We start from the raw sequence: 288,358 nt of genomic DNA, 5'->3' as shown, positions 1-288,358 counted from the left end.
GAACTAACCGATCTATGGTTTTGCTTCTTGCTCTTAATTAAGAGGAGCTATTATTTTCAAGAGTGCCCATAGGCTTGAACTTCCAGACATTCTGTTTTAAATAAAATCAGCTCCTTTAAGCACAGCTTCAGAGGCCTCTGTAGACTGTCTCTCCCTTTGGACAAAATTTCTGAGCCCTCAGTGGGATGATACCCTCTGGTCTTGATGGCTTGCGTTTTCTTTGCCCCATAAGTGACCTGGGGTCAGGGAATTTGGGGTCCCAGTATTCTTTGTTTGCCACACCTGGAGTAGGGTCTCCATCCTATTAGTGGGGTTGATTGGAGGAAGGTAGCTACTAACTTAACACACTCACCAGGAATTTAGCCTGTTCAACTCAGAGTTGGAGGGAATGAGAAATACTGGCAGACTCCTCTTCCTGGTAAAATATGATGCCACTTCACTGGGAGCAGAAGGGAGAGGGAGCCATTGTCTTTTGGGGCACATCAGCCCAGAGTAAAGCTTCCATCAACTTGATGGGCAGGGTGGGCACTGCATAGCTCAAATGCCGTAAGCTCTCACTGTTCTTACTGAGTTTCCTAAATTTTCTTGAGTAAATGTTTCTTCACTTGCCGTATGTCCTTATGATAATTGCCAGAGACTTTAAGTGATTGGGCTTTTTGATATATAGTTTTCACCAGTTATGCCTGTTTGTTTGAAGAATCTGTCCACAGAATTCCTCATGCTACCATCCCAGAACTCAAACTCCCATTTACCTTTTGTGTTTGACATAGAAAAGCTATACATTTTTATAAAATAGATCTACTCATCTTTTTAAATTTGTTTTATTGCTTTTATGCTTAGAAACTCATCTCTATCCAGTAATTTGACATGTATACACTTATTTGTATGTTTTCCTCATTTGGTCCTTCATGTTTAGTACATACAAACTTTATCTTGAAATATAATACATGTTTGCTATTTAGAGTAACTTTTCTCCAAATAGTAAATATCCTAACACAATGTGTTTAGTAATCTATTACTTCCTCAATTTTTAAATTACCTCCCTCATTTACTGAGTTGTTACATATATTGAGGTCTGTTGGTCTGTCTATACTTTTCTATATATATCACACTGTTTTAGTTATTTTACTTTTATAATGTTTTAAAATCTAAAGTTGTCATATCATTATGAATGTTTAAAATTATTTTAGTTTTTATTAATTTATTTTTCCAGGTGAACTTTAGAATTCTTTTCCTCACTCATAAAATTCCAATATAATTTTGATTAAAATGACATAATCAATAAGTTAATTTGGAAAAGCCAACACTTTGCAATATCCAGTCCTCTCACAGAAGAATGTAATATGTCTTTTTATTAATTTAAACCATTGTTTAAAGCACTCAGAGAATTAAAAAAAAATGAAGTCTGGTATATTTATTGGCAAAGTTACTCTTAAGTGTTTATTTCGTGACTTTCTTTTTGTTGAGCGGGGTGCAACGGAGTTTTGCTTTGTCACCCAGGCTGGAGTGCTGTGGCACAATCTCAGCCTCCTGGGTTCAAGCAATTCTCCTGCCTCAACCTCCTGAGTAGCTGGGATTACAGGTGCATGCCACCACACCCGGCTAGTTTTTGTGTTTTGAGTAAAGATGGTATTTCACCACGTTGTCCAGGCTAGTCTTGAACTCCAGACCTCAAGTGATCTGCCTGCCTTGGTCTCCCAAAGTGCTGGGATTACAGACACAAGCCACGGTGCACAGCCTGTTTTGATTTTTGATTGCTAATATGAATAAGATTTTTCCACTGTAATAGATGATTATGTCAATTATACAGAAAACTACTAATATTTGTAACTGAGTTTGCCTTATGAATTCTTATAAATTTAATAGCTTTTCATTAGTTCTCTTGGGATATGAGCTGTGAAATCAAATTATCTACAAACAATGATTATTTTCTGCCCTTCCTGCTGCCATTATCTTTAAAGACAAACTATAGCTCATTATCGTTTTATTTATAAAGTTGAGTGCAGAATTGAGGTATCTTGCATATATTTGAGCTCTCAAATCCATTTATTTAAAATAGCCAAAGAAATGTTACATGATTTTATTATTTGAATTATGTGGGTTATTTAATGTGGTCCCCGGCAATACAGTTTCCACGTGCAGATACAGACTCCAGCTTCTCACAGAGCAAGTCCTTCAGGCACATTTTCCTTAATGCAAATGAAGAAGGCAGCTGGCAATTATTTTCATGGAAATCTAATTTTTCAAGAGCTTTGGTGTGCATTATCCATGTTGTCCAAGCAACTGCAACAAAAATTTAAAGCTGAACTGTCCTTCTGGAGACCCTTTCTCTTGCCAAAAACTGTATGTACGCACTTGGGATATAGAGCCCAATTTAATGTCAGCCAGAGTCAAATTTAATTAGAAGGGCAGACTAACTGGAAACAAAATATCAACTATTCCAGGATCAAGTATACATATTTTAAATGTCTAATATTGTAGAGTGAAGAGCCTTTTACTCATAATGTTAGTATAACACTATAGCAATGCATTTGTGCCCTTTCTGATTAGGCAAACTGGGATTTGAATCTCAGCTCTGCTGCTCACTAGCTGTATTTTTTTAGCCAATATACTCATATTAGTTAACATTGAGTTTGATTCTGACCCAAAATATCTGTATCATAAGCTAGATAACTTCATTTATCTTTCATGCCAAAGCCTGGACTTAGTTATTAAGAGAGTGGCATAAAGGCTCAGTCTCATAGTGGCCTTAGGGACAGTTTTGCCACCCAGAGGGTGAGGTCCCCCTCCTCAAGGTTCAAGATGGCATCCAGGGCCTCAAGCATGGTATCTGCATTTCAGATAGGAGAAAGAAAAAACAAAAAAGAAGCAGCAGAAAGGGAACACAGGCAGACTTTGACTGTCTTTTAAGGATTTTTCTTAAGCTGCCACACAACAACAACTATTGACCATAGGATAGCTATATGGCAACACTTAATCGCAGGGAAGGCTGGGAAGGGTCGTTTTATTTATTTATTTATTTTAATTAATTAATTTTTTTTTTTTTTTTTTTTTTTTTTTTTTTTTGAGACGGAGTCTCACTCTGTAGCCCAGGCTGGAGTGCAGTGGCGCGATCTCCGCTCACTGCAAACTCCTACTCCCGGGTTCACACCATTCTTCTGCTTCAGTCTCCTGAGTAGCTGGGACTACAGGCGCCCGCCAACATGCCAGGCTAATTATTTGTATTTTGAGTAGAGACGGGGTTTCACGGTGTTAGCCAGGATGATCTGGATCTCCTGACATCGTGATCCGCCCACCTTGGCCTCTCAAAGTGCTGGGATTACAGGCGTGAGCCACAGCGCCTGGCCCTGTTTGTTTGCTTCTTGAGACGGAGTCTGGCTCTGTCGCCCAGGCTGTAGCGCAATGGCGCCATCTCAGCTCATTGCAAGCTCCGCCTCTCAGGTTCACGCCTCAGTCTCCCGAGTAGCTGGGACTACAGGCGCCCACCACCACGCCCAGCTAATTTTTTGTATTTTCAGTAGAGACGGGGTTTCACCGTGTTAGCCAGGATAGTCTCGATCTCCTGACCTAGTGATTCCCCCGCCTCAGCCTCCCAAAGTGCTGGAATTACAGGTGTGAGCCACTGCGCCCGGCCTGGGAAGGGTAGTCTTTATCCTATGTGTTCAGCTAAAAATCAGAGATTCTATTTAGGAAGAAAGAAGTAATGGATATTAGTAGATATGTGTTTGCTTTTGTCATTACGTTTAACTTCTATTTGCCTCAGTTTCTTTGCCTGCAACCTGAGTATAATGATAATAATCTCACAGTATTGTTATAAAGATTACCTTAACCTACACAGTATTTATAAGATGCTTAATTTAATATCTTAAAGCAACAAGCATTCAATACATTTTGGTTATAATGGCCCCAAATATCACCTCAGTAATACATTCTTATCGGTCTCTACTACAAATATGTTTTTTATAATAGAAACAAAATATCTGAAGAAGCACTACGAATATCAGAACTCTATAGCTAAAAGCGATGGTTTGTGTTGTCCAAATGGACAATAACATACAGTGAGTAAACTAAAAATCTGGAAGGGTAGAGCCTCTGCATTTGGTCACACAAATTTGCCAAGTGAATGGCAAAACGCAACTGGAACCCCATACATCCACATTCACTTTTCCAAACCTCTTTATCCTTGACTCAGTTCCCTTTCTTTCCACTGTGGCAGATATTTGAGTACTGGCCAAAAAACTGGGACACTTTGAAATGTAAAACTTTCTCACTGAAATACTAAACTCAGCAAAGGTACCAGGAAATTCTGCATGTATAGTATACATTGTCAGGATATTGGTTAAGATATTCTTGCTATTTCATTTAAATTTAGGGAGGCAATTATTGAGTTTGCCAGGATTAAATTTTAAATTTCGTCTTATCTCCACAGGTTATTTGTTCAGTCTTCATACTATTTCCATAAAAATAATGCAAGAAAACAACCAGTATGATCAAGTTAAATATATGCATATTTAATCTGAACATTCCATTGTAGGAAAAAAGTTTAGTTTTACTGACCAAGAGAAACGGATTTTATATATAACCAATTTATTGAATCTAAAACATAATGACTAAGAGTTTCTATAAAATACATTCCTTTTCTAGAGTCACAGGTTAAATTCTCTCCCAAAAGAGGAATAAGCCTGCTTTGCCATAGAGTCCTAAATTTGAATGAGTCTTCTCTTTTGGTCCAATAGCAACTACTTTGCTGGCTGGATCCCTCAAACAGAGGGGACCAAGAGATTCTCAGAATAGCAAGATATGCTTAGTCTCTAGAGAGATTTAGGAACAATAGACAAGAGGAAGAAGGAACTGATGGGGAAAAAAAATGCTGCATTCTGATGACTAAGGCTTGTGGACCTTCTATCGGGTAGAAACTGTATTCTTAGTTTCATCATATAATTCTTTTAACCAATCTATATTTCTCCTAACAAATTTCATTTGCGATTCACTGCTTCCTGGAATATTTCATCATTTAATGTAATGATGACAGTGGTAATGGTAGCAGCAGTATTAGCACCTACTATTTACTGAATGCTGTTATATTCCTGATATTTATCAAGATATTTTTCACACATAAACTTATTCATTTCATCTTCAGAGCAATCCCACAGGGTAAGTCTGATTTTGATGCTCATTTTACAGATATGCCATTTGAGGCGCAGAGAGATTTAGTGACTTGCCGAATGCCACACAGCAGGTTAATGACAGACCCCAAATTTAAACCTGGTTGGTTATAGGTGCTTTTATTTAATACATTACCTTATCTTCTTATATTATTTACTTCTTCTCTATTGTTCTTACCAATTACATGTACTTTCCTGGTATCACAATAATTTTCACTTACTGATTATTTGCTCTTATTTTTAATACATATATTATTTCTATTATTCATTACTGGTTTTGATCTAAGGGAAAAGACAAAACACAGTAGCACTTAGTATAGTACATTGTTTTGTACATCGTAAATAACAAAATATTTGATTGCATGATGGACAAACATCTGAAATGGAATATTTTCCATTTGAATTTTCTGCATAACAGGAAACAGGATTGAAATCTGCCTCATTCATATGAGGATATTTAGGAATTTTGTAGGGGAGGGTAAGGGGAATGACTTGAACTGCTTAGATTTAAATGGCCCTAGAGCTAATATTCATGGTTAACAGACAAGGCTTTGGTCCTTTCTCTTCAGTTTATAGAAAGCCTCAAGCAGTGAAAGTCAGTTTCTCCCCAGGAAGTCAATTCTTTGTTATTTTGCATCTCTGTAGATCACACTAAAGAATTTGCTGAACCGGTTCATTCTGCTTCCCGTAATCATAAACACAGGCCTTTCGGGGAGACCTTCGGGATAAACAACAGTAAAACACACACACACGTACACACACACATATATGTCTATAAGTATACGTACACAAATGTATGTGTGTATGTATTCTAAAGAAAACTATAAAAGACAAACAATTTTAGGGACAATTAGTTCATCAGTAGCATATAGAATAATAAGAATACATTTAACATATAAATATGTATTTTATTGTTTTTACAAGAGATTTCACAGGTGTATACTACGCCAGAATGTTGACCTGATTATTCATGAAGAAGGTATCCAAAATACAGCTCCGTTGTTCTCATCAGCCCAGGCCTGGAGGAAGCAATATGAAATGATGCCAATTGGCTGTGAGCCAACACATGACCGAGGCCTCTGAGCACTCAGAGTGAACCCAGAGGCAGGTGCACCCGAGTGTCCTGCTGGCCCCTCACTCCGATCCTGTCTTGCCCTGCGGCCGTTGGTCAGCCTCTGGAGTCTGTCCTCCTGTCTGCTAGTGCCCTCTGCCACAGAGCCCTGCACATAGTAACATCTTTACTGCACCGAGACTGCTGTCCATAAATGCTTCTGTGGAGATAGCAAATGATCACACAAAAGAGAAATAAACAGAATGGGTTTCAGTCCCTAGGCGGCATAGCAGTGCTGACAAAACCTTAAACTACATTTTATGGAACTGACACCCCAAAATATGTTTATCTACTGACTCTTTGTAGCCTTACGGGTGCCAAGTACTGGACATATGAGGACTTAAAGAGACTCTATAGCAAGCAAAGAAGGAAAATCTGATTGTTGTAGAAGCACATGCATAGTCGACCTGGTCAGAGTCCTCCTAATCACAGACCTCTTGAGAAACTTGCATAAGCCACAGAGCAAAACGTGTGTGACATCACAGAAGCATAGTTTTGTTTTGTTTTTTTTTTAAAAAAAAAAACCTGTTTTCAGTAATATACTTATCTCATAAGTCATAATGGAAGTAAGTGTTGCCTTTTAAAAAAATCAGATATAGTATGTAAACTTCTCAAAAATCTTTAGATACCCAAGCCTCTCCATAAACACAGGTTTGATGATGATGATTTTCTGGCAAACACATATTTGTTTGCTGCACACAAACAATTGTTCCATAGAGAATTTTAAGACTTTGTGTATTTACAACTCCAAGCATCAGTTCTTTCACATCAAATGGAACTGGTCCAGAAAGCTATAGTGACACATGACTACTTTTTCATGGAGAGATAATCTTCTTGATTGTTGTATCCCAGAAAACTTTTCTTTCAAATCAATGGAATCCCTGATGAAAAATAAGCATTTGTTTCCATTTTGAAGCTAGTTAAGGTGTACATTCAACAAGTACCACTCATAACAGAATGCAGTTTTTAGTGAAGGTCTCTAAGCTGTATTAGGGGACAGTATGTGGTCCGCCAGGAGATTATAGTACATAAATTAAACTAGAAGCAAAGACAGAAAAATGTAGCAAAAAAATAAAGTGTGCAGAATATAAAACCATGGAAGGAGCAGAAAATTATAATGTTGGTAAATGCTTAGACTGAAAGTAAAATAAGTATAGACACTAGTTCATTCACTTGAAGAGGAAGTACTCTTTTAAATCTCCCTGTTTTAAGTTAAAGCAGTTGGAAGAACGAGCAACAGTCTGGATGATTCTTATATAAGAGGATATAATAAACACATAAGAAAAATAAGGTAAAAACGTAAAATACGTAGTGTATCAGGATTTGCAGTGAGGTCAACAAAGTTTCACAAAAAGATCCTCATAGTGTTGCGGCTCCCTAAAGGAATCTGAAAGCCTATATGACATCCACTAACTGATAAGAGTATGGCGAAAGGTGGGGGCTGCGAGGGGAAGGCAAGGAAAACAATGCAGAATGTAGGGTGAATTAGTAAATTCAGAACTCAAAGTGTGGATAAATGAATAGATGAATCTATCAATCAATTAAGTAGGCACCCAGTAAGACACTGATCTAGCCAGTTCTGACTGCAGAACTATTTTCAGCTTCCTGTATGGTAAGTAACTGGTAGTCAAATGTAAACCCATATTTTCAGGGTATGCATGCAGCTAGTTATTGTGTTTATTTTAACTGTTCACATTTAGTTAATAATTTATGCATTCTGTGTGACTAAGCTATTTTTAAAAGCTTTTTTGTTTTAAGCTAATAAGACATCTAATGTTGATTATGATAGAAAAAAATCCCAATTCAGAGGTGTAGTATGGGCAAAAGCCTAACTGTAGTAGACTTAAAAAAACGGTAGAGAGGGAGAAATCAAAGACCTTGGTGTAGATAACTATTTTGAGGAGCTTACTTTGAAATGAGCAGAGAACTAGGACTAATGGGGAAGAGGCTCTTTTTTTTAAGTGGAAAAAAAATTATGCTTGGGGCTGGGCACGATGGCTCATGCCTGTAATCCCAGCACTTTAGGAGGCCGAGGTGGGTGGATCACTTGCAGTCAGGAGTTTGAGACCAGTCTGACCAACATGGTGAAACCCTGTCTCTATTAAAAGTACAAAAGTTAGCTGGTGTGGTGGCACACACCTGTAGTCCCAGCACTCGGGAGGCTGAGGCAGGAGAATCACTTGAACCTGGGAGGCAGAGGTTGCAGTGAGCCGAGATGGTACCACTGCACTCCAACCTGGGTGACAGTGAGAATTTGTCTAAAAAAAAAGAAAAAGCCAGAAGGATAACAAACTGTAGAAATGATCCCTGAAAGTATATCTGTCTGACAAAAAGCTACAAGGAACTTAAATAAATTTACAAGAAAATGCAAACAACCCCATCAAAAAGTGGGCAAAGGATATGAACAGACACTTTTCAAAAGAAGACATTTATGCAGCCAACAAACATATGAAAAAAACCTCATCATCACTGGTCACTAGAGAAATGCAAATAAAACCCACAATGAGATACAATCTCATGCCAGTCATTAAACCACAATGAGATACAATCTCATGCCAGTCTCATGGCGATCATTAAAAAGTCAGGAAACAACAGATATGGAAGAGGATGTGGAGAAACAGGAACACTTTTACACTGTTGGTGGGAGTGTAAATTAGTCCAACCTTTCTGGAAGACAGTGTGGTGATTCCTCAAGGATCTAGAACCAGAAATACCATTTGACCCAACAATTCCATTACTGGGAATAGACCTTAAGGATTATAAATCATTCTACTATAAAGACACATGCACATGTATGTTTATTGTGGCCCTGTTCACAATAGCAAAGACTTGGAACCAACCCAAATGCCCATCAATGATAGACTGCATAAAGAAAATGTAGCACATATATATGCCATGGAATACTATGCAGCCATAAAAAATGATGAGTTCATGTCCTTTGCAGGGACATGGATGAAGCTGGAAACCATCATTCTCAGCAAACTAACACAGGAACAGAAAACCAAACACCACATATTTTCATTTATAAGTGGGAGGTGAGCAATGAAAACACATGGACACAGAGAGGGGAGGGGAACATCACACACTGGGGCCTGTTGGGGGTGGGGGATTAAGGGAAGGATAACATTAAGAGAAATACCTAATGTAGATGACAGATTGATGGGTGCGGCAAACCACCATGGCATGTGTATACCTATGCAACAAACCTGCACATTCTGCACGTGTATCCCAAAACTTAAACTATAGTAATTTTTAAAAAGTATGCTTTATGCTGAAAGGAAGATGCAATGTATTATAGAGGAAGATATAATGCAGGAACAGAAGGAGAGAATTTCTAGAGGGATGGTCTTGAGTAGGTAAGAGAGGTAGAGTTCTAAGGAAGAATACCTGAGTGTATGTTAGGGGGGGAGCTTGTGAAGTTTTCTTCTTATAATTCTTGCTTTCTCCATAAAATAATAAGTGAAGTCTTCAGCTGAGAGTGAGGAATGAGGAGGAGGTATCGGAGAGTTAAGGAAGGAGAACACACAAAATTGTTATCTGGAAGAGTGCAAGAGAGAAAATGGGATAGGGATAGTATGATTGACAGATGGCATTCCACTTCCACTTGAGGTTGGTGCTCATAAATTTAACATGAGACTAATAGTCCAATAGGACTGCAATCTTTTCCTTGTCTTTATTTAGGAACATGGGTGCAGATGTGCAGTAGGCAGAGCATTGTAATTAGCCAGGTTTGAGATTTTTGTCAAGTGAGTACGACGAAGAAAGAAGGGGCAAGGAAGTTGGCCACATATACAAGAGAGTGGTAATAATCAACTGCCATGGACTCTAAACTAGGTAAAGTTAAGAGTGAACATGAATGGAATGAGGGAGGTAGAGAAACTATGGGTTTGAGTGGATCAGTGAAGTTCAAGAATTGTTTTGTTTGGGCAATAGAAGCAATGAGCAGGAAAGATAAGAGGTGATAGAGAATTAGATGCTGAAAATTAAGATCATGAAAGGGTTGCCACTTTGGGTAATAACAAGGTGTAGGGGAGGGAATGTCTGAGAGAGAAACAAGTTTACTGGAGGAGAGAAGGCTAATGATCTGAAGTTCAGGGTGCTGGAAGGATTGTCTCTATAGGGATTGAAATCCTCCCCCAAAAAGGTAGTAGTTCTGTTGGGAAAGTGACAGCAAGCTAGAACTTTACTACTCGAAGAGTGGCCCAACAGCTTCCACATTACTGGGTTCTTATCAGATAAGCAGAATCTGAGGCTCTAATGCAGAACTACTGAGTCAGAATCTACAGTTCAGCAAGATCCCCCTAGACACTCACGTGTTCACTGAAGTTTGAGAAGCATTAGCCTAGAAACTAAATGTCTTTATGAAATGAGGGGTAACCTAGGTTTGGGATGACTGTTACAAGGAGGGTTTGTGGGTAGAGTTGATGACAGGACACTCAAAGGGAAGAGGGATGGTGAATGGTTTGGAAACTGCAATGAGAAGCAAGGAGGTTGACCATCCCACTTCCAGATGAGTGAAGAAAACAGCCACTATGTGAAAGGACACAGAGGAGGCAGTGAAGTCAAGAGAGAGCCTGGGTTTAATTTAGAACCAAGAACTGAACATCTGGAGGAAATATGGAGTATGAATCCTTGAAAACTCAAAAAAGGGCAGTGGGTTCCAAAGGGCAAAGTGGAAGGAGTGCAGAGGCTGGGAATATGTAACAGAGAGGACCTCATGCAAGTTAAAGAGTATGGGAGTCTGGGACTTACCACAGTGACTGACATAAACAGCCATAAAGGAATGTAATGACTTCTTCCAGGTGAATAATGGTGGAGAGTGTGAGTATTATGGGACAAAGAAATGTGGGTGTCTAAGGTGGGGGCGGTCCTCCCTCTTTACTTCTACTGCGGGAGGTTTGGAGACAAAAAAAAAGAAACAGTTCAACTTCCTTCCACAGGGGAATTGATGAATGACATTAAATTTTTACGTAATGAATATTACAGTTCTATAAAGGAATGAATCAGGATTATGTTTTTCAACATGGCTAAAACAAACACATAATGTTGAGTGAAAAAAGCAAGTCACATAAAACAGGTTAGTTTTGAGATCAAAAATGCAATTTGATAACACTTATGTAAAAAAATTGAAATTTAATGAATAATAGTGAATACTAGTAATGAATATATGAAGATATAATGAATAAATACTTTTTTTAAAAGTTCGCAATTGATATTCACTATTTTAGGAAATTGGTTACCTCTGGAAGAGAAACAAGGGGAAGAGGAAGATGGAGTTTTAGCTCTATTTGTAGGGCTTTTTTTTTTTTTTTTTTTTTTTTTTTGAGACAGAGTCTCGCTCTGTCACCCAAACTGGAGTGCAACGGTGCAGTCTCGGTCTACTGCAACCTCCGCCTCCCAGGTTCAAGCGATTCTCCTGCCTCAGCCTCCCAAATAGCTGGGATTACAGGCACGTGCTACCACATCCAGCTAATTTTTTTTTTTTTTTTTTTTTTTTTTAGTAGAGACAGGGTTTCACCATGTTAGTCAGGCTGGTCTCAAACTCCTGACCTCGTGATCCACCTGCCTCAGACTCCCAAAATACTGGGGTTATAGGCATGATGTAGGGCTTTTTAAAAAATAAAAGGAAAGCCAGGCACGGTGGCTTACGCCTGTAATCCCAGCACTTTGGGAGGCCGAGGCGGGTGGATCATGAGGTCAGGAGATCGAGACCATCCTGACCAACACAGTGAAACCCCATCTCTACTAAAAATACAAAAAAAAAATTAGCTGGGCGTGGTGGTGGACGCCTGTAGTCCCAGCTATTCGGGAGGCTGAGGCAGGAGAATGGCGTGAAGCTGGGAGGCAGAGCTGGCAGTGAGCTGGAGCTTTCAGTGAACCAAGATCACGCCACTGGACTTCAGCCTGGGCAATAGAGCGAGACTCCATCTCAAAATAAATAAATAAATAAATAAATAAAATAAAAAGATCTGAAGCAAAAGTATAAAATATTAACATCTGTTCTTAGTGCACACATGAGTGTCTGTTATAATTATTTGTAGTGTTTTTCATTTTAAAATATTACACTAAAATGATAGATAATTGAGAAGGGATTATAATTTACCACTGAGCCTTGGAAGATAGACATTGAGGTTCTTTCAAAATAATGACATGGCCATTTTATCCAGCTACCACTTCTTTAAGTTATAGCCATACAGCCCATCTCAATCCTCCCATGTTTGTCTCTCTTCCTCTCCTTCTCCAGAAGTGTTAAACAGGGTAAATCCTTCATATTTTCTTATGCAGAGCAATTAAGCTTTTAAGGTGTTCCGCCCTCTCCTTCTAAACTCTTCCTGGGACATATTATTTTACAACTAAATGGTATTTTACTATATAAATGGTATTTTGCCTTACCTAGACAGTTTCCTTCCTGAAAAGGAACTTGATGCCATTTGTTAAGTGGTAAGGGGAGGGGGAAGGTAATAACCATATAACCACAAAAAAATCACAAATACATATGTAAAAGCCAAATGTTCCATCCTTTGCAAACAAACATACTGAAACCACTTCTTCCGTCTCAATAGGGTGTCAGATTTTGAGCTTATTTTTCGGTGATGGTGATGATAGAGTTGAGAAATATTTGAGAGACCTTTTGCTGGAACCAGTCATGGCCACAGGATTTACTTTTTCCTCAGTACAGCATCAGGGATGAAATACATGGGCTTATAAGTCAAAAACCAAAGTCAAGTGAATTTATTAATCTGCCTTTGTAAGCATTCACACAGAGCACAGCTTATAAGCTGAAAGTCCCACATCTGCTGAACAAAATTCCCCCCTTTGCCTAGCTGAAACTGTCCTTCACGTATCAATCATGGAACTGCAAATGCCAGCCATTGAGATTTATTGACATGTCACAATGCAGAATCAATTACTTTAGTTTGAAAACATTTTTGTCTGTTTCATCACAACCCAATAATCAAATTTCTTTAATAAAACTTATGAACTTTATGTAAACCCAAAATATGTGCAGTATGACAGCCAAAACAACAAATGCAGTTTTGACCTGCATTAATATGGTGTCCAGATCAAGGAGCAATGTCATATAGCAGTGTTTCTCAATTCTTTTGTCATTATCACTCTCTAAGGAGCTTTTTAATACACGTCTTTATAATTGTCACTTGTCCCATGAAATGTTTTGTGTGTATGTCTGGGATTTATATTTAAGAAGTATGTTTTTTTGCCCACCAAGAACCAATTTTTACCCCCTTGGGAATGATAGCTCCCCTCTTAAGAATACATGCTGAATGGCAAGGCCTCCAATTATATCAAACTTACAAATTGATTTTAGAACCTATATTTATCCCCCTTCTTGTTTAATTCTCATGCAACAAAAATAATTAATATATATTATATTATAGAGCTTAATACTTAATCACAATGAAGTAATATTTCAGGCAAATAGAACCAATTGAGTATTTTCTTCATCATCACTGGTGATTTGATTATTACCTTAAAGACAGAATGTTTTAAATTTGCAGGCATCTGCATATCAACTTTCCTTGTTTTGCATTCTTTAGTCAACATAATGGTTCTCAAATTTTAATGAGCAGAAGAATTTCTGGACAGAATTATATACAATATCTTATGTACTCTCTATTATGAGTCAGTTAGGGCTTTTTCAGAAGTAATTTTGGTTATTCTCAATTCTCACCTTCCAGGCTAATTTTAGAACCTAACAATTACATGATTCCACACAATTCTATACATTCTTCAGAACTTAGTGGAGTCTGGGTTCAGTTCTGAGCACTGGTTTTAAGAGAGACAATCACAAACTAAATTATGCTTTCCTAGAAGATCACAACCATGGCATGAAAAAAAAAATGATTGCATTAATTAGGGACAGTTAGCCTGAGAAAAGAATGCTTAGGGAAACCCTAATAACTGTCTTCAAATATTTGAATAAGCAGCAAGAGGTATTAAACATTAGAGTGAACAAGTGAAAGATAGCACAATATGCTACCCCAAAACTTGCTACTTTGGCATAAGGATTATTAAGAAGCAGATACAAGAAAAGCTCTTGCCCTTCCATTATTTGCCTAAATAGCAAGACATAAATTTGTCAAGGTATCCTCCTTCCCCTCTCTACCACAAAGGAAGAAGTTAATCATCAGAGACAGTGCTAGACCCTTCTCAGTCCAAATGTGGGCACCAGAAAAATTTACATCACCAACTTTGCTAACCTTAGCCCTTACTTACTACTAGTTTCCCCCATATATTTGGCTTCTCACCATTTATCACCTCGGGAAACTCAAAGTCCTTTTCCTTTGTCTTGTCACTTCCCTCAAAAAACATGTATTGTGTTTTGTTAAGGTGCTACATAAACCCAAGTTCTACCTCCCGCTTTGAGTTACTCATCACTGGGTGCTCCCATGTATATGCACAATGCACATACTAATAAACTTATGTTTATATTTTTTCTTGTTAATCTGTTTTTTTTTGTTTTTGGACTTCTTGTTGTTGTTTTTGAGATAGAGTTTCGCTCTTGTTGCCCAGGCTGGAGTGCAATCTCGCCCAGGGCGTGATCTCGGCTCACTGCAACCTCCACCTCCCAGGTTCAAGCGATTCTCCTACCTCAGCCTCCCAAGTAACTGGGATTACAGGCATGTGTCACCACGCCCGGCTAAGTTTGTATTTTTAATAGAGATGAAGTTTCTCCACGTTGGTCAGGCTGGTCTCAAACTCCCGACCTCAGGTGATCCGCCCACCTCAGCCTCCCAAAGTGCTGGGATTACAGGTATGAGCCACCATGCCTGGCCTTATCTGTCTTTCAGTAGTCTAACTTATAGGACCCAGCAAATGAGCCTGAAATGGGTAGAAGAAAAACCGTTGTTCCTTCTCTACACTAGTTATGAGCTGATACTAGAGTAAGACCACCACGGTTCAAATCCTTTGGCCTTACGAAGGTTATATAACGAACTCATGCCTTAATTTCCTCATCTAAAAAAATGTGGGCATTAATAGAACTTACTTTGTTATGTGGACATTTTATCCATGGAGTTAAAGTGAAGATTATATGGGTGAATATCTCTAAAGTGCCAAAAACACTGGCTAGTAGATATTATGCACTATCCCAGGAAATTGCAACAGCTCTAAGATACTGATTACTAATTTCAGGAAAAACTTCCTTGCAGTGTAGTGAACGCCCCTTTGCTGGAAGCTGTCAAGGAGAAACCGGTTGATTATCTGTCAATAATAGAGTGAAACAGAATAGATCATAGGCCGAGGGCCAGGATACATGATCTCTCAGAACTCATCAAGTCTAGGACTCAATGCATATGCAGAACCACCTCCCTAATTTTCTCCAAGCTTAAACTACTTCAATATTTGGTCTGAGGGAAGTTGTTTGCAAAACTGACCAATAAACAAAATCCCACACGGCAGTGGCCTGAAAATCTTCCCTATGCGGTTAGTGACGTGTCCCCATTCCTGTTCAACCACATCGCTGAGCACATTGGCTACCTGAACGGTGGAGCTGACTGACTACCCCCCTTCGTCCTTACACTGAAAATTCTTTGTTAGCCACCCAATGACTGAACAACTGCCAGTTCCTGCTGAAAATATGCCTCGACCTTAGATGGACTATGTTTCCCTTGATGCGAACAATGAAGAGCCTTCACTGCTAGAAAAGAAACTATATCGCAATCCTTGTTGTGATACGGCTACCCAGGGTCCATACTCCATACAGCATATTAAAAACAACAGACTAAGCAGCTTTATTTTACAGTATATACATAGCTCCAACTAACTGGGGGCAGGCAACTATTTCCATTTAATTTCTAAAACTGATCTGACTAGTTATTAATATGTCACCTATTCATGACCGCAGATACAAATTTTATAAATCCAGTTTGAAAATGATTAATCTAATGGACTTTTCTTGTTTTTCTTTCTTTTTTTTCTTTTTTTTTTTTTTTAACCTTTCTTTGGTACTTGACAATTCTTTCATTACCTGCCTATTGAAAACTCTCTTCCCCCTTGACTTAGTGACTCACAAGTCTTACATTCTCCATCCTTTAACTGCACCATCTCTGTTTCCAGCCCTCCCTGCACTCCTCCTGTTGTGGTCATTAGGCTTCTGCTCTTTGCACTCTTCTCCCTGTGAAGTTATCCCTTTGTCTTAACTCCAAACACCATAAGTCTCAAGCAATCTAAAAAGGCTCCTTAGGGAGTGATAATGACAAAAGGTTTGAGAAGAAATGCTATGCAATATTGCTCCTTTCTTTGGATACCACATTAATGCAATTCAAAATTGCATATTGTTGTTTTAGCAGTCACATTGCAAGCATGTTTGGTTTAAATAAAACTCATTAGTTTTGCAAAAGAAATTTGATTATTGAGATATGATAAAATAGACAAAAAGGCTTTTTTTAACCTAAAGTAATTGATTTTGCATTGTGACGTGGCAATCTTAATGGCTGACATGTGTACTTCCAATGATTGATGAATTGAGGTACTTTTAGCTCTGGCTTTGACCCAGACACCAGTTGGAGAGTTGTGGTTTCAGGATGTCTCCATGCAAAGGCTTCTCCCATGACCCCATCCAAACATGCCTAAAAATAATACCATTCCTGCTTACTTTCCACTACTTGAATAATCTTTGTACTCAGATCTGAAAACCCAACTGTCTTTGACTCTTTTCTTCTACTTCATCTTAATAGTTTCCCTGTAGCCAATGAGCTACAATGTCTCACTGACATTTCCCATAAGCCACCACTTCCCTGCCTTTTCCTTGTATTCTCATTTAAACTTTCACAATCTAAGGTCTGGATTACAACAAAAGTTCAACTGTTCTTGTTGCCTCTGGCCTTCTTCCTCTCAAATCCAGCACATTAGCCTCCTAAAACACAAGTTTTTACTAATTCATTAATTCTTCATCCAATAAATATTTATTGAACACCAACCTATATGCCAGGAAGACACTCCAGAGTGGTAGCCACACAAGAGGTACCCCATAAATCTTTGTGGAAAGTTTGTAAAATTCTTATATTTATTTAGATTTAGTGAAGATTCTTTGAGCAACTTGACACTGCTGATGCTTATTAGAGGGGATTGAGTCAAATGACCTGGTTTGCAAACTTTCTTAGCATAGCAGTGTAACATATTGAAAATTGTTCCTCAGGGGCCACTGTGAGAGGCTCACACTCCATATTAATGCTTCAATGTCCCCTTCCAGTTTGCCATGGTACAAAGGACAAAGTCAAGGGAATGTGAGAGGAATAAAGGTGTTCTTATTCTTGTTATTTATTTGCCTAGCCAATACCCCGACATGGGGTCAGGCTTACAAATGAAAGAAGTATGGAGTTGTTATTTCTTAAGGCTCATCAAAAAAGCCTTTGACCAAAAATATATCACGTTCTGGGCCAACTTCATAGTGAAATTTCACAAGTTATTTTTTAGAATTAAAACATCAAGAGCGCAGCCTAAAATGTTATTAGGGAAACTACATATTAAACCATGGTCTGCCTTTAATTTCTTACTACCCAATAAGCTATGTTCAACAACACTTCAAATATTTGTAGTCTCTTGCACATCTTCACTTTCTTTTCATTCCTGCTGCTGCCATGTGAGGTCAGGCTCCACCAGGACTCGCATGCAGATTTGTACAGGTTGAACACTGGACATCTCCAGGGTGTACCATTACCATAGACTACAAAACAACCTATACTTCTCAATCAGCCTTTTCTTCTCTCATTTCTATTGTAGTTTAAACAAAATTTACTTATCTAGCATAAAGTATAGATAGTATATGTATAAAATATAAGGCCCTTCTTTTCCAAACAGAATTTCCATAATATAAAACTTCAATCCTCTTATTCCATATAGCTCCACTTGCTGTTCACCTACTGGCCTCATGTTGAACATGATGACATTTGATCAATCAGTTCCTCTAACCCAAATATTCTTTACTTCTCTTTGTTCTCTCCCAGTTCATATCTGTCCTCTAAGTTCTAGTCTAAATCCTGTCTCTTCCATAAAACCTTCCCAGACTATTCCAGCTCAATGTTCTCTCTCTGCTGTACTCTTCCAACAAATGCCATACAGTCTACTTATTTCACACATGTTTTTTGCAGAATAATTTTTATGTACATATTTTCTTTTAAAGAAACTGCAAAATTATCAATGACAGAAGCATGATTTACTATTATTTTTATGTTTTTTATTAAAAACCAGACAATGTTGATGTTGAGAAAACTCAGTGAGCTGCACATTTTAAAGCATCTTTCTGTGTGTGTAATATAATTCAATAATTTAGGCCAGGCACAGCGGCTCACGCCTCTAATCCCAGCACTTTGGGAGGCAGAGGCGGGTGGATCACTTGAGGTCAGGAGGAGACCAACCTGGCCAACACAGCAAAACCCCATCTCTATTTTAAAAAATAGAAAAAGAATTAGCCGGGTGTAATGGCACATGCCTGTCGTCCCAGATCCTTGAGAGGCTGAGGTGGGAGAATTGCTTGAACCCAGGAGGCAGAGGCTGCAGTGAGCTGAGATCATGCCACTGCACTCCAGCCTGGGCAACAGAGTAATATGTCTCAAAAAAAAAAAAATCAACAATTTGACAAACAGAACAATATTCGGTTATCATTTGATGGTGTCTCCCAAAAGTTAATGTGTTGGAGAGAATCTTTCTCCCTTGATGAATGGACTAATATCACTAACACTGGAGGGTTTATTATTACAGAAGTGGCTTTGTTATAAAAGCGAGCGCTCTTTGGCTCTCTTGCTTTTGCCTTCTCACCATAATATGCCCTCTGCCTTGCTATGACACAGCAAAAGGCCTTCACCAAATGCCAGCACAATGCTCTTGGACTTTCCATCTTCTAGAACCATGAGCTAAATAAACTTCTTTTCCTTATAAATTACCCAGTCTATAGGATTCTATTGTAGCAACAGAAAACAGACTAAGACAAATACATATAACTGATACCAAGTAACTGATTGTTAGTTCAAGTCAACAGAATAAATATGAAGGCATACAACACAAAATTGAAAACATTCAATTGAAGTGGGTGTGAGACTCATGAATTGAACATAAAAAGTTTTTGAATATTAGTTATTGCTAGGAGGACAATATCACTTGAACTGCTAAATTGGAAAAATTAGATAGATAATGGGAAAAATTTATTGCAAAAATATTTGTTGAGTATCTACTATGTATAAGTTCTGTTCTAGGCCCTGAGCAAAATATCTATAATTAAATAGCCCTCATGGAACTCACAAGTTAATGGGGCTTTGTGACAGTATATGTTACAGAGTTTCAATCAATAACTGTCTTTGGGTTCAGCCAAATTGTGTATTCAGACATTCACAATTATCTAGAAGTTTTAAGCCAGTTTTATAAAATTGGTAAGGATTTAGACTAAAATTTGCAATATAACAACATAAGGAACAAAAAGTAACAACTTGATTGCTATTCAGAACTGTTTCAATTTATGAGAACTGAAGGAAACCATTGGCTTCCAAGGACAGATTTGAAGCTGCCAAATATGAAAGAACCTACGTTCTCATTATACCTCAGACTCAAACTGGCTGTGAGACGCTGGGAAAGTCACCCAATCTCTCGGAGCCACATTTCTCTCTACGTAAAAATGAGGATACTGGACTACATGATCTCAAAGAGAACTTCTATTGATAGTGTTCTAGGAGTCTTTATTTGCTGTGGGCTGGCATTTAATATAAGGCTGCCCTGTCTTGGATCTCACTCATTAGAAGTTAATAAGGAGCCAAAAAAATCATCCTCCTTGAAGATGAGATTTCCCAGGAAGTCAGGCAATGTGTGTCTATCAAGGGCCAAAGACTGTGCTTTCTCCTCTACAACATGTTTCCCTCTATCAAGTTTGATAGACAATGTTTGATAGAGATAGTTTTGAATGCCTAAAAGTAAGAATATGCACATCTTATTTCTACAATCTCCTAAGGTGGTTCCAAGGTGCCCCTGTGGTTACAGTTTGAAGAAGACCAAAAAGTGCTTATAATACTTGTAGCATCGTTTTCAGGGGTTTTCTGTGAACCCTCAGCAGCAAAGACATGGCAGGGCACATCTTCAGTTGTGGACATGCTGGTGCCAGAGCTGTCACAAATGTCCAAGTACACAGTTCTACAGAGACGCTTTGAACCAAGGGGAAGCACAAGGCCTGACAAGGCTGGGGGAATGCCCCCATATAACTCCCCTGTATTTGAAAAACAGAGATCCAAAAATTGAAACTTCTGCTCATAAGTTGGCAGCAGAGCTGTGGGAAAAGTTTTGGATGGAAGGAAAGCCAGTGGATATTGATCTTTTGGCTCTTCCTTTTCATAAAAGGCAAAAATGACTCTTCTCTTAATGAAGGATGGCTGGGAGAAGCTTAGAAGATGCACTGATTTGGTTTCATTCTAGTCAGTTTATCTAAACCAGATCCAAATGATCTAAGACTTTCTGGGTTATAAAATGGGACTGGAATTCTTAGGGCAGACATGTACAATTTCCACGGCGCCCTATTTCTTGTCATCCTTTCAGCAGTGTGGTGCCAGCAAAAACCAGCTAATAGACTCTTATGATCCAAAATTAATTTGGAAAAAAAAATAACCCGCCAGAATTTTTTAACCTAAAAAACAGGGCGGCAATTTAGGTTGGATTTGCATTTTCGGCAAAGGTTCACATTAGTCTTATTTTTATGTTTGTGGATTCACTCAGGTCTAATCTTAATAAGGACAGTTTTAGAGGCCTGGGCAGATTTTGAATGACTGATGGGCACCAATAAAGCTGGAAGAGTGCTAGAGTCCACCGGAAGTTCCGGGAGAGTCGTTGGAATCATCTCCTTAAACACCCAGGTTTCTACCTAGAAGTGGGTACCTTCCTCATTAATTACCCTCCTTTTTGGAAAAGGAGAAACTGAAAGGACAGGCTGTTTTGTTAATAAGATTTATTTTTTACTAAACTCTAAAAGGTTTAACTTCTACCATGGAGCCTACCCTGACTCTAATTCATTTTATTATTTTGCTTCTCTGAACTACAATATTTACCAGACACTTTACTTTTAAAATTGGTAATATCACTCTTTTTGTTCTCTCATAGTCACACAAGAGACAGGCTAATAGAAACAAATTGATCCAAGTTTGTGTTTAGTTAGATAAAACTTAGGTAGCAAGATGAAGCTTAGGTAGTTAAGATGAAGATAGGTAGTTTGCTTCTTTCAACGATGACATTTGCCAGAAATTTTACTTTTAAAATTGGTAATATCACTTTTTGTAGCTTATAGTGACAGGAGAGATAGGTTAATAGAAATAAATAATCCAAGTTTGTAGTTTAGCAAAATGAAGCTTAAGTATTTAAAATTAACACTCAATTAGAAATTCATGTTCAACTGACATACAACTCATTTCATTACATTTGCTAAACATGATTTTCATAACAGTTAAATCAGTCAGCTTTTAAATTATGTTCAAACAATAATCTATTATTAAGTTGTTAGTGTTTTAAAGAGAGGCATGGATTTATTTTTGATTTTTAAAATAACATCTTAAAGCCAACACTTATGTTTATTCCCAGTTTAGTTTCTTCTAAAATATTTCTACTCTGATAACAAATTGGGTCATACAAATTTGGTAACATTGTTTCTTATTTTAAAAAACTTAAATGTGAAATGGTGTGATTTATAATAGTAAAGAAATACCAGTAAAAATGTAATTTTTCATTGGTACACATAGTAGCTATTTTATTTTATTTTATTTTATTTATTTATTTTTTCAAGATGGAGTCTTGCTCTGTTATATAGGCTGGAGTGCAGTGGCACTATCTCAGCTCACTGCAACCTCTGTCTCCCGGGTTCAAGCAATTTTCCTGCCTCAGCCTCCTGAGTAGCTGGGATTACCGGTGCCCAACACCAAATCCAGTTAATTCTTGTATTTTTAGTAGAGATGGTGTTTCACCATGTTGGTCAGGCTGGTCTCAAACTCCTGACCTTGTGATCCGCCCGCCTCGGCCTCCCAAAGTGCTGGGATTACAGGTGTGAGCCACTGTGTCCGGCCTAGTAGCTAGTTTATTTTTAATCACATTAAAACAGCATTTAAATGATATATATTTAAATTAATCTTAAAACAACCATCCTGATATACCTAGGATCTACCTACATTTTAGTTACAACTTAATTATCAACCAGATCCATAAGTTATCTGTCTTTGTGGAATCAATAAAACTATGCTAAGACTATACTTTCAGGGATTATTTCAGATAAGCTTCTAGAGGTTTTCTGAACCTGTAGAGCACCAGAAACCATGAAAAGAGGGTGTAGCATTCTCTCCTGAGTGTGAGGCCGGCTCTTGGTGCTACCTCACTGAAACCACCATAGCCACTAATGAGCATTCTTCTCTTACTCTGAGAGAGTAAGGAAGAGATGACACAGTCTGAGTGGTTTTCTTTCTTTTCTTTTCTTTTCTTTTCTTTTCTTTTTCTTTTTCTTTTTCTTTTTTTTTTTGAGATGGAGTCTCGCTCTGTCGCCCAGGCTGGAATGCAGTGGCGAGATCTCGGTTCACTGCAAGCTCCGCCTCCTGGGTTCATGCCATTCTCCTGCCTCAGCCTCCCGAGTAGCTAGGACTACAGGCGTCCGCCACCAGGCCCGGCTATTTTTTTGTGTTTTTAGTAGAGATGGGATTTCACCGTGTTAGCCAGGATGGTCTCGATCTCCTGACCACGTGATCTGCCAGCCTCGGTCTCCCCAAGTGTTGGGATTACAGGTATGAGCCACCGCGCCCCACTTGAGTGGTTCTCATTTTAAAAATAAAATTAAATTCGTAAAGAAATAAAAGTGTGCTTTTGTCTACTTTATAGAAAATCTAGTTCTATTGACAAATTCATACCTATATCTTTAATATACATAGACATATCCACATATGCATGCACACACACACACACACACACACACCCCACACACACCAATCAGTAAAACTCAAGTAAGGGAATGTTGCTTTGTAAATGGTTTATACTCAATATTCCCTACTCAAGTGAGGCTTTGATATAAAGCAGTAATCTCAAGATATCATTCCAAAATATGCAGGAAAACAGTAAGAAAATAGATATGTTTATTTACATGAATATGTAAATATTTATATTTATTATAAAGCTGCTTAAATATTGAAATCTCAGAATTTTGTGCTATAAAGTACAGAAGAGGTAGTTAACCATGTTTTCTTGTTGTTTATTTTAATGCATTCCTTCATTCTCTGGACTATATTTTTGAGGAGTTTTTGTGGTTGGCAACTGATAAATTGTATAAAACTTCATAGATAGGCCAGGTGCTGTGGCTCATGCCTGTAATTCCAGCACTTTGGGAGGTCGATGTGGGTAGATCACTAGTTCAGAAGATCAAGACCATCCTGGCCAACACGGTGAAACCCCGTCTCTATTAAAAATACAAAAAATTAGCCGGGTGTGGTGGTGGGTGCCTGTAGTTCCAGCTACTTGAGAGGCTGAGGCAGGAGAATGGCATGAGCCCGGGAGGCAGAGCTTGCAGTGAGCCGAGATTGTGCTACTGCACTCTACACTTTAGCCTGGGCGACAGAGCAAGACTCCATCTCAAAAAAAAAAAAAAAAAAAAAAAGAAAAGAAAAGAAAAAAAAAACTTCATAGATATCAGAATGTCAACTTAGCCCTTTCTAGAATTTTTAGATCAGCTCACTTTTTGAAAAGGCTCTGTAGCTATTGCCCCATAATTGGTTGTTTCAAAAAGATTCCAGAAGTCACTCTCTTAGTTTGCTTGGACTGCTACAACAAAATATATTAGATTGGGTAATTTATAAATAATATAAATTTGTTGCTTACAGTTCTGCGAGCTGTAAAGTTCAACATTAAGGCACCAGCAGGTTTGGCGTCTGGTGAGCAGTCATTCTTCATTGTTGGAGAACAACAGGGCAGGAAGGTAAAAGGGTAAATAAGATCCCACCGGCCTCTTTATAAGAGCATTAATTTCATTCACGAGGGCTGATGACCTAGTCACCTCTCAAAGCCTCCACCTCTTAATAACAACACATTGTAGAGTAGATTTGAACATGCAAATTTTGAAGAAACGCAAGCATTCAAACCATAGCATCCCACCCCGGCCCTCCAAAATGAATGTCCTTCTCACATAAAAAATACATTAATTCCATCCCAATAGCCTTAAATGTCTTAATTCGTTCCAGCATCACCTTGGAAGTCTAAAGTCCAGAGTCTTATCTGACTATCATCTAAATATGATATGTGTGAGACTCAAGGTACAATGCATTCTGAAGCCAATTGCTTTCCAGCTGTGAACATGTGAAATTAAACAAGTTATGTGCTTCCAAAATACAATGACTGGCATAGGATAGACATTCCCTAAAGGGACAAATAGGGAGGAAGAAAGGGGTAGCTGGTCCTAAGCAAGTTCAAACCTCAACAGGGCAAACAACATTAAATATTGAAGTCTTGAGAAACATCATCTCTGACTCCATGCCCTGCCTTCTGGACACATTTGGGTAGGAGTTGGGCCTTCAAGGCTCCAGGTGGTCCCACCTCCATTACTTTACTAGGCAAAGCCCACACTGCAGCTCTCACAGATTGGAGTTCAGTGCCTGCAGCTCTCTGAGGCTAGAATTGCATGGTTGTGGCTTTATAAGAATGGGGTTATGGAGGAGCCCTGCATCCCCAGTTCCACTAGGCATTGTTGTAGTAAGGGCTCTCTGCTGTGGCCCTACCCCCATGGCTCCACTAGGCATTGTCCTGGTGAAGGCTGTCTGTGGTGGCCACACTCCTGTGGCAGTTCTCTGCCTGGGTCATCAAGCTTCTGGGTCATTCTTTGAAATCTTGGTGGCTCCAGGTGGCCCCACCTCCGTGACTTTGCTAAGCAAAGCCCACAGTCACACGCCCACGACCAGTGCACTCTGTGACTGGTGGAGATGAGACTGCATGGACACCACCAAGATTTCCACTTGGAGGAGCAGCCAAGGCTGCACCTGTACCACTACGGTTGAACCTGAGGTGACTGAGGAGAAATGCAGGGAGCAGAGCCTTGGGACAGTGTAAGACAGTGAACCGCAAATGTCCATAGATACCCTGGGACCCTCTTTTGAAATTGTTCTTTTCCAAAGGCCTTGGCGTTGTAGACTTGTAATGAGCAGGGCAGTTCTGACAATCTCTGAAATGCCTTTGGGATTATACTCTGATTGTCCTGATGAATAACATCTGGCTTCCTTATATCTGTAGTAATCCTCTTATCAAATGTCTGCTTGATCATACCTTTAGTGTTCTCTCCTGAACACATTTTATCATTTTTTACAGGCTGAGAATTTTCCAAAGCTTTAAGTTCTGCTTCCCTGTTAATTATAAATTCCATCTTTAATTCATTTCTCTCTTCTCACATTTTACTGTCAAGCGAAGCCATGCTATACCCTCAACACTTTGCTTAGATATTTCTTCTGCCAAATATTGTATTTCATCACTTGGAAGTTTTATCTTCCGTAAAGCACTAAGACTTGGACAAAATTTGCCCAGTTCATTGCCATCTTATACCAAGGATCACCTTTCCTTCAGTTTTCAGTAACAAGGTCTTTATTTCTGTTTGAGACCTCATCAAAATGGCCTTTAGGGTCCATATTGTTTATGACCACTTGGGTAATTTCTAAGAGGACTGAAGTCTCTACATCTCTCCTATTCTGAGCCTCCACCAGAATCGTCCTTAATCCTCCATTCACAGAAATGTAGGTTGTTTCTAGCATGTACCTCCAAACTATTTCGAACCCTTGCCATTACCCAGTTCCAAAGCCACTTCCACATTTTTAGGTATTTGTTACAGCAGCACCTCACTTCTGTCTCAGTCTGTTCAGGCTATTATAACAAAATACTCCAGCTAGGTAATTTATAAACAACAGAAATGTGTTGCTCACAGTTCTGTACCCTGGGCAGTCTACATCAAAAGCAAGATGCCAGCAGATTCGATGTCTGCAGAGGACCTGTTCCTCGTAGGGGGTGCCTTCTGTGTGCTTACATTGCGAAGGAGTAAACAAGTTCCTTCAGGTCTCTTTTATAAGGGCACTAATCTCATTCATGAGGGCAGAACCTCCCAAGGGCCCCACCTCCCAAAGGCCCCATCTTTTAATATCAACACTTTAGGGATTTGATTTCAATATGTAAATTTTGGAGGAACACAAACATTCAGATCGTATCAGTCACCTAAGACCACTGTAGATTTTTAAATGGTAAGCGTTGTTTCCTCTTTAGGGCAGTTAGAATCTTCCTTTATACTTGAAGCTTCTGAATATGTATTTACACACACATTTTATTATGTGAATCTCTGTTTGCTAATGCAGACCAAGAAGGTAAACCTATTAGTATCACATAATCTTTTATCTCTGGGAAGGTTTCTTTGTGTTTTTTGTTTCTTTGTTTGTGAATGAAAATACTTATTATTCAGGAGTTGGATCTCCATGAATTGTCCTTCATATGTGCTAACAGTTCTCTCATATTTTTATCTTTATGCTAATTTATTCTGAATTCTGAGATTGTTTCTAAGTTTATTGTTTAATTCATTCTTTAAATTTTCTGTAATATTGAGTCTATTTTTTCCCTATTTTAAGACATATTTTACTTTCATTAGAGTTTTTGTTTTGAAAAAATTCTTATCTCAGCCTGTTTCAAAATACATGTCCTCATTGAGAACAAGATGTTTTCTAAATACTTCTTATACTTCATTAAATAAACCTATTTAGGAGGAAGCAGACTTCTGAGTAACTAATGCTTTGCTCTTCTCTCTCGTTGCAACATATTTTCAATGTCTCATATTTTTCTGTTTACTCATTCTTGAGTAATGTAATGAACATGCTCTGAAATGCTGGTTTAAAACACTCATTCGATATTCTTTTCATATATAGAAAAATACTTAGGCCTGGTGTTGAAAAACAATGCATTTAAAGGACTTTACTCTCACCAATGCCTACCTGTTGGCCATTTACCTCCATGCTAATCTATAATTGGAGAGCAAATTGTTGCCCAATGGGTTCAAAACAAATGCAAAATCCTTCACCAGAGCAGAGGTCTTTATTCTCATCTTTTAAGCCATGCAAATAGATTCAGCCTGAATTCCAAAAGTAACAAAAGACAGATAGGAGAAGCATCCAAGTGTCAAGCTCCTGTTGCGTAGGAGAGAGTTCTATGCTTTTCATTGTCCCCTATGCCTTATTTACTACAAAGATGATTTATGATGAAGTTTGTAAGGCTTAAACTTCAAGATCTCTCACTTGCACAAGGCCCTTGCAATGTCTGTGAGAGTCTCTAATAAAGTGATTAACATGGTCAAATATTTTTGTAAAGTTTGTAAAACTTAGATATTTGATCCACTCAATCTTCCTGTATGTCAGGTGACTATTAAGTAGCCATAGTCACCCGAGATCCTAATAAAAAATTAAGTTTGAGATAAATTTAGTTTGTTTTTGGTGGAATATATTTGTGTAGATCACAGACACTTTCCTAAACAGTTAAATCATTGCTAGCCATGCACCAAGACGGTGAATGACTTGGAAATAAACCCCACGTCACTCCAAAACAGAGGTCAAACTTTTGTTAACTCTCAAATTACTGTATCACAGGAAAGGTGGAGTTCCTTCTATAGCTTACAGTTGGTAACTTCCTCAAACTCTTAGGGATTTAGAGGAGCTCACACTCACTTTTGCCATTGGTTCTTCCTGAATATTAACAATCTTTGTTGACTTTAAAGAAAATGTACTCCATATGTTTCAGAATCATTTGTGCTTAAATCACCACATGGGAGACATAAATATTCAATATACACATGTAGAAATGTATTTAGATGTGGAAGAGACTACTTTTTATTTTTAAAATGAATAGTTCTTGTATTGATCTCTGATGGGGAAAAAAGAAAAAAAAGATTCTTTCCCAGGTGTGGCCGCTCATTCTACAGGTGATTCAGGCTCTGGGAAGGTGTCCTCCCATTGACCTTGAGTCATTATAGCAAATATTCTGGCTACAGCTGTACAAGAAGTTAATTTAGCAGGAAGGAGTTCAGCCTCTTAGTTCCATGCTCTTTAGCCCCACTGAAGACCAAGGCATCATGTCTTCTGTGTCTTAATCCAAGGCCAGGAGCCATATATTTGGTCTAAAAATAATGAGACTCTGTTCTTCTCCTGACTCTTCTACTAGGCAGCCATTCAACTTTGAAGAAGCAATCTACTGAGATTCAGCCTGTTTAATCACATAGGAATTATGCAGATACTTCCATCTTAATCTTTTTAATGTACATATTGAGAAAATAAACTTTTTTTTTTTTTTTTTTTGAGATGGAGTCTCGCTCTGTCGCCCAGGCTGCAATGTAGTGGCACGATCTTGGCTCACTGCAAGCTCCGCCTCCCGGGTTCATGCCATTCTCCTGCCTCAGCCTCCCGAGTAGCTGGGACTACAGGCACCTGCCACCATGCCTGGCTAATTTTTTGTATTTTTAGTAGAAAGGGGGTTCACCATGTTAGCCAGGATGGTCTCGATCTCCTGACATCATGATCCGCCCGCCTCGGCCTCCCAAAGTACTGGGATTACAGGCATGAGCCACTGCACCCGGCCTCAAGAAAATAAACATTTTTTAAAAAGAGCAAGGCCACATGTGACGGCTCACACCTGTAATCCTAGCACTTTAGGAGGCTGAGGCAAGAGGTTCACTTGAGCCCAGGAGTTTGAGACGAGCCTGGGAAACATGGTGATATTCCATCTCTACAAAAAATACAAAAATTAGCTGGGCTTGGTGGCATTCACCTGTAGTTCCAGCTACTTAAGGGGTTGAGGGTGGGAGACTCGCTTGAGCCCAGGAGGTTGAGTTGGCTGCGAGCCGTGATCACGCCACTTTACTACAGCCTGAGTGACAGAGTGAGACCCTGTTTCAAAAATAAAGGGGCAAAAGGCAAAACAATTTCTATCTCCCTTATATGGTTTTCTGGTACATTTCAATAACTATAATAATGAGGCTCAATAAGGGTTTATGGATGGAATGCTACTTCAAGGAGAAGCTAACACTCAAACTTGCAAAAGAATAGTTCTGATACCCAAGCAACAGCATAAAGGTCCTAGCAGTCATAGAATGAAGCCCCAGGAGACCCACTGCTCACACCCAGCTGCCTTTACCCCCGCCTTGGATTAGTCTTATTCTCATTTAGTGCTGTGTCACTCCACAGGGCATAAATGGATCTGGCCGTTGGTGCGGTTTCATCTTTCTCCTAACACCTACCATAGCCTCTTTTTTTCATGCTTACCAGGCAGAAAGGTGGTACAGCCCTCTGTGCCTTCTAGCACTAGGGGATTTAACCACACAGAGATCCAGATGGATAAATTCTGCTTGACATCACTTAAATTTCTCAAAGGCACCAAAAATCAATATATCAGAAATGAACTCTTCATCCTACCCCAAATTCTAGCTTTCACCCAGTGTTTTCTATCCCAGAATATGTGACCACCTTCTATCCCCTTGACAGAGAAAGCTACAATCATATAGATCTCCCTTTCCCTCAAAACCCATACTCCATCACCAGATCCTGTTGGCTTTGCCCCCTACATAATTCTAAAATAGTTTTTCCCCTAACATTTTCAGGGTCCAGAGCAAGGGAACACATAACATATGTGGAAATAATTTAAAAGTATAAATAAAGTGAACATGCTGTTAGGTAAGATAGTTCTATGTTTCCACCTTACCTTCATAATGATGAGGAGAGCAGGGTTCAAATAAAAAATTCTCCATCTCCTTGGAGTTCTGTGCCCTTACTTAGTGACTGGGGATTGCTGGACCACATGTCATAGATGGCAGACAACAGGCTACCCCTTATTGTCCCATCCCAGCTCCAAGAGACCTACTGTGAGGGACCTTGTGAACACACACATGGGCACTCAGGCTACATGTCCAAGTTCTGTAAGCTCTCTTCACAACCTCTGTACATAGCTGCTGCTTGTTGCCTACTAAGTCCGTTCAAGCTGCTATAATACAATTCCATAAGTGGCTTATAACAACAGAAATGCAATTCTCACAGTTCTGGAACCTGAAAGGTCTAAGATCAAGGTGTCAGCAGATTCAGTGTCCGGCGAGACCTGCTTTCTGGTTCTTACAAGGTATCTCATTATGTCTTCACATGATGAAAGGGACAAAACAGTTTTCTGGGGGCCTCTTTTTATAAAGGCACTAATTCCATTCATGAGGGCTCCACCCCTTTGATCTAATTATATCCCAAAGGCCCCACTTCCTAATAATATTATATTGTGATTAGGTTTTTGACATGTGATTTTGGAGGACGAAGACGTTCAGACTGTAGCAGAAACTCTGGAGGCTAGGGCCACATACATACTGGGGACCAGAGAGTGGTCAGAAGCAGTGGGGGAGGGCGGCTCTCTGTGAGTGAATTCTGTTGAGAGGGGCAACAGGAAGAAATAGACCAGAATGAGACCTGTGAAGTGAAAGGATCAGGTAGGGCTTCCTTGGCTGTCTAGGGATATTCCTCGGTTCTATTCATTGTCCTTTCCTTCCACTGCCACCATCCTGGGCTCTTGCCTAAACTACTTCAATAGCCTCCTAATTAATCTCTGAACATCAACTTTGTCTCTGCAGTACATTCTTCACATTATAGCCAGAATGACTTCTTGTTTTAGTGATTCAAACATCCTTGGCTTAGACTTTGGAAAGTCTAATTACTCTTGAAGTTTAGGTAAATCCTTTAATATGGTCTACAAAGATACCCCAGTTCTGGCACCTACCTACTTGTCCACTCCACTTGTCCTGGCTTTCTCCCAGTCCCTTATACTCATCTTCCTCCCACGACAGGTGTCTGTCCTCTTCCCTCTGAGTGAAATGTGCTTCTCAGTTCCCCCATTGCATCAGATTACTCCTATTTGGCCTTCAGAACTCAGCCTCCACAGGAAAACCCTGACCTGTTGGCTGTGCCCATCCCATACCACCAGGCACCTCTCCTGAACTTCCACAGTTTTACCTTCACATTGAATGGTGTAGAGTGTAGGTGCAGGGTGCTCTTGGGTCACTTAGCTGCACATTGTATCTACTGGACCACTCTCTAGCCAGGACTTCTGAAGGAAGTGTCTAAATTCCCACTGCCAGCAAGACCAGCCACATTTCTAAAGTGGGAATGACAATATCACTACACTACCTCATAAAGCTGGAAAGGAGATTAAATAAAATAATACATGTAAATCACTTCTGATGATGCTTGGTACATTTTAAGAACTAAATAAAATTTGTTATGCAACTCCCCTTTCTCAATCTTAACACACACACAAGACTGTATGCTCCATAAAAGCAGGAGCCAGGGCTGGGTGCGGTGGCTCACACCTGTAATCCCAGCACTTTGGAAGGCCCAGGCGGGTGGATCACGAGGTCAGGAGATAGAGACCATCCTGGCTACAGTGAAACCCTGTCTCTACAAAAAATTAGCCAGGTGAGGTGGCGGGCACCTGTAGTCCCAGCTACTCAGGAGGCTGAGGCAGGAGAATGGCGTGAACCCAGGAGGCGGAACTTGCAGTGAGCCAGGATCACGCCACTGCACTCCAGCCTGGGTGACAGAGCAAGACTCTGTCTCAAAAAAAAAAAGAAAAATCAGCACTGGCCAGATCAGCTGATTCATAACAGATGAATGAATGGATGAAGAGTCCCTGGCCCAGGTTTAAATGCCCTTAAAGCAAGACGAGATATTGATTTATAGGTAATTAGGAAACCCAATATCTAGCAAAGGCCTGAATTTTACTGGGTGTTTCATTAATATTTGATAAAAGAATTATCATTAAATTAATGAAATTTCATCTTTTTGTCAACCCACAGTCAAAGTGGCATGCCTTGGCCCATTGCAGGAAACAGTGCACTCCTGTTGGCATAGAATGAAACACACTCAGCACACTCAGTCCTAGGCCCTGTCCTGTTGTACCTTTCACAGAATGATTTGGATAGAAGCAAAGGGAATGTGTTTGTTGAATTTAAAGATGATACAAAGCCAAAAGGTATGGGAGGAGCTAATAGAGTGTGTGCCAGAAAAAATGATTCACCATTGTCTGCAACGATGACGTAAAATGATTCCATAAAAGCAAAAAGAGGCTTCATTTAAATGACCACTGGCTCCGCTTTTGTGTAAATCCTTCCAAGATTTTTTTGTTCATATTTATCTCTCTGTCTACCCTTATATAAATATATATTGAGAAAGACAAATATGCACTTTTATTTTTTAGAGAATAAGTATCACATGCAATTGTAAAGCTTAATTTTTTTCTGACTAATGCCACGTTATTAAATATTCTTCTATAATGTCACTTTTCAATACCACAGTAGGCATTCTGTAATTTATTTAACCATTGCATGATTGGTTTCAATTTTGTTATTTTTGACATTGTTGCCATGAACATTCTTATAACTGAATGTTTACCCATAACCATTAATTCCTTAAGATAGTTTGTGAAATATGGTTGTTGACATGTATATATATGTTGCTAACTTGCTTTCCAAAAAAGCCATATATATATTACTCTCCCACAGTGGTATGTGAGGGTCCTTGTTTTCCTGCTCCTTTGCTAAAATTCTTGGTTTCATCTTTTGTTAGTCTTTACTCATGTATACATTCTAAGTGATATCTCATTGTTTTAACTTACTCTTTTTATTGCTGCTAAGATGGAATTATTTTGAAAATTTTATCAGCTATTTGTATTTCTCCTGACAAAATGAAATTTAACAAACGTAAATATGAAGTTCTACATTTGTTTTCCAAAAACAATCATGTAACTGTAAAATGGGGAAACTTGGCTTAACTGAAGGGTACATGAAAAGGAAAATTAACAGAAAAAAAAGCAAAAGGAATGTGATAACTGTTTTTAAATGTTTGAACAGTTATCATATAGAAAAGAAATCATGTTCAGTTTATATTTTTCCAAGAGGAAAAAGTAGGGCAAGCAGATGGAAAGTTATTGGTTGGCAGATTTTAGCTCATCATGGAATGGGTTGCCTCATGTAGTGAGATCCCCACCGCTGGAAGAGATCAAGAGTATAAATGGTCTACTGTGTGGAAATTGTAGAAGGGCTTTCTGAGTTGGGTTAGATGGATGACTTCGAACGTCACTGGAAACTCCATGATTCTTTGCTTCTATGAACATGAGCTCACAGTAATTCTCTTAAAAATGCATTATTATTCACTCATTTGCTGTCAATTCCTATGTAAATGAGAATAAAAATACCTTTAAAAGTACCATTTTTATGTCACCTAATCAAAAGACTATGAAAGTTTGTGTTTTGGGGTTTTTTTGTTTTGTTTTGTTTTTTTCACTCTTGTCTGAGCACAAAAAACTGAAACTCACTACATTTTCAAATCTAGTCAACTTAAAGTATGTTTATATTATATTATAAACAAGATTACTATGGTTATTACACTTTAAAGTAAATCATTTTATAGAGCATAAACAGTTTAATAACAGACTAACAGAAATGAAAGAATTGCCTAGTTAGCAGGCCTGCTAGAATTTGGGAGCATTTCACTGACATGTAGTTTAAGTAACATGTGCTCTTAAAAGGAATACACTGATGTTAAATGAATCTATAGATTTTCACTGTACTAGATGTGTCTGCAACAGAGTTCAAAATGTCTAGTTATGGAGGGTTGGCTTTATTTGATAAATACAGTTGATTCGATCAAAATTATGAAACATTTGCATCTTTCCTTTAGCTATGTTCCCTCTCCTTTCCACTCTTGGTTCACTTAGTAAAGTAACACCTATATTTCTTTCACTGTTTTCCAAGTTCTAAAGAAAAGACTGTACTGAACACCTCTCATGCCAACCCAGAAAAGTATAATCATTCCATAGGGCAGCCCACTTTGCTGCATTAAGCTGCAGAAATCAGTCTTCACGTTTGGTTTTATGAGCGAGGGCATCACATTGCAGAGCCCAGGGATTCAGAGTCAATTAGTCAGATCTAAAGCTTTAACTCATCATAATACAGTAAGGAGCTAGACATGCAATGGTATGCATTAGCACCTCTTTCCAATACTATGCCATGGGTTTTGTTTTTTTTTTTAACTCAGCTTGTTAAGTGATACCAGCCTACGTTGTGTTATATGATCTTGCTGATACTGCAGATAAAATATAGCTGCTATTTATTTTAGTAATTTAATATGGTAGAAGGAGTTTGAGAAAACTGTGGTGTTCACATGCTATTTCAGGATAACAGTGACCCACCCTGATCCAGAGAAATCGAGTTAAACAGGGCCTGGTGTTTTCCGTTCTGTTTTGTACCAACATGTTTCTGGGCTATGTATAACCCCAAGAAAGCTGAAAACACTGACCAGGTCAGGGAGGAAAGCCCACAGCTTGACTGTGATGTAAGAGTAAGCCTGACCTCCGTATCAGTGCAGCATGTATTTTGGGGAAGTCATTTATGGTGTTCCCACTCCCATTTCCAATTTAGGGAGCTAATAGTTCCTTTTAGGAATGTTTTCTTTCTAAAATTATGTGGCAGAAAGGAGACTGTCTCTAGCTTCTTCATTTGGCTAATAATGGAAGTGCACACACCCACTCTAAAGAAATTTCAGGAGATAGAGAAAATTAGATGCCACCCAGACTTTTTCTGTCTTGTTCTGACAGTCCATTCGAGGAATGTAACTAAGAGTTCAGGAAGAGAAACTGTCGAAAATCCAGGCAACTCAAAATAATATACTTTCTTAAAATGAAGTTTATCTGTTTTCCCAAAATGCTATACTTCTTCGGTTTGATGCCTTTGGATATTCTATTCTCTTTACTAGGATATGAATCCAAATCTTTTGGGGGTGGTTTGGTGGGTTACATTGGTTGTGATTTGTGTGGAGAAAAGAAGGGTATCTCATAATTACCTGGATAATTTTCCAAATGCATGTTGCTTTTTCCTCTATACTTCCTGCCCACCCCCCATGGGAACTCTGGTTTATTGCCAAGTAAATACTGACTTGGTCGAGGTTTTTATGCATTTGATGAAAAGGAAGATAAGTGAAATAATGAATATTTTTCAGTCATTCAAACTAACTCTGCTCTTTGTTTTTTTTCCATCTACCCTTCTGTTCATTCTGATATTTCATGAAGGAATGTTATATGTCAAGACCTCTGGTGCGTGCTGGAGACAGAGAGAGAAATTCTACTTCATTCTTGCCACTGCAGAGCTCATGAAGATCTAATTAGAAAAACAAATATCTGTCTATCTACATGCATAAACAATTCATATAGTGGAAAAAATAGACATAGTGTTTCACTGGAATGGTCTAATTAAGACTAAAGTGAAATGTAGTCTAAGTGCCAAGAGATGCAAAAAGAAGGAGCAAATTCATAGAGTTGGGTTTGCGTTACTATCCCTTGTTTGGTGTATTGGGTGCAAACCTTGTGTGTCTTTGCAGTTGCTCCACTGTTTCCTTCATTCATTCTTTGTCAGTATCCCATGCATGCCAAGCTGTTCCTCCCTTTCCAAACTTGGTTGGAATGCCACATTGTGGAGCATGGGCTCTGGCTTCCTGAGAGGCTGCAAGGAGGCAGAGGCTGCAGCTAAAACTTCAGGAAAATTAACTCCCCAGAGATTGAACCTTGACCAATGGGAAACAAGAGACTGGAGGGAACACAGCTCACAATTTCTCTCTCCATTACCCTCTCCATGAACTGCTCTGAGGTATTCTCCTTGCAAACCTACCAGAAATGTCTTCTCCATGAGATGAGTGTACATACATTTTGAGTGACCTGCTATATATGTTTGCAACTTGTTGTGAAGCAGTGGTCGCTAAAGTTATCCATCACATCACATTGATTCTCATCTTTCCTTTTTCTCAGTGTGCCATTCTCCCTCACTCCTATTGTCCTATGCTTGCACCTCCAAAGTAACTTGTTGATGTAAGCAACAAAAAATCATTGCCTCAGGCTCTGTTTACTAAAAGATCCAGAATATAACAGCTGGAGTTGAGAATATCCAGTGATCCTTCTTCAACTTTGATTTTAAAGAAATTGTTAAAGAAAAGAAAGAAAACTAATTATTCTTTGAAATCTTGTCTGCATATTTATATATTAAAGCAAAAATAACTTAAATACCGACAAACCATTTGTTAGTGGTTACACAACCTCAAATGAGCAAATGTTTAGCCATTTTCTGGTAAGGGGGATTAGTCTATTCTTGGTGTATTTATGGACCCGTCCTAGCTCTGCAGATTATATAAGATACTGTTGCTATTTATCTTTTCTTCCATAGTTGATCTTCCTGTGTGGATTCAAGGGTTGTGTAAGACAAAAAACTTGAAAGTTACTTGCAATGCATCAAGAGACTAATTCGCACATTCTCAAGTGGCCACTAGGATAATTTTTCTTCTAAATCTAACCTTCTACTTCCTAATCTAACCCCATACACTTCATATTTCTTCTGCCTTGCATCAAGTACTACAAGTGATGCAAGTCATTTCATTCCTATTGCTTTAATTCTTGTTCTTTACCTCTGGTGGAAGCTAAAGGGTTCTTGACCACTATCATCTTCATTTCTCCTCAATTTATTGACAGACTGTACACAATCCATGTGCTTTTTTCTTATTGTTTATTTAGGAAATTTAAGTACTTCTATAATTTTTACTTGAAGTTTTATTTGTGCATATTTGAACTTTATCTCAGCATTTTCCCTGACACCTACTCTAAAATCTTCTAAGAAGTTCAAACTGATTAGTTGGAAAAACAACCTTGCTCCATTTGCAGCAAATACCAGTAGTTTAAAGTCAACAAATGTTTGAAGAAAATAAAATGTTCAAATACCACCACTCCACCCTAACAAAATATCAACTTGATGGAGAATATTTGACTCTTTGTTTCTATGCTCCACCCCCAGAACCTAGAATACCTGCAGTAGCATAAACATTTATTAAATGAGCAAATGTGTCAATAAATGTGCAGTGTTCTATTGAAAATTTATGCAAAACTATTCAAGATCATGTCTCAATCCTGTCAAATCTTAATGGTGCATTGTAAATACTATTTCTTTAAGAAGACTCTATTGGACCTCATCGCGTCTAAATCATCCCTCCATCCTTCAAACTCTCATAATATTTTATCTGCCCATATCTGTGACATTTGTCATTTCCTTTTTTTTTCTTTTTTTTTTTTTTTTTTTGAGAGAGAGTCTCGCTCTGTCACCCAGGCTGGAGTGCAGCAGTGTGATCTTGGCTCACTGCAAGCTCCACCTCCTGGGTTCACACCTTTCTCCTGCCTGAGCCTCCTGAGTAGCTGGGACTACAGGTGTCTGCCACCACGCCCGGCTACTTTTTTGTATTTTTAGTAGAGATGGGTTTTCACTGTGTTAGCCAGGATGGTCTCGATCTCCTGATCTCGTGATCTGCCCACCTTGGCCTCCCAAAGTGCTGGAATTACAGGCGTGAGCTACCACACCCGGCCGACATTTATCACTTTCTACCTTGAATTACTTTTTGCATTTGTATTTATATTTTTGAATTCTATTTCATCTTTTTCCTATTCTCCACTGCACTTAGCACAAGGCCTGGCCAACCTTCATGTTGTTGAATCGGGTTCATGTGTGTGTGTGTATGTGTTTGTATGCATGTGTGTGTTTAGACCATGGATTATGAAATCAATTCAAACCATTACCTTTGGGAATGCCATAATTATCACAGTCAGAATAATCTGCATAGATAACAGGAAATTAATCCTAATAATACTTGGTCTAAGCAACCAAACAAATTTTTCCTCATATGCTCAGCAATAGTTTACTAAGTCATATAATCTATCGTAGCAGTTGAAGGGGGAGAAAAAAAAAAACAAAGCAAAAATTACACGACTATCACATTTCCCCAGAGTAAGTACCTTAGGCATTCATCTGCTGATTTATCTTCTACCACGCACATAGTTAAAACTAACTGTGTTATTATTATTACTTATTAAAGGAAAACATAGGATTTCCCCCTTATACATTTCTTTGGGTTGACCCCAAATTTGTTTTGAGTTCTTTGCTCTAATATGCACTCTAATTTTCCTCTAAACTTCTGGGTCATAATTTACCCAGATCATTAGCAATTTTCTTTCCGTATTGTATGATTTCTGTCTGCCTCTGGGTGGCTTTATTTTAATTAGAAAAAAATAGAATGGAAAAGTTTCAATTGTAAACACACAGAGGTTCTGTTGGCAAGTAGGAGTTTGGCAGAAGAAAGACCCATGGTGAGCTTAGTTGCAGTTTATTGGCTCAAAAACAAGAACAATTTTGAAGGAAATGAGGATAGTTTTTTAAAGTGACAATTTTCTCCATCAGGTAGATTACACTATTTCCTGTTATTTTATGATACTGATATTCTACTTATACATTTTCTCCAGAGCCCATAAAATTTTCCATCTGGGGTGCAGTTTTCTAATCCCTTTGTAAGCCTTTGGATTCAGTTTCTCCTTTCCTTCTTTTCCTCTCTTACTTACTTTCTTTTTTTCTTCATTTTTTCTTTTTTTTTTTTTTTTAAGTGTCAGTCTCCAGGAACCTTTATCAGATACCAGGGAACATAAGTTTACATCTTAGCTAAAGAGCTTATCCACTCACAGAAAGCTTCCCATATAGCCTTGGAGGACAGAGGGTGGAAGTAAAAATCAGACTTAACTACTAAAATTACTTCTGCCTGAAATTTTAGCTTATACCTTGAACAGCTTACAACTAAAATCCTTGAAAATGAAGTCTTAGCGCTTCCAGCCGATAGATGTTTTCCACACAGGAGATGAAAGAGCAGGTACAGCCTGGGTTTCTTTCAACGGGAAGGAACAGCAATTGGTTGTGGTCTGTAGGAAAAGAAAAAAAGTAAATGTCCTTTAAAAGCTTAATAGTACCAAGAAGATCTTTTTCTCCCTTTCTCTCCCAGTGGAACCATAAAGTCCTCCCAGGCAAAGACCAGGCCGACAAAAAGAAAAAGAGATAACAAAAAAACTGAAGTATCATGTGGATAGACTTACAGACTGATCACAACTCACGTGATGACATTTTATTACTGATGGAACAGAATGGGAAACAGTTTTTCTTAACGGACATTATTTCCTGTTTCTGGAATACAGTGGTTTGTTTCTTTCATTCATACCACATAGCAGGTCAGTTGGCTTCCCAGCGCTCACCTTTGTTTATTGGCCATGCAATGGTTTGACTTTTCTCCCACTGGACATATCCTTGCTCTGTCTCCTTCCTGTACCAATAGTTTTTGTCATCGCTTTCGGAATTTTAACAGCATTCTGAGAAAGTTTGTTTAGAGAAAATATGGGAAGGATAATAAAGGAATTTTTAAGTAGGAAAGCTGGGAGTGAATATTGGGTTCTAAAAGGTGAAGAGCTTCTTCTGCTCAAATGAAGGGGAGGATAACCAGGCTGCTGGCTGTGGGATCACATCAGTGACCAGCAGCGAGTTTGGCACTCAGGCAAAGCGCACATGGAGAGGGCTTGAGAATATCCCCATGAGTGTGCAATGAGACAGAAAAATGTAAGCTATGGCCAAGAGCCTCTTGTGGGCAGGATGTTGTGGCATTTAAGCATTGATAACATTGCTTTCTTCCTTCTCAATGTTCTGGAGTATCATTTCAGTGTTAGGACTCAGACTATCTGCTTCAATATACAGGCAAAGCTAATATGAAGTTTTACCCAATTATCTAGATAACTCATACCAAAAAGAAAACTACCAGGGAGGCAAAAGCTTCACAGTATCTCCATTCAAAAGGCATCCCTGACTGCTCATCTACCAAAATCAAATTCAAAATACTACCTGATATAGTAAATCCTTGGTTCATATCTGCCCAGTGAATAAATGAATGGGACGAATGAGTAAACGGAGTAAATCACTGACTCTATTTTATTCTCCACTTTACTTAAACCAGTAGCACCTCATCATATGAACTGAGATATTTTATACTGAACATTTCACATTTCTTCCCTAAATACTTTACACAAGAAACCAAAAGTTGTCTGCTGTTTGAAGAATCCAGGTTACTTTTACAAAAGCAAAACCACTTCTTAAAATTATGGCGTTAGCCAAAAAACTGCCCAGTCTTATGGCTGCAAAAGTGTCAAAATGTAGGCTTCTTCCTGGGTACTAAAATTGTCTCTTGGAGAAAAATATCAGGTGAGAATTATCTGGAGAACAACTTACTAAAAGGGAGTCATTAACATCATGTTAAAGACATTGTTTAAGGGAGTAGCATATTGATCTATAGCAATTACAATAAATGACTTATTCATTAATTTAAATATCATTTTATCATTGCTCTAAATGGTTATATTTGGAGTCTGACTTTTCTCATTTATTTCTGTACCCCATTTAGAAGTTAAATATTCTTCTGACTTTGTATAGCAAGAACAACACATGTAAGTAAAATAAGGAAATACAAAAGAAACACAAAAGCAAATTGCATTTTGTGCAGCTCCTACTAAGATAGCTAGTCACATTTGTTTTCCCCAGTGCTGTCAGAAATCCTTATCCACACTATCCACACATCTCCCTTACTACTTTAATTTGTCAAAATGATGGGCAAGTAAGAAAATAAACCCTTTTTCTCTATCCGTAATCAAATTATTAAAGCAACATGTTTGTAGTTATTGAAGCCGAGACGAGATAAATCCAACAACCAAGGGAAGGATGAGGTAAATGTCCAATAAGAAGAGATAGAATAGTTCCTGTTTTCAAAATGTCCTATTAATTTTCTAACTAATTGAGTAATCTAATGTATTTATCCAGCCAAATAATTTTTAGTGGATGAGTTAATAATACTTTTAGACAGCTTTAGAGAAGAAAAAAATCAAGAAGTTGGGTTTTCTTTTTTTTTTTTCATTTTTCAATTGTGGTAAAATACACATACAGGTTACCATCATAACCTTCTTTAAGTGTACAATTTGGTGATGTTAAATATATACATTATGTTGTGCAAAAAATAAAAACTCGGCTGAGTGAGGTGGCTCACACCTGTAATCCCAGCACTTTGGGAGGCCGAGGAGGGTGGATCATGAGATCAGGGGATCGAGACCATCCTGGCCAACATGGTGAAACCCCATCTCTACTAAAAATAAAAAAAATTAAAAAGATAAAATAGCCAGGCATAGTGGCACCTGTAGTCCCAGCTACTCAGGAGGCTGAGGCAGGAGAACTGCTCCTGGAGCAATTGCTCCTCCCCAGGAAGTGGAGTTTGCAGTAAGCCAAAATCGCACCATTGCACTCCAGCCTGGCAACAGAACGAGACTCTGTCTTAAAAAATAAATAAATAAATAAATAAAACAATTAAAAAAAAAAAACTCACATCAATAAACAACTTTTCATTTCTCCTATCCCCCTAGCCGCTGGCAACCACCATGTTACTTTCTGTCTTTACGAATTTAACTATTCTAGGTACCTTTAACTATTCTAGGTACCTATCTAGAATATACCTTATCTTACATATATAAGTGAAATCATGTGATATTTGTCCTTTTGTATTTGGCTTATTTCACATATAATGTCTTCAAGGTTTATCCATGTCATGGCATGTATCAGAATCCCCTTTCTTTTGATGGCTGAATGTTATTCATTCTGTCTATCTATCTATGTATGTATCTATCTATCTGCATATGCGAAACTGTCCCATTGATGGACATTTGCGAAGTTGTTCGTTTTTATTGACAGACATTTGTGGATCTGTTCACTAAACTGTTGCCACCATGTAGCCATAGTGTCCCTTCCGCCTAAAATGAATTACATTTTTACATTTAAAAAAATGGGAAATAATTGCTCACATTGCATTTCCCATAAAATGATCTTGTATGACCCAATCAATATGCAAATATTTTGACTTTTCACAATTCAGGTGTCTGAATCATTAGATTCTGTCACTCATTTGATGTAAATAAAAAGTTATTCGATTCCTAAGGCTTTATTCGCAAGCCAAACTCAACGTCCATGCTTTTGGAAATTCAAACTATAATACTGTGGAGCTAGCTTTTGGATATTAAACTTTAAGGAAACCATGCTTCTTAAAAGGCATATTAACTTAGTCCTGGTCCACAGCTGCATTGCTCAAAGTACTTGTATACTAAAATTTGCTTAAGTAAAGGAGCCAATTTCTTTCTTTTCCATATGTGATCTGTTACACTAGCTATATTCTGAGTGTAACGAGGGGCTTGAAAATGAGAAGATCACCAATTTGGATCTAGTATTTATTGATAAAATACAGGACACCCAATTCAATTTGAATTTTAGATAACCAATGAAGAATGTTTTAGTATAAGTATGTCCCATGCAACATTTGAGACATATTTATGCTAAAAAATTCTTCATTATTTATCTGAAACTCAAATTTAACTGGACATTCTCTATTTTTATTTGCTAAATGGGATAGTCCTATGTGATTCCTGATCTGTAGGAACTTGAGCCAAGAGACAGATGAAAAAGACAAGTGAATGAAAGTGTGCCAACACTAGGGGGCGCTGCAAGAAACAGCGTGAGGCCATTCTGGGAATTAAAGAAAGAACAGTAAGGTTCTCCTGGCTCCACTGGGAAGAGCACTTGAGGAACACATAGGAGAGGAGTGACATCAGCATGTATAACCATCAGAGCCACATAAACCAGCCCCAGCAGGGACGGGGCGCAACCAGGCAGGCCGGGTCACTAGCAATCAGGAAGCCTCCAAGTCCAGCAGCCAGGGCAACAGAAGCAACAGCTATCGCTACCGAGCAGCTGATCAGACGCTGGCCTCCACAACCACCAACAAAGAATTTTACTGGCTTCCAGAAGGACAACTGAGCCTCCCAGGGATCCTGCCAACGAGGGTTGAGTGGATATCTGGGAACAGAGTTCCTAATAATTCTGGTGGAGTGGTGGGGGTACAATTCAAAGCCTCTTTTTAATCCCACTGGTGTGGCCTCCTTCTTGCTCCCACACAAGACACACGCACATTCCCAGAGTGATGTTCTCAAACGCCAAAGCTAACCAGACTTCTCAACAGCGGAAAATATATCATTTGAACCCCCACAACTTCCCAAAGTAGCCTTCTCCATGTTCTGCATTACTCTTCCCAACTTGCCTTCCAATGTAGACATCTCCACCAACACAGATACCTCACTGAGCCCCCATCTTCCAGATATAAAGGAAAACACTTCAAAGTTAAAGAGACATTTGTGATTCCAAAGATAAAAAAAATAAAAATAATAAACAAAAAAAAGTCTGTGCCAAAAATAACAGCAACAAAAAATGTGTTGAGATAAGTCTTACTGACCAGACACAGTGGCTCACTCCTGTAATCCCAGCACTTTGGGAGGCCAAGGCAAGTGGATCACCTGAAGTCAGGAGTTTGAGACTAGCCTGACCAACGTGGAGAAACCTGTCTCTACTGAAAATACAAAAATTAGCCGGGCATGGTGTCCCATGTCTGAAGTCCCAGCTACTCCAGAGGCTGACTCAGGAGAATCACTTGAATCGAGGAGGCAGAGGTTGCAGTGAGCCAAGATCACGCCACTGCACTCCATTCTGGGCAACAGAGCGAGACTCCATCTAAAAAAATAAAACGCAAGAAAAGTGAGTATTACCAAATGCCAAAGTATCAGTTCTAAGCAAAATGTTCTTTTAGTCAGACACTTCCCTTTCTGGATCCTTAAGAGAAATATAGGAATTGTAAATAACAGAGTTGAAAAGCGAATAATCTCTTCGCATCTTTCATCTGGCTTCAAACTTCACTCACTTTCTCTGTTCAAGAGACTTGGCAGCTTGGAAACCAGGTACTGAAAGTATGAGAAGCTATAGTGTTATAAGTGTTCACACGTACTATAACTGTGTACACATACTATAGCTATCCGCCAGCTACACATACCTTTCCTTAGAAAATGGCAAATCCATTTGAAGTCAGAGCAAAACATTGAGATAGGCTTAACACTTATCTGTCCTGAGTCTATCTTATCAGAGGAAAAAAAAATATGAAAATAACGAATCCTAGATTTACACAGTGACCTGAGCCACAAGCTGGGTGCAAAAACCTAGGCTTTGGGTTTAACCAACAGAGGAGAAATACTGGCTGGCTCTTCTGAAGAAAATTACTCACAATGCATTGCTAAAATTCATTCTTGAGAACAAAACCTAGGTAGTACCATTCAGGACATAGGCATGGGCAAAGACTTCATGTCTAAAACACCAAAAGCAACGGCAGCAAAAGCCAAAATTGACAAATGGGATCTCATTAAACTAAAGAGCTTCTGCACAGCAAAAGAAACTACCATCAGAGTGAACAGGCAACCTACAGAATGGGAGAAAATTTTTGCAATCTACTCATCTGACAAAGGGCTAATATCCAGAACCTACAAAGAACTCAAACAAATTTACAAGAAAAAAACAAACAACCCCATCAAAAAGTGGGCAAAGGATATGAACAGACATTTCTCAAAAGAAGACATTCATACAGCCAACAGACACATGAAAAAATGTTCATCATCACTGCCCATCAGAGAAATGCAAATCAAAACCACAATGAGATACCATCTCACACCAGTTAGAATGGCGATCATTAAAAAGTCAGGAAACAACAGGTGCTGGAGAGGATGTGGAGAAATAGGAACACTTTTACACTGTTGGTGGGATTGTAAACTAGTTCAACCATTATGGAAAACAGTATGGCGATTCCTCAAGGATCTAGAACTAGATGTACCATATGACCCAGCCATCCCATTACTGGGTATATACCCAAAGGATTATAAATTATGCTGCTATAAAGACACATGCACACGTATGTTTATTGCAGCACTATTCACAATAGCAAAGACTTGGAATCAACCCAAATGTCCATCAGTGACAGATTGGATTAAGAAAATGTGGCACATATACACCATGGAATACTATGCAGCCATAAAAAAGGATGAGTTTGAGTCCTTTGTAGGGACTTGGATGCAGCTGGAATCCATCATTCTTAGCAAACTATCACAAGAACAGAAAACCAAACACCGCATGTTCTCACTCATAGGTGGGAACTGAACAATGAGATCACTCGGACTCAGGAAGGGGAACATCACACACCGGGTCCTATCATGGGGAGGGGGGAGGGGGGAGGGATTGCACTGGGAGTTATACCTGATGTAAATGACGAGTTGATGGGTGCAGCACAGCAACATGGCACAAGTATACATATGTAACAAACCTGCACGTTATGCACATGTACCCTACAACTTAAAGTATAATAATAATAAATAAATTAAAAAAAAAAAAAAGAATAAACAATGAACATAAAAAAAAAAAAAAAAAACCCAGAAAGAAGGGATGAATTGAGACAGAAAAAAAAACTTAAGCTTGATTCAGCTATCAACTGAGAGGGCCTAGAATTGATGGCAACAGAGCAGACAGCGATTGTCTAGGGAGTACTTAAAACACCTCTATGTGTGATCATTGCCTCTATGATATGATTTCAGGGTTCTGGGAAATGTTTCTCATGTTGTTTGGCCATATATACCAGGCACTGCCAATATTAAGTAATAGACATCTTTTAAAAAATGTATAAGGAAATAGAAAACAAATACACAAATACACCATATTATTGCAATTTATGTTTTCACGAAAAATTCCTGTCACATTGCAACTTTGGTGAAAAGATCATCAGAGCATAACTCTGTGCAGAACTGCTCCTGCTCCTGGAAAAGTGAACCACAGTTTAAAGCCAACACTCCAGTCAGAATATCTTGCCTTTGTCCAGTGCTTTGTAGATTACAAAACTGTTCTGTGAACGTTTTCTCCTTTGATTGTCAGAATTTGTATCTGTAGTGGACATTATTATTACTATTTTGTGTTTAAAGAAACCAAAGATCTTACCTACTTCTTCTGGCTTATTTCCCACCACATTTCTCTTATCTCTGCCCCCCAACCTCTCCAGGCTCCCTCCGGCCTTCCTCACACATCGTATTTTCAGCAAACTGAAATTCTCTGAATTCAAGTTCCCTGCTTGCAGCTCTGTTGTCTCCCTGTCTAAAATGCAGTTCCTTTCTTGCAAAACACTTGTTCCTCGAATATTTATTTAACCTCTTCAGACTCAGCTTAAACCATGGAAAGTTCTCTCTGACCCTTTAAGACAGATGTATCTCCTCTGCACTGCCATAGGCTCCTTTCTGTAGGTCCCCTAAAATAGCACTTATGGCACTTGGTTTTAATGACCTGCTTAATGGTCTGCCTTCCCCACTCAGCTTAGAGTCCATGAAGGCAGAAATCATCTCCAGTGCTGAAAAGATGTAGGTACCTAATAAATATTTATTGAAAGAATGAATAAAGTGACTTCCCCAGGCTCACAGAAAGGTGAGTGCCAGACCTGGGATGAAAATTCTTATCTGATTCCAGTAAAGGGCCAGTTGTTTATGTGGTTGACTGATGTATGTGTTTTCAAGATGAAAGAGAGTATAACCATGTCAAAGAATGTTCAGAATAACTAGGACCAGGTGAAGAACTCTCAGTAAATATTAATCAACAAAATGTTAAAATTCACTAGACAAATCTGGGATGTATCACCAAACTATTCACAATATACCAAAGTCACACTCTTGACCTTCTTCTAGTGGAAACCACAGCTCCAAGAGGAAAAACACATTATGTAATCTAAATGTTGGCCACAATGTGCCTCAAAAAGCATCAAACTAGAGCTTGACCATCTTGTCCCTCAATTAAGCAACTTTGTGTTAAATGCAAAGATGGAGCTGCTGGCTCACACAAAGTTCTTTGCAACTTGAACACATGAGCTTATTCCTGAACAAGATGAAAGTTGCTTCTGATGTTGTCTCAGCATCAAAAACTTGGCCAAATTAGTCAACATTCTTCACCAGCATCAACGTCATCTTTAACTTACGTATTTGTCTGCAGCTGTTATATCATCTTTCTATGTCTTTCTCCTTTGCTGTTCCTTTGTTCACCTAAATTAGCATTCAGGCCCTCCTTCTCCACCAAATGTTCTGACTGGTTTCTTTTTTCCCCCTTGGAACAGAAGCATATGGCTTGCATCTGAAATCTATCACTCTCATTTATTTTTTGGCCAATCCGGTTAAACAATTGGCTTCACTGCTTTTCTCCACCAAAATGACTGGGTGTTTCACTTGCTTACCCAAAGGGTAGAGTTATCTGACTTTAAGCAGAGGAGCCAACATTAATTTTGCAATTTGGAAGCTAAAGGACTGTCTCTGATCACAAAGTTTATAGGCGTTAAAATCAATTCAGCTCAACCAGAAACCATTTCAAATCTTTTCTGCGAATTCAAAACAAAAACTTCTAAAAAGACAGTTTCATTACTTTTAGGGAGACATTTAAACTCTACCTCTTCATATTTCCTTGGAAGGGAAAAAAATTCCATTTCATTCCAAAGAAGAAAAAAATGGGAAAGGTGTTTTGTCCTTTCTACCCATTCTTTACTTCCTAAGAGCAAAAGAGTAAATTATCAGATTGGCAAGAATGGAAGAAGGAACTGAACACTGACAAGAATGGAGGAAACGGGAGTGTAACCGCCCCTTCCAACAGATTCCAACATGTCCCAATTTCACTCCTTCTCAGGGCAAGCAAACTGGGGCAGGGGGAAAACCTGCAGTATTCTTTACTGTGCTGTCTGCAGCTGGGTGAGCACATTGGTTCAACTCATGGGGAAGCAATTAGGAAACCTAATTATAGCCTCTCTTCCAAGCCATGTTTTTCAATCTGCTATTTCCAGTACAAAAAAAAAAAAAAAAAAAGCTGATATTCATTTATCTTATCCCACTGTCTATCTGGTTTAGAATTTAGAGGGAGACAGGAGAATGATTCATTACCAAATTTCAACATGTGTCTAATTTTCTGTTCCTTGGCTGATTACGTTGCCTACATCTCACGGCCACCAGAGAAATGCAGGAGTTTATAATCTTACATACCATAGTCTGAATCCTGCTGCTTACAGGATTTGTGAGCATGGGCTAAACAAATTAACTTCTTTCTGCCTCAATTCTGTCACTTCAAAACAGGCCCCAAAATAGTTATCACATTCTGTTTCTACAAGAATGTAATGAGTGAATTATATACAGTTTCTATCTAGCTTGGTACCTGATACAGATAGGTCTTGGTAGCTCTGTCACTTACAAACTATAAGATGCTTTCCCAAAGTACCCATAATGATCAAACTAAGCAGAGAATAGAGGATGTTATCGGCATATAGTGTGGAACTTTTTTTTTTTTTTTTTTTTCTGAAGAGAGGGTGTGTTATCTAAAAGAAACATCCCAGGTGGTTCAGATTTACTAAATACAGTTCAGCTCCCTCTGTCTCTCCTTCTGGGGATCTCTTGCCATAGTGCTGCTGAGAAAAGAGTGTATAAGAAGCTCCTTTTTATTGTAAAGCTAAAAGAAATGGCATAGCACCTGGTCACCCATTCTAGTGGTAACGAAACTAAAAACTATGATCTTCCTCTAAAGCCTGCAACAGGATCTTTTGAGAACCTCATGAGGAAAGCCTCTGAGATTTTCAGCTCACTTGAGCAATCCAAAGAGTTAGATAACTGAGATAAAGAACTCTGGTAGACTAAGTGGAGGCCATTGCATTTGAACAAATACCTTTGAAAGGTAGGAATATTCTTTGAATTTTTTCCCCTCCTAGAAACCGAAACTAGGGATATTTAGGATCTGTTTATCCTGCCCTCTTGTGCAATTTCCTTTTCACTCTCAACTTCGTTTTGCTGTGCTTGTCATCACTTCATATTCTATGGACTGTATAAGCGCTCCTTTGTTCTGCTGTTTTAAGCTTCCTCCTTATCGCGGGACTGACGGTCTTAGCATCAGATTTGAAACCCCTAGACATGCTGGAGCCACACTGCAGAATCACAGCAGAGCTGAAGGGGTCCTTTTTCTTTCCCGAGGTGTTCTCAGTTTCTGAGGTTCAAATCATCACAACAAAAGAGTTATTTCCTTTAACAGAGGCTCTAAGAGCATTTTTATTCTAACAAAATGCTATGTTTTAGTAAAAGAGGCTGGTTGGAGATTGCCCCTGTAGTATTTTCCTATGAGAAAAACTGGCTTCAAATGGAAGTTGTGTGTAGCATGTATGTATTTTGATTTTTCTGATGCTATGTGTCCATATTAGAATGACGGAACATAGCTTCAGTTTGAACACAGGGTCAGTCTTATCTACACGTGGCAGCTATCTAAGGCACTTTAGTCTTTCTTACCTGCTTGCAGGTATCTGAGGTTCCCTCAGTAGAAGAAACAGCCTTTCAATTCCCAGTTAGCAATAAGGATTAACATTGAAAATGCAAAAACAGTGGTTCTCCACCTGGTCTATTTCCACCTCAGTACACCTGAAGGATATGACACACATAGTAGGAGCTTGTGGTAACAGTCAATCTCACCATGCTGAGGTTAGGAGAGCAAAGAGCTTTCAGAGAGTAAGATTTGATAGGGAGATAGACACTGGGAGAAAGGAGCCATAGAATGGAGAGGTCAGGAGCATTAAGACAAATCTGGAAGATTCCCAATTCCTGTCCAAGGCTTACCCTGTCAACAGTAAAAAGCAAAAAACACTTACATGAGCCATACTTTCTGTATCATGGAGACTCTCATCTAGTACTTATATACCAATTGTTCAAATCACTAGCCTCCCTATATCTGCTTTTAAGTGGGTCTGCCAAAATCCACAGTTTGCAGCAACCCCTGCCTTCTCAGATGCATAACTCATCCAGCTGTCTCTGCAGAGCAGACAGGGACCCCATGACAAAGTTATAAATACAGGAACTTAGTCACCGTTTATTAGGAAGTATTGGGTGTTCCATACAAAAGGAGGGATCTTATACACTTTTAATTCTTATACCTTCTTCATGAAGTATTAACATACTGCTTTTTGGTTTTTTTGAGATGGAGTCTTGCTCTGTTGCCCAGGCTGGAGTGCAGTGGCACGATCTCGGCTCAGTGCAACCTCCACCTCCCAGGTTCAAGCAATTCTCCTGCCTCAGCCTCCTGGGTACGCTGGGATTACAGGTGCACGCCACCACACCCGACTACTTTTTGTATTTTTAGTAGAGATGGGATTTCACCAGGTTGGCCAGACTGCTCTCGAACTCCTGACCTCATGATCCACCTGCCTTGGCCTCCCAAAGTGCTGGGATTACAGGCATGAGCCACCGCGCCTGGCCAATATACTGCTTTTAAGAAGAGAAAAATGAGTCTTAGAGTGTTTAAATAACATGACCGCACGGCTGCTGACTCCAGAAGTCTTTAGTCTTTCTATAACATCCTCCTCTCCTCTGCCTTTATATCCTACAAAAATGTTCAAGACCCACAGGTAACAGTCCAAGTACTAAGGAGATGAGCAATCCTAACCCTGTTGACTGGGTTGGTACTTTTCAATGGTCACATATTTGAAAGTATCCTTAGAGCTTTGAGCATAATGTTTCTGTCCTAACATTGTAATCAAGTATGTTAAACATGACTCAGAGACGAACTAATAAAAGTGCTAATGAAACAGACAAAGCAGCTTGTTCACTCCCATGGACATATGAAAGGAAGGTTGGACCACCACTCTCTAGACATAAATTATGGTCAGGCTGTCAGACCCTTGCAACTCCACAAGATCCTGCTCTGTCTGCCAATCTCCCAAAAGACAAGCCAAATTCCTGGTACAGTTGTGGGCAGTGATTCTTTTTTTTTTTTTTCTTTCTTTTTTTTTTTTTTTTTGATACGGAGTCTCGCTGTCGCCCAGGCTGGAGTGCTGTGGCCGGATCTCAGCTCACTGCAAGCTCCGCCTCCCGGGTTTACGCCATTCTCCTGCCTCAGCCTCCCGAGTAGCTGGGACTACAGGCGCCCACCACCTCGCCCGGCTAGTTTTTTTATTTTTTTAGTAGAGACGGGGTTTCACTGTGTTAGCCAGGATGGTCTCAATCTCCTGACCTCGTGATCCGCCCGTCTCGGCCGGGCAGTGATTCTTAAAGTGTGATCCCTGGAGCAGCAGCAGCAGAACTTAAGAACCTAAGAACCTAAGCAGAAGAACCTAAGAACTTGTTAGAATGCAAATCTGGCCGGGCACGGTGGCTCACGCCTGTAATCCCAGCACTTTGGGAGGCCGAAGCGGGCAGATCACGAGGTCAGGAGATCAATCCATCCTGGCCAACATGGTGAAACCCCGTTTCTACTAAAATACAAAAAATTAGCCAGGTGTGGTGGAGCATACCTGGAGTCCCAGCTACTTGGGAGGCTGAGTCAGGGGAATCACTTCAACCCGGGAGGCAGATGTTGCAGTGAGCTGAGGATCATGCCACTGCACTCCAGCCTGGCGACAGAGCAAGACTCTGTCTCAAAAAAAAAAAAAAAAAGAGAGAAAAGAAAAGAAATGCAAATCCTCCCACCAATCCCAGGTCTACTGAATCAAAAGTTCTGAATCAAAAGTTTTCCAGGTGATTCTAAGCATATTAAAGCTTGAGGACCACTCAGCATCACCTCCTGTACCTTGATAATTTCAGCTCTCATTGGTCCAGTCAATCAGCTAAGCCACAAAAATTGAGCCATCACCAGCTGTACCAGTCTTGCGTACATAAATCCTTATGTACAGTGCCTATAATCACAGCTACTGGAGAGGCTAAAGCGGGAGAATCGCTTGAACCCGGGAGGCAGAGGTTGCGGTAAGTCTCTCCCTGTACCATGCTATCTCTAGAAGATAGAATCTTCTCTATCCTCAAGAAGTTACATATAGACTTAAAACAAGTAAAAAAAAAAAAAAAAAAGTTAGTACATAATACCATGCTGCACTGTGTATAGGCCAGACTCATACAAAGAACCATGTGCCCATTACATATGGTTAGCGTAGATCAGTCAATTCCAGTTTAGGTGTGCAGGGAAAATGCATAATTTCTTTCTTTATTTTTATTTTTTATTGAAACAGAGTCTCACTCTCTCGGCCAGTCTGGAGTGCAGTGGCACAATCTCAGCTCACTGCAACCTCTGTCTCAAGCAATTCTCCTGCCTCAGCCTCCCAAGTAGCTGGGATGACATGCGTGCCACCATGCCCAGCTAATTTTTGTATTTTTAGTAGAGACAGGGTTTCACCATGTTGGCCAAGTTGGTCCTGACCTCAGATAATCTGCCCACTTTGGCCTCCCAAAGTGCTGGATTTACAGGCTTGAGCCACCACACCCTGCCAGAAAATGCATATTTTCAAACAATGCAAAAGATCTATGAATCACTAAACATCTATGGCAGCCAATGGCTATCCTGATGCTAATTCCTTGAAAATAGGGTGGCTCTTGGAGAAAGCATTAAAGACATGAAACTCAGAATTACAAATAGCTTCAGATTTTATACATAATTGCCTTTGGCTGCCAACCAAAGGCTTGTGTGTTCAGTGAGGGTAGTATTTTTTGATCATCATCAAGTCATACTCCTGTCTGCAGATAGAGATCTCCACATTAAAGAATTTCAGTCTCAGGGTTTAGACAGATGGCTATGCAGGCCAGTCACTATAGTAGATAAGAGAGTTATATCTTGGACTTGGCTCAGGCAGAAAAGATTTAAGTATTGTACCAACAGAAAACTGGATATTAATTAGCCATTTATTGAGTGCTCTATGTATACAGAACACTTACTGGTTATAAGAGGTAGTTAAAACAGCACTCACTTTTGAGAAGCTCAAAAATGCCATTAAGATGTCAAAAACAACAAATAAACAATTAAAAAAGTAAAAAAGAAAGACATGTGAGTACAGAATAACTCTCTGAATTAAGTAGAGTTATCTAAGGAGTGACTAGAAACAAATTATGTTAGTTAAGGAGAATGCAACTAAAATATAAAAAATTAACAATAAGGAAAGGAAAACAGAAAGGATGATGATTGAAGACAGGAGGAACAAATGATATAAAGAATGTGGAGAAGCTAGGCACAGTGGCTCACATCTGTAATCCCAGTCCTTTGGGAGGCCTAGGTGGGTGGTTCACTTGACATTAGAAGTTCGAGGCCAGCCTGGCCAACATGGTGAAACCCCATCTCTACTAAAAAAAAAAAATTACAAAAAAAAAAAAAATTAGACCAGTGTGGTGGCAGATGCCTATAAATCCCAGCTGCTGGAGATGCTGAGGTGGGAGAATCGCTTGAACCCGGGAGGCAGAGGTTGCAGTAAGCCAAGATTGTGCCAGTGTGCTCCAGCCTGAAAGCCAGAATGAGACTCAAAAAAAAAAGAAGATGGAGAGTGTCAGTCTACTTGAAATCTACAGAAAACAGACCAATTTCTAAAGAGAAATGGGAAAGGACCTGGAAAGGTCAATGAGTTCGTAACCTTGAGTTCTGTTATCTTAATTGTATTTATTTAAAGTAGACATTCAGAATTCAATACAGAATTCCAGATAGAATAATGCCTCGATAGAAAGTATGCTTGAAGACAACTTCCTGTTGTGTATCAACTAGTTAGAGCTATAGGAGAAAAACAGCCTAACTCTGTAAAAGATTCTACACAAATGTTGAGAGTAAGAGGATCACCATCTTGCTTTGTGGGTGTGGAGTGGAAGCAAAGGAGAGAGGACTGAAGAAATGCACAGAGAACAGTGAACAAAGCCGTGTAGAAGAGCAGCTAAAACCCAGGGCTTAGTTAGGTTGTCTTAACCCTAGCTGTACAATAAAATCACAAAACAGTCCAGGCAGAGTGGCTCATGCCTGTAATCCCAGCACTTTGGGAGGCTGAGGCAGGTGGATCGTGAGGTCAGGAGATTGAGACTATCCTGGCTAACACAGTGAAACCCCATCTCTACTAAAAATGCAAAAAATAAATAAATAAATAAATAAATAAATAAAAGAAACTAGCTGGGCATGGTGGCAGGCGCCTGTAGTCCCAGCTACTCTGGAGGCTGAGTCAGGGGAATGGTGTGAACCCAAAAGGTGGAGCTTGCAGTGAGCCGAGATCGCACCACTGCACTCCAGCCTGGGCGACAGAGCGAGACTCTGTCAAAAAAAAATAAAAAATAATAACCAAATAACCAACCCAGACCAATTAAATTCTAGTCTCTCCAAGTTGACATGATATTGGTCCTTTAAAAAAAACTCCTCATACACCTCACACATTTCTACCATGCAGCCAGAGTTAAGAGGCACCAGCCTAGTGCCCAGTAACACAGGAGTGGCAAAGATTATTAGGAGTCAATGATTTTATTAAACTGACCCATTCAATGAGTTGGTGGCAAATTCTTTCAAGGTAGATTATCTGTAGGGAGAAGGAATATGGACGTTGAAGGCAAGAGATAGAAAGTGGAAGTTATTAACTTATAGGGGATTTTTTTTTTTTTTTTTTTTGAGATGGAGTCTTGCTCTGTCACCCAGGCTGCAGTGCAGTGGTGCGAAATCGGCTTACTGCAACCTCCAACTCTCGGGTTCAAGCAATTCTCCTGCCTCAGCCTCCCGAGTAACTGGGACTACGGGCATGTGCCACCAAGCCTGGCTAATTTTGATTTACAGGGGATCTTTAAAGCTGTGTTAGCAGGTACCTCTGAGAGACTGCAGAGAGAAAAGAGTAACTAACACAGATTTGCGGACCACTGCTTCCATGGTTTATCAGGGTAATGAGTGGATTATGGGTAAATAAAATGGGAAATCAGCAAACAGGAATCGAAAAGCAGGGGCGAAACTTCAGTCATCAATCACATGCAATGAAATGATTCCTTGTACTGAGCTCTGACTTTTTGCATTATTTTCTTCCTTCCCTCCCCTTCTAAATGGGCTTAGCTTTACCAGGTAGTCTCCTAGCTTTGTAGAATTTTTCCTATAAAATGCTTGCCAAAAGAAAGAGAAACACTTGCCTACCTTTTCATGTCTGCCCTGAAACATGTGAGTGGCCCTCCCAGTGGTATTTTCCTCCATCTCTGCTCTATTTTAGTTGACTATTTCCTGCTGCCCCAAATTAGCCTGCCCCTAACTGTATAGATTACTTAGGTATGGCTTGCCTAGAGTAATAGATCCTAGTATTACAAACATTTGAATAATTCCTATCCACTAAAGTTATTTGATTTTAATTGAACTGAGCAGAAGAAACTGACCTCTCCCAAATATTAATAAGTCAGATTGAATGAATCTTTCTGGGTTTTATTCTGCCTCTTAGCATCAAAGCAGAATTTTCCAATCTTGAAAATCTCAAAAAGAGACCCTCTGTTATAGCCCGCTTTTAATGTCTGCTTAACTTAACTCATTCTTAAATAAATAAGTGGTAAAAGGAACAGGACTACCATCATCCGCTTAGGTTAATCACTGGTAGTGGAAAAAAATTGCTGAGTCAGCCACAGTGATGACTGTGCTGGTTAAACTCTCACAGATCCTCACGGTTAATGACCAAGATTGGTGAAGCAGTTTCCAACATCACCTTATTGTCTGTATGAAATCCTTCATATTTTGTAAGAGATGTAATTTCCCTCTGTGTTTGCATGGTATTGTCAACCACCAACAGTCAATGAGAGACAGACAGCATAAGATGGACAGAGGTGGGACAGAGACAATAGAGACAGAAACTAGGGTCACTCTGTGGGGAAGAGAGAGTGCAGCATGGGTTAGTTCCATAAGTGGTCAGTTCAATCGTAAATATTTTTACTTTATGATCACTCTTTCTTTCCAGTGTAATCGTGTAACTTCTGGGACTCATACAATTCATTTTCAAATGAAAATGTACTTACGCTGTCCTATATATTGTAGTATTTGCATTTTTGAGTATATACTTCTTGTTCTCTAGTTAATTTCATCAAACATATATTTCTGATATGACCCCTGTTTAAAAAAACAAATGTGAATCTTTTGAAACTCGGGCCTATTTAAGCTACTTCTTCCTTAAAATACTTCAGTGGTTTTCCACTGGTTTTTAGGAGAAACATCAAAATCCCTAATAGGACCTACAAGCCAAGCAGTGCGTGACGACTGCCTGCCTTGGAACATACTCTACCTTGTCTTTATATTCCAGAATTTGTAATATGGCTCAGTAACAAGTTTAGTCACATTATTACAGGATGTTCTCTCTTGTTCTCCCAAATTTTCGTGTAAAAATTCCTTATACAGTTATAATGCACCTTAAACGCAAGGCATTAGTTAAATTCTTATATGTTCCATATTTTTATATTAAGACTTTTAAAAAAGTTTCTCAAAAAGAACTTTTCAATTAAAAATCATTTTATCGCACAGTAGGTTAGTCCTAAGGCAGAGTGTTCATGTTGCTATTTAAAATGTCATCTTTTTCTTTGCCAATTTTGTTTTGTTTTGTCTCCCTCACCATCTTTTCACTTTTCATTATCTCTTGCAGCACTCAAACTTGTTGCTAAAATTTGGTGAAAATGTTTGACAAACTCTATCATGAATCACAAGTAGATCTTATTAAATTTGAATTCTGAAGTCTGATCTTGGGTGACCTCCTTTCTCTAAGCATTCATTTTTCAATTATGCCTGACTTGGGTAGGGGAGAGGGTAAGAGGTAGTATTTGTTTCCTGTGATTACACAAGTAATTTATTCTTTGTAGAAAATGTGCAAAGACTAAAAATATATAAAGAAGCATAAAAATAGACCATAATCTTAACACTCAGAGACAACCACTGATAATACCCTGGCGTGTTGACTGCTCCCACTCTGGTGCCAGTCACCAGCACCCCACACTGAAACCAACCCAATAGTCCCATAGATCAGCAGTCTCCCAACCTTTTTGGCACTAGGGACTGGTTTTGTGGAAGACAATTTTTCCACAAACTGTAGGGGGTGGGTGGAGGGAGTGCCGGCAGGCGATGGTTTCAGCATGAATCAAGCACATTACATTTATTGTCTACTTTATTATGCTGGGGAACTGTTGGCATAATTGTGTTTTTAAATGTGAGAAAGGTGAGATTTGGGAGGGGCCAGAGGCAGAATGATATGGTCTGGCTCTGTGTCCTCACTGAAATCCCATCTTGAATTGTAATCCAAATTGTAATCCCCACGTGTTGGGGAGGGAACTCATGGGAAGTGATTAGATTATGGGATGGTTCCCTCATGCTCTTCTTATGATAGTGAGTGAGTTCTCACAAGATCTCACGGTTTTATCAAGGGCTTTTCCCCCTTTGTTCGGCACTTCTCTCTCGCTGCCATGTGAAGAAGAACATGTTTGCTTCCCCTTCTGCCATGATTGTAAGTTTCCTGAGCCCCTGTGGGACTAGGAGTCGATTAAACTTTTTTCCTTTATAAATTACCCAGTCACAGGCAGTTCTTTATAGCAACATGAGAACAGACACAATTATGCCAACAGTTCCCCAAAGTTTTAACTGATTTCAGCATTAACCCAAAAGTCTAAGTCCACAGTCTCATTGAGACAAGGCAATTCCCTTCTGCCTATAAGCCTATAAAATCAAAAGCAAGTTAGTTACTTCCTAGATACAATGAGGGTACAGGCATTGGGTAAATACATCCATTCCAAATGGGAGAAGTTGGCCAAAACAAAGAGGCTACAGGTCCCATGCAAGTCCAAAATCCAATAGAGCGGTCATTAAACCTTAAAGTTCCAAAACGATCTACTTTGACTCTATGTCTTACATCCAGATCATGCTGATGGAAGAGGTGGGTTCCCACAGCCTTGCACAGCTCTGGTCCTAAGGCTTTGCAGGGTACAGCCCCCTTCCTGGCTGCTTTCATGAGCTGGCATTGTCTGTGGTTTTTCCAGGCTCATGATGCAAGCTGTTGGTGGACCTACTGTTCTGGGGTCTGGAGGATGGGGGTCCTCTTCTCACAGCTCCACTAGGCAGTACCCCAGTGGGGACTCTGTGTGGGACCTGTGACCCCACATTTCCCTACCACACTGCCCTAGCAGAGGTTCTCCATGAGGGCTCCTCCCCTGCAGCAAAATTCTGACTGGACATCCCATATATACTCTGAAATTTAGGTGGAAGTTCCCAAACCTCAATTCTTGATTTCTGTGTACCTTCAGGCCCAACCCCTTGTGCAAACCACCCAGGCTTGTGGCTTGCACCCTCTGAAGCAATAGCCTGAGATGCACCTTGCCCCCTTGTAGCCACAGCTGAAGCTAAAGCACCTGGGATACAGGGCACCATGTCCCAAGGCTGCATACAGCAGGGGTCCCTGAGTCCAACCCAGGAAGGCATTTTTTCCTCCTAGGCCTCTGGACTGTGATAGAAGGAGCTGCCATCAAGGTCTCTGACATGCCCTGGATACATTTTCCTGTTGTCTTGGTGATTAACATTTGGTTCCTCCTCATAATTTATGCAAATTTCTGCAGTTGGCTTGAATTTTTACCCATAAAATGGGGTTTTCTTTTCTATTGCATCCCCAGGCTGCAGATTTTCCAAACTTTTTTTGCTCTACTTCCTCTTGAACACTTTGCTGCTGAGAAATTTATTCTGCCAGATACCCTAAATCTTCTCTCACAAGTTCAAAGTTCCACAGATCTCTAGGGCAGGGGCAAAATGCCACGAGTCTCTTTGCATAACAAGAGTGACATTTACTCCAGTTCCCAACAAGTTCCTCATCTCCATCTGAGAACTCCTCAGCCTGGAATTCATTGTCCATATCACTATCAGCATTTTGGTCAAAACCACCATTCAACAAGTCTCTAGGAAGCTCCAAAGTTTCCCACATTTACCTATCTTCTTCTGAGCCCATCAAACTCTTCCAGTCTCTGTCTGTTACCCAGTTCCATAGTCACCTCAACATTTTTGGGTATCTTTACAGCAGTGCCCCACTCTCTGTGGTACCAGTTTACTGTATTAGTCCATTCCCACACTACTAGAAAGAACTTCCTAAGACTGCTTAATTTATAAATGAAAGAGGTTGAATTGACTCACAGTTCTGCAGGGAAACTTACAATCATGGTGGAAGAGGAAGCAAACACATCCTCCTTCACATGGTGGCAGGAGAGAGAAGTACTGAGAAAAGGGGAAAAAGTCCCTGATAAAACCATCAGCTCTCATGAGAGCTCACTCACTATTATGAGGACAGCATGAGGGGACCACCCCTATGACCTAATCACCTCCCACAAGATCCCTCCCCAACATGTGGGGATTACAATTCAAGATGAGACTTTAGTGGGGACACAGAGCCAAACCATATTATACACATACGTTTATGACAGCACTGTTTACAATATCAAAGACATGAAATCAACCTAAAGACCCATTAATAATAGACTGGATAAAGAAAAATGTGGTACATATGCACCATGAAATACTATGCAGCCATAAAAAAAAAAAGAATGAGATCGGCCAGGCACAGTGGCTCACGCCTGTAATCCCAGCACTTTGGGAGGCCAAGACGGGCAGATCACGAGGTCAGGAGATCGAGACCATCCTGGCGAACATGGTGAAACCCCATCTCTACTAAAAATATGAAAAATTAGCTGGGCATGGTGGTGGGTGCCTGTAGTCCTAGCTACTCGGTAGGTTGAGGCAGGAGAATGGTGTGAACCTGCGAGGCGGAACTTGCAGTGAGCAGAGATCGGGCCACTGCACTCCAGCCTGGGCGACACAGCGAGACTCCGTCTCAAAGAAAAAAAAAAAAGAATGAGATCATATCCTTTGCAGGGACATGGATGGACCTGGAGGTCATTATCCTTAGCAAACTAACAGGAACAGAAAACCAAATACTGAGGGTTCTCAGAAGGACGCAGAAGGGAACAACATACACTGGGGTTTTTTGGAGGTTAGACGGTGGGAGGAGGGAGAGGATTAAAAAAAAACCGACTAATGAATACTAGGCTTAATACCTAGGTGATGAACTAATCTGCACAACCAACCTCCATGACAGAAGTTTACCTATGTAACAAACCTGCAATGGTACCTCCAAACTTAAAAAAATTAAAAAAAAAAAAAAGAAAGAAATTGACCTTTCTGGTGTTAAAACTTTAAACATATTTGTTTTGTCTGAGTTCCTTCCTCAGGAAAGGGCCTTCAGGTTTCTCTAAAAAAGTATGAAAAAACTGAAGCTCACCAGATCACCACATGAAAACAATGAGATGCTGGACCCCTCATTCATCATGATTGCTTCTTGCCCTTCCATAGTTCCTGTTTTCTTGCACATTGTTACATTTCTTCCCGGCTAGAAGCCCTAGTTTTAGTCCATCATGGAGACGGATTTGAGACTGAGTTCTCATTTCCTCTGCTGCAGCACACAATTAAAGCCTTCTTCCTTGGCAATAATCGACATCTCAGTGATTGGCTGTGTGGCAAGGCCAGCAGTAGGACCTAAACCAAACCCCTAATGTTTCAAATACAACACCTGGACTATTGCACCAGGCCTCTGAGCTACCCTGTCTCATTTTGTCATCCACGGAATCTTTCACATGCTGTTTCTCAAACAAGCCTGCAGATCCTGTCTCTTTCGCCTGCTACTACAGAAGCTTCTTTCTCCAGAGAGACACATGTTTTACTCCCTTATCTCCAGGTTTCTGTCCTAATGTGTCCGAAATTTGTGGGTTCTTGGTCCCACTAACTTCAAGAATGAAGCCGCGGACCCTCCCGGTGAGTGCTACAGTTCTTAAAGATGGTGTGTCTGCAGTTTGTTCCTTCAGATGTTCAGATGTGTCCAGAGTTTCCTCCTTCTGGTGGGTTCCTGTTCTGGCTGGCTTCAGGAGTGAAGCTGCAAACCTTCGCAGTGAGTGTTACAGCTCTTAAAGGTAGTGCGTCTGGAGTTGTTCATCCCTCCCGGTGGGTTCCTGGTCTCGCTGGCTTCAGGAGTGAAGCTGCAGACTTTCACGGTATTACAGCTCATAAAGGCAGTGCGGAACCAAAGAGTGAGCAGCAGCAAGATTTATTGCAAAGAGCCAAAGAACAAAGCAAGCTTCCACAGAGTGGGTTGACACTCTTGCTGGGGCAGCCTGCTTTTATTCCCTTATCGGACCCCACCCACATTTGCTGTTTGGTCCATTTTACAGAGAGCTGACTGGTCCATTTTGACAGAGTGCTGATTGGTGCATTTACAATCCTCTAGCTAGATATAAAAGTTCTCCCCACCCAACTCAGGAGCCCAGTTGGCTTCAGCTAGTGGATCTCATGCAGGGGCTGCCAGCGGAGGTGCCCGCCAGTCCCACATGGCATGCCCACACTCCTCAGCCCTTGGGCAGTTGATGGGACTGGGTGCTGTGGAGCAGGGGGCGGCACCCATAGGGGAGACTCAGGCTGTGTGGGAGCCCACGGGGTGGGGGACTCGGGCATGGCGGGCTGCAGGTCCTGAGCCTTGCCCTGCCTGGAGGCAACTGAGACCTGGCAAGAATTCAAGTGTGGAGCGGGCAGGCCAGCAGTGCTGGGGGACCCGGTGCACCCTCCGCAGCTTCTGGCCCAGGTGCTAAGCCCCTCGACTTCCCGGTGCACGGCATCAGCCTGCTGCTCCTAGTGTTGGGGCCCCCGAGTCCATGCTCACCTGGAACTGGCGCTGGCCTGCGAGAACCATGTGAACACAGTGAGCACAGGTTCCCGGCTGCACCTCTCATTCCACATGGCCCCTGCAAGCAGAGGGAGCTGGCTCCAGCCTCGGTCAGCCCAGAGAGGGGCTTCCACAGTGCAGTGGTGGGCTGAAGGGTTCCTTGAGAGCCTCGAGTGGAATCCCAGGCCGAGGAGGTGCCCAGAGCCAGCGAGAGCTGCTAGCACGTTGTCACCTCTCACTGATGTTCCCTTATCAGACCTTTTCTAACTAGCCTATCTGAAATCGCACCCTCCCTATAAGCACTTAGCACTATCTGATTGCATATGTGTGTTTATGTACATGCCTGCTTACTTATTTACTTATTTGCTAATTGTCTGGCTCCTCTCACCATAATGGAAGGTTTATGAGAGCAGGGACTTAGTTTTTGTTCACTGCTATATTCACAGCATTTAACATAGTGCCAGACAAGTCACAATTGAGAGGTGACAATGTGCTAGCAGCCCTCACTTTCAGTGCCTCCTCGGCCTCGGTGTCCACTCTGGCCGTGCTTGAGGAGCCCTTCAGCCCGCCATTGCACTGTGGAAGCCCCTCTCTGGGCTGGCTGAGGCCTGAGCCTCCTCCCTCTGCTTGCGGGGAGGTGTGGAGGGAGAGGCATGGGCGGAAACCGGGGCTGTGCTTGTGGGCCAGTGTGAGTTCCGGCAGGTGCTAGTGCGGGCTCTGTGGCCCCGCACTCGTAGCGGCCTGCCGGCTGGCACTGCCAATCCAAGGCAGTAAGAGGCTTAGCACCCGGGCCCGCAGCTGCGGAGGTTGTGCCGGGTACCCCAGCAGTGCTAGCCCACCAAGGTGCTGCAGTCAAATTCTGGCCGGGCCTTAGCTGCCTCCCTGTGGGGCAGGGCTTGGGACCTGCAGCCCGCCCTGTCTGAGCTCCCCCCCTGCAGTGCGCTCCCCCTCGGCCTGAGCCTCTCCAATGGGCGCTGGCCCCTGCTCCGTGGCGCCTGGTCCCATAGACAGTCCAAGGGCTGAGAAGGGCAGGTGCCATTGGGGACTGGCAGAGAGCTTTGCCTGCAGCCCTGGTGGAGGATCCACTAGGTGAAGCCAACCGGGGCTCCTGAGCTGGATGGGGACTTAGAGAACTTTTATATCTATCCAGAGGATTGTATGTGCATCAATCAGCACTCTGTATCTAGTTAATCTAGTGGGGACTTGGAGAACTTTTATGTCTAGCTAGAGGATTGTAAATCCACCAATCAGCACTCTGTGTCTAGCTCAAGGTTTGTAAATACATCAGTTAGTACTCTGTGTCTAGCTCCAGGTTTGTAAATACACCAATTGGTACTTGGTATCTAGCTAACTCTGTGTCTAGCTATAACCTAGTGGGGACTTGGAGAACTTTTCCATCTAGCACTTTGTGTCTAGCTCAAGGATTGCAAACGCACCTGTCAAAACGGACCAATCCACGCTCTGTAAAATGGACCAATCAGCAGGATGTGGGTGGGGTCAGATAAGCAAATAAACACAGGCTGCGGGAGCCAGCCAGGGACAACTCACTCCGGTCCCTTTCCACACCGCGGAAGCTTTGTTCTTTCGCTCTTTGCAATAAATCTTGCTGCTGCTCACTCTTTGGGTTCATACTGCCTTTATGAGGTGTAACACTCAATGTGAAGGTCTGCAGCTTCACTCCTGTCAGCGAGACCACGAGCCCACCAGAAAGAAGAAGCTCCAGACACATTTGAACATCTGAAGGAACAAACTCTGGACCCGCCGTCTTTAAGAACTGTAACACTCATCGCGAGGGTCAACAGCTTCATTCTTGAAGTCAGTGAGACCAAGAACCCACCAATTCCGGACACACTCCCACCATAATGGAAGGTTTATGAGAGCAGGAACTTAGTTTTTGTTCACTGCTATATTCACAGCATTTAACATAGTGCCAGACAAGTTACAGGCCCTCAATAAATATTTGTTAATGATTGAATGAAACAATTGGTATTTTTATTACCCTGTCTTCTTGCAATACATATTGAAACTTCAGTTCTCCTTGAATGATCTCAAGTGTAGCTCTAAATTTGGGCTTGGTTTACATAGCTATTCAGGCTGAGGTGCATCTATCTGCAAATGGGCAGGTTTCTAGATGGGCTATAACAAATACAGTTAATTTTTTTTTTTTCTTTTTGAGATGGAGTCTCACCCTGTCACTCAGGCTGGAGTGCAGTGGCACAATCTCAGCTCACTGCAATCTCTGCCTTCCGGGTTCACTCCATTCTCCTGCCTCAGCCTTCCAAGTAGTTGGGACTACAGGCACCCACCACCATGCCCAGCTAATTTTTGTATTTTTAGTAGAGACGAGGTTTCACCATGTTAGCCAAGATGGTCTCGATCTCCTGACCTTGTGATCCTCCCGCCTCAGCTTCCCAAAGTGCTGGGATTACAGACGTGAGCCACCGCGCCTGGCCACAGTTGACTTTTTGCCTGTCTTAGTCTGTTCTGAATGCTATAAGAAAATACCATAAACTGGGTGGCTTATTAACAACAGAAATTTATTTTACACTGTTTTGGAGACTGGAAAGTCCAAGATCCAGGCACCAGCAGATTTGGTGTCTTGTGAGGGCCTGCTTCCTGGTTCATAGATGGCACCTTCTCAGTGTGTCCTCACATGGTGGAAGGGGAAAGGCAGTGCTCTGGGTCCTCTTTTATAAAGACGCTAATCCCATTCATTACTGCTCTGCCTTCATGACCTAGTATTTCCCAAAGGCCCTACCTCCAAAGAGTATCATTACATTGATAATTTGTTTTCAACATAGGAATTTGGGGAAAGCACAAACAATAAAATGGTAGCAATGCCTTTATGCAAGCTATTAATTGTTCTATTCATTTTTCTGTCAGAAACAAGGCTCAACAACTTAGAATAATCAAAGTAGGCCAGGCGCGGTGGCTCACGCCTATAATCCCAGCATTTTGGAAGGCCGAGGTGGGTGGATCACGAGGTCAGGAGATCGAGGCCATCCTGGCTAACATGGTGAAACCCCGTCTCTACTAAAACTACAAAAAATTAGCCGAGCCTGGTGGCAGGGGCCTGTAGTCCCAGCTACTTGGGAGGCTGAGGCAGGAGAATGGCGTGAACCTGGGAGGCGGAGCTTGCATTGAGCCGAGATTGCGCCACTGCACTCCAGCCTGGGTGACAGAGTGAGACTCCGTCTCAAAAAAAAAAAAAAAGAAAAGAGAAGAAAAGAAAAAAGAATAATCAAAGTAATCAGCAGTAAAAGTGGCAGCACCCCAATGTCTGGAAGATCTTCATTGGATCCTTTGTGGATGGTAGGCTCATTTCCATTTCTCTTTGGCAGGACTCCTGACTGGCCCAGAACTTTTATTCTTTTCTCTGAACAATCCCAGATTATGTCTACTTCACTTTTTAATTATTTATTTATTTATTTATTTATTTATTTATTTATCTATTTATTTATATTGACGCGGAGTCTCGCTCTGTCGCCCAGGCTGGAGTGCACTGGTGTGATCTTGGCTCACTGTAAGCTCCACCTGCCGGGTTCAAGCTATTCTCCTGCCTCAGCTTCTCAAGTAGCTGGGACTACATGAATGTGCCACCTTGCCCGGCTAATTTTTTGTATATTTAGTAGAGACGGGGTTTCACTGTGTTAGCCAGGATGATCTCCATCTCCTGACCTCGTGATCCACCCACCTCGTTCCCCCAAAGTGCTGTGATTACAAGCGTAAGCCACCACGCCCAGCTGACAACTTCACTTTAAAACTGACATTCTGTAATTTCACATTAGTAAAGACTGTGATGATGATGATGATGATGATGATGATGATAGGTGAAATGACATTATATTACAAAATTACATGTTTGTGTCCCCACCCAAATCTCCATAATCCCCATGTGTCATGGGAGCGACTGGATGGGAGGTAATTGAATCATGGGGCGGGTTTTTCCCATGCTGTTCTAGTGATAGTGAATAAGTCTCATGAGATCTAACGGTTTTATAAAGGGCAGTTCCCCTGCACAGATTCTCTTGCCTGCTGCCATGTAAGATGCACCTTTGCTCCTCCTTCACCTTCTGCCATGATTGTGAGGCCTTCCCAGCCATGTGCAGCTGTGAGTCCATTAAACCTCTTTTTCTTTATAAATTACCCAGTGTCAGGTATTTCTTCATAGCAGTATGAAAATGGATTAATACATTTATCTAACTATTTAAATCTTCTGGCAGATGCAATTTTGTCAGTCAGAGCATTTATTGACCATCATGTGTAGGACAGTATGCCAGGTGCTGAGGGAAATCATAAAGGTTTGTGTTATAATGTAATTGTCTTGGCCATGAAAATGTTCAATAAATATGTGTTGATTGATTCATTATTAAACCCTTTGGTTTCTTTGTTCATAATCCTATTCAGTTTTTTTTCTGTTAATTTTTATTCCAAATTCAAGGCATATTTTACAAAATCTCTGCTTACAACCCAAGGAAAATACCTAATGGCACAAATTAGGAAATTAAAAAAACAGATAATAAAAGAAGCATAGTAATATTTCATTTGAAAGCATAAAATAACTGGGAAACTAGCTCACTGTCACCAAAAAAGAACATTTTGTGGCTGCAGCAACACAAAAAAGGTTAAAAAAAAATCTGTTCCCCTTGTGCAGTCAAATTCTGTAACTTACACTCAACTTATTTAGACTATGTGATAATTCAAACAAAGCCTGAATTGAAGTGTATTTTTGCCCTATATATATATTTAATCTATTCTGTGAGAGTGAGTGGTATAAACAAGAGTTTAAGTGAATATTTAACCTACTTAAGGGAATGTGGCAGACAGTGCTGGCTGCATATTCAATATGCATTCTTCCAGTCTTCATTACTAACAGAGCCCAGATTTTGTTTAGGGCAGCAGTTTAGCCCAGTAAAAGTAGTCAGCTTTCCAGACTCTTTGCAGCTCAAGGTGGTTTTCTTACCCAGCACAGGACATTGAAATGAAAGTGCAAGGTGATAGGGTTTTTTTCCTAATAAAAACACCAAGCACAGCTGGCAGGCATCTTTTACTCTCAGCTCTGCTCCCTTTTTCTCCATCTTGAATAGAGATGCAATAGCTAGAAGTGAAGTAGTCATCTTGCAACTACGTAAGGATGCAAAGCACATGGTAAGAATGATGGAACAGGAAGTGTGAAAAAGCCTGTGCCCTTGGCTGGACACAGTGGCTAACACCTGTAATCCCAATGCTTTGGGAGGCCAAGACGGGAGGATTGTTTGAACCCAGGAGTTGGAGACAAACCTGGGCAGCATAGCGAAACCCTGTCTCTTCAAAAAAGAAAAAAATTAACTGGGCATCATGCCATGCTCCTGTAGTCTCAGCTACTTGAGAGGCTGAAGCAGGAGGATTACTTGAGCTCAGTTTGAGGTTACGGTGAGCTATGATCATACCTGTACACTCTAGCTCGGGCAGTAGAATAAGACCTCATCTCTAAAAGAAAAGAAAAAAAAAAAAAAGCTGTGCCTGTGATGGCTTCCTTGAGTGATTGCCAGCTCTGAACTGTCAAATTTCTGTAACACATAGCCAAGCACAATTCTAATAGATAGGATAATCTCCTGATCTCCTGAAGGTTTCATTTATGTGCAATTGGATATAGACATGACAGACACATTATAAATAATTCATATTTTCTTTCTGGTCCTATGTGTTAGTCTCTACCACTCTATTAGTCTACTTCTAGTCACTATTATTAACTGTAACATTTTCTTTCTATTTTTTTAAGACGGAGTCTTGCTGTGTCACCCAGGCTGGAGTGCAGTGGCACAATCTTGGCTCACTGCAAGCTCCGCCTCCCGGGTTCATGCCATTTTCCTGCCTCAGCCTCCCAAGTAGCTGGGACTACAGGCACCTGCCACCACACCTGGCTAATTTTTTTTGTATTTTTAGTAGAGACGGGGTTTCATTGTGTTAGCCAGGATGGTCTCGATTTCCTGACCTTGAGATCTGCCCGCCTCAGTCTCCCAAAGGGCTGGGATTACAGGCAAAAATTTTCTTTCATAAAAATAATGCATAATTTCACATTTTCCACTGAAATGGCCCGCATGAGTATGATTGGGGTATTATTTTATCTCAGAATCTAAGTATTATTTACTAATTATTCAAAGTCAGTGATGTGGGCAACTGAAGAAAGAGTCATCAATCTTAGTGCATACACGCACAGGTTTCATAGTCATAGACACTGAGATTGAATCCTGCCTCTACCCCTTCCAAGCTCAGTGACCCTGAATACATAGCCTCTTCTTTCTCTGCCCACCATCCCTTAAGGCCTATGCTACCACAATCATCACAGCACTTACTACACTTCACTGAAATCACTAACTTCCTTCTCTTCTTCCTCAACCGTACTGTGAGCACTTTGAAGTTCAGGAAGGTGTTTTTAACAACTGTCTTCTCCTAATATTCATCCCAGTACCTACCACCTAGACGGTATTCAATAAATATTTGTTGAATGAATCAATAAGTAATTCTGAACCCATAATTAAGTAATTGGCTTTCCAAATATGACATTCCCTACAGAGGAAATTTAGAAAACACAAAAATTGAAGATACGAAAGGTGGCTGGAAAGTGACTGCCATGATCAACCAGAGAGAATTAATCCCACCAGAAAGCATTTAAACAAACCAGCATGGTAATGCATCTCAAGTGGGAAGGGCCATGTGCCTTCTAAGTCTCTCTCTTACTGAGTCTTAGTGGAACACGTGGGAATTTAAGAGGCTACTGGATGGCATTTAAAGTCTGTATGAAGCAAAATGGTCCCCTGGAATTAAAGCCCATTGCGTTCCTTAGATTTGGCTTCTTTCCATCTGTAAGGACTTTCTGCGCTCTGGACCACATGGTGTGGCGGAAGGGAGAATCCCTCTCTCCACATACAGGACTCCGGTATTAGTTCCACAGAATTGTGTGTCATGTGCACCCATAGCCTTACGTGGGAAGCAACAGAAGCAGAACCGGGAGTGACAGTGCTTCTCTAGATGGCTGTGAGAGACGGCTCTCTGAAACAAGAATCCACACACTGCTATGAGTCAGACTATCAGCTACATACGTGAAACATCCACCAGAAAGAAAGAAAAGGAAAAGAGAGGGGAAGAGAGAGGAGGGGAGGGGAGGGGAGGGGAGAGGAAAATGCTCTTGGATCTGTGGAGGGAGGAGGTTGCCAATTAATGATACCTAAGATCTCACTATTGAGAGCTGCTTTTATCAAGCACTGTGCAGATCACTTCCCACACACTATCTCACAGCAGCAATCTTAATAAGGTGGGTGTTACTATCATCTCCATTTACAGGTGAAAAAATGGAGGCCAAGATAGATTTGTTTGTTTGTTTGTTTTTTGAGATGGAGTCACGCTCTGTCACCCAGGCTGGAGTGCAGTGGCGCAATCTTGGCTCACTGCAATCTCCACCTCCCAGGTTCACACCATTCTCCTGCCTCAGCCTCCTGAGTAGCTGGGACTACAGGCGCCCGCCACCATGCCCAGCTAATTTTTTGTATTTTTTTTTTTTTTTTTTTTTAGTAGAGACGGGGTTTCACTGTATTAGCCAGGATGGTCTCGATCTTCTGACCTCATGATCCACCCACCTCAGCCTCCCAAAGTGCTGGAATTACAGGCGTGAGCCACCTTGCCTGGCCTATGAGGCCAAGATAGATAGATTAAGCAGCATGTCTGCAGACAGTCATGCAGCTAGAGAATGATGTCACCTCGATTTAAACCTTGGTTTCTGATTCCAAAGCCTATGCCTTTAAATATTCTGTTAAACTGCCTGAAAGAGCCTGGAGTCTAAAAGAAAATGCAGTCACATATAGAGGTACACTTATATACACACATATACTCACATACACATACACATGTACATATACACATAAACACACATTCACATATATATGCATATATACTCACATACACATACACATATACCCACATGCATAACATATTCACACACACACAAACATATACACATATACACACATGACTGGGGCTGTGCATCCATAGAAACTCTCCCAATGTATGCTAATTATTTTTACTTCATTTTATTTTATTTTATTTTGAGACAGAGTCTTGCTCTGCTGCCCAGGCTGGAGTACAATAGTGCGATCTCAGCTCACTGTAACTTCTACCTCCCTGGTTCAAGGGATTCAACGGCCTCAGCCTTCCGAGTAGCTGGGATTACAGGTGCCCGCCACCACTCCCAGCTAATTTTTATATTTTTAGTAGAGACAGGGTTTCACCACGTTGGCCAGGCAGGTCTCAAACTCCTTACCTCAGGTGATCCGCCCCCCGCCCCCCGGCCTCCCAAAGTGCTGGAATTACAGGCATGAGCCACCATGCCTGGCCTCGTCCTGATTTGAGAGAGCACTTTGCCGCATCCAATGCACATCCTCCCTTGTCTCTCCCACTCCTCATCAAGGTCCTTGGAGTTAGCCAAGGACTCTCTCTTACATTTTGTTTAAGGTTCTGCAAATAGCAGAGAGCTAAAAAGACATTCAAACCACGAGGGGATGTTTCTGTGTGGGGATTTTTCAATAATCAATTAGAACATGTTATTATGGACTCCCTGAAAACACTTTTTAACTCAAGGGAGTAGCTTGACTCTGATTGGTTTTATTAGAAATCAAAAGGAAGAGTACAAACCCCTGACCTCCTATTTCAGGCTTCAAAAAGAAAAAATAGCCTCATCTCATTTTGTTTATTTTTCCCCTTATCTGTTTGATACCAAGGGAACTTATTTCTTTGTTTTTGGTTACACATATCACAGACAGTGAGGAGGCAGTCCTTCAAGAGCTTCTATTTGAAGTGGTTTAACTAAAAGATGAGTCGCATTCTCAGTGCTGTTTCCCAGGTTCCGAGATATTTTTCACTCTTTTTCTTTCCCACAGCCAACACAAGGAAAATGAACTGTGGGTCAGGTAATATAAGCAACAGACCACAAGATTATTGCCAAAAGTGTAACCATCCAATCAACTTCAAAGGAAAATATTCATTAAAGTGACACATGTTAATAGTATTGAATTCAAAACACTTGTTTGGACACCCAGGTGCCGGAAAGTGCCATATCCTGATTAGCTGAAATATTCTCAATTCTCTCAGATCTTCCTTCCTTATTTTGATTGCAAGTCAGGTTTCAGGGAAATTCTTTCCCACTACTGTTTACTGATCACATCACTAAAGCATTTAAAAATCTTACTTGTTTCCTATAAGAACAAATGGAAAGCACAACCACAGATATTTGTGTAAATGTCACCATTTATTATTGGAGGCTTTGTTCATGCTGTTAGAGAATTATTGCAGCAAGTTCTTGTAGCTGGACTTCTCTTCAGACACTTCCTACACTGAACACACACACTCAGACACGCCCGTATGCTCACTCACTTTCTGTTTTTCTTTTTTATGCAGATGATTTTCCATTTCTTTTACCTTCTATATGTAGTCTTCAGATAGAAGGTATACTTTCTACTATGAGTGTTTTCAAGCCTAGAGGAAGAGGAAAGGCGAGGGAGCCGTTATCTCTCATAGAAGGTAGAAAATAAAATCCACAGAAAGAAAGAGAAAGCACTTCCAGAAAGCAACAAGTTCACGTCCTAGCCTATCATTCACCAAAAAGGAAGAACAGAGTGAGGCAGCAATATTGGGCTTTAACTCTTTCCTGTAATGCTCTAAACCAGATGCCCAGGATTTCATTTTTATTGAGTTAGATCATAAATGGGACCAAGCTCCCGGTTCAGTCATTTGTCACCAAATAGCAAGAATGTGGTGTCCTAACATGGAAAGAATGTTATGTCCTAAACATTTATTTCTGGCCATGTCTTTCCCAGCCTTGAGATCAAAACTTCACCTAATAGATAAGCATGGGGCCTGGACCCCTTGTCCTACCCACTCCTCGATAGATAGCACCCCACTTGCCCAGCCTGGCACAGTCATCTTCTCCATGTTGTAGCCTGGCTGGGGCTGCAGTGATCTTTAGCCTCAGTTATGTTTATGCATCGAGTCTCCCTCACATTTTCTCACACCCATTCATCTCTCTGGTAGGAGCAGGATTCCTCTCTCTGTTTCCTTTTGCCTTGCTGGTGTTTCTAGGAAAACAACTCTATTTTATTAACTGAATAAATATTGGTCATTTGTCCAACTCTATCACTCGCTCGTGCTTGTTGCTATATCAGGAGTGTATATGTAGGGTGAGTATGTGGGAGTCGGGGAGGGATCCAGTGGATTTCCAAATAATCCAGGTGCTAGACTGAATTATCTTCGGGCAACATCATGAAATGCTGGAATTGGTCCCATCCCCATTAAAAGCTGTGTATGAGGGGTGATTCACTACAGCAATGTCAAGAGTTTCTGGTCCAATAGTCAAAGGCTTTAGTCTCTGCATTCTGTACCAAGGGAACTATACTTTCTTACACAGAGGAAAAATCTAGATTCACAGTTTTTCCTCATTCTGTCTTTGCTTACTGTGCCTGTCTTTCAATGCCCAGGACTACCATTTGCCACATGGTTACACAGGAAGAATGCAGTGAATTTATTTGATATCAGATTTTCTGAAACTTAAAAAAAAAAAAAAGAAGAAGAATTCTTAATGATGGAAAGGAAAACATTGGCTAAAACGAGTAACATTTCGATCCAAGCCAAGGGTTAATATTTTTATTTCTATTTACACCTTTGTTATATGATTGATTGCCCAAGCTATTTGTACAGATGAGCTGCTTTGCATAAGAGCCATGGAACCCCAAAATATAGAAATACTGCTGAGAAGAGGGAGGTATAGGCTATAGGGTCAGAATCCCAACTACATCTCTCATTAAGATGTGACTCTGGGAGAGTCACTAAATTTTCTAAACCTCAAGGGTTGGTTTGTTTGTTCGTTTTTTCAATGAGACTGAATATCTTTTTAAAATTTTTTTTTTAATTTTTATTTTATTTCAATAGATTTTTGGGAACAGGTGTAAACCTCAAGTTTTAAAATACAGAGGATAATGATGTTACCTTTCATCCTAGTGTGATTGGGAGACAGAAATGAAGTATTTCACATAAAGCCCTTAGCTCACTACCTGGCACAAAAGGTTTATAAATGCTAATTGTATTATTATTATTATAAATACTAATATAGTAAATCCTATTTTAAGGGACCTATGGAAGTTTACTAGTTAATTCACTTATAATCTTGTGAGGAATCATTTTGTGAAGGAAAAAAAATGTTTTGCAAGGTGAAAAATTATGCCCTTATTAATTGTTATATACATATGAACTGTTTTTAACCCAAAGATATTTACATCAATTTCATATTTCATTAATGTTTTACCAAAAGATGTTTACACATACACAAAGCATACATAAACATGCATATACATATGATATACATGCATAGGTATTATATGTGTGTGTATATATAAATCTATACTTTCTTTTTCTTGAATCAATTATCAGTGCCTCATAAATCAGAGGACTTATTGAAGACACACACCAATGTTTTCTTCTTAAGGTTCCAAGAGGGAAAAATCATTTGATAATCAACAGCTTCCTATACTGCAACACTCCAGGCTCCTTTCAGAGGACAAAGTTTAGTAACATTTGTATCATCATTACTCCATCTACATTCTCAGCCTCTAACTGCCTTAAGGGATACAGTCACTGTGAGCACAAGCCTCTGAGGTTACCAGCAGGACAGGGTGGAATTCCACCCTCCCCTAAATGCTCAGAACATAAGTCATCACTGATGTTGACTTGAACTGATTCACACTGCCCAAGACTTCTTCCTTACTGAGTAGCAGTCTTTCACAGGATCAAATGAGATCATCTCTCTCTCTCTCTCTCTCTCTCTCTTTTTTTTTTTTAATAGGGATGGGGGGAAAAGTGCTTTTAAAATTGCTGGGTCTTGCAATGTTTTCCAATATCCTAATGCCGTCTGCTTCTCCATTCCTCTCTATTCTAACAAGACCTCATCAAGTTGTGTTCTAAGAGAGATCTGATCTCATTCAAAGAAAAAAAAAAACAATTTATAGACAGATTACAGCTTGACCACTCTGGATGATAAAGACACTATCTTGTAAGATTTTTGTTTTTATTTTGTTATACTTTTAGCATTTTTATTTGTTGAATGCCAACAAAAAATACAGATAGTATTTTGCCTCTCCTTTGACTTCATTACATATCTAACTCTTCTAACTTACTTGTGTATAACTTTCCTATTGAGTTCATATTTTCTTATAAAAATGTGTCCCCAAGAAAGAATGCATAAGAGAAGATAGACAGTATTTTTAGAATTCTTAAACACCCTGTCACTGGAATTTTCACGTGAAAAGCATTTTCAGTTGACATATGTTATCTACTGCAATGTGTATAGATGTTGGGCCTCAAGAAAGAATACCCCAAAATGACAGCCTCAGCAACAGCCTCAGAAAGCAAAAGTTTTTCTCTGACCTCTGCCCTCCTGTCTCACTCTCGTTCTCTCCTAAGGCTAGCACAGAAACTGGAATCCCTCTTTTCTAGCGAGTCTTCTGGAAAAAACTCCTTTGCCCCAAAGCGAGCCATAAGACCTAAAAATATTATTCTAATTTTCCCTCTGTCTTTCTGTGTAAAAACTGGTCATAAATAAATGATCTGACCTACTTTGTTTGACTGTAGGTCATAAGACTGCCATTCCAGAGAGGGCCCTACCCCATACCCAAAAGGAAAGAAGGGATGATCAGAGAGGCCAAGAAGAATCTAGGCAGACAGGCCTTGCTGGGTTACCCCACTCAGTCTATTAGCATTAGACCATAACCCTTTTGTCTAATCATATTTCTACACGACTGTCCGTATTTTGTTTAACCTAAGCATAAAAATGGACTATTTCCTCTGTATCCTTAGGTGTTCATTCTGAAGACCCTCCATGTATACATGTTAAATAAATTTGTATACCTTTTCTCCTATCAATCTGCCTTTTGAGGGTTGATTTTTCAGCAAACCTTCAGAGGGCCCTTTGTCCCTACATAGGTCATGTCTGGCCAGTGAGGAAGTATTTTGTTCAGGAACTACCATCATTACATTTATGCAGGACTTGAAGTCAGGGGACAATAGACACTTCAGTAGTTGCTCTTTATCCCCCAACTCGGGCTCTGCTTAAGCTTTAGGAGAAGGAGAAGAGGATGCGAGAGAAATGGAAGAAAAGGAAAGAAAGAAGAAGCCGGAGAAGCAGCTCCCTCATCTATATAATGAGCAAAAGTAAAGACACTAAAAGAATCAAAGCCCCACCTAGCCCCAAGTTCAAATCCTAATTTAAAACAGTGTTTAAATCACCCGCTCTGACTGGATTACTGACCACATTCACACACTGATCTGGCCAATATTAGTTAAAACAGAGAATGTTTCTTCTCAGATATAAATGTATTTATTCCTTGTTCGTTCTTTGAATAAATTGCTCTCTTTCCTTAAGTTCAGGAGGTTACCTTAACTTTTTCAGTATCTTGAATTTTCCTTCCCATGGATGACGGTTCATGGACTTTAAAATAACAATTGAAAAGCCGTTAATTTAATTGTTACAATAACAATTAAAAGCACGCAGGTCTTGTTATTTTGGCCCTTAGCAACAGCCATCCTCTAGTTTGTTTAAGGGTGGGAAAGGAGAAGAGAGAGCAGAAACCTGCTGGGCATTATTCTAATCAGGGTTCTCCATTTGGCAGCCAGCACAGACCAGCTCCTGTTCTGCAAAGCGGTTATCCCCAGGGTGCTGGAGAGGAGAATACAAAGGCAGAGCAGGTGCTGGGCTTTCCCGACTCACCATTCAGGAAGGCGTTCTTTTGTTTTGTGCCAGAAAGTTGTTGGTAAGCCACTAATGAAACTCAGAAGTTGCAACTGGGCATGTTCAAGTAGTATAGCAAAAGCATTCTTAGTGCCTCCAGACCAAGCTGAGGGTAGCAATCTGAGAAAAAGCTCATAGAAACAATATCATCTTGGTTTCAAGAATATAACAGTTATTTAGTCAACAAGCTGGGCTGAGAAATGTCTTTCTTTCCCTTGGCCAACCTCGTGTGTTTGGAGGCATGTCTCCAAATGCATGATGTCATAGAGCAGAGATATGTAAGCGGAAATTGATATCCATCAATCACCATATACCACACGATGAACAGTTCCACAGAGAAATGATCCCTAAATGCCACAAAGGAGCAACCTGCAATGCAATCTCCTTTCTCTAAATGATGTGAGAAAGGCCTGTGGCACAGAAGCACAGAGGGAGGTTTTAACAGCACTTCTCTTTTTCAGCTTTTTGGTCAAAGGTCTACTCTTGCTAGCAAGGGGAAATCTGTCACTTCATAAAGATTTGAAAAGTAGTATGAAGACTAGAATAAAATATAAGAAGCACATGGAATGGGAATCAGGAGAACCTGGGATTTTGTCCCAGATTCAAAAGACATGTTATCTAATCTCAATAGATCTCTGTTTTCTCATCTGCAAAATATGGGAATTAGATAGATTGTCCCCAGGTATCTTGTCACTGGGATTCTGTGACTTATGATACCTTATTATCAGATATTGGCGCTCCTATACAATGGAGCTGCACGGGCACATGGAGGAGAGTCAGCAAAATTTTGTGGAACGCATTTTCTCACTATGCAAGAGTGTAATCATCCCCTTATCTTTGTCAGCTAGTCACTGCTCATTCATTCAAAAACTATGAATCAATCACGACACTAGATGTTGGAGATAAGATGTCATTTAAGCAAACGTTCTTCGTCATGGAGAGCTCACTCTAGTAGAAGAGACAGACATTCACCAGATAACCACATAAAAATTCAGTCTATAACTATTGATATGATGGTACCATGAAGGAAAAGGCAGAGCAGTCTGAGGAGAGGCCCCAACATGGTCTTGGTCTAAAGTGAGAGAAAGCCTGTTCCAGAAGCTTCCTTGAAGCAGTGACTGTTGAACTCATATCTGAAAGATGACTCGCAGTTGACAATGTGATGATGAGGAAAGGGCAATTCAGACATAGGGACTAGCTTGAGGCGGACGTCAGCATGGAATGTTGGAGCGTAATAGCCAGAGCACAGAACGTGAGAACAAGATTCCCGATGCAGGAGACATCGGCAGGTACTGCATCCCAGAAACCATATTAAGAACTACCATCAATTAGCTGGGTATGGTAGTTCACACCTGTTAAACCAAGCACTTTTAGAGGATCCCTTGAGGCCAGGAGTTCATGGCTGCCATGAGTTATGATGATGCCCCTGTACTCCACCCTGGGCGACAGAGTGAGACTGTCTCCAAAAAAAAAAAAAAAAAAAATAGAATTTCCATCGATAGATCAATAGTAGCCAATTCCAAGCAGATGCTTTGTGTAGGGCACTTTTCTTTCGTGCTGAGCATACCAAGGAGGTAAGGCTCAATCCCTCACCTCAATCAAATAGAACTCTAGTTTGTGAAAATAGGATGTTTTTTAGATGATGAAAAATTAAAAAGTTAACAAGTGCCTTCAGCTAGGGGCCAAATGAATGGGTCACAGGCATTGACAGAATGGAGAGCTCACTGGAAGCCATCCCGGAAGAGAAAGAACTTGACCTGGACACTGAAGAGCAGACAGGACAAATCATACCAGAGATTCCAAGTGTGAAGACCAAGACCGGGGGAGGAAATTTGCTAGGATGCTTGGGGAGTCATCCTAGGATGCCTTTGACACTGTCCACCTAACAGGGTAAAATCCAGTGAAAAGAGGACCACCAGACAAATCATCATAGAGACTCCCACACGGTGTCTGTCTGTCTGATTTCAACTGAGTTTTTTCCTAAATTCCATCAAAACAGAGAGTAGATGACACACCAATTATTTGCTTTTTGTGTGTATCCCGCAAAGATTAGTTAAGGAAAAGCACAGTCTGCGTGTAAATTTTTCCATCTGCAACAGAAGGAAAATGTATCTGCTCATACCAACTAACCCAAGATTCAACAGAATAAACCAGTGAAGGAGGGAAATGAACTTAGTCGTTTGTAATATGTCTGTCAGGATAAATTAAATGCACATACCTACATTTTGATATACCTGTCCTCAGTTCTTTCAAACCAGTTTCAATTACTTTCTCACCATACAGTAATGTTCATGAGTATGTTTCTGGAAGATTTTAAGTATTTCACAAGTATTAACTCATTTTATCTTCACAATCATGCAGTGTGGTTATTATTGCTGCTTTCTCCATTTAATGGTTGAGAAAACTGAGACAGAATGAGGAGAGGTGACTTAACTAAGGCCGCAGCAGGGCAAAGGAGGAAATGGCATTTGAACCTAGGACATCTGGCTCCAGAGCTAAACTCTTACTCTTTACATTATACTGCCTACCTAATGTGTATAATAAAACAGGGGCCAACAAACTTTTTCTGGAAAGTCCCAGGTAGTAAGTATATTTGACTTTGCAGGCCATACATTATCTCTGCCTTTACTACTCTGTTGTGTCATTGCAATGGGAAAGCAGTCACAGACAATATGTAAAAGAAATAAATGTAGGCCAGGTACGGTGGCTCATGCCTATAATCCCAGCACTTTGAGAGGCCGAGGTGGGTGGATAACTTGAGGTCAGGAGTTCAAGACCAGTCTGGCCAACACGGTGAAATCCCTTCTCTACTAAAAATACAAAAATTTAGCCAGGCATGGTGGCATGCTCCTGTAGTCCCAGCTACTCAGGAGGCTGAGGCAGGACAATTGCTTGAACCTGGGAGGTTGCAATGAGCTGAGATTGAACCACTGCATTACAGCCTGGGTGACAGAGTGAAACTCTGTCAAAAAAAAAAAGGGGGGGAAAGAAAGAGAGAGAGAGAGAGAAAGAAACGTGGCTGCATTTGACCCATGGCAGACCTGACCAAGCCCTTCCATAATTTGCCATTGCAAATTAAAATAAGGTCACTTTTCATACATTTACATAGCATGAAAAAGATCTTGCTTGTTAGCCCTTTAGTCACCATTTGTAAACATTCATTTATTTACTCAACAAATACACAGTGAGTCCATACTCTGGGACAGGCACTTTTTTACATATGAAAATAACATCAGTAAACCAGCTAGTTTCTGGAGCTGTATTCTAGTAGAGGAGACAGACAATAGGCAAACAACAGAGATAGGCTGGATAGATCATAGAACAGTAGGTGGTAATAAGTGCTATGAAGAAAAACAAAGCAGAGCAAGAGGCTAAAGACAGACAGTAGTTGCTATACAGGGTGCGTGGTCAAGGAAGGCCTCCCTGTTGGGGAGGTTTCTGTAGAAGTAGTCACTGAAGTCTGGGAGTTGGGTGAGATCTCCAAGAGCATACCTGCCATTCAAAACTGAAAAGTGAAGCATTCAGCAAAGAAGGCTAAGAAGAATACTTCAGTAAGGAGAGTGAATCAACTGCAACTGCATTGAATACTGCAAACATTCACAAGGAGGAGATCTGAGAGGTGCCCATCGATTTGGCAATAAGCACGACCCTGGTAACATTAATGAGAGCATTTTCAGAAGAGGGAAGAAAGCCCAGTTAAAGGAGATTCAGGAGCAAGTGAAAGAAAGAGAAAGGGAGACAGTGAGTATGAAAAAATTCTTTCCAGAAATTCTGCTATAAGGAAAAGAGGTAGAACAGAGTAGACAGAGGATAGTATAGCATAAAGGAAGTATTTTGCTTTGGTTGTGTGTGTGTGTGTGTGTGTGTGTGTGTGTGTGTGTGTGTGTTTTAACTAGGAAGACATAATACACAATATGTTTTTATATTAATAGAAATAATCTAGTAGAGAAGATGAAATGGATGAAGTTGAGACAAAGAATACTCTTGTGTTTGATGTTGGTATTCACCTGTATAATGGACATTAAATGTAATTTAGATGTTTTATGTGTTGATCTTCACCTGTAAGAGATACATAGTGTGATTTTCATGTAACACAGACCAGTGAGCTCAGCACAGAAGCAGGGCTGGTATTAATATGAACCAGAAAAAACATAGCAGTTGTCTATAGTCAGTATCTGTTCTGACTGTTTAATGTATTTCTAGTTAAATATTTTATTTATCATCCCTGCTCAGAGTGCTTCTTATATAATCTTAATCTTTACACATAGTCATTGTATAATATAATAAAATTTCCTTGAAATTGAAAAGAATCTTTGCTTTTCAATAGAATTCGCCAACAACAATGAAATATAAAAACCACTGGATTAGAACATCAGACATGGGTTACCAGTTTTCTGGTTATTGGTTGATTTTAGCTAGAACACATCTCTCTATTACCCTATCTATATTTTGGGAAGTCATCCTGAGTTGCTTGCTGTGGGCATTTTTAGAAATCTTAGGTCACTCTAAGTAGAATGATACCTTATACCCAAGCCATTGTGTTTGTGTTTTGTTTAACTGATCTGAGGTTAATGCAAGTGCAGAGCAAACAAGCTTTTGCCCATGTAAGGACTGATTGTGAGTCCTAAATGTGCCGAACTACAGACAGGATTCCTGCAGAGTTTATGACATTAGACCTGGTTGGCGGCGGGGGTGGGGGGGTGGGGAGCAGCTGCCACTAACTACATTCCTGAGATGTACAAGTGCCTTTTGGAGCAAAGGTATCTTGTTTGAAGGAAATTCTAGAATCATTTGTGAATTCCCAGGTCTGGGGACAAAATCATGAATTAAGTGGGCATCCTTAAATTCCTATTGACAACACATAAAGAATAGTGCCAACCTCCCTTCAAATGTTGTCTTTTTAGTATTTTCTTATTTTATTTTATGCTATAGAGCATACACATTTAGAGTGGGGGTGGAGAGGGAAGTAGCTGAATATATTTGGAGTAGATATATGGTGAGCTCCTTAAAAGCGGTCACCTTGTAGGTTTTGTATCCCACCAAATGGCACTTACGCAGGTGTTGTACGAATGAATGAATAAATAAATAATTGGACAAATACATACCCAGAAGTCCAGCTTTGGGTAGATTACATCTGGTCTCTCACTCACTGATTGTGTGGTCAATACTGTGTAGTTTACTCATCTTTCCCTTCTATTTCATATCTAAGTGATTGAAGTACAATTTCTCAAGCCAGATTTACTTAACAAAGCCTTAATGAGACACTATATGTTTATAACCCAGTATCAAAAATATATTTGAGTTTTGGTTCTTGCTATTTATTTTCTCTCTCTCTCTCTTTCTTTTCTTAATTACAAAGCTATACTTGTTTAGTCACCTCTCTCTCATCAGACCCTTCACTCATTCGACACACATTCACTAATGTGAGCTAGACAGTGTTCCAAATACTGGAGATACCAAATGAAAGAAAGTGCCAGACCTCTGTGAGCTCACTGACTGGAGGCTGTGGCCATGACAAAGCAAGGGGTTGTTTTAATAACAGCTCGCTTCTCCATCAGCACCCTCCTTGATGTCTCTTAACACTCATCTTTGAATCATCCAGGTCGTATCAATGTCTGAATCTGGCTTGTTTTCCATTGGAAATATCTCTACTATGCCTGTTAACCAACAAGGTGGCCAATAACTATCACATTGTTATATAACCCTCATGAGGGCAAAGCCTTCCTTCATTTTCCTCTGACTTACCCAAAGATGATGATAACTGAGTGTTATCTTGGAAAGACTTCTGTTCCTGCTCCTGACTGCTATGGGAGCCTTCAGAAAGCCATTGCCTCTTTAAAATTCAATTCCCTGAATATAAAACAAGATCAAGGAGATCAATACTCTTAAGATCCTTTCTAACTTCCAGTGACTGTGATTATTTAATACTCAGAAACATTCATTACTCAGCTAGAAGGAATTTCTGGCACCTAAACTTTTTTTTTTTTTTTTTTTTTTTGAGATGGAGTCTCACTCTGTCGCCCAGGCTGGAGTGTAGTGGTGCGATCTCAACTCACTGCAACCTCTGCCTCCCGGGTTCAAGCAATTCTCCTGCCTCAGTCTTCTGAGTAGCTGGACTACAGTTGTGCACCACCACACCCAGCTAATTTTTGTATTTTCAGTAAGGACGATGTTCGCCATGTTGGCCAGGATGGTCTCAATCTTCTAGTCTCGTGATCCGCTGCCTCGGCCTCCCCAAGTGCTGCGATTACAGGCATGAGCCACCATGTCTGGCCTAAACATGAATTTTGAAGGAAATGTAGCTTAATAGTGAAATTTGACCTTTGAAGTGTCCCGAAGAATCAGGTACCTGCTTTCAAATGCAGATACTTAGTCTAATAGGAGTAACACAAAATCAAGAGTCATGAAAAATCACAATTAACTTGAAAGGAAACTACACTTTCTGAGTATTGGCCCCATTGATTTTTCCAGGCCAGACACAAACAATAACTTAAACCTGGTTAGATAAGTTTTGTTTTTTTGAAGCTGATCTTTCTTTTAGTTATAAAGGATCAAAACAGGGACTGCCCTGAGGAAATTGAGGCAGTATGTTGCAGCAACAATTGAGCCTTGGAATAGAAGTATAGACTTTCAACCCACGCCTCACTCTAACAGCAATGGCTGATGGTATCAGGCACCTCCCTGGCCCTGTTTTCTTATCAAAAAAATTAAATAGTCAAGTCCAGAGACTGCAAAGTCCCACACAGTTCCATCATAACATGGTTTTAGGAAGTCTGTAACATTAGCATAGTTATGTACTTCAGTAAATATCCTAATATTTCAGAAGTCCTTCATAGCATCAATTTAGCAACCTTAGAGAGTCAATAATCCAAGAACTTGTAATTCCAATTTCAGCCTATATTGCTACAAATTCCTGTAGTCTCCTGGGCTCAAGCCAAGCAGCACAGATTAATTCATTTGATAATTAAGGACCTACTATATGCATGGACCTTGGTAGACACTACAGCTGACAGGGATAAATATATCTTAGACCTTGTCCTCAGATAACATGGTAGGTACATATATAAAACACACACAATTCATTGACTTCTTTTTTTATATATATACTTTAAGTTCTAGGGTACATGTGCACAACATGCAGGTTTGTTACATATGTATACATGTGCCATGTTGGTGTGCTGCACCCATTAGCTCATCATTTACATTAGGTATATCTCCTAATGCTATCCCTCCCCCTCCCCACACCTCATGACAGGCCCTAGTGTGTGATGTTCCCCTTCCTGTGTCCAAGTGTTCTCATTGTTCAATTCCCACTTATATGTGGGAACATGTGGTGTTTGGTTTTCTATCCTTGCGGTAGTTTGCTGAGAATAATGGTTTCCAGCTTCATCCATGTCCCTGCAAAGGACATGAACTCATCCTTTCTTATGGCTGCATAGTATTCCATGGTGTATATGTGCCACATTTTCTTTATCCAGTCTATCATTGATGGGCATTTGGGTTGGTTCCAAGTCTTTGCTATTGTGACTAGTGCCGCAATAAACATACATGTGCATGTATACATGCAGCAGCATGATTTAGAATCCTTTGGGTATATATCCAGTAATGGGATGGCTGGGTCAAATGGTATTTCTAGTTCTAGATCCTTGAGGAATCGTCACACTGTCTTCCACAATGGTTGAACTAGTTTACAGTCCCACCAACAGTGTAAAAGTGTTCCTATTTCTCCACATCCTTTCCAGCACCTGTTGTTTCCTACCTTTTTAATGATTGCCATTCTAACTGGTGTGAGATGGTATCTCATTGTGGTTTTGATTTGCATTTCTCTGATGGCCAGTGATGATGAGCATTTTTTCATGTGTCCATTGGCTGCATAAATGTCTTCTTTTGAGAAGTGTCTGTTCATATCCTTTGCCCACTTTCTGATGGGGTTGTTTGATTTTTTTCTTGTAAATTTGTTTACGTTCTTTGTAGATTCTGGATATTAGCCCTTTGTCAGCTGGGTAGATTGCAAAAGTTTTCTCCCATTCTGTAGGTTGCCTGTTCACTGTGATGGCAGTTTCTTTGCATGTGCAGAAGCTCTTTAGTTTAATTAGATCCCATTTGTCAATTTTAGCTTTTGTTGCCATTGCTTTTGGTGTTTTAGACATGAAGTCCTTGCCCATGCCTATGTCCTGAATGGTATTGCCTAGGTTTGCTTCTAGGGTTTTTATGGTTTTAGGTCTAACATTTAAGTCTTTAATCCATCTTCAATTAATTTTTGTGTAAGGTATAAGGAAGGGATCCAGTTTCAGCTTTCTACATATGGCTAGCCCGTTTTCCCTATAATAAAATTTTGAGCCAACACACAGATACAACAATGAAACAGATAAAATCAAGCATGACAGTCTGAGTTCAGAGGAACAAAGGAGTGAGGAGGCACGGCAACTTAATATGGTTAGAAAGAGCTGAAAGAGAAAATGAAATTTGGAAGCAGGATTGGTTATTGGGCAGAAGTTTCACAGATAGGCATGGAGAGAAGAGCATTTTAGGTAGAAGGAATGGCATGAACAGTTACGCAGAATTGCAAGTGCACATGCCTTTTCCCAAGCTGTGAGTATGACTGGAGTTTAGAATACAAGAGAGGTCAAAGGTGAGACCTGGAAGGTAGACCGAATCAGACTATGAAGTGTGTTGGATGCCAGGCTAAGGAATTTAAATTTGTTTTGCTGATGTTGCGGATTTGCATCAAGGAAAGGCACATGCTTTAGGAAAGTTGCTTGGTAGCTGCCATTATGGTTGTAAGTAGGGAAACACAGAAAAGAGGAAGAGAGAAGAGGATGTTGGCACAAAGATTCTTATTATTAAATTATTTATAATAAGTAGAAAGTAAGAAATTACTGGCCAAGCGTGGTGGCTCACGCCTGTAATCCCAGCACTTTGGGAGGCCGAGGCAGGGGAATCACGAGGTCAGGAGATCGAGACCATCCTGGCTAACATGGTGAAACCCTGTCTCTACTAAAAAATACAAAAATACAAAAACAAATTATATAAGGACTGATATAAGAGTAAGTTGGATTATTACACCACCATTAAAATACGATTACCAGGTGTTTGTAATTACATGGAAAAAATGACTTTCATAAAGTAAAATTAAAAGTTTCTGAGACAAATTGTATATATATAATTTGTATATATATATATACACACACACAGACATATATGTATGTGTGTATATATGTATGTACATTCATGCATCATTTAACGACAAGGATATGCTCTGAGAAATGCATTGTTAGGTGACTGTGTCACTGTGTAAACTCCTTCACATACTTCACAAACCTAGAAGGTATAGCCTACTACACAGCTACAGCTATCTACACAGCTACAGCTACAGCTACAGCTATCCTAGCTGTACAGCTAGGATACAGGCTATAGTCTATTGCTCCTAGTCTACAAATCTGTACAAGACATTACTGTACTGAACACTGCAGACACATGTAACACAATGGAATTTATTTATTTAAACTTATCTAAGCATAGAAAAAGTACAGCAAAAATATATTATAAAAGATAAAAATTGGTACACCTGTATAGTGCACTTACCATGACTGGAGCTTGCAGAACTGGAGGTTGCTCTGGGTGAGTCAGTGAGTGAGGGGTGAGTGAATGTGAAGGCCTAGGACATTACTGTACACTACTGTAGGCTTCGTGAACACTGTACACTTAGGCAGCACTAAATTTACTTTTAGCATTTTCTTTGTTTAATAATAAATTAGGGCCGGGCGCGGTGGCTCACGCCTGTAATCCCAGCACTTTGGGAGGCCGAGGCGGGCGGATCACAAGGTCAGGAGATCGAGACCACGGTGAAACCCCGTCTCTACTAAAAATACAAAAAATTAGCCGGGCGCGGTTGTGGGCGCCTGTAGTCCCAGCTACTCGGGAGGCTGAGGCAGGAGAATGGCGTGAACCCGGGAGGCGGAGCTTGCAGTGAGCCGAGATCGCGCCACTGCACTCCAGCCTGGGCAACAGAGCGAGACTCCGTCTCAAAAATAATAATAATAATAATAATAATAATAATAATAATAAATTAACCTTAGCTTACTGTAACTTTTTAACTTTATAAACTTAAGATTTTTAGCTTTTTTATTCTTTAGTATTATCCGTGAGCTTAAAACACACATTGTACTGCCGTACAAAAATAATTTCTTTATATCCTTGTTCTAAAAGCTTTTTTCTGTTTTTTAATTTTTTTTTAACTTTTTAAACTTTTTTTGTTAAAAAACAAATCACAAACATACACACTAGCCTAGGCCTACCTGTGACGGGGACAGGACTATCCTTATCACTGTCTTCCACCTCCACATCTTGTCCCAGTGGAAGGTCTTCAGAGACAATAACACACATGGAGCTGTCATCTATCTCCTATGATGACAATGCCTTCATCTGGCTACCTCCTAAAGGACCTGCCTGAGCCTGTTTTACGGTTAACATTTTTTTATAAGTAGAAGGAGTACACTAACAAATAATGATAAGAGGCCGGGCATGGTGGCTCACGTCTGTAATCCCAGCACTTTGGGAGGCCGAGGCGGGCGGATCACGAGGTCGGGAGATCGAGACCATCCTGGCTAATATGGTGAAACCCCACCTCTACTAAAAATACAAAAAATTAGCCGGGCGTGGTCGCGGGCGCCTGTAGTCCCAGCTACTCCGGAGGCTGAGGCAGGAGAATGGTATAAACCCGGGAGGCGGAGCTTGCAGTGAGCCGAGATCACGCCACTGCACTCCAGCCTGGGCGACAGAGCCAGTCTCCGTCTCAAAATAATAATAATAACGATAATAATAATAATAATAAATCATAGTAAATACATAAACCCCTAATACAGTTGCTTATTATGATTATCAGCTAGTATGCATTGTACATTATTATATGTGCTATACTTTTCTATGAGTAGCAATGCAGTAGGTTTGTTGACACCAACATCACAACAAATGTGAATAATGCATTGTGCTACAGCGTCAGGGTCACCATTACACAACTAGGCAGTAGAAATTTTTCAGCCCCATTATACTCTTATGAGACCACCATCATACATGCCGTTCATTACTGACTGAAACACCATTAGTGGTGCATGACTATACATATGTGCGTGTATAACTCTAAAGTATAATTGGAAAAATAGCTAAAAGAAAATATAACTGCTATTCCTAATTAGGGAACTTGAAAGTGAAGTTTCTTTTGATGCCAATGTTTCCTTATTTTCCATAATTTTGACAAAATACAATTATATTAAGTAGTAAGAAATAACATTTTTCAAGGGAAGTTTGAGTAAGTAGTAAGAAGTAAGAAGCAACCTGAGCTCTGGTATTAGCAATAGGAATGCAAAGCAGAAACTCAGTGATGTAATATGGAAGATACGCTTTTGGAATCCACAGATTATTTATTTATATTTATTTATTTATTGAGATGGAGTCTCGCTCTGTCACCCAGGCTGGAGTGCAATGGTGCGATCTCGGCTTACTGCAACCTCCTCCTCCCAGGTTCAAGCAATTCTCCCACCTCAGCCTCCTAGGTAGCCGAGATTACAGGCGTGTGCCATCACTCCTGGATAATTTCTGTATTTTTTAGTAGAGACATGGTTTCAACGTGTTAGCCAAACTGACCTCGAACTCCTAGTCTCAAGTGATACATCCACCTCGGCCTCCCAAAGTGTTGGGATTATAGGCATGAACCAAACATGCTAGGCCTGGAATCCACAGATTATTCAAATTATTTCTCCATTTTGGCCAATAACATCAATCTTCTCTGGTATCAAACCTTTCAAAATTCATATGCAAGGGACTATAAGGAATAATGGTCAAGAACATCAGCTCTGGAGTCAGAGTGCATGAGTTTGAATCCCTTTCTGCCACTGGCTAGCTTGGTGACTTTGGGCAAGTCACTCTCTAAGCCTCAGTTTTCTCATCTTTAAAATGGGAGTGATAATACAAATTCATAAGGCTGTTGAAAGGACTGAATGAAGTTACACATTAAATCATTTAATAAAATGTTGCTCACATAGTAAAGACTCAGGAAAGGTTAACTGCTATTTTTATTATTATTATTTGTCTTGTTCATCTCTAAACAAAGATCAAGTGAAAATGGGATCATCAGAGAGAAAGAGGCAATATCCATGCAAATGGATAACAAAAACCACTGGGAGCCAGAGTCGCATTCATACACAGTCAAAAAACTGAACCTCCTTTCTTGTCTCCAACACTAATTTAGCTATTCTCTTTTGTTCTAGACTGAACTTCAGTTCTCTAACAGCTCCTGAAAGTTGATGATTATGCTGTTACCTACCTCGTCAGCCCATTCTCCTAAGTTACAAAGTACATTTTATTTCTTTATTCCTTTTTTTTTTTTTTTTTTTTTTTGAGACAGAGTCTTGCTCTGTTGCCCAGGTTGGAGTGCAGTGGCTCACTGCAACCTCCACCTCCTGAGTTCAAGCACTTCTCCTGCCTCAGCCTCCCAAGTAGCTGGGATTACAAGCATGCGCCATCATGCCTGGATAATTGTTGTATAGTTAGTGGAGACAGGTTTTCACCACGTTGGCCAGGCTGGTCTCAGACTCCTGACCTCAAGTGATGAGACCACCTCGGCCTCCCAAAATGCTAGGATTTCAGGAGTGAGCCACTGCGCCCAGCCAACAAAGTACATTTGATTTCTGACTGTGTATATGGAACACTTAGTAGTGGTCCTTGGACACTTGTTCTCACTCAGCCTTGTGCCACAAAGTATTACGTGGATCTACAGATGTTCACCATGAAATAATAGAGCTGCATTACTGCGTTAAAGAATTTCCAAAAGATGCCAAAAAGAAGCAGAATTTCTTCCTCTTGGGACCTTCTTGTGTCACAATATGTACTTCAGGAATTAAAATAGAAGTTTTGTTGATTGAAAACTAAAAACCAGTCAAAAGGAAGTAGTGTCTTTGTACTGTGACTTTTCTGGACCATAAAATACTCTTCATTATTTATTGCTATAAAACAGAAGCATTTCTGTTGTTAGTGTTGAAGAATTATGTACCTATCATCCAAAATATATTATTGACCTTCATTTATCCAATGGAAAACATGCATTTCTTTTTTCTGCTGCTTTAAATTCTACTTTCCATTATCCCATACTTCCACTCTTCCTCCTCTCTATGTTAATATATACAGCATAGGCAGAAATGACTATCAAATAGAGTATAAAGTGATAAAATAAATTCGGGGCCGGGTGCGGTGGCTCCCACCTGTAATCCCAGCACTTTGGGAGACTGAGGTGTGCAGAGCACAAGGTCAGGAGATCGAGACCATCTTGGCCAACATAGTGAAACCCCATCTTTACTAAAATACACACACACAAAAAAATAGCTGGGCATGGTGGTGCGTGCCTGTAATCCCAGCTACTTGGGAGGCTGAGGAAGGGGAATCGCTTGAATCCCGGAGGCAGAGGTTGCAGTGAGCTGAGATCATGCCACTGCACTACAGCCTGGTGAAAGAGCAAGACTCTGTCTCAAAACATAAAATAAACAAACAAACAAACAAATTCGGACTGGGCACAGTGGCTCACGTGTGTCATCCCAGCATTTTGGGAGGCCAAGGCAGGCAGATCGTGAGGTCAGGAGTTCAAGACCAGCCTGGCCAATGTGGTGAAACCCCATCTCTACTAAAAACACAAAAATTAGTCGGACATGTTGGTATGCACCTGTAGTCCCAGCTACTTGGGAGGCTGAGGCAGAAGAATCGCTTGAACCTGGAAGGCAGAAGTTGCAGTGAGCTGAGATCACACCACTGCACTTCAGCCAGGGTGACAGAGCAAGACTCCATCTCAAAATAAATAAATAAATAAATAAAATTCATTTAAAAGTTTTTAAATGAGATCCACATACCTGCATATAAACCCATGTAGGTAAATACTCAAGCTAATTATGTAGTCTCATGGTTAAATTCTTCTTCCTTTAGTCAGTAAATAAAGAAACTTATTTAGAGAGAAACCAGAAAAACTAACAATGGTACAGTAGCAGCTAGGCAGTTGAAGAGCCAGGAAAGGAATACAGGAGCCCTCCCTGCTTATCCTGTTATTTCCCCACACTATCCCCTTCAGAGCAATGATAACACCCAACCTTTCTTGGAAAGCACCACATTTTTCAGGCTATGTTTCTTTTGGAATTGTTCTGGAGACAACAACATCATTAAAATTTGAGGGAAGGGACAGACACAATATCTATCTGGTTGCTATTAGTGTTTTGGAAACTCCAAATGAAATACTGCTAGTTAGCAACTAGAGATGTTGATCAAACAATAGTTCCCCAGCCAACATAAAAACTGGTTGTACCCAGATGACTTTGCTCTCAAGCATTGGAATTTTGGGATATGTGGGTAAAGCTTGGCTAATTATGATACTGACCACAGTAAAGCACATATATGTATGGCAAAACACTCATATACTGAATTTATAGCATGCCAGAGATAGCCATTCCATATGACACTACCAGCTTTATAAACCAAAGCAACTTTGTCTCAATGTAGTAAACTGTTAGGGTTCGTGATAATCCATTGAACAATTAATCTATCTCACAGCCTGTCTTGCACTCCATTTTACAAACTGAGAATATACTTCAGGACTGAAAATATGGGAAAGCATTCAGATATGAATTGCTGAAATAACTACAAGGAAATCTCATTGCAAACCATACAAGTTATGTTGACATGGAAGAATATCTCCCCATCAGTCTGAGTAAACTATTACATAACAGCTAAGCTATAATAAAATCCTGATTCCAAATCAAATAAGTCTCCCAGACTTCTAAAATGAGTCACCAACAGCTTTATAAACATACAAAATACTTGACAAGGAAGTCTCTGATAATTTTTTAGTAATTATGTCTGCAAATTGTTCCTTGCTGACATCACCATTAGAAATGGTTTCCCATAAGCTTGTATTGCCTCTTCACATCTGTTCATTAATCACTAATGCTTTGAATATTTCTATCATTATTAGGTAATTCACAGGGTTTACATGATTCCACAGCACTCTCCTCAGTGGAATTTTTAATTAGTGGAATCAATGTGATCAAAGCTGATATAATTATGGTCTCATGCTCCTTGCAGTATTTTTAGTGCAGATTCACAATATTGACAAACATTTATCCTAAAATAAAATAATATTTCACAAACAAAGATGACACAGTTTCTAAACATCTTGAAAAAATGTGCAAGGGAGAGAGAGGGGACTGAGTTGAGGGGTCACTAAGTTGACATATTTTGTGTTTAAAGACATTTCAAAGCACTGGCGTCATCTTTCTTTGTGTTGGACATGAGATTTGAAGTCCTGCTCTGACATGTGATTCACAAAGCAGCCCTGAGCCAAGTATGAGTGTCAGATGCTGGGTTCTGCATACTGTATTGTCTGGCAATGGGTGTAGGAGAGAGGAAGAGCTATGCAAAGCAGTCCTGCTGCTCTAGAATAAAGAAAGAGCAGTCCCAGCCTGGCCACATGGGTTTATCCCTCAAAGGAGGGCAACACGGCAGAAAATGTAAATCTTAGACCTGGGAAAGTTGTTGGGGACAAGAGGATTCCTTGGCCTAAACTATGCCATTATAATGGATGTGACCCAGAATAAACTAAGTCCTTGATCTCTCTGTAACTGTATTCACCCAGTGATAAACACTGGCTCCCTGGAAGCCTGAGAAAGTACAATATTTAGAGGAGTTCAAAATGTGTCTAAGTGGAATTTGGATTTCTCCCTAAATGACCTGCGTGGTGGGCATGCCAGAAGCTTGCCACTGGAATGCCACTGGAATGAAGATGGTTGAACAAGCAAAGGAATAAGCACAGTACTTCCTGTTGAAAACAAAATTGCTATCTTTGTCAGGCCTGAAGCCTTCAGTTTAATACATAAAATAAATACTTGGGAAACAGAAGATGTTTTCTATGGGAAAATGGAAGTTCTGAGGGTAAGATTTAGGTTAATACAAAATAAAAGCTTTCTATCATTAGAGCTATCCAACATACTTGGATGGGGTTGAGAAGCAAAGTAGCAAGTATTTCACAACAGGAAGCTTTCCAGTGGAAACTGTGTGTGTGTCATATAAGCAATTCATTTATTAATTTATTCACCCATAACACATTATTTATGAAGTGCTTATTAAGTAATCATAGGGTACAGAGAATGCAAAGATTGATAAAATATAGCCCCAAACATCCAGGAGTTCACAGAATAGTGCATGAGACACACACCAAAGCAGAACATTAAAACAATATAGTCAGTAATAAGCTAACAAAATGACCCAGCTTTGGGACACACATAAGATCTGTTTTCAAAAGGAGCAGGAGAAATAGACTGTATTCTTCCACTGGGATTCTGAGTGGTTGATTTTCTGTACTTCCAAAAAGACAGAGCTTCAGACCCATTGGTCGTGTTAGTAGAAATTGATGCCCGCTCCTTTAACTTGAAGAGAATCAGCAAGTTGGAATAATAGAAAGATAACAGTAGAACAAGCAGTGCTGCCAAACAAAAGTGAATTGGTAGGGGAGGAAAAGATAAAGAAAAAAGAAAGTGGTATTGGTAGACTGTTGGAAATCATGGTTTCCATGGCAAAAAGTTTGCTTTCTCTCTGCCTCTGATCCAGGAAGTAAACACTTTCTCATGACCCTAATTACAAGATACTTGAAACTGTAGAAATTTGCTATGACAGGAAAATTCACACACGTGCGCGCGTGCGCGCGCACACACACACACACAAGCCTGTTTCCGTAAACTAACCATGGAAACTGTTTGAAAACTGAGAGTCATATAACCTATACCAGAATGTATGAAAATAATGTTTATACCCAAAACATAGAATAAATATCAAGAGAAAAGAATTTATGCTGAAATAGAATGAAAACTATTTATTTTATATAAGATCCCTGATATAAAAAACCAAAAGCTGAGACCCACGAACCATTAGCAATTGTTTTGAGGAAGTATGAAGAATTCAAAGGGTGGCAGAACATTGGAGAAGAAAAAATGCGGTTCCAGACCAAGCCCACCATGAAGTTCACAAATTAATCAAGAAATAGGAACTTATTTCCTGTTCTAACAACTAAGAACTTTGACTGCCTGGGAAGGACAGTTGACAAGGTGAGTCATGATGTCCTTGTGGGGAAGATGAAGTAATGTGGGCTGAGATGACCAGTCCATTGGTGACTTTGTAACTGGTCGAATGACTGTAACCTAAGTGGGATGACTATGGAGGGCATTTAACCTAGAAGAATTCTCAGAGTGAGCCATGAATGGCTCTTCCTCTGTCTTATGCTTTATCTCAGTCAACATGTTTACCACTGAATTAAACGAGAATCCTGACAGTGTGTTGACTACATACATAGATAAAAATAAGCTGAGAGGGATACCTGATTAGTTCTTTGAAAGAATTCTGTTCCAAAAGAAGTTTTGTCACTCTGGAGCAATGGGTATAATAGCTCTGAGTAGAAAATTCTGTAGCTGATCTAAAAATTCCAATTTCAAAAGTAAACCAGGGTGAAATGAGATTCAAGAAGAGACCACTTGAAAGTAATGAGAGTTATATCACAATATACTGCCACTACTGAAAACTATTATAATATGAAATTTTCAGTAGTATTGAAAATATGATTGAGAAGGTAGAACAAAGACTAAGGTAGAAATGGAAAGTATGCAGGTTTTAGTGCAACACAAGGAAGAACTTTCTGATATCGAGAACTATTTAACACCATAATGGGTTTCTGGAGGAAAGTCAGAGGGTACTTCAGTGAATTCTTCCTCTGTGACTATATAAAATTATCTTGTCCAGTATGGTATCCACTAACCACATATGGCTAGTTAGCACCTGAAGTATGACTGGCCCAAATTGAGATGTACTTTAGTTGTGAAAAAACACTCTGAATTTTGAAGACTTGGTATGAAAAAGAGAAATACAAAGTATCTCACTGATGGCTGGGCACGGTGGTTTACGCCCGTAATCCCAGCACTTTGGGAGGCCAAGGCGGGCAGATCACAATGTCAGGAGATCGAGACCATCCTGGCCAACATGGTGAAACCCCGTCTCTACTAAAAATACAAACATTAGCTGGGTGTGGCGGTGTGTGCCTGTAATCCCAGCTACTCAGAAGGCTGAGGCAGGAGAATCGCTTGAATCCAGTACGCAGAGGTTGCAGTGAGCCGAGACCGTGCCACTGCACTCCAGTCTGCCGATAGAGTTGAGACTCCATCTCAAAAAAAAAAAAAAAAAGTGTATCGCTGATATGGTTTGGCTCTGTGTCCCCAACCAAATCTCATCTGGAATTGTAATCCCCATGTGTCAGGGGCGAGACCTGGTGGGAGGTGATTGGTTTATGGGGGCAGTTTCCCCCATGCTGTTCTTGTGACAGTGAGTGAGTTCTCTGGAGATCTGATGGTTTAAAAGTATGCGCTTCCGCCCTCTCTGTCTCTCTCTCCTGCTCTGCCATAGTAAAGAACTGTTTGCTTCCCTTTCACCTTCTGCTATGATTATGTTTCCTGAGGCCTTCCAACCATGCTTCCTATTAAGCCTGCAGAAATGCCAGTCAATTAAACCTCTTTTCTTCATAAATTACCCAGTCTCAGGTAGTTCTTTATAGCAATGTAAGAACAAAATAATACAAGCATTAATTCTTGTAATGATTACATGCTGAAGTAGTAATCGTTTGAACATATTGAGGTAAATATAGTATTAAAATCAATTTCACCTATGTCTGATTACTTTTTTAACATGACTACTAGAAAATTTAAAATTATATATGTGGTTTGCTTTTTTGGCTCACAGTCTATCTCTAGTGAACAGTTAGTAAAAGAGGCTAGACAATTCTAGATAGTTTGGGATGCGAGTTACATGCTGGATAAGGACTTGGCTCAGTCTCTAAGTCCCCTTCAGATTTCAAATTTTATGCTGTAGATTAAAGAGCTGCTAATAGAAGCTACAAAACAATTAATATCTTCATTGTTAAATACAAATGCCTTTCTAGCAACTAACGTTTGTTGGTTTAAGAGTCCTGCTCAAGTTAAGACCATTTGTGGAAGAAGCTAAATAGCAATGACTCATTACAAAAGTGTCTCTGGACTCATGGCATTTTCTAACAGGATCATCATGTTGATTAGCTGTCACGTTGATATCCGTTGACACAGAATGTCAAACTAACAAACGATTAGCCTTTAAAATAGACACCAATGATAATCGTATTCAAGAGTTTTCTAATTTTTGTTTCCTACAGTATTTTGTAAAGATGATATTTAGGAGTTTGATAAATGAATTTTAAAAGTTGCAGAAAAGACCAAAATAACTCAACCTCAAATATTTATTCTATGTGTTAAGGAAAATTGAGGAGGCAAGTACAGTCTACATTCCTAAAATCTCTATAATGGGTATTCTTCACATTTCAAGATTGAATTGTTTATCTCCTTAACCAGGCTATTATAATCACCTTAAACTTAGTAGGTAAGTTCTTCATATGTGAAATGTGAGCTTTGTACAGTAACAGATCTGTTAGGCACCAGACAGATGCTTGCTATGTATAGAGATTATAATAATTAAGTATTTGGGAATAAGAAGTTCATTTTCAGAGAGGAATGGAATTTTCAGATAAGCCCTGGAAGACATATGGGAAGTTATCCTAGTTCAGATCACTGCAAATTCAAACCCCACCTTCCTCCCTCCAGAAATCAACAAGCCCTTCAAGGAGTTTATAATCTAGCTAAAAAGTTCACAGTCACATATCATGGGATATTAGGGCTGAATAAGCCAGCTCTGAAAATTCCTCTGACTCCAGTCTTGATCTCTTAAGTTCTACTTGCGTTTGTTACTACCTAGGCATCTCGTGTAATTATAGTTTAGTTTTTTATGGGATGGGGAGAGGGTCAGGAACAGAAGTAGTGGTTAATATTGATAACAATCCTCGACCAGAAATGTTCTGCTTTTTACTTATCTTAATCAGGGATCCAGAAATTCTGAAAAAAAGTCAGTATTCCAAAGCTCTGCAAAGACTGCTTATATAATTGTTATCCCTATTGTTTCATAGGCATTTGGCTTGATAGAAAGCTAATGATGGGCACTTAAAAGTCAAATGACAAGAGTAATTAAGAATAGCCATGAAGGATGATGTAAAGGCATCTCCATTTCAGACTGGGGAAAGCACAGAAATGTTCTACCTAGTGGATCATAGATAAAAATAGCTGCCATCTGCTGGTGCCAGGTACTTTTCATGATTCTCTCACTGAATACTCACAGCCAATTTATGAGATGGGTGCTACATTACTCCTATGTAAGACATGAGGAATCCAAGGCAAGGAGAGGTTTTGCCACTTGTCAAAGGTTACAGTCACTGGGGCTGGAACTCAATCCCACATTGATCTGGTTCCAAAGCCTCATTTCTTAACCACTTAACTAGTGCTGAGATGAGATTGTCTCAGATGAGTCCCTGCTTAGATCTGGATAAACTTGTAAGAGTTGTTTCCTCTGAAGGAAAAATGGGTGCTTTTCACTTTTTCCTGCTATAGAGCAGGAGAGAGAAAGGATGAACTGCCAAGACAGAGCTGGATGTGTTCCTGGGTCCCACTGTAGGCCCTCAGGGAAATCTATGCCTAGCAAGTTCTTGATGATACAGGACATTGCTCTAAAGAATTCCATACATCTCATAGCTGTACACCTCACTCAGGACAGCAACTAAGAAAAAAAATTACCTAAAATTCGGGTTAAGTATTATTGGCAGCACAATTGCAGTAATAATTCACTCCCTAACTCCCACTAGAAAGAAGTAAATCAATGCCTCTTATTTCTTATTGAAATTTGTCTCTTTTGTACCCTTAATCATTTTGCTGCTCCAGGGGATCTGTGTGCAAATTAAAACCCTTAATGAACTTGCTATCTTTGTTTTCTGATCTGAATTCAGTCAGAAAATGAAGGACTCCAGTCCCAATCACAAGCCAAGAGAAAACAAATGCATGTAATTCATTACCATTAAAACCTTAGAATCTTTACACTAATGATGTTGGGTAAGAAATGTTATCTTTGGGTAAGAGAACAGAAAAAAAAAAAAGTGATGGCATGTCTCTCAAAGAGACAAGCAGGAAATATTCTGGAAAAGTGGGTCATATCAGAAAATCTCTGCAGTTGTTACGAAGCCACAAAGATATTGACTGTTTTGTGCAGAGCACAGTTTTAGGCACTATGATGGGAAAGTGCAAGAAAAGAAGGCAGAAAGAAAATAGGGAAGGATTAAAGGCAAGAAGGTGGAACATATGGCTAGTTGAAAGGAAACAAAACATACTTCCTGCTTTTAAAGCGTTTATCTTTGCACAGGCTTCACTCTCTGAATTATTTGCAACCACCTGATAATCAAAGCTGTAATAAAAGCAAAACTATTCTCCATCGCTAAATTAGCTAACGGTTAAAAGGGAGACAAGACGAAAGAATGTGGATTACCCACTCAAATTTATCATCAGTAAAATAATAATTCAAATCACAGGACCCAGAAGAGGATGATTTAAATAAGGATAGGCCTTTGCTTCAAAGAAAGAACAAAGTAGTTAGGGCATTCAATGAATAGCGCAATGCAAGTGGCAGATGTCTTAATTACCTAATCTTAGCTGAGTTAAATTGTGTGCCTGCCCTTGCCAGTGAAAATTAGCAATCTAACAATGCGGCCAGTTGTTAATAAAGTAGTATTTAGAAAAAGAAAACAATTCCAAATTTAATATCGTATAAAGGTAATGGCCTCATTAGGTGTGCATCAAAAAGATGCCTAATCAGTACCATTACTATTATTTATTAATAACAGCGGCATGGAACCCGATTTCACAGTGGCTGAGGTCAGCCTCACATGGATGACTCACACACATGGCTGATCTACATAAATAGCATGTGCTAAGATTACCATCTGGTATAACAATCTACATCACAAGACTCCACATTTCCTGTTACCCAGGGTAAGTAAATTTCAAGCATGAGGGAAAATTTTAGCAAGTTTCTCCAAGTACCTTTACTGAGAGACTAATGTGGCTTACACAGAGAGGAGGGGAAAGGAAATTATGAGGTAAAGGTTATTCTCCCTTTCATCTCCCCCTGACTTCCTCTTCACATGAGAGGAGAAACACCACCTTTGCAATTCTGGCTCATATCATCTATAAAATCAAATTTGTCTAATTAATCTCTAACAAAGGCACACCAGGCATACTGTAAGACACATATTTGAAACAACATTAAAAACAGGTGGCATGCATTTGAAAATCGCTTATTCCTTTCCTTGTACCTTCCCTCTTTTTTGATCCCTATTCTTTTTTCTTTTCCTACGTGAAGACATCGGCATATATTATGAAATGACACAAGAGAAGCTGTGGCCCCTGAAGATTACTTTGATATTTTGCATTTCCAATAAAGACACCCACGTTTGAAACCATTTTCACACAAAACTAATTTTGTCTCGTGTTTAAGATTGTACTACCCATCAGATTGTTATTATTGCCATATCTACCATCAGAGATGGGCGAGGGACCTCTTATATCTGTACCTGCTTGCATGAGGCCCTCTAGTGCGTGATCTAAACATCCCTCGCTCTCTGAGAACTCTGCAGGGTGTACCAGTCTCAGAAGCCCTCAGACGGTCTTTCAGAGCATGGGGCACACCAGCATCTCTACTCTAGGTTTAATTATTCAGATTCTTTTTATGTTTTAATTTAATTGAATTTTTTCCTTCACATTTACACAAATCTAGAATTTTGCAATTCAGTTTATGAAAACAAAGATTACAAAATTCAAGTTATAATTAGGCAAGTAACAGATTTCTCTCTCTCATTTTTTTTTACTATTTGTAAGAATTTGTAAGAAAGAATATTGTATTATACTCATTAAAAGTATAAACAAACAGATTTAATATAACTAGGAGGAAAAGCAAACAAATAGTTTACAGCAACCTTTGCTTCTGAACAATGACTATATTTATTACTAATAATACAAATTCCTTTTAAGCACAACACTTTATAGCAGAGATCAACACATTTTTTTTTCTGTAAAAGATAAGATAGTAAATATTTTGGGCTTTGTGAACTAAGAGGTAAAATAGAGGATATTAAATAAAAGCTTATACAAGGGAGAATACAAATATCTACAAAATTTTTACTAATGAAATGCAAAATATAGTAATAGTAATTTAGCACAGTTTTTTGTAATACCAATCTACTGATGAAAAGAAAGAAATTCTTTCAAGGGGGCCTGGAGGAAGTGATATTTTTTATAGTTGGGGTTCAAATGTAATGTTTCCCATTAGCAAACTGGTGCAAATGTTCATCTGCATCATTCTTAGCTCAGCGGTTATACAAAGACCAGTGACAGGCTGAATTTGGCCTATGGGCCATAGTTCGCCAACCCCTGTTTTAGAGTCTTGAGTACTTTCAAAGGAGCAAAGTGTTCTTACATTTACTATGTCAGTTATGTCTCACCACAACTCTATGAGAAGCCTGGCTAGATACCTTATTCCCACCCTATGGATGAAGTTCCTAAAACTTCCACCAATGAAGTGGCTTCCTGAGGGAATACACCAAGTAAATGTTGGAACCAGGACTTGAATTTGGACTTCTTAGCTGTTAAGTAGATTCCAATTTAGGGAATATATTAAGTCTCTTCTTCCTCTGATTTACTAAATATTAAATTAAACTCTAATGATATTTCAAGTATTGATATCACCCAAAAGATTTTTGGAACCTCATTTTTGGTAGTGTTTACCAGAATATTTTTAATCGTAGTCTATCTTCATCCTTAGATGTTTAGAAATGGCCCCAAATCTTCTCATGCCATCTCATAATGTAAACTTCATTTGAGTCACAAACAAGATTTAGCGATAATGTAATGAGATATTTCTTCTGGATGGGCCTCAAAAACCAATTCTGAAGACAATGTTTAAGCAGAAACACCCCCCAAAATATCTTTAAAGCAAAGACATCTTTATTAGATGAATAAATAGCCTTTCAGTTAATTGATTTTTATAGAATTTTAGAATTTACAATTTAGGAACTTTGAAAATAAATTTTTCCAATTTCCTTATTTATAGAAGAAGAAGGAAACAAATTTAGAAAAGTTACTTTGAAGAACAACATTCAAATTGTGAAATCTAATGTTTGTTTTAAAACCTTTCTCTCAGTGGTAATAAACAATAGTGAATTGCTCTCCAGTGCACATCTTGTAAATTACATTGTGTATAGTGACTTTAAACCAGGAAGGATAAGATCTGGGAAGTTTGGACTTTTTAGGCCAAGCTACCGGTTCATATGAATTTCCAAAATCTCTTACAGTCCAAACCTCAGTGATACTATGTAAGATCAGCTGGAGTCAAAGCCAAGCTTTGTAAGTAGTGATAACTATTTACTGAGTGCTTCCTACATGCCTTGTAGAGTTCTCAGCCCTGAGCTCATAAAATCTTCACAACAATCCTATATGGTAGTTAATGTTATTCCCATCTTATAAATAAGGAAACCTAGGCTTAGAGGTGTTTGCCTAAGTTCACATGTATAGTTAGAGGCAGATATTGGATTCCCAATTGATTGGTTAGTTAGGATTCAATCAGAGAAAATTATTAAGAGTGATATGTATTTGACATCATACAGTTACAGGAATGGTTTAAACTATTTACTTTTGCTTTTGCATTTGGTGCTGGGTTTAAAGTCAACAGAGCAGGCTGACAGGAAAGAAAGACAGACATAAAGTAGAGAAGAGCAAAGACAAACTAAATTCATGAGAATAAGCTGGAATCTATGAGGATGAACTGGAACCTGTGTTATCCTCTCACCTCTAAACCTCAACTTCAATGATATGTGTATAACCTGCAGAAGAACTGGCTTACTTTGCCACAATGCTCCATATGATACTGATCAGGTAGCATTCTCAACTTCCAGTTTAATGAAATCATTACTGTGCTCACTCCTTTGGAAACTAAAACTTCTAGACCAGCAGAGCAGGAATAGGAAGCAAAAATTCCACTAGTTTATCTCTAGGATAATAACTATTATTCCCGTAGACAGGATTTGCCATTCTAGGATTCGAAGGGTGCATTTGCATAAATAGGTAAATTTTATTTATTTATTTATTTTTTCTTTAAGTTTTTTTTTTTTTTTTTTACACGGAGTCTCGCTCTGTCGCCCAGGCTGGATGGAGTGCAGTGGGGCGATCTCAGCTCACTGCAAGCTCTGCCTCCTGGGTTCATGCCATTCTCCTGCCTCAGCCTGCCAAGTAGCTGGGACTACAGGCACCCACCACCACGCCCGGATATTTTTTGGTATTTTTAGTAGAAATGGGGTTTCATCATGTTAGCCAGGATGGTCTTGATCTCCTGACCTCGCCCTCCCAAAGTGCTGGGATTACAGGCGTGAGTCATGGTGCCCAGCCATAAATAGGTAAATCTTATCTCCAGCAGAAAGAGCATTATGTATTGGTCAGTGATTAGAGCAAATAAAACATCCTGGAGGATATTACTCTTGTCTTCCAAGTTATTTACATCCAGTTGGCACTGTATCCCAGTCTTCAAAAGGCCATCCCACTGTTCTACAAGACCAACTGCTTTACAGTGATTGGGAACATAGAAAGACCAGTGAATTCCATGAGTATGAGCCCCATGTTGCACCTAATTTGCTGTAAACTGAATTGCTTTGTCAGCAGCAATGTGTAGTGATAGCAGCATTCTGTGAGTTCATAGATGGTAGTATTGGCACAAGCACTACAAGAAGTTAAGGCAAATCTAAATCTAGAGTAAATGTCTGTTCTAGTAATAACAAAGTGCTGCTGCTGTCTCTAACCTGATGGAATTTATCCAGTGTAATCAGCCTCCAACCAGGTGCCTTGTTAAACCCACCAGCTAGTGGTGTCATACAAGTGTTGTTGTAGGACAGACCCTTAGCAGTGGCTGAAGCTAAGTCAGCTTTAATGAGTAGAAATCTATGTTGCTGAGCCTATGCATAACTTCTACTCTTTCTTTTATGCCTACTTTCTTCATAGAGCCCCTTGGGCAAGGATGGGTGTAGCTGGAGAAAGAAACTGACTGAAGTCCATAAGACAGGTCATCTCATCCACCTGATCATTGAAATCCTCCTCTGCTTAGATTGCTCTTTGGTTAAAATTCAAAGAGGCCCATCAACAAATCTTTTCCCCAGACCTCTTTGTCACTAATTTTCTAATAGGGCTTCTTCAAAGTCCCTAACGATCCAGGTATACTAATAGATACAGTCAATGAGTCACTGTACATCCATACTTTTTGCCCTTTCTCCTTTCAAGCAAAATGAGCAACCATGTGCACTTCTTGAAGTTCTGCCTACTGGTAGGTTTTTTCCTTACCACCATCTTTAGGGCCACCCCAGAATGGGGCTATAGGGATGTAGCTATCTACTTTTGGGCACTGACCGCACATCATCAAGAATGATCTATAAACCAGGCTGAAATTGTTCCTTCTTTAGTCAACATCTCTGCCTTTGCATGTGCAATTTACCTTTGCCTTCAATACCTGCTTCAACCTGATCTCATTTATACCACTTTCCTTTAATAATGGAGCACTTCTGTACACATACGACTTTTCTTTTTAAGAGATGGAATCTCATTCTGTTGCCCAGCCCAGGCTGGAGCTCAGTGGTACAATCACAGCTCACTATAACCTCAAACTCCTGAACTCAAGTGATCCTCCTGCCCCAGCTTCTCCCAAGTAGTGAGTAGCTAGAACTACAGGCATGTGCCACCAAGCCTGGCTTAATTTTTATTTTTGGTTTTTGTAGAGTCGAGGTCTTGCTGTGCTGCCCAGGCTGATCTCAGACTCCTAGCCTCAAGCAATCCTCCAGCCTCAAATTCCCAAAAAGTTTGGGTTACAGGTGTGAGCCAGTGTGCCCAGACACACACACATGACTTTATGAGACAAATATGTGTGTCTACATAACCCCATAATCTTAACTATTGTGCTACACTTCTGTCATAACAAACAGGAACTAATATATTTAACATAGAAGGAAAGGTCAGGTGACCATCATTCTTTTCAACATCACTGTAGACATTTATCATGTTAGCACTTGTAATTACGAGTATAAAGCAGAATTAAAGGAAGAGCTATGACTTAAGCAGCTTCTGAGAAAATAACAATGGAGGATGTCTGACTTACACTCTTGGAGATAATGACCTGTGACTAATAACTAACTATACAGGAGAAAAGATCTCTCAGATTATATATAATTTAAATTCTAAGTATCTTTTAAAGTAAATAAGTGTCTCACAATATTTTTTTCTGTTAACAACGCATTCCCATTGCAGAAGAATAAAGGATTTGGTCTCTTCTTTACTCTTTAATTTTCTTCTCAGTCTTTCTAAAATAAAACTTTACACAGATTATGGTAATTGCTCAAAAAACATAACATTTATTCCATCACCAACCTCAAAACGTTCTGCATCATATTTTGACACGTTATAAACTATAGGTATTTGGTAACCTTGGTTGTCCTTTTGGGAGGTTCTAATTTGTTTCAGGCAGGTTTGATCCCTGAATTTATATAGAGAAAATAAAAAAAGAGAGAAACAATTCCTTCATGAAGCACAAAAAAGAAACCATATTGTAGGAAACAGAGTGCGAAGATGACCCTGGAAAAGCATGGCTGTGATGTCAATGTTGCTGCTTCACCCGTCATGGACCAAAGGAAGGCTCCATCTAAGTGGAAAAGTTGTGCACCTATGAATTAAGAGACACTAGCCTCATCAACATTGTACACATATGAATAACAAGAATTAATTTTCTTCTAAAAAGTTCTAGTATTGCATTTATAAAGATTAAAATATTAAAAATGGAGTCAGCTATCCCTTGAATTTTCCTCCTAGTCTTCTAGGTGACTTTTACTCTCTGGGCTTCACGATGGTGGCTGTGACCTGCAAATCTTGGCTCTACTCCCTTAGTTTCTGGTATCTTGGAATTTCTCTAGGTTTTTTATTTTTATTTTTTTTCTTTTTTCTTATATGATTGTCCTACTCTGGCTACTAGTTGACATAAATGAGAAATGAAGTTAAAAATGCAGTCACTGTCAAGGGTATATAAAAAAAAAGGAAGTGGTAACAAGCATAATCCAAGAACTGCAGTTACTGTCAAATGCAAGGAGAATCTAAGAATTGCAGTTAAGCCAGAGCATTAATGCTTGGCTTTGGAATGGATCATCAAATTTAGATAGCTTTCTTGCTGAACTCTAACAAATATTAAAATAAGTCTGTGCCCTGGGGATATCCACCAACTTATAGTTCTGAGAGGCCAGCCTGCATTTCACATTTTTCTTCAGTTGAGGTACAAAGTGGTCAATCCACATAAATTAATGGAAAATCAATTGTATATGTTGAGTGTTGAGAAATGCCAGTGGGATGAGAAAAGGGAAGAAGAGATGAAGCAAGGAGGCACATTTCACATGTAGCCAGGCCTACAGGGCCTCCAATCAGATCCGTAATTCTATCTCCCACACTTTAGATGATGCTTACAATAGTCACGGGTCACAACACAAAATCCTTTATTCCCATGGCAAATAGCATTTGAAAATGAAGCTCCGTGCAATTAAGGTTTGTTGGGAATTTTTTCTTTTTTCACATATGGCAATATTTATCTTCAAAGTCCTTCTCTTTGGCTCACAGGCTCCTTTATAAAGCAGCTGGTCTTGTGTGGCCTAATTGTGAGATGATTTGTTGTGTGATTCAGTAGCATTGTTTATTTGTACAGCGGTTCGGTGGAATTTTTAAACTGCATAATATTGTTCTAGACTGTTTTCCTTTTAGTAAGAAGCCACATTTTCTCCAGCATTCATGACTGGGATATAATTAGGTGGAGCACTTGAGATATTTTCATCCCAACTTCCTCTGTTAATTAATGACATTAAACAAGAAACTCTTGCAATTAAATGAAAAGATGTGAGCAGAACATGGAAAGAGAACTAGAGTGATGAATCAAGTTGAACTCAATCTTTGTTTCGCATATGAGAGCTTGTAACAAATGCTCACATGTAAGTAATACAAGCTGTAAGTTATTTCTAATTAGTCCTAGCTGTTCTCAGGAAAACCGAATCGAATCATGGAGTCCTTTAGAAAAGATCTCTTTTGCTATTCTTGGTCTGTCCCTGAGAAACCCTCAGCAAATGGTCCCAGTTACTTGTCACACGTTCTTCAATGATGAAATGTCTCCAGTGCTGCCAGGCCTATAAAAAGTTCTAAAAGCAGTTTGACCTTCCCCTTTCGTTTCCTTTATTAAAAAGAAGCTGCATGTGGGCATTTTGGTTTTTTTCCGATAAAATATTTCCAGATCAAGTATGAATGGAATTTTCAAAGTACTTCGGAGATTAAGAAACAAAGTGATAATATCAGGATCTGGGATGAAATCATTAAGATTTGTTGAAGCTCAAGAAGAATGGCTTGGGGCAAAATAGGGATGTCACAGAGGAACAGCCAGTTAGCTATTGGTCAAGCAGTTTTCAACGTGACATTGCTTTAGTGAATGAGTCACAAGCCAGGATCTGGCCCTCAGACTTTGCAGCCCAGCAAACGGACCTTATCAATAATCCCAGACAAAGTCAGCATCTTGGGGAGCCACTCACACACTAGTCCACAGGAGATTAATGTATAAGCCAAAAGATCAGTTTACTAATTTATTATGGGTGATATCTCTGTCCAGAGTCTTGAATGTTTGCCCCTCCTAGCTAAGGCATCCCTTTGTGCACGTTGATGGAAACGTTCCCATCTTCCCAGCTGGGAAACTGGCTTATTAATCCGAATGTTGTTTGGTTGGCATGGAACTGAAACAAATGGAAGGGAAATGTCTCAAGGATCATGTCATCTAAGTGAAGATAGGGTTCAATAAAATTTCCATCATATCACAGGGAGCAATCCTCTACACATATGTGTCTCCCAAATTCAGCAATTTCAATCCTCTTAAGATTGAAGGTAAATTATTAATTCTGTTATTCCTTTCTTCTTGTGCTGCATGTCTTTATTGAAAAGTTTAAGATTATTGTTAATTAACATCCAATTAATATTTCTATAAACCCCAGCAGACATGCTATCTATTTCTGTTATACGCTTATTTAATTTCTTTAAATTTCTAAGAGCAACCTTTTTTACCCTATGTCTAAGTTTCTTGGGAAAGTTGCCATCATCCCAATATATCATCTTTTTTTTTTAATCTAAATTCTGAATTTATTTTTTCTCTTGAGTATTTGATGAAGGACAGTCAATAATTGCTAACTAACTTACCTTCTAAAATAGAATCTACATATATATGAACTCTTAAGAGTGAGAGTTTTTTTTTTATTATACTTTAAGTTTTAGGATACATGTGCACAACGTGCAGGTTTGTTACATATGTATACACGTGCCATGTTGGTGTGGGCTCAAGCAACCCACCCACCTCAGCCTCCCAAAGTGCTGGGATCACAGGCATGAGCCACTGCCCCCAATTCAGAAAAAATGTTTAATGGAAAAAGTGGGATTTAGGAGGAAAACTGAATAAATTTCTTCTTAGATTTACATTAGGTATATCTCCTAATGCTATCCCTACCCCCTTCCCACAATAGGACCCAGTGTGTAATGTTCCCCTTCCTGTGTCCAAGTGATCTCATTGTTCAATTCCCACCTATGAGTGAGAACATGTGGTATTTGGTTTTCTGTTCTTGCAATAGTTTGCTGAGAATGATGGATCCATGTCCCTACAAAGGACACGAACTCATCCTTTTTTTATGGCTGCATAGTATTCCATGGTGTATATGTGCCACATTTTCTTAATCCAGTCTATCACTGATGGACATTTGGGTTGATTCCAAGTCTTTGCTATTGTTAATAGTGCTGAAATAAACATACGTGTGCATGTGTCTTTATAGCAGCATGACTTATAATCCTTTGGGTATATCCCCAGTAATGGGATGGCTGGGTCAAATGGTTGTATCATCTTTAGGATTCAGCCATTCACTAAAGATATATTCATTTATCTGAAACATATTGAGTACATGCTAAGTGCAGAGCACTGGGTTGGGCATAAAGGCATAAAAAGAAAACAGGAGATAAGTCCTACTATCAGGAAACCTCAAATTCATTTAGGGAGATGAACTATACACACACGCATTCAAAAAAATAATATAGTTCAGTACATCACTTAGTGACAAACAAGGTAGTCAAGTTCAAAGGAAGGAATAACTAGAATTGTTCAGAGAAAGTTTTTGTTTTGTTTTGAGACAGTGTCTCTCTCTGTCACCCAGGCTGGAGTGCAGTGGTACAATCATTGCTCATGGCAGGCTTGACTTCCCTGCCTCCAGTGACCCTCCCACCTCCCCTCAGCCTCCTGCATAGCTGGGTCTACAGGCGTGCACCACCACAGAAGGCTAATTAAATTAATTAATTAATTAATAGAGACAGGGTTTCACCATGTTGCCCAGATAATCTTGAACTCTTGGGCTCAAGCAACCCACTCACCTCAGCCTCCCAAAGTGCTGGGATCACAGGCATGAGCCACTGCCCCCCATTCAGAAAAAATGTTTAATGGAAAAAGTGGGATTTAGGAGGAAAACTGAATGAATTTCTTCTTAGATTAAGGCAAGTTTTCTCAATCTAGGCACTATGGATATTGTGAGTCAGAGAATTCCTTGTCATGGGGGCCTTTCTCATGCATTCTAGGATATCTAGCAACATCCCTGGCCTCTACCCACCATGCCAATAGCACCTTCCCCTTAAGTTTCGACAACCAAAAAATCTCCAGAAATTGTCAAATATCTCCTGAGGGGCAAAATCACCCCAGGTGAGAACCATAAAGTTTAGGTGACCAGTGATGTAAGTGAATTATTCAACTGACCTTAGAGATGGATGAACAGTGCTCAGGGGAGAGGTTAGGGCTTTAAAGATTCAGAGTGGTGAGTTGGCAACACAAGGATGCAAATAAATAATTCCAAGGACTGGGCAAGAGGAGGATCTAGAGAAGAGGTGGGCCTGGGACTGGATATAGCATAATTATCATTATGACATTTATTTTTTGCATGAACACTAATGTTTTATAAGTGCTTAAAAGTTCCCATCTTTATTCTAAATTGGTGACATTTTAAAATAGAGTTTTCTTTGAAAACACTACAAATAAAGGGGAGGGGTCGAGATCATCTCAGAAGACATCAAAATAATATCTCAGGGCCAGGTGCAGTGGCTCACCCCTGTAATCCTAGCACTTTGGGAGGCCGAGGTGGGCGGATCACTTGAGGTCAGGAGTTCCAACATGGTCTGGCCAACATGGTGAAACCCTATCTCTACTAAATTACAAAATTAGCTGGGTTTGGTGGCTCTTGCTTGTAATCCCAGCTACTCGGGGGGCTGCAGCAGGAGAACTGCTTGAACCTGGGAGGTGGAGGTTGCAGTGAGCCAAGATAGTGCCATTGCACTCCAGCCTGAGGGACAGAGCGAGACTCCCTCTAAAAATAATAATAATAATAATAATATCTCAGAAGACACGTAAATTTTTACTATAAGAAAAAAATGGATTATGAGAATGCTACCAACAAAAATTTGCAAGGGGGGCAGAGAGTTTCCTCCTTAGTATGTAAAATTTTGCTTGAGAACTTGAAATCTAAACTGAGTGCCTGAAATATTATTACAAAGCACTTTTCAAAATATCAATCGTCATAAGAAATGTCATTCACAGCTATCATCCAATACCTTTCCAGAGTGGTGTTTTTCCCCTGCATTAGGGCTGCCCATGAGCAAAATCCCAATCATCAATAGCCATTTGGTTTTCCCAAAATGCTTAATGAAACAAGCCAGCTTGAGAGAAGTAATTGTTATCTGTGGCCAGTCTGTGTCTTTGCTAGTGACCCTGGAGAGGGGACCAAGAAAGAGGGCCGCTAGCCAAGGGGAGCCTGATCCCACAGCAGGCCTGTGTGTAGTCCGTGAAGGGAAGTCATCAGCAGGCTCACTGTCTCCCAGATATATTTTGTAATAATTCTAGCAGGAAGTGAGAAGGCCCAGTGAGTCATGCAGAAATACATCCTTAAAAAGAAAAAATCCAGTTGACCTTTCCAACTTGTCCAGATGTACACCGTTTTTAGATTTTGCTTGTTTTTAACTCACCATACAAACAGGTACTGTGAGGAAACCCGGTTAGGTGTTGGTCCCAGGATATTCTTTTGCCTAGAGGGTGGTGCCCAGAAGCATAACAGGGCACAGAGGAGAACGACGGATTCAGAGAGGAAACTGGGCTCTATCTGAAACCTTTACCAGCCTTGCGGAATTAGTTTCAATTCTTTTTATTTTGCTCTTTGCCTGGCCTCCAGCGTGTCAGGAGCAGCGGTGCAGAAACAACGCTGATTCAGAAAGTCTGGTTGCCAGACATTCTGTTGGAAACAGAAATCCGAAAGGGATTCTGACCTGTGTTGAGGGGGCAAGCTGGACATGGCTAGGGCCTGCTATCCTTGCATGCAGAGGAAAGAATCAGAATCCCTTGAGTCAAAAAAAAAAAATCACAGTGCAAAGCAGACTTAAAAAAGAAAAAAAATAAAATAAAAGCGCTCACTTTCCTTGGATTTTCAGAGTTTTGGGTTAGGCTCCAATGGGAAATGCCACAGTGGGGAAAATATTCTCAGACAATTTCTCCCCCCAGCAACCCCGCCCCAGATAAAACCTTTTCTATGCGGTGATTCTTTCAAGCCACAGAGAAATGTTTAGGGTAAATTTTATTTTATCCAAACCCTTTTATCCATTTTTCACCATTTATTCCTTTTCTTCCCCAACCATTACCATTTGTTTCCTTTAAAAAAAGAAGAAACTGCTCACATGATGGCACACACTTGAATACCTCCAAGACCTATTCTTAGACTGATATATAAGGAATTTACTCACCACTCCCTTCAGGATTAATGGGCATTAACCTTTGGAATACAGTCTTTTTATGTATGTCAGGGTATTTTTAAGAATGGGAAAACCCAGGATACAGATAAACAACAATGGTTCCAAAGGAGAGTTATTTTTAGACCTGACATCCCCAAGTATATAAAGCTACAGACACCAAAATGGTTCTCACTCATGTGCCCCTCCTGTCACTTTTACAAATCACTCTCCACCCACCTGCTTGGTCTGGTATGTTCGTGCATGTGCACAAACATAAACACACATGCGCACATACACCTCAGAGCTCTGCATGAAATCCCACTGTCACAATCTCTAGTTTTGATCAAAACCCAAATCATGCTGAAGAGTAGAATTGTAACAGTTTTCCCCAGATAAAAGACCATTCTTGATAAGCCTTTCTCCTAAAACTTTTGTAAAAATATCTGGGATGGTTGCAAGTTTTTCTATACACATTTAAATGTTGGATGTTTCTCCAAACCAGTCTTGATCTCTTGAGGGCATCATGGGAAAATGCTGGCGATGTTATCCTTCCTGCTGTTACTACCAAAAACCAGCCTCTGAAAAAATGGACAGAGACTCCATTGAAAAGAATGGAAAAAGCTCACTTATGTGATATTGCATATAAAATCTGCAACGGAAAAGAAAGTAATAACACCTGAAAGTTTAATTCATTTATGCTGATCTAGAGCACTCTGTTGAGGTTCCACTTGGGACATGCAAAATTACATGTTTATTCCCCAAATGTGAGTCTATCTAAAATATGGAGTACACTTTAGTGGATTCTCTTTCTTTCCACTTATGTAGGGTATATTTTGTACTCTAAAGAACTAATAGTGTCTGAGGATAATGTGAACTGTTAGCCATATATATATATAGCAGCTGAATAGTTCTAACACCCAGAAGGAATAAATTTCCAATTTCTCTGGATGGTTTTACCAAAATTGTTCTAAGCATGTTTATGTTCCAGGAGAAGAAATATCATTGTGTTAACAACTTTAAAGATCTTAGGCAATTGAGTCACTATCTGGGATTTCTTTCCAAATAATCCAGTGGAGGAAAAGGGAAAGTGAAGAATAATTCAAATAAAGCAGTTGCAGTTGAATAAAGGATACATGAAGCTTCTGTACTCTTCTTGTTACTTTTGTGTATGTTTGAAATTTTCCATGATAATAAACTTTTAAAATTTCCACATAGCCATTCATTTATTTCCAATATTAACTCTTTGAGTGACTTTCAAAAAAGCACATTTTTCCAGTTTAATTCACATAACCAAAGCATACTTGTAGGTAGAACTCTAGTATGGGGGCTTTATGGAGCAGTGTAAGCAATAAGACACCCAGACACCCAAATCCTGGCTTCACCACTTCCTAACAGAGATCCCAGGCAAAATTACTTACACTCCCTTAACATGGTGATTTTACATGTAATTTGATGATGATGATAATAATATCTACTTTATCATAAAGTTGTTGTGAAGGGTAAAGAAGTTAATGGAGCTAAAAGGGTCTTAATGCAATTGGTGATTAATAAATACGAGGTGTATTTTCCATCAAAATCATTATTAGAATGTTAAAAGTCAAAATTATTTCAAACTAAAAAAAGAAAAAAAACCAGAGTAAGTGCTTATTTAGGTATGAATTTGACCTACATATATTAAGCACCATTTGTGTGCATTGAACTGTGCCAGGCTCAACACAGAATAATATATAATCATTGTTTTAGAGAATCCTATAGCCTTGTGGTGGACAGATACACGAATTTATACACCAGGGAAGAAGAGCCAAAACAAGGGTATGGATGTGGAACTCCCGGAGTCCTAGAGAGGACACCGTGAACCCAGCCCAGAAGGGGTCACTGAGTGGTTAATCAGGCACTCAATTAGGGCATCCTACTGACCACTAAGCCCTGTTCCACAGTCTCCCAGGGAATCCATCCAAGCTCCCGGCCAATCCTTTGCCTCCCCTAGCCATATCCTAGGTAACCAACAGACAACCACGGAAACGGAGCATACACAGTGGAAGGAAACCAGAACAAATAACCTCTGGCATTTCCACTCATTTCAAGACAGTACATCTGAATTGTTAATAAACAGAGAACAGAACTGTTGGAAGGAGCATAGCAGAGTGGAGGGTCTAGCTAGAGGGGCTAGGGTGGGGATTTGGGACAGAGGGGGATATAACGGGAACACTTGAAAGGTTGTTTATTGCCAGTACATGGGGTCAGTTGCACAGCCCCTTGGCCATCAGAAGGCTGTCTCTTGCAGGCTTTGCCTTTAGGCAGGGGACAAAGAAGATGTGAAAACTGAAAAAGAGAAATAGCTGGCAGGGAGGAGAGTGTGCAGAAAAAGGCAATGCTCCAAATAACTTGCCCCTCCTATTTTCTATTGGCACTATAAATACCATTCTAAAATGTTACCGTAACTTAAGGAGTCTCTTTTAGGAAGCATTTGGTAGTGAGTCATCCCACAACTATGTATAAAGCTGAACACCCTGCTGTGACTCTGTGAAACTCCTCAACTGGCTTTTACTGGGTCTGTTTTGGAATCCCATCTCTGTGGCAAGGAAGGACATGTGCAATTTGCAGACAAGGTCACCTTTGCTGCCATGATCTCGCACACTGCACTTACTCCTGTCTTGCCCAGGGGACTTCCAGGAGAGGAAGGGGAGCATCAGAAACCTGGACGACACAGATCCAATTTCAGGAGACGAAGGCAGGGGCTAAATTTAATGAATAAAATGTTTTTGGAACACGACATTTTTCAGATGACAGGCTACAGACAAAAGAGAAATAGACCCAGGGTTCAAGGCAATGGACTTGAGACAATTGAGTCTTATTCCCAAACATCCTAGATGCACTTTTGCCCGGTGTCTTTGCTGCTGCAGCCGCCAAGCCGCCATTTTGGCCGCCTGCCTAAGTAAGCTCCACGCACTTCCCTTTCAGGCCTCATCCCCTCCACCCCGTGGCTCTTCAGAAAGTCAGCAAGAACAATCAAGGGCCCGCACTGTGCTGACACAATGCTAGCAAAATTGTCACATTAGCTTACACAGAGAGGGCCTTTCAGTTTATATGGAATCCTTACCAAACCCCTTGACATACGCAGTGCTTATTAGCTTCGGGTTACTGATGTGGTTTAATGACTCTATCTTTTGCATAAAGTTTATTTGTCAGTATAATAATGTATGTTTACTATGTGCAGATAATAAAGCAAAAAATAATAACCCAAAGATATAAAACTAGTCTCGCATCACACAGAGATAAGAACGATGAGCCTTTTGGTCCATTTCTCTGCTGTATTGCATAGCAGCAGGTCAGTGCATAGGCTCTGGAGCTCATTGCCTGCTTTTGTATTCTTAGCTCCTCCTTTTAAGACCTGTATGACTTTGGCCCATCTACCTCTCTGGTTATCTCACAGTACTCACCTGAAAAATGGGAACTGTAATAAACTCTATCTCATAGGGCTGTTGTAAAGACTACGTATATTAACAAATGCAAAACACTTAATAACAGTGCCTGACAAAGTAAGCAGTATAGAAGTGTTTGCTCTTCTCAAGGTTCAGCTGTTCTCTGCATGCACTTTTCTATCCTGCTTGCCACTTCAAATCGAACCAGATATATTTTTTGTATATCAGCAATTCTTCATAAACATAATTTTGTAACATTTCTGCTTTCTAATGATAAACTATTAAATATTTGTATAGAAAATTTAGAAAGTATTGAAAAGCACAAAAAAGAAAATGACAGTGTCACCAAATATTACTGCCCTTAGGTAACAACTGTTAAAAATTTTCTATGTGTCTCATTATTTTTGTATATAGAGATTTTGGCAAAATTTAATCAACAATTGTGAGCATTTTACATTTTACTAAATATTCTGCTTTAGCATTTTAATAGCTCGATTGAGGCATATAGTTTACATACTATAACATTCACTCAACCATAAGTCTATAGTTTGACAAATTTTAACATATTTATTCTGCTGTGCAACCATCACCAAAACACAGCTTGAAAACCCTTCCATCTCTCTAATGCAATGTGATTTTAACCACTATGTAATATTACCCTATAGGGTTATACTGTGTTATATATATTACATAAGTAATTCATCTAACTAAATCCATATTATTGGGCCTCTGGATTATTTTAATTTTCTGTAACTATAATTACTACTGTAATTTGTGCCTGGAGTTACTGTGATTATTTTATTAAGATAATTTCCCACAAACAGCATTACTGGATGTGTATAACTATGTATAATCATCTTTTTCTAATTTTAATTTTTGTGAATACATAATAGGTGTATGTATTTATGGGGTACATGAGATGTTTTAATACAGGCATTAAATAAGCACATTATGGAGATTATGCATTTACCCTTTGAGTTATGAACAATCCAATCCACTCTTTAGGTTATTTCAAAATATACAATTAAGTTATAGTTACCGTCTTGTACTATCAAACAGTAGGTCTTATTCATTCTTTCTAACTATTTTTTTTGTAGCCATTAACGATCCCCACCTGCCCCTCATCCTCCCACTATCCTTCTCAGTCTTTAATAACCATCATTCTACTCTTTATGTCTATGAATTGAGTTGTTTTGACTTTTAGATCCCACAAATAAGTGAAAACATGCAACGTTTGTCTTTCTGTGCCTTGCTTATTTCATTTAACTTAATGATCTCCAGTTCCATCCATGTTGTTGCAGATGACTGGATCTCATTCTTTTTATGACTGAATAGTACTCCACTGTGTATATGTACCACCACATTTTGTTTATCAGTTCATCTGTTGATAGACACTTAGGTTTCTTCCAAATCTTAGCTATTGTAAACAGTGCTGCAATAAACATAGGAGTGCAGATATCTCTTTGATATACTGATTTCCTTTCTTTTGAGTATATACCCAGCAGTGTGATTGCTAGATCATATGTTAGTTCAATTTTTAACTTTTTGAGGAACCTCCAAACTGTTTACTATAGTGATTGTACTAATTTACATTCTAACCAACATTGTACAAGGGTTCTCTTTTCTTCACATCCTCGCCAGCATTTGTTACTGTCTGTCTTTTGGATATAAGTCATTTTAACTGGGATGGTGTATCTCATTGTAGTTTTGATTTGCATTTCTCTGATGATCAGTGATGTTGAGCACCTTTTCACATGCTTGTTTGCCATTTGTATGTATTCTTTTGAGAAATGTCTATTCAAATATTTTGCCTATTTTTTGATTGGATTATTAGGTTTTTTTTTTTTCTATAGAGTTGTTTGAGCTCCTTACGTATTCTGGTTATTAATCCCTTGTCAGATGGGTTTACAACAATCTTGATAGTCAAAATTGGTTCTAAAAGGGTTAAGCATGTTTATGAATTAACTTCATTGCAGAAAGATGTTCATTTCACACATCTTCACCAGTACTGAGTGTTAACAATTATTTCTATTTCTTAATAGAGGAAACAGAAAGTTTAGTTCTGTGCTATCTAGTACTGTAGCCACTAGCCACATAAAGTGTGGCTTATTCAAATTGAGATGTGTGGTAAGTGTAAGATACACACTAGATCCTGAAGACTTTTGATGAAAACATAATAATATAAAATGTATTACTAATAAAGTTATATATTAATTACACATTGGAATGATAACATTTTGGCTGTACTGTGTTAAAATATATTGTTAAAATAATTTCACTTGTGGGCCAGGCGCGGTGGCTTACACCTGTAATCCCAGCAGTTTGGGAGGCTAAGGCAGGCAGATCATGAGGTCAGGAGATCAAGACCATCCTGGTTAACACAGTGAAACCCCATCTCTACTAAAAATACAAAAAATTAGCCAGGTGTGGTGGCAGGTGCCTGTAGTCCCAGCTACTCGGGGGGCTGAGGTAGGAGAATGGCATGAATCCAGGAGGTGGAGCTTTCAGTGAGCCGAGATCACACCATTGCACTCCTGCCTGGGCGACAGAGTGAGACTCTGTCTCAAATAAATACATAAATAAATAAATTCACTCGTTTCTTTTTATATTTTTAATATAAATTGGTCTTAGCTCATTTTCCATTGCTATATTTGAATACCACAGACTGAGTAATTTATAGTGAAAAGAAATTTTATTTCTTACAGATCTGGAGGCTGAGAAGTCTAAGATCAAGGTGCTAGCACCTGGGTGGGGCTTTCTTGCTACACTGTAACATGGCAGAGGGCATCACATGGTGTGAGGGCAAGAGCATGCCAGCTCAGGTTTCACTTCTTCTTATAAAGCTACCAGTCCCATCATGGGACATCACTCTGATGACTCTATCTAATCCGAATTATCTCCCAAAGGGCCCACCTCCAAACGCCATCCATAAGTAAATTTGGAAATTAAGTTTCCAACACATGAAATCTGGAGGACACGTTCAAACCATGGCAGGATTCTAGGATATTTAAACTATATATGCAGTTTTCATTCTACTCCTAGTGGAGAGTACTGTCTCTAAGATTAAATGATGTATCCCCAGTATTTATGTATCTGGTGAACAGCAAAACTAAAACCGGGCTAATAATGTCTTACAGCTTTGTGTCCAGAACTTTCCTACTATATCACTGGAAGAAAGTTATAGCACTTTCTTTGTATAAAAGCTACTATTTATTGAAATGCTTTTCTGCCACGTGCCAGAAACTGTCTTAGCTATTTTATAGACACAATCTGTAATTCTTAAAGATATGTTCTCCTGGCTGGGAGTGGTGACTCACGCCTATAATCCCAGCACTTTGAGAGGCCAAGGTGGGCGGATCACGAGGTCAGGAGATGGATATCTTCCTGGCTAACATGGTAAAACCCTGTCTCTACTAAAAATACAAAAAATTAGCCAAGCGTGGTGGCACGCACCTGTAGTCCCAGCTACTTGGGAGGCTGAGGCAGGAGAATGGCATGAACCCGGGAGGCAGAGGTTGCAGTGAGCTGAGATTGCACCACTGCACTCCAACCTGGATAACAGAGCAAAAAAAAAAAAAAAAAAAAAAAAAAAAAAGACATGTTCTCTTTTCCTTATTTTACAGCTGAAGGAAAAAGAAGTTAAATGTTGCCTTTCTACATAAAGAAACTATCTCACAGCCCTCAAATTGCTGATTTCTATGATTGTGTTACTCACTGACTATGATCCCAAGGGGGAAAAAATTAGATTATGAAGACAGGAAATACAGATAAAATACAAGAAAAACATACAAATATGTAAAAATGAAGCAAAACTCTATTAATAAGAACACACTAATTTAGAAATTGTGATTTTTCATATGGAGACTGAGCTTGGCACGGTTTTCATTTTCATTAATGTTAATTTTTCCTTTTATTGGTATTACCCATCCCTTGCCTATCTCCAGAAAAAAATGAGTTGCAACAAGAAGAGAGGTAACAGAATGGGGTTTAAGTAACAGACAGCAAAGGAGGAAGAAGGAGAAAATTCTACCTGGCAACCTAGGCTGGGCTAAGGAAATTCGTCTGTGGTAAGCTATAATTTAGCTCTGAGTTCACTGGCAGCCAAGATAAAACATAATCGATGCATTGTATTCTTTTTTTTTTTTTTTTTTTTTTTTTTTTAAGACGGAGTCTCACTCTATCCTCCAGACTGGAGTGCAGTGGCGCAATCTCGGCTCACAGCAAGCTCCGCCTTCCGGGTTACACCATTCTCCTGCCTCAGCCTGCCAAGTAGTTGGGACTACAGGCGCCCGCCACCACTCCCGGCTAATTTTTTTGTGTTTTTAGTAGAGACGGGATTTCACCGTGTTAGCCTGGATGGTCTCGATCTCCTGACCTCATGATCTGCGTGCCTCGGCCTCCCAAAGTGCTGGGATTACAGGCGTGAGCCACCGAGCCCAGCTGGCATTGTATTCTTATAATCTCACTAAAGAAAGTTTCCTGCAACATCAGGAAAGAGTTATATTTTATTAACAGTTGACTCTTATAGTAATATAAAAATTATTATGTGGGGGACCATAAGGAACATAATAGAGATTATATTTTAAATTTTTATCCAAAACAGATGTTTCTCTGGCAACCATTTCTCATCTTCTCTCAATGCTGTCCAAGTGCATAATGATTTGCTTTTAAAATTGAATAATATTTGTAAAAACAAATTTAAATCACCCCCACATACAATGGATCATCCTTAATTTAGTAATCTGTTGTTGCTTTATCATAAGTCTATGTGGGTTTTTGGTTTTATATTTTAAATTTCTGCGGATAGTCTATGTGGTTTAATGTAGTATTTTATTTTGCTACTATATATAATTACGATGTATGCTGTTTGTTGTTTGTTTGTTTGTTTGTTGAGACGGAGTCTTGCTCTGTCGCCCAGGCAGGAGTGCAGTGGCGCGATCTCAGCTCACTGCAAGCTCTGCCTCCCTGGTTCACACCGTTCTCCTGCCTCAGCCTGCCAAGCAGCTGGGACTACAGGCGCCTGCCACCACGCCAGGCTAATTTTTTGTATTTTTAGTGGAGACGGGGTTTCACTCTGTTAGCCAGGATGGTCTTGATCTCCTGACCTCGTGATCTGCCTGCCTCGGCCTCCCAAAGTGCTGGGATTACAGGTGTGAGCCACCGCGCCCAGCCTGTTTGTTTGTTTGTTTTGAGATGGAGTCTTGCTGTCCCCCAGGCTGAAGTGCAGTGGCACGATCTCAGCTCACTGCAACCGCCCAGGTTCAAGTGGTTCTCCTGCCTCAGCCTCCCAAGTAGCTGGGACTACAGGTATGTGTCACCATACCCAGCTAATTTTTGATTTTTAGTAGAGATGGGATTTTGCCATGTTGGCCAGGCTGGTCTTGAACTCCTGACCTCAAGTGATCCACCCGCCTCGGCCTCTCAAAGTGCTGGGATTACAGGCATGAGCCATCGTGCCTGGCCCAACAATGTGTACTGTTTCTTAATAGAGAGAATGTATAAATTCATTCTGCTTAAGGAGAGAACATGGATTTTTAAAATAGTGCCAAGACAGCATGTTGACTGTGGTATCAGAAAGAATATTTTTTTAACAAAGCTTGAAAGGATTGCACTGAACTTATTAAACATACATGATAATAATTTAAAGCTCTTCAAAAGCTGTTTACATACCAAAAGCTGACCATTAAAAATAGTTCTTCTGTCTTATCTACATCATTTGTGTGATTTCCCAAAGCCTCTATTATATAACACTTTGTTCTAGAGTCACTGCATACTGAATACTTGAAAATATTAACATTGCATTCTTAAATGATAGCTTGCATTTAGACTTTCTATTAATTCAAATGGTTCAATGAATACATCCTATAATTATACTTGCCTAGATAATCAGGGGATAAAAATAGGTCAGTGATCAGAGAATCAGGCCCTTAGAACTGTGGAAATTTCCACAACCATCCATGGAATAGACTTCCCTTTTGAACTTCTGGTTGATTTTTTCCAAAGATCATAAAAACCTTGAAATAGCATTTTGTTTGTGTGAGAGACTTAGGTAAGAGTTAATGATATTTGTAATTAGAAAATGATGTCACAGCACCTTCTCCAGAAGGGATTTTGGTTCACTACATAATTTGTGCATGCAGTATATCTGATGGTTAGTAGATTGTCGTGGAGGTGGGGGCAGACAGATTTTTTCCATGCACCTGTGTTGCACTTTATAGTGTAAGGGCTGCTTTCAGGCTGTGATGTCACTGGAGGTGACTTGAGGTTTTAAACTATATTTGTCCGAAATGGTCCCTGAGTTTTGCAAGTTCAACCTCAGGTGGTCCATGTTCAAGTATTGCACCACTACGATCAACCTCATTTAGCCACACTGCACAGCATCCAATACACCACATGTCCCACCTAGACTTGTGGAGGTTTTAGGCAGAAGACGTAGGAAGACAGTACAAGACAAGACAAGTTGAGGAAGAAACTTCTGTTTGAAGGCTTCATGTACAACTTCAATTGGTTCCCTTTATTGGTAAAGTTTTCCTTTTGTTGGTTTTCTTTCTGGTCTCTTGAGGACTTGACCAATAACTCATGGAATGTGTCAGCTCTGATTGCCTGTGTGGATTGGCACAAGTCATGCCTCAAAATTGGAATGTTGTCACATATAACATAGTCCTGCAGGGGGATAAATGTGGCCTGGAAAATGTTTTATCCAAACATTCCTTAAAAGCAATTGTGTTCTGCCATGGTAAGAGGCAGACAACCTTTAAGAACCAGCTGAGTGAACTCCCAGGATGCCAAAGTTTCAACAGGAGTCAGGACACTGCTCTCTTCCCCTTCCCTTAAAAATGCAGATGCCTTCCTTACTCCAAGGACATCAGACAATGGCCAATTGCCCTCTGGGCACAGTTGTAGCCAGGGCAGCTTTCCAAAAGAAGTGGGTAATTGGTGAGTTGTGAGGACAGATGAGGGATCTATGAACCTGGGCTGGCTTTGGTGAGTGCTTCCTAATTGATGAGTAACTTACACAAGTGTTGCCTGATGGCCAGGTAATAGCTGTCAAGCAAGCTCCATTGGAATGGATTTGAGGAAAGCATAGAAGCTATCTGTAGGGGCAGATTTGTCTTTAAGAAAGATGCCATGAGGTAAGCATATAATATGATTAGGGAGAAGAAGAGTGGACACGAATATCTGTGGAGCACCTATTGTGTGCTAGGCACTATAAGTTGACATTTTCACATATTTTATTGCAGGACTCCATATTACTTACATTCTCATTGCAATGTCTGTTTTCTTTAGAAATAAATTGTGGCAACCTGGTCCCTGGCAACCAATTAAGTAGTAGACTGGGCTAGGCAGACGAATCAGTTCTTTGCTTATTCATTCTCCTTTCTTCTGCACCAGGCAGACAGGTACTGAGGAGGAAAACAGATGCTTGAACCAAACGCTACAACATAGTAGGGAAAACATTCATTTCAAATGTGGTAAGCTCAGATAATGTTCCTCTTACCTCAGAAACATTCCTCATTAAAGGTGCATATGCAGTTACCAAAACAGTTGTTGAACATAGAAAAATAATAATTATTATTTTGGCTATCTAAAACTAATCAACTCTTTAATTTAAATTTTGGAAAAGAAATACAGAATTGAATTGCTCTTTTTATCTGGAGAGACTGAGTTGGCTGGGGACTACTAGCAAAGCCAAAACTATCAGCTGGGGAAGGATAATCAAAAGCTGCCACCAGGGATGGGCTCTCTACAAGAGAAACATTCAAAAAAGTTCCCATAGAAAACTTCAGGCCCACAGGAAATGTCTAGTTGAGATGATGGATCACAGACTGCCCCAATCGCCAGACTTCCATGGCAACCTTTTGCAGGCACCATCATGTGAAGGAACAATTCTCCTTTTTGTCCTAGGATACGTCTTTTTTGGGAAATGACAAACCGTGATCTTCTAAACATTTCATGTTTGATATTTGACATTTTCCCAAGACTTCCAACCCTGACCTTGCCATGCAATAGAATGGGGAGAAAGACGCTTCTTTTTTCAGAGATGGGCAACATTGCTTTTAGAGAGCTGCGCAGATATACAACCATCTCCTAACAGAGCATGCAGCTGATATGATTGAGATTCCTGGAGAAGTGAGTATGAGTCTGTTACCAGACCATATCATAGATTCTCATCTTCTGATAGTAGTTCAAATATTTGCAGTTATCATGAAAATATCTTTCATTGAAATGGTCTCATTTTTGTGAAGACTTCCTCGTACATTTATATCCCACTTTGTTAGACAGTAATTGACAAATACTAGCATTGTACTGCATTAGATTTACCTGGAATATATTTCTTCTTCACTATAAAATTCCCTTTCTATTCTCCCAAATGGCCTGACCCAGTGGGTTTGGGATACACCTGAAAATCTATAATTTTAGAAGCTGTCCACATGACTGTTGTGTGCCCTGGTTTGGGATCAGCGAGGAGAGGAGGAAGTGCCCATCCATACAGAAATGTGCGAGCTTTGCTCTGAAAGTCTACAGCTCTAGACATTTTCAAAGTGTCTTACAAAGAAGACCGGGTTACAGAGATTGATCTAATTGACTCAAATTCTTTCCTATTACTGGCAGAAATATCCGGCCTTTAGTGGGTTGGTACAACCCATTTTTCATTCAGTTTATTATTCCTTGAGTTTCCTCAGAAATAACTATTAATAGTCACTCTCTTCTGCAGTTCAGAGTTAAATTGTTGTAGGTTGAATTATGTCCTCTCTAGAAAGGATAGACTGGAGTCCTAACCCCTAGTACCTCAGAATATGACCTTATTTGGAAATAGGATCTTTATAGAAGAGATTCAATGAAAATGCAGTTATTAGGGTGGCCCCTAATCCAATATGACTGATGTCTTTATAAAAGGGAAATTTGGGCACAACAACAGACACATATCGAGGGAAGACAGTGTGAAGAAGTGCAGGGAAAAGATGGCCATCTACAAACCAAGAAAAGAGATCCTGAAACAGATCTTCCCTCACAGCCCTCAGATGGCACCAACTATGTCAACACCTTAATTTTAGGCTTCTAGCCTCCAGAACTGACACAATAAAACCCTGTTATTTAAACCACCCAGTTTGTGGTACTTTGTTACAGCAGTCCCAGCAAACTAACACCTAAACATTAGTGGCCCAGCCTCCATGTTTCTTCCTAATAAACTTAACTTTTCTCCTGTGTAACCGTTTTTTCTTTACGTAGGCAGTCTTCCTGGGAGAGTAGCTACTCCCTGTTGCTCTTCCTACCACAGAAGCCAAGGGACTCAGATTCTTTCCCTAAAATCCCATGTTCTAGCAAAGGAACTGGCCCATGACCTAAGTTCAGCCAATTGATTTCTTTCTTTTGGAACTTTCCATCTTGACTGAGGGAAGTACTGAGTAAGGACGTATTAGGAGACCATGCCCATAGCCTCCACAGAGCGGTGGTGTCTCTCCCAGCAGTGACTCCCCTGAGGCTATGGTCTGAATACCTGTCCCTGCAAAATTCTTATGTTGAGATTCTAACCCCCAAGGTAATGGTGGTAGGAGGTGGGGCCTTTGGGAAGTAATTAGTTCTTGGAGGCAGAGCCTTTATGGATGGCATTAATGCCCTTATAAAAGTGGCCTGTGACACGCTCCATGGCCCTTCTACTATGTGAGGATGCAGTGAAAAGATGACCATCCATGAACCGGAAAGCAGGGTCTTATCAGATACTGAATCTGCTGGTTCCTTAATCTTAGACTTCATAGTCTTCAGAACTGTGAGAAATAAGTTTATATTGTTTATAAGCCACTCAGTCTATATGATAGCAGCCTAAATGTACCAAGACATCCCTCTATTCCTGCAACAGTCAATTGGATTTCCTCTTTTCTGCCTCTAGTCCCTCCAGGGCTTCCTTGATCTCTGCTAATCCCTAAGTCTGCTTTCCCTGTGTCCTATTCATTCTGTGAACTTCATGTGAAATAATCAATAGTCAGTTTTTTATTTTTTTACTTTTGACCCACCAAAAAAAACCCCCCAAACCCCAGTTCATATGGTTTAGCCAGAGTCATTTTTTCTTGTTACTAGTAACCTCAATATTTCCAATGCACCTCACACATATGTTACAACCTAATAGTGTAATTTACATGTGTCTGTCTTCCCAGAACGACTGTATTCTCAATACCTGTAAAGTCATTTGTAATTTTTGTTTCTGATTCTTTGGTTGCCCTGGTGTGTTTTTCTCTAATTGTACCAATGAACAGGAAGCAAGCATCTGTTCATTAATTCAACAAATAACTACTGAACATATTCTATATGTCAGATTTTGTTTTAGATTTTAGGTTCTAGATTTACCAAACAAACAAAATAGGACTTTACAGGTCAACCAATCCAATGCTTTTGTCTTATTGACAAAGAAAGCACTGAGAAAGTTAGGTGATTTAATGAGTCCCATAGTATGTCAGTGGCAGAGTTGGAGCTATAGTCCCATCCATGCCCTTTTTCAATTTAGCAAACATTTGTCAAATCGCCATAAGCCTCAATTGTGTACTAGAGGCTGGAAACAGGATAAATAAGGAGTTGTATTAGTTTGTTCTCACACTGCTATGAAGAAATACCTGAGACTCGGTAATTTATAAAGGAAAAAGGTTTAATTGACACAGTTCTATATGGCTGGGGAGGCCTCAGAAAAGGCACCTCTTCACAGGGCACCTCTTCACAGGGCAGCAGGAGAGAGAATGAGTGCCAGCAGGGTAAATGCCAGGTGCTTATAAACCATTGGATCTCGTGAGAACTCTCACTATCATGAGAACAGCATGGGGGATATCGCCCACATGATTTAGTTACCTCCCATGGCATCCCTCCAACAACACATGGAGATTATGGGATTGCAATTCAAGATGAGATTTGGATGGGAACACAGAGCCAAATCATATCAGGAATGGTCTCAAATAAGAAGCATAGGACTGGGAACACTCACTGATTTTAGGGAGGCCCCTGGGAGTGGGGTCCGACAATTTCAGAAACTCAGCACAACAGGGCGGATACTGAGAACAAGGAGTGACTTTTTCCCGTCACATCACTTCTGCAACTAGCACTTTTTGGCTTTTAAAGACTCCTATTGAAAGACAATGGCACAATGAGAGTCCTTGACTGAATCTTTTGCTTGAAGTTAAGCCCAGTTGACCAATTTGTTCTGTTTTTATCTCTACATTTGTTTATTGCTGTGATGGTATATACAGGACATCAAACTTGACTAAATGTGTGGCACACATAATGTCAGTGCTCAGGGTCCCCAACTCCCTTTCTGGCTCAACTCCATTTGTCCCTCCGGCCTTTCCACTTCTATCGTGCCCTGAGGTATTCAATGGTGGTCTCACTATTCTGGGTCCTGGATGGAGATTAAATCAAAATCCATTCTAGCATGTTTCAGTTGAAATTGTTTCCCGTGCTGCCCCATTGAAGATATTCATATTTAAAACTGTATATATGAATGTATGTATATTCTTGTGGAAAAATCCTACAAGAATAATTCCTCATGGAAAACTCTCAGAGCTTGTAACAAAGGGGTAATATTCAGGGGGTTGCTGGACTTCCTTGGAGCTCCTTGGTGCCTCTCCCACCAGTTTCTGCTGAAATTTCAACTTTCAGAAATTTGAATGGAGCCAGTGATTTCTTAGAAGGCCAGGTTATGGACAAGTGGAAGATGTGCACACACGGTGATGTGAAATTTGATACTTTACTAAATGAACAACTGCCACTTGATTTAACATTCTCCCAGTTTTCTGTAGAGTTTAATTTGGTTCAAATGAAGAAATTAGTGTTACACCCATGCTTGAGGACAAGCCAAACTGCATGACTTCACATCGCTTTTAGAGCAGTATTGAATTACATAACTTCTTAGCTTGTTTGCTCCCAGCAGCCTGAGATTCAGGATTTTCAGAATTGAGATTTGGGCCTGAGGAGAGGGTTTCCAACTCCAGGGCTGGCCAGACCTTGGTGATGTCACCTGAGGAACACATCTGTGTTCTTTCAGTTGGGTTGGCATCTATAGGAGAGAAAATCCCATGTTGGAGGGAAAGCCTAAGAGATTGTATTGGGCCTCTTTCCTTACCACTAATTTTTTGCTTTTCTGTTTAATTATGTCTGTTCTCTTAGGCTGAATGATTTTCCTAGTTCTGATCACACAGCACAAAGTCTCTCTCAGTACATTCTGTTCCTTTTACAAGGTCTCTGCCCAATTACAGGAACACACTCATCTCTTCTCCAAACAACCATTACTTGCTGAAAGAAAGAAACTAACTACAAAGTATTTCAGGGAAATAAAGACTCAATCAGGGAAAAACCTAAAGCAACCCTTTCATTTAAAAAAGCCAATTAAAAAGCATTACCTTTGCAATGTTAAGTGAAATTATTTGTATATGTTGATATAATTACCTAGTATTTATATTATTTCTGTAATCTCATCAGATCTGGTTATTATGCTCCAAAAGAGGCACAAAAATAACATTTCCTTTACTATCTCTGACCTGACCTGGCACGTTAGTAAAATCAGGGTCCTAGTTTTCTTTGTTCAGCACAGAGGATGCGGTTGCAGAGACAAAGGAAGGACTAGAGAATAGAGTGATGATTTAGTAGATTAGCAAAAAGAGATGCAATCTAATTTTTGCTAGAATTACAAGGTAATAGTCTTTGAGAGAACAATGGCATGTATTAGCTAAAGTTCAGAGACAGGTTTGCCATGATGTGCTTGAATTCCTAGTCTTTTGCTTTTATGGGCCCTTTCTAAGACTTTGAATCTAATTTTGTATTTGAAATTTTGCTTCATTTTTTTTTAAAGCAATCCTCCTCCCACACACATTATATGTGTTTCAGGGAGTTTACAAAGCATAGGTCTATCCATAGTCTAAGGCTTAAGTCTAAGCAAAAGGAGCACAGCTCAGCTTATTCCCAGATAGAAAAGTAATGTCATCTCAAGACTAGTGACTACAAGGAACAGTGAGTTTTTGGCTTTTTCTTTTTATTCTCCCCTAAAAATGGTAGAAAATGTTGTTGTAGGTACATTAATGAAGATTTCTAAGGGCTGAAATCATTTCATACAACAGCCCATCTTGCTTAGGAGTAGGTTGTGCTGTTCCACTTAGTGGTGCTTTGCTTGTACATAACCATCAGTTTCATCAAGGGCTTTGCCAGTGGGGCTTAGGTAATATTTGTACTTTCATTACCACATTTTTCAGTCAGCACCACCTTTTATGTTGAATTCTATAGAATGTGAATATTCAACAAATTTTGACCTACAAAAACTGCATTTTCATAAGGTATGACCTAATATAGTTCAATCATATGTAAATTACAAAAACAAAGATTGGTAATATTATAGCTAATGGGTATCATGTAGTCATTGTTTGTAAACAGAGCTGCTTTCAAATTCTTCACCAGAGGTGTCTACTAGAAACACAAGAATACAAGATGCAAATGTGAGCCACATATGTAATTTTAAATTTTCTGGTAACTGTATTAAATAAGTGAAAAAAAAACAGGTAAAATTAATAATATACTTTATTTAATCCCATATATTCAAAATAGTATTATTTAGACATGTAATCAATATAGAAATCAATATAAAAATACAAAAAAGTACAATCTTTTTTTGTACTAAGTCTTCAAAATGTGGTGTATATTTTACACACCTGGCATATCTCAATTCACATTAGCCATGTTTCAATTGCTCAATGGCCACATGTGGCTAGTGGCTAATACAACAGACAATGAAGTTCCGGACCCTTCACCAACAAACTGAGTGGTCTTGGACAAGTAATTTAAGCATTCTGAGTCTGCTCACTTCCCTTTAAAATGGAGTCATATTTTTTTAAAAAACTACATCCTAGTATTAAATATGAGATTAAATAAATTAAAAGAGAGCAGTGTCTGGTAGATACTTAGAATACTGTAGTTATCAATACTGCATTATCATGTTAGGGAGTGGGTCATTAAACTAGCCACTGTTCTCTTTTACTTTGAGTTTTAGTTGGTGGACTTCAGCAAAGCTTAAAATGAACATTTTCCCTGTAAATAACTTCTGTCAGTCCTGTAACCAAAAGGTTAACATATAGAGTTATAGAATATTCTCAGGAATTACTGATGTCCTGATCAATTTATGAGATAAGGGTCTGGAGGTTTTACACATTTAGTATCAAGGTGGAGAAATACGAGCCCAGGTTATAGTCTGGAGGTTAAAAGTTCATTACAAGATCTCCAAGAAACCAAAAACAGAACAGGCTTGGAAATATTGTAAGCTTGCCTGCCATTTACTCAGCCAATTACAGAAAAAAACACTAAGCAAGGAACCTTTTCGCGTGTCCATTCACTTAACGACAAGGGCACTAAAACACACAGACAAAATGCTATAGAGCAAGTATTCTCATCTTCATTTTAAAGCTAAATAGAGGCCTAGAGTTGCTGACAAATTTGCCAAAGTTTGTAAGGCTGTTAGGTGGCTCTTTTCATCTCTCTGATTCTATGATACCTTCTATTCTTACTCATCAATTAAATATAATGTTGCAGTGATAGGTCTGGGACTAGCCAGGCTGCACAGAAGCATGAATGAATGAGTTGGGTGACAAACTTCCTCTCTCTATGAGTTTACTATGAAAGATCAAACACAGATGAGATTGCAGTCAAGGGAAGCATTTTCTCTTCTCCCTCAATACTCAAATTGATGGTTTGTTTCTAGATGGTGTTTAGACAACACAACAGGCACACACTAGTTCTTTCACTAGACAAAGCAAGACAACCAGATTGAGTCACAATTACTATTTTTATTATTCCTGTTTATTAAGAGATTGGCAACTCATTTGAGGAGTCTGGTTTTGTAGGTAACAGCCAAAAAACTTGGAGGAAATAGGGTGGGTTTTTTTGTTTGTGGTGCAGTGGTACCAGTGAAACTGACAGGCGAGTAGCTGATCCCAACCAACCAACCCCAAAGAGCACGTGGCTCTTGTTATATCTGGCTGGCTCAGCAACTATCCAAGTTATGGGGCTACAGGGGATACTGTCTAGACCAGTTCTTTTGGCCCTGGCGTTGGCAGAACATAGAACCAGAAAGCCAAAGCATGGTGCAAACATCTCTCTGCATTTTTTCTGGTCGGCAGTCAAGCTGGATGGAAACTAAATCTCAAACAATTACCAAATACCAATAAATAAAGGAATAAAAAGACTGCACAGGGATTTCTTCCATCCTTGATGAATATGGCCTGACTCTTGTGCTTTAAAGCATGACTTCTGAAGTGACTATCCTTAAGGGAGAAAGCCGAGGGCAATGTGAAATGTGGTATGACTTTTCCAGCTTCAGATAGTCTTACTGCATCACAGGTGTTTTCTAGACTCGATGATGGTACTGATAGGAAAAAGACATCCATGTATCATTGAAATAATTTATTTACCACTAGAGCACCACAAAAACAGACATACATCGTGTTAAAATACAGCGTAATTGGTCATCAAAATACAAAACAGCTAATCTTATATTCCATTTTTTAACCATGCCAACGATCAAATTGTACTGCTGATTAACACAAAAATAATTGCTGCCCACTTGCATACTAGCACTTCCCCCCTTCCTTCCCACCTCCACCCCCCTCCCATGGCAATATTTACTTATGGGAAATAAAGACCTTATAGAACCCCCAAATTAAAAAAAAAAAAAAAAAGATTCAAGAGATCTTAAAATAGAGCATTTAAAATATTATCAGTGCATTCATGAGGAAAGACAAAATAATACAAAACAAAATGCCATCCTATTTGAGAGGAAAATACCTGCAGAAATAAAAGTGATTTACACATAATTAATAGAAAAGTGGAAGACAAAAAATATAATCAACACACACTCAAATCTGGGATTGGGTTACATCCAACACAAGGGCTGTTTACTATTATGGCATCCCATCTCTTGCTTTTCCAGTTTTCAAACTTGCAAATCCAATTCTTTATTTTAATTAATGGTCAGGAAATTCCGAAAAAGAAGTAGACCATATCAAACAATTTCACTTTGGATTCCCACCTCCTTATGCTGCTCTTTAGGTGAAACTGCAAATATTCCATTGCTTTACCTATTAATTTTTATTGTAAAGCTAAATAAGTGACAAGTGACAAACTGACATATTCTATAAACCCCAACATGAGGATACCTCTTCTGCAATGATGTGGCAAATTATTTATTAAAGCGAGGTAAACTTTAGCCTCAGATATAGATAAGTCTCACTCAGAGGAAAGAAAGAATTTTTTGATCATAGGAAAAATTGGCTTGTGCCTTTTCACCTTCAAAGAACATTTATAAAACCTTAACTTCAGTGAAATACACAAAATGACTTATGCTAACCTGGACTTTTTCCCCCATTTGAAAAATCGACTAAAATGTGTATGTTTCCATTTCCCACTGAATATTAAAAGCCTGACTAAAGAAAAAGAAGTTTCCTATGAAGTGTCCACTTTGTAATAACAATAGGATTTTATGAAAATATTGATTAAACGAAGGTAGAGAAACTTTTCTTAACTTAATCAAGATTCTGAGTTTTAGATAGAACCTTAAATCCTTGCTAAAACTAAAACATTTTACCTCAATCTTCTATGTATCTGTAACATTCCTCCTTTTCCTAACATAAAAGTTTGTTAATGTCTGACTTGGTTAGTAACGATGCTTGGAAGATGAAGGAAGACCACTGAACTCGAACCCATCTTTTTTGTAAAATAAAAAAAAAAGGACAGGTAGACCCAGGTAGCTTATGTCATAATAATGAACAAAACACAAAGCACAAGTAGGGCAAATGTTATAAAAAATGCATCTGTAGTGCAAGTCAAAATATAGGGGCTTTACTCAAAAGTACTGGCCAGCTAAAAGAAACATACATTTGTGAGTGATCATTAAAAAGAGCTCAAATTTAAGTCAATCTAAATCGTAGTTGACATTATTACAGAATATAAAAAATATGGTAAAAATTTACACATTACACATAAAGTAGTTAATGTTTTGATTTAATAGTTTGCAAAAGAGATCTGCAGATGTGTTTTCAATTATGCTGGCTTCTATATCCATCTATTTTAATAATATAGGTATGGTTACATATACCAAAACAAAGGAAAAAACCTATAGCATAGCTATACAGCAATATTTTAAGGTCTGAAGTTTGACCAGTACATGTCAAAACACTTCAACATTTCACTGGTTTACTAAACTGACAAAGAACCATTTACAATTAAAAAGAAAAAAAAATCTTACAGACTTATTCTGACTGAAAGTTTCTTTTATTAACAGGCTTTTTAGTTTTTGGACCTTACAAGAAGCTTCCTTAGGCAGCTGGTACATAACATGTGTTTTCAGGGTCTTTATCTTAATGCAGACTTTTTCGGTCATATAATAACTCACTTGGGTTTTCATCCCATTAATATGACCTCTTTTTTTCTGGCTCGTTTGAGTTCAAGTTCTTTAAGCCATCCATGAGTTTCTGGCAAAGTATTTGGTCTCCACTTTATACACCTGTTTTATTTTCCAAGGGCAATGAAACGTTCATTATATAGTAACACACAATAAATAACTCACTGTTAACTCTAAGAGTAAGAATGGAAAGGGTGCCTATTGCATAGCAATACAGAAAAATCAAGTGAGGCGTGGGATAGGAACGGTACGTACAGCAACTCCACTTAATGGGATTTTCCTGTTTTTTTTTTTTTTTCTTTTTGTTGTTGTTGTCGTCGTCGTTGTTCACATAATTAACACTAATAAATTCTTCCAGTGTTTATTTTTTTCCTTTAAAAACAATTTGCTTCTTGTCTCTCTCACTTACAAAGTAGGTGAAATGTAGAATAAGGCCTTCAACTTTTTTTGTGTCAGACGCCAGTTTTAACAAACAGAACACAAACTTCCTACGTGTCTGAACTAGTACCGCCTTTTCAAAAATTTTTTTAACACTGACGAACCAAGGCTCTCTTATGTTTTCTTGTTACAAGCATCATCATTGTCGTCGTCATCATCATTATCATCATCATTGTAATTTTGATCTTGCCACTTTTCCAAGAAGTTTAGCTGCATTTGCAAGACTTTACAATCATATTAGAAAGCTGTTCAATCTTGGGTGTTTTGCCAATGTAGTAGAGAATGGTTAGAGGTTCTAAATCTTGGGACACGCAGCAAGGAGAAGCAGATGCTTCTGGATTTATGGTATTATATAAGCTCAGGACCTGAAAGGACAGGAGAGGAGAGACATCATAGGGAAAGATGGAAAATGAACACAATTAGTTTTTAAAGAACAATTCTGCATTGTTATCCGTCATAGCGCTGAGTAGGAAATTTGAATTATTTTCTGTCGCTAATTTCCTAAATTACAGTCAAACTGGTATGTGACCTTAGCAATCATCAAAGTCATTATTTTCCCACACAGAACTCGTTTTTCACACATCTTAAGCAAATGATTCTGTAAGAGTCAGATTGGAAAAAACTGCTCATTCAACAGATTTTCCCAGTTTTTCCAATAAGTCTTTCCTCTGATCAGTCCTTGGCTGCACATACTTCCTAGGTCCCCACAAAACTTGATCCTTGTAGTATTTGGTCTTTTTTGTACACTACTCTGTAAATGAAGTTGTTTCTTGAGTATACGTTTCAATTCCATCTAGATTCAGAGCTCACTCCAGGTCAGGAACTCTATAGACTCTGCTTTTATCTTATAGCCCCAGTAAGTCTTCTCTGGACAAAATGAGATTCATGTACTAAGTGAAGAAATGAATACATGAATAAGTAGAAGAATAAAAAGTTCTATCAAAGCTCTCATAAGAGCTTTAATCTACCCTTGCGTAGAGAAAAAGACACCTGCAAGCAATGTGAAATCTTTCTACAGACCGGGCACAGTGGCTCACGCCTGTAATCCCAACACTTTGAAGAATCACTTGAGTCCAGGAGTTCAGGACTAGCTTGGACAACACACCTAGACCTTGTTTCTTTAAATAAATAAATAAGGAAGGAAGGAAATGAAATCTTTCTACGTTAAGTGTCTCCTCAGGCCAATTTAAGGTATCCTCAATTTTCATTAAAAAAAAAAGTCTTTTTATTTAGCATTGCTTCATAGATACAATGATGCTAGAAATGACATAAAAGTGATCTCTAAGATCTCCTATAAGAAAGAATTATTCATTTTCTTATATTTTGCTTAAAACGGTCATAATCATAATCACAATCATAATCAACCCTCCATTAACTTTCTATGTGGTAAATAGTAGTTGCTGAGTTGGAGGAGTTAATGGCAAGTCCGAAAACAGGATGAAGAGACGGTTCTATAATTAGACTTATACCTTTAACCCCATTCTGTATCAGAGGGGTGTGCGACTTTTACTAATGGAAGTATGTAGGTTCCCCACTGATGATACAGAGACATTTCCAAGGATGCCATTAACGTGTTAGTCAAACAGCAAATGACCTTTTCCTCGAGATTCACTGCAATTTTTTCAGCCTAAGACAGAAGATCTGTTCAGCACAGCAACACTGACTACTTTATTAGCTACCTCTGGCTTCTTGGGTAACTGTCCAAACCACACATTTGTGACCATGACAGTTATTCTTCCTCTCTCCTTGAAAAACAAGCGTGGTCTCAGCCTTCACACACTCCCTCTGTGTATCAGAGAGGAGAATTATGTTTCTACTTGGCAACAGGGCCTTGCCCACATTACAGCTACTGCTGCCGCAGCCCAGAGGAGGCAGCCTGGCCAGAGAGCTCAGACAAAGGGACAGGCATGAGCAAGCTTCCCTCACATGGCCAAGCACACGGTCGCCCCCGAGTGCCAAAGTCTACAGGGGAGTTGGGAAAACAGCTGAAGGAAGGGGAGCCATATTTGTCAATTTAAATTCCAGCATATGCAGGCATTTATAAATAAATATACTTTATACTCCATGAACTCATGATTTTTCGTATGAACTAAAGAGGAATTTTTATAATACAGATTGTCTAAAATAATTGATAACCCCCAAACTCATGAATTCAGCTGAATGTAGTATGTGATCTTCTTGGCAGCTGATCCATTTTCCTATCCTGCAGTGAAGGCAATTTTTCTAATGCCTCTTTAATAGGGAGATTTACAGAGGCATAAAGAGCAGAATAGAAACCCTAACATTTAACCATATTTTGGGAATTAAACCCAGTAAGATAGGGCAAATGGAGGCCTGGTTATAAAACAAGGAGGCCTACGTGCCAAGCCTTGGTTTGTCACTAATTTTCTCTTTGGTCTTGGGTATCATCTAGACTACATGATCTAGACTCCAATTTCTTTTCTTTTCTTTCTTTTTTTTTTTTTTTTTTTTTGAGATGGGGCCTCACTCTGTCACCCAGGCTGGAGTGCAGTGGCACGATCTCGGCTCACTGCAACCCCTGCCTCCCGGGTTCAAGCAATTCTCTGCCTAAACCTCCCAAGTAGCTGGGATTGCAGGCGCCCGCCACCATGCCTGGCTAATTTTTTTGTATTTTTAGTAGAGATGGGGTTTCACCATCTTGACCAGGCTGGCCTTGAACTCCTGACCTCGTGATCCACCCATCTTGGCCTCCCAAAGTGCTGGGATTACAGGCATGAGTCACCGTGCCTGGCCCCCAACTTCTTTAAGAAAATGAAAGGGTTGGATAAGATGTCCTTTCTATCTCTAAAATCCTGATGAGCCATCAGGAGGAAGCATGTGAACAAATAACATTATTACATAGAAAAACTCTTCTCTAATCTTGCTGGAAACCCATACCATCCAATCTGGGAATTACCTTCTGAATTAACTCTATCTTCACTGAAACAACTTGATAAAATACTCAGATTCTCATTTACTTTGTGTTACATTTTTAAAAAGTAGAGAAACTAATTTTCAAGTCATTTTTACATATATCATCTTTTGTACTTCATATCAACTCTTGCGTTTGGCATTATTATTTTAAAGATAACTTTTAATACAGACATTCCTTCTTACTGATAAGAAACTGAGGTTTAGAGATGTTAAACTACATTCTGTCATACATTAGTAAATTGCTAGTGTATTTACTAATAATCACACACTCACTGGCATTAACTGAAATCCCCAGTGTTCTTTCTAATGTAACAGTCCCTGATGGAGATGACAGCAGATTTTTTTTTTTTAGATGGAGACCTGGGTCCTGTCACACTTTATCTATAAATGATACTATGTGACATATTGATTTTAAAAGGGTGTGCTGTTTTTGGCTATTTATGCTTATAGCTGTTAAAAATATAAAACTCATGGAGGCAGAGAGTAGAATGATGGTTACCAGAGGCTGGGAACAGGGTAAGGGTGAAGAGAAGCTGATTAATAGATACCAAAATACAGTTAGATAGAAGGAACAAATTTTAATGTTTTATAGCACAGTAGGGTTACTATAGTTAATGATAATTTATTGTATATTTTTAAATAACTAGAAGAGATGACCTGGAATGTTCCCCAAATGAGGAAATGATACATTTTTGAGGTGATGGATATCCTAATTACCCTGATTTCATCATTACACATTGTATACATGTATCAAAATATCACATGTACCTCATTAATATATGCAAGTAGGTATGAATAAAAATTATTTTTGAAAAAGAATATAAAATAAAGAAAAAAACAAACAAAACTTCCCTCCAGTTGTTTATAACTGGGCAGGTGAGACCTGTGGTTTGAAACTGATCAGTGTCACTTTCTGATTTCATCTACAGCCTACATTCTTCCTCCTCATCTATTAGGGGAGTGCGAAAGTAATTGCGGTTTTTGCCATTGAAAGTAATGGCAAAAACCGCGATTACTTTTGCACCAACCTAATAAAAGAATTTCTCCAGTACCCATACATGTGTGATGGTAAAAGGGCACCAAGTTAATTACAACTCATTTGGAAATACTATCAGCAGGTGCACATGGTAACCCAAGAACAGAGACAACAGGTAAGCTGAACACTCACCCTGCTGTGCTGGGTGTCTGAACTCCATAAATACGGGCACGCTCCAGCACAGAAGTTGGCATTGTACCCTTTGGGTTCGTGTATCCATTTCCACCCTAGATCCCTCTTGAAATCAATGTAAAGTGGACGTAGGCAGCAATTATCCTGCACATTTCTGTTAAAAAAAAAAAAAAAAAAAAGCAATGGAGATTTTAAAGCTGATTCACCACCTCACTCTACCACCACCTCACCCCAAACCAGAAAAATGACTCATTCATTTATTCAACAAACATCTAATGAGCAAACACCATGGGCCAGGTGTTTTTTGTTTGTTTGTTTGTTTGAGACAGAGTCTCGCTCTGTCGCCCAGGCTGGAGTGCAATAGCATGATCACGGCTCACTGCAACCTCTGCCTCCCGGGTTCACGCCATTCTCCTGCCTCAGCCTCCCAAGTAGCTGGGACTACAGATGCCTGCCACCACGCCCGGCTGATTTTTCATATTTTTTGTAGAGACAGGGTTTCACTGTGTTAGTCAGGATGATCTTGATCTCCTGACCTCGTGATCTGCCCGCCTCAGCCTCCTAAAGTGCTAGGATTACAGACGTGAGCCACTGTGCCTGGCCCATAGGCCAGGTTTAAACGGCTTTACTGTAATCTTAAATGACTTTCATGATAGGGTGTTGTGTGTGGTGATTTGCTGGACTGCTTGCCCCTATGAGTTCTATACCCTGACTTCCTTGTCTGTGACCTGGAAAATCATACCTTTACCTTCAAGTGACCAGATATAATCAGGGAGTGGCTGGGCATGATGAAGCCCTTTCCAATCAACACTGGGCAGTTCTGCCATCCAGCCTCTATTGCCCTTTCAAATACAAAATGAAAGGAGTACAACAGCAATTTTCAAAGAACCGTCTAAGGCATTTTCCTTTGAGAATCGATCCTTTATTTCACCACATGTTCCCCAATCTAGGAATGAACCAGAGATCAAGAAACATGCAGTCTTGCTGAGGGCAACCACTGGATCGGGCAATCAAAAAGTGCAGCTTTACTCCTGGCCTCTGACCTTTTGAGTCCTTCATCAGTGAGGACCCTTCCCTGTCCTGTACCTCTCAAAATAAGGAAAGAGCCCTCCTCTCACGGAGACCACCTAAGAACATTCACATTCTCCCTCCATGCACTCATGTGGGAATGGGAAATAAATTCTTCTTGCTTCTCTCATATGCTGTTGCTAAAGGCGTGACACATGGCATTCTGCTGCCTCATCTCTGTTACTATGACAGAAGTGTGACTATAAGCACTCGAACTTGGTGAGGGTGAAGGCATCATACAGATGGTGGGTTTTTCTTGATTAAGGAGTTGACATCACGCACCTCCAATAAGCTTTTATTTGTTCTGAGGGGCAGAGAGCTTTTTTTCTTCTTCAGCGCCAAAGAACTTCAGAGGAATGTTGGGGAAAAAATTCAGGGGGGCTAGTTTTCTCCCTTCACACTTGGTTCACTGCTAAAGACCTGATGAATATAAGCCTCTGGGAAGAATGGTGGTATGAGATACAGGAGCTGTACTGCACTCTATCTGGTCTTAGCAATGAGTTCCACTCGGGTCAATACACGGTAGAAGAAAGGGCAAAGGCAGTGTAAGAGTTAACAGATGCAATTACTTGATTTTATTTTTATTTCCTTTACCTAAAGCAATACGCCGCATCCAAAGCACGCTTCTTCCGCCGGTTGGTCTGTTGTGACTCAAGTCTGTAGGAGGGCAATAACATTAGCAGGAGATGTGGGGTCTTCCCACTGTTTTTTTTCCTAGTGGACTTTATAGTTTTCTGATCACCACTGGTATATGTGGAGGTGCCATCAATACCTTGAAAAAATGCATTTGGGTAATAAACATTTAGCTTCACCTTCATCAAATATAATCAGCCATATTTTTTTCCTTTGTATATTGTCACAAATAGCAGTGATGACCACCAAAGCAGCATCAGCTGGCAACAGTCATTCCCCATGGAAATAGATATGGCACAACAGGACTTCGACTAACCCATGTGACAATTAACACTTCTAAATGGGGCTCTTGTCAGAAGGCAGTTCAGTGTCAAAGCCAGGGCTGTTGGTTATGAAAGTCACTACAGAAGCAGTCTTTGACCTATAGTCCAAGGGCAATCTAGGCAGTTTATTTTAGTCAATCCTCAGTTTAGGCTGTGTTCAAGTCCTCGACAACTGAACACATGGCAATAGAATATGCCTTGTCACCCGCTGGTTAACACTCTTCCTAAGACTACTAAACTCAAAAGACTTTCCTAATGAACATAAACTGAGACTTAACTGAATTGGAGTGAATTAGGTTCAAGTGAAACAGAAGTCACCCTTACCTAATGCTATTTTGGGAAGCTGTGAAGAAAGGGCTTTTTCATTTATTTTATGGCATCCTCAACACTTTCCTGATTCCATCTGAGATTTAGAAACTTGAGCTCCCCAAAGCATGCTCAAGAGACTGCCAGTTTAAGCATTTAATCTCCACACTCCAGAGAATCATGACTAGGTTAGAGACTGAAATAAATCTCTAGACCTCTGGGAGTATTTTTCCATGAGCGAGCACTGCTGTAGTCTTCTAAAAGTGGATGGAGGTCCTGGGTGATGTTAGGAGGGCAGGGAAATCAATTCTCTGGCCTGGCATTGTGGGCAGATGCTGCATTGGCACATGGGCAGAGATTTCCTCTCACCTCTCATCATCCAACAACTCATCATCTAATACATGAAGTGACTTGAGGCCTTGGTATCTCCTCACTCTCCATGACTTTTGTCCAACTTACTTAAAGGTGAGCATGGGGAAAGCCAAAACCTTTTTATGTGTTTATAAACTAATATAAAATTCTGATAAGGAACCCACTTGAAATATTGGGTATGGGCTAGAAAAGGTGGAATATTCTTATACATGGAAAGTTAGTTATGGGAGCTGTAGCATGAGGACACTCTTTCTTCTGTGAAATATGGTTGTCAGTTCCTGACATTTGGCTTGGGGGATTATCATTGAATTTTCTTAAATACATTCTATCTTTCTCTATAATATCAGTAGAGATGGAAAGTTGGTTTGCTACAATGAAGAACAAAGGTCTTAACTTACTACTGGAGGGTTAATGAGTTAATAATCAGTTATTATTGACCAAGTCATCACTGGACATTGAGAATTATAAACGGGGAACCTATCCCATTCTTCCAATCCTTTCTCCCTTCACATATGTATATCCAACCATATCATTGTCCAAATGAATGAAATTCCCCAGGCCTCACCAGTCTCATTTTCACATGCAAACTGATTTTATCCCCCATGAGATTACCAATATAGACCCCTCCCTCCCCCACCTCATATGACCAAGTTTCGGTTACCTGCAAATCTTGCTTCTAATTCTTCGCTTTTATTTGGGATGATGTAATTATTAGATGGTACAAAAGTGCAGCAGGGACAGTGTAAGCTTATTTTAAATCCCAGGTTCCTGTCTGGAAAACATTAAGTCAAGGAGGTCATTTGTATGTGTGTCTATACCCTTAAATCTGCAATCAATTTAAAGTAACTTAGGGATACCAAACATCTTGGGAGGAAAAGAGAGAGTGGCCTATAACCTTTATGGTGAAGCCATTCATGAACAGCATCAGTTACATCGAAGGAAAGCCATTCGCCTTCTGCTCTTGTTTTCACAACTTTGCTGTCAATGTAGCGCTGGGTTGGAGATGTTAAGTCTTTAGACTTGAGAATCTAGAGGGAAAAAGAGCAAGAGAAAAGGCTGAGTTGGCATTCTGACAGCATGACTAAACCAAAACTATTAACAGTGTTCTAATTCATTATCTAAATTTAGCTCTACTATAGTATAGCCATGTATTGTCATCTCAATAGCATGGTCACATGCAAAAAAACACAACACCAGGCTATTTGCCATGAAAAATAGAGCTACTAAATCAGCTGCATGTTATGATAAAGGTGACAGGAACCATAAAGCCAAGTGTCTTAAAGAAAGTGACAGTAATTATTTTACTTTGCTGACATAAGCTTTGCAAGATTTCAGCCATAAATTCTATGCTATTAAGTTAATGGTTTTCTTGTTCTGCTTCCCTACTTATTTAATTTGGGGAGTTGGGGTACAGGAAGGGACAAGAGGAGAAGTCCAGTTCAGAGGACCCAGACTCACTCTCAAAGGCCCTGAATTATAAATCTCTTTCTAATAAAGAAAGAACGGTCCTAACCTTGGTTTCCGAATCCACTGCCATTAAAATATGTGTCATGCCTCAGCTTTTGAGGTAAGTCCCTGGCTGGGATGTTTTACTCTTAATGTTACTTGTTATGATTTATAAAGATATTCCATCTCCTGTAGACTCAGAATGAATCTAAGCAGAAGTTGTTTGGTATTCTGCATAGATGAATGTCTAAAAGCAAATCAGCCTAAACACTGAGACTTTAGAAAGATGTATTTATCTCAGGCTGGGTGAGGTGGCTCACTGTAATCCCAGCACTTTAGGAGGCTGAGTTGGATGGATCAGTTGAGGTCAGGAGTTCAAGACCAGCCTGGCTAACATGATAAAACCCTGTCTCTACTAAACACAAAAATCAGCAAGGCATGGTGGCGGGTGCCTGTAATCCCAGCTACTCGGGAGGCTTAGGCAGAAGAATCACTTGAACCCAGGAGATGGAGGTTGCAGTGAGCTAAGGTGGCACCACTGTGCTCCAGCCTGGGGGAGAAAGAGAGATTCCCTCTCAAAAAAAAAAAAAAAAAAAAAAAAAAAGGCAAGAAAAAGAAGAAAGAAAGAAAAAAGAAAAGAAAAAGTGTTTTTTTTTTTTTTTTTTGAAACAGAGTCTCGCTCTGTTGCCCAGCCTAGAGTGCAGTGGTGTGATTCTGGCTCACTGCAAGCTCCACCTCCCAGGTTCACACCATCCTCCTGCCTCAGCCTCCAGAGTAGCTGAGACTACAGGCGCCCATCACCACTCCCGACTAATTTTTTGTATTTTTAATAGAGATGGGGTTTCACCGTGTTAGATAGGATGGTCTCGATCTCCTGACCTTGTGATCTGCCCGCCTAGGCCTCCCAAAGTGCTGGGATTACAGGTATGAGCCACAGCACCTGGCCAAAGAAAAGAAAAAGTTAAAATTTTGAGAAAGGTGTATTTATCTCAAATGAGTAAAGCGCAACTGCAGTATGTTCCTAGGTTTCGACAGGAAGTGAATATTTTAGGTGGTTTTTTTTAAATTCTATTTTGAAATGATAGTGTTTTAGGAACTAAATCATGATTCTAAGTCTACTAGAGCTATAGTAAATCCCTACTGAAACCCTGTATCGTGCCTTTCCTCAGTACTTAGGGGTTCAAGCTCTCTCATTTTTGTACTACTCTTCCTGATTTTTGTACTACTCTTACTGTTTTGTGGTCATTCCATAGCAATGGGCTTAGTCTCTCCAGTAAGTTCATAAAACTTCCCAGGTCAGGGATCATGTCTTCAATTTGATGTCATTTCAAACCATAATACTCAATTGAATCAATGTCTATTAAATGTTTATTTCAGTATCTAGAAGATTTATTAACTCTCCTTTAATCCTTGTAAAACAAAAATGCATCATTTTCCCACTGATTTGAAAATACACTTTCCTTCCATGTGTTTACATGATTTGTTTCAGGTACTTTGGCAACAAACGCTTCCTGAAATACTTGTCATAATGGTTGACTTTTTTCTGGATTAAGTAAGTATAATAAAGGAAGGAGATTCATACAATTAGACCCTTGGGTGCCCTCATGAATTTTACACAAGTCCTATTCTACAGACCTGCCCCTGTGGTCCAAAAATTCCACTAAAAGAAGAGAATGTGGAGGCAATAATGACTCTATGATAGGCAAAAATGCTCTTTGTGAATTAAAGAAAGCAGATAAACATGACTTAAGGGCTGGGTACACTACTCTCTGAGCTTGGCACACATTATTTTATTTTATTTAATTCTCAAAATATTCCTGTAGGGTAGATTAAGGAAACAAATTCAAGGAAGTTAACTTGCCCAATGCCTCCCAGTGAACAAGTGTGAAGAGAGGATCCAGCTCAATCCTGAGTCATTTTCCCACTTCAGTGCTGGATTTTTAAAGACCAAACAAGTTATCTAGTCAAGAAAACATTCAATGATAGAGGCAGAGATTTTTAAATAAGATTAAAATGAATATTGGTACAAGATGAAAATATAAGATGGTGGAATGTATACACAATGAATGTTGGCAAAAAGCTATAGCTTTAAAGATACAACTTAATAGCAATCCATCCCCTGGGAATCAAATCTTGCCTTGAGAATACTCCCAGTTGGGAAAATAAAACATCACTTATCTAATTCTGAATAAGTGGTATAATTAACCTACTATGAAATAGCAATGATAAAAACAATGGTTGAGAAGAAGTTTTCAGGCATTTTGATCTGCCTCACTGACTAAAAACTGGTAACATTCACAGAACTCATTGTTCTGTCTTTAAATTCTTCCTGTAGCTAATCTGCAACAATGCATTTTTACATAATGCTTTGCATATTTCTGTACCGCTGATTAGCACAGTGTATATCTTATTCCTATAGCTCACACTTAGACATACTACCTAGAACTAAACATTGTCTCCATTGCTGAATTAATTACTTATGATATACATGTCAAATGTCTATGATATTGTATATATGTGTGTGTATATATATATGTCTATATATATGTCTAGTGTCATTAGAGACACAGAATTTTTTAAAATTATGACCATGTCGACCAAATAAGCAGAAAAGACACATAATGCCAAATCTATAGAAATCTTTCACCTTACAGAAAAAGAGTACATTTAGATGATCTTGCCTGGAAAGAGTCCAAAGAGCAGCAAAGAGACTCTGAAGCTTTTTCTCTTTTAAATCTCACTAGGAGACTTACGATAAGGGCTTCCTCAACCACAGAGCACTGGTAGGCTCAGACAATGGACAACTTCATCCCCTCACTTGAGTGAAAGGTCCTCTGGATCTTTTTCACTAGCTCCAGATTCAAGAACAGGCCACATATGAAGCACCCAAGAAATACAGTTAGTTAGCCACATAATTCTCAAACATAGTGGCGACTTTTGCCTGGTGGATTTGTTGTCTTGAATTTCATGGCCAAAGAGTTCTTAACCCACTTGTTGCATGTTAACTCCATTCTTCTTATCCAGTCCTTAGTGGAAACAGGAAACAGCTGCTTTCCATCACTCAGAGAATATCCCTCATATTCTTGGAGACTATGATTAAGTCCCCCTCAGCGTGCTTGCTTGCTCTCTCTAAACTAAATAAACCCAGTTCCTTTAGACCATATTTAGAGGGGTAATTTCCCAAACCTTTAATCATTTGGGTTGCTAACAAGGATGAATGATGCTATATAAAAGTATTCCTCCTACAGCTTCATGATTTTGCTTCAGAACTGTCTAGAAAACCCTCTAATCACATCGTAAAGTCTTGAATCTTAACTTGAAAGGTATCTTCTTCCTAAGAATAGGCACGACTTCACTGGTCTCTGTTTATCTTCCATTTATCACCCACACTAAATTGAACTGTAAGAGAAGAAGGCATGGAAAATCAACCTGCTGCTTACATTCAAAAGTTTATACAAGAAGTGACCAGATCAGTCAACTTCCCATTCTATTTTAGCCTTTGCTGTCTGTCTTTCTCCGGTCTCTGAACAACAAGAGTATTGAATGTTAGCAGTTGTGGATATGTAGCTGTTAATTGTTTTTCTAGATTCACGAGTCATTTGCTTCTAAATTTCTTCATACCTTTTGTTTTTTTTTTTTTTTTTGAGACAGGGTCTCACTCTGTCACCCAGGTTGGAGTGCAGTGGCATGATCTTGGCTCACTGCAACCTCCGCCTCCCAGGTTCAAGCGATTCTCTTGCCTCAGACTCCGGAGTAGCTGGGACTACAGGTGTGCGCCACCCACGCCTGGCTAATTTTTTGTATTTTTAGTAGAGACGAGGTTTTGCCATGTTGCCCAGGCTGGTCTCGAGCCACCCGCCTCGGCCTCCCAAAGTGCTAGGATTACAGGCTTGAACTACCACTCCTGGCCTCTTTACATAGCTTATCATGACAAAGATAATTTAGTTGAATAGTAGAAGCTCTCTTAACTGGCGTCCCCTTAACTGGCCAGAGTAACCAGCATTCTCCATTAATTCCATGTTTTATAATATGTATTGGCTGATGCCCAAAGCACACTGGGGATCATTGGGGAAAGTTACTCTCCAAGCACTTCCATTCTTACCAGTTGAGTTGTATGCTTAACAAATATCAATTATACACAGTTCTTTTTTTCCCTAGAAAGCATGAAATGATATACATTTCTAAACCTGTTTATGACACTTGGACTTGTTATTGTAATTATGCAAGTTAATTAAATGGTCTAGAAACTGATGAAATGCAGGACCAAAAGTAAAGAGAGCTGTTTCTTCTCTGAAAGTCAAGTTGACTGTCTTGGAAAGTCTTCATAAAGACAAGTTCCTGTAGGAAAGAAGTTTTTTGGAAAACAGTTTGGTAGTTCCTCAAAAAGGCAAACATTGAATTATCCCATGATCCAGAAATTCCACTCTTACATATATAGCCAAAAGAACTGAAAGCTGGCACTCAAGCAATACTTATACATCAATGTTCACAGCAGCATTACTCACAATAGTCAAAAGGTGGGGGGAAAAAATTGAAGTATTCATCAAGAGATGAATGCATAAATGAAACATAGTACACTCATCCACTAAGATATTTTTCAGCCATAAGAGAGAATGAAATTCAGACACATGCTACATGACATGGATTAACTCTGAGGATTATGCTAAGTGAAATAAGCTGACACAGAAGAACAAACACTGTGATTCCACTTACAAGAGGTACTTTGAATAGGCAAATTCACACAGATAAAAAACAGACTAGGCCAGGCATGGTGGCCCACGCCTGTAATCCCAGTACTTTGGGAGGCCGAGGTGGGCGGATTACCTGAAGTCAGGAGTTTGAGACCAGCCTGGCCAACACGTGAAACCCTGTCTCTACTAAAATTACAAAAATTAGCTGGGCATGGTAGCACACGCCTGTAAACCCAGCTACTCAGGAGGCTCTGCCTCAGAGAATTGCTTGAACCCAGGAGGCGGAGGTTGCAGTGAGCCGAGATCGTGCCACTGCACTCCAGCCTGACGGAAAGAGCAAGACTGTGTCTCAAAAAAAAAAAAAAAAAAAAAAAAAGAGGCAGAAGAGGTTAGCAGGGGTGTAGAAGGTAATTAGAAGGTATTGTTTAATGGGTACAGAGTTTCTGCTGGGGATGAAAAAAGTTCTAGAAATGGATAGTGGTGATGGCTATAAAATATTGTGAATGTACTTAATGCTGCTGACTTGTATACTTAAAGAATGGTTGAATTGTGATGTTTATATTATGTATATTTTATCACAATAATTTTTTTCAAATTTTAGGTGCGAGAGAGACAGCTATAAAAGAAATAATATGACAAAATTTAGAAGAATTCTGCACTCAGGTTGCTCAGCAATTGTCCTTAAATGTTTCTCTCTGCTTCAGAGAAACTAAAGATAGAAATTGTAGATGATGCACTATGAATGTGATTTATACAAAACAAAAAAAAAATGACATGGATTGGCACATCCATGTCAAAGAAAAGTCCTTGGACTTTCATAAAAAAACTCAGCCTCAGCATGTGAATGTGTATGTATACATCCATATGTACATACATATATATTTGTTTTAAGTTTAAAAAAGTTAAGGTTTGCATCTCTCTCTTTCTGTTTCTCTCTCTTATGTTTTCCTAATCCCTTGCTTTAACTGATTTTTTAATCTTTAAGTGACCAACAACTGTTTCTGACTGAATTAGAAAAGAGGGCTTCTCATGTATTGAAAATGAGATTTAGCTGTATCTGGCTTAGCTGCCACCCACAGTGATGTTTGAATGTCACCTTCATTACATTACTGATATATACTCATTAGATATAATATGTGCGAAATACCCACATATCGCCTTCAGCAAGGCTCTAAGCTCTTCATTGAATTACCAAACTCCCTACACAAAAGCATCCATTCATTTCTCTGCCATTGGAAAGCAGCCAACCAGGGAGTGGATAAAGGTGAAACTCACTGATGTTACCCAATAGTTTCAGGGGGAAAAAACAAGTAGAAGTCTAGATGCAAAATTATAGCCAGAAGAAATCTTAACCTTAAAAAAAAAAAAGCTGTAAAACAACTCAGGATTTGGGTTAGACACTAAGGGCAACATCTCTTACACATCTATGAGACATTGCAAAGAGTTATTAAGAAAGCATTGGGAATTCAATGTTATTTTCCATATTCATACATCAACAGACCCACAGGAGACCATGGGGCAATTCAATCAGACTTCTAATGCAAAGGGAATTTAACTATAGCGCTGTAGAGAAAAATTGACACCAGGTTCATTAGTGTGGGCCCATCTTGTTTTTAAATGCATTTAATGTTTTTAACGCTTTAAATATGTTTAATTATTAAATATCTTTAAGTGTATTCAATGTTTAAATGTATTTAAATGTTTTAAATGTTTGCAGTGACTTGCAAGGAGTGATGAACAAATGATGAATCAAACATTCACTCTGCTGGCTATGAACATGAGTCTCCCAGATCTGCCTGACCTCAAGTCATTCACTTCAGCATTATGAAATACTAGCATTGGCAAGGCACTTGGAGGCCATCTGCTTCAATCCAATACAGTTCATTCTCTAACATCTCTTTGTCTAAAGGCCTCTCATGACCGTGAACTCACTATTTAATGAGAAAGGTCATCCCCATTTTGGACAATTCATATTGTTGAGATTCTCCATTACCTCGGACTTAAAATTTCCATCAACTAGTCTTCCTTAACAATAGCGCCATTGCCTCATATTTGTACAACCATTGTAGTTTTTCAGATATTTGAACATTTTGCCATGTTTTTAGCCCTTCACAGAAACCCTGTGGGATGAATATCATGGTCCTTATTATCTGCATTCTTAAAGAAACAGAAGCCCAGGCCCGGCGCGGTGGCTCACGCCTGTAATCCCAGCACTTTGGGAGGCCGAGGCGGGCGGATCACGAGGTCAGGAGATCAAGACCATCCTGGCTAACACAGTGAAACCCCATCTCTACTAAAAATACAAAAAATTAGCTGGGCGTGGTAGCGGGTATCTGTAATCCTAGCTACTTGGGAGGCTGAGGTAGGAGAATGGAGTGAACCTGGGAGGCGGAGGCTGCAGTGAGCTGAGATGGCGCCACTGCACTCCACCCTGGATGACAGAGTGAGACTCCATCAAAAAAAAAAAAAAAAAAAGAAGCAGCAGAAGCCTGAAGCACTTAGGTGTGTTAACAAACCCTTCAGGAAGAGCCTGGACTAATGTCTTTCCCTCTTAATACCAGTGGAGAAGGCTTTCCAATATTGTGTTTCACCCTCTGGAGCAAGATGTAAAACTCTTTCTTTTCCATGTCAGGCAGGCCCCAATCACAAGAAGCGGCTTCCCTCAACTGATCCCTTTAAGGCAAAGTTCAAGGTGTGTCACCATCCTTATTAAACCCCTTTCCAATGTCTTCTTAAAATTAATTCCTCAACAAACTCCAGATATAGTCTAACAGAATATGGAGATACATAGAACCTGTCAAGTGTGAAGAGGGCAGTAGCTATTGCTTCCCTTGTTCTGGTCACTACTTTTAATGCAAACTATTTACTTTTGGCAGCAGCCACAACACACCATTCAGTCAGAGAAATTTTTTTGTAAAATAAAACCTTTGTTCTTATCCACAAACTGTTGTTAAGTCAGATTTTTCCACTCCAAATCCTTTCTGGAATGAGGTGGAATAAAGAGAAAGAAATAATGGAAAGCAAGAAGGGAGGGAGGGCTGGTCTTTTTAGCCTAGTGGTCTCCAATGTTAGCCTGCTTCAGAAACATCTGGAGTGCTCATTAACACAGATTGCTAAGCCCCATCCCCAGAGCTTCTGATTTAATAGGATGAGGTGGAGGCCCAAGAATTTGCATTTCTAACAAGTTCCCAGGTGATGCAGAAGCTGCTAACCAGTGATTACTCTGAGAACCACTGCTGTAGCCTGTATTTATATAATTCATTTTTCGAACGTAAATACAAATTACACATATGTATCTGTTAATGTTGAACTCTATTATCTGACCCAAGTTTTAGCCTCTTGGAATCTCTCTGAATCTTCAGTTTGCTATTCAATGTATAAGCTACTCTTCCCAGCCACAGAGCACCAGCAACAGTGCAGCCAATGTCTTCATCACATTAACGATAACAATGTCAAAATCATAAGGCCAAAACTAGAACCTGTTGCTGGCTTCTTAGTTACCTCCTTCCTGGTAGTCATTTCTGAAATCAACACTCTGTGGTACGTTGTATACAGCAGAAAAAAGTGGAAGTTTGCTCATTGACTAAGAGCCCTGACCATCTGGGCCACCTGACAATCAATCCATTCCATTTACTCAGGAGTCCCTAAGAGTTCTCCAAAGAAGCCATGAGGGCTGTGCCAAGTGCCTTTGAAAATCATTAGCATAGTGAAAAGGTCCAGAGGCTTTGGAGTCAGACAAGCCTAAACTATGGCTTACTGGATCTATAATTTTCTCATCAACGAAAAGGAATAATAAAATCCACCTTGGATGCTTGTTGAGAAAGTCAAGTGTCACAGAGTAGGAAGAGCATCAGTCACATTGTCTGGTATTCAATAGTGTGAGTTATTGTTATGATTATGTTCCTTACCTGGTCAGAAACTTTCAGAGGCTTCTAATGCCTAGTGAACAAAGTCCAGATTCCTTAGTTTAGTATTGATAACACAACTGGCCACCAACTTATCATCCCAGACTTGCCTTTCATCCCTAGAAGCCTAATCTAAACAATATCTCTAAAACATGGATTATGTACTCCAAACTTTGGCTTCTGACTAGTAACCCTATCAGAATGCCTTTCTCTCCTCCAGTTTTCCCCTAAAAAAACAAAACAAAACAAAACAAGCCTTTCCACTCTTCAAATCCAAACTTGAAGTCCAGTTTTTCAATGACATGCTTACTTTCACTCTAAACTAAAGTCAGGTCCCTTTTCCTAGTTCCCCATTCAATGCTACAGGGTTTGCTGAGCATTTGGTCCCTTGTGCATAGTGGCTTCAAGGGTAACCCTGGATGTGTGGAAATGTCCATTTCCTCCAATAGAATATTAAGCCCATAAAAGATAGAGGGAAACACAAACTTATTTAAATCCCCACAAACCCTTATATTTTGGTTTGCTGACACTGGTAGCTTAAAGAGTACATATTCATTGATTAATTTTGGAGGAATCTGACTCTCTAGGTCGAAACCCTGTTATTAAAAACCAAGATTTTCTCTCAGGCAGACAGGCACAGAGAACACACTCCTGTGAGCATTTCTTGGCTTAACCACAGTAGGAACAAATGATTCTCCAACACATCATTCCCATATCCATACTCTGGAAAGCTTTCATTGGCTTTGGAGGAGCTGTTTACCCTCATTCAAAGTAATAATAATAATAACTAATAATATTGAAATATTTAATATGATCAGTTAATTTGTTTGGTCAGTCATTCATTCATTGCCGAGCATCTTGTATGCACCTGAGTCCTCATTTATTCATTTGTTTGATTTTATTTTATACCTCACTTCCCCCAGTTTAGTTCAACGAATATTAAGCACTGGCTGTAAGTAAAGCATTGCATTATACGTACACCCCGAGACAATAAGATGGACCTTGTTCTTAAAGGAGTGCATTGAATAGTAAGGGAATATAGACATCTCAAGAAAAACTTAAAACAACGTGTTCATAGGTTACCAGGAAATGTTACAGGCAGGGCATCTATCCTTGCCAGGTAGATGGGGTCAGGGAAGATTTCCTGGAGAGAGGAGAGTGTAAAAGGATGACTATGAACATCCAAAAACCAGCACTAAGAGAACACAGTCCAGGTAATAGGGATGTGCTGGTTCATTAGAAAGGAGAAGAAGGCCAGGCGTGGTGCCTCACTCCCGTAATCTCAGCACTATGGGATGCTGAGATGGGAGGATCGTTTGAGCCCAGAAGTTTGAGACCAGTCTGAGCAACATAATGAGACCTCATCTCCATGAAAACATTTTTAAAAATTAGCTGGACATGGTGGTGCACATCTCTAGTCCAAGATACTCAAGAGGCTGGGGCAGGAGGATCTGTTGAGCCTGGGTGGTCGAGGCTGCAGTGAGCCAAGATTGTACCACTGCATTCCAGCCTGGATGACAGAGTGAGACTCTGTCTCAAAAAAAAAAAAAAAAAAAAAGAAAGAAAAAAGAAAAAAAGAAAGAAAGGAGAACAAATAAATGCATCCTCCCCTTTTATCTTTTCTAACAATATATACTAGGATTTAGGGAGAGTTGGCTTGATAGGTGTATGGGTTTCCTAGAACTGTAGTAACAAAGTACCATAAACTGGGTTGCTAAAATTAACACAAACTTATCCTCTCACAGATCTGGGGGCTAGAAGTCTGAAAGCAGGGTGTTGGCTGGGCCATGCTCTCTCTGAAGCCTCAAGGGAGGATCCTTTGCCTCTTCTAGCATCTGGTGGTTTGCTGGCAATTTTTGGTGTTCCTTGGCTATAGGTGCATAGCTTCAATCTCTGCCTTCATCTTCACATGGCAGGCTCCCTGTGACTGTCTTCACATGGCTGTCTTTTTATAAGGACACCAGTCTTACTGGATTAGGGACCCACCCTCCTGCAGGATGACCTCATCTCAACTAATTATATCTGCAATGACCCTATTTTCAAATCAGATCACATTCCAAAGTACTGGGGATTAGGACTTCAACATATCTTTTTTAGGTGTAGAGGAGGGGACACAATCCTACTTCCAACAGTACGGATTCATAAATCATACTGTGGGGAGTATAATGCTGAATCTATGAGCTCCTTCAAAGCAAAAAATGTTCTTTCTCTCTCTTATTACCCCCACAGAGTCTTTTTCATGGCAGCTTACACAATCCCTGCTTGGTAAATTCTTATTAACTAACAGACTTCATTAGAAAGACATATTTGATCAAGTGACAAATAAGCCCCCAATTAGTCTTTTCTAGTGATAAAAACAAACAAACAAACAAACAACAACAACAACAACAACAACAAAATACTGCTTCTTGGAATTTTATATGCACCCAGAAACCCACCACAGAGATTATATATACCAAGGACAGAAAGCATCATCAGACAGAATAAGCAACTTAATACTGTTTTTTACCCTTTCTGTTTATTTCATTATGAGAATGAAAGGAGGGAGAGAAAGCAAGAAAGAAAATTTCAAATTAATAGCCAGTGGAGGCTTATAGAGAATCAGAACTGGGTAAAGTGGCTTTTATTTCACAGAGGCACAAACGGAGTTCTCTCTTCCTGTCTAACTGTAGCCTCCTTGATTATGCTGGGTCACTTCGGGGGTGCCTACCACACTGACACACTGCATGATTATCCTTCAGAAGTGACTTAACCCGCCCAGTACTTATCTTGCTTCTGCCATCACCATGTCCTGTAATTGCCATGGCTCCTTTATAATTGCGTCTGTCTAAGAGGTCGTAAGTAATGTATACCTGGCAAGAGTTTCATGAGGGCCTGCAGTCAGCTCCCATGGAATACACATCAGCCTCAGACGACTGAGAATACAAGTCTCTTTGGAGCTCAGATAGCTACACTATTATGTCACAACGTGAACTCTTTCTCTTTACAGTACAGAGTATTGCACATTGATATATACCTGTATTATACACAGCCACGTGCAATTATGATAAAATATGGCATACGCAGACCTTTGATGACCTTTATGGAAATGTCAGTAGATGTGCCTTCAAGTTACACACATATATACACACACACACACGCACACACACACACAGGAAAGTCTCTCCTCTGTGATGAAAACACCTTATAATTCCCTATTGTTTCCTTCATTAAAAAAAAATAAATCTTTACAGATGAACCTCTGTGCTAAGTGCACATGTGCATAGCAAGTAAATACATTTCTCCAGGTCGAAGGGATGAAGGAGTCCTTTGTGTGAAGAGAAAGTCTCTTGGATGCTGCAGCTCAGTAGCATTCATGAGACCATCAGGCACAAATCACACAAAAGAGAAAAGGATTCAACTGGACTAAAGCCACATCAGTATAGACCAGGAGAGAGAGGGGTGCAGTACAATATGTAATGGCAGAATTTGAAGGAGAATTAAATCAAGACCATACTGACTTTTTCTTAGCTGAATTCCTGCAGTCTTTGAGGCTGTACCACACAGCCCAGCACTATGACAATGATCTAGCTGTTTCCTGCCATTGAGGGAAAGACTGTCCACAAGACCTCAAGCTCTCTGGAGCCATATCTTCTAATTTTTATTTGACCTCCCCCTTCCAACTCCACTCTGACTTTAACACTAACATATGTGCACTTGGGGAACAGACTTCTAACACTCGATTTCTACCTCCTGGCACCTATAACACATGTGGTCTGTACTATAATTTAAGTGAGCACTTTAATTTAGGGCATGTGACTATAAACCAACAAGCCCAGATAAGTAAGAGTCTGTTTTTTCTAAAAACATCAAGTTTATGGGGTACCCAAGAATATCAGTTTCATTAATTTGTTACATCACTTTATTTTTTACCTACATGGTTATTATCTATTCATATTAAATACTTTATCAGAATTAGCTCTGAATAAGTCACAGAAGCAGCATAGTTATGTACATTTCTTTCTTCATCAATATTTAGGTATCTTTAAAACAAATGGAACAGAATTTCCAAATCCGAAAAAATGAGTGATGTTTCTCAATAGACTCACTGCATAAAGTTACAGACTTATATGAAGGATGTTCCTTGTAGTCTTATTTTGACATTTTAGTTAAATTCATTCAAAAACACTTATTGAACACCCACTGTGGACCAGACACATCTCCAGGAGTTTATGGCTAGAGGTGGAGATCAGATTATAAACAACATAAAGATGGAATAGATCAAATATGGCAGATAATGAAGATTATCAAGGAGAAAAGCACAGTAGACACTGGGGCTAGGATGTGTTGGGAAAAGTGACTCTGACATCTTAGGTAACGGTGGCCAAAGAAGGTCTCCCTGAGCAGGTGATCTCTGAGGAAAGACCTGAAGGAATAAAGGGAACCAACCATATGAGTAGATGGAAAAGCACTGTGGGTGGAGGGAACAGTGGCCACAAGCCACAGGAAGGAGTGAGTGCAGTGTTTGAGGAAGAGCAAAGAGGTCATTGACACACAGGGGAGCCCTAGGAATGAGGGGAAAGTTATGGCTGAGGGGCAGGTGACTAAGGAACAGGTCAGAGCCAGCCTCCTAAGTCATGGTAAGGACTTGGCTTCTACTCAGGGTGAGATATGAAGCCACTGCAGGGCTTTAAAGAGGGGATTTTGATCTGACCAACATTTTATCAGGAATCACTTTGACTGCTATGCTGTAAACAGCTGCTGAGGATGTGTATTAGTCCATTTTTACGCTGCTAATAAAGACATACCCGAGACTGAGCAATTTACAAAAGAAAGTTTATTGGACTTACAGTTCCACATGGCTGAGGAGGCCTCACAATCATGATGAAAGGCAAGGAGGAGAAAGTCACATCTTACATGGATGGCAGCAAAGAGAGAGAGCTTGTGTAGGGGAATGCCTCTTTCTAAAACCATCAGATATCATGAGACTTATTCACGATCACGAGAACAGCATGGGAAAGACTTGCCCCCATGACTCAATTACCTCCCACTAGGTCCCTCCCACAACACATGGAAATTCAAGATGATATCTGGGTGGTGACACAGTCAAACCATACCATTCTGCCCTGGCCCCTCCCAAATATCATGTCCTCACATTTCAAAACCAATTATGCCTTCTCCACAGTTCCCCGAAGTCTTAACTCATTTCAGCATTAACTCAAAAGTACACAGTCCAAAGTCTCATCTGAGACAAGGCAAGTCCCTTCTGCCTATAAGCCTGTAAAATCAAAAACAAGTTAGTCACTTCCTAGATACAATGGGGGTACAGGCACTGGATAAATATAGTCATTCCAAATGGGAGAAATTGGCCAAAACAAAGGGGCTATAGGCCCCATGAAAGTCTGAAATCCAGCAGGGCAGTAAAATCTTAAAGCTCCAAAATGATCTCCTTTGACTCCATGTCTCACATCCAGGTCACGTTGATGCAAGAAGTGGGCTCCCATGGCCTTGGGCAGCTCCACCCTCATGACTTTTCAAGGAATAGCCCCCCTCTTGGCTGCTTTTATGGGCTGGTGTTGAGTGTCTGTTATTTTTCCAGGCATGCGGTGCAAGCTGTTGGTGGATCTACCATTCTGGGGTCTGGAGGATGGTGGCCTTCTTTTCACAGCTCCACTAGGTGGTGCCCCAGTAGAAACTCTGTGTGGGGGCTCCAACCCCATATTTCCCTTCTGCACTGCATAGCAGAGGTTCTCCATGTGGACCCTGCCCCTACAATAAATTTCTGCCTGGGCATACAGGCATCTCCACACATCTTCTGAAATCTAGACATAGGTTTCCAAACCCAAGTTCTTTACTTCTGTGCACTCACAGGCTCAACACCATGTGGAAGCTGCCAAGGCTTGGGGCTTGCACCCTCTGAAGCCATGGCCCAAGCTCTGTGTTGGCCCTTTTCAGCCATAGCTCGAGTGGCTGGGATGCAGGGCACCAAGTCCCTAGGCTGCACACAGCACAGGGACCCTGGGCCGGGCCCACGAAACCACATTTTCCTCTCAGGCCTCCAGACCTGTGATGGGAGGGGCTGCTGTGAAGACCCCTGGCATACCCTGGAGACATTTTTTCCCATTGTCTTGGTTGCCATTTGGCTCCTCATTACTTAAGCAAATTTTTACAGCCAGCTTCAATTTCACCTCAGAAAACGAGATTTTCTTTTCTATTACATTGTCAGGCTGCACATTTTCCAAACTTTTATTCTCTGTTTCCCTTTTAAAACTGAATGCCTTTAAAAGCACCCAAGTCACATCTTGAATGCTTTGCTGCTTATAAGTTTCTTTCACCAGATACCCTAAATCATCTGTCTCAAGTTCAAAGTTCCACAAATCTCTGAGGCAGGGGCAAAATGCCATCAGTCTCTGCTAAAACATAGCATAGAGTCATCTTTGCTCCAGTTCCCAACAAGTTCCTCATCTCCATCTGAGACCACCTCAGCCTGGACCTTATTGTTCACATCACCATTAGCAATTTTATCAAAGCCATTCAACAGGTCTCTAGGAAGTTCCAAACTCTCCCACATTTTCCTATCTTCTTCTGAGCCCTCAAAACTGTTCTAAACTCTGCTTGTTACCCAGTTCCAAAGTCACTTCCACATTTTGGGTATCTTTTCAGCAGCAACCCACTCTACTGATACCAGTTTATTGTGTTAGTCCATTTTCGCACTGCTGCAAGACTGGGCAATTTACAAAAAAAAAAAAGGTTTATTTTATTTATTTTATTTTTTATTTTTATTTTTTTATTTTATATATTTATTGTTTTTTTTTTTTTTTTTTGAGGCGGAGTCTCGCTCTGTTGCCCAGGCTGGAGTGCAGTGGCCGGATCTCAGCTCACTGCAAGCTCCGCCTCCTGGGTTTACACCATTCTCCTGCCTCAGCCTCCCGAGTAGCTGGGACTACAGGCGGTCACCACCACGCCCGGCTAGTTTTTTGTATGTTTTAGTAGAGACGGGGTTTCACCGGGTTAGCCAGGATGGTCTCGATCTCCTGACCTCGTGATCCACCCGTCTCGGCCTCCCAAAGTGCTGGAATTACAGGCTTGAGCCACCGCGCCCGGCCAATTGGACTTACAGTTCCATGTGGCTGGGGAAGCCTCACAGTCATGGCAGAAGGTGAAAGGCACATCTCACATGGTGGCAGACAAGAGAATAGAGCTTGTGCAGGGGAACGCCTCTATTTAAAGCCATCAGATCTCATGAAACCTATTTACTGTCACAAGAGCAGCATGGGAAAGACTTGTTCCCATGATTCAATTACCTCCCACCTGGTCCCTCCCACAACACATTGGAATTCAAGATGACATTTGAGTGGAGACACAGCCAAACCATATCAAGGGGCCAGGGTGGAAACAGGGGACCAGCCAGGAGGCCACTGCCATGGCCCAGGTGACAGACAAGAACTGCTTGGACAAGCATAGTAACAGCAGAGACATGGGAGGTGGTTGGCTTTCAGAGATATAAGAACCAGTAAAATCAGCTGAATGACTTATCATTTTCCTCTTCCATAGAACTTTGGCAGTCTTTAAAAATCAACACTACCTTTCGCAAATCTGGATTTGTCCCCTTTGAGGGAATTCTCAAGTATGTATGCTAGGCTCTGCCACAGTTCTAGAACAGGGGTTCCAAAAAATATCTTGGGTACTGTTGGCATTGAGAAATAAACATACATGCTCCCTTGAAACAGCTTTTTCCCTAAAGGAGGTTACAGAAGAATTGGCATACTGAACATTTACAACATGAAGAACAAAAGGAATCTTATTAAAAATCAATTGGGAAGCATATAACAAGCCTATTTGTGTGGTGGGGGAGCAGGGAGAGGTAGTAACAGGACAGGAGATGAGATAAAAAGATACCCCTACTGGAGTCAGTCATTGTAATCATTCTTCAAAAAGAGAAGCAAGACAGAGCACAGGCCCCAGCTCAGCACTGCAGCCCTTAGCATCTTGATAAAGCGAATGTACACAGTGATAAAACAATGGCTGTTACCAAAACCCTGCTCTGTCCCACTGTTAACAGAAAACAGATCAGACCTTATCCAAGCAGAGATGACGGACACCACTGTGGTGGAGTGGTTTTAGAATCACAAGCCAACCTCAGGGGGAAATATGAACCATGTTCAAGATGACAAGAAAAATCCTGACAGTAACCTACTCCTTCTGTATCTTATGTGCCAGACACTTAACCTAGGTGTTCTCCTCACAGGGACTCATTAGGCAAGAGCTGTTATCTCCGTTTTCAGATGAAAAACTGAGGTTCAGAGAAAGGGTTGACTGGCTACCAAGGTCTTCTCCTTTCCCGCCCTGAGATGCTCATCTGCACCTTTTTTTTTTTTTTTTTTCTTTGAGAAAGAGTCTTGCTCTGTCGCCCAGGCTGGAGGGCAGTGGTGCAATTTGGGCCCACTGCACACTCCGCCTACTGGGTTCAAGTGATTCTCCTGCCTCAGCCTCCTGAGTCTGGGATTACAGGCACCCACCACCACACCTGGCTAATTTTTATATTTATAGTAGAAATGCGATTTCGCCATGTTGGCCAGGCTGGTCTCAAACTCCTGACCTCAAGTGCTCCATCCACCTCGGCCTCCCAAAGTGCTGGAATTACAAGCATGAGCCACTGCACCCGGTCTGCTCATCTGCAACTTAATGAGATGACCACAAGCTGAGTGAGTGGAAAATATTCTTGAAGGAGACCCTGACGCAAACTCCTGGGACAGCAACCAAGAACCCAGACCCTACAGCAAGAAGGGCTAGGGGAAGTGGTTCATTTTTAGCAGATTCCGAGCAGATCATAAATTTCACACTGTTTCTTACAAAAGTTCAAACTCAATGCTCGGAAACTGTAATGATAATAATAGTAACCGTTGAGGATACAGATACTGTGCTAGAAGTTTCCATGCATTATCTCTATGCCTTACAAAATCTTTGCCAAGTAGGTGCTTTTATCTGCATTTTACTGGTGTGGAAATAGTGTTAGTAACATGACTTCCTCAGACTCCCCAAAGGACCAAAGCTATGCCTTGAACCCACCCTGATCAACTTCAAAATCTGTGTTCTTTCTGCTAGTATGGAATCATGGTCAAGAGCATGACCCCTGGGGTCAGACTGCCTGGGTTCAAATTCTGGCTCTGTTTCTTCCTACCTGCCTGGCCTGGACAAGCTACTTAACATCACTGTGTCCCAGTTTTCCCACTTGTAAAATAAGGATGAGACCAGTACCTACCTTAGCACACAGTAAGCACTGCATGTATTAGCGATAATTATCAATATTGTTATTGAGTCACATTATGATAAAAGAATAAGATTATTAGTTAGTATTGGATATTCATTAACATTTATTTGAATACAGTGGAGAAGGGCTGCTGTTCATTCTACTTTTTGGGGGGTCTTGTCTGCTGACAAGGTTAACACACTTGTGCTAATGTTATAACCTAATACAAATGATAACAATCCAGTTTCCTTATGAGGCACGCACGCCATTTGATCAGTTTGAAAAAAAAACCTGAGATATTAATAGCCTTGTGCAAACAAAGTGTTTATTATACTTCCTTTTTTTTTTTTTTTTTTTTTTTAGGTGGGTTACTGTGCTATGTATGTCTCCAGCGTGGCGCCAGGGCTAGGATCAGTATTAAGAAGATTGTATGCTGTAAAATTATGTACAACAGGAGCACAGTATGGCTTTTTGTTTGTTTGGTTGGTATTTTTTTTTTTCAGTAGCACTTTTGCAAGTCTAATTTAACAGACAGTTTTTTTGGCTGACCTCTTTTTATTTTACACCCCCTTGGGCAATATGAGAAATGAAAGCTGAACTCTGTGTGTGTGTGTGTGTGTGTGTGTGTGCGCGCGCGCACACGCACACATGCACAACCACAAGCACATGTATGTGTTTAGGGTTAGGAGAAAGGGACAATTTTCATTAACCCCATTAGTGCTGTGCTCCCTGGTATGATAAAAACCCCACCTTTCAATTTTGCAGCATTAGGATCCCTTAGACGGTAGGCCTAGGCCATCTACCCTGAACCTTCACTATGAAGCCTTAAGAATGTGCATTTTAAAATCTGTTGCAGAGATGTTACATATGGAATGTCCATTAAAGGTAGCTGATGATTCACTCCCCCCACCACAATCTTTGCTTACTTATTTTGCTCCACAAACATCAATTCACCCTATCATCCTCAAGTCTGAAAAATCATTTAATATTTACTATACAACTTGAAGCCAAAACTAAATGGATGTAAATGACTTAGGATTTCACCACTGTTTTATATATCCTTGCAACTGATAGCCTCTAGAAATGACATTTCATCACATTTGACAAGCTGGTTACTGTTTCAATGCAGATTCAACGAGGCATTAAAATCCTAAGGAAAGAGGTCAGAGCAAATAGGAGGACAGATTTTATTTTACAGATGCTCCTCGACTTACAACGGGATTGTGTCCTGATATCATATGTATGAACAAAATTAAGTTGAGTCACTTTTACACCATCATAAAGTTGAAAAAATCAAAAGTAGGGGATCATCTGTACTTTTCACTTGCCAAAGTCTTGAGAGTTTTCTGTAGAGAGGGGGGTTCCTTTGCCATCCTAGGGGTGGCTTCAACTGAAGCTGGAGTTCAGTGGCACAATCTTGGCTCACTGCAAGCTTCCCTTCCTGGGTTCACGCCATTCTCCTGCCTCAGCCTCCTGAGTAGCTGGGACTACAGGTGTCCACCACCATGCCCAGCTAATTTTTTTGTATTTTTAGTAGAGATGGGGTTTCACTGTGTTAGCTAGGATGGTCTTGATCTCCTGACCTCGTGATCCACCCGCCTCAGCCTCCCAAAGTGCTGGGATTACAGGCATGAGCCACCATGCCCAGCCGAGATGGCTTTTCACCATGTTGTCCAGGTTGGTCTTGAACTCCTGGGCTCAAGCAATCCACCTGCCTCAGCCTCCGAAAGTGCTGGGATTATAGGTGTGAGCCACCGCGCCCAGCCTCTGGATCTAGTTTTTAAGAGGACTTGCAGCTTCTGCCTTGGACATTTTCACACTTCAGTCTCCATCTAAGAAGTCAGACTACTCTTCTGGGAAGACCACATGGAGACAACTGAGACTATCAGCCCCATGGGAAAAGGCAACATTTTAGTGACTTTTTCTCCTGATACTGTAAGATGTAGGAACCCAATACATCACTCTGCTTCCCTCAGGGAGTTATTTTTGCATGATTTTATTCAGTGGTCTGAAGCTAATAAATCAGTCTTAAAAACAACCTGGCAACTGACTTTCACAGGTAACTCAGGAGAGAGCTCTTCCCACTGCACGAATCAAAGACATAGAAGTCAAAATCTAAGCAGTGACAGCAAAGGAAGGGAACTAACACATGTGAAACACGCACTCCCCACCTGGAAGTCACAAACATTATTTCATTTCACCCTCACAATAAACCCCAAGCTAATTGGGAATTACTAAGAAAGTTAGGTCACAATGCCCATACCATTGCGTACTATGCCATACTGCCTCAATAAGGTAAACGGGGAGGCCAGACGTAGTCATCAAATCCTGGGACATGAGTGTGCACACTGAAACATGAGGAAGGTCGTTCTGACAAAATACTATGCATACCAATTAACCAAACCCACTCCTATTTCAATCTAGTCTATTCTGATATCTCTGCAACAAATATTGTTGGGTTCAAAGGAATCTCTTGATTCAGGCATATGGCTCAGTTCCTTGGAATTATGTGTCTGCCCACGAAAGGAGCCCAACCAAGATGGCAAGTTGCCCACAAATTCTCACAACTCCCTTTCTGGCAGGAAAGAGTTCTGAAGCATTTCTCTGGATTCTCCAGCTTTTGCTCTAAAAGTACCTCGGGTATATTTTTATTCATATACAGATACCACTTACATGTACATTTCTTCACAAGACCCTGAGCAACCGGAAGGTGGAGGCTAATTTTTCTTTAGATGGCTGGCACGAGGTATGATGCTGATGCCAGGAGGTGTACACTCACAGTCTGCTGACTATTACTTTACTTTACACAGTGGGTTAGTGTTCCAAGATCAAAGATGGCTGCAACTTCTTTGACACATTTCCCATTGATATATGGGATCTATTTCCTTTCCCTTTTAATCTGGGCTGCCCTGTAGTTGATTTGATCAATAGATGAAGGCAAAAGTGATGTGTCATTTCTGGGCCTAAAAATTTTTTTTTTTTTTTTTTTGAGACCAAGTTTGACTTTGTCGCCCAGGCTGGAGTGCAGTGGTGCAATCTCTGCTCACTGCAACCTCCACCTCCTGGGCTCAAGTGAGTCTCCTGCCTGAGCCTCCTGAGTAGCTGGGATTACAGGTGTGCCACCATGCCTGAGTAATTTTTGTATTTTTAGTAGAGATGGGGTTTCACCATGTTGCCCAGGCTTGAACTCCTGGGCTCAAGCAATCCATCTGCCTCAGCCTCCCAAAGTGCTGGGATTACAGGTGTGAACCACCACGCCCAGCCTGTGGGCTTAGTTTTTAAGAGGACTTGCAGTTTCTACCTTAGACATTTGCACACTTGAGTCCCCATGTAAGAAACCAGACTACACTTCTGGGAAGACCACATGGAGACATCTGAGACTATCTAGGGGGAGGAGCCCAGCTGAGCTCGGCCTTCCAGTCATCCTACTAAAGTTCCAAGCATAGGCACAACGCCATCATCAATCCTCCAGACCAACCCAACTGTCATCTAAATGCCAGCAAGTGACCCCAGCCAAAGCCACATGGAGCAAGAGAACATCCAGCCAAGCTCTGATCAAATTTCTGACCCACAAAAACTTGTGAAGTACAACAAAATGATTATCATTTGAGGCCACAAAATTTTGAAGCTTGTTATGCAGCACACAGATAACCCAAACAGTGGTATGAATCTTACTATTCTGGAGGTGGTAAGGTTTTAAACGAGAAATGAGTATTGAAAGGGTGTCAGTTGGTGAGAAGAAACTAGAAATACTGGAGAGCTCCAAGTCCTCTGAGCAAATTTAAATATAAGTATTCTTTGGTGGTCCCAAAGGATTATTTAGGGCCACGAAGTTATGGGTACCCTTAGATAAGTCATTAAGTTCCCTAGGCATTTCTTCATGTGTAAAATGGGGATTTATCCAACTCCAAGATAGCAGGTGTTCTTGCCCATATAGGAGACGTTCAACTTGAAGGGAATTCTCCTTCCTATTTTCTCTCCCTCTACCTTATAATTCTGGTCATGATTTTAATCATACATACAGGGAAAATGTAATCAAAGAAAGGTGTGTTCAAATTTATAAATTGGCTGAGAGCTATAACAGCTATCATAGGTTTGAAGATATTCCTAGAGCACTGGAGTTTTGTCTGAACGTATCACAATAAAGGCTGCCTTTGGCATAAAGCTTTAAAAATATGGCAAGGATCATTACTATCTAATAACAGTTGTTTTTCATCTTTGTTTCCTCCTCTTTCCCTTCATCTGTCAGACACTTTATCCCTCTCATATTCCCTCCATTATTGTTACACATGGGAAGCCTATCTTGATCACACCAGTAGATGCTATTTAGAGTTTGTTAACTTGAAAGAGGTTAGAGAAAGCAGGAAAGAAAGATTTTATTTTACTATCATTCATTAATGTTCTGACAGACTGTTCTGTAAAGAGAGCAGGGTAATGAAAATCTTAAGTTCACAAGATTTTAGGTTTAAATAAGCTCAGAGTGACTTCAACAGAAGCATGGGTTTCCTAACTATCCCAGGTGGAGAGAAATAAACCTTTACGGCTCTGGACAAGACAAATCCTGAATTCATGAACGGAATTGCTCTCCTAGGTCCATCCAGCCTCATACTGTGACTCTAAAACAAATACCTGGAGGCATTTTTATGAGACAGAATGACCCAAAAATTTGGGCTATATTTTAAATCTGTGAATTCCAATTGGAAGATCCAAATCTGAACAATCACAGGTGAATCACCAGGAGAGTTCTTTGAAACAAACATCTGTGCTGAGGCGATTCTCATTTTCCTTTCCAGGGAAAATCAGAATCTCCTTGAAGGAAACTGTGGTTAGTCTTTGTAAAAGCTCCCCCAGGGATTCCAAACCTGGTGGAGTGCCTATGCTCACATGTAAGTCCACAGGCACGTGTGCACACATGTACACACATACATACTCTCCTCCGGCTGAATATCAGCATCCTGAAGAGTCCTAATAAATCATCCAAACAACCATGTAAATGACCAGAGAACCTTTTCATGGTCACCCTGTCTTCTTCTAGGGAGTAGGATGCCAACTGTGTGTCAAGTAATACAGTAATCAAAGGGTATCCAAGAACTTCAGAGGCTTTGTTCTTCTGAAGAGCTGAGCTTTCCAAATAGCTGAAGATCTGCCCACTTAAGCACCAGATCTTTTTTTTTTCCAAAATAATATTTCAGCAATTTTGGATGTTAAACTCTGTAAAATTTATTGCATGTGTTCACTTTCCTGACTATAATTTAGCCTCGTCTTCATAATTCAAGGCTATTACCATAGGCATCAATTCCTATAATGGGACTAGAGATGGGAGTTTATTACCAAAGACTACAAAGACCTCCAAATGGCAGCTGAAGAAAAAGGAAAGTTGGAGAACACCATGCTAAAAATGGGACTCCAAATAAAGAGGTCAGAAGCAAAAGTCAGAAGCCAGACAGGAAGCCAAGGAGATAAAGAGCGGGTTAACTATAAACAGGGTAAGTTTTAGAAAACTTGTCCACAACAGGCATTGCTTCTGTGGTCTGATTATCTGAGATAGCATTACTGTGATACACTGGTAAAAATCTTTAGTCTAAAGCAGAGGTCCCCAACCTGGATGGTACCCGTCCATGGCCCATTAGGGGCCCGGGCCGCACAGCAGGAGGTGAGCAGCAGGCAAGCAAGCAAAAATTCATCTGTGTTTACAGCCACTCCCCATTGCTTGCAGTACCGCCTGAGCTCCACCTCCTGTCAGATCAGCGGTGGCATTAGATTTTCAAAGGAGCAAGAATCCTATTGTGAACTGCACATGCTAGGGATCTAGGTTGCACGTTCATTAGGATAATCAAATGCCTGATGATCTGACATTGTCTCCCATCACTGCCAGATGGGACCGTATAGTTGCAGGAAAACAAGCTCAGGGTTCTCACTGATTCTACATTATGGTGAGTTGTATAATTCTTTCATTATATATTACAATGAAATAAACTGCACAAGTAACGCTCTGTGGAAAAATTGTATTCCATGAAACTGGTCCCTGGTGCCAAAAAGGTTGGGGACTGCTGGTCTAAAGGACCTGCTGCTGATGTCACGGTGTCCTCCTCTTTTAATTTAGTGCTTCTAATTTCTTGTGGCCCTACAGATAGTCAACCCAGTTGAAGCAATAAAGGGCAAGAGGCTGCCTCTCTGATCCATCAAAAGTGTGTATGTGTAGTCTTCTCTTCGGGTGTTCAAGGATCTCTTTGACTTGCTCTCTGGACCTTGCCTGTGTTTCAGGAGGTGTATAGCTGAGCCCCAGAAAGATAAAAAATTGCCATTATTTTATATTTTTCTGCTAGAACTTTCTCCTTCCAGATGCCCATGTATAGTGACAGTGAACGTGCCCATGCTTCTCCAAACTAAAAGCTTCCATCTTGGGCCGTTCCTCTTTTAAGCATGGGACTCTAAGCCATGCAGATCGTGTCGCTTGTGTCATGGAGCAGCCAGTGCTGCAGAAACCTCTGAGACACATCTACCAAGAACTCACTAAGGTCCTCTAAGTTGCCAGCCTCAAGAGAAACACCCTTTCCTGGAGAAGGGTTGGGCCCTGGGAGGAAAAAAGTCATTGGCAAGCCTGTTGGCAGAGGCTACTCCTCAGAGGACAGGGTCAAGCGGCCACAGAAAAATAGTGACTTAGCAGCTTCCATTACAGGTAACAGGACCTAGGTGACCCTGCCTTCAATTTACTGAAGCTAACTAAAGTAGGGCCAAAGAGAGCAACCTATGATGCTATAGTCAGCACAGAAGGAAATTTAAGAGTGACTTAATTGGTAAAAAAAGAAAAGAAAAAGGAGATACAATCATATTTTTTGTTTGTTTGCTTAAATCATCTTGTAATTTATCTGGCTACCCTTAATCTGGCTTTTTTTCATAGGAACCAATTTTTGCTTTCCCTCCAAATATTACTTCATCCTCTAGCCTCGTTTGTCTTATTCTTCTTCTATTCTGGCTTATCCCAAGGGTAAGAGAAAGGGAAAAATTTGCTAGCAATAGCATAGTATGTGGTGAGGAGATGGAAGGACTTGGGAGTCAGAGGTGGATTTGTATCCCAGCCCTGCCATTTCCTACCTGTGTGACCCTGGCCAAGTTACTTAATTTCTCTGGGATTTAGCATCATTCTCTGTGAAATGGAAAAAGAATAGAATAGCAGAAAGAACACTTCATTTTACAAACTCCATAGTATAGCTGTGAGTATCACTGGAAACAATACTTCCAACTCTTTGCTCAGCATAGTGTCTGGTCACACAAGCATGCTCTCTGACCTTGGGGTGACGAGCAACGGCCGGCCCATTGGTGCTACCCAGAATGCGAGTTAGGATTTAAAAGTCTCCAAAAACAGGTTCTCGAGGGCCTATTTAAATAAGTAAGAATTATTCTTCATGAATACACATGTGAACTACTACTTTAGAACTGGGGCCAGGCACAGTAGCCCCTGCTTTTAATTCCAGCACACTGGGAAGCTGAGGTGGGATGATTGCTTCAGCTCAGGAGTTAGAGACCAGCCTGGGCAACAAAGCGAGACCTCATCTGTACTAAAAATTAAAAAAAAAAATTAGCTAGGCATGGGGATGCACACCTGTAGGATCGCATGAGCCCTGGAAGTTGAGGGTGCAGTGAGCTATGATTGCACTACTGCATTGTAGCCTGGGTGACAGAGCAAGATGCTGTCTCAAAAAACAGAAAAAGAAAACAATACGACTGCTTTGAGTATTTTAAACTCTTCTTCAAGTCTCATATTCATTTGTATGGTAGTTCTCCATTTTCATAATGAATACAAAGAAAATTTTGATCCTAATGATCACAAATTCCAAATGATTAGACTCCAGAAAAACCAGAGGTTTCTGTACATAGATGCCAATTTCTTTTTCTCAAGTAGTCCCATGTTTTAATCATATTGTCATATATATATATCCCTTATCATGGGGATCCCAAGGGGTTTGTTCTTAATCCTCTGTAGTGTCACTCTACACACTATCTCTGGAGGGTCACCTTCTCCCTAGTCTCTCCTCACCTCCAGGCACTGAGCACTATGTACCAGGTACCCTCAGCAAGCCCATTCAAGACTGTCTTTGCAGTGACTGCCCATCCTGCCAAGAATGATGATCCCCCGTTGCGTTTTAATAGATACTTCTCAAGGCCTCACCAAAATGTCGGCTCCCTGGTGAAATTTCCCCACCTATACCCTATATGCGAGTACCACTATTCATATGGCATCAGGATGTATTTAAGTTGCCTGTTTATAAGGCTGCACCAGACTCAGGATTTTTCGAGTGGTTTTTTAATGTGCACAAGAAGCACCTGTGAATCTTGTTAAAATGGGGATTCTGACTGTGTAAAGTCTAGAGTGGGGCCTGAGATTCTACATTTCTCACAGCCCCTAGGTGATGCCGATGCAAATGCCCTGTAGACTACACTCAGGTAACAAGCTTTTAAGAACATCTCTGAAAATCTCAGCAAGTTGGCGTTTCATCATCATCATCATTATATTTTGACGCTGCTGCCCACCAACTCCAACTCTACTAGAAAGATGAGAATAGGAGACGTCAGGACTATGTGTGTGTGTGTGTGTGTGTGTGTGTGTGTGTGTGTGTGTGTGTGTGGGCGGGGGGGTGGGGGTTGTATTGGGTAGGTGGATTGGAGACTGTGGGTAGAATTAGAAAGGAAAAGGAAATGGGCTAAGGTTAATAAAGACACAGGAGGTTGCAAAGAGAGGAGGAAAAAAGTGAAAAAGACAGGAAGAGAGAAGACAATAAGCGAACAAAGAGAAAATCATAGAAAAGGAGAAAGAAACAGCCATAGGATGAGTAAAGGAAGGTCAGCTGACTGCTTCTCAGGAAGGAATCGGACTTTACAGTTTATCTGACTTTACAGTTTAAGGGGTTGAATTCTGGAACCAAACCCTCTCAAGAGTACATACTCTGGCTGTTCATGCAACCGAGGAAGTGTGCTCAGAACTTCAATACTGCATTCTAAAGGGTTCTTCCCTCCTGAGTGATTAGGAACAAGCTATTACTATAACAGTAATAGCAAATGAGGGCCTATATCATGATTGTGACTATATAGAATGGCTTATATCAGCTAAGAAAATCTAAGACACTAGAATTCTTTTGTGTTAAGACCTCAAACTGATTGCCCATTACAACAACCTAAAGGAGCCAGGTATAGTGGCTCATGTCTGTAATCCCTAAACTTTTTGAGGCCAAGGTGGGAAGACTGCTTGAGGCCAGGAGTTCCAGATCAGCCAGGGCAACATGGTGAGACCCCATATCTACAAAAAGTTTTTTAAAAAGAGAATCGGGTGTGATGGTGCACTACTGCAGTCCCAGTGACTTGGGAGGCTGAGGCAAGAGGATCATTTGAACCCAGGAGTTCAAGGTTGCAGTGAGCTGTGACCATGCCACTGTGCTCCAGCCTGTGACAGAGAGAGAGAGAGAGACTCTGTCTTAAAAAAAAAAAAAAAAAAAATGAACATTACCTGATACAGCTCAATCCGTTGTTCAGGCACTCTGGCTTTTGGATTCTGCAAACGAAAGACTCTGAACTCTGCTTTCACCAAATTGGAAGCATTCTTCTCCATTGCTGAGACGTCAAACCGAACAATTCTGAAGTAGGGTCTGTAGAAAGTGGGCGGGATGGCATCTGTAAAAAGTTAGGGCAATCATTGAAAATGATAAAATCCATTGTGCTTTCAGAAAAGACTAGCATGAGATAACCCCAAGAAGCCATAAGGAAAATATCTACAGAATAATTTAGTTTCCGACGGCCAATTTAATGTCATTAACAACTTATCCAGAAAAAAAAGAAATAAAATAAACATGTGCATTTAGTTATAGGAGTAGCAAATTAATAGAGATTAACAAACCACTTCCAATTCCATTTGAAAGCATGCAGTTAACCCCATCCTTTGAAGGCTGACAGAGTGGTGGAAAATCATAGATGGTTTTGAATTGGGACAAGTTTATGACAGTTGATGCCTGGAGAGAGCTGACAGGCCTGCATACACTTTAATCAGATATGCCAAGAAAATAGTTCCTAATGGCCAGCAGTTTGCCCATGTATTTTTTTTTCCTTGAAAGTTTGGCATCCAAATAAATTTTTTTTTTAACCAGGCTCATATATCATATCTCCTTTGACTTCAATAGTTTTTCACACACATATGACTTAACATATTCTCTAGTCAAGTTATGATGAGGAAATCTGAATAAACAAAAGTATAACCCACGTACTAACTTATACCAGATCCAGTATTAGAATTCTTTATGCAGGATAATCTCTGTTGGCGGGAGGTCATCCTAGCTAATGAATAAAAAGAATTGGCACAAATTCCTTCAGTTCTAAACCATGTAAAATACAGAGTTGCTAATGGCACATGACAATTTAAAGCTCCTAGGAAGACTGGACACAGTGGGTCATGTCTGTAATCCCAGCACTTTGGGAGGCTGAGGTGGGCAGACCACTTAAGGTCAGGAGTTTGAGACCAGCCCTGGCCAACATGGTGAAACCCTGTTTCTGCTAAAAATACAAAAATTAGCCAGGCGTGGTGGCATGCACCTGTAATCCCATCTACTCCAGAGGCTGAGACTGGAGAATTGCTTGAACTCTGGCAGTGGAGGCTGCAGTGAGCCGAAATCGCAACACTACACTCTAGCCTGGGCAACAGGGTGAGGCTCCATCTCAAAAATCAATCAATCAATCAATCAATCAGTCAATTAAGCTTCTGGGTTGCTTTAGAGTTGTGCTGGGTTTTTTTTTTTTTTTTTTTTTTTTGGAATCTGCCAATGTCTTTGAATGTGCAACTGAGGCTAAACCAAGACCAGAGCAGGTCCTATTCTAACTCCATGCTTTCAAATACAATATCCATTTATTAAGCACCTACACTGTGCAGACCACTTGTTACAGGTATGTTTCCACAGTCTTCTTCCAAAATCTCCTATACACTTTCTTGCCCCTTTCCAGAGTGTTTCATCCAACTCTAGTGGCTCCATTTCTTTCTACCCACTCTTCAATTATCTGACTTCATTACAAATAATCATTCACAGTTGTTCATGTTTTTTTTATAAATGTTTTTATTACTTCTGAATTGTGTTTGTTTATTTTGTTTCCCCTGTGAAATTTTAAGAATCTTGAGGGCAGAGACTGGATTTGCCAGGTCTTTCTTCTTTCCCATGTATCTGGGACAGGGTTCTGTATACATGGAGTTCACCAAATACCCCGTTTGCATACTTGGTCATCAACAGGAGTCTCTTGAAAGACTCAGGCATCTGACTGTTGGCAACACTAACTTCTTTTTAAATAAATGAGCCATCTTGCCGATCTTAAAATAGACGTAAATACCTTCCATGATTTATTGGGAAATCCATGCCCTGATGATTACACTGAAGAAAAAAAGATGCTAGGAACACACCAACATTTTCTCATCTTAAGACACCTGAATTTTTTCCTTCATAGGAACTTTCTCCCAACCCATCTCCTTCCCCTATATATGTGTGACTCTCAGCACACAGGCTCATGGAGAAGCAGGGAATTTCTACACCAGTCTGCTCCATACTGGTTCATAAAATGACTGTGTGAATTGAGGCTTTATAACCCATGAGTCAGAAGTCTCAGAAACAAACAAACAAACAAAAAAACCCCAAAAATCCAAAGTATCCAGGTTTCAAAGAAAAAAAGTATTCATGCAGACATGGTGATGATCCACTGCATCACCACTGCGAATTAGTTGATGGGCAGCTTCCAGGCCAGGGAGCACTGGTACGCGCAGAAAGGCTTTTGGAGTCCCCTAGCACAGCATTTTGACAAGGTAGTTGCTGAGAACAAATACTTTTTCTCCTCTGGGATATGCCCGCCCTCATGATTGGAACAGCTTGTCCTATGCTGACCAGCTCAGCTGAAAACAGGCCAGATACCCAGAGAAGGCTAGGCCGGTCTGGGGCCAGGCTTTCTGGCTTTGCCCACCCTCTTGGCCAAAACCTTCCACAGGCTGATGCTGCATTCATCTTCGCATAGCCTCCGCATTGGACAGTAGAAGCTTCAAACATTCTTTGAAGGAGCATCCTGGAAGAGCGAAGCTAATTCAGCGTGTTTCCTGTCATTAGGAAGAATAAACATCTCACTGAATTTGCGGCCCCCCCTCCCCGCCCTCCGCCCTTTCAGTGGAATCCCTGCAGGCCTCTTCCACTTTCACAAGCACCCATCTTTCACACCCACCCGCCTCAATCTTATCCTTCCATCAAGTTTGTAAATAAGTGCTCTTGAGATTTATTTTTATCTCTTTTGTGTTTATTAAACTTTGGACCATCCCCCCCCACTTTTCTGGTCCTCTGCCCATCCACACTCTTTCTTTTTATGGCTGCCTCAGACCATGAGGTCAATTTTGTTTCTTCTTCTTCTAAGCAAATCATCCAATGATCCTGTCCTAGGCTTTTGAGCTTTGAAAGGGCGTTTGCAAATATTTACAGGAGTAGCTTGCTAGTTAAGTACAGTTGTTCAGCTGGGCTTCCTATACATTGGCAAACAGCCCTCCTCCCCTCTGGCTCTTATAAGCATTTAGGCTGTTTATATTTCAACTGTCTAATAACACAAATCTGCATTTTTGGTCCTTGTTTTATAAGTAGAAGTAGCTAACACACACAGTGAAAGGACTGCTGAGCAGCCTCCATCAGCCACTCTGCTTTGGTCTTGTAACCACAGCGAAGCGGCCAGGCCAGGAGGAGCCAGCAGCCTTCCCTGCCTGTACTCCTGCTCCAGCGCGTGAGAGTGTGGTAAAAACTGTCAACTGAAGAACCGACTACCCCTTCCAGGGGTCGATGCCAGCTGTCCTGTGCTGTCATCTGCTCTGGGTCACAAGCCCCCTGGCTGGCTGAGGAACGTGAGCAACTGGCCAAATGTTTCCTCATTTGGAAAAAAACAAAATTGCTGTAAATTGCGCTAGCAGCCTTTGACCCTGCCTTTACTTCATAAACACCCTATACACGCGGCAGGGAGACCCAAAAAGGCCCCTCGATGCCCAGTCGGGACGCAGCAGGCTCCCGCCCTCCACGGAGGGAGCTTGGGGTAGGGGCTTAATGGCTTGTGCAGCTCTGATCCACCCACTTAGTCTTGGAGGGATGGAGCTTTTTCCTCTGCTTCCTCCAAGAACTAATTTCCCCCTTTGGAATGGGAGTTCTCGCTAAAGTCCTCTGTAATACGCATCCCAGTTGCTATTCCATTGCCAGGTGGTCAGGTACTTGTGCTTGACCTTTGCCAACTTATCCACACTCACATCCTGGCCCGCTCCCTTCTCTCAATTTCTGACCTACTTTTTCAGTTCAATCAAATCGATTTTCCTTCAACCCTTTGGATTTCACACCAGGACGCTGATTCTGGTCCTCCTCCCAGGCTTTCTCATGGGCCTTCCTCCCAGGGAAAATTTTGCACATAGAAGATTCCAGTATGTCATCAAGTGGTATCCCCCTCACCTCAGCCTTGGCCACACATGCCAAATCATATTTTGCGGAAGGAAGAGAGAGAAAAAAAACCTGAGAAAATCTAACTAGTCACTAATTTCCAAAGTAACAGTATACAAAAAACTTAAATATGGCACTTAATCACATAATACTGTATGTACATTATATGTTGACTTGTATCTGCTCCAAAAAATTTACCAACTTATTGTATGTAAGCACTTTGAACTCACAAATCTTTCCTTATAGTTTTTCTCCACAGCCTAGGGTGGACTTCATGAGAGTGTAGCCAGCACAGGTGCACAGGGTCTCTCCATCCTCAGAAAGGTCTCATACCTGAATTTAGTGCTCTGTGGCCTCTCTAGTCATCATCTTGAAATCCTCAATCATTTCATCTTTGAATTGATGCTTTGTAAATGAGGTCTTATAGGACAATGAAGCATGCACAGAGGGCTGGGGACCTCAGCCCCAGGCCATCTCACCTCCTGTCACCTGTCCACTTGCCCAGGACTCTCTGCCTCTTACCCCTTGCCCTCTGGTGTCCCCAGTCTCACCCTGCCTTCCCTGCCCCACCCAGTGGCCACTGTTTTCCTCCACCCAGTGAGAGCTGGGGTCAGACACACAACCCATGCCATTTCAGGGCAGGGCCTGGTGGCAGCTGTCCCCACCACAAGCTGGTAGTGCCACAATATGTTTAGGGAGCAACCCAGTAAAAGCATGTCTCTCACCCACTCCTTTTTAAAATTTTTTTTCAATACTTTTTGGGGTACAGGTGCTTTTGGTGACATGAAAGAGTTCTTTAGTGGGTGATTTCTGAGATTTTTGTGTACACTCTTAATTCAGGTACAAACCACATCCCAGTGCAGAGTTTGCAACCCTATGGGTTGAAGTGGCAGTCCCATGGGAAGGGAGATACCTGGCTCAATGTGTCATCAATCTTGTGGGCTTGTGGCAGGGGGACCCAAGCAGCTGCTGGGCTGCATGTTCCAAGTTTTAGGGCAAGGGTCTCAAGTCCCTGTGAGAGTCTCCTGTCACTCTAGGAGCATTCCCATGCCCAAGAGAGCACAATATCAAACAGCACATAAAAAAACACCGCGACAGTTGGAAAGAGAGAGAGAGAGACAGAGAGAGGGAGACCATGGAACAAAGGAAAAATTTTATATTTTAGCATCTTCAACAGTACTTTTCCTTTTTTTTTTTTAAACAAGATACCCCATATTTTCATACTGAAGAAGGATTCTACAAGTTTTGTAGGTAGCCCTGCCAAAGCCTCATATAGTTATAGGATTCTTATGTACCGAAGGACCTTCAAGGCTACCTGAATTCTAATCCAGTTAAGAATGAACTGGTTGAACTGAATCAACCAGTTCCCAGCTCTGTGGCAACAGGGATATGATCTGGCTTTTCTGAGCCTGTTTCTTCATCTATATAATGAAGTAAATAATTTTCTACCTCATATGTAATGGATCGTATTGTCAGGATTATATAAGTAAGCAGATGGAAAGTTGGAGCGCTGGATCTAGCACAAATTTCCACAGTTTCCTCCCTGCCTCCCTTCCCATCCCGCAACAAAGCTGCCAAGTGGTCAGTGGGCCTTTCGTGAATGCCCCCAAGAGAGAGGATGCTTTGACTAACTGACAGACTTAATTAGAAGAGGAGAGAAAGAACAGGAGGAGCTAAGTGTCCTGGGGCAGTTTATAAATGACGCTATATACTCTAATTCCTTTCCACTGAATAGGGAGAAATTCCAGTCACCAAAGTTCTCACAGACTCCCCACCACTATCCTTTAACATTTCATCTGATTTACTATAAACCTGACCATCAGAAAAGGTGACAAGAGAATCCTAACTTTCCACTAAACAGTTCTGCATCAAGCAATTTCACCTCTCACTACAATGTTCATATTAGGACTATTTTTATTAAAAAGGTTAATCAACATTGGTACAATACTATTAACTAGGCTTGGATTTCTTCAGTTTTTATATGTTCTACTTTTTTAATTTTTAATTTTTGTGCCTTGCTAGTAAGGGTGTATATATTTATGTGGTACATGAAATACTTCAATATAGGCATGCAATGCCTAATAATCACATCATGGTAAGTGGGGTATCCATCCCCTTTGAAAACGTACTATAGTTGTGATTATCATTGGGAGAAGCTGTTGAAGGGTACACAGGAACTCTCTGCACTATTTTTGCAATTTCTTGTGAGTCTAAAATTATTTCAGACCTGGCACAGTGGCTCATGCCTATAATCCCAGCACTCTGGGAGGCCGAAGTGAGAGGACTGGTTAAAGCTAGGAGTTTGAGACCAGCCTGGGCAGCAAAGCAAGACAAGACCCAATCTATATTAAAAAATAAAAAATTAGTTGGGTAATGTGGCAAGTGCCTGTACTCCTACCTACTTGGGAGGCTGAGGTGGGAGGATCACTTGAGCCTGAGAGGGTGAGACTACAATGAGCCATGATTGAGTCACTGCACTGAAGCCTGGGCAACAGAGTGAGATCCGTCTCTAAAAAAAATTAAAATAAGCCATGCACAGTGGCTCATGCCTGTAATCCCACCACTTTGGGAGGCAGAGGCAGGCAGATCATGATGTCAAGAGATCAAGACCATCCTGGCCACATAGTGAAACCCTGTGTCTACTAAAAATACAAAAATTAGCTGGGCATGGTGGCAGGTGCCTGTAGTCCCAGCTACTCGGGAGGCTGAGGTAGGAGAATCCCTTGAACCCGAGAGGCAGAGGTTGCAGTGAGCCAAGACTGCACCACTGCACTCCAGCCTGGTGACAGAGAAAGACTCCGTCTTAAAAACTAAAATAAAATAATTTCAAAATAAAGTTAAAGAAAAGGTTAATAAAAAACAAAACTGAATAAAGGTCTTACAACGTCACTCATATGTGATGAGCTCTGAAACAGAATGTAGATTTGAGGTTTGCAAGAAGTCCCCCAATGATGTCTAGGGTTCAGCCCTTCAGGAGGGCAATGCTTCAGCTATCTATCTATTGTTTATTCCCTCTTAGATTGGTCACACCACAAAACTGGCAGAGAGAAAGTGTGTGTCTCTAAACTTGCTTGTAGGTGCTTGGGTCAAGAACCTACAGGTATTTGCTGTATTTGCTAAAGCAGTGGTTCTTAAAGTGAGGTTCCCAACCCATGGCATCAGCCTTGACTAGGAATCCGTGATAAATGTGAATTATCCAGGAAAGTCTGATGCACCATCTCATCAAAGTTTGAGAACCAATGAGTGACTACATATTGGTTGACTCCTAGCTGGTGAAACCAGTCCTAGTTAACAATTAAAAGCAGATTGGTAAAGTCCAGGGGAAAAGAAGAAGGAGGCCTTAGTGTTTAACACCAGCTTTCCTGGAGTCAGCACTGACCACAATCCTCAGGGACAGATGAGCACTGGTCTCAGTGTCCTTGTGGGGGATTTTCCAAGATAAGCCAGAAAGGTCAGTAGTTCAAAGTGAAACACAGAAGGTGTGGGTATGAATGGAATTGGTAGTGGCCTGGAGGTTTTGTTTATCCTCCTGCCTGAGGTACTCACCAATTACCTGAACATCAAGTCCAAGCTAGTCCCCCTCCTAGGGGAAAAGCTAAACGAGGCTTACAAAGCAGCACAGGTGCCTGCTGATTAACAGTATTTCTCAGCAGGTGGTCTGCATTTTAGCAAACTCCTTGAGCAATTCCTATGTACCCTCACATTTGAGAACTGCTGAAATATAGGACAGAAGAAAAGAAGTCTACAAAGACATACAGAAAGACAAAGGAGCACCTAAAGGTTTTTTTTTTTTTTTTTTTTTTGAGATGGAGTCTTGCTCTGTCGCCCAGGCTGGAGTGCAGTGGCACAATCTCGGTTCACTGAAAGTTCCGCCTCCCAGTTTGCACCATTCTCCTGCCTCAGCCTCCTGAGTAGCTGGGACTACAGGCACCCGCCACCACACCTGGCTAATTTTTTTTATTTTTTAGTAGAGACGGGGTTTCACTGTGTTGGCCAGGATGGTCTCGATCTCCTGACCTTGTGATCCACCAGCCTCGGCCTCCTAAAGTGCTGGGATTACAGGCGTGAACCACCGCGTTTGACTTTTTTTGTTTGTTTGTTTGTTTTGTTTTGTTTTTTAAGATGGAGTCTTGCTCTGTTGCCCAGGCTGTAGTGCAATGGTGCAATCTCAGCTCACTGCAACCTCCGCTTCCTGGGTTCATGCAATTCATCTGTCTCAGCCTCCTGAGTAGCTGGGATTACAGGCGCCAACCACCATGCCTGGCTAATTTTTGTATTTTTAGTAAAGATGGAGTTTCACCATGTTGGCCAGGCTGGTCTCAAACTCCTGACCTCAGGTGACCCACCGCCTCGGCCTCCCAAAGTGTTGGGATTACAGGCTTGAGCCACTACATGAGGCTCAAGCACCTAAACTTTTGATCAGGCTTTATACCTAGAAAAAAAGAGTAAGACAGATAAAAGAGGAAGAGTTCTAAAGCTCTTAAACTGGAAAAATAGGATTCCTCTATGATTTGCAGTAGTAGTCTGCCTTGACTGCATGTTTTAATCAACTGAGTAACTTTGAAAATCCTGATGCCTGGGTTGAAGTCCCTAAGAGTCTAGTTAATTGACTGGGGTGGACTTAGTTCTAAGTTCCTCAGATGATTTTAATGTACAGCCAGGATCAGCACCCCTCACTGAAGGAAACTGGTAGTACTCAGATTGAAGAAGGGAAGACTTAGGGATATCAAATCTCAAGGGATTTCAAATATTTCAGGGACTTACTTTCTATATAGCCAAGGAGCCAGTTTGACTCAATAATAAAAGTAATTTTCTAATAATTTAGAAGATTTAAAAAAAAAAAAAAAAGAAAGAAACCAAACAACTCACTCTCTTTCAAGGTTGTGAGAGATCACACCTTACTGGTCTCCCTGGAAGAACCTGTGTACTCACAAGGCACATTCTGTCCCAAAAGATGCAGTGGGGCTTCCTGAATGTGGTGAGGGTGAGCTAGATGGCCTTACCGCCCACTTCCAGCTCTGCCATTACATCACGCTCTCCACTGACGGAGCCTCCAAAAATTGTTTTTCTCCCCTAAATCCCACTATGTTAGATATTTGTTCACTCACCCCCTGCATCAGAATCACCTGATGGGCTTATTAATATGCTTGTTACTTGGTTCCATCCTAGACCTACTGAGTGAATAGTAGGCAATTCTTTTTTATACTCAAGTTTGAGAACTTCTGCCCTAGACTATGATGGTCTAACCACAATGCACTTGACCAGGCTTCCCTTCTGGTTACTCAGTGTCATGAACTAGCTAGAGAGGAATAAAAAATGTCCATCCTACCTTCCCTACTCCAAAAAGAATGACCTGATCTTACTGCAGACTCAGAATTCTATTTTATGTCCTCGTCTCATTTTATAATAGCTTTACTAACTTCATCAATGCAAAGGCCTTTTTTAATCCCCATTTCACAGATAAAGAAATCAAGAGTGAGAAAAGTAAAACTTTGGGCCAAAGTCAAAGTGAGGCTGGCCTTGGAATCAAAAGCTTTTCAGCACAGTATCCTGCCTTCTGTGCAAAGGAGATCTGAGTTGAAGGCATGACTACCACGCCAGGCAGAAACACCAACACATGCAACGGAGCGTGCTGGCAACAAAATACAAATCAAATAACAAGGCAGCAGTTCCTCCTCCACTAGAGATAAGTTTGACCTTGCAATACAGCTTGAAAAACTTTAATGCAAGCCCACAGTATTTTCATAGATACCCCCTAAGAGAATGAACCTGATGTGGAGACCTGGGGGCTCACCCAGTGTGAAAGTTTCCCAGTGAGAGGCACGTCATTAATACCAGCATTGCCCAGGGTCTTTCACATCCCCATACATTGGTGCCTAGTGCTGCTGTTCTCAGTGGTATCCCCTGGCTCTTATTCCCAAGCCCCTAGAATGAAGAGAACAACCCCCCCCTTTCCCTTTCCGGAAATGACTGTAGTTTTCCTGCAGCTCAGCAGTGACTAGTGTGGACTTCCGACATGCTTAATGAGTGTGTAGTGGCCCCTCATCCCTGACATCCCCAGCTTTGAAGGAAGTTGTTTGGGGTTCATTAGCCATTCCCCAGAATGTGACAAGACAAGCAACCCACCGACTGGTTGGAGGGCAATAAACTAGCTACTATTTGTGTGTGCACAGACACAGCCAGCAAGAAACCAAGACAATTGTGTTTTGGGGTTTTCTGAAATTTGTCTTGGCATACTGGATATGGATTTTATTTCACTACCACATCCCAAACACTGCTGACATTCAAGTCACAGCAATTTAACATAAAATGACTGAGAAATAAACAGCGCATCCAGCAGTGGTTTCTGATTTTCTCTCCGGCCATCCCACCTATTAAATGTAACACAGCACCAGAGCATCTGCTATGTAAAGACAGAGTCTCTGAGAGGGGGATGGTATCAGACTTGACGAGCTGTTGGCAATGGTGAGTCTAATTGTGTCAGCATCAGCTTATGTGACTTGGCCTTCATCTAACTGCTATTTGAGACTGTGCGTACTGTCAGCATGAGTGTTTGGGCTCCTTCTTACACTGCAAAAAAAGTAAAATAACAGTGGTGCCGGCCCATGGTGTTTAGTTTTCTTGAACTGTGTCAGACATGGGGTTTCCAGTTTCTGTTCCAAAGTTTCCATCATCCTCATAAAACCCCACCTACACAGAGACACCTATTTCACTTCAGTTCCTCTACATTTCTCATCAGGCTCAGGGCTGTGCAGGCAGTTTGTGTAGGGTGTACTGGGTGTTAGCAGTAAAAGCATTGGGTGCTGAAAGGGCAGGCTGACTATTGCTGTTAAGAGGCCAATGCCTAACCTAGAGGAGTCTCAGAGCCCATGAGCATGAAGAGTATAGCTGGATCCACGTTTGTGGGCAGGTAAAACGTGAATGTCATGTGTCCCTTCCCAATGGCCTCAATAGGGAAGGCAGTTCTCACACTTGGAACAGGCCACTGAAGCAGCTCTTCTCTGCCATAATCTCATCCCTTAAAGCACATAAATTTATCTTTTTCTTTTCCTTTCTCCCTTACTGTCTTTTCTCCTTCCTTTGCTCCATTTTCTTTCTCTCCTCTTTTTCTCACTTCCCTTCAATCTGTGCTTTCGTTTGCTGTGATATCCAGGGAGCAAAATGATCATCTTTTTGGTCCTTTCATGGCTTTTAATGAGGCCAGTGACTCCATGATACAGATAACAATATACTATTCTAGAAAGTAGCAAAGGCTTCAAACAAGATCAGTAGAAGGAAGCCAGCCTGTGTTGATTCCTTTAATGAACGAAACTTGGAAATTTAGGATCTCATCCTTAACCTTTTAATACATTAGAAGCACATGTTATTTTGATCCCTTTTACAGATTACGAAACTGAAGGTGAAATCTTTGCAGGATGACACCAAGCATTTGCAAGATAGGACTTAAACTCCACAGCTCTGGACATTCTTGCTTAGCATTGGACATTCTTGCTAATCCCTGCAAAGAAAGCATTCTTATCCCACGACAAATAAACGCCAACATTCCCCTTTCCAGAAACAAATGCACTTTCCCCTGCAGCTCTGCAATGACTAGTATGGACTTTTGACATGCTTAATGGGTGTAGCGGGTCCTTATTAGCCCAAAAATCTTTCTCTAATCTTTTCAAAATTATAGCAGTGATGCATGTAATGGCCAATGCATGTCTTGTACTGTGAGATTTTCTTTGTGTTTTCTGTAAGCTTCTTGCTTGTGGCCTAATTTTTCTGTAAGGCAATTGCCTAATTACTTTGAGGCACTGTGCTGATTTGTTGCTCTGCCCTAAAGCTTAAGCTAATAAGTGGCAGGGCACACCCTGCTAGGATTACAAGCTGTTTACCAACTTAACCAAGTGGCATGGGCTGTTATTACTAGCATATTAAATTAATGGCTTGAGAGTGAATAAATATGAAGAGGAATACATGGTCTGGATTATCCAGTTTTAGAGAAGTGAAAAGCAAATACAGCTGATGTTCAGTCTCTCTGCAAGTCTTTAATGAAATTAGAAATGATAGCACACAAAGGGATTGCCTGGCACCCATTAGGTGCTCTCTTTTATAAGCATCTAACTCCTCTTACTGCAATTTTCTTTATAAGACAAGACAAGACAGTTTCTCTCAGAACCCTTCAGTGACAGAGATCTTAGAACCCAGACAGGTGGTCTACTTCAGCCTCTGACCATTGTTCCAATGGTACAAGAGTTCTTCCCTATATTGGGCTGACAGCTGCTTTCTATAAGAGCTGCACCACAGTGGGTCTAATTCTGCCACATAAGATGATCTATTCCCTTTCCACTGAATCCTACTTATACCAAGCCAGTTTTTTGTTTGTTTGTTTGAGACGGAGTCTGTCATCCAGGCTGGAGTGCAGTGGTGTGATCTCGGCTCACTGCAAGCTCCACCTCCCAGGTTCACTCCATTCTCTTGCCTCAGCCTCCCAAGTAGCTCAGACGACAGGTGCCCACCACCATACCTGGCTAGTTTTTTTAAAAAAATTTTTTTAATAGAGATGGGGTTTCACTGTGTTAGCCAGGATGTTCTCGATCTGATCTTGTGATCCGCCTGCCTTGGCCTCCCAAAATGCTGGGATTACAGGTGTGAGCCACTACGCCTGGCCGATCAAGCCAGCTTTTAAAGCCAGTTTTTGCATCTTCTCTTCTTCATCTCCTTTCTTCTGTAAGCAAACATCCCCTCTTTCCTTTCACATTTTGTCATGAAAGCCATTCACTTATTCTAGTTGTTCTCTACTTTGCCCCAATCTTAAACCTGAACCATTACATCTGAACATAATTCTCAAGGCAGAATGAAGTAGAACTATCTATCACCTTCTTTAGTGTGGAACTTACGCTTCTCTGAATGCATCCCAACACTGAATTACTCTTTCTCTTTATTTTTTGATCTTTGCACTCACATTACATATTCTCTGTGTTCTGAATGTCTAAAAATTACAAGTCTTTGGTCTTTTCCACACAAACAATTTTGCAGATGTCATCATCTTACGCTTACACCCTGTGCAATATTTACAATATACTCCTATTCAGTCTATACTTATTTGATGTGAGTCCTCATTTTAAATATGCTGAGAAGGATTTGAAGTCTGATTTGGTAAACCTGTGAATTCATGTGTTAAATGATACTGCAGGGCACAGTGTTGTATAATAAAATGAAGGATCCTTGATGTTATTTCATTCAATCCCCAAAACTCACAGATAAGGAACAAAGGTCCTCAAGTCAAGTTTGTTTAGGTGGAAAAGGACCTGAATTCACACTAGAACTTATTCCTTCTGAGGTGTTTCCTCTGCACCAGGCACTTTCCACTGTGCTGCTCAACACGAGGGACACAGCCAAGTCTACGGGCAGGAGGCTCTGGACCTGTACAGGCACACACACCACCACAGTGAGTCTTCCAGTCTGCCCAGCGGCATATCTTCTTCAAGGGGGACCAGTAGGCCAGTTGTGTCCTACTGCAAATCATCAAGGAAAATGGCCAGTGGGACAGAACTCAAGAAGGTTCTGGAACCCACCTTGGCCCAGAATGCCCATCCTCTATTAATGAGCACTCTGAGGGATTTGTTTCAAAATATACTTCCTTGAAAAGCTGAATGGAAAGTCTGAATTTTTCTTTATGCCAAATGGTAGCCCTCTATGTAGAATATAAAGATAGTAGGGAGTAAGCATTGCTTGGAAGAAACGTTAAGTTACCAGATATCCATATTAGCACTTCAGTAGATGGCCATTTAGTGCCAGAAAGAATATTAAGAGTTTCAAATGATGGTGCTTTCTTAGGGTTGGTAGATGTATTCATTAAGGGTGTGCACTCTTCCCTCATCCTGTTTGTACTGGCAACACAGCTATGGGCAATTAAGATACGGGAACATACAGGAATTATAGGAATCCAGATGAACTGTGGCATGAACGAGTTCTGGAATGGAGCCAGGGGTGTTATACTTGTTTTAAGGAATCATGTGTATTTGGGTGCTAAGCAGCTTTCTGTTCTTCAAGGTTGGGCCACTGTTTGTAAGAGGAAGAAAAACAGCCTTTAAGAATCTCCACTGCAGAACTAGACCCTGGTTAAGTACTTTAAAATGTTTAAGTGTCTGTTATTTTAATTCAATTGAACTAGCTGAGAGCAAACCCCTATAGTTTACCTTCAATCTCATTATTTTTGTGCACAGAGGCTATGAAATGTCCGAATTTTAACCTGCTCTAGGGACACTGGGAGAGAAAACTGATGGAAGAATGGCAGCTAGGGTCTCCAAAGAGTTAATCCAACCGGTCCCAATTTATTGGAAAGCACAGTAGTTTTGAGAATGGAAGGAGAATTCTTAAGAAAAAAGTACTTTTTTTTTTTTTTCTTTGGGGAAGCTTAAGATCTGTCATATAGCTCTCTCCGTTTTCTTTAGGAACCTTCAAGAAGCCCTTGCAATGGAGGTGCAAAAAAACTCAGATGGTTTCCAAAGCTTTCCTGCTTTCTTTTCTCACTGGTGGTTGTGTAGACCAGGGGGCAGGACAAATGCTTTTAGTTAGTCCCAAGTCAATGGCTGTCCTGTGCTTCCTAAAAAACATTTACTAAGTCCTCTTTAAAGAAGTGGTTCTTGATTAAAGTCAGTGGTTTATAAATGTGTGAGGATGAAAGTAAAGAGAACACCATAGTGGAGTGGTACATATATAACAAGAATTAAACAAATAGCAAATGAAGGTATAGAGATGGGAATTTTACACGAAGTCTGCGTGAGGCTTACCTATGTGTACTCAAGTATATCCTAAAGTCAGTGGATTCACTTTTCGTATGTCAGGGTACCTCAGTGATGTCACTTAAGATGTTTATTTCTCCCATACTACATTGGTTTCACTAGACTACTCTTAAAGGTTAGACAACATATCTGAAAAATTTCCTTGTGTCAGAAAAGTGAAAAAATAGCGAGTTCCACAACCGCATCTGAATAAACTAATTCAGCTTCTGTGTGTGTAGTGCCTGAAAGGTTACCAAGAAAGAACATATGTTCCTTGAATAGTTGATTAGCACCCATATACACTGTACCACAGAGCACCTATGAGATACTATCTGAGTACATTCATCGGCCAGAGGGGTTTTGATCAGGGAAAATTGATAACGCCTCTCAATTCTTTTCAGTGCTCTTAAACACTCAAGAATGCTCTTTAGCCGGAAGCAAGCTGTGCTGCTGCCTGACTGTAGCACTGGATTAGAGATCACCGAAGGCCAGGAAGAGGTCTGCTTTACTTGTAAGCAGGTGCAAATGGGACCGGTACAGGAAGAGCAGTTTCTGTGTTGGGCAAGGGTGCCTTTGTAAGTTTCAAGAGCACAGACACTGGATCTGTCATCTTCACACTCCTGTGTCCCAGCTCCAGGCCCAGAACAAGGTCTCTTAGTACACAATAGGTGTTCAGCACGTATCACAAAGCAAAAGGAAATTAATTGCTCTCAAACAGCTAAGTCACATAACAATGATGAATGTTAATCCCAACCCTTTAGGTCTTCATAGTGTTTCACTAAGCACCTCCACATACTATTTCTTCCTAGCATGATAACCCTGTAAGCCAGGTAGGATTATCCCCATTTTACTGTTGAGAAAACCATAATTCAGAGACCAAATGATTCAATGTAAGTGACTTCCCCAGACTTCTCAGTGCTAATTCAACGTTCATCTTCTGACATCAGGTTCAAGAATAGGCTCCCCTGTAGGATATCAAGTAGCCAGTGGAACAACCAACCCCATATAAAGTGCCTTCTAAAAGGGAAGCACAGTCAGCTGAGAAGGCCAATTCGGAGACTGCCATCATACTCCAATTTGAAGAGATACAGCAACATTAAAACAGCACCATAGTGGAGTGGTACATATACAACAAGCTGCCTTTTCAACTGGCACTGATACTCTGACAAGAGCGGTTTTTCTCTTCATTATGATTGTGAATAGTTATTACTAGTGCTGAGAGCAGAAGTATCTTCCTCTAAATGCACAGCAGCCTTAGAGGGTACAATGTCTGGAAGGGACCAGGGTGGAGAAAGTTATTAGTGTTCTGGCAGCCAACTCAGGGATCAGCTATTCAGTGGCTCCCGACATACGGTGACCTTCTTTAGAAACGGTACTTTGGGAATGACCTAGGGATAAGATCCAGAGAGGGACAAGCAGGGAGAGGACCAGGTCTCCCGTATTTCAGCAGGAATAAAGATGTCTTCAGAACAGCCTGCTCTTTCTTTCATGGTGGGCGAGGGGGCCACTTATCCACCTCAGTGGGCACAGCAGAGACTCAGAGATGTTGTTTGATCATCAACCTCAAAGACAAAATCACTTTTTGGTGTTCCAAGCAATCCATAATTGCCCAGTAGTTTACTGAACTTTTAAAATTTCCCTCTGGATGTGGGGGGACCAACTGTGACCTCTCTTCCCTCAGGATGGCCTGACGCAGATCAGTCTGCCTTGGACAGGCAATCGGTGCAGTCTAAACGCAGACAGACTTTAAAAAACTCCAGCTGATCCTTTTGCTTCCTTTTATTGAAAGCAACTGACTGCACATTACCCTTTTTTATTGTCAGAAGGAAGCTGGGGGGCTCTAGGAGCCAAAATGTGCCTTCTCCATAGCTCTACTCTAATTATATACCATGCCTAATTCCATGTCCATTCCTCTGTGGGTGCACAGGTCCTTTAACTATAGCTTCTATTCTTGCAGAGGATACAGATGTGTTCTTGCTGTCTATGGGCCTTCCAGATCACAGTCATTTCCATGTAGAATAATGCCAGTGGGGGTGGGGAGACATAGAAAAAGACATGATCTTCATGGCATGGTGAACCTTTAAAATATCTCAGAGAAGGATCCCAGAATCCTAAAAGGATTTTGTAAGTCTAATAGCCAGGCAACATAGAGTCATCAATCCTAATTCCCCAGCCTTCAATCAGACCACCTTTTCTTACAAGTCTGGCTTGGGCAGAAGAAACAAAAAGGTCAGGTGGGAACAGGCCTTGTACAGTAACCACTTGAGCTGTGAAGGGATTTAAGATGTGCACCATGGGAGGGGTTTTTCAGAAGTGAGCATTAAGAGAAGGTAGTAGTACAACTGATTTCTCTGTAGATCTCAAACAGGGTATTATCAACTTCCCAGGCCTCGGTTCCCTCGTGTCTAAAAGAATAATGGGCTTGGATGGGACTCTTCCATCCAAGGGTAGGAAAGACACTACCCGCCCTTGTGGTTACTGGGGTTCAAGGTGAGAAAGCACTACCCTCTGTAGCTGGACACGCCTTTTCCGGGAATATAGACAGCATGGTACCAAGGAAGCCTACTTCCATTCTTAACCATCCGTTCCTCTCTCTTAACCTCTAACAAGTGCACAGTCTTAATAAATTTCAAATATCCCAAAGAGACAACTTCATGGCATGTCAATTTTTGTATCTTCTGACCCCAAACTCCCTTTCCAGCTTAATGGGCACCCTGCTGTCTCCCCTCCACTACCTTCTCACCCCTGCCATACTGGACTCTGCCCCAGACCCTAAGTGCACCACATCACTTCCAATCTCCAAATATGCCAAGCACCACCACACCCATACCATGTCAGTCTTTCACCTAGAAACCTTTATATTTGGCAAATTCTATTCATACTTGAGGGTCCAGCCTAGTGTCACCTCTTTTTAGAAGTGTCTCTGGCTCTTCCAGAGCACAATGAATTCTCCCTTCTTTGCATCCTGACACTTATCATACTGTGTATTATAGTGGCCTCTTTAGGTGTTTACCTTGATAGATGGGAACAGCAAAAGAGCAGGGACTCACTTTATTTCTGTATCTTTAAAATATGATGATACTAGCACTTGCCTCTAAGAATTGCCATAAGGATTAAATAAGGCAATAAATATGAACATAGTAAGTACTCAATAAACATAAGCTTATATTATTAACAGAACGCTGGAAGCCAAAGAGGAAAGGGGGCACCTACTTTCAGAATCTGATGTCAATAAGACTTTTCTAGGCAGGAATATAGAAAAGGTCACAAATCTGAGGAGAGGAGCAGTGTCAAAAAGCTTGTGGATGGAAGCCCTCCCTTTCTCTGCCATCCAGAATCCAACAAACCAGAGTGGCCCTGTAGTCTGCCTCTACTCCTCAGTTTGGAACTATTAGCATCAGGAACCTGTGGGCAGGCTTGAGCCTGATTCAGTAGGACACATCTTAGAAAGTCATTCTTGGAGTCATTAGTTTTGTTGTCCCATTAGATTACTTGATAAATCAGCTATGCAAAGAGACTTCCGGTGATTTTCGAGGAGCACTGCCTACATTTGAAAACAACTTACGAAGGGCTTTCTTGGACATAATGTCATTTTTAATGATATCTGGCAATCTCATATAAATGCTATCTTATTGACAGTGCCTACTAGGTTGGCTAGATAATTTCCAATTCCCACCACTCTCACTGTATAAATGAAGAGACTAAGGTTTCCAGCAGACAAGTCACTTGTGCAACAGCATACAGCTGACACAAAAAGGTAGCTGAAAATTGCAAACCAAGTCTGTCTGATCCCAAGTCCACACTCTTTCCACTGTCCTATGTCCCCACCTCTCCTGATAAAGATTTGTTCTGTAGTACCTAAAGGATGAGGGGGGCAGTGATAAATCTCAGAACAGCCCAAGCTCAGTACAATGAAGAGCCTTCAGACAGAGTTACCTACAAAAGGATCAAGCAACATCTCTGCGAGTAGCCAGGATCTTATGACAAGATTCAAGGAGTAGTGACAGAACTAGATGACCTTTAAAATGCGACCATTGAAGTCTCTCTGAACTTATTCTGGTTTGGGGGAAAAGGTTTGGGGAAAGGCTGCCCAATTAAAAAAATAAATAAAAACAAAATAAAATGCAACCACTGTGATAACCTGTGACACAGGCTTATTAGAGAAGTCTAGTTCTAACAGTTTAAATCTTCAATTTTCCTCCAAGGGGAAAGATGGGGAAACAGCCAGACAGAACTGAGTTCAGAGACTGAGCTTATGAAAAGCCTAATTTAGGTTTGGAAGGAGACACTAGGAGGCCCCTGCTACGCTCCTTCTCATGAGCCTCTCACCAGCCAAAGACACTCTCTGTGTGTGATCTTCTGTAGCTATGTGTGAAGACCTTGGTCTTAGTCTTGACATGGGGTCATGTTAAAACTCTTCAGCAAAAATATCCCGAATATCATGGTTAAAAGGATAAAGGGGCTTATACACCAAGGATGGCCACTTCTTAGCAGGAATTCCCATTTTCCTCTGAAGTCGTGTTACTTTGGGGAAGGCCCAAAACCTTTGTGCTCTGTGAACTGGTGATCACAGGGCTCTCATCAAGCTCAAATACGATAATGCCTGTCCACGTCCTTTTGTTAAATGAGAAATGTGCAAGGCGGCATCACTGTACTTCAACTTATTCTTAATTATCATTGAATAACAATATGCTGTCCACATATTCCCAGAGGTCATTCAGAAATAACAAGAATTTGCTTACATTATCTTATCTAATTCTACTCTACCCTTCTACCCAACTTTTGAGGTACATCTCCCCTTTGCAGAATAGGAAACTGAGGCTCACAGCTACCAACCGGAAAGTACTAGTAAGAGAGGGGGAAAAAATAGAATCAATCCCAGATCCTACCTCCTAACAGGTGTTCCTCTGACTCACCACATCCATCCCAAACATGGGAAGGGTTCACTCTGGTTTCAATGCATATAATAATACAAGCCATCCTCTGGGTGGTTATGTGACATCACTGTGGCATCAGTCTTATGAATAATAACTGCACAGGCTGCAATGTGTCCTGGGGCAGCCTCTGAAGCATCTGCAGCCACTTTGTCCTCAACTGTCAGAGACATTCGGGCTTCACTGAACCTCCTCCCGCCATGAGTCATCCCCCATGTTTCATGTTAACCATCTATTCTCAGCAGATTTGAGTTCTGCCTTCTGTCCTTTTCTGGTAAGATTCTAGGGGTGCGAATGGACTGTCCATAGCCCCTGAGTTTAAGGAAAAATGAGATGAAGCAAACGTATGTTAAATCCACTGCCTGGAAAGCCAGCCTCTCTCAATATGTACAGGGCCAAGAATAACAGCAGCTGGGTCGGACCTGGATTATCTCGTTTAAGCCTCACAAGAACTCTGTGAGGTAGATACTATTTTCGTTTCCATTTTGCAGATGAGGAGACTAAGGCTTATGAGGATTAAATAATTTATCTAAGGTCACACAGCTAATAGGTGGTAGAGCCAGAGTGGAAGTGACTTGTAATGAACCACTTTTAGTGCTTTATTTTAAAAGGTAAGATAGACTTTTATTATATGTAATCTCTCTTATGACACCTAATAGTATAGGAAGCATTTAACATACTTGTTTTTCTAAGGCTTTCAAATATCCCACATACCAGCTAACGCTTTTTCCACCACAATATTCCAAATTATTCTAACTCCATTCCAACATACATAGCTACTTTAATTATCTACCTGAAAATGATTATAACTTTTAATCCAATAAAATAATGAGTGACAAGATATAGTTATTAAAAAGAAAACACACAACCAATGCATTCAAAATACCTATGCTATTTAATTCCTTTTTTTCTTTTTTCTTTTTAATGAATCAAGATGTTCTAGAAGCGGGGGGGAGGGGGAATCTGTGACTTTATACTATTTAAATAAACTTTAAAAATACTTTCTCTGTATCTCATTTTCACAGAACTGTTACAACAACCACAAAATCATCATAAATGACAAACTCTGTGACGTGGAAAGGAAGGAAAGGGAGGAGGAAAAGCATTCTTGTGTTGTTTCACAATTATTTTCGGGATCCCAAATGTGGTGCTTTTTTGTCAGTACATGTTTATTCTCTACCTTTCTAGATGGGGAAATCCAAAGCCAATATTTCTTAGTCTAAAACGTCTTTCATGAAAAGTTTTTCCAAAGCCTGTGGTTGATTTTGTTGCAATTTGTAACCCCTTGAAACTTGACTCATGGGATATATAATCAAATCTTGCAAGTCCTTCAACACGTAGCTGTGTTAAAATCCTTTAGTAAAAAAACTCACAAACATTATGGAAGGGACGAAGGGCTTCTGCAAGGACTGCTACTTCTTGCTAATACTTTCTATCTGCCTGTGAAGCCACTTGAGGGCTGTGTGACACTGAAGATACACACACTTCTCATGTACCTGCTTTCCCAACAAAGTAAAAGAAAAATGACTTCTGAAGGGCAAATTAGCAGCCCTGTTATTGCATTTTAAAATGGTCTTGTGTTTTTCTTAAGGCAGATTCATATTTGCAATAGAACTATACATGAAAAAGGACACATGCTTTCCAGACTTGAATTCTGGACCCTCCTAAAGGTCACTTGCAAATTCCTGTAGAATTATGCATTGAGAAAACAGAGGTTTCAGATTCTGTCTAAATGTGGCTCCATTCGTGCTCACAGTCTTCTAATTAAACCCCTGGTTGCATCATCAATCCAGTCCTAGGGCCTTGCTGTAATATCCAAGGGCAGAATACAAAAGCTTAAGACTCCATCACATAGGTTTCTTTCCTCTTGGTTGGGAATTGCCTTTCTTTTTAACTTTATCCTCCCTTGAAACCTTTCCTTATCACCTAGTGTTTAATTTAAAAACTCAAATATTTTCAAGAAGATTCCAAAAAGAATTTACAGTAGGCTTGTGCCATAAAACAATCTTCTTACCCCCATGAACATTTATTTTCAAAATTTCAGATGAGTAGCCAAAAGAGAAACACCACCTCATACCTCCATATACACTACCAGTGCTTAAAATTGAACACTCATGAAAGACTGGAACTCCTACGGAAAGTAGAGGTTGCATTTGAAGAAGATCTTAGTGATTGTGTTGGGAGCAGAAGATGGTGACTTTAGTCCTTGTTTTCCTAGTCCTGACTTTTTCACCCAAAGACTGGCTGATTCATCACAAGCAAATTACTCCATCTGTCTTCTACTTTAAGATTTCCAAGTGATAGAAAATCATCCCTTGGATTTCAGTTCCTGTGCCCAAATGTCCAATGGGACATGGTGGTGCCGTGAAATAAGTAGAGAAAAAAATCTCACTTTCCACAAAACAAATTTATTATTTCTGAATAAACTATGAATACTTTAATTCAGAAGTATGATCAACTGCTTAAAACTAGTCACTTTATCAGTATCACATCAGCGAGCACCTGGATGAATCGGTGGTCCTGCTCAAGCGTGTGTATGTGTCTTGGGGCACCGATTACTCCAATGAGGTGACTGTTCTTCCACTGACAACACTAACCAAAGAGCTTCACTTCATACCTTTGCTTTTATAATTTTCTGCCTTCAACTAAAAACATTGATTTTTGGGTGAGACTCAACCAAAGCATGGTCCCCAAGAGCAAAGGTACAAGTAGCTGAATAAGGGCTCTTGCCAGGGGCCTCTGGGCAAGACATCTTTTCTATTTATATTTCCAGCTTCCTTGGAAGACAGCTTTGAGTACTCCAGGAGGTGGGGAGGGGGACATAAAGAGTGGTTTCCAATGCTATCGCTTAATTTTCACAAAAATACTTCATAAACTTTTTTTTTCAGTTGAGTCGAGGGTTTTAATGGCGGCCTCCATCTGGTAAGGTCAGAAAAGAACTAGAGCTAGATTTCACCCTCTCTTTTTGCTGACCCGCAGGAATCCCCTTAAAATTTATTCATCAGATGAGGTTACGATGAAAGTAAAACATAGGACATTGCACATGTGCTTCTCTGGCAACTGCTAATTTCTTCAATTTAAAAATAAACCTTCCCTGCTCCAGCCTGCAACTGCCCCACTGTGTGCATATGCGTGTGCGCGCGTGCACACACACACACACCCCCCCTGGTAGTACTATCTCATTTACTAGCTCTGTTTATTCACACACAGGATTCAGTACAACTACCTAGAGGTCTGCCTCAATTCCCTTCCCTTTTACGACCATCACAGAAAATTGAGCTTGTCTTAGAGTTTTGTTTTGTTTGTGATCTTGTCACTGGTGCCTAATGAAGATGTCATGTTTGAACACAAAGATATTTAAGATGTGGGATTCAGCAGACCCAGATTCTACTCCTGGATTTACCACTTAAAAAATGTGGCCTTTCAGCTGGGCACAGTGGCTCACGCCTGTAATCCCAGCACTTTGGGAGGCCACAGCAGGTGGATCATGAGGTCAGGAGATCAAGACCATCCTGGCTAACATGGTGAAACCCTGCCTCTACTAAAAATACAAAAATTAGCCAGGTGTGGTGGTGCATGCCTATAGTCCCAGCTACTCGAGAGGCTGAGGCAGGAGAATGGCGTGAACCCAGGAGGCAGAGCTTGCAGTGAGCCGAGATTGCGCCACTGCACTCCAGCCTGGGCAACAGAGCGAGACTCCATCTCAAAAAAAAAAAAAAAAAAAAAAAAAGAATGTGGCCTTTGGCAAATGTCTTAAGCTCTAAGGCCTCAGTTTCCTCATCTATAGAACGTTAACACCACCTAATCTTCAGGGCAGTTGTGAAGGTTAGAGAAAGGAAGAACCAAGAGAAGACACAGTAAGTGCCTTGACTTGTTGGGGTTCAGCTTGATGCACTGTCATTCCTTGCTCTGTACTAGTTTTACTAAAGTAACAAAGAGACGTTGGAACAGAATAGAATTGATCTTGGGTAATTAACTCTCTAAGCTGCACTTTTCCCATCTCCAAAGTAGGGATAATAATAGCATCTGTCTCATAGAATTGTAGGGATGAGACAGGATGGTGAAAGCAGAACATTTGGCACTGTGCCTGGCACATGGTAAGCACCCCAGCATGTTAGCCTCTGTTATTTTTTCCTAGATTCCAAGTTGCCAGCAAAAGGGCTTTTTCTGGCAAATCTCTGCTCCCTTCCCAGCTACCTACTCATTCAGGGATTCCTCTCAACACTGAGCTCCCTTCCCAGCAGCCTGACCCACCCCCACTCTATTCATCTCTGCTCTTCATCTCCAGATGAAGCAAAAATCTGGTAAATATTACACTTACAAGGTAACAGGTCTGGAATGCTTGGCATCCCAGGCGGAGTGCAGTTGCTTCTTGGCACCCGGACACATATACTCTGCAGCCTAGGGCCAAACTACGTTTGGCTGCTTTGTGCAATTCAAATAAAGATATTAAAAATCTTCCAACTCTATAAACATTTGTACTATTTGCTAATCAAAGGGGTTAGCTAGGAAGAAAAAAAAAAGCCATCTAAAGTGAACTTTGCATGCTGATTACTCTTGCCAGTTTTAGACCATAAGGAGCGTAGCATGTGTGTGCACCATGTAAGTTTCTAACTTGGTGTGATAGCACAATTATTTATATATTTTAGGCCAGGTGGAATCTACTTCTAGAGTGGAATGTCCTTCCCCAAACATACAAACCTAGGCCATTTTCATTCCAGAGTTTGTGCCCTTAATCATTACACTATACTGCTGCTTTAGGGACACGTGATTGGTAACCGACATGAGCTTCCAATGAATGCTGGTGATGATGATGGTGGCAACTTCGATGGGTATAAATCTACCACTTCACAGCCTGGACAAGTTATTTAATCAGTCTCTGCCTTGGTTTCCCCACATGCAAAACGAAGAGAGTAATAATACCTATTATTGCCAGGATCAAATGAATATCAATGTCTCTAAAAGTGTTTAGAAGAATGCCTGCAGTATATGAAGCACCGCATCAGTATTATTATTGCTGTTATTGTTGTTATTGACTAAATACCAACTGTGGATAAAAAGAACTAGACATAGGTACTTATCAAAGGGTAACTGGTTCCTTAAGTAAGTAAAAGAAGTTAAATGCAACTGGACATTTTAAGACCCAGCCTCCTCCATTAACTAGAAGCATGTGAAAGAAAATGGTAAAATGAGATTGTATCACAGCCAGCTGACTTAAATTTTGGTCTTCCCCAATTCAAAATAAGGACTGACTGAACTTCTCTCAGGCATGAGAACAGAAAAAGAACATTGTTTTCAACTGGCTTCATCTTATCTTCCAGGTATTTAACCTCAGAACTTTTAAATAAAACCTCCTGCCAAATTGGCAACCTTGAAAAAAAATATGAAAGCCAGATTTGAGCATTAGAGAGGAACAAAGACAGGTGCAACATTTTCATCATGTTAAAGAAAAGATGCTCAAGGCTCGCAGAAGAGAAGTGAATAAATAAAATTAAAAAATAAAAGGTACTGGCCGGGCATGGTGGCTCACGCCTGTAATCCTAGCATTTTGGGAGGCCGAAGTGGGCAGATCATGAGGTCAGGGGATCGAGGCCATCCTGGCTAAATGGTGAAACCCTGTCTCTACTAAAATACAAAAATATTAGCCGGCCGTGGTGGCGGACGCCTGTAGTCCCAGCTACTTGGGAGGCTGAGGCAGGAGAATGGCATGACCCGGGAGGCAGAGCTTGCAGTGAGCCGAGATCGCTCCACTGCACTCCAGCCTGGGCTACAGAACGAGTCTCAAAAAAAAAAAAAAAAAAAAAAAAATCATGTTTTCTTGGTCTGCTTTTATAAGTAAAGGTACTAATGAGACCAGATTTCCCTTGCTGGTGGCAGAAGGTCACGTTTTAAGGACTGCTGGGATGACAACTAGAATCTGCTGGCAGACAGCTTTCTAGGCCGAGCTGTCCTGAGAAGGTGCTACTAAGTAAGGTAACAGCCACAGACAGAGCAAGGAAGCAATGTGAAGGCTGCTGCCCTTGCCACACCTCTTCTTCCATTACCCGCCTTTCCTTGTCTGCCTTTCTCCATCCCTCTGGTGTGCACCCACAATGCATACTGTTGCTTCAGGTCCCTTCTGTATAAGAGAAAAAACAGGCCAGGTGTGGTGTAGCACCCCTGTGATCCCAGCGCTCTGGGAGGCTGAGGCAGAAGGATCCTTTGCGGCCAGGAGTTCCAGGCTGCAGTGAGCTATGATCACTGCACTCTAGCCTGGGTGGCAGAGTGAGACTCTGTCTCAACAGCAAAAGGAACAGGCTGGACACAATGGCTCACACCTATAATCACAGCACTTTGGGAGGCCGAGCGGGGAGGAGCACTTGAGGTCAGGAGTTTGAGACCAGCCTGACCAACATGGTGAAACCTCATCTCTACTAAAAATACCAAAAAAAAAATGGCCGGGCGCCGTGGCTCACGCCTGTAATCCCAGCGCTTTGGGAGGCCAAGGCGGGCGGATCACCTGGGGGCAGGACTTCGAAACCAGCCTGGCCAACATTGCGAAACCCCGTCCCTACTAAAAATACAAAAATTACCTGGGCGCAGTGGTGGGCGCCTGTAATCCCAGCTACTTGAGAGGCTGAGGCAGGAGAATCACATGAACCAAGAGGCAGAGGTTGCAGTGAGCTAAGATCATACCATTGTACTCCAGCCTGGGCGACAGAGTGAGACTCCATCTCAAAATAATAATAATAATAATAATAATAATAATACAAAATTAGCCAGGCATGGTGACGGGTGCCTATAATCCCAGCTACTTGAGAGACTGAGGCAGGAGAATTGCTTGAACCTGGGAGACGGCGGTTGCAGAGAGTCAAGATGGCGCCACTGCACTCCAGCCTGGGAAACAGAGCAAGACTCTGTCTCAAAAACAAACAGACAAACAAAAACACTATAACATATATAATGAATTAAAACGGAGGAGGTGGTGGCAAATGGGAAGCCTTATCTCAGGATTCATTTTAAGGAAAATACAGGAAGATGCTGGGGTTATATTAGTAAGAGAGAAGAAAAGACTTTTTTCTCAGTAAGGCATTCTGGGACCTCAGACTGCATCCTTTGGAAGCATCTGTCCTGCTTCCCCATGAAACTGGGCAGAGTTTCCCCCCAGCCACAGCTACCCAGAGTATAGGCCACGACTGGGCTTCCTAGGGGTTAGGGGTGGGGCAAGGCGGCACAATAGAGGGGCAGGCGACCAGCAGAAGAGTAGGGTTTCTGTTTTTTATGCTTGAGAAAGCATAAGTATCTCCCAATGTAAAGTATATTAGGGAGAGAAGGACTAAATTGAATGAATCATAGTGCTGATTTGGGGGTGGAGCTGGTGGGGAGGGATGCCCTTGTGGTTAACCACATTTTACTGGGGTTTTTATTGATTGCAGTTGTATTGAAAGAGACATGACTCACACATACCATATTCAAAGCCACGTAAAGCACTGGGTTCTAATGGAATTTCAGTGTCTGAGAATGTCATGAACTATACTACAAAATGTGAAAAGTTAGGCTATCAACATAGATATCTATGTTTTGCTTCTGTCCTCTACCAGCTGAAGAGGAGGCTGATTTTTCTCTTTGCCTTTCATGTTAAGGCTGTGGCTAAGCACTTAAGAAATACACATTGATCTAGGTATGCTAGGGACTGCTTCTCCTAAAAGTTGGTTTCAGCTGGGCACAGTGGCTCACGCCTGCAATCCCAGCACTTTAGGAGGATCCCTTGAGCCCAGGAGTTTGAGACCAGCCCAGTTAACAAAGCAAGATCTCATCTCTATAAAAAAAAAAATTTTTTTTAATTAGCCAGGTATGGTGGCATCACCTGTAGTCCCAGCTAACCTCCTAGGCTGAGGTGGGAGAGTCACTTGAATCCAGGAGGTCAAGGCTACAGTGAGCTGTAATTATACCACTGCACTCCAGCCTGGGCAACAGAGCAAGACCGGGTCTCAAAATAAACAAAGCTGGTTTCATTAACCAACCATCTTCCTATGTGTTCAGATTGAACTTTGCTTGTAAATGCCATTCAGCAGTTTTTTAATTTTTTGCTTTGTGCAGGGTAGTGTGTACAAATGGCTCTCCACAAATAGGCTATAAGCTACTTGAGGGCAGGGATAATATAGTAATAACAATAAAAAGAATAAACATAACAGCAAAAACAATGTTGCCAGCTATTGGGAGCACACCAGCTGTCAGGTACACACCTGGATTTATCCCACTTAGGTGGGGGATAAGAAACTGAGGCTTAAAGAGGGAACTTGCCCTGTGCTATGGGACTAGAAACAGTAACGCCTCCACTTAAACCTAGGTTGTATGGTCCTAGTACTCTCTGACCTGTTGGTGATGCCTCTTCCAAGAGGGACTCATCCCTACCTATCTCATTTTTTATTCATTTGCATGATTCAGGCACCAAATTCTTAAGGCAGTATATGCCTGGTGAATTATAACTGAATTAAATAGAATAAAACAAAATTTTATAGGTCATTGTTTTCAGGAACCATCCAGGCAGAGCTTAAAGTGAGATGACAAGGAAGTGAGGTGGCTGACGTTCCGCCTAGTTGTAGAAATAGTTACTAACACACGTTGTCCTTTCATGCAAGGTCTGACGTTCCAGCCCTCCTAACAAGATAAAGAATGTCATTCTGCCTTATTCACTTCTAACAATATTTTTAATTCTATTGTGTAAGAACACTTAATGGGAGATGTACGCACTTAACACATTTTTAAGTGTGCAATCTATTATTGTTGACCGTGGGTACAACGTTGCGCAACAGCTCTCTAGATCTTATTCATCTTGCTCAACTGAAAGTTTACCCCATTTATTAGTAACTCCTCATTTCCCCCTTGCCACAGCCCCTGGCAACCACCATTCCTCCCTTTGATTCTATACATTCAACTTACGAATATAAATTATTCATATCCCATATTTTTTCTTCAACTTCTTACGTTCAGGGGTACATGTGCAGGATGTGCAGGTTTGTTACATAGGTAAACATGTGCCATGGTGGTTTGTTGTACAGATCATCCCATCACCTAGGTATTAAGGCCAGTATCCATTAGCTATTCTTCCTGATGCTCTCCCTCCTCTCCTGATATCCCGTATTTTAAAATACTATCTCCAATATTATCTTCCTCTCACAGAAATTGGTACCACTTTTCTTCTTTTCTAGACTTTGAAAAAAAAGCACTGGCTGTTCTCAATGTATGCTGACATGAAATTTAAAATATGGGCTAGAATTTCTATTTTTTCTATGGTTTTCAGAATAAGAAAGCAAAAATGTTAAAAGCTTCAATGATCACCTTAAAATGACTGACTGAATGAATGACCATTTACTCAGCCTCTACCATGTGAAAAACATTTTTATATGTTAGATAATTTCTTCTTTTGAAGAACCATTAAGAAGTAACGTTGAGTTTTTTGTCTTTTTTTTTTTTTTAATTAACTCTCATTTTAGGAAAAAAAAAAAAAAAAGAAGAAGAAATAAAGTTCAGAAAGGGTAACTGACTTCCCCGATGTTACAGTCAGGATTTTACCCAGGTCCCCTGTATGCAAAGCGTATGTTTTATTTCTACTCGATTGTAAGACTGACTGTCACACTCAAGAGTCATTGTTGGCTCATGTGTGAGTCACTTTCTTGCCTTATCAACAGCAGGTTGGGATAAAAAGAACCAAAGGTTGACATCTTCACAAAGTTTAAAGGAAGGGACCACCGTCTGTTATACAAAGCGAAAGAAACAGAGAGGCCCATTATATGAACTCGTCTGTCTAGACAGATGACTAAACAGGGGTCCCTCCAGGGTTAGACTTGAATTTCCTCCGTTCAGCCTGTTGGATATTTAGCAATAAAAAAAAATTTTTTTTGAACTGTTTAAAGGCTGTAGTACTAATCCAACCCCTCCTACACTGCCCAGAGAGTAGTTTAAAAGTATTTCAGTGAAGTCTGCGTGTGTTAAAGTTTCAAGCAGAAATCAGATTGAGACAAAAAGAGCCCTAAAAATACTTGTGCTGTCTGGCTACAGACCCAAGAACACAAGCCTAAATGTCCCTTTATAACTCCGGTGACAGCAGTTTGAACTCACAGAGGGAGTAGGGTCTCATCCAGGTGTCCCTGTAGCAGGGGACATGAATGCATCCAAGTTGGGCTTCTCATCTTTCACATGGGCTGGCAAGCAACTTCTCTCCTGTTCCTTATGTGCCCTGGGGACAACAGAACTTTTTCTAACTTGTAATATGAAGAATGCTACTTAGAGTAAAGCAAAAGTCAGCTTCCTTTCATCAAGGCTGAGAGATATAAACAGAAGCTTGGGATGATAAGATTTTTTAAAAGCCTACTAATATTGCTATGTTTAGTGTACAGAAAGCTGCTTCTGGTAGGCAATTAGGAGTTGGTTAGCAGAACACAGGGGCCCTGTGGAGAAACTGGGAGCATAGCAATTGACTAAAATCACTCTCATTTCCCAAGAAGTCCTTAGCTATACGCAGGATGCTATTTCTGTTATGGTACACATATGCAAAAATTCATTCACTCTCTCAGTTAATAAATATTTATTGGATGCCTCAACTGCAACATTCCTTCATAAGTATGGGGCCTATCAGGAATTGGCTATGGAATTTCCAGGATCCTGCCTATTGATAGGTGCGGGTACTATTCTAATCTTTTAACAGGCATTAGAGAATTAACACAGTCATTTAAGTAAGATGTATGTACTCTGCCAACAACAAAAGCAACAACAAAACAGTTGTCCTATTCAGGGAACAAAATGAAAACACTGGAGTTTATGTTGCCCACTCTAATTATCACCCAGCCTAGACGAGAAAATAACTGTAAAGACACACTCATCCTCCATATAAATTCATATAAGAAGCTATTTTCATTCTTCTAATGGGGAACATGAAGAGCATGCATGAACTAAGTTCAGAGACCACTGCTTAATTCCAATACCAGTATGCAAGCCCTTGCGTTCCACTGCCTGCCTTGAACTTTCACAGGTTCTTAGGAAAAAAAATACTGTATGTAAGAGAAAAAAAGAAACACATCCAGACATATCTTTTTTTCTTTCATCAGAAGAGAATGATTCCTTGACACATACAGATGCATATGGTTCTCACTCAGAGGATTCTCCTTTTTAGACTTTTCATTCTTTAATCCACATTTTCCTTATTTAAATGTAAATTTATCATCTTGGAGGAGTGATGAATAAGATGAGCTTTGGAGTCAGACAGCTGTGTGATCATAAGGAAATTAAACATGGTGTTACAAAACCTCAGTTTCCTTATTTATAAAACTTAGAATAATAATAGCGTTTATATATAGTGCTAATATGGAGATTAGCCCAGAGCCTAATAAAACTATTCCATAACTGAAAGGTATTATTATTACTAATCATATTGTTATAAAAGACAGGATCCACTGCCCCCATCCATCAACATCATCACCCAAATAGATGTCTTTTCTTCATGCAGAAATTCATTCAAAACATAACATGGATATCTAGACAGAGCCACACAGTTTTATTAAAAGCTTTGTAAGCCCCCAAAATACAGGTTCTCAACTCCAGTTGCACATTAGAATCTCCTTAGAAACTTTTTTTTTGAGACAGAGTTTTGCTCTTATGGCCCAGGGTAGAGGGCAGTGGCGTGATCTCGGCTCACTGCAACCTCCGCCTCCCACATTCAAGCAATTCTCCTACCTCAGCCTCCCAAGTAGCTGGGACTACAGGGATGTGCCACCAGGCCTAACTAATTTTTTGTATTTTTAGTAGAGACGGGGTTTCTCCATGGTGGTCAGGCTGGTCTTGAACTCCCGACCTCAGGTGATCCGCCCGCTTCATTCTCCCAAAGTGCTGGGATTATAGGCGTGAGCCACTGTGCCCAGCCGGGAAACTTTTTAAAACTAAAGACACCAAGTCCCACTCCAGACCAACGGAGTCAGAATTTCTGGAGGTGGACTCTGGCCTGAGTAATGTAAGTAATATGTTGAGTGCTCCCCAGGTGATTCTGATACATAGTGAAGTTGAGAATGTCTGCACTACAGCTACCAAACAGAAACATCAGCCTTGACTGTCGAAGGTCCCAATAAAGAACCTAGGTGCCTGGATATCCCAAGTCCAAGTCTTTGCCATGGTACCAGTGCACCATGTAGTAGGTTTGCTATTCTTGGTGCTTCACCTGTTTCATTTCTGAAAAACAATCTGCTCTCTTCCTAACAATAACACTAGAGTTAATGATCCTTGAAGTCCCAGTGACCACAGTTCCACAGGGAGTTACCTTCCTGGTCTCCTGAGTATAGACAATGGACAAGGTACGCAGCAGTCTTGGGAAAACAAGCAACACAGACCAGGAAAACAGAGAAGCAACCCCTGCTGCCACTGTGAACACATACGAAGTCAGCTCCACTTCAGAGCAAAGATACAATCCAGCTGAATATTAGAAAAATATGGTCTGACCATTTAGATTTCAGAGGGATCCAAAACCAATTTAGACTCCAGTCGGTCGACAAAGTTCACATTCAGCAAAACAGCTCCAGCAGTTGCATCATACACACAACAGGGCAATTCAGAAATACAGATGTCCAGCCATGTGCAAAACAATGCTTTCATTTTTTTTCTTCTCTTTCCCACCACTGACCCCGAGAACAGGCTGGAAAAGCTCAGCATCTGTTGCTACTAAGAATAGGCTGTGGGGATAATTATTTATGAACTTGCAAGCACTGACCTACCTAGCACGCTCAGGGGCGGTCAGAGCAGATCACTGTCACTGTGCTGAGGGTTCCACAGCAGATGCCCCGTGCCAGGTAGGGTTACTTTCCAGTTTGCTCACTGGAAACAACAGGTAGGAGCATGACTCTAAACAATCAACCTGGTGGGTCATTCTCAAGAGACTAAGATTCAAGTTATAGATGGGGTTCTAGGGAACTACACGGTACACAATGTTTAAGATGGCATTGAACTCTCACAAGAGAGATAAGAAACAGGAAAGCCACGCTCCTTCTGGCAAACAGCTAAACATCTACAGACCCTCATGGAAACTCAGCCTGAAATCTTATTGTGGACAACATCTATTAGACACTGCTAGACATACCAGGACCACAGTGACAATCTAGGACCTAAGGCTAAAAGATATCCCTGCATGCTTTGGAGGTAAGCCTGAGTTTCAGAGTTTGCCGGACATACATAAACTCCATATAATGTATCAGGACTTGCTTTAGAAACCTGGTACTGCCAACGGGGCCTTTTAAAATAGATAAACTTATCTTGATTGGAGGAGAATGGCATTAATGAAAATTGAGGGAAATAATATGCATGTCTTATAAAACCAACCAAGTATGTAGTACATATTCATATTTCAATAAAGTGCCCCATATTCTCACAGATACAGCAATAGTGTGGATCCAATCATGTCATATCCACAAAATAGAGTTTTTCTTTTCTGTTTTTAAATTTATTTATTTATTTATTTTTATTTTATTTTATTTTTTTGAGACAGGGTCTCCCCTCTGTCACCCAGGCTGGAATGCAGTGGTGTGATCTCGGCTCACTGCAACTTCCACCTCCCGGGATCAAGTGACCCTCCCAACTCAGTCTCCTGAATAGCTGGGACCACAGGCACGTGCCACATTAGGCCCAGCTATTTTTTATATTTTTGGTAAAGATGGGGTTTCATCATGTTGCCCAGGCTGGTCTCAAACTCCCGGGCTCAAGTGTTCCTCCCACAGGGCCTCACAAAGAGCTGGGATTACAGGTGTGAGCTACCACACCCAGCCAGAAAGTTTTTTTAAAGTGGGCAAAACCTCTCTCTGTTCCCCAACTCCTCCACCTCTACAGACACTGTGGTAGACTGTATCATTTGTTCAAAATGCTGGCTGTCCCTCTCCCCTGGGCCCATCCCCACAGCCTCTCTCCCTTGTACCCAATTCCTACTCTACTGAAATCATGTGTGGTCATGTGACCTGCTTTGGCCAATGGAATGTGGGTAAAGACAACTGCCACATCTCCTGGTTCTGCCATAAGGTCAGCATGCCCGGGTTAGGGGCTGCTCCCTAAGCCCTGGTCCTGGAATAAAGAGTTCATGGAACAGAGCCACAGCCATCCCACAAGGCCATCTACATGAACATGGGAGAAACCTGTGCTGTTTATCGCTCACTGAGATTGAGAGAAAAGCTCTAGATAGTGAACCTGAGCTTATAAAACAATGCCAGATTCCAGAGTCCCAGTATACCACATCATCACATGGATGTTTATATACAATAGGTCCATTATGTCTTCTTAATATATCAACTTTGAATAACAAATACTTGATGTAACCATATTGTCCTATTCTCTAGTCTCAGTATTTCAAAGTTGTTCCCTTGTAAGAATATATCAATTTTTTCAAAGACCACACTAAGCATTTCTTGGTTTTCATGACTCATTAAGACAGTAGTCATGCAAACTCAAAGAGAAAGAAATTACATGAAGGGGCAAATCTCCTTCCAGAAAACATAAACAGTTTTCTATTGCTGCTTGATGACTACCAAACTACAATCTCAAAGGTCATCTTTCAAGAGGTAAATATCATCTCCCCCAATAAGGCTTCCTTCACCACTAGGCCAAGTTGCACAATTCTTTTTCTGGCCCCTAAGATGCTTTCCTTGTAATTAACCACAGGGTTGGCTTTTTGTTTCTGTTTGGTTGGTTTGGTCCGCCTGACTTCCTCACTAAATGCAGGTTCCCTGAGGACAGGATCTATGCAGTTTTCTTATATCTATCACCTGGCACACAGTAGGCTTAATTGATGTTTCTTGTACAGATGGATGAAGAAATAAAATCAACAACCCAGTGTGAAGTCTTCCTGTTCAAAACTTAAGAATTAGAAAGCAAACTTGAGTCCAACAGAAATTCTTTTTGACTGATAAGAGACATAGTTTTACAAATTCTCTGGCTTATGACCTCATTTCAACGTTTAGGCAAAAGCCCTTCTATTACATGCACAGAGCACAGCTGGACAGATCCAAAGAAGGATCCTTCCAAGCTTGACTTTCTATTTCACACCGGAAAAGGTAGTCTGACATTCTCCTAGGCCAAAGTATGGTCAGCTATGGGTGCAGTGTCACATGTCCCTGGCCATCATGTCAAAGAAGGCCATGACTAGGCCTCACCGCAAGTATGAACTCCAGTAGCTGCCATCCCACATGCGTGAGCACAAGTTGGGAGACCCAAGGGATTATTTTCACACACAGAAGGCTGCAGAACTGACTTCTCCTCAGAAAGGAAGGGGGTGAGTTGCCAATAACTAAGGACTATTAACTAAAAACCATCAAACAGAAACATATTTCCTAAATACAAAATCCACTGTAGCCTGCCTATCAAACTATTTGCTAAAGAAAAAACTCAGCATAAGGCACATCTGTTTGAGATTCTTGCTATAGAAATGCAGTTGCAAAGTGCCATCCTGATGCACCACAAAGACCTCCTCACTGAATTTCCTACTTCCACCTTGGCCATTCAACATACCATTCTTTTTCTTTCTTTTTTTTTTTTTTTCTGAGACGGAGCCTTGCTCTGTTGCCCAGGCTGGAGTGAAGTGGCATGATCTTGGCTTACTGCAACCTCCACCTCCGGAGTTCAAGTGATTCTCCTGTCTCAGCCTCCTGAGTAGCTAGGAATATAGACGCATGCCACCACGCCCAGCTAATTTTTGTATTTTTAGTAGAGACGGTTTCACCATGTTGGCCAGGATGGTCTCGATCTCTTGATCTCGTGATCCACCTGCCTCGGCCTCCCAAAGTGCTGGGATTATAGGCGTGAGCCACCGCACCCGGCCTGACATAACATTCTTAACAGCCACATGGCCCTTTGGCTAAAACCACTCTTCTCTCCATTTTAGTCAGAGGAAAAGCCACAAACTTGATGATGGCCTACAAGGCCCCATATCACTTACCCCTCATTATCTCTCTAATCTCTCCCTAGGATCCTTTTCACAATCCTTGAACATGCCACAACAGAACCAGCTATTCCATCTGTCAGAATAGAACAGAATAGAATGCCCTTCCCTAGCTAGTCCCAGATTACTCTCTAACCTCCTTCAAGTGTCTGCTTACACGCACTGCCTTCTTAACAAACACATCCATGCCCAGCTTATATAAAATTGCACCTCATTTCCTTATCCCCATGACCAAGCTCTACTTCCCCTGCAAAACATTTATCCAATTCTAAATTCTTATTTCATCTTTATTATTAATTATCTATCTTATGCCACCAGAATATAAGCTCCCCAAGGACAAGGATTTTTGCTATTCAATTCACTAGCAGCTAGACTGCTATCTGACACAAGTAAATACTCAATAAATACAGCTGAATAGGCTGGGCACGGTTGCTCATGACTGTAATCCCAGCATTTTGGGAGGCCAAAGAGGGTGGATCACCTGAGTTCAGGAGTTTGAGACCAGTGGGGCCACAACGGTGAAACCCCATCTCTACTAAAAATAGAAAAATTAGCCGGGTGTGGTGGTGTGTGCCTGTAATCCCAGCTACTTGGGAGGTTGAGGCAGGAGAATTGCTTGAACCCGGGTGGTGGAGGTCGTAGTGAGCAGAGATCACGCCGCTGTACTCCAGCCTGGGCAACTAGAGTGAAACTCCATCTCAAAATAAAATAAAATACAATAAATACAGTTGAATGAACTAATATATCATAAGAATGTCCTCTCTTCGGCCAGGCACGGTGGCTTATGCCTGTGATTCCGGCACTTTGGGAGGCAGAGGCGGGCGGATCACAAAGTCAAGAGATTGATACCATCCTGGCCAAGAAGATGAAACCCTGTCACTACTAAAAATATAAAAATTAGCTGGGCGTGGTGGCATGCACCTGTAGTCCCAGCTACTCAGGAGGCTGAGGCAGGAGAATTGCTTGAACCCAGGAGGCAGAGGTTGCAGTAAGCTGAGATGGGCCACTGCCTTCTAGCCTGGCGACAGAGTGAGGAGCGAGACTCCATCTCAAAAAGAAGAAGAAAAAAATGAATGTCCTCTCTTCACCTTTCTCTTCCGATGGTCTCTATATGCATTTGACATTTATCTTAAAATTATATCTATATTTGTAGTTAATGTACAGCTCTTTTAACTGAAGACTTATGCGGGAAGTAAAATGAATACTATCATGTCATTCTTCTCACACTTCAATAGCGATGTGGGCTATTTAGTGATGCAGACCACATACGAGAACTGGATATTTCTGTAAATAGTTCAATAGCCAAAAAATCTACAGTAGTTATAGAATATCCATACTGTACAGTTGGCTTCAAAGTATTAGGTAGTTCAAAAACATCAGAATACCAGGAAGCACAGGGTTGCACAAAGAAAATACCAGGTGATTTATCATTAACTTTGCTTCTTAATAGGTTGGTAAGATTCTTGCCTGCTGTAATGCCTCTGGTTGAACAAAACACCATTTGGAAAGAGAACCCTGCAGTTACCCAAAGCTGAGTTTGGCTGAGATAGTAAAGTTTACATTCCATTGTTTGCTAGGTCCTTACCCCATGGAATGTCTCAGAACAGGATTCAGGCCATCAAGAGGTCAGCAGCGCTTTGGCCAAATGCTACCTCGGGGAATTACACATTATCTTATACATGATATGTGTCACTTATGCATTAAACACTAGCTTTGAAAGTCCCTTCCCCACTCCACAGTTGCCCAGTTGAAGGCATTTGAGTGCAGAAATTCACTCCCATACATAACTTCCAAACTAGGCATCCAACATCCACCCACATGATTAATTTACTTCCTTGCATACTCGTTCCTCTGTGAAGAACAGTGAGCAGAGGGTATGTGTGATACTATTAATAACTACCTCAATATTTGCATGCATTTGGGAAAATGAAAAGCACATGGCAAAAACTCCACAGGGGCTGTAGGTTCAGGGTCACACTTGAAGGACCAGCTGATCAAACAGAGAGTCCACTGGATCTGAATCCATCCATGTGGTAGGACTGAGTAAACAGATGTGCATAATCAGAGCATCCTTTGACTTGAGCAGCTGCAAACTTTAGTGAGGTCAGAAGCACCTGCAGTGCCTGTTTAAAATGTGCAGAGTTCTCAGCTCCACCCACCCCAGTGATTCTGACTCGGCAGCTCTGAAATGGGGCCAAGGAATCTAATGGATGACCCAGGAGACAGAAATGCAGATCACACTTTAAGAAACACCACCTCAGGTCAGGCACAGTGGCTCATGTCTTATAATCCCTGCACTTCAGAAGGCTGAGGCAGGAGGATTGCGTGAGGTCAGAAGTTTGAGCCCAGCCTAGGTAATATAGCAAGACCCCATCTCTGAAAAAAAAAAAAAAAAATTTTTTTTTTTTTAATTAGCCAGTGTGGTGGTGCACACTTGTAGTCCTAGCTACTCAGGAGACTGGGGTGGGAGGATTGCTTGAGCCCAGGAGTTAGAGGTTACAGTGAGCTATAATCATGCTATCACACTCCAGCCTGGACTACAGAGAGAAAGACCTTGTCTCTGTCTCTAAAAAAGAGAGAGAGAGAGAGAGAAACACCACCTTTAAATCTTAACCAAGTTACTTAAAAGCCTCTTACTCAGTAAATACTTTTTTTAAAAAAATTATATTTGCCTTCATGACTATTAATCCATTCCTTCATAGAGAAACTTATCTCTACTGTTATGTCTTAATAGGAAAAAACCTTTAGGCAAGCTCACCGCATCTTAACCAATATTACTGGGGATAATAAGCTTGAAAAGAGAAAAATTATTTCGCAGTCACATGGGCTGTGAAGAGCATGGACTATTTTCTCCTCCAGGGTATTTAATTTAAAGCTGATGCAGCATCAGAGCTGCCAGTCCAATTGTCAGTGTCAGAACACGTCGTTATCAACAACACCCAGGTTAGAGAGTGGGAAAAGCAAGAGGCGCCACAGGCCTCACGCTCCCTTCAGCCGCTCCCAACATCTCCTTGGAATGGAGAGGCGGTTCACGCAAGGTGACAGGGATGGCCCTGGAGCTGCTTGGCACAGGCCAACTTCACTTAACGAGTGTTCAGAATCACACTCAGCATGGAGAAATTCACCCTGACCCTGGATGCCTGCCCCCTGGCATACGCTCACTTACATTTTTACTCAATTACTATTTCTAAGAACAGAGACAAAAAAAATGCAGAGCCCCACTGCTCAGCAGCCTTGCATGAAGGTCTGAAAGGGGTCTGCAGGGTTCTTCCAGAGCCTGCGTGCTGGGCAAAGTGGAAAAGCCTCCCACTGTATGGGAATCTATGTGGAGCTTGCGCCCCATCTCCCCTTCCACACCCTCAGACACTCCTGATTTTCCCTGACTCGCTGAGGAGCAGGGTGGGTTTCCAATGTGTTTTCACCAAAGGAAGAGAGAAGCTCGCAGAAATTAAGTGACCGAAAATAACCCCAAGTGAGGAGTGTCTGAGAAGAAAAACTGCCCAAAACACCAGGGTAGGCCTCTCACTTTGTTTACTATGGGAGGAAAAGATGAAAAGGAAATTAGTCCCAAGTAGTAGGCAAGAAAGTTACAAAATTAACAGGACAGGATTCCAAAGGAAAAGCCAAAGAAAGGGGGAGAAGTGTGGGGTCTCTGTGGTATGGTGGCATCCAGGCCAGACCTGAATTCAGATTTTGGCTCTGTCACTAGCCAGCTCTGTGACCAAAGACAAGGTGTTTACCTCTCCAAACCACAATTTCCTAAAAAATGGGGATCGTCATTCCGGCCCTCCCTGACCAACCAATGTGGGGAAAATTAGGATGATGTGTCTTAAGTACCAGGGACATAGTGGGTATTCAACAAATGTTTTCCTTCTCTCAATTCCTCCCGTTTTCCTTTCCAAATAGCCAGTTAGCGGGGGTGGGGGGGGTGGGGGGGGTGGGGGGGGTGGGGGGGGTGGGAGTCAGATGTTTAACTCCTTGGTTTAGCTAGTGAAATAAAATTAGAATTTAGAGTATAAAAACAAAACATAATGACTCACAAAAGGGAGCTTTAAAGGCATGATTAAACTTTTCACTCTTTTTATTCACATTGCAGCTTCTAGCCACTTTGAGGCTTTCTGTACTAAAATCAATGTATATTCTCAACAGAATGAGTTCTTTTTGAAGAAACCCCAGCTTAGGCCACTGTAAATAAACTATACTGATTTCTAAGCAACAATGTGTAGGCATGATACATTGCAGAATAGGGTATCCAGTGACCTAGGCTTTTCCTAGGATAATAAAAACATTTCTTTTGTCTCTAGCCGGGACCTCCACACACATTTAGAATCAACATAATCCAAACCTTCTCAGGGCCTCAAAAATATGCAGTGAACCAATGCCACGATTGCAAGTCTGTTTCCTTTTTTCCTGAGCATGGTTCAGGGATAACTTTAGCCACTGAATTCCTTGAGTGTCGGGATCGCCCAAGCTCTATTGTTTGCTGTGGACTCATTGTCCAGTATATAGTAAGCATTCAATAAATGGCTGAATTAATCAGTGTTCCCAATGAGAAAGGGGTGAAGACCTCTGGCTTTTGTACCCCTCAGCCTAACACCTGGTGCTGGCTCTGGGGAGCTTGCGTCTGCTCTGAGGGTCAGGGTTAAGCGGTTTGAGCAAGTGGCAAGCTCACAGGTCCCGTTAGCTGAGGGCCTTACCCACGACAATCCATTTCCTCATGCAACCCAGACATGTCAGTACAAAGGCCACAGATAATCGCAGCGTAACTCCCCCACAGGTCTCCCTCTAGAGCAGGGGCATCCAATCTTTCGGCTTCCCTGGGCCACACTGGAGAAAGAAGAATTGTCTTGGGCCACACATAAAACAGACCAACACCAACGATAGCTGATAAGCTTTAAAACAATTGCAAAAAAAAAAAAAAAAAAAACCATAATTTCTTAAGAAAGTTTACAAATTTGTGTTGGGCCGCATTCAAGGCCATCCTGGGCTGCATGCAGGCCGAGAGTTGGACAAGCTTGCTCTAGAACCTTAAAGGAGAGAAAATCTCCTTTCAACTTTGGTTCAGGACAAGAAACATTAATTGAGCAACTATTACGTGTCAAGAACAAGAACACGGATACAAATAAGATATTAAAAAAGAACATCCTCTTGACATTCAGGCCATGCTGTCCAACCCTCCAGAAAGTGGCCTCCATGGGGATCAGGAAAGGTGTATGACAAATCACTCTGTGACCCCTAGAACACAGATCTCATCCCCACAAGTCATTCTTTTACATGCTGAAATATAGTCATTGTACTACTTCAAAGTTATTCATCAGTTTTTCTCATGTAAACTCTTACTAAAAAAAATTCTAGGCACCTTAGTGATCGCTTAACTACAAGGCTGCATTTCAGAATCTCATCTTGCCTCTGGCAAGTTCCCCACAGAAGACAAACACTAAAGATGGATTTGATATAACTATGTCAAACGAGGAATAAAGCAGACAAGTGTACTCACCAAGGTACCCACAGAGCACCTGGGACTGTCTGGAGCACAAGCTGCCCACTGAGCCAGAGGGTGTTGTAACAACTGGGCAGACAGCTAGGAGTTTTAAAAAGCACAGTCATTAGCTATTTTACTGAAGAGATGCCTGGCACAGAACTATACAAAGATTCAAGTAGAAGAGGGACTCATTGAATGTTCTTATCATTTCCCCAGATACAAAGTCCCTGCTACCTAGGGCCAGGGGATTAGACACTGAGGATCTAAGGAGGATTCCAGATTCTAGTTCCAGATCTTCTGGCATCCCTTAACCAGCAGTCAGACTCCTGAATTCAGTTTTCCCTTTAGCATGTTCTAATGTTAAAATAACAGCATACAATTTACAACTGAAACGGTAAAATAAATACCTTGATTTATATTAAAGATGAATAAGACAGGCTTTGACCTCCTTTGACAAAAGACAGCCTACCTATTAAGAATAAAACTTTGGTTTTCATTTGGCTGGCCTAGATTCAGTGTTCTTAAAACCACCTGTCATCATTTCTAAGCTGCATGTGAAAATTCCTTCTTGAATCAGTCAAAACTACAAGTGAATATTGGTTTGGGGCTACTTACCTACAGTTTAAAAAGCTAGAGCTCTCTGAAACGGACTAAACACATCTTCCACGATAGTTATTACATCCGGAAAATCTGAACTTTGCTTTCTTTAAAGTAAGAGCAACCCAATTTGTATTTTGTCCACCAAATTCTTAGAAAAGAAAGCACATCCTCTCTCCCCCCAAAATACCTCAAATTGAAGAGAAAATATTGCTGAGTGTTCAAAAGTTTTTCTATTGGTGGTAGGGTCAATAAAAATATAGAATTTTTGCAGAAGAAGATGTGAATTCAAACCCCTGTTCTGTCACTGATTTCCTGTGAATCCATGGAGAAGTCTGTAAGATGAGGCAGACATAACCCTACCCCTGAGGGTTTTTATAAACTTGAAATGAGATGATATATTTAAAACAGACTGACAAATAAACGGTGGTCAAGGAATATGAGCAGTTGTCAAACTTGTGTGACAAAAGAAGCCCTGACTGCCTTTCAGGACCTGGCATGAATGTCATTCTTTCCTGGCTCCTTACATGCATTGAGTCCCTGCACCTTCCATTTTTATAGGGCACGTCTTCTAGAAGTAACACTGCCACTATTCAGACCTGACTTGAAAACTTCTTTCAACACAAGACAAAGGCTTTGTGGACTCTTCTCTTGATTTTTATTTATTTATTTATTTTTTTTCTATATGTGTGCCTCTTATCACTCAATTTTTAAATGGATAACAGGGACTTTTTCCATACTCTGGAACTTACCATGTCCAATATTCAGCCCACTATCAAGATCCCAGTGGCAGATTTTTCACAAATGTGTGGATTACACCTTCTAGGTGGAACACTCTTGAACTGAGATATGGGGCTCTGACTGGCCAGTGTGGCATGGAAGACGGAGACCCAACAGTGGGGATTCTATAAGCACATACTGCTATCATGTTGCCACCATATGCTGCTTCCAGCTGACATCTGCTCACATATGTTCCCACCAATAAGAAACCATGCTGTTTATTTTTAGAGGCTTCTCCACAGTCTTACAGGAAGAAAATTCCCTCAAATAACCAGTCAGCAAAGACAGGAAGCTACACTGCATATAAACTGTTTGTCACAAGATTAACAAGTCAAACAAAGTTTTCTCATTCATATCTGACCTTTAAAAAGATATGCTGAAAGTTATCTTAAATAAAAATCTCAAAGAATACAACCAGAGAAAGGCAGAATATGCAGAGTAAGTCACTTGGTTAGCAATACTTTTTCTTCGAAACTATGGCCCTATGCATTTCTTGGGGGGATTTAAGTGCTTTTCCTGGGAAACAGCACCTTCTTCAGGCCAGTGTACGCCGTGGTGCAGAAGAGGGACAATTCTATTAAACAGAATTCAGATCCCAAGGTCATCCAGGTCATAGGAAGTCTGTGTGGGAATAATGTGAGGTAATTATTGTCACTTGCAGTTTCCAGCCTGCAGTTCTCAAGCACGCACCTTTGGTTTACTTTCACTCGCTATAAAGCAGTACTAAAATCCCTTCTTTTCTTTCCTTTCTTTTTTGTTTTTAAGCAAGGCGGGAGGACAGGGAGCTCCAGTGCTGATCCAATGCCTTAGAGGTTAAGACCATGAATGAGATAGAGATGTAAGGATGCTAATAATTGTTCAGTCCACAGAAAGTAAACCTTAGTTTTAAAATAATCAGTTTTCAGGCCGGGCACGGTGGCTCACACCTGTAATCCCAGCACTTTGGGAGGCCGAGGCGGGCAGATCACGAGGTCAGGAGTTCGAGACCAGCCTGGCCAATATGGTGAAACTCCCTCTCTACTAAAAATACAAAAATGAACTGGGTGTGGTGCCATGTGCCTGTAGTCCCAGTTACTCAGGAGACTGAGGCAGAAGAATTGCTTGAACCCAGGAGGCAGAGGTTGCAGTAAGCCGAGATCACACCACTGCACTCCATTCTGGGCGACAGAGTAAGATTCCATCTCAAAAAAAGAAAAAAAAAATCAGTTTTCAATAATCTACATCATTGAAGCAGCACTGAGGTATGGATACACTCTGTTTAGAACAGTGAGGCTTTGGATATATGCAAAAAGGCTTTGTAACAAAGAAATATAAACAATTCTCAAAATCTGAGGCATGTATAGTCTTACAAACATAACTTTTTTATTTTAAATTTTACTTTATTTTATTTTAAGTTCTGGGATCCATGTGCAGGACGTGCAGGTTTGCAACATAAGTAAATGTGTACCATGCACCTATCAACCCCATCACCTAGGTATTAAGCCCTGCATGCATTAGCAATTAATCTTGATGCTCTCCCTCCCCGCTCCCCACCGACAGATCCCAGTGTGTGTTGTTCCCCTCACTGTGTCCATGTGAGAAACATAATATTTTTAGAAGAACACAGGCACTCACTAATTTATGACGGGGGACTATGAGTAACACAAGTCATAAAATAGAAAGAGTCCTAGAATTAAAACTTTGCATGGGTAATTTACAATGTAATTAAATGACTATGAAGTTAATTAACTATAAAAATGTTGGGGTTTATTTTTGCCTGCGATGACACAGCTAAGAAATAAAGCAACAAAACAAAAATACACAGTGTTTCCAGAGTATGTTTCTGAACTAACTGCACAAAAATTACCTAGCCTTCTTATCGAGATGCATTCCGGAGCCCACCTTAAAATGAATGAATTATAATCTGAATTGGGATGGGTGACAAAGGTTTGGGAATCTACACTTATAAAGGTACATCAGTAATTATTTTGCATGGTAAAATTTGAGAACCCTGGTACAGGTTATTGTGCCTTACAGGTTAGCAAGGCCTTTCAAAAAACCTCATTTGACCTCAAAATAATCCAATCAGGTGAATCAAGGAAAAATTATTCCCTCATAAGGGCTATTTGTTCTGAGTAGGTAGTGGTTTTGTGTAGTGTGAGTGTCTATAGGATAGAGATAAACCATTCTTACTGCAATGGTATCTTAAGCAAAATTAGATGTCTTACAAATGTACAACTAAACTCCCTATCAAATAAACTCCTGCCCTAATCCCTCCAGCCTCTCCACACAAACAAACAATGCATCTCTCTTGTGATATAGCAACTCTGTAAGTAGGTACAATTATTCTTCCCAACACTGAACTACAATGAGTTTCTACTCTTAGAGAATTCTCAGCAAATGTTACTGAGAAAGGGAAAACTGATCCAAATGTATAACACTTCAGGGTCAGCTTGGATCAAGACCCTCTTTCTATAATCTGAGTACTTGTGACAGTTAATAAATTAGACATGACTTTACACATAGTTTCATTATTGATGGTGATATTTTCTGACAGTGGAATTCTTCTGAAATACCTCTCTCTCCAGGACAAGTCACCTCATTCTACATAGAAGAAAAGTGTATGTTTAGTAGGTGGAACTGTGGCAGTTCAGGACTTAGAGATCTGATCAGTGACTGGAGTTAACACACATAATAACCTAAGGCTTAATACTATGAAGAGATACAAATGAGTGACTAAATTATTATTCAAAACAACTTAATGTTTTAAAAATGCCTCAAGATATCTCAGATAGAAAACAGTGAAGACAGGTACAAGCAACCCAGGGTGGTGAAGTTTAACAGACACATCTGAAGGTGGAACTTGCTGCTTCAGAGCCTGAGGTCATGGCTATTATTCAACTTTGCTTCTGCTTGGCTACTTCCAGGTAGGAGTCAGAAGGTTTGGAGCACTCCTTTCTCTGTCTCCCTCTCTTTAACCTGCAGAGCCCAAAATGCCAAGGATGAACTTGAATGTAGAAATGTTTTCCCACAGAAAGCCCTGACTGACCTCCGGGGGGACTGTTCCTTGACCAAACCACCCATCCTTTGCACAGAAAAGTCCTCGGTCTGTGATTGTTTCTTTCTCCTTCTAAAGTAGAATCAGAATAAGTCATTCACACTTTTTTGGAGTTTCTAAGCCAGCAGTTTTATTACAAGAGGTCACTGCCGGGCAGGGTGGCTCACGCCTATAATCCCAGCATTTTGGGAGGCCAAGGTGGGCAGATCACGAGGTCAGGAGATCGAGACCATCCTGGCTAACACGTTGAAACCCCGTCTCTACCAAAAAAAATTAGCTGGGCATGGCGGCGGGTGCCTGTAATCCCAGCTGCTCGGGAGGCCAAGGCAGGAAAATGGCATGAACCCAGGACACAGAGCTTGCAGTGAGCTGAGATCGCACCACTGCACTCCAGCCTGAGTGACAGAGTGAGACTCTGTCTCAAAAAAAAATAACAAAAAAGAGTTCACTATAAAGGAAATAGAAACAACTTCAGTCATATTGCCATAAGATGTCAAAGCAAAAGTGAAAATAAGTGAAAATGAGATTAAGCCAATAGATAGGGAAATAAATGATCATATTTTTTAAAACCGAAATAGAAGAAACGACGAAGTTACTGCTACATCTGGTGTAAACAGAAAAATCCCTGATAAACTTGGTCTAAAAAGCATTGACATTACCAACACTGGAATGAATCCAAAACTTTAAAATTAAATTATATTTCCCAGAAAATTCCCATTTATGTTTTGGCAACAATAAATATTTTAGTGCTCTGAAAACCCACTAAAAAGTACACAGTCATCTTTTTCAGATAGAGAGATTTGCAAAGACCAGTGGACCTGCGGTCATTTTAGTATCTTTCTCAGAACCAAATTTTGCATTCTTGCTCACAAGATGAAGTAACAAATAAGGATTTTTACAACAGTCTAAAATTATGAATGAATAGTTATTTGCAAACTAGCTTGTCAAGACAGATGTGGCATTTATCAGTGTGGTGTGGGTTAGATAAGAAAAGGAAAATGAACCGAGCCAAAGTTACAGTCACAACGTTTTTCTTTTTCTTTCAGAAGACCGAAAAGATGCTACGGTACTTCCTGAAACAACAACTCTGAAAGACCAGCGTTATTCTTAAATAGCTGCTTCGTGACTTTTTCTTCAGAAACGCAGCGTCTCTTCTTCAGAAATAACCTGTTTCATAATTACTGACATATAGGTAGCTTGGAAGGCCTGAGGGACAGTGACACGTTAGTGGAACACGCTAGTGTGAGAGAAAAACAGCTGCCTGTGGAGGGATGGAAATGCATTCAAACTATTTCCAGAAGGTTTGGACTTCACAATATCCAGGAAGCATTTTCCATTTGCCTTAAGTTCCTCAAGTCATTGTGGTTAAGAGAACATCTAAGCCAAACATTTCTGACTTATCAGGCAGTAACAAATCCAAGCCTTCATTTGAGAGAATGAAGGGATGGTCCCGGCCCAGGAAGGATCGCTTTCTCAGCACGATGAGGCTTTCCCTCCTAACAGACACTAAAGCCAGTGAATTCAGTTCCTCTTGGACAGCAATGTTTTTCCACACCAGTGAAGTGGTGTTACTGGGTTGCCCCAGGAAAGCCAGGATGCTAACACACTGAGAGAACATGTTGCACTGTGAATAACTATCCAAGGCCTTAGTGTGGCTTCCCCTCTCTGATATCATTTCTACTCCTCAAACCCTCTGCAGTGACTGTTGGCCAGCCCCTCCCCTTCATCTCATCCAGCTTCCTCTTTGAGATTTCTTTTTTTTTTTTTTCAGATGAAGTCTAGCTCTTGTCTCCCAGGCTGGAGTGTAGTGGCACGATCTCGGCTCACTGCAACCTCTGCCTCCCAGGTTCAAGCAATTCTCCTGCCTCAGCCTCCCGAGTAGCTGGAATAATAGGTGCCTGCCACCATGCCCAGCTAATTTTTGTATTTTAAGTAGAGATGGGGTTTCACCATATTGGCCAGACTGGTTTCAAACTCCTGACCCAGGTGATCCACCCATCTTGGCCTCCCAAAGTGCTGGGATTACGGGTGTGAGCCACTGCACCAGGCTTCCTTTTTTAGATTTCTACACTATAATGTCATACTATTGCTAAAGCCTCCTTTAAAATGAATTGTCTGACAGCTAAGAGGTGGCTGTGGCCAGTGCTTGGTTGCAGAGGTGAAATGAGGTCTACGTGAGTGTAACCACAGCTGCCTGACCTGCCACAGCCTTGACTCCAAATGTCCTGGCTTCTTTTCAACTGGTGGAGGTGATGAGAGACAAGGCACCTGTGAGAAGAAGCGAAATCAGCCCCAGAAGTGCATTACACAGAAGTCCCATCTGTATATCAGCCTTTTATAGGCAACATCCCCTCTGTTCTTTGATTTTGGACTTTGGGATCCAGGAAAACAAACAGGCAAGTACTATGTGACTCATACGCACCTTCAGAGATCAGTTCAAAGAGTTTAAACAATTTTTCCCGGTTGGGTGTGGTGGCTTACATCTGTGATCCCAGCACTTTAGGAGGCAGAGGCAGGAGGATTGCTTCAGGCCAAGAGTTCAAGACCAGCCTGAGCAACATGAGGAGACCCTGACTCTACAAAAAATTGAAAAAATTAGCCAGGCATGGTAGTGCATGCCTGTGGTCCCAGCTATTCTAGAGGCTGAGACAGGAGGATCACTAGAGCCCAGGAGATGGCGGCTTCAGTGAGTCATGTCTGTGCCACTTACTCCAGCCTGGGCAACAGAGTGAGACTGCCTCAAAAAAAAAAAAAAAAATCCTCTAAAATTTTATATACCCTGTGAAACAAATGGCAAATCTTGAGATGTCAAAAATAAAATAAAAACAAAAAAATCTTGATTCCAAGACTCTGGCTGGGAAGAGTATATACTATGTGGATTTCCTGTTCTTGATTCCACAGATGGGCTCCTAACATTCATTAACTAGAAAACATTTCTGAGGGCAGATGTCATGCCTCCACTTAATTTCATTTTCCATGTACTCCTGCTACAGCACTCTATACCATGCGCACACAGACCGCTATTCTTTCATTTCACAAGCATTTATGTGATTTCACTGATTCTATATATTTTGCATATTCTATTATCTCTAAAATCCAGATTCTCTCTTGTAATCAATGGCTAAGTTAATTGGCAGTGATATTTAGTTAATGTCATAACTAATAGTTAAATGGGAAGTGATATTTCTTTGTTAGTGGCACATGAAATAGTGGTGCATTTTAAAGTCAATGAGATTCGATGAATACTAGCTGCTGTGCAAAGAAGGCCAGAAGCAGCTGCACCAGGTGCTTTTTCACACACATCATCCTTTACAACCCCTAGAAAGTCAATGTTCTTCTTTACAAATGAAGAAACTGAGGCTGGGCTAAGTGAAGGGGTTGCAAATCCAGCTGCAAAGCCAACAACTGCAGACCCAAGATCTGAACTCAGTAGGAAGCAACTTAAATATCAATGAGGCAATTTTAATAACTTGCACTGAGAGAGCCAAGTTGCTAACCAAAACAGGACCACTCTTTAACAATTGCCACAGGCCTGGAGTAGGATTTCTTGTCTTTGATGTTACCGCTTCCCTTTCAGCCTCTGAGATTCCTTTGGTACAATTCCCTTTTATTTATTCTCCTTTCTTTATTTAATGGGTCTGTCTAGCTCCAAAGTCCACATTCATTGTACATCATCTTGCCTTCTCAAATAAATTAATTCTCTGAAATAGGAATGCCCTATCAATAAATAGGAGTGCCCTATCAATAAAATTTATCAAAATTTTTGTGAGGAAAATGATTGCAGTTCAAAAACAAAACCAAGGCTGGGCGTGGTGGCTCAGGTCTATAATCCCAGCACTTTGGGAAACCGAGACGGATGGATCACTTGAGATCAGGAGTTCGAGACCAGCCTGGCCAACATGGTGAAACCCCATCTTGACTAAAAATACAAAAATTAGCTGGGCATGGTGGCGCATGCCTGTAATCCCAGCTACTTGGGAGGCTGAGGCAGGAGAATCGCTTGGACCCGGGATGCAGAGGTTGCAGTTAGCTGAGATCGTGTCACTGCACTCCAGCCTGGGTGACGGAGCAAGGCTCTGTCTCACAAACAAACAAACAGAAACAACCAAAGGCTTAATAAATCACACTTTTTGCATCAATTAAGTGCAGAAATAAAAGTTGAATGTGTTAGATGCAAGAAAAAAAAGCCTAGTTTGTGTGCTTCACAGGTATATTTTCTCAGAGCTTGTGAATGTAATTCTTGTTAACAGAGGAGAGTCACCATTCTCTCATGGATGTATTACATCATTTATCAAGATGGCAAGAAAGGTCATGTTCTCTATTTCCTGGGCTCTGTATTAGGTCTTCTATTACCTGTGGTGGCTGAAAGTCTAATTTCCATAACACATGACTAATAGAAATAGCTATTTCCATTTCCTCAGCTGTCAAAAGGACAATATGAGTATTAACCTCATAGGATTGCTTGTGAGTATTAAAGAGTACATACATGTAAAATATTTAAAACTATGCTTGGCCTATAAGTCTTTAATAAAGGTTAGCTATGCTTCGCCTATAAGAAGTCCTCAATAAAGGTTAGCTTTAATCATCATTATTACCACCTTCATTATTATCTGAGAGTTGGAAACAGAAAAGATATGGTTATGAGAAGCCCTGTGCTCTTTAGCATAGTGACATGACCCATCAGACACATTTTCCCTGATAATGAAGGTCAGAACATTTCATCTCTCCACATCTCCTGACCCTGACACCTCTTTGAACTCACAGATTCTTCTTCTTCCTGTAGTTCAATCTTATTCTCTAAAGGAAATGCTCACTCATTGGTCAAACATTCCTTGATCAAACACAATATGCTAAGTTCTATAAGAATACAGGTAAGTTAGACTTGAAGGCCTTCTCATAGGAGAACTAGATAGTGCCAGACATGGTGAATTACCAACCCTATGTGCTGTGTTTCCAGCCCCACCCCATCCCTGCCCTGAAGTGGCAGAGGCCACCTAAGGAACAATCTGAGTGAGCAAAGGAAAGAGATCCACTGAGTGGAACTATCGCAAAGGAAAGAATGAGCTGGAGGTTCCAAGACATCCCAGGTTAATGGAAGGGATGTCCGAGGCATTGCTTATAATCACATTTTCATCTCTCTAAAATCCAGACCCTCTCTTAAAATCAATGGCATGTTCACTGGAGTGATATTTTTTTCTTAGCGGCACATAAAATAACAGTACACCCTAAAGTCAAAGGCATTGGAGACTCAGAGAATTGCTACCAGGCAAAGAAGGCCTACTCCATGCCAGAAGCAGCTGCACTAGGTGTTTCTTCACATATGTCATCATCAATCCTTTACAATCCTAGAAGGCGAGTGTTACTTTCTTCATCTTTACAAGGGAAGAAACTGAGGCCTGGTTAAGTAAAGGGGGTGCTATCTCCCACAAACTCAGGGCATATGATGTGTGAGCACTCGACCACCCATGCATGCAGACATTCCCTCACAGTGAAGGAAAAGAAGGCAATTAGGAGATGGTGGGGAAAAGGCCAAGGGGCAGTTTTATTCCGAGTCAAGACCACCAAGCCAATTCAGGAAGTAAGGTAGTGGTGAGAGTGTGGTACAGTTAAACACCCAGTTCTGGATATCAGCGCTTAGAAAAGAAACAAAACAACCAACCATCAAAAGCAGCTTGTGGTTGTAGCATGATGCAAATTTATTCTAAACAAATGACAGAAGCAAACTTTTCAGTCTAAACAAACCCATCAAAGAATTCCCTAAAATATTATTAAATCTAAAATAAAATACCTGGAGAACATTGAATTCCCAGGTTAAAAACTATCATTGTTTAAAGGATATCTTTTAAAATGAAAGCACATATATGCCTTCAAAATGACAATGGACATTTGTTTATCTTGCAGAGCCACATTTCATCAAGCTGTGCAGAATCTGCAAAATGGAATACACCCTTGAGCAGAAGCGCTGCCTAAATAGAGCAAGCATATAGGGCAAATCCAAATCCTCTCTCCGGGAGCCCATCAGTACCGGAAATGCTACATCAAGATAGCAGAAAGGGCTATTTCCAGAGCTCTTCCATGCAGTCTCTCGCTCGCTGCTCACCTTACTCCTGAACCTATAACAGGGCGGGGTGAAGTGGGTGAGGGGCAGGGGGAGGCGGGCTGGAGTGGCAGTGGGCCAGAGTCCCACTCCAGTGGTGACCCTGCACACTTCTCCCAGGTCCAGGAGCCTCCACTCTAATTTCTCGAACCTTCTAAATATGCAGCCTAAAGTGTGTTGTAATCTCTGGGCAAAGGACTACAAGTCAGTGACCTCCTTGGTTCTAACCCAGATGTGATGTGGGTTCAACAGTGAGTCATTAGCCCTTTTTTCACATCTCAGTTTCCTCTAGGAAAAATGATCTGTCATTCTTTCATATCTTTATATGAAAGATGCTGCGACTAGGTTACATCACCATCTTTTCTCCAGGGAGAAGTCGTCATTCAAAAAGTGCAACTCCTCGAGTAGACCACAGGGGTTGCTGTGGAGACACAGTGGCCTCCCCCAACCCCTTCCTTCTGTGAGGTGGAGAGGTCCCCACCTGCCCCTCAACCTCTGCAAAGCCCCTCTTTCATCGGGTGGGGTCTTCTCAGGAGAGGCATAAAGCTGGCTGGCCTCACTTGGCAACACAGACAACCCAACTGCTTTAGTTATAAATAGTATACTTCTTTGAGAGGTTTTTCTAGTCTTTGAAAAGTAAAAAAAGAGGAAATCCTGAAGGAGGAGCATGTGGCCTAACTTAAATGTAACCACAATTAGGCACTAGAGTTAGTACAAGCAACGATGCAATAAAAAAGGGAGAATTAAAGTTTGGTCTGTTGTGTATTAATAACTCAATCATTCTGGAAGTCAAGGAGTTCAAGTCTGTCTTTGATATGCTCCTTTTTCTTTCTGTTTCTCTTACACCCACATACAAACACACACACAGGGAATCCTAAAAAATAAAATAGTAAAAATGCTTACTACATAAAGCAAAAATACCACTATGTTCCAGCAATGGCTAACATTTCCCTTCATTGGGCAACTGGCCAACAGCCCAGCAACTTGTATGTAGAAAGACATATTCATGAATTGAATGCTAAGTCACATTCCCCAAAACCATAGTGTCATTGGTATTCATTCTACATTCCACAATTTAACTTGGAAAATTACAGAGGAAATAGAAAAGGAGATTGCTTCATGTTAAATGTTTAACATTCATGTGAAACAACTACAAAGGAAATCTCATTGTGATTTTTCAGGCTGTATATTTTCATTGTACCTACTTCAAAATGGTAGAATAAATCGAGATGATTATTTACTTTCTTCCGTTGCCTAGCTTGGAGATTCCACTCTTTATTAACACAAACTGCTTATTTCCCTTGCAAGGAGAATCCATGATAATACCTCACTTCTTTTTTCTCTGTTCTAACATCACACTGCTGCTGACTGAAGCTAGTAATGGATAGCTCAACACCATCATTTAAGCTAAATAAATGGGAAGTTTTGATGTCTCTAATTTAAGACCACAAAAAATAAAGTACATACCATATACAATGGTCTAATCCACACTCCATTTAATTAAGATAAGTGTCTGACTATCCTCCTATTCAGTATTCTCATTGGAATATCCTTTGATCATAAAGATATTTTATTTTTGTTATTATTTTCTAAATGGTACTGTTAACAGAATTCAGTAACCCCAAACAAATACCAGGGCTCCTCAACAGGGGCATTACTGACATGGTGGCCAGGATAATTCTTTGGTGTTGGGAGGGGGCATTGCCCTGTGCATTATAGGATGGTTAGAAAAATCCCTGGCTGACCCACTAAATACCAGTAGCACCCCTCCACCTCCAGTCATGACAACCCAAAGTGTCTCCGGACATTGCCAAATGTTCCAGTGGGAGTAGAGGTGGGGGGATGGCGGCAGTATGAAATCACCAGGGTTAGAACCACAACATGTGCTGACTGGTTACAGTGAAAAGGGGAGAGAAAAGAAAGACAATGAAACTTTGTGTCTCTTCCTCTTTTTGATTGTCCAACTCTCTACAGATTTTTACATGTCAATTATTTGAATTCTTCCTGTGTATAACTGAATCACCGTTTCTAAGTTTCTAAAACCTTGTGCAGCATCTTTCGAATAGATGTGCCTCGAACTTCAAATGGATTGTTAAACTACTAGAGGTCCACTAATTCCCAGTGGGCAAACTATCGGTAAACCTTAGCATAACTCCACTTTGAGTCTTAAACTAACAGCACGTGAAAAGATCAATACGAATAAATTCAAAACTAATCAGACTCCTTCTTTAAATGTTGACACAGTATTATTTATAGCCCATAAATACATTCTTGACTAAAATTCATCCTAGGAGATTGGCACCTGGCCAGTTCTATTCATATTTACTGTATTTATATAGTACACTTGGCCAAGGATAATATTTAAGACAAAATATGCCTGAGGGCATATACAATATCTCTTATATTTTTACTTTTAAATCTCCACATTGCTAAAAATATGTAGTCTGAACTTTATAAAATGTCCCACAAAGGGCTATCAGCAATCTGTAATGATATATAGCTCATTGAGTATAATTAGAGCATATTTGTAATACTTGAGCTGAAGTCACTCCCTGAACGCTAATAAGTTGGTGGTAAAAAATGAACCAGTGATCTTTCCCATGCCTTCATCTCTGGGGCTTATGACCCTCGCCAGATTCACTGCAAGGAATGGCAGGCACACTCCCTCCCCACAGCCACTTCAGTGACAGCTGAGTTAAAAGTTAGGCAGAAAAGTCCTAAAGAGGGAAAGCTAGTATATAAGCCAATACTGTACTTTCAATTTGCTTTTTAAAAATACGTTTTTTTCTTTTTTCTTTTTTGGAAAGGTTTGCTATATTCCAGTATAACTAGAAAGTGCTGGAAAATCAGTTAACCTATTTTCTATAAAATTATCCAGTCCTTGCACAGTAGTATCGAACCTGCTATTAATATGGCTTTCTGCTCCTAAACTTCCACACAGAATACAGACTTTTTAAAGCCTGTTTTCTTTGTATGAAAACTGGCAGCATATTTTATTTATCCTGGATGTATCGGAGGTTTTCATTTATTTGGTGGCTGGGGTGAAATGGAGAGGAGAATCCACACATTGATGTTAAATGCCATACTCTGAAATCCTCCTAATAATCTAGAAATTTTTCGAGTTTGTTGATGATCATGACCCCGGGTTAGACCATCTCAGCTCCTCAGACTGAAGTGTGTTTGAGAGAACAAAGAACTAATGCCCTCTTGGGTTACCTGCTCTCTCCACACCTATTCCGTAATGAGATCAGAGCTCCTTTCTGTGTTATAAAAGCACTGGGAGTTTATTAGACCTCTTGCATATAAACATTGAAAGATGAGCTATTCAGGTTCTACATAACATACTCTCCGCTCTGCCCAAATACCAGTAGAACCAATGCATGTGCTAGAGAAAGCAAACTGACTCAACTCCTTGTTTGTCTCAATGGTTCTGGACTAATTAATGAACTTTCTTTACTAATATCTCCTTGGCTCCACCCCAGATAGAAAACTTTACTTCTCAAAGGGGATACCCAGGGGCGGAGTGTATTTATCACCACTGTTATGGATAGCGCCATAATTACAATAATAAAATCATCCTGCTTGCCAGAATTCTCTGCATCTGTTCTGCTATTGAACAAGAACAAGAGAAGCTGCAGCAAAATAAAGGTCACTAGGAAGACTGGGGTTAGATACATGGGCTGACTTCCGAGACCATCAAGTACAAGACATGGCAGGTCACATAGCTAGCACTTGCCAAATTAAAAATAAATATTAAAAAAGAAAAGCACCACCCTGCAATTAGAACCTTTAAGATAAAATTACCAAGATGGCTGTATTATCTATTTAGGCAAGACACAGAGACTTTGCAAAGGCAGCCAGCAAGTATATAGGGCATGGAAAGGGGAGGAGAGAAATGAGCAACCAATGAAAAGTTTATGACTTGCGATTTGGAATACACAAATGTTGAAGAGGTTCCCCCCACCCCCCACCGCCCCTACTTTGCTTTTTCTTCTTCCTGGTATTTAACCCTCTCAGGTATCAGTGAATGATGCTGCCTCTTTTCTTTTCTTTCTTCTCTCTCTCTCTCTCTCTTTTTCACTCTGAAATAATTCTACACTGTCTCTTCCTTTCCTCTACAATAAATCATTTCACTCCTATTGCTACCGTATGCCAGCTGGTTTTGAGGACACTGTTCTCAGAGAAGCCAGTTTGAAAAAAAAAAAAAAAAAAACGGCTATCATCTACTCTGAGTTTTAGGAATGCATTGAAGTAAGTGCAGGAAGCCTATGAAAAGGCAGGAGCAGGATAAGAGACCCGTAAGAAAAATGATCTGCTACACTGGAGATCTGAAGAAGGCAGGTTTGAGTGTATTCTGAAAAATAACGTGAACTAAAACCTTTTAAAACAGTCAGAAACGGAGTTGTCCTTTCTACACTCCAGGTGAAGCGAAAAGGGAACGTGGTTATAGGATTTTGCCTTTGGGTAATGAAACACCTAGTGATAGCAAACGACACATCAAGGACTGAGGGTTTCCAGGTAGGTTTCTCGAGGGGTCTCCAAACCGAGTTTTGTCTCGGCGATGCTGACATTTTTAGGGGAGTTAGAGACAATAGAGAAGACTTGGGGAACCAGTTGATAGGTCAGCACGGAAAGGGGGCGCTTTCCGGAGAGGCTAGCTTTGAGACACTTTTTTTTTTAACCCTTCGTGCACCAGTTCGGCGCGGTCCACGCCAATCGGAGCAAAGAAAACAAACCTACCAAGATTCCCCAGTTTAACTCTGCCCCTGGGAGCACCTCAGTTTGACAGAGTGGGGCTGACTCCTAGCTGGTGGCGGACTAAAGAACTTCAGTGAAGAGAAAAAGAGAATAACGCCTTTTAAAGCGCTGAATTGTTAGGGGGAAGGGAAAGATGGAGAAAATAAAGTACAAAGTAAACATTTTAAAGCCTAGTGGCCTCAGGCATACAACTGGAAAGGAGGTGGATGGGGCGAAGGACAGGAGAACGGGAAAAAAGCGAACGGGAACCGCGAGAGGGAAGGGCGATTCCGGGAGCTGCTGCGTTTTTGAGAGCTCCGGGCAGCGCTAAACCTCGGGGGATGGAAGTCAAAATGAGTACTTACTTTCGGAGGGGAAGAAGGGCGGCATGTCTATTTTGTAAACCTCCTTGGCGTAGTACTCCTCGTCGCTCCTCTCGCGCTCGCAGGCGGCCGCTCTCCGGCTCGCCTTCTCCTGGAGCAAGTCCCTGGTGCTGTTGTAGATGGAAATCACCTCCGGGGGGACTTCCTCGGGCTCAGGATAGTCTTCTGGGGGACTGGTGAGCTTCAGCTTGCTCAGGATCTGCCCGCGGATCGCCTCGATCCTCTTGCGCATGAACTGGTCCATATCGAGTGTGCTGCAGGTAGACAGGCTGAGCGCGACCGTGACCAGATGCAGGATCAGAAAAGCGCTCAGCACACAGTAGTGCATTTTTTAAAAAGGTGGGGAAAAAAAGTTGTTTTTAAAAGTCAGAAGAAAAAAAAATCAACAATTCTCAAAGTATAGATCAAGGAGAGTTGTTTTTTTTTGTTTGTTTGTTTGTTTTGTTTTGTTTTTGATGCGACACTTTTGCAAACAATCTAATCAATGCCCAATAGAAAAACGTATCTTGCTTGAATTCCTTAAAAAAAAAAAAAAAAAAAAAAAAAAAAAAAAAAGGCTAGTAGTTCCAAAAGTGGAAATACTAATACGGGACGGGCAGAGGGAACCCTGACTTTGGAGAGTAAGAAAAAAAAAAATTCTTGGAGCAACGAGATGGGGAAAAAAAAAAGAGACGAGTGGCTATTAAGTAGAAATAAATTTAAGAGGAGGAAATGGAGTTCAGTGTGTCAGTCTCGGGTGCGGAGTGGCGGATCTGAACTCTGCTCCTCCGGCCAAAAGGGAAGAGATGAAAAAAGGTCCCGGGTCTGGCAGCTGGCGAACTGACGGGAGGGGCGCCGGGAGCGCGGTGAGGGGGGCCGCAGAGGCTGACCTGGGCTGAAATTTATATATTTAAAGAAGGAGCGGTTCGGCCCTGCCTTCCACTGCGGCGCTGAGAGCAGGAGCAGCAGCAGCTCCGGAGCAGAGAAGCGCACACGTGTGTGCGTGTGTGTGTGTGTGTGCGCGCGTGTGCGCGCGCTGGGGGCGAGCCCGGCGCGCCGCGGGGAGGAGGGTGCGCTTCGCACGGCGCTCGGGACTCGGTCGGGTGCCGCAGGGGCCGCAGAGGCTGCAGAGGCGGCGCGGATCCTGCTCCGGGAGCTGCGCGCCGTGGCCTACACCCGGGCGGGCGCGCGCTGACCCGCTTGGTTACTCCACGTTGCTGCCGCCGCCGCTTGCAAACGCTTCCAGCCTCCAGCTCCCTCCTTCTCCTGCTCCTCCTTCTCTTGCTCCAAACGCCAACCCAGCCACAGACGATCGGCCGTCGCGGTTCCGTTCACCCCCTGCGGATCACAATGGCAGCCCTTGCGACACCCTGGCTGGGGAGTTTTATTCCTGAGGGGGTTGCGCAGGGGCTCCCTTGGACTTCCACCCTTTCCCAACCTCTCCTGCCTTCTCCCCAACGTGGAATTGCTCGCTTAGGGTAGGTAGGCACTTGCCACCCTAAAATAGACCCTCTCTGCCTCCTCCTGTCTGCAGCCGAGCAGCCCCCTCAGTTTGTTCCTGGATGACTCCCTAGACCGTTAGGCTGATATTCTCCATCCACCTCCCCTGCCTCTTTCACTTGCGCTCTCGCTCTGCTGTCTTTCTCTTTCTATCTCTATCTGTCTCTCTCTTGTCAGGAGCTTCTGGAGCTCCGCTCGGAGCGAACCTTCTGCTGCCAGCAGATAACATCACGATCTTGCCGGAGAGGAGAGATTTATAAGTTCTCTCTGAACCACGTGTCTGCCTTCAACAAAGTGACGTGCTAGGATTACAGTCAGAAGTCCTCTCGTTACTTAGACCACGAGCTCTCCCCTAACCGTTGAGGGGGTGTGGAAATGAGGACCGCTGTGGGGAAGGGAGGAAGGCGGTGGAATGTGCGCCCTGACAATAGTGATTTACGGTATTTACTTTCTAGTCATTTTGGACAGGTCTGTTGAAGGACAATCAAGTTTCCCGTTTTTACTTAGTGGAACTCAGTCACAGCCTCCCAAACTGAATCACTTGCCCTAGAATGGAAGGCTTTCCTCCTGTATTATGTGTGCACACACACCCCTGTGGGAGGGAGCACCAGTCTACTCAGGGCCAGGCCAGTCCTGAAGACATACCTTCCAATCTTTTAAATTCATGTCCTACCTCTAATTTTCTGGGATGCCTTAACAGGTTGCCATCCTAGAGTTTATTTTGTTAGTTTGTTGTTTACAATATAGCCCTCTGTTTATGAACTGCTGGAAAACAGAGATCCATCAATTTTACCTAAAGAATAAGGTATATTTGTCTGTTTCACTGACTTGAATGAATGGTCACCTTTATCATTTGCTGCCTAAGCCACTTCTTGTATGGCTTTCTCTTCACCTTCTTGCTAGGCTAAACATTATCAACCAACTTCATTCTTTCCACAGCATTAATCCAGGAAGCTGGAATTTTAGTGTTTGATGTCTACTGTTCTACACTACTCGTAACTTGACATTTTCAATTTCAACCAAGTCTAAATTAGATGAATACAAGAATAACTCTTACCACTGTTCCACTTTCCCTTTTTCTTTTATTTTACCTTTAGTTACTCAAAGTCAACATTTTCATTTCGGCATGACTCTGCAGCCATACTGACTAGACAGATGATTTAAATTGGAAACTCTGTTGAATTTACCCCCAAACCCAAGATCTCTATACTATTCCCAATTCAGATGTTCCCTAGTTCAGAAAAGTCACAAAGAACTTTCTATCACTTTTGAAATTTATACTTTAGATGTATATGGGGCCTAGATTATTAGTAGAGCACTGAATAAATAAAATAATAATAGCTAACATATCCTACACTTAGTAATTTGATGTGTGTTGTGTATGGTCATTTAATCTTCACAATAAACCTATAAAGTAGGTATTATTATCCATATTTGGCAGATGAGGAGACAGGTACAAAGAAGTTAAGTACTTTGTTCGAGACCACAGTAAGTGGTAGAGCTGGATTTTTGCAGTCAGGATCCACTATGTTCTTACCTACTATGTACTTGTGAGAAACAGTGGTCCCAGAATATGTTCTGACAAACAGGAATTCTGGGGTCAAACAAGTCTGGGAGATACTGGGTACTCTCCTGTCCTCTTAGATTCCTCATTCCGGAACATTTTCATGTTAAAGGCTCTGAAACTCGTGTAGAAGAGAAGACCTTTTCACTCTTTTAACCCAGCATTTTCCGAACTCCCTTGAATACAGAATTTTTTCCATTATCACACATTGAAAAACTCTGGAATAAAATAATTGGTCCAACTCACCATTTCTGAATAATTCTAAAAATTATGTATAAATCAGCACCAGCAGGTTCCTTTCCTTGACACCAGTTTTGAATTGAAGCAACTTGAAAGGAGTTAGAAACCAGCTACCATCCCAATAGCCCAAGGAAAAGATAATCAAGAGGTGCTACTGTCAGCCTAGTAGTTTCATCCAGTTAAGTCCTCCCTCTGAGATCAGTTTGAGAACTGCAGTAGGCTAGCTCTACAGATTGGACAAAAAGTGAATATTCCTACATCTGTGGCCATTATAGACACAGAGCAGGAGCTCCAAACCAGAGCTACTGAGTGAAGATGCTGCTGTGGAATATGGCTGGTTACCTGAGTTAGCTATCACCATATTTTGCTGAGGATATAGGTTCAGCTTCCCCACAAGCCAGTGAGCATCTTTCATGTTTACAGACAACCTTCTTGGTACAGATACTGATGCACCTTAAGTAGATTCAGATTAGAGTGCAGATAGAGTAGCAAGAGTCCGTTTACATCACTTCTAGGAAAACGGCGTCTAAACCATAAATTCTGATGGCCACCCCTCTTCCTTACATAGACATATACAGTTTTGTTCATAATACTTAGTTTATTGAGTACCTATTGCTCACTTAACAGCTTAACAGCTCCTTAGACCTGAGACCCCTGACTTACTCATAAAAGGCTACTTTAATTTCCCCAAAGCCCAGGAGGGTAAGACGGGAGGTATTGGTAGAAGCTGCTGGAATGGGTAAGTGCAGTAAGTGAGTATAGCAGGAGAGGAGGAGCCCCTTTCCACCTCTCAAATGATCAGTTCTTTGAAGACCTAACAGGCAAGATTGCTAGAGCTGTATCCCTGGTAACTGTAAATGAATCCTTTCTTCTATTAAATAACTATTATAATGTTTTTTCATCTCTATATTTAAGAGGCAAAACATTCACTAAATTTATGGAGGTCTTATGTGCCAGGGTCTCCACAGTCTTCATGGTAAAATGGTATTTAAATGATATACACCATCTTGATTACTTCAAGGAGGCAGGAGAGTACAGTGGTTTAAAGAGCAGGCTCCAGTCATGGTTTCTTGGGTTCAGATTTCTGTCACTTTCTGGCTTTGTGATCCTGAACAAGTTACTGACTCTGTGAGTTTCTTATCTTATCATGTCTTTATTTCTGTCAGGCAATTTATAATAAAAATATCTGGCCTTCTCTCTCTCTCTCTCTCTGAAAAGCCAGGGAAGAACCCAAGAAGAATTTGCTTCTAGTTCTGCCTCCTAGTAGTTTCTGTAAGCACATTTTAAATAGTACGGTATTTTGCCCCCAGTAATTATAGGAGGAAAGGACAAGAAAATTCCCTTTTGGTGAATAAAATGCTAAATGACTATCAAAGTTCAGTTAAGCGTTCACGATTAAAGTCTCTTATTAACGCCCTCAAATGGAATTTTTTGTTTCGAAATTACAGAGGTAGAGAGTGGAGCTGTTTCCACTCTTAGCCATTCTCCACTCATCAATGGGTCTATTCAGTTAAGTAATGTGGAATTTCTACAAGAGGCTGAAGAAAACAAAACTACTCATCCCTGTCCTGGAGTTTTACGCCTATGGATCATAGGCCCTTACTAACACTGACCAAAGCATAACTTCATTTGTAACAATTCTGGAAGCTTTCCAGGATGGTTTCAAGCATGAAAAATCAGGAGGCGGAAAAAAGAAATATATTGAACGACTGTAATTGATTACATTTTCCCCCAAACAGTGATACTTGATAAATGCAAAATAACCCTTTAATATGAAAATACACCAAAAGTCTTTTAAGATTTTATTCATAATTTTACATTTGATACCACTATTCAAGAACAATGTTTGGTCTATATCATTTTTGTCTGATCTTCTATATGCATTTCTGTAAACAGCTTTATTTCATTATTCTATTTGTGAATAATGAAATGGAAAGGTGGTTTCCTCATGAAAAATAATCCGATTATTATTTCCATTTGTATTTAAAGATTAATCTAAGGAAGAAGTGTTAAGGAAAAAGGAGGAAACAATGGGAAGGGAGGAAAATGGAAACAGAGTGGGTTTAAAGAGATCAGATGTGGTAAAAAATAAAGAGATAGGACCAAGAAAAACCACAGTATATCAGCAGGTTGTGAGGCCTTAAAGAGATAAACTCATCACACTAATGATACACTATGGGAACATTATCTCATCCTTTGGAATTATGATTAGTTGATTGATTACTGCTTGTGGCTTTTGGGCCACTCATATCTCTACAATTTTAGCTCTCCAGGAAAGTCTTTCTTGGGGAGGCGGTCTCAAAGTGGCCTGCGCTATGTCATCCCTGTAGCTGCAGCCTCTGGTTTCCTGCCCCTAGTGAAATTCATCCAGTAAGATAGCATTTAGTGACTGATATAAATAAAAGAACATATGGTAATAGTTGGCACACAGCATAACACTATGGATCAGGGCTTAACAAAATCCTAATGTTGACAAAAAGAAACCAGCAGCAGAATTTTCCATATTTTTTAGGGCAGTACTTGACACTCACCTTTACAGAATCTCTACTCCTACTTCATTTACTCTATCACCACAGAAGTTCACAGACAGACTTCACAAAGCAAGAAGCCAGAATGAGGTTGCTGGGGAGAAATGGAGAGAGTGTTTTAGCCAACTAAAAATAAAAATGAAAGATGAGAAAAAAAAAAGAGAAGGTGAGTGATAAAGAAAAATATGACTGTATTCTCATAATTAATATGAGTATGATATAACAAAAGTTTTTTTTTTTAAAGATACATGGTCTTTAAATGAATTTATGTGTCTGTCGTCATCCCAGTGGGCTTCATAGATTGGGTAAAATTCCAAATGTCTAAATTTCCACTACCAAAATTACCAACCTACATTTCAAACAACTTTGCCCTTCTGCTGCCTCGATTAGCCTGCAATTAAAAAATAAATAAATAAATAAATAAATAAAAACCAAGGGTCAATAGTAATTGCATAAAAAAGGAAAACCTCAGTGTAGTTTATGATAGTGGAAAAAAATAGTAAATAAGTATTTTTAAAAGCCTAAGTATATAAGTATTTTTAAAAGCACAGCTATATAGATGGTTATAATTTATAAAACTGGAGACTACAGACCACAAACTCTCACTGATGATTATTTTAAACCTTAGTAGAAAATAAAGTTCTCATAACTAGGGAAACGACATTATTTATCACACAAATCCAAACATTTTTTGGGGTAAAGAGGATGCCAGTCATTGAGCACATTTTAAATATTATAGTATTTTGCCCCCAGTAATTATAGGAGGAAATGACAAGAAAATACACTTTTGGTGAATAAAATGTTAAATGACTACCGAAGTTCAGTTAAGCATTCACTATTAAAGTCTCTTATTAACGCTCTACATTAAGACAATAGGGGTAAACCAGGACTGTTCCAGATAATTACCTTATTTAAAATGAAGCCACTTTAAATCTGTAAGAATACATCTGTTAGTCTTTCACCTTTTTTCGGTTACAATGGTGATACTGTATTTTGCATACTTCCAAGACTTTTTTTTCCCCTTTCTCTATGCAGCATATTCTAAAAATCACCATCCAAGATACATTTTGAAAATGCTACTTGCACAATTTTAGCATTGATACAAACCTGCACTGACACAAAAATGAACCCCCAGGAGGTGCTTGGTCAAGCTCTTTTGAGCTCCATGAAAGCAGTCTCCCACAAAGAAAGGAAGAAGATAAATACAACAAAAATGGGATTAACAAGCATGTTATGTATTGTGTGTATAGCCAGAGAAATTAATTTTTAAATTTTTGAAAATCAACAACAGAAAAATAATCTCAAAGGTAAAAATGAGTTTGGGCCCCTTTCCCATTTTAGTGCCAGTAAAGAAAAAAAAAAGAACAGTGTTTCTGTTTGTTGTTTGGTGTTTGCAGGTCACATAATAATGACTTTTCACATGTTGATCCTTCTTGTTTAGCACACAGTAACTGCTTCATAAAACCAGGACACCAGGAAAGTTACCTGCACATAATTGAAGGGACTGTTTCCTGTTAATGTGAAATTTTTTGTAATCAAGAATCCTATAATTTGTGGTTTCTCTTTAGATTTGTTATATCTATATGAGTCCTTTTAAGTAAAAAGGCAGTATCTTTACTGTTCCAAGCAAATAACAAGCTATCTACCATAAGAAATAAATATCTGCCAAAGAAATAAATCCAGAAATGGGTATGTCATTGTGACCTGAGGAGACAAATAATTTTGGCTGCTGGGTTATTGGCGATAACAAGTGTTTTGTATTTGTTTCTTTAAGAGGACTTTGTCTTATAATTTTAAGTTACTTAAGATCATTAAACAGTAGACTATTATAAGGTCAATCTGGTTATTTAACCAGTTGTAACAATTAAATCTAATCAATGTCACACTTATACTGATTGTTCAGAAACTACATACATGTGGTTGTAGGGAAAAAACATTTTTATCAGTTGACTCAATGATAGCTGAAATCATGCCACCTAGAGGAAAGCTGTGGTATGTCTTACAACTTTGTACTGTTATTCATTAATTTATAGTTTTGCATTGATTTGTTGTTACTGCACATCAAATAAAAATTAGTTTCACATAAATATTGTAAAACATGCATTTTTAGAAAAGATGCTAAAACAACAGCAATGGATATCCTTAATTATAAAGTTTTAGTTACCTGCTATCTCCTAGGAAATAACATGCTAAAATTCTAATCATTTATAAATCATAATTTGAATATTTAAATTCTTAATAGCAAAAATGTCAACCACTTACACCTTTATGAGTCACCTAATGTCATTAAGTAACAGAGAGCAGCAAATAGTCGGTATATTGTATCTTAGGAATAAAGAACCAATAGCTGTATATAGTAAATTATTGGATACCACGTCAGTAAAGTAGTTCCATTTCTGCAGCATCCAGATAATTCAAATGTAAAGTTTTAATTATCAGACATGCTCAGGCAAGACCTATAATGAATTATCTAGTAGCAAGTTACAGAATAAACTGACAGCAACAGCCTGGGGTGATATGTTAACTCTAAATTGACACGGCCAGGAAAATTTTCACCTTCTGATTAATGGCATCTACTAATTTTTTGTAAGTACTATTTCCATTTTACTTTTCTCCAGAGGATAGTTTTCTTCAGTCCTTAAAGACTCAGCTCCTTACATGAGCTTTGGTGCCAGCATCTACTGGTCTAAATAGGAGTGGGGCTGTCCAGTTCTTGCAGGCTTCCTGCTGTAAATGGCACAACTCACACAATAATGTAGCCTCACATACAGCTCAGGAAGCACATAGGCATTGAAGACACTTGCTGCAGCCTCTACTGTATTTTGAATAAAGAACTTCTTAATAGCCCTGTCCTTGGGCACACATGTGGCCACCACCCTTTTTGGCATGATCATTGTTCCTTTTGTCACCTTGAAAGTGAGGACCCAAAAGAGCATGGCATCTACTACTACCTTCCATTGGCCATAGGTTAATGTCATGGTTAAATGAGACCGAAATACTGAATGCCCGTTTATCTTTCCAGAGAAGAGTTCAATTTCTAGAATCTCATTTTCTATAAGACATTAATATCATCTAAAATGTGAGGAATCACTATTGTGTACAGCAGCTCTGTGACTCGAGCCTGGATTGAACTATACTATCTGTGTGGCCCTGGTCAGGTTACCGAAACTTATTGCTTGTTTCCTCATCTGTATAATGGGGACAATAACAGCATCTACTTAACAGGGTTATAAGGAAGATGGTATGAATTAAGGGTCATTATGAAACCTTTAAATATTGTCTGGCATAAAACCAATATTGTTTAAATGTTTGCTGTTATTATCACATGTTCTGTTCCAACTTTTACTTGAATAAGTGATAGAACTATGCAAAATAGGATGGTTAAAAACAAAATAGCAATGTTTTTGTTTTTTTTTTTTTACATCAAGAAAACAGTGGTTCTCACTTAAAAATAAAGTTTTATTACTCAAGAGGCACAAGGAAACAGTGGACACATGGAAAGGGAGTCAAATTTTTTATGTTCAACATTCATTGCAGGGTAATTAGCAAACCTTAAAAGATAAAGTAGGATTCTAGCAAATAGGACTCTTCATACAGTCATCAAATATAGCTAGTATCAATAGTACTCTATTAAACAGTATTTAGAGTTTGGATTCTAGAACAGAATAAGTAAGGAAAAAATAAAAAATGTTTTAGTGTCTCATTAAATGTCAAGATCATTTTTCTCAATATAAGGCTTTTCAGACTGTCAAAAATTACATTCTTTAAAAAAAGTATTATTCTATTTACCTCATGCATTATTGGCATTTAAGAAACTTATACTATCCATAATGTTTTCAATCTTACTTTTTCAGTTAACATATCATTGACACCGTGTTTTCATCAGTCTTCATGATAGTTTATGTAAATGTCCTCATATCACTGAACTTGTAAGTTTTAAACAATTTCTTGCTATTAAAAACAATTCTATATAATACTGTTCACACAGCATTTTCTGTCATCAGGATCTTTTCCTGAGGAAGGTTTCCAGAAGTAGAATTGCTGGGCCTCAATAAGCACCTACCACCTGTTAGACTTTAAACTTTTGTCGGGGGGAATTCTATCTAGAAAAGGAACACTCACAATTACATAGATGAGAAATGAACAGAAACCTATAGGCGCAGCACTGCACTTGATCTTCCAAATGTATAAGAGAGAACATCTCTTGACACTCTACTACATATCAGGCACTGTGCTAGATAGACACTGCATACATTAATCCAATCTTTACACCATGAACTATATATTATTATATCTGATTTATATGCTAGCCTTACAAAGGTTAAGAAACTTACACAAGGAAACAAAGCTAGTAAGACTCAAAACAGAACTCTGAACTCAGTTGTGATTCCAAAATTATGCTGTCTCTCATCCAACAACAAACACTGGCATTTCTTAAAATGTTCAGTGTAAATATAATTTTACTGGTTATTAAGGAGTATATTTGGGAATCCTAGTAAGGACCAAGATACGGCAGTCATGTCTCATGCAATCTATCCTAGTGTTCCTGCCATTTGTAGACAAAGATATCATCACATTGAACCTTTTGGACTTTGAGCTTTTATATTTATAATATACTTAAGAGAACCCAGTGTTGCTGTACAAAGACAAATATTATTGTGTAGAAACAGTCTTGATGTTATGATTGGTACTTCTCAGTATTTCAGGGCAACTGCTGAGTCTGGCTGCCGCACTGATATTTTCAAAGCTGATGTCAATCTATTGTTTATGTCCTGTCCATGGGAGGGATACATTTTTACCTAAGATTGAAGTCTGGTTCTGCAAGTGCAAAGAGGCAACTGTCTGGTAGCCTGAGGGTGAATCAACAGCTGCAAGGCCACCCACACATACGGACACAGCTCTCAGCTGTCTCTCCATTTAGAGCCCCAGTTGTTCCTGACCTCTTACAAATTTGGTATTTTCACTTTGATGTTTATGAACCGATTGCATTAAAAATGCAAGATAATGATTCAGGGTTAGAGAAACTATTATTTATACAAATGTGGTTAACACCTCATCATTTTAAATTGGCTGTGCTAATGCTCATTGTGCTCTTCAGGGTTTTGTGTGTGTGTGTGTGTGTGTGTGTGTGTGTGTGTGTGTGTGTGTGTGTGTGTGTTTGCCTGAATCTACAACCTACATTTGCTCTGGCAGTATGCTGAGTATGTGCTAGAATAGAATGGACCTAGGCAACTCTAGGGTCCTACAACTAAATACACTTACTTAGAAAACCTCCTAAATAAGTAGGCCCCTCGATATAAGTGAAAAACATGGGAATTCACTCCTTACATGGTATCTGTTGATCCAGCAGTTCTCAAGATGTCTTTTGATGCGTCATAAACCCATTCTTTTGGAGAACAACAAAAAGATTTAAGGTCTGGTGTATTAATTCTGAAAGCCTCAGATGATAAACAATGCTAAAAAACCAAACGCTATTTGTTATTAACTAAGTGGCTTAACATTTAAGGCAACAGTTACCCTACCATACAAGTTAATTATAAAGAAACATATCTTTTTCAAAATATAAATACTGAAAGAAAAGTCAACAATAATTCAATCAATAAAATTTCACCAGTATTTGTATATGCCTAAATTGTATCAATAAAAGTTTATGGAAAAAGCTTAAGACAAATTCACAATTCCCAATTTCACTATTGTTTTATTAGACTAGATATATGCTCTGTAGCTTTATTCTCTTCATAGTTGGGATAGACCCACTAGCCACATGTAACTTAAAAGTTAAAGTAATTAAATAAACTAAAATTAACAGTTCCTCCGTATCACTAGCCACATGTGAAATGCTCAATAGCCACTTGTGCTAGTGGCTACCATACTGAACAGCACAGACGTAAATTCCATCATCACAAAAAGTCCTATTGAGAGCAATGATTTAGACTTTTAGTCCCTATAATTTTATTATAAGGTATTATGCCCACTCTTCTAACATATATCCTTGCTCACCTTACTCAGTTGAAAACCAAAGAGCGTTTAACAGAAAGCTGAATATGTGCTCCTCCCACTGAAGGAGAGGGCACAAAGGAGGGAGAAGAAAGGTGAGCAATGTTGGAACAGGTATTTTAAGAAAGCAAACTTAAATTTAAAAGGTTTACTGCATCTCTAGGTAAAAAGTCCTAAATACTAACTCCCTGAAATTATGTTCAGTAGACTAGGTAAAAAATATTAATACAGCTCTCTAAGCTAGAAAACAGTCTAAATTTAGAGAATCTAAAATTATTTAAGAACTGTTAGAATATAACTTCCATCTATATAACTGTGATTAGATTCATTCTAACTTAGCATTTTATTAAAACATTAATCACAATTTTAAATGTCTTGTCAACCACCTCAAACATTCTACTTCTAAATCTGCTCACAGATTCCCTTGAGCAATATGTTTAATCAAATGTCAGAAAAGCTTGCTCACTGAAAAAATTTACCAGGACTACCAATGCTGCAATAGTCAGTAAGATTCAAACACCCAGCTGGCCAAAATTCAGACTCCTGTTTTCTTGGGGAAGGAATGAGAGAGCTTTTTGTAGGCACGAAGTAGTTCTCTCTCCTGTTTCCAAAATTTGCTCTCACTGCCAATTCACCTCAAATAGTCTTCATACTCATGATATCTACAGGGCTTACCAGCGTCTATACCATATCACTGACATGCAGAGTGGACATAAATATCAATCACATTGATCCTAATTGATGAATTTGAAGGAAGAACAGAATGAATTCTGCTTTGGTCAACTGGAAAAAATGTTTCCAAATAAAAACAAAGCTAAATTATCAATAAAGTATTGACAAATTATAATATTCACTATAATAGTCAACTTTCCTCGAAGTTAAATTCCTTCAAGTTAGCACATTAATGGAAATGTGGAAGGAAATGGAAGGAAACCATAAGAGGTTTCCCAGAATTTATACATTCCTTTCTTCACCCGTCTGTTTTGAAAGACAAAAAATATTTTATTTTAAAGAAATTGGATTGCCTTCAAATAGACCTTCTAGAACCTCCTACTGAGTGACTTTAGGCTTTAAGTACTAGTAACCCTCTGAACTATTCTATCCAAAGGGTTTACAAGGTATATTTTGCAATTAATTGAGTAATATTTGAGCAATGCAGAATTCTAGGTAATTTGAAAATAAATTCAGTGCTCCAACTCCAGTATAAAAAGTGCTAAACTTCTAAGATAATTCTATTTTCAGTCCTAGTCAGGTATTATCATTGGCTTTCAAATTCTGATGCTTAAAAATAATTAACAACCAATGCTAAACTATGATAAAGACTAAGAACATTAACCCCAGCCATCCAAGTATCTAGAACATTCTATATATGAAATAAGGAAATAAGATAATTATTTCTATATATGAAATAAGGAAATAATGCTTCCAAATTATTGGTTCCTATTTTCCATAGTTCTTTCTAACCGAGGAAAAGTAACCTACTATATTATTCTCAGTAGTTACCAAAAATAAAATCCTAAGTGTTACGTTTAAATAAATGGGGAGGCAGGAATTGCGGTTTTCTTTTCCCTCATTAAAAAATTCAAAGACAGGTGGTATGGCAGCTCACACCTGTAATCTGAGCACTTTGGGAGGCAAGAGGCAGGAGGCTCCCTTGAGCTCAGGAGTTCACAACCAGCCTGGGCAACATGGTGAAACCCCATCTCCATCAAAAAGACAAAAAATTAGCTGGGCATGGTGGCGCACGCCTGTAGTCCCAGCTACTCGGGAGGCTGAGGTGGGACGATCGCTTGAACCCGGGAGGCGGAGGTTGCAGCGAGCTGAGATTGCACCACTGCACTCCAGCCTGGGTGACGGTGTGAGACCGTCTCAAAAACAAACAAACAAACAAAAACCACAAAGACAATGTAGAAAGATGAAATAGACTTGGATTATTTATCTGATTGATATCAGAATAATGTAAATGTTGTAGGTAAAATATTTAGAATAGAGGTGACAGAACTAAACTCAAATATTCACTTAAGATATACAATTAGTTTCTAAAATATGCACATTCCTGGTTTCATATTTATACATAATGGTATTTTGCTTAATACCCAAGAGGCAGAAATACTAATACATAGAAGATATCAAATCTATATGATAAAAATTGTCATATAATTCATATATACTTCATAGCCTTCTAACAAAAGTGATACAATTTTTTCCCTGATAGTGGCAACTCAATTTTGCTTTGGAATAAAATAATTTCTGAACAAAGGAAATCTGCAAATATTCTCTTCCTTACTTTCAATGTGAAAATCTTGTCAAATTTTTTCAAATTAAATGAGGGACTATATTATGTTTCAAAACAGTAAATAAGCTATTTATCCATATCTATGATGTGAATGTACTATTCAGAAAAATTCCTGCAAAACTCTAGTATAACCCAGAAACAGATTAAATTAAGTGTAATCTTAGTTCTGGGGAGAAAAATGTGTTTAAGTTGCTGCACATATTTTTTTTTTCAAAATTATGTGTTTGTTAGGTCATATTGAAATATTTATCCATATTAAGTTATAGCAGGATATTTAGTTATCCTGTATCACTACTGAGGCATATTTGTTCACATTTATTTATATTGAAAGACACTAATGTTCAAAAGTTAGAATAAATACAAAAATGCGTCTTGTACTTTGCTGTTTTAACTACTTGATATCTTAGGTGTACATCTTCCTTTATGATAACAAATACCAGGCCACAGACTGATTCAGCTTTAGTCATATAATACTGTAACACTCAAATGGGTTTCAAAATATAAACATCTCTGCTCTTGCATAGTTTTTTGGGGGGAAGATTATCCTTCAATATGTAACAGATGCAAGTATGTGCAACTGGGTGGTAGGAGGGAACCATTTTTATTATGAAAAGGGATGGATCCTTTTCAAAAAGGGACAGATCATATTTATTAAATAATTCCCTTAAAAACTTTACATCTTGGGCCACATTTCACAAAAATTTTGGAATGATATTAAACAGTCTTTCCTCTTTTTAATAGCTGGATACTAAAACTCACCCAATTTAATAGCTTTTAAGGCAATAATATGGAATCAAGTCTCAAATAGAATGCAATATTCTGCTGCAGATTATTTGTTGCCTAACTGCATCATTTCACTGGCTGGGCAGTCCATAAAAAGAATTTAAGCTAACTCAAATATTTGGGAGGGAAAAAAAGAAGAGAGAGACTAAAACATGTCAAACATGCTTCCTGTGAAATTATGTCTCATTGCATAAGCATGAGAATTTCCACCTCTGTAAATCTCTCCTGCAAAAATAGCCTAACATCTAAAATAAATCTGTCATTATTTATATTATTTAATAAATAAAAGGAAAGAAAATAAAAGCTGAAATCTGGGCCGGGCTTGGTGGCTCACGCCCGTAATCCCAGCACTTTGGGAGACCGAGGTGGGTGGATCACAAGGTCAGGAGATCAAGACCATCCTGGCTAACACAGTGAAACCCCGTCTCTACTAAAAATACAAAAACAAAAAATTAGCCGAGCGTGGTGGTGGGTGCCTGTAGTCCCGGCTACTCGAGAGGTTGAGGTGGGAGAATGGTGTGAACCCGGGAGGCAGAGCTTGCAGTGAGCCGAGATCATGCCACTGCACTCCAGCCGGGGCCACAGAGCAAGACTCCGTCTCAAATATAATAATAATAATAATAATAATAATAATAATAATAATAATAAATAATAATAAAATAAGTTGAAATCTGTTGTTGCTTAAATCATATCTTCCAGATTACCCAAAACTAAAATCACCACCCAAAATCTGAAAAACTATAATTTTAAATTTTATTATACAGGTTTTCTCAATAACTTCCCAACACAAACCATAAGACACCAATCATTCCCAAAAACTACAGATACATAGTTGGGTCTATAAGTTAGAAGGCAAAGAAATATTAACTTCAAGGAGTTTAATTATGAATTAGTACTGTATTTCTGAAAACATTGGTGATACTGAAATAACACACCAATAGACATGACCAATATGATCCCGGCAAAATGCGTATCTCGCTAGTCAAGCAGAAATATATCCTTTTACAAATGTTCTGAGGAACAATGCTTAAAATTATGCAAGGGTTTAAAATATAATTTTAATGAAGTATATATAAAATGTACATAAAAAGGGAAATATGAAATCTAGCAAAAGTGTTTTGACTTTTTTACAAATGGTATCCTTATAATTCACCAACTATCAGAGGATGACGTATTTCTCTAGAAAAAAATAAAATGACTGCAATTGTATTTCTTATGATGCTTTATGTATCAGAGTCACTTGCAGATTCTGGTCTGCTGTCGTCTGGCCCATCACTTTCCTTGTCCCAGTCTTTCATAGATGCTCCCATCATGAAATCATCACGTAGGATCGTCCAACCCGGGCCCTCTTCTGATTTCACTTCAGTCTGAGGAAAATTATAGAATCAAAATATTCCAAAGTCAATTCCATCATCAGGAAACAAAAAGGTACAAGCTACAAAACAAACTTTTCAATGCTTAGTTTTTAAAATAGGGGTAAAACCAAGATAAATTATAAATTGACTTACTTTATACACTATGATTATGTACAAATGTATAATAAAGAACTAAACATTAATAAAATATTGCATGGACTCCATAAAAGAAACATGAAAGCAAAACAAAAAATTTTTTTGAAGTGAGGGAAAAAAAATATAAATCTAGGTTTGATATTAATTTTTTAAGCACTTTTGACAACCAAAACAGACTTATAATACTATTTAACCTTCAGTGATAATTTACTAGAAAATTTGTGGCAAATTATTTCACCACAAATAACAATTTAACAAAGGCCTTTAACCCAAAGTAAATTAAAAGTGAGAAAAAGAAACTACCTTGGTACTATGCTAGGTTTTTTAAGATGCTATCTCACTTAACCTTTTTATAAAAATTTGAACCAAATGTTCTTTATTTAGGTTATGAGCTCACTGCCTGACCCAATCATGTAATCAAAGACTAATCGCATGTTGAAATTATAAATAAATGAAGCAGGCAATAAACATAATAGGTAGTCAATTCATTTCATTTAGTCACAGGATTTATGTGGTACTAAGAATTACAGGCTTTCATTTCATGGTACAATAGTACCACCTTGTGGTATCAATTAAGTAACACAATAGATGCAGCACTCAAAATTTTTCATTCCTTCCACAAATATTTATTGAGAATTAGCTGTGTATCAAGCACTATGTTAGGAACATAGTGATGAACAAACCAAAGCCCCTGTTTTTGGGGGGGCTAACAGTCTATGCATATCTATTTATGTCAATCACAGAAATACAAAATTTTGTAAAAACCTAAGGCACAAGAACCCATGACATTTGGTTAGAAAACAGTGTTATCATTATGCAGTCATCAACTACGTAAAAAACAGTTTTTAAAAAAAATTTTTTTAAAAAGTATATATATATAAGGTATTTGCTAGGTTACAAGAGATTACTTACCTAACAGGCGAAGCTTCCCTTTATTTAAAAAAAGATAGCCCTGAAACATTCATTCCATTAAAAAAAATAATAAATTGAACACTATTACAAGCAAATAAGAAAACTGTCCTATTGGCTCACTCTTGTCTTCTTGAGGTCAAAATATCAAGCAAAGCTTGTGCTTAAATATAACTTGAAGACTGAATGGGATATAAATGTTAGCAAAGATTTCAGAACTGACTTAGTATGTTAAACATCAGTACACTTTTTACTATAATTGACCCAACATACAGAAACAAATAAAAAAATCTGTGCTATTTAAAAACCAACATAAAACAGTTCCATTGCTTCTCATGCCACAATGATAGGAGAACAATAATGTAGGAAGAGAACGAGTATATTAACAATTTTTCATTTCTTATTTCTACAATATCAAACCTACTCTTAAAACTGAAATTCTACTTCTATTAGATTAAGTTAGCTAGCTGGATAAAAGGCCATTTTCCTTGATTTTCACTCTGTCACCCAGGCTGGAGTACAGTGGCGTTATCATGGCTCACTGAAGCCCAGGCTCAAGTGATCCTCCCACCTCAGCCTCCAGAGTAGCTGGGACTACAGGTGCACACCATCATGCCTGGCTAATTTTTGTATTTTTTTTGTGTGTGTGGAGACAGGGTTCTGCCATGTTGTCCAGGCTGGTTTCGAGCTCCTGGGCTCAAGCAATCCACCTGCCGCCTTAGCCTCCCAAAGTGCTGGGATTACAGGTGAGAGCCACCACACCCCAGTCAACCCAGGTTTTCTTTAAATAAAAAACTGATGTTCACAATGAACAAAAATCCACTTAGAACCAACAATTGTAACATCTCTCCTGTCAAAGTAAGAATTCAAAGCTTTCAATTAAATTCAGAAAAGTGTATAGCCATATCCAAACTGCTGACTAGCAAAGACCTATCCTGACTTTGGTATTTGAGTTTACATGTGAACAAGTGCAATCTCAGTGTGAAGCCTCTATGTTAGGCAAGTACACCCAAAATGCCATCAACACGTTACCAAAAGAGCACACTGATGCCACATGACTGACTCAACACAGAGTGTTTCTATAAGAGAGCTCACCCTGGCAACCAACCTCTAGCTGGACTGAGCTACTCCTCTACTCCTCTCCGAGGTAGCACCAGAAAACCCGCAGGCAACAGAAGAACGAAGAAGAAAAGGGAAGGTGGACAAAACTTTTTTTTTTTTTTTGAGATGGAGTCTTGCTCTGTCGCCTAGGCTGGAGTAAAGTGACGCCATCTCGGCTCACTGCAAGCTCCACCTCTCGGGTTCACGCCATTCTCCTGCCTCAGCCTCCCTAGTAGCTGGGACTACAGGCACATGCCACCACGCCTGGCTAATTTTTTTGTATTTTTAGTAGACGGTGTTTCACCATGTCAGCCAGGATGGTCTTGATCTCCTGACCTCATGGTCCGCCCGCCTCAGCCTCCCAAAATGCTGGGATTACAGGTGTGAGCCACCGTGCCCAGCCGACAAAACTTTAAACATGTATTTCAGAAAGAAAGGAACAATAGTAGACCAAAGGAAGGAATTCACTAATTAAAATGGTGACACTAACTATATCACATGTTTGTCTTGGAAGATGATTGCTGTAAACATCTATTTTAGGCAAGAAGAGCAACAACAGAGTAAGTTCAAAGTTTTGCTCAATTGTCCAATGTAAAGAATAACAAGAAGAGCTTTACAGGGGGATTTTGGTGATGTTTTTGTTTCTTGGTTTCAAGGATCAATATAGTCTGTATCAGTGATTCTTAAAGTGTGATCTCTAGACCAGCAGCATTATCCGCATAACTTGAAAATATGTTATTAGCAATTCAAAATCTCGAGCCCTATTAAATCAGAAACTCTAGGCATGCTGCCTAGCAATCTGTTTTTATAAGTCAGTCAGTGATTCTGGTACATGTTAGAGACAATTATTTATTTGCTTTAAATAAACATTTTTTCTTAGTGACAGTTGTGTTTACTGCTATAAGACCAAGTACACTTTATGGCTGAGAAGGAAAGATTTTAGAAAATCCAATATTCGATTTTGTAAATCTAATATAAGATTCAGCATTGTATGCCGTAAGTATGGACATCACTCAAGCTATCATTACATTAGCATTTTTACACTGTGAAGCAACAATTTGGAAACAAAAAAAAGACACGATAGAAAATGTATAAAAACAAGCGCGGGTTAATACATTTTAAAAACAGATATGTTAGATGGCATCTGTCAAGATGGCAGCTCAAGAAAACCTTGTTTTAGGCCAGGTGTGGTGGCTCACACCTGTAATCCCAGGAGTTTGGGAGGCCAAGGCGGGCTGATCACTTGAGGTCAGGAGTTTCAGACCAGCCTGGCCAACATGGTGAAACCCGTTTCTATTGAAAATATAAAAATTTGCCTAGGCGTGGTAGCACAGGCTTATAATCCCAGCTACTGGGGAAGCTAAGGCGGGAGAATCACTTAAACTGAGGAGGAGGAGGTTACAGTGAGCTGAGATCACACCACTGCACTCCAGCCTGGGCAACAGAGTGAGACTCCATCTCAAAAAAAAAAAAAGAAAACCTCGTTTTAAAGGCAGCAGAATGACTCTTTAAATTCTAATGCCTACATTTGCTAAAGACTTACGCAGAAAGAAAAAAGGCAGAGGGCACATGCTAAAGTGGCAGTTTGAACATAAACAACTAGTCTTGCTCAATTGCAATACTCAATAAAACTTCAGAAAAGTGATTTGTTGTTTTAAAGACATAACTCAGAAGGACAAGATCAGAAGAGACAATATCAACACAATTTTGAAGGTGAAGGTGATGGACCAGAAGACACCAGGAAAGTTAAATCCTAAGACTGTAACTGTTGCACTGACAAAACTAACCCTATTTACACTGCAGAATCTGTGAAAGAATTAGAAACTGGCAGTAAGTATCAGGGACTTCTGGAAGTTAAGGGTTGAAGTGGAAGAACCAAAATAAAAAGAACCGGGGTGAAAGATATGTTTTGAGAAACTTCCCCATCCCATTCCACAATAAGCTGGCATAACACCCCAGAGGTTTAACTTCTAAAGAGGTAATGGGCTTGCACAGATGAAGGCATAGGTATAGAACTGAAAATGGGATTAAGTTACACACACACACACAGAGCAACCAGATATTGAATCCCAGCTCTCTTCTCACACTGGGCTCCCAAAATGCTGGTAGGCAGACCTTTTTCTTCTAAGTAGGAGATCGGAAGTTACTTTATTGAAAATCTGACCAGTTGCTAATAAATTCACCCAGAGAACCCTACAGTGAAATTTAAGGTGGATGACATCCGTATATTCATAGCTTCCAGTTGAATTTTTCGTCTATTTGATCTAATCATGAACACACAACTAACGATTATCAAAAAGAAGACTGAGAACAACACAAACACAAAATGTAAAAAGTGACTTGCAGAAAAAAAAATTCAAGAGAAAAAAATTTAGGGAAAAATATCATCAACATCCTTGAAGAGTTAAAATATATTGCATCCATAAAATCAGAACAGTTGCTACTTGATTTTACTTCGTTTATTTATTTATTTTTGAGACAAAGTTTCACTCTTATTGCCTAGGTTGGAGTGCAATGGTGCAATCTCGGCTCACTGCAACCTCCGCCTCTTGGGTTCAACCGATTCCCCTGCCTCAGCCTCCCGAGTAGCTGGGATTACAGGCACCCGCCACCACGCCCAGTTAATTTTTTGTATTTTTAGTAGAGATGTGGTTTCACCATGTTGGCCAAGCTGGTCTCGAACTCCTGATCGCATGTGATCCACCCACCTTGGCCTCCGAGCTAAGATTACAGGCCTGAACCACCATGCCTGGCCAACAGTTGCTATTTTAAAAGAAACATTAGGAGAATAACAAAGCGCTTAAAATTAAAAATATGGTGGAATAAGTAAAACAAAACAAAACAAAACAACCACATTACAAAAGTGAGAAGATAACAGTAAGGAAATTGCCCAGAAAATAGACTAAAAGAGATGAAAAGTAGAAGAAAAAGATAACTAGAGAACCAGTCCAAGTGGCCCAGGATGCAAATAACACAAGCTCTACAGACAGAGAAAAAATATACAGGAGGAAATTAATGAAGTACTTTAACAAAATTTCCCAAAGTGAAGGACACACATTTCCAGATTAAAAGCAGCCCTCGAGTGTCCAGTACAACACAATGAGAACATTATTGTAAAATTTTAGGACAACAGGAACTAAAAGAATATTCCATAAGCTTTCAGGAAAACAAAAGTCACATACATACCCATAATCAGAAATCAAAAGATTCAGATTTTCCAATAGCAATCCTGGAATCAAGGAAGCAACAGACAAATACTTTCAAAATGTCAAAGGAAGAAAATATCCAACCTAAAATTAAATATTGGGACACATTATTATTGAAATGTGAATATTGAACATAAGTATTTTCAGACATATGAGGTCCCCAAAAGTTTATTTCCAACGCAGCCTTTCTCAGGACACTGAGGATGTTCTCCACAAACAGATGGAGTAAAACAAAAAGAAGACAACATGGGATAGAGAAAATAGAGCCCCACCAAAGGAAAAAGAAAAAAACGGCCAGGATGAGAATGAATGGATATTCCGAAATAACAACTACACATCAAGCATGAAGGACAACCTGCAGCCAAGTGACTCCGTGGGACAGCATGTTGAAAACGGTCATTACCATGACATCTGTCACTGTATGTTATTTTAACTTGACAAAACCACCGGAGAATATGCTTTACCAAAAGAGTGAGAGTAAACCAAGAATAAAGAAGCTCCAAGAACCCAGAAATAGGGAATTCAATCCAGGAGAAATTCCAAGGATCACAGAAAATTTAAGTCCTAGATGACAACAGTGAAGCAACCCAAGAAAGCAATCAGGGGATACAAAGGAAAATAGAGGTTTCTAGGAAAGGAAGTCTCAGAGGAAAGAATTACAATAGATACGTTACTTGAGATCATTTGACTTTGAAAAACTAAATAAAGGAAATTAAACATGAAAAGTCAAGACAATTATTAACTTCAGGAAAAACAAATAGAAAGGAAACATAAATATGGAATATTACAACATTCAGCTATAAATAATTTTTTCACATGAATAATAAATGCTGAATACTGACAACATATAATTGTAATCTAACTATATTGAGTGGACAAAGGAGAAGAGATTGTGTAAGATAATTAAATCTTTGCCTACTATAATAGAAAACTGATAGATAATGCCTCAAACTGATTCATCAAAAGATACGACTGTATATATGCACGAGTTAGTGATGGCAGCGGCCGCCCGTCCGGAGTGGCTGCTGCCATCATACCAGTTGCAGCAGGCAGGTGCAGGCAGTGGTAGCAGGAGCAGAAGCAGCAGTGGAGGCATCGGAACCCTTGTGCCCCGCGTCCGTCCCGAGGCAGACAATTGTGTCACACCCACGCTCACACAGGCAGGCAGGATCCGCTCCCAGGCCGGGAGCCTCTGCCATGGCCTCAATCTCACTGCCAGCCGCATTTGGGAACCCGGGAGTAGCTGGCGAAAGGCGCAGCCAAGACTTAAGGGGCCAGTCCCCAGAGTGTCGGGGTCATTTGTACGGGGTTGCAGGGGCCGTGCCACCTGCAGGGAAAACATACAGTAGGCAAACAGTTCCCAGGCTCGCTCCAGGGAGCCACAGCGATGGGGCCAGACTAAGCCGCCCGCCAGCGGCGGAGCAGCACAGTCAGGCACGGAAGGGCAGGCTGAGAGGGACCAAGAGGAGGACTTGGGCCTGGGACGGTGCCAGGCTCCATAGAGCTGGTGGGAGCTGGGAGCAGGCAGAAGTCCCGCCCTCGCAGGCATAGCTGCAGCAACCCAAGTTCCGGCTGCAGACCCAGGTATGGCTGCACTCTGGAGTGGAGGGGCCAGCAAGGTGCCCCCTGCCCCTGCAGACTCGGAAGTATCTTCTCCCGCTGCCTGGCCTCTCCCAGTTCCCAGTGCCCGCTCCGATCTCAGAGCAAGGCTGGAGCAGAACCCAGAACTGTTGCAGTCCGGCTGAGTGTACGCACACTCGGGGTAGCGCTGACACGCCAGGCCCCCTGGGCCCCCTCCAGACTTTGGGTGCCAACAACCATGAGAGGGAGGCCGAGGTGGGGCTAAGGGCAGCTCAGCATTGACCTGCAGGCACTCCTTGGCCAGGACACTCTGGGCGCCATGAGCAGTGGCAGGAAGCACACAGGCTGCCGGGTAGAAGGGGGAGGGTCCCCGGTGAGGCCCCACCTTCAGGCCAGGGAGGGCCCGAAGCCTGTGGACCTGGCTGCCAGTCCTGTGGACCAGAGTGGGAACTTGTAGTGCTTTTTCCGGGCCAACCCATGATAGCCCACGGACCAACTGGCACTCAGTTCCTCTCCTCTAAAGCCCATAAAAAGCTCTTGACTTAGCCAGACCCAGAGACAACAAGACCACCAGCTGTAGGGAGGAGCTATCCACCGCAGGGTCTCCCCTGTTCCATTGCTCAGTAAAGCTCCTCTTCATCTTGCTCATCCTCCACTTGTCTGTGTACCTCATTCTTCCTGGATGCAGCACAAGAACTCGGGACCCGCTAACTCGGGCTAACAGAGGTGTAACACAAACAGGGCTGACATATGTCCCTTGCTCACCATGTTGCAGGTGACAAGGAGAGAAGACAGAAGGAGAGAAGAGCTGCAGCCCTTCGGGAAGCCCAGATCTAGGAGCTCCCTGAGCCAGGGCTGTGACATCTCTTTAGGGCTCTGCAGTTACTGGCATCTCCAAGCTTCCAGAACGGCCACGACGTTCCCCAGTGTCAGCCATGGAAACTGCTTACCTACACCTGGCCCAGCCGCAGCCTCGCAAGTAGCCGGCACCCATGCCAGTGCCTGGAGCTCTCCACCCTGCTGCAGCTGGCATGCCTGGCTGTGTTCAGTGGCAGGACCCCATGCCCGCTCATACACCCCACGCCTTTGGCAGGCATGGGATCCAGGCCGGTAGCTCAAGCCAAGCGCAGACTGCCAGGCTGAGTCGGCAAAATGAGCCCATAGGACCGAGCAAAACCGGCAAAGGCACCACTGACCACAGAGGTTTCCAGCTGAAGCGACACCCAAGGATCCTGTAACATTAGGAATACAGAGATGTATAAATGCCAGCAGGACTAGCTAGAGAAATAAGAATTAGTTGCCCCGAGGTAGGAGATATGAAGGGTGGGCAGAATGGGGTGGAAAACAACTTTATTTTATGATAAACGTTTATGGCAAAATGTGGCTTTTAAAACTACATGTATAAGAATTTAAAAAAAAAGGACAGCAAGAAACAGAAAAAAAAAAAAGTAACATCTAAACCATTTCCACAAATCCTAAGTTTCCCAAGCTTCTTTTCTACCAAGATCTTCCCAAAAATACCCTAAGAAATCCTTCTGGTTTTATTAACAATGATGATTCTGCTTTACTTTCTAACAATAAATGAAAAAGGGTCAAACACAGTAAGTATACTATGAAGTCATTGTGTGTCGAGCACTTTATATAATATTGCCTTATTTTTAATTCTCTTAAGATTCCTGGCCAGATAGCAAGTATCATGCTTACCTTATAAGAAAAATAAGGCTCAAAGAACTGAAGTAAGTATTCAAGTTCAGAGTTAATAAAGAGCTGAGTCTATACACAAACACAGATCCATTTGATTCCAAAGCCCACGTTCTTTCCACAATACTAAACTTCTCTAAAACTTAACCGATGATATGAACACAATACAGTAATATACTTTGTTCTTATATAACCTGTTATAACCTATGAACAAGTACTAAAATACATGCAAAATGCTGAATATGCTTAAGGTAATTTTCATAAAAGATTTGGGGTAAATTACATTACACACTGGATTGACATAATTTCAATTTGCTATATCTTTTCCATAAATATGATTTACCATTAAGTATAAAAAGTTGCAGCACCCACCAAAAAAAAAAAAAAAAAAAAAAAAAAATCAAAGATTAATATAAGAAAAAAGAAAAAAAAAGCCTGAGGCAAATTCTAAATGTGTCATTCACTGGAAAAGCTTGCTTGGGGTGATCCCTGAATAGATTTCATTAAATGTTAAGACATCCTGAGAATGGAGGGTTTTTGGTTTTGTTTGTGAAACAGAAGTAGTAGCAATTTGGTGTATTCTTTTCACAAAAGGAATAAAAAAAGAGTTCTGGATTTGAATCTTAGATAAGCCATTGACTCCAATACTGCAAATTAGAAAGTTTTAGAGGTCCAGCCCTTCAAAGAAATAAAAAATTTATTATTTTTTATTAACTGGGAATAGCTATAATGTAAGATAAAGTTAACTATAATATACATGTTAGACCAGGTATTTACTATCATTAGATGGAAGCTGTGTTAGCTGTTAAATATAACTAACTAATATAAATCGTAAAGTATAAACTGAATAATCAAATTTTATCAACTTAGAGTCTTTCAGTGTTCCTGCAAGGCAGCACTGATTCAGTGACTTAAAGCAACCTATATAACTCTTTCTGCTTATATCAAATGAAAAGTAAAAGTGACTAAATGCAAGAACTTAATGAAAACTTCATGATGCAAGGAAACAAACAGTCCCCACGTTCCTTGGCCTAGTTTTACACAAATATTGAATCAAAACCATACAGAAGGAGTCTGTGTCCATTTTGAAGGTGAAGACAACCCTTAAAAATGTTAATCAGCTTTCATTTCAAAGTGCAAACATACATTGGCAGCCACTGAACACTGAAAAATAAGGTTTGGAATTACACATGCATCTAACACCAATGAGATAGTTAACTGCATTTCATTTGCTGGGGTGGGGGATAATTAAAATCAAACCATAAAGAAAGAAACAGTATAGTCTCATCTATATTTAGTAATCAACAATAGTTGATTTCATTGCTTTCCCTAACAAGAAAGTTGTTTTCATTTTTACTCAGTTTCACCTAAATTTTAAAAAGTTCTTAACATTGACTAAATTCATCTTAATATCTTTGTTGTTAAAAATTTTCAGTAAGATATTTGCAATTGTAGTTAAAAACATACTTTATGGATTCAATTTTTTTCACCCACTGATTTTTTTTTGTTTTAATTTCATTTACTGCCCTTGGTTTTACTATGTACCCAATACATATGTCCTTGCTCAAAGTGGTTTTATTTGGTGGTTTCTATTATTATACATCTTGTTATCCATACATTTAGTTCTTAATTCAACATTGACTTTCCTCAACATTTAAACTCTCTTAAGAACTCTAAGTAAGTTAAAGCTAACTAAATTACCTGAAAAGTCAAATGCAACACTTCAGGGAGCCTTTTGACAGTGCTCTATTCATTTTCATAGTAAATTAGTTGTTTGAAATATTCAGATACACTCTGCCAATTAGTCTCTTAAAGCACATTTTATCTGCTACATTATACAGCATATAAATGAAAATCCAGATTTATAAACAAATTAGCAGAGCTGTGAATTCAGCTGAAAAACAGATACCAATGTCTTCTTGATATCACAAATTTGCTAAAAATCTTGAATAAGAAAACATATGTAAAAGTGTTTTGCAAAACTATGAAATGTTATACAAACAAAATAAAGCTGCATCTAGTAAGGAATATGCACACTATCCATCTACTGAACTCAACAAACAATAGACTGGTCCCATCAGACCCCCTTGGAGAAACGGGTGAGTCTAGGTCTGGGACACAGAAAGCACAAGGTTTGGGCCGGACATCTTGTCCCAGAATGCAAGGAATCACTCAAAGAAAATGAGGTCATGCCAAAAGGACACATGAGCATTTACACAGGTTCTCACAGCCACATCTGCAAACTTAAGCAACAAAAAGTACAATGATACTCACTGACTGTAAACACTGAATGAATAAAAATCCCTGTGTCCATGACATTTTAAAAAGACAAACAAGCCAGGCACGGTGGCTCATGCCTGTAATCCCAGCACTTTGGGAGGCTGAGTTGGGCGGATCACCTGAGGTAAGGAGTTCCAGACTAGCCTGGCCAACATGGTGAAACCCCATCTCTACTAAAAATACAAATATTAGCTGAGCATGGTGGCGGGAACCTGTAGTCCCAGCTACTCAGAAGGCTGAGGCAGGAGAATCACTTGAACTCAGGAGGTGGAGGTTGCAGTGAGCCAAGATCGCGCCATTGCACTCCAGCCTGGGCAACAAGAGTGAGACCCCAGCTCAAAAAAAAAAAAAAAAAAAAAAAAAAAGACAAACAAAAGAAGAAAAAAGAGAGGAAAGCTCAAGTGCCCACACTGGAGGTGACTATTAAACTCCTTACTCTGGAAAACCGTAATTAAAAGGGATGAAACATCAACCCCCATCTTTAGGAACTTTAATTTATCTCCTGAAAAATGTCAGCTAATAAATTAGAAAACAAATGAGAAAATCACCATTCTGTAACCTCAAGTCACTTAACTGTTTCGGCAAGGATCACTAATTGATGGTAAAAGGCAAAAGATGGAGACAGGTATAATACTATTTGCCCCAGAAATTACTTTCTAACTGGGGAATGGGGAGGGTGTACCTTTAATATATAAAAAAAATGTATTTACTATCACTTTAACCAAGTGGAAGCTGGCATCACTAGCATGAGACATTCTGATAATGGGTCTCCTGATGTGTTACAATATCAAGTACATAGCATAAGCTATTACACATATGATATAATTATGGCAAAAAAAGTTTAACCTAAATCTCAGCAAGACTTTAGTCCTAACTTCTAGCTTACAGGAAAAAGGCATAAAACAAGATAAATGACACCATAATGAATTAATCAGACAAATTCATAAACCTGGATTCATTATTCATTCTTCAAGACAACTGGCTTGTCTCTTTAAAAAGCTAGTCTTTACAAGAAAAAAAGAAAGGCAAGGGATTGGTCTGGAATACAAGAGAACAAGACAGAATCAAATGTAATGGGTGAGCCTTAATTGAATTCTGGTTCTCAAAGTTATTTAAAAAAATCTTTTAATTGTATGGTATATGAATGTCATACCTCAATAAAGCTGATTTTTTTTTTAAAAAAGAGAATCTTTGGGGCACATGTGGTTAATACTTTCAAATAATCAACCTAAACAAACAAAAACTAGATGGAGAGAAAGGCAGATAGCTATTAAAACAAACACAGTAAGTGTTAACAACTTTTAAACCTAAGTAGAAATACAGAAATATAGGTGTTTATACCACTATTCTTTGTAATTTTCTTCCTGTTTGAAAAATTTTCATAAAAGAGCTGGGAGTTCACGCCTGTAATCCTAGCACTTTGGGAAGCTGAGGCAGAAGAATCACTTGAGCCCAGGAATTCAAGATCAGCCTGGGCAACATGACGAGGCCCTCATCTCTAGAAAAAAAATTTTACAATCAGCCGGGCCTAACGGTGTCTGTGGCTCTAGCTACTCGGGAGGCTGAGGAGGGAGGATCGCTTGAGTCCAGGAGGTTGAGGCTGCAGTGAGCTGTGATGATCACACCACTATACTCCCGCCTGAGTGACACAGCAAGACCCTGTCTTTAATTAAAAATGAACAAACAAACAAACAAACAAACGAGGGGCATGGGGGAAGATTCTAAAATCTATATTAAACACACAATCATCAAATACATGATGCATTTGATTTCTAGTAAATTTTAATTCCTTGACAAATCAAGAGAAAGTCAATTCTAACTTTATAAAGAATTTTCTAAGTTAGTTTTATGAGTTTCATAACTTGAAAATGTCTTACTATGGTTAACATTTTATCTTACATAACAGTTTTGAGAAATCAGATTTTAAAATGTGTCAGTCTTCATTATGCTCTACATGGGGCATGTGAGATCTAGGAAAAAGCAGAATGCAAGCTGCTTCCTTCACCATTCTCTTCCGAGTCTTGCTGGTACTGTGGCTCATCAGCCAGCCACAGTTCTTCCAGCTCATCTGGGTGAGAGAAGGAAGAAAAGTTTCCTATTGGAAATGGAATTAGGTAAAAACATCTGCCATAGCATCTGGCACAAAGCACACATTAGTAAGTGCCCTCTCAGTCCTTCTACTCGCTATCCTTAGTTGCTGATGCCAAGTCATTGTGCATAATATAATCCCCAACCTAGGACACACGTATGATCTTCTAATGATGTTCTGCACATTATTCACAAAGATGAGGACATTCAAATAGTACGACAGCACCCCCATAAAAGACAAACATCCTAATAAGTAAATTCTTGTAATATAGTTAGTTCAACCATAACTTGAAATGGGGAACAAGAGAAAGTAGACACATTTCTAGTTCCTTCAAATCTAGTTTTAGATTTTCTAAGGATTATGCATTATTAGAGCCATCACACCTAAAGTGAGTGAGAATGTCCAAATCTAAACATAATTTTAATCCAATTATTGGAAGATTTTTGGATTATTCAATAATTCAGACAAAAAGTAGTAATAGTTCCCCTTCAAATTGGTTTCCAACTTTGGAACTCATCTTTGACTATAATTTTTAGAGAAAAAATAAGCACTAAGTATAAGGAACTCGTTTTAATGGCATGCAATGCAAAACAAAAATTATTGCAAACCTTTATATAGCACTTACTATGCGCTAAGCATCATTCTAAGCACTTGATGTATATTAATTCAACTGAATCTCACAACATCCCTATGAGGTAGGGACTGTTATTACTACTATACATAACAGGCATTTTGAACTCAGGCAGTCTGGTTCTAGAATCTGTGGCTTTAGTACTATGTGTTATATATCCCCACAAATGGTCTCAACTGCCTACTACTCAAAATGCTAATTTTTACCAAGACACAATAAAATATTATTCTGATTTTTAAAAATGCATTATACTTGCTAACACGTAAGACTGATGTCTTAATATAATGCATTTTAAAAAGTCAAATGCATAAGACTCATCTGTGCAGGATAATTTTTTTTTAAAGCCTTAACCTCACTAAAGAAAACTGAATACAGGCAGCCACTTCAGCGACTTCAAATAGCACATTTCTTCATATAGGGGCAAAAAGATGCATGGCACCATTAATTTTAATTTAACAGTAACTAAAGATTTCTACAGCTGTTCTGTAATAACCAGTTCTTATTCTTCACTAATATCTGTATTTTCCATAAGTCAAAATGCTGCATGTGCCATATTGCCAAACCTAAGTTCATTTTGATTAAAATTGTTCAATTCAGAAACCACCCTACATTAAAACTAAATAGCATATTTTAAAAGACATAAATACAATGAGAAACTGGCTTAAAACCGTTCCCATCAACAGTAATATGTACAATCCTGCTCATTCTCGTTTCAAACATGGAGTCTCACTTTTGCCTAAATTCTATTTAGGCATTTTCGGTAAACAAACATTAAGCTGAATTATTTACAAAATTAGGATTCCACACATTCCTATTAGAGCAGCTTTACGTGAGAGTAAAACACCGTTGTCCTGCAATACAGGGGCAATCTAAGGACAGCATCTTTCTCTACCCGCTCGCCTGTCTTCCACACCCCAACTTGATTTAAAAGCTAAATCCTGGCTGGGCACGGTGGCTCAAGCCTGTAATCCCAGCATTTTGGGAGGCAGAGGTGGGAGGATCACTTGAGGCCAGGAGTTTGAGACCAGCCTGGCCAACATGGTAAAACCTCATCTCTACTAAAAATGCGAAAAAAAAAAAAAAAAAAGGCCGGGCGTGGTGGCATGCGCCTGTAATCTCAGCTACTCAGGAGGCTGAGGCATGAGAATTGCTTGAACATGGGAGGCAGAGGTTGCAGTACGCCAAGATCACGACACTGCACTCCGGCCTGGGTGACAGAGTGAGATCCTGCCTCAATAAAACCAAAAGTAAATCCTGAAAATTGCCGGAGGCCCATGAAGGGACCTGAGTGAGGAATTCCTCCTTTTCCAGGCTTCTGTCTTTGGAAGCAAGAATTCAGCAGATCTAAGAAACAGAAGAAATGCACGTTTTCAAAGGTACATGGCAATTTGGAGTCTGGGTGTAAGTTGCAAGATACCTAAGAGGCCAGGTATTTCGGAAGCATTCTCACCACTAACTATTTACCTATGAAGAAATTACGAGGTTGCCATTTATGATAAATAAATGAGAAATAGAGGAGTACCCTACCTTATCTCTATGTTTGACATTTAAAGTGCTCATATCACAAAAATCAGAAAAAATAAATAAGTACCTGGACTTTTCCGGTAACTCTTTTTCCTAGGGACTTCTATTGAAAACTATTGTCCAGCAATCACTAAGGAAATCACTTTCTTTTTTTGTTGTTGTTGTTGAGACAGAGTCTTGCTCTGTCACCAGGCTGGAGTGCAGTGGCGCAATCTTGGCTCACTGCTACCTCTGCCTTCTGGGTTCAAGTGATTCTCCTGCCTCAGCCTCCCAAGTAGCTGGGATTACAGATCCCCACCACCACACCCAGCTAATTTTTGTATTTTATTTTATTTTATTTTATTTATTTTATTTTATTTTTTTGAGACGGAGTCTCGCTCTGTTGCCCAGGCTGGAGTGCAGTGGTGCGATCTCAGCTCACTGCAAGCTCCGCCTCCCGGTTTTACGTCATTCTCCTGCCTCAGCCTCCCGAGTAGCTGGGACTACAGGCGCTGCCACCTCGCCCGGCTAGTTTTTTGTATTTTTTAGTAGAGACGGGGTTTCACCATGTTAGCCAGGATAGTCTCGATCTCCTGACCTCGTGATCTGCCCGTCTTGGCCTCCCAAAGTGCTGGGATTACAGACATGAGCCACCGCGCCTGGCCAGTAAATCACTTTCTAATAGAAACCAACTAGCATTTTCCCTTACTATAAAATTATAATTTCAGTTTCATTATTTAAAAAAAAAAAACAAAACCCTGAAATTGATATATTGGCACTTTCAAGTAAATGAAAACCTTGTAGAAAGTCTATAATTCAAGAGTACAAGTACCATATAGCCAATGCTTTCCTAACAGCAGCCAATATATTCTCCTTAGAGACTCATAGATTTAACATCACGTCTGCTTCTGTCCAGTCTTTAGAGTAACAGAATTAAATTCCAAGAAATCTGATTGAATTTTAGTCGGCTTTTCAAGAAAACAGCAAAAGGAATAATTATGACTTTGAAAGCTAAGGAAAAAAAATTAATGCCTCTACATTAATAAAATCTTGATTAACATACTGAGAAATAAATCACTCTAGATAGGAACATGTTTTGAATAGAGGAACAGAGGTATTAATCCTTTAAGAGTTAAAGCTTAAATTTTTTATAAAACTTTTCTTAAAAAATATGTTTTTGTTGCTTCCTTAAACAGTGTTCTAAATACAATGTAATATTTTTAAAAATCACTCAAGGTCACCAGGCATGGTGGCTCATGCCTGCAATCCCAGCACTTTGGGAGGCCTAGGTGGGTGGATCGCTTGAACCCAGGAGTTCGAGACCAGGCTGGGCAGCATAGCAAGATTCCATCTCTTTAAAAATAATAAAATAAAATAAAATAAAATAAAAATCACTCGGGGTCAACATCAAGATATTGGTCAATATGCCTTGCCACATGTTGATATATAACTGGGATGATGCTTCCTGTATTCAATCCAAGAGAGGAATTACAGCTTCTGGATTAGGTAATTCCTTCCAGATAACTGAAAATTAGTTCTTTAAATCTAGAAGATATTACATTTATTCATGTGAAAAACTCTCTAAAATAGACTATTCATCTTCCCTGACTCAGTAAACAAGCTAATTGTTCTTAAAGATTCAGGAACCCTACTAAGACAGGACTCATCAGCTCCTGCCCCAGGTGGCCTCACCATACTCTGCTATTCTGGTTGCCTCCTTGTTTCTAGCCATGCTATTTCCTGCACTAACCAAACGCTTCTCCTGCACTGTTGCTGTTAACCTGATCTTTACTGTCATCCTTCTCATTTCTGAATATAACCTGGAGCAGCCACTGCCTCCAAAAATCTTTACCTCTCAGACATGTTCCATATTTTATATTCTCTATTTTAGTGAAAGTTGTCACCCTTTCTGAGTCTCTCAAGTTGTAAACCTCTGAGTTAATTAACAACTCTTCCCTCTCCCATATCCCTCTACATGTGTTAATCGCACATCAAGTCCATCTATACCTTAAAATTGCTTCTCCAATCTGATTCCTCTTTTCCCTTCACCCCAACCCACTTTACCCCACACAATCTTAGTTCACGTTCTCTCTTCTTGCTTTGATTATGGCAATTGTCTTCCACTAATTGGTCTTCTAACTTTTCCATCCTTCAGCCCTTTCTTTTCCTTAAAAATAATGAAATCTTCACTATCTGAGCAACAGATTAAATCATTCCCCAAACCTCAGCACTGCACAATATTACCCTTATAACAAACCTCCACATGTACCTCCTTAGACTAAAATAAAAGCTGAAATAAATCAAAAGAGAAAGACAGAAAAATCAAATCTGACCAGATCACTTACCTTATGGCACTGGCCTCCAAATGTGTAAAGAATAAAGTCCAGATTCCTCAAGAGAAGATAGAAGACTTCAAATCTGATGCCAACCTACTTTCTCAGAATCTCCTTTTCTAACTCCCCACTCATTAGCAAACATCCTACATTCCAACTTCCATGGAAGAAAACAGGAAAGAAAACTATAAGGAATCTGAAAAACCAGAGAACCGGCAGGCTTTTTCCCTCTTACCATGTTTACTTCACGCCATTTTAAAAATCAAAGCTAAGTTTCTTATATTCTTCTAAAGTACATTGCCCCTGAGAATCATATTTCCTATGAATATCCCCACATCACAATTTTTCCAACTTTACGATTTTCTAATTTCATGAGCAATATATGTACCACCCAGAACAGCTACTAAAACAACTTGGCAAAGGATTTCTCTTGTTTCTAAATGAAATATGTGGTGATCTGATTCATTTCATACAACCAAATCTCTACTGAATTTAACATTCAACACTTTACCCCAAAGTTCTATTTATTGGCTAAGAATCATTCTTTTTTTATGTCTTCTCACATCCACTAACAGTATCTTTTTCCATAGCCCTATCTCACAAAAATACAAATAAAATAAAATTAGTGACTACCAATCAGTCAGTATGAATGTTTTAAGAATGGGGATACAGAAGGTCTTAAAAGGTTCCAAAAAGAAAAGAATCAGAAAGCAGAACAGCACTGAACCTCTCAATGGCAAAAAAAAAAAAAAGAAAGAAAGAAAAGAAAAAGTAGAAGAAAGAGAAAGGAAGGAAGGAAGGAAGGAAGGAAGGAAGGAAGGAAGGAAGGAAGGAAGGAAGGAAGGAAGGAAGGAAGGAGACAGAAAGAAAAAATTTCTCTCAAGCTTCTGAGAGAAAATTACTTTCCAACATGGACATCTATGTTCTACTAGTTTCTTGTGGCTGCCATAACACATTACTACAAACTAGGTAGCTGAAAATAAGAGCAATTTACTCTCTCACAGTTCTGGAGGCCAGATGCCCATATCTGGCAAAGCCTCACTCCCTCTTGGGGCTTCAGGGGAGAACCCATCCTTTTCTGTCTCCTCCAGCTTCTGGTGTTTCTTGGCATTCTTTGACTTGCAGCCACATCACTCCCACCTATGCCTCCACAGTCACACTGCCTGCTCCGCTTCCGTCTGTCAAATTTCTCCTATGTGTCTAAGAACACTTGTCACTGGTCTTAGGGCCTACCCGAGTAATTCAGGATTACGTCTTCATCTAAAGATCATTAACTTAATTGCATCTGCAAAAACCCTTTTTCCAAATATTGGAAGCTATTTATCAGGCCAATATATCAATAAAAAATTAGGACACCTATACTCTCTCCCAGAATGCCGGTAACTGTGCCATCACTAAAATGCAGGAGAAAGCCAAGAGAAAAGAAGACATTTAGTTCAAAAAACAGAGGATACTGCATAGGAGAGAGGCAAATGGAATTCCCAGGAAGGGGATAAAGCAATGTTGCAAAATGACAGTGCACAGAAGGTAAAGAACAACCAGTTTAGATAGCAGCAGCGGATGACCACAAGAAATATACTACTGAGAAGGGTTTAACAGTTCTGTTGAAGAGTGTGGAAGGATTTTGGCACATACAAAACTAAGAAAAAAAAAGGTAAGTGATAACTCCAGGAAAATAAAAATTGTAACAAAGCTGAAGAAAGTAAGTATTATTATTGTGTAGTATTTTGCTCAGCAGTGAACAATATTCACATTGAATACTAGTATTCAATCTCGTATAAGAAATTTTAATATACTATGTTGGAAGGACAGAATGTGGAGAGGTGTGAGAAAAACCAACTTTATCTTCCATAAAAGATAGTATCTAGTATTGATAAAGAAATAGTGTAAATATTATTTAAGATATGGAGGTAAATACCAGAAGAAAGAACTAAGAGTTGCCAAGGTGTAGAGAAGAATGGAAAAGGGCAGTGGCTATTTTATTTAATCATAAATTCACTTTTCACACTGTGCTCCTATTTCTTTGATAATAAAACTCTAATGCAGAAAAGATTCTAAGAAAAATGACTTGTTTGGCCAGGCACGGTGGCTAATGCCTGTAATCCCAGCACTTTGGGAGGACAAGGCAGGTGGATCACCTGAGGTCAGGAGTTCATGACCAGCCTGGTCAACATGGTGAAACCCTGTCTCTACTAAAAATACGAAAATTAGCTGGGCATGGTGATGCACACCTGTAATCTCAGCTACTCAGGAGGCTGAGACAAGAGAACCGCTTGAACCCAAGAGGTGGAGGTTGCAGTGAGCTGAGATCACTCCATTGCACTCCTGCCTGGGCGACAGACAGAGACTTTGTCTCAAAAGAAAAAAAAAAGAAGGAAAGAAAAAGAAAAATGACTTGTTTGGGCCCTATCACAGTTAAAAAACATTTGTCACAATGTCTGTTTCTTATACCTTGAAGAAACATGAAAGTTCTATAAAAATTATTTTTTTAAAAAGTGTTCTTTAAAATAAATTCCCAAGCCATGTGTACATTAGGAGAAACCAAAACCAAACACCAAAACCACTCCTAAAGTATGGTTAACTATAATGGGCTCAACCTATATAACCTATGTTATATTATTACAATTCTATCCATATTTAATATAAAATTCCTGCCTCTTTTGGTTATTGAACATAAGACTTTAACATAAAAACTGAGTAACACATTTAACTGGGAAAAAGAATTGAAATCATTAAAATGAAGGTGTTTCCAAACTGGTATCCTGATAGCTGACAGTGAATCTAGTTTATATGGGGGTGACCTCTAATTTTAGAGACTTCACAATATTAGGAATAGTGAATTTAAAAATCTGTGCTCTGAATATCATTACAGCCCAGGGAAGGGACAACAGTAAGATTTCTTTTGTTCCATTCTATGATGAGAGAAGGAACATCTATGAGGAAAGAGTACAATAGCTACGGTGCTAGGACAAGGTTAAATATAAGAAAAAAATGGCAAATATTGTTTTCTACTTACTTAATATCTTCCTTTATTTAGTTCGTTCATCAGTGACACAATTCTGAATAGCACTTTGGCACACCAAATCTACGCTCACTTTTGCCACCCCGCCTTCCCTTGAACTACATTTAAAGTTCACCTATTTCATATGATGATCTATGCTCTAAATAAATAGTACAAAGTTACTCTGAAATTCCCCCCACACAGGGGTAGCCACTTAATGTACATTTTGTTAAAACTGGTGTAACTAATGTTAACGTGTACTCGACATACTAATTTAGAATTTGCCTACTATCAAGTTAATCTTCCTTACTTATTTACTTGAAGTCATTTGTTCATTGACCATCTTAATTGTTAGATTTTAAAGGACACAAGGATAACACCTGGTAGAAACAGGTCCTTAGTAAATATGGTTGTTTGTTTGTTTGTTTGTTTGAGATGAAGTCTCGCTCTGTCGCCCAGGCTGGAGTGCAGTGGCACAATCTTGGCTCACTGCACCCTCTGCCTCCCAGGTTCAAGCGATTCTCCTGCCTCAGCCTCCTGAGTAGCTGGGATTACAGGTGGGCGCCACCATGCCCGGCTAATTTTTGTATTTTTAGTAGAGACGGGGTTTCACCATGTTGGCCAGCCTGGTCTCGAACTCCTGACTTCATGATCCGCCTACCTAGGCCTCCCAAAGTGCTGGGATTACATGCATGAGCCACCACATCCAGCCAATAAACATGTTTTATATCAACAACTGATCCAATCTCGAATAGTATGGTACTTTCATAGTCATTCAGATGCAAACTCAAGTAAAATTTTTTAAAAAGGAATCTGTTTTTCCATAAATATGCAATCAAAATGAAAACACATATTTTTAAAAGAAAAAGATATGTCAAGGTATTGGTGGCATGGGGCAGGGTGTTCTAGAAACAAATTACTTTTAAAGCAAAACCACTTTGGCTTAAGTCTCAAGCAATTTTTGACCTTGTCCCAGAGTTACAAATATTGTGATCACTGAAGTAGAAAAAAACAAAGTCAAGGGCAAGTGCAAATGCTAAGAAAAAAATACAATGCCAGTGGAAAGAATCTGTTGTGCATTTTCATAACTCATGAAAGAAGAATCCCAAAGCAAAAGTATGTGCTTCTATAAAATGGTATTTTGAAATCAATAGGAAAAAGAAAAAAAAATAAGTCCTTCATCTTCCCACTAGTTCTTTCCCATCCAATGCTGCTGAATCTTTCTAACTCTTACAGTAAAATGTTACTAGTGTGAATACAGCCTATTAAGGCTTTTGAACTAAAACGTATAAATCCCCAAACACAGTGTTCATGTAGTTACAAGTACTTCTGATAGACACTTTAAAATAGCAGCACTAGTGAGAACTATTATTATATAAATATACAATTTGAGCCCTTTGATTTTTAAGAGACAAGTAGATTCAAAAACTTTTGTCGAAATTAGGTAAAATATCAACTTAATCAAGAAACTTTAAAAAATGCTCCAACCCTAGGCTAGCATAAAATTCCTAAATGCTCTTCTCGCCCGGGTTTCAATTATTTTCCCAAAATACAAACAAAATTTATGACAGAAACTCTCATTTCCTGACTGATTAAAAGTCCTGACTGATTAAAAAACCTTTGGTTTTGGCAACAGAAATCAAGCCATCAAAATGCAACTACATATTTTGCTTTTTAAAACGACAACAATAGAAACCCACCCCTTGCAAAATTAAAGCACATTTCAAAACCTTTCACTTTCATTAAAAAGAAACTACTGCTTGGGCACGGTGGCTCACACCTGGAATCCCAGCACTTTGGGAGGCCGAGGCGGGTGGGTCACCTGAGGTCAGAAGTTCAAGACCAGCCTGGTCAACATGGTGAAACCCTGTCTCTACTAAAAACACAAAAATTAGCCGAAGGTGATGGTGCGCGCCTGTAATCCCGGCTACTTGGGAGGCTGAGGCAGGAGAATTGCTTGAACCTCGGAGGTGGAGGTTGCCGTGAGCCGAGATCATGCCACTGCACTCCAGCCTGGGCCAGGGAGCAAGACTCAGTCTCAAAAAAAAAAAAGAAAGAAAGAAACTACTGAGGTCCACAGGCCAAAAGGGCTGGAAAAGCAAAGTTCTCATGCCAAAGGTCATAGAAAGTATTTATGCTCTTAATCTCTCAGCCAAACATCACTAAAGATGCCTCAATGCAAGAATGACTTTCTACCATTATTTCCTAAAACTCTCTGATTCTTCATATTTTATAAGTTACACACCATCACAATTACTTCTATGGGTAAAGTCTGAAATTAAAGCTGTGGCTCACACAGGCTTCTCTTCTTCAAAATGCACAAAATGGCAGGATTTCAGACAGGAGAGAGGCAAGCCCTATCTCTAAAGGCTGTGGGCATGGAGAAATTTTAATAAAATCTGGGGGAACAAAAGAACCCTGTAATTCGGTAGTCTGCTTTTCCATCTCAAGACTCTAGCTTTAGAGCTGGAAGTCTTATACACCGAATCCTATATAAAAGTTTTACCTGTTTGGCTTTTGGTTTCTTTTTGCTTGAAGTAGTCTCATTTGTACTTCCATCCATTCCTCTCAAAACACTGATGAAATCTTTCTTGGAAACAGTTGATATCAACTTAGCACGCTTTCTCATAGAACTTCCAGCTTCCTTAACCTTTTCATCAACATTCTTTTGATGTTTCTGAACAGCATTAAATAATTGCACCACACCCCTATAGAATATAAAATGACCAGAACAATGTAGTTAAATAATTACACTAGAATACAAACTATGAGGATAGGAAAAATGTATTTTTACTGTCTAGAAAAGAGGCAAGCATTTAACAAGTACTCAAAGAGCTGGATAAGTGGTTAAATACATTTGATAAATACATCTGAAAAATCAATATATATTTCAATGAATGAATATAAATTTCTAAACAGATAACAAATGTGGATTGGTACATAATTTTGTGCTTCACTCCAGGAAAGATTTTTCTGGATCTCAATTTCATCTGTAAATTGGAAAAATAATACCTGAGTAGCTTAAAAAGTATTTAGCTACGTTATCTGTAACTCTTGTGTTATGAAACTATTTTAAAATCCTACTTTAAAAAAGACTTACTTTAAAAACTACATTCTGCATTTATTTGAGTTCATTCAAAGATAAATTCTGAAAATTAAGACCTGCAACATCCAATACAGGAGCCACAAGCCACATGTGGCTAGTGAGCACTTGAAATATGACTGGTCTGAATTGCCATGTGCTGTAAATGAAAACACACACCAGATTTCCAAGACTCAGTATGAAAAACAGAATCCTTAAATCTCATTAATAACTGCTTCATAGTGACTACATGATGAATATTTTGAATAGAGTTAAATAAAATATTATTGAAATTAATTTCACCTCTTTCATTTTACATTTTTCATTGTGGCTATAAGAACATTTTAAATTACATATTAAATTACAAATGAATGTAGCTCACATTCATTTCTCCTGGATAGCATTGATTTATACCGTTAAGATCCCTTCCAGCTCTAAAATTCTGCAATCTATGAATTTTCTTGCCCTAATAAGAGGCAATCTGCCTCTTCCAATAATTATTGGGCCTTGCACATCCCTGTATATGGTTGCTGGATTTTTCAAGAATGAATGCACCTGACTGCTCTTTATCCAGGCCATTTCTCAGGGTTGTGTTTGTAGGAAGTAACCTTGAGGAATGAGGTAACGTCTCCCCCCAGACAAAGAGCAGGCTTGTTACCTATCAGTGTAAAAGTGACAGATTCCCAAGCACAGTGTTCCAGCTCTTACAACACAACATACTGCACGTCCGGGCATCCATCTGGGACACCTGCACTCCCTCTATGGGACAAAGGAAACACTGAGAACGTGAAGCTCTGCTACTGCTTTTGCCATGAGTAATAAAGTCCTTTGTCTTTGACCCAAAGTGTCTTGTCTTCTACCAGCATCCAGGAAACTTAAACAGGCTAGCTTATGAGCTTATAAGAAGAGTAAAATTCCAGACCCTTCACAGTAGTGACAGGACCAGGGTGAGGCAAGGGAGGTGCCTAGGACATGAAATTTAGGAGGCACTCACTCTCATGTACTGAGCCTGTACTTTTCTAAGCTCTGTGTATGTACTAATCCATTTAATTATCAAAGAAACCCTATAGGCTAGGTATATTATCCTCTATTTCCAGATAAACTGAGAGAAAAAGAAATTAAGTAGCATGCCCAGGGACACATTGCTAGTAAGAGCCAGTACTAGGATTTGAACCTAGCAGTCTGGCTCTATCACTGATGCTCTTATTCACCACACCATGCTATCACACTGTGTAACACTGAGATGGATTAGAAAATGACCAAAATAATTTAGGTAACAAGAATTTAAAAGTAATTCTGCTAAATGTAACTGCTACATTCTTTAGTAGCAGCCCAAATGTTATCTCCTCTGTAATGCTTTCTCAAACTTTCCCAGACAATCTCCTGTTCTATGTTCCCAACACATAGACACAATTCTACTCTCAAAGAGACTGTAATTCCTACAGATGACCAGGCAAGGACCACCCAGCAGCCACCATATCCTATTTGTCTTTGGACACAGAGGGCATCGAGTAAATGTTTGGCGCCAATGATTAAATAAGCAGAGTAAAAAGACAGCTTGAAATAGCTGTAATGTGTAATGTATTATGCCATAAATATAATGCAAGATAAAAATCATCATCGAGTACCATAAATTTAGACAAGCATCATAAGAGAAATGCAGTAAGAGGTCTGATTACACAGTTCTCGTGACTATAAAAACAAGTTGATCTGAAATAGGTTCATACCAAATATACACTTAGCACATTATATTCTTGCCTCATGAGACCTGGAAAATCTTTGGTTGAATTCAGTGTTGAACAGGCAGGCTTAGGTATATATCACTTGGCTCTGAGAAAGGCTGAGCTTAAGAATCAAATGGGGTCAAAAATAGAATCACTATCAAAGCTTTAGTCTACTTATTTTTTAAAGGGCAAAAACACTGCCTTACCTCGTTGCAATTCTCTGAAGATTTCTCTCTGTCTCTTTGTCTTGGACAACATCTGGCTTTACTCTGCACATCATTTCCCACTCCAGCCTCTTATCACGCTGCGTTATAAATATTGTTATGTGAAAGAATATTAGATATTTCTGAAAGTGCAGCAAACATTGGTATGATACTCTGTGAAAGGGTGAAGGTAATAAATCATTCTGGCTTAGTTTGTCAGGGACTTTTAAAAAAACACAATTTTAGGGGTTCAGCTTCGAGAGCCTGTGGTTAGCACTCAGCGTGTCATGCGAGAGGCACAAAGTGAGTTTCTGTCAGGCCTTCTGACAGCAGGGGCCTGGAGAGCTGCCAGCATATTCAGCAAGGCAGTACAAGATAGGGTGTGAGGGAGCCACATGCCTGCTCTGCCATCACCAGATCATCAGAAGGAAGCATAAGGAAGATTCCAAACTATCCTCTTTGAAAATTAAAAGTTTATCTTTACTTTCAGAAAATGACTTCCTTGGTCATCAGAATTATTATTAAGAAAATGTATCAGCTTTTCAAAGAACAGCATCGTATCCAGATATTTATATAATGACTATTGTTCTATGCACAAAATCATTTAAATCCATTTCTCCTCTAGTAGCATATCTGACCAATACTCTTACCATATATGGTTAATCGGTTGTAAGCTATAGCAAACGGTACAGAAGCAGAAGGGGAGGTGGGAAATAAGAAAATCCCCTAGGTAACATAATTTAGTTTGAACTCATCTTTAAATAGTATCCTGGTCCCAGGAATCTGATTTGATAACATTGCTTGTTCATGTCTCCTTCTCAGGCCAACATTTAACCAAATATCAAATATAATGACATAATGAATTAATCACCAAGAAGCTGGCAAGCACCAAAACCAGTAATAAAGATAATGTTTTTATTAAAATTTTTTTATCTTGCCTTTACTCATCTATTTCTCATTTTGTATTAATGAAAGTGTCTAATCAGAGTAAAACCAAATTCTTGCACTCAATATAAAGATTAGCCTGATAGCTTTCTAAAGAAATAGATTCCTCTTCTAACGAGACAGTTCATTTTAGTGGTCATGAAATTCACTGTCAGATTATGAGAGGAATTTATTTTAAAAATCTTGCTTTTAAGTTTGAAACAGTCAATTCTTAATTATATTCAGTACTCAAAGGATAATATGTATGCTTAATTCTGAAACACTTTTAACTCTGAAATTTATTTTTGTATTTATGATTAGAAATAAGTAACTGATATATTGGAAAACCATAATAGTTAAATTAGGAAATAATAATTACATATACTCTTCTAAGAAATATACACAAAGAGCATTTGTAGCTGCCAAGTCTTGTTTCTGGTATCAATACATGCGCTTTCATGCATTATGGAAACAGTAACATCTCTAGCACTCAAAGTTTTGGCCTAAAGCAGAGTTACAGACTCATTCCTCTTGGCTTCAAAATGTTCTTACCCTCACTAGAACTCTGGGACCAGAGGAAATCAAATATTCTGATATTTTTGAAGCCTCTTCTAGCATTTGCCAAATAATAAACAAAGACTCAAAATTTTCAGTTGAAAAGCTATCCGTAAGATTTAAAGACAAAACTTATCTTAAATAAAGTACAATAAGAATATTGAATTAATAATAGAGTATGCCATGTTTCTAAGAGCAATACTTAAAAATTTCCACCTTTCACACAGAGCAACCTGTATTAAGAACAAAGAAACATACATCTTGAAACAAGATAAGGAGACGGTAAACATAAAAAGAAATACGTGTCAATTCAAACTTAACGTTTCTTTCATTTTTACCTATGAAGTGACTTTGGGAATTAGTACTTCTATGTTGCCAGTACATTTGTAGAAAGTTATTTTTCTTTAATTAAAAAAAAATGCTTATTTTAGTAACCAAGTATTTTAGACGGAGATCAAGTACAGGTGATACGAAAACCTTATCATGGATGTCTAGCTTTTATAATACACAACAAATTTATGTATAACTTTTGCCCTTTAATTAATAGATTATACCTAGTCTAATATCTGTCATCAGTAGTTCAACAAAAGCATAATGAATTCAAATTTATCCAACACTGATTTGTATCTAACACTGAAATAATCCATTTTCAGAACTACAACCAATCCTTGAGTTATGACATCTTCACAGATTCGTATTGTAAAATAAGTTTTGGCAAAAAAAAAAAAAGTAACTAACATGCTTCTTAGTTCACAACCTAATAAAGTCAGCATGCAGACAGCTAAAACAAATAAAATAGGCTCAGGAATCACCACCATGTGTATAATTACTTGATTTTAAAAAGATGTTTCCTCGGCATTTACATTTCTATTACTTTGCCTTTGCATAGATGATTAAAAAGTGAAAATGCTCAATGGAATAATTTAGACTAAATTCCTAAACATAACCTTAGTTATCCACCTTCACATAAAAAACAAGTTAAAAACTGGAAAGTTAATTGGACAAACACTGCAAGAAACAGTTTGATCAAGATTAGAGCTAGCCTAGACAATATAATCTACAAGACAACTGGTGAAACACACCTGTTTTATTTTCTCTAGTCTTTCTTGCTTTAACTTTTCTTTTTCCTTTTCCAGCTTCTTATTTTTGACCAGAATAGTAGGTTTACTTTCAGGAGTTTTCTTGTTGAGGACTTTAGCCATGGCATCTGCCCAGCCCGTATTAGTCCCAACACTTGATTCTCTGTCATTCTCATTTTCTTTGTCACAGGGTTCAGCATCACCTTCACTGTCAGCTTCTACAGCATCATCATCAGAATAAAAGTGGTCCTTTTCCGATCCACAGCTTCCTATAGAACCTAAGAGTAAAAGCAAATTAAACTTTAATATTCCTAGGCAGAGGCTGCCAAGGCCCCCGGAACCCTTCCTGGTGCCCTGCCTGTCCCCATTTTTGCAAGGGGGGTACTTTTCTGAGTCCCACAGCTACAGTAATGATGAAGAGCAATAGGACCGTCTTTCCCATTGCCATCAGCTCCCAGAGACCCAGCCCAGCCACATAGACAGGGGATATCACAGCGGCTTCCAAACCCAGGACCCAGGCAGCAGGAACAAATCCAACAGCCTCTGCTGTCAAAATGGTGACCGCTGACATGGAGCTGGTGATTACAATACTCGCAATTTGTGCATTATTTTGGCATAATACCTTTATTTTTTCAGTGCTGAAAATTCATGAAACAAAAAATGATGTAAAACATTAATACATTTCAAGTAAAAATTTATGACAAATTAGAAAGTAGGAAATAAAAACATGCCTATATAAAAATGAATCTCGAACATGAGTAAAACTAAAGTATCTTCAAAAAATTAACTGAACATTATATAACAAAGAAAAATAACATTTCACATTTTTTAAAAGCATGATCTTAAAACATAAAGTGCCAACAGTGTAAAAGAAAATGTTAAAAACAAGAAATCACTTGCAATTCTATCATGCTAACAGAGCTGCATATTTCTTAATAAAGAGAAAAATTAACGAAAACATTTAATTTGAAGCTTTTTCTGTATCTTATACACTGGGTCAATTTAAGAAATCTGAACACATTTGTGACTCTGGGCTTTAACATACAAATATAGTTGATATGTAAGAGTCTTATTATTGCCCATAACACTAAAAAAAAAAAGGTATCTAAATTAAAAGCTGGCAGTACTATTAACCAATTCAATAGAAGACTGAATTTTTTTATTCCAGGACCACAGAAGTTTTCCCCAAGAAGCATCTCCTAGGACCAGTGTACCCTGGAAAGTACAATGGAAAACAAAGTTTGGAGAATATAGTTAGCTGAAAGCTATATTATTTTAATATTATATATGTTTTACTCTTCAGAGTCAGTAGCATTACACAGAAACTAGTAACAAAATAAATAATTCTTAGAAAAGGTCCTTCCTGTAGTGAGTATTCAACTAAATGTAAGGAGGCAAGATGGCTTAAAAGTTTGGGTCAATAAAAAATATCTTGGTGATTAAAAGCAGAAAAATCGTGACAAACTCCTGGGAACATGTCAAAACTACAACACTGACATCTAGTGTTTGACATCCAGTGTTTTGTCCTGATGTATTCACACACAAATTGCCGCAGATTTCATGTTTTTCAATGGTACCGTTAAGGCAGCCAAAGCAAGCCAAAACACTTTCTGATGATGTAACCCACTCTCATTCTCCACTTCAAAACCATGGCTATTTTCTTTGGTGCATTTCCTTCCCAGCTTGACTACCACAACATGCATAATATGAACACACAATAAATCCATGAAAAGTTTATAGCACCATTTTATACAACCTGCATTCACCCCACCAATTAAAAAAAAAAAAATCCAGAAGAATTCCCTTAAGTCATGGTTTTTATTTTATTACTTTCTTAAAGAAGCTCTATCTCAGAAGTTTTTAATCAGGTATTCACTGACAATGAAAATGATGACATTTAATATAAACAAATTAAAAATGCAAAGTAATGAGGTCTCCCAGCATACCAAAAAAACAGGATTTACTTCTAGGATATCAAAGATTATCACTATGCAAATCAGAAAATAGAACTGGCTCAAAATATTATTATATCCTAATCAAATGAGGTTTTTAAAAAATTTTCCACGCACTGATCTATAACAGCAGAAGCAGATATATCCAGGTATCTAAGGGCATAGACGGAAATCAACAGACAAGTAAAAAATGCCTTTGAAGTCCTGTGTGTTGCCTTAAACATTAATTTTGCATTCTACTATAAAAATCTGGAAATTAAAGGACTACGAAGGATGCTTACTGAAGTAATGACTACAAGTTCTAATCATGGTAGTGTTCTCTATCAAAGCTGCTCAGTAGCCACTAGCCACAAGAGCCTATTGAGCACTTCAAATGTGGCTAGCACAACTGAAGAACTGAATTTTTATTTTCTTTAATTACCTTAAATTTAAATCACATGTGGCTAGAGGCCACCATAATGAACAAAGCAGGGCTAAACCACTGACGTACTGAAGTTGTCATAAGGCACTTCTTACCTCCTGCTGCCTTTTTCTCCAAACCTCCAGCTCCCTTTCAAACTTGCCATCTGTTCCCTGACCCCAGATATGAATGGTTAGCTGCAGGCAGGAAAGTGAGCCATTTTCCACAGCCTGGGATAAAGTTTTAAGAAGACTTACAGTCCCTCCACATTCACTGAGCACTCATGAGTGATGGGCAAGAAAGAACAAAGGAAAAAATCTAAATCTAGGTTTCTCTCCTTGAAGAACTCAGGAGTTTAGCAGGGTGGATAAATTACATAGCCAAATTGCAATAGAATTTGTAGGTGTTCTAAAAGAAAAACAATGAGGAAAGGGTGACCAGGGGTATCTGAGATGGCTTACAGAAAGTTTTACAAAGATGATAGATGATATTCAAGTTGTTTCTTAAATAGCAAAGCAATAATTTGAATGAAAAAAGAAAGGACGAAGCCAAGGAAGTAAGATTCCATAACCCAAGCCAGTTGATCAGATGGCAAGATCACTGAACCTAGAACCAAACACATTCTAGATTTGAGTCAGTGCTCTGTATGAAAATTAAAATTACTATTATAATCATATTATTATTGGCACTCCAGACAGAAGAAATCCGCATGTTCAAAGAGATGGGAATGTGAAAGATGATGAAATATTTACAAAATGACACGAAGTTAAGACTGGCTGAAACAAAGATTTGAGAATTGGATGGTAAAAAAATTGGGCATAAAGAAAGTAAGATTGGGATTTCATAAAAATGTGATTTATGATCCAAGAAATGCAATACACATCAATCCCAAGATTAAAACCAAGTAGTTTAAAAGTTCATACTCCAGGTGTGTGCTTCCAATAGAAGGCCAAATAGCTGGAATTTTTTCTCTCTTAGCACTTATCTTCAGTCCCTACTTTTAAAAACATTCTCTATTACAGTTTTTCTTTTAAAATGTAAATACCACCTGAAAGTGGTAGGCCTATTGGTTAACCTTTCACACTTTTAAAACTTGCCCTAAGTCAAACAGAACTCCTGGTAAAAACATGATTGAGGACAGTTAGTAGGGGACAATGAAGTAAGGCCACCAGGATTCAATTTCAACTCCAGACACAAATCTAAGTGGCTTTTCTGACATTAAGTCTTCTGCCTGAGTTTCCTCATCTGTAAAAATAGGAATAAAATGGTACTTCATTGGGTTTTCATAATTAAAATATATAAAGTTCTTTGAGTGCCTACCCCTTAGTAAGCACCCCTTAAATGCTGATTATACACCACACGCACATGCAGAAATACACTCACAGGCACACACAATGGGAATTTTTATGTGGCTGTGGTAGACAAGGAAAAAGAAACAAGGAAGGAATGCCTCTGGTATTGGGAATCTGGAATTCATGTGAGGTGTTAAATGAGAAGCTTTAGATGACTAGAGAGTTATAGCATAGGGGTTAAGAGCTCAGATTACCGAATTAGACTTGGGGTGCGATGTTCTGATTCCAGTACTTTCTAATAGCATAGTTTTGGGCAAGTTACCTAACCCTTCTGTGTCTCAGTTTCTTTATCAGTAAAATAGCGATAAACACAGTAACTACTTCACTGGGCTGCTATGATGATTAAATAAGATAACACATGAAAAGCACTTAGTACAGACCTGGCACAATAGTAGGCACTAAATAAATGATAATCAGCAATCAGAGGACAGAAAGAGAAGAGAGGATCTCAAAAGCTTAAAAATGGATGTCAAGAAAAGAGGGAAAATAAATGTGACTTCAGTTATAAAAGTGCTGCCTAAGTCTTGTTATAGTTTATAACTCATATGCCAGGGAATCATGCAAGCCACCTTTCACTTATTTCATGAGTGGCCAATGTCTCTGTGCTACAACCTTTTCAAAGTACTATAAAATAATGATAATACTAACTAGCTAACACATAGTTAGAGCTAGGCACTATTTATAAAGCACTATTTATGTATTATCATTTCACAACACTTCTTTTCTTTTTTTGAGACAAGGTCTCACTTTGGAGCCCAGACTGGAGTACAGTGGCACAATCTTAGCTCACTGCAGCCTATCTCCCAGGCTCACGCAATCCTCTCCTTTCAGCCTCCCAAGTAGCTGGGACTATGGGCACACACCACCACGCTCAGCTAATTTTTTGTAGAGATGAAGTCTCACTATATTGCCCAGGCTGGTCTTAAACTCCTGGGCTCAAATGATCATCCCACCTCAGCCTTCCAAAATGCTGGGATTCAGGAGTAAGCCACCACATCCAGCTCATTTCACAACATTTCTATGAGTTGCTTTTATTATTGTATTTACACAGGTGATGATTCTGAAGCTTAGAAAAGTTAAAAACATGCCCAAAGTCAAAAAGGCAAAGCTAACGGGGCTGTCAACTTGTGAGACACTACAAAGTTTTGTATCAGAGATTCAATTTGGACTAATGTGTACTGAACTAATGCAGCTACTCATTAAATATTTTAAAACATAGTTTAATAAAGTTTGAATTTAAAAAATTTCTATCTAAGCTTCAGGAAAGGTGAACAGTCTACTCTCTGTCCTCATTCTGATTTTACCTAAGTATACATATCCCCCTACTTATACAAGGCTCTATAAAACTACTGCTCCCCATTCAGCTGTAAATCATCTGTTCTGCTCATGCCACATGGTCCTTCCTGCCAATTACTAAATTTGGAATATTCAAAATTGATGCTTTAAAACTGAAAAAAAAAAAAAAAAAAAAAAAAAAAGCTACCTTTGAAAAAAATGAAGTCACCCCAGGTTTCCATAAAAATAACTAAAAATAAAATGATAGTGCTACCATGGGAAACACTGTCAGATGTGATTACATGTGCTGTTGGGCAAGCCAAAACAGATAGACTCTGGAAGTAGTCTGTTTCCTGAGCCTGTCTTACAAATTGCTAAACCACTCAAGTAGGACTATGATATACTTCATTTCTTAGGCATGTTCCTTTGCTATTTTAAGTAACTTAAATGATAAAGGAGGCTATAAGCTATAGTTTGATGAAAAGCACATTTATCTGCTAGGTTATTATATCTTAAATACAGCATTGTAGTTTATCAAAAATGAAGGGATATCTCCTAGGACCTTCTAACCTGAATTGTTATCAAGTCTTGTGTTATAAGTAGATGGCCGTTTTTCACATACGTAACCAGAACAATTCAGGTTTTTTAGCTGCCTGGAAAACCTGAAATGATCCTCCTTATTATTTTATGGCCATATGGGCACATTCTATGAGGGAGGAGTCAATCATATCATGGCCCGAGTAACAATCAAGGCTTCTTTCTTTTAACCTGGGTTGATTTACAGGCAACAGAAGCTTCTGCCGCACCCTGTCCCAAGACTACAAGCTTAAGAACCTAGTAAGAGTTGCATCTGAACTTCCATAAATCTGAGTAGCTCAAGGATAACTCAGAGATAGAGGCTATCATCTTACCCTTTATCATACTTGGTATCATCAACCACTGTTCTCATTTTTTCATCTGAGGTGACTTACTGACTAGGGACGCTGTTTTTCTGTTTTGGGGGGTTGTTTTTTTAAAGACTACAAGCTTAAGACCCAAGTATATATTGTATCTAAACTTCCAACAAGTTATCAGGTCAATAAATCTGAGTAGTTCATGAATAACTCAGGTAGGGGCATCACCCTCCCCTCTATAACAACACTTGTCATTTATATATTACTTAAAATGCAAACTGTAGCACTTTACCTTCTGTGATACTGTGAAATATATATTTGGTCAACTCCTAAAATCCTTGGAATCTCCAAAGGAGTGTCTTTTTGTATGCTAATAATTGAGGGCTGGTAGTCCCAAAGCAGATTCAGGATCAGAGTTGGTCACCAGATGCACCAAGACAGGATTAGAGGTTTGGGACTTTCAGCTCCATTCCCCAACCTCTGGGAAGGGAGGGAAGCTGAAAGTTAAATGGATCACCTCAATGATTTAATCAACCATGCTTATGTAATGAGGTCTCCATAAAACGTTCAAGAAAACAGGGTTCAGAGAGCTTCTGGATAGCTGAAGTCCTGGAGGTTCCTGCAGGGCGGCACACCCAGGGAGGGCATGGAAGCTCCACACTCCTTCACCCTATACTTCACCCTATGCATCTGTTCATCTGTATCCTTTGTAATATGCTTTACAATAAACCCATAAACTTAAGTGTTTCCCTGAGTTCTGTGAGTTGCTCTAGAAAATTAATCAAACCCACCGGGAAGACTGTGGGAACCTCAATTTTAAGTCAGTTGGTCAGAAGTTCCAGAGGTCTGGATTTAGGACTGGTATCTGAAGGGTTTGGGCAGTCTTATGAAGTTGAGCCCTCAGTCTGTGGGGTCTGACACTACCTCCAGGTAGATAATATTGAGATGAATTGGAGAGCAAACAACTGGTATCCACTGCAGAACTGATTATTTGCTTAGGGTGTGGGAAGGAATCCATACACATTTAATCACAGAAGTCTTCTGTGATGATTGTTGCTGCTGAGTGGTTGAGTGAGGAAACAGAGAAAAGCACACTGAGTGGTGTTTTTTCCACATTCACCTGCTGTATATCCCTAATTCATGATCCCCTTCAATTTTACTATGATCAAATTTCAAATTGTACTGACAGTACTGCAATTCAACAAAAATTCAATCTGAGTCATTTTGCTATTATTCAAGTTGATACATATAAATGCTAATTTTACCTCCACGACAATCTCGTATATGAGAAGAGTATTAAAAAAATCATGTTAACACAAATTTCCAATTTATCCAGTGAATAAATGGGTATCAAGTACTACACCATGAATCAGGCTCTATGCCAAATTGAGATACAGCTGTCATCACAGTGACAAGGTCTCTGTCCCCACAGAACTTAGGAAATTTCTGCAGTCTAACAATACTTGAGTTTTGAGTTTTGTTCTAACGAAAGCACACTATTCTATCTTTCTTATATAATATGTCAAAAGAAATTAAAGCCAGAAAAATAAAATTCAAACAACATATGGGTTATATCTGTGTGTTTTCCATGAAACTCAAGTAGCATCTTACTAAAGGAAGTTTTTCAACTGTCAATATAGGGCGCATCCCTATTTTTATAATCCAGGTAAAATTCAAAGATAAGTGTCTGATTCAGTTTCCTGATAAAACAAGCCAGTACTCTTTAGATATATCTATAATTTACACACTGATTCCTCATACGTCTGAAGCCTCTGCCTTTATAGTTTCTCAGTACTATCATCTAAAAGTTTTTGATAACATACTAGTTTAACCAAGACCACATGTATACAACTACCCGACTAGAAAATCCATCTCCATGGGTCACCTTTACAGAAACATTTAATTTCATGACAGGAAAAAAGAAATTTCTTATATTAAATAACAAATTCTGAGTTAAACCAAAGAAGAAATGTCCCATCTTTAACCAAAAGACCTATATTACTAAATTTATTAAATAAAGGACTCTTTAACCAGGCGTGGTGGTGTGCACCTATGGTCCCAGTTATTGGAAGGCTGAGGCAGGAGGATTGCTTGAGCATGGGAATTGGAGGTTATAGCGAGCTATGATCATGCCACACTGCACACCAGCGTGAGCAACATACCAAGACCATGTCTCTAAAAAATACTAAGAAAAAAATCGTTTTAAAATAATAAGTAAAATATATGACCCTTTATTATTTATCTGTATTGCAGAGATAGGATAAGTTGTAAAAGACAAAGTGGAAGAGACATTTAAGTTGAAACCTAAAGGATAGAGAAAAGCTGGTTAAGAGAAAGTAAAGAACAAAAAGAGTATGCCAGTAGAGTGCCATAAGCACGACTAGAAAGAGAGAGAGCAGACTGTATTCCAGAAAGCAGTTCAGAATGCTATGACCCTAGTCATCTAGGGAATGACAAGATGTGAGCCTGAGAGGCAAGCAGTGGTCAGATCACATAGGTTGGGTACGCAGACTGTGTTGCCAGTTCACAAGGAGATTCAGTCAGCCAATCGCTGTTATTTGTGGATTCCGTATTGGAGAATTCACCAACTCAGTAAAATGTATTTGTAACCCCAAATCAATACTCATGGCACTTTTGCAGTCATTCACAGACATGTTTAGAGCAGCGAAGGGTTGGAGTCTCCCTACATGCACACTCCTAGCTGAGGCTGAAGAAGGAGACAGTCTGCCTTGTTTCAACTTTCTCATTGTAAACTGGTGTTCTTCCTATAGACTATTTAGTGCCACATATTTCCATTTCTGTTCTTTTTCTTGGCTACAGCAATGTTTAAAATGGCCCCCAAGCATAATGCTGAAGGGTTGTGCAGTGTCCCTAAGCACAAGGATGCAATGTGCCTTTCAGAGAAAATATGTGTTGAATAAGCTTTGTTCAGGCACGTTATTGGCCATGAGTTCAAATGTTAATGAATCAACAAAGTACATTAAATATAACTATTATTATCCACTTCCTCTAACAGTATAGTATGCCCAAAATGTATGGTGCTATGAGTTTACATTAAAGTTCGTTGTTTGAAAAGCTGAAGGCTGGATGCAGTGGCTCATGCCTGTAATTCCAACACTTTGGGAGGTCAAGGCAGGAGGATCACTTGAGCCCAGGAGTTTGAGAACAGCCTGGGCAACATAGTGAGACCCATCTCTACAAAAAATAAAAAATTAGGTGGGCCTGATGGCACACACTTGTAGTCCTAGCTACTTGGGAGGCTGAAGTGGGAGGATTGCTTGAGCCTGGGAGGTCAAGACTGCAGTGAGTCCTGATTATGCCACTGCACTCCAGCCTAGGCAACAGACCCAGACTTTGTCTTAAAAAAAAAAAGGGGAGGGGGCGCCAGGCACGGTGGCTCACGCCTGTAATCCCAGTACTTCGGGAGGCCAAGGTGGGTGGATCATGAGGTCAAGAGATGGAGAGTATCCTGGCCAACATGTTGAAACCCAGTCTCTACTAAAAATACAAAAATTAGCTGGGCATGGTGGTGTGTGCCTGTAGTCCCAGCTACTCAGAAGGCTGAGGCAGGAGAATCTCTTGAACCTGGGAGGCGGAGGTTGCAGTGAACCGAGATCGCACCACTGCACTCCAGCCTAGCGAAAGAGTGAGACTCCGTCTTGGGGAAGAAAAAAAAAGGAAAATTCAATGATTTCTCTTTTTTTTTTTTCCTTTTTCTTTAATCTCAGAGTTTTGTTTTTAAAATTTATTTATTGATTTTTGAGACAAAGTCTCACTCTGTCAGCACCTTGGCCCACTGGAACCTCTGCCTCCCAGGTTCATGTGATTCTCATGCCTTAGCCTCACAAGTAGGTGGTACTACAGGCATGCACCACCATATTGGGCTAATTTTTTGTATATATTTTTTTTTGGTAGAGATGGGGTTTTGCCATATTAGCCAGGCTGGTCTCAAATTCCTGACTTTAAGTGATCTGACCACCTTGGCCTCCCAAAGTGCTGAGATTACAGGTGTGAGCCACCATGCCTAGTCTAAAGTTTTTATTTTTTGAGACAGGGTCATGCTGTGTCACCCAGGCTGGACTACAGTGGCACAGTCACAGTTCACTGCAGTCTTGAACTCCCAGGCTCAAGCAACCCTCCCACCTCAGCCTCTCATGTAGCTGAGACCACAGGCACATACCACCCACATCCAGCTAGTTTTTTCCATTTTTTTGTAGCGACGGGGTCTCACTATGTTGCCTAGGCTGGTCTCAGACTCCTGGGCCCAAGCAGTCCTCCCACTTCAGCCTCCAAAGTGCTGAGATTACAGATGTGTGCCCCGATGTGTGGCCAAGGAAAATCAAATGGTTTCTTTCTGAAAAACATTCCAAGTGGAACTCTTCTTTGTCTTTAAACAAAAACACACATAAGGCTGGGTACGGTGGCTCATACCTGTATTCCCAGCACTTTGGGAGACCAAGGCAGGCAAATCAATTGAGCTCATGAGTTCAAGATCAGCTTGGGCAACATGGCAAAACCCCATCTCTTCCAAAAATACAAAAATTAGACAGGTGTGGGTAGTGCACGCCTATAATCCCAGCTAATCTGGAGGCTGCGGTGGGAGGATGGCTTGGGCCTAAGAGGCAGAGGTTGCAGTGAGCCAAGATTGCACCACTGCACTCCAGCAGCCTGGGTAATAGAGCCAGATCTTGTTTCAAAAAAAAAAAAAAAAAAAAAAAAAAAAAAAAAAAACCCCACATAAGACAAGGTTATGTATTGACAAAATGACAAAAATGTTCTCACCAGAGACTCACAGGAGCCTACAACTGTATTTCCCCTAAAAGCAATGGTTCACTAATTCAGGGATTCAGGATTTCCTGCAACTTTACTGAACATTATTGTAACTAGAATCAACTGTGAATTCATAAATTGAGAGTAAGCATTTATAAACTGTTATAGTAATTTGATATTACCATGATGTCCAACAATGTGGTCATGTTTCCAGTTATTCTTTTTCATTGATTTTTTTTTTAAACACCTATCTATGACAGATTGGAGATTAAAAAACAAAAACCAGAATGGTCCTTCAACACTGATGGTTTAAGAAGCAATGCCTAGAAGATTGAAGGGAGTAGGGCTGCAATGACAGGCCCAACAAATAGGTCCCCTATGAACTAGTGTAAACAAAAGAGATGCAGGCAAGGCCAGGCACAGTGGCTCACGCCTGTAATCCCAGCCCTTTGGGAGGCCGAGGTGGGTGGATCACCTGAGGTCGGGAGTTCAAGACCAGCCTGACCAACATGGAGAAACTCTATCTCTACTAAAAATACAAAATTAGCTGAGTGTGGTGGTGCATGCCTGTAATCCTAGCTACTCTGGAGGGTGAGGCAGGAGAATCACTTGAACCCGGGAGGTGGAGGTTGGGGTGAGCTGAGATCGCACCATTGCACTCCAGCCTGGGCGACAAGAGCGAAACTCCATCTCAAAAAAAAAAAAAAAAAAAAGAGAGAGAGAGACAGAGATGCGGGCAAGAACTAAAGTAATGGCAACAGAATAAATGGATTAATTAAACCAAATAGATATGGAAGCAACAGGAAGAGTAAAGGATGACACTTGTGTTTCCAGCTTGGATGGGAGTAGATGGCAGTGTCTTTCTTAGAGACAGAAGCAGCTTTGACAAAGAAAATGTGTCTATGGCACAACCAAGCAGACACAATCAATTGTTATCGACATCATTATCACTGATCTTGAATTTTACCAAAAATATATGATCTAATGGTTAGACTATGGAGTAAAATGAGTGGAATAACAGATAACATCCTGCACCTATGGAGGTAACAGTTTCCTACTAGGAAGCAATATGATATACTGGAAGCACTATTTCCAAGCTTCTTTTCTTATCTGTAAAATAGAAATGCCATCAGCTACCTTACAGGGTTACTAGAGTAATTCAAACCTCTTTTCTTGGGAGAGTTCCAGCTTACAAATACCACGTTACCAAAGGTGGGAAAACTTATTTGGCAAAAAGAGATGGGACTAGCAGTTTTTTTAGGTCAGAAGAGACATCATCGTCATCGCTAATATTTATGGGTGGGTACCATGTGCCAAATATTAAATGCTTAACATATATAAACTCATTTAATCATTATAACAATTCTAAAGTAGACATTATGATTATCCTCATTTTGTAGATGAGGAAATTGAGGCAGATAATAGTAAATAACTAGCACAAAGTCACTCTGAAAGGTAGTACCAACACAGGTGCCTCTGATACAATTGAGTGAACATGGGAATTTGTTTCCAGAAATAACATACGGACTTTAGGAGAAAGGAAGGAAGGGAAGAATACTCTGGTCATAAACATTGGAAGTGCAATAGAAATCTGAACACGAAAATATCCCTTGGTGATGAAATCTTCTTGAGTGGGAGGGAGAAAAGTTTGTCTCCATACCAAAGTCTCCTTGTTCCCAATCTTTTCTTTCTTTAGATTCATACTCCCTGCCCTTTCACTTTCCAAATAGTTTTTTTTAATTATCTATGTCCTCCTGGTTCCTCAAACGTATTAAGGTAGTGGTCAAGAACATAAGCTGTACAGTCAAACTTCAATAACTGTTGTATCATTTATCAACTTGCTTATTTGCTTATGTACAGAAGTGAGCAAGTTATAAACCTCTGTGCCTCAGGTTTTTAAATGTAACATGAGGATAATAGCAGCATCTCATAGAGTTGTCAGAATTCTCTGAGCTGATATATATAAGGAACTCAGAACAGAACCAGGCACACAGGAAAGCTCCAAAAGTATAACTATTCTTATTATCCAATTCCTCTAACAGTGTAGTATGCCCAAAACTTACGGTGCTACAAGCTTACATGAAAGTTGCCTGTTTGGAAAATTGAATACTCTCTTGCTGAAAAATATTTCAAGTGAGGCCCTCTCTGTCTTCACTGTCCTGTCCCAGTGCAGATCCTAACATGGAGTTTTGCCATTGCCTACAAACTGTCCTGGCACTCTTTGGCAGTTACCACACATCTGGCAGTAATATTTATAAATGTCTGTCACCATCTTGCTTAAAAATTCTCAGTAGCTCCCTGCTGCCTACAGATACACAAGGCCCTTTATAATCTACTTTTAACCATTGTTTCCAGTTTTACTTCTAGTCACTTCTCTGAACAGCTAGAGCCATAATAGAATGTTACTTTGTCTGAAAGAGGCCATGAATTTTAAGAGACCACATGCCACTGTATATGCTTTTATGTCTGAGAAAACTGCCCTCTATACTCCCAGGCCAGGAAAACTATTCATCCTTCTAAGGCCTAGATAGAATGCCACCTTATACATTTATTCAACAAAACAATTTACCAAATACTAAAATATGCAAAGAAGACCCTGTGAAAATAAACAAGACATACTTTGGACATTTGGGGAACTTATCTCTATAATGAGAGAGATATGTTAAAATATAATGATAGCATAGTATATTATCAGTAATACATGTAAGATACAAGTAAGCAACACTTAGGCTGGGTTCCAGAGGATATGGATTCCTCCGTCTCCATCCTTACCTTTCCAAAATTGAACCATGATCTTGAAAACTATCTTTTAATTATACCTAATACACTATATTACAGTCCTGTGTTTAATGTCTTTCCTAAAACTGAAATTTTAATGTAGAAATGTATTCATCCTTTGTATTCTCAACACCTAGAGGGTGATTGGAACCTAAGGGAACACAACAATTGTCCAATAAATTGAATTGGATAAATTAGGTTTCCATATTAGCCAAAAACCTTCTTAACCCATAACATAGCTGATCTATAATAGCAAAAGAACCTTAAAACCTAATCAGCATTTATAATAATATGCTGAAAAGACAGAACAGTTCCAACTTGGAATTATCCAGTACTTGAACAGAAAAATCCAATTTGGCCAGGTGTGCTGGCTCACACCTGTAATCTCAGCACTTTGGGAGGCCAAGATGGGTGGATCACTTGAATCCAGGAGTTCAAGACCAGCCTGGGCAACCTGGCAAAACTCCATCTCTACAAAAAAATTAGCCAGGTACAGTGGTATGCACCTGTAGTCCTATCTACCTGGGGGAGCTGAAGCAAGAGGATCGCTTTGGAGGGTGGTGGGAGAGAAGGTCAAGGTTGCAGTGAGCCTGGGTCACAAAGCAAGACCCTATCACAAAAAGAAAAAGAAAAATCCAATTTGTAAGCAGTACTGACATTTTTTTCCAAATATAGTACTCTTCCCTTCTTGAACAAAACTGTTTGAACCAGTCTAATGAGTTCAAAAAATATCAGAACCAGAAGTTCTAATTTCGGCTCAACAAATAGTTTGTTTTCCTTAACAGTGTGGCAGGAGATGAAAACTCTAATTACCTAGGAATTGCAGTAGCATATGACACTTTCTTCTTGGTCCTGGAAGTCCAGTTTAATTCATTAATTTACTTAAATACCTGTGAAGGACCCACAAGGCAATAGGAACTGGGGATACAGTAGTCTTTACTTTTATGGAACTTATATTCCAATTGGGAAAGATACGCAGCAAATACATACATCAAATGGTTTGGGCAGGGTTGAGAAAAAATAAAGCAGGGCAGTAAGTCAAAAAGTGAAGAAAGGAAGACAGGAAGAAGAGTAGTGGTGGTACGTTAGATAGGGTAGTCAGGGACAAGTCTCTCTGGTAAGGCACTGGATCAGAGGCTGGTGAACGAGAGACATGCCAAGCATTTGAAACCTATTTTAGGCAGTAGAGCCAACCAGTGAAGAAACCAGGGTGTGGGAGCATGTTTAAGGTGTTAAACAAACACAAGCATACCGGTATGGCAAGATTACAATTAGTGGTTTGTGAGGGGCAGATTGGTCTATGACAGACAACCTGGCCCAAATCATACAGCCTAAGGATCTTGGATATTATATACTGAGATGGGAAGCCACTGGATCATCTCAAGCAGACAGCGGATGTAATTAGAAATACGTTATAAAAGAATAGCTCTGTCTGTTTTTTGGGTATCAGCTAGTACAAAGGAGCAGTAACTGGGCAGTAGGAAGTCAGGGATTATCTGCAATTCCTTGTCACCTAAAAAGTTGGTGCCAAGAATGATGGTAAAGAGGAGCAACAGACACAGCATGGTTGAAAACCTCAAAACACATCGTTCCTTCCTTTCATTATCAAGCGTCTCTGAGAGACATAGTTATTAAATGCTACCAGTTTTTAGTCGACCTTAACCACCAACCTCTTCTTTCTTTCATTCACTATTATTTAGTCTCTAAAACATGCACACATCTACCGCCCAAGAAAAGTCAAGTACACCCCCTTCTCCCTCTTACCTGTTTTAACCTTTTGCTTCTTACACCCTATGAGACCCATTCTTCTCCTGTTTTCAAGTACCCTCTTCCTTTCACCCTTTGCTACTGTAAGTTTCTCGGTAGCTGCAGGTGTTACACCCATTTTATTATAATTAATAATGGTGACCCTGAAAATACCTAGTAAAAGAATGTGGAAACTCAAAATTACAGTTGACAGCGTTCCTTCTCTGAACACGACTTCCCCAAGCCTCCTCACTAAGCCAAAGTCGCCCCTCTGAAGTGGTGCCAAGATAAAACCCAGGTGGCTAGCAGCAAATGCAGTCGCAAGCGCTGCTTGACACGAACTCAGCCCGGCCTTTCCTCCTAGACACCAAAGCTCAGCCCTACCACATTACCTTCGCTATCAGAAGTGTCTGTGACCTCGTCTTCCAGCACTGACGCTACGGCTCCGGTTACCATTTTCATCTTCTTCTTTGGGGTCTTTTTCAGATTTTCTTCCTCACTCACACGTGAGTCCGCAGCGGCAGCTGCCATTTTTCCGCGCCGGAAGCGTCACCTGACAGTTGCGTCCGGTGGCAACCAGAGGAACTTCTGCATTCAGTGCCGGTGACACAAGGTTCCGGGGCGGGGTCGTCTGGCCCGGAGTTCCGGGGGCGGAGCCTCAGAATGTGACAGAGAGAGCTCTGAATAGCCCGGTGTGTTTACGCGTAGTCGGTTCCAGGACGAAAATCAGTGGCTGAATGACCTCAGCCGACTCCTCCGCCAGCCTGGCGCGGTCCACTTTGATTTCCTCGCCTCGGCCGCTTCCCTTGTCTGCTGCCTTAATGTTGGTTTAGTGTCCTCCTCAGGTGTCTCTTACGGGCCCCCTGAACGCAGCAGCAGCTAGGACGCGGGACAGATCTACTGGGGGTTGATAATTAGAATACGATCATATCCCCCCACCGAAGATAACCCGCTAGACCTTTCTTGCAAACCAAATAGACTCACTTTCTTTCCCTGGGGCGGGTGTTATGGAATCCAGCCGCACTGCATATTCCAGTAGATGTTTGTGTAGGAAATAAATATATGTTCACATCCTAAAAACTCAATACAACATTTTAAAACTTGGTTTTGAATTTTTTTGTTTTCTAAGAGGGAGAGGGTCTCGCCGGGCGCGGTGGCTCACACCTGTAATCCCAGCACTTTGGGAGGCTGAGATAAGCGGATCGCTCCAGTCCAGGAGTCTGAGACCCGCCTGGCCAACATGGTGAAACCCAATCTCTACTAAAAATACAAAAATTAGCCAGACGCAGTGGCGAGTGCCTGTAGTCCCAGTTACTGGAGTAAACCTTTAAAAAGTGCAATTATTGACCGGGTGTGGTGACTCATGCCTGTAATTACAGCACTTTGGGAGGCCGAGGCGGGAGGATCACTTGAGGCTAGGAGTTAAGAGACCAGACTGGACAACATGGTGAAACCCCGTCTCTACTAAATATACAAAAATTCGCCTGGCATGGTGGTGCGCATCTGTAGTCCCAGCTACTCAGCTACTCAGGAGGCTGAGGTGAGAATCACTTGAACCCAGAGGCGCGGGCAGGGGTGCGGGGAGGGGCAAAGGTTGCAGTGAGCCGAGATGGCAAGTGTGCTGGCTCCAGCCTGTAATCCTGGCTTCTCCAAGTCTGAAGATCACTTGAGTCCAGGAGTTCGAGGCTGCAGTGAGCCATGATTGCACTACTGCATTCCAGCCTGGGTGACAGAGACCCTGACTCTTGAAAAAATAAAAAGGGGTGCACTTTAGAGGTGCCCTTTAGGATGCTGCTGATGCCCAGAAGCACTCACCATCCTGCTCAGTGTGATCCTTTCATTGCCACTGTGTCCTGGTCTGGAACCTATTTTTTGCTGTCTTTCATAGCTAACGCTTGCTTTTGCCTAGGGCTAAATGTAAATTGGAACAAGGAGTTTCAAATAAAGTTGGGAATGCATTGGAGAAAGTTGTAGAGAAGGAAGCAAAGTGAAAAAAAAAAAAATGGTTGCAGTGGTTCAATGGAAAACATGTTCCTGCATATTAAACACAAAGTTCCTGCATTAATGCTAGTGTTATTTAGTGATCAAGAAGTGATGTTTTGTGCATTTAACATGTTAATGTGAGTTTATGTATATATAGAAATTTTTGTGTGTTTAGCTGCAGTTTAAGAAACTGCAGGGAGGGGAGGAATGGCAGATTTGTTACACATTCACATTTTTCTTCCTTTAAAATAATATAAAATAGGATCCAGGTTTTTATCCAGAAGTCTGATTTTCAGAAATTTATTACTGCTGTTAAGTTGGAGATACCTATGTTAGCTTATTTAGTCTTCACAATAAACTAATGAGTTAAGTACTATTATTTTTTCCATTTTATAGATGAGGAAACAGAGGCACAGAGTAAATAACTGCTGACTGTCACACAACCAGTACATGGCAGAATCACATTCAGACCCAAGCACTCCACTGCAGAGTCTGCTCAACCACTGAGTTGCACTGCCTATTCAGAGGGTTGTGCTTTAGCACTCAGCATACAGTCAGAATAGGCAACAAAAATTTCCTTTTTTCTTTCTGTTTTTTCTTTTTTAAAATTTTACTTTACATTCCGGGATACAAGTCCAGAACGTGTAGGTTTGTTACATAGGTATACATGTGCCATGGTTGTTTGCAGCACCTTTCAACCCATCATCTAGGTTTTAAGCACTGCATGCATTAGCTATTTGTCCTAATGCTCTCCCTCCTGTCACCCCACCCATCCCCAATTGCCCCTGGTGTGTGCTGTTCCCCTCCCTGTGTCCATATGTTCTCATTGTTCAGCTCCCACTTATGAGTGAGAATATGCAGTATGTGGTTTTCTGTTCCTGTGTTAGTTTGCTGAGGATGATGGCTTCTAGCTTCATCTATGTCCCTGCAAAAGACATGATCCCATTCCTTTTTATGGCTGCATAGTGTTTCATAGTGTATATGTACCCACATTTTCTTTATCCAGTCTATCATTGATGGGCATTTAGATGGGTTTCATGTCTTCGTTATTGTAAATAGTGCTGCAATAAACATATGTGTGCATGTGTCTTTATAGTAGAATGATTTATATTTCTTTGGGAATATACCCAGTAATCGGATTGCTGGGTCAAATGATATTTCTGGTTCTAGATCCTTGAGGAATCACCACACTGTCTTCCACAATGGTTGAACTAATTTACATTCCCACCAACAGTGTAAAAGCATTCTTATTTCTCCACAGCCTCTTCCAGCATCTATTGTTTCTTGACTTTTTACTAATCACTATTCTGACTTGCATGAGATGGTATCACATTGTGGTTTTGATTTAGGCAACAGAAATTTCTAACAAACACTGGAATTCATGAATAAAAAATACATAGTTTCTGCTCTTACAATGAACCAAAATAATTGACAAGATTCAAACAGAATGCCCACTGTATGCCGGAAATAACTGAAGTCACCTATATGCTTCTGTGAGAATTTTACAGACAAACCTATGCTAGTTATCAGCTTATTGCCTCTTGGCTCTAAATTCATCCTTTTTGGCTGCTCTGTGAAAATTAAGCTGGGCTCTTAAATATTTTTATTTGCCTGAAGGTCAGATGTTCAGCTTTGTCAGTAGAGGGCATTAGAGTGACATTATAAGAGAAAGCGGTCATCTTCCTGCTTCCTATGTGCTTTTCTCTACAGACTCCTGTGGAAACTTCCCCAGCATCAGGGTGCTGAAGTGTACTTGTGCTCTCCTGTAGCACAGATGGCGTCTCCAGCATCTGACTCCTGAATGCCTCTAATAAGACACCTGCCCATCCACAGCTTTTTCTAGCACCTCAAAGGGAAATTTCAGGAAGGCGGATTTTTGAACGAATTTTTTGGTTTTGCTTTTGTTTTTTAGAGATGAGATCACACTCTGTTGCCTATGCTGGAGTGCAGTGACATGATCTTGGCTCACTGCAGCCTCAACCTTATGGGCTTAAGTGATCCTCCCACCTCAGCCTCCTGAGTAGCTGGGACCACAGGTGCAAGTCACCCCACTGGCAATTTTCAACAAGTTCTGACAGGGCAGTATCACAGCAACTCCTCTGCCACCCCGTGAACCACAGCTGTGCTCTTCCATGAGAGCTGTATCTCAGCTGTAGGTAGGAAGATAGGCCTCTTCCTTGCATGCTGCATGTTACATAGTCACTGCTCCTTATATCTGCTATTACTATATTCTGTAGAGTTTACTTAACCTCTTACTAACAATCCCTTGTTACTTCAACCTTCTGATATAGCTAATGATTCTTTATATTAAATTATCCTATTCAAATTACTAGAGGAGTTTCTGTCTCCTAAGTGGCCCTGAATGATATAAATCTAGGGGTGTTGTAATGAAAATATCAGTGCCCACATACCTTCTTTGCCTGCCTACAGCATGGTTAGAAAGTTTTACAGGGAGTTTCTCATTTTGGGAAAGGCCAGAGGCAGGGTGGGTATGAGAGTTTCCTATTGAAATGCCAATATTTATAGAAGAATAACAGATAAAATATTTTTCTTCTGAATAATTTGTGCAGCTTGGCTGATATGAGTGCCTCGAAGAGGTCTAAACTAATAGACATGGAACAGAAAAGAGAGGGGGTAATTGCCCAGTGTATCCAGAACAGGAGGGTGGTCCTCTAGGAAGGTCTGAGCATAAAGCTAACTTGATAGGAGCTCTGGACAGAGATTCTGGTTACAGAATAATTCTTGGGATTCTCTATATACATAGGATCTATGAAGGGAGAGAGTAAAGAGAAAGAAGACATCTCAGAATTATAGAGCTCCTAGTTGAGAAGGAACAAGAAAGAGAGATCAGGATAGAGAGTTATGAGAAGAGCAGTGCTAAGTCCCTAAACACTAGTGAAATAAAGTCCCCCAAAAAAGAGATTATCACTGATGTTAAATTCTGCTATAATCGGCCAGGCACGATGGTTCATGCCTGTAATCCCAGAACTTTGGGAGGCCAAGGCGGGCGGATCACAAGGTCAGGAGATCGAGACCTTCCTGGCTAACACGGTGAAACCCTGTCCACTTAACCTGGTGTGGTGGTGGGCGCCTGTAGTCCCAGCTACTCTCGGGAGGCTGAGGCAGTAGAATGGCGTGAACCCAGGAGGCAGAGCTTGCAGTGAGCCGAGATCTGGCCACTACACTCTAGCCTGGGTGACACAGCAAGACTCCGTCTCAATGAGAAAAAAAAAAAAAAAAAAAAAAAAAAAAAAAAAAAAAAAAAAAAAATTCCATAGTCTCAGAGACAAAGGAAGCATACACAATTAACATACATTAATTAAATCTTACATGTAATTAACTTGACGCTATAATGGGAGACATAGAGAAAACTTTAAAAAAAAAGATATTTTCTGAAGTATAGACCAGATATTCTAAAGATGTTTGTTCCAACCAAAATTTCACTGGAATTAATTTTGAGAGGGAAGGAGCAGAGAGAGAGGTCTTGTTAAAATAATTGTCAGGTACAAAATAAGTAAAGGATAATTAAAAAAATAGAAAAAGAGTCTTGAGGCAACGTTTGCCCATTCAGGTATTAGAATATACTATAAAGCTACAACAATTAAAATATACAGATCAAAACAAAAAATAAATGGAGATGAAATAAATCCTAGAATATGTAAAATCTTAAAATATTATAAAGGAAGCATTACACGTAAAAGAATATATTATGCAAAAATTGTGTTAGCAAAATTGATGATTAGAAGAGAAAGAGGCTGGGTATGATGGCTCATGCCTGTAATCCCAGAACTTTGGGAGGCTTAGGCAGGAGGATTGCTTGGGCTCAGGAGTTCGAGACTACCCAGGCAACATGGCACAACCCTGTCTCTGCAAAAAACACACAAAAAATAAGTCAGGTGCGGTTGTGAGCACCTGTAGTCCCAGCTACTCAGGAGGTTGAGGTGGGAGGATGGCTTGAGCCCAGGAGGCAGAAGTTGCAGAGAGCTGAGATCATGCCACTGCACTGCAGCCTGGGTGACAAAG

At 40.0% G+C, this 288,358-nt stretch overlaps 2 protein-coding genes and 1 non-coding gene across 5 annotated transcripts; 1 reads left to right on the top strand and 2 right to left on the bottom strand.

The window, feature by feature from the left end:
* The first annotated feature begins 22,496 nt into the window (after nucleotides 1-22,496).
* On the top strand, nucleotides 22,497-22,706 carry LOC123570670 (small nucleolar RNA U3). The gene has a single exon (XR_006694934.2). It is a non-coding gene; the product is annotated as a small nucleolar RNA U3 (small nucleolar RNA).
* Nucleotides 22,707-128,131: 105,425 nt separating this feature from the next.
* Nucleotides 128,132-224,595, bottom strand: TGFB2 (transforming growth factor beta 2). 2 transcript variants are annotated; one of them, XM_005540873.4, is made up of 8 exons: nucleotides 222,869-224,595; nucleotides 207,271-207,354; nucleotides 166,158-166,321; nucleotides 138,280-138,412; nucleotides 138,046-138,156; nucleotides 136,345-136,522; nucleotides 134,683-134,836; nucleotides 128,132-130,945 (listed from the first exon to the last, which is right to left on the bottom strand). In XM_005540873.4, the coding sequence occupies exons 1-8, from the start codon at nucleotides 223,212-223,214 to the stop codon at nucleotides 130,787-130,789; spliced, it is 1,329 nt and encodes a 442-aa protein (XP_005540930.1). In that variant the 5' UTR covers nucleotides 223,215-224,595; the 3' UTR covers nucleotides 128,132-130,786. The 2 variants fall into 2 exon arrangements, with proteins under 2 accessions (XP_005540930.1, XP_005540931.1); XM_005540874.4 differs by lacking the exon at nucleotides 207,271-207,354.
* A 7,540-nt stretch (nucleotides 224,596-232,135) lies between these two features.
* RRP15 (ribosomal RNA processing 15 homolog) lies at nucleotides 232,136-282,910 on the bottom strand. Of its 2 annotated transcripts, none has more exons than XM_045397241.3 (5): nucleotides 282,745-282,910; nucleotides 267,190-267,464; nucleotides 264,632-264,729; nucleotides 262,126-262,327; nucleotides 232,136-239,140 (listed from the first exon to the last, which is right to left on the bottom strand). In XM_045397241.3, the coding sequence occupies exons 1-5, from the start codon at nucleotides 282,881-282,883 to the stop codon at nucleotides 238,997-238,999; spliced, it is 858 nt and encodes a 285-aa protein (XP_045253176.2). In that variant the 5' UTR covers nucleotides 282,884-282,910; the 3' UTR covers nucleotides 232,136-238,996. The 2 variants fall into 2 exon arrangements, with proteins under 2 accessions (XP_045253176.2, XP_005540928.3); XM_005540871.4 differs by lacking the exon at nucleotides 232,136-239,140 and adding an exon at nucleotides 251,827-252,130.
* Nucleotides 282,911-288,358: the final 5,448 nt, after the last annotated feature.

This window comes from Macaca fascicularis, chromosome 1 (assembly GCF_037993035.2).
Source record: "Macaca fascicularis isolate 582-1 chromosome 1, T2T-MFA8v1.1".
In the NCBI taxonomy this organism is placed as follows: Eukaryota; Metazoa; Chordata; class Mammalia; order Primates; family Cercopithecidae; genus Macaca; species Macaca fascicularis.
The sequence above is the reverse complement of the archived record's forward strand: the minus strand, read 5'-3'. Positions and strand labels throughout refer to the sequence as shown.

Coding starts and splice junctions, on each gene's coding strand:
- TGFB2 (XM_005540873.4), bottom strand. CDS start 223,214: ATGCACTACTGTGTGCTGAGCGCTTTTCTGATCCTGCATCTGGTCACG. Junction 138,157..138,279: donor TGAATGGCTTCACCATAAAG/GTTATAGGCCAC, acceptor AATGTTTTCCAG/ACAGGAACCTGGGATTTAAA. Junction 136,523..138,045: donor ATTAGAAGCAAGATTTGCAG/GTAACCGAAACT, acceptor CATTTTTTCAAG/GTATTGATGGCACCTCCACA.
- RRP15 (XM_045397241.3), bottom strand. CDS start 282,883: ATGGCAGCTGCCGCTGCGGACTCACGTGTGAGTGAGGAAGAAAATCTG. Junction 267,465..282,744: donor AGACACTTCTGATAGCGAAG/GTAATGTGGTAG, acceptor TTTTACTCTTAG/GTTCTATAGGAAGCTGTGGA. Junction 262,328..264,631: donor CTTCAGAGAATTGCAACGAG/GTAAGGCAGTGT, acceptor TATATTCTATAG/GGGTGTGGTGCAATTATTTA.